The sequence below is a fragment of the Pseudophryne corroboree genome, chromosome 11 (assembly GCF_028390025.1).
Source record: "Pseudophryne corroboree isolate aPseCor3 chromosome 11, aPseCor3.hap2, whole genome shotgun sequence".
NCBI classification, from domain to species: Eukaryota; Metazoa; Chordata; class Amphibia; order Anura; family Myobatrachidae; genus Pseudophryne; species Pseudophryne corroboree.
Window position 1 is genome coordinate 1,721,561 of NC_086454.1, and position 257,123 is coordinate 1,978,683.

The 257,123-nt window shown below is 47.7% G+C and overlaps 1 protein-coding gene, 1 non-coding gene and 1 pseudogene across 2 annotated transcripts; 2 read left to right on the forward strand and 1 right to left on the reverse strand.

Annotated features, from left to right (window-relative positions):
* The first annotated feature begins 52,052 nt into the window (after positions 1-52,052).
* NAT10 (N-acetyltransferase 10) lies at positions 52,053-236,081 on the forward strand. Its single transcript, XM_063946085.1, has 19 exons — positions 52,053-52,134; positions 60,784-60,905; positions 65,270-65,361; positions 65,450-65,621; positions 99,809-99,931; positions 100,339-100,400; positions 105,666-105,780; positions 105,874-105,981; positions 179,485-179,618; positions 210,241-210,334; positions 220,422-220,520; positions 224,493-224,629; positions 224,986-225,110; positions 226,594-226,744; positions 228,456-228,552; positions 228,645-228,761; positions 228,840-228,941; positions 229,060-229,134; positions 235,914-236,081. The coding sequence occupies exons 2-19, from the start codon at positions 60,798-60,800 to the stop codon at positions 236,079-236,081; spliced, it is 2,079 nt and encodes a 692-aa protein (XP_063802155.1). The 5' UTR covers positions 52,053-52,134; positions 60,784-60,797.
* Positions 118,874-118,985, reverse strand: LOC134971081 (U5 spliceosomal RNA). Its single transcript, XR_010190225.1, has one exon. It is a non-coding gene; the product is annotated as a U5 spliceosomal RNA (small nuclear RNA).
* A 1,849-nt stretch (positions 236,082-237,930) lies between the features above and the next one.
* LOC134971089 (U5 spliceosomal RNA) lies at positions 237,931-238,052 on the forward strand (annotated as a pseudogene).
* The last annotated feature ends 19,071 nt before the right edge of the window (positions 238,053-257,123 follow it).

The window sequence follows — 257,123 nt, forward strand, 5'->3', positions numbered from 1 at the left end:
CCGTGCAGGGACGCCACTAGACCACCAGGGCAAGGGCACAGGTTGGATTTTAGGAATAATCTGTTTCTATACGGCCCGCAGTACCCGTGGTGAAGTCCAGCAAGGGGATCTGGCTCCGACCTGTAGCCCCTCCCCCAGGGCGCCATATACTGCTAATGTTCCCGCCCTGGAGCTGCATCTCTCCCTCACTCCCTGTCAGCATTTGGGCGCCATTACAAGAGCTGCGCTGATCCTGGGACTGCTGGGCTATGTCTCCTCTGTAAAGCCGCCTGCATCATCAGCGCTGTGCATTTACAGGACACATAAGTATTCTACATGTCTTTAGACAGTGTTAGTTAAGAACAAGTGCATAACTATAGTGATATTTAGTACAAGTACCCTGTGATAATCATCCATTCTTTACTGTGCATTGTTATATCTATATACCTAATTAGCTTTACTTGTGTAGTGCAGGTACTACAGTATTGCTAGTCCAGTGCAGTTTTATGGTTATTTGTGATAATTCTGCATTGTACATGTGACTGTGTGTGCCGATAGCTGCTGTGTGATTTCCATTCCGTGTATCTCGCATATACTGCTATCCCTATATTCTGTACCCTGAGGGGGCTCTGTGCGTCAGGGTTTTCATATAATATAGTGGTTATCACAGGATATACTACTTTGATATTTTCTCTGTGTATTACAGACACCATATACCTCTTCAATCCTCCGTGTGTGCTCTGCCTGTAGTCACACTATCCGGGGGGGATGTCAGCTCGTCAGGGTGAGGGTTCTGTGGCTGACCCTGCGTCCTGCAGCGTTCATGCCATGGATGTCTCTGAGGAAATTATTGCAGCTGAGGGTTCAGGTGCTGGGGCTTTGTACCCCTCAGTCAGTCTACTACAACGGGGGCAACTACTGACCCACCGTGGGCTACATTTTCTAATTTACGGACTACGCTAGTAACGAGACTTGTGCCCCTTATGGGACCTCCTGTGCCATTACAGCCACATATTGTCCCTGCAGTTATTCCGCCATGGGCAGATACTCTGTCCTCTCAGTTACAGCAATTAAATCAGTCTTTGGCCAAGCAGATTCCTAACCCTCGCCCACCTAAGACCAAGGGGTCATTTAAACGTGCCATTACTTCCTCCCAATCCACACATGTTACAGACACTTTTCTTTATCATCCACTAGGGGTCACTGGAGTACTCTTGGGGATATGGACGGGCTTCCGTAGGAACAGCACTGAATATTTAAATTTAGAACACTCCACCCCTCCATATCCCCGAGTACCTCTGTGTTTTTTCTGTGCTCGAAGTAGTAACAGCTATGTGACTCAGGTCACGATTACTTTTGAAGAATTTTATTTTTATTTGATATTTTTTCTATTTTACACATCCCTTTCCCCCTTCCAAAAGGCAGGGTCAGGGATAGTGCAGCTGCTGATAGCAGCAGGGGCGTGTCGGGCCTCTCTGAAAGAGCTCCCTCACAGCCACACACACTTCCTGCAGGCTGGCCGGCGCTTACTAAGAAGCCCCGTCGGAGCCTCTTCACAGATACCGACAAGCCAGTGGCAACTATTGCAGGTATGTGAGGGGGGTGAACGGGGCGATCAGCTTCCGCTGCCGTCCCGACGTGTGGGGAAGGCGCTGGTGTCTTTCGGCTGTCTGCCGCCCGCCGCAGTTGCTCCGGCCGCCGGGTAACATAGCACCCGCTGTCCTACACTGCTCCCGCGTCTCTGAAGTCGGGTCCGGCCGCCGCTTCTCCCGCTGCTCCGGCGCTTCTTACAGGGTACCCGTGTCTCTCAACGGGTCCGGCCGCCGCTTCTCCCGCACTTCCGGCCGCCGCTTGAACGCTGCTGCCCGTGTCTCATAGCGCTGACACGCGCTCCCAGGTCCCGGGGTGCCCGCTGCCCGCACTGCACATTATGGAGCAGATGCGAGGGGGGGGGGAAAGGACAGCAGCAACAGGCTGTGGATAGTATAGCACATATATAAATATATAATGATGTTTATACTGACAGGGAGGCTGTTTTATAATGATTACACAGGCTGTTAATAATATCAATATGAAACTGCACTGTGATTATATGGATAAGCATGGCAGCCATTTTAACCATGCTTCCCTTGTCTTCCTGTTGTGATTCCAGAACGTTCCTGTCCTACATCTCTACTCCACCGGAGGCGCAGGGGTGTTAGTGGGAATTTGGGATCACATTTCATAGTACTGGCCACGTGTACTGCACTTGGCCAGATATATATACAGAGACACCTTACTGCTATTTTACTGAGTCGTGCAAGTGTCTGTTTTTTGTGTATTGTATTGTCTGTCGCCAGAATGAGTAAGGCACCAGCAAAAACTAAAAAGCATAATTGCAAAGTCTGTAGCAGTGTGTTACCGGATGGATCTACCACGTACAGTATGTTTTGTGAATTCGGTTCAGAATACCATTTCTGCTCCAGTTTTACAACCAATGTCCTCACCGGACCCTCCGTGGGGTATGTTAGTAAATGTACTAGATAGGTTACAATCAGAATTGACCGCCGCTCGTCAGGAGCGGGAAACGGTAAGATCTGAGTCTAGGGTGAGACCGCCAGAACTACCGGAGGCGTCTCAGCCTTGCGTAAGGTCCAAATCCATTTTGGGTAAACGGGATAAATTTCATATGTCTTATGATTTTCCAGTTTCTGCTATGTTGCACTCTGACGATTCCATGCCAGACCTCACGGAACAAGATGAGGGTGAGGAGGGCGAAGTGGAGTCAGATGGCGAGGATTTTAACAGTTCCGGCATTGATGATCTCATCAGAGCGGTACGTCAGTCTCTGAAGTTTACTGAAACTTGAAGAGCCTCTCACAAATGATCAGGTCGTATTTACGAAACGACGAAAAACGCCAATAAGTTTTCCTGTGTCGGAATCTCTTAATCAGATGTTAGTAGAAACACGACAGAATCCAGATAAACGGTTTTCTATACCTCGCAGATTTAAGTCTAGTTATCCGTTTCCAGACTCGGTAACGTGTACATGGGAGAATCCACCAATAGTTGATTCTTCAGTGTCCAAGCTTACCAAGAAATTAACCATACCAGTGCCAGCAGCTACTACGCTTAAAGACCCTTCAGATCGCAAGATAGAAACTATGCTAAAATCCATGTATGTAGCAGCAGGTGTGATGCTGAGACCTGGATTGGTTGGCATTTGGGTCACTAAGGCGCTCATAATATGGCTTACAGAACTCAAATCTGCTTTACATGACGAAAATCTGATAATTCTTGTAAATCAAATGATTGAGGCGGTGGAGTATCTCTGTACAGCGTCTACTGACGTCTGTCAGCTCACTTCTCGTATTTCATCGTCGCTAGTTACGGCACGAAGAGCACTCTGGCTGCGTGCTTATCATGCGGAGGCAGAGGTCAAACGAGGTATAGAGGCGTTGCCTTACGATGGCAAGAAGTTGTTTGGTCCTGAATTGGACGCATGGATTGCTGAGGCTACGGGAGGTAAGTCTGTTTTCTTACCATTGCCTCCACCGGTATCAAGAAGAAGATACGCTGGACCTTCGTTTAAATCCTTTAGACCTCAGCCCTTTCGAGGACGTGGCAGAGGATCAGCCACGCCTGCTAGACGTGGTCGCGGACGTGGTTTTCAACAAACCAACACAACTCGCCAGGACGCTAAGGTTACCGACAAGCCAGTGGCATGACGGGCTACCAGCCCATCTCGGTTCTCCGATTGTGGGAGCACGCCTTCAGACGTTCCATTTGGCGTGGTTCCACACATCCGCGGATGGGTGGATCCGCAATTTAGTGTTAAAAGGTTACAAAATAGAGTTCGACTGTCTTCCGCCTCTGCGGTTTTTCAAGACAGGATTGCCTCTGTCGGACGACAAGAGGAGGGTTCTGCAAATTGCCATTCAGTCCCTACTGGATTCGGCAGTTTTGATTCCGGTCCCTGTACACCAACAGGGTCAGGGTTATTATTCAAGTCTTTTTGTGGTACCGAAGCCGGATGGCTCAGTCAGACCAATATTGAATTTAAAGGGTCTCAATCAGTACGTAACTTACTACAGATTCAAGATGGAGTCTCTGCGTTCGGTGATTGCGGGTTTAGAGCCAAAGGAATTTATGATTGCGCTAGACCTCAAGGATGCGTACTTACACATTCCAATTTGGCAGCCTCATCAGAAATTCTTACGGTTTGCAATACGCCAGAACCATTACCAGTTTCGGGCTCTACCGTTTGGCCTGTCATCAGCGCCTCGGGTATTCACCAAAGTGATGTCTGTCATGATAGCTCATCTCAGATCCCTGGGAGTGACAATAGTTCCATATTTAGACGATCTGCTCATCAAAGCTCCGTCTCAACAGATACTTTTCCAACATGCGCTGCTAACATACGAGGTACTGGTTCACCACGGTTGGATTGTCAACTTCAAAAAATCACATCTAATTCCGTCTCAACGCCTTCAGTTCCTAGGTATGATTCTCGATACGGTCAATCAAAGAATTTACCTACCACAGCAGAAAGTACAAATTCTACGCCATCTAGTACAATTAGTGCTCAAGCCACGCACAGTGTCGGTACACTTGTGCATTCGCCTCTTAGGCACAATGGTGGCAGCTTTCAAGGCGCTTCAGTTCGGAAGATTTCACTCTCGTCCATTTCAGCTGAATGTGCTCGCCCAGTGGTCGGGCTCGCATCTGCAGATTTACCACAGGGTGAGGTTGTCGCCAAGGGCAAGAGTATCTCTGCTCTGGTGGCTCAAGGAACACAATTTAACCGCAGGAAGACGGTTCGGAGGCTGGAATTGGATAATTCTAACTACGGACGCCAGTCTCAGAGGTTGGGGAGCGGTAATTCAAAATTGTCAGCTCCAGGATCTCTGGGCGGATCACGAAAAATTGCTGTCTATAAATGTCCTGGAACTCCGCGCAATTTACAATGCGCTACGACAAGCAGTGCACATGCTTCGCTCTCAGCCTGTCCAAGTGCAGTCAGACAATGCGACGGCGGTCGCATACATCAACAAACAAGGAGGAACGAGAAGCAATGCGGGAAGTAGCTCGAATCCTCAATTGGGCGGAATGCCACCAGGTGATATTGTCGGCCGTGTTCATTCCGGGAGTGGACAACTGGGAAGCGGATTATCTCAGTCGTCGGGATTTTCATCCAGGCGAATGGGCATTAAATCCAGAAGTGTTTCACATGTTGGTTCAGCGATGGGGTTATCCTCAGGTGGACCTGATGGCGTCTCGACACAATCACCAAACGTTCCAGTATGTGTCCAGAACAAGAGATCCAAAGGCAGTGGCGGTGGATGCTCTCACTGTCGCGTGGCCGTACAGTCTTGTGTATCTGTTTCCACCGTTTCCGTTGCTCCCTCTGGTGCTAAAACGGATCAAAAGAGAGTCGGTCACAGTCATACTAGTGGCGCCTCATTGGCCTCGGAGAGCTTGGTTCTCGGATCTCCGAGGACTACTCGCAGACGATCCTTGGCCGCTCCCACTGCGTCCAGACCTGTTACAACAGGGTCCGTTCCTTTACCCCGATTTAGCGCGGCTGCATTTGACGGGGTGGCTGTTGAGACCGCCCTCTTAAGAAGAGAGGGCATTCCAGATTCGGTTATACCAACCATGTTACGAGCTAGGAAGCTGGTTACGGCAGCTCATTATTACAGAATATGGCGTGCCTATATAGGTTGGTGTGAAGCTCGGAAGTTTCCGACATCCTCTTTCAAGTTATCCCGCCTTTTGTTATTTCTACAAACAGGGTTAGATGGAGGACTGCGTTTATCTACACTAAAGGTGCAGGTATCTGCTTTGTCAATTTACTTTCAAAGACGATTGGCTCTATTGCCGTCTATACGCACTTTTCTCCAAGGTGTCCTCAGAGTACAGCCTCCATTCATTCCACCTACAGTGCCATGGGACTTGAATCTGGTTTTAGAGTTCTTACAGTCTTCATATTTTGAACCCTTACAGCAAGTGGATATAAAGTTTCTCACTTGGAAAACAATTTTTCTTCTAGCCTTAGCTTCGGCAAGGCGTGTTTCGGATTTGGGTGCCTTGTCATGCAAGTCACCGTATTTGGTGTTTCATGATGACAGAGCGGAACTTCGGACGAATCCCGCTTTTTTACCAAAGGTAGTGTCATCTTTTCACATCAATCAACCAATAGTAGTTCCTGTGTTGACAGCACATTCTGGAACTCTGGATGTGGTACGCGCATTACGCGTTTATGTATCCCGAACGTCTTCAGTTCGTAAGACGGATACGTTGTTTGTTTTCTATGATGCGGCCAAGATGGGTTGGCCAGCGTCCAAACAAACCTTATCCAGATGGATAAAACTGACCATACGTCAGGCTTACCTTCATGCTAGGTTACAACCGCCTACGTCAGTAACCGCTCATTCCACACGTTCTGTGGGAACTTCATGGGCAGCTGGTCGGGGAGCTTCTACGACGCAGCTTTGCCGTGCGGCTACATGGTCTTCAGTGCACACGTTTGTGCGCTTTTACAAGTTTGATACGTTTGCGGCATCAGCATCTAGCTTTGGCCGCCTAGTGTTACAAGTGCCAAACAGCTCTCCCACCCACGGGGGAAGCTTTGGTACGTCCCAAGAGTACTCCAGTGACCCCTAGTGGATGATAAAGAAAATAGGATTTTGGTACTTACCAGGTAAATCCTTTTCTTTGAATCCATAGGGGGCACTGGACGCCCACCCAGAGCAGTTTTACCTAGTTGTGGTGAGTTCTGAGGATCTTATGGTAACACACTTTCACCGACTGGTTCAAATTACAAGTGCTGGTTAGGGTGTCAACTGTTTCGTTGTCAGTAACGTTATGTGTCAACTTCGTTATTGTCCGTTATGTTATATGTAATACTCCATTGTCAACCTCTCTATAGTTCCTGTTCGGCTCAGTAAAAAACACTGAGAGGTACTCGGGGATATGGAGGGGTGGAGTGTTCTAAATTTAAATATTCAGTGCTGTTCCTACGGAAGCCCGTCCATATCCCCAAGAGTACTCCAGTGCCCCCTATGGATTCAAACAAAAGGATTTACCTGGTAAGTACCAAAATCCTATTTTTCTGATGAAGATGGCGCATATACTGATCCCTCAGACACTGATGCAGATGCTTCTGATGGGGAATCCCTGACCCAAGTGGATGTTCCTGACCTCTTAGAGCAGAGGTTCTCAAACTCTGTCCTCGGGGGCCCACACGGTGCATGTTTTGCAGGTCTCCTCACAGAATCGCAAGTGAAATAATTAGCTCCACCTGTGGACCTTTTAAAATGTCAGTGAGTAATTAATACACCTGTGCACCTGCTGGGTTACCTGCAAAACATGCACTGTGTGGGCTCCCGAGGACCGAGTTTGAGAACCTCTGTCTTAGAGGCTGTAAGGCTGATTCTTCAATTTGATGAAGACGAAGAACCACCGGCTCCCTCTTAGAAACCAGATAAGTTCAAGCATCAGAAGATTACTAAGTTTTGCCACATTCTGACCATTTAGTTGACATACGTCAGGAATCCTGGGAGTATCCAGGAAAGTGATTCTCTGTATAAGAATATGCTAGCTCGTTATCTCCTCGCTGCAGAGTTAAGCAAAAATTGGGAACCGCCACCGCCGGTGGACTCACAAGTTGCAGGTCTGGTGGTGTCATCTCTGCCTGTCACTACCGTCACCTCTCTGAAGGAACCGACGGATAAGCGTGTCGAGGGTTGCCTGAAGTCCATTTACACTCTGGTTGGAGCTGTGCATAGGCCTACTATTGTGGCCTCTTGGGCTGCTAAAGCTATAGAGGCCTGGGTTCAGGAAGCTGAAGCGGAGCTACCGTCTAATTTTCCTGATAATGCAAAACAGTGTCTTTCATACATTGTTACAGCCTCTCATTATATTCAGTTCTTTAAAGGAAAGAAAGGGGAAGTGGGAAAGGAATGGTCTACTTCTGCACAAGTTTTATTTTTGTTTTTATCCCCAATTATTCATATTGTCATTAGAATAGAATCTAGAAAAAAGGGGGTGCTGCCTAAGACAATGGTACTGGAATACAAAAAAACAAAAGAACAAGATTGTCTTTTACATTGGCGCACTTGGAGAGAAGAAAAAAAGAATGTATTTTCAATATGATTATTTTAGTTTAAAACTTTTATTCATAGTTTTCCTAAAATATCCTGTCTTATGAAATATAAACGTGTATAAAGAATATAAATTAAAGTTAATTACAACATCATATAGGCTCACTGTATTCTTGTTCCATTATATTTGAATTGATAAATATTGTGACTATGTATATATTTGATAAGTCTAAACTCCACATTAAATTTTATTCAGGGGGGCAGTGGTTATCTATGTACTAAATTTGCTTGCACTGAAAACACACGCAAATCACTCTACAACTATAATATGAATAATTTATAGAGATAGATTTCATATTTGTATTTTCAATGCACATTGTGATATGTACACTAAAGAGGATGCTAAATATCAGTATCAATTTCAGAATTATTATATTATATTACACCCAATAAATTGGGTTCGTATTTCCTTGTTAGAAAAGAGAAACACCTCCACACACCAAGTCTATTATGCAAACTAATGGTATATCTAAAGTCTGCTGAAAAGGGTGTTTGAATTTTAAATATAGATTGTATACGAGTCTCTCTCACATGCACTCCGTGATACGATCTTACACCTTATCTAGTACACAGATTGATTCTAGTTACACCCACTGATAATGGTATACAGTACCCTAGTGAGTAGTACCTGATAATTCAGGTTATTACTTGTCACAATTACAAAAGGTCTGTACCGTGCTCCTACAAGTGGGTATTATTTTATAGATCTCTCCAAAAGGTTGCTGACAATGGGTTGGAGAAAACTCTTTAAAAAAAGATTCAGCATCACATCTAGTTGTATATGTCACGTATGTTTCCAAATATGTATTTATATCCCATCATTATCCCTCTGCGAGTTCTCAAAATGCAGGTTCTGGGTATATTGTGTGTTCTTTTCATTCAAGAATTTTAACAAATGTCCTATTATAATTCAAATGCACACACATATATATATATATATATATATATATATATATGTGTATTCAATGCGGGATTCATGCATTCATTGTAGAATTATAGAGACAATTGATAATAATGCTGGTCGTTGGGAACGGGAGCAACCCAGAGACCTTTATAGGTGTTTCTATATTGTCTTTCATTTGTATCTAGATAGCTCCCACAGAGACTTGAATTCTACAGTGGTTCTCAATACAGTGTAGATAGATTTTTGCAACAGTTACAAATTAGTTGTAAATAAAGATGTCCCCAGTATTCATGGGTTTTTGCAACAGTTGCAAGTTAGTTATGAAGTAAGGATAAAGATATCCCCTGCGCTCAATATAGTGCAGACAGGTTTTCATAACAATTATAAGTTAATTGTTAACAGAAATGTCCCGTGTTCCGTTTTTAACTGGACGCCCAGTACATATTTGTGAGGTTGCTGCTAATAAATCGTGACTAAAACGCACAAAAAACATGATAAATAATTCTGCACTGTTTGAGATTCAGGTTGTTATTCACCACAGAGAATTCATTGATAATCAGTCCTCTGTTGATGCAATGTGGCAGTATTCCGCATTCACTATGCAATATATCACAGTGTTAAACTGACAGTCTAAATCTGTAGTGCCTATATAGCAGGGCTGGCCAAACCGGTCCTCGAGATCTACCAACACTACACATTTTCCAGACCACCTAACTGGTGCACAGGTGTAGTCATTACTAATTAAGATGTGCTGCATTCATTCCAAACTGACAATTCTACAGATCTCCAGGAGGCCTGGAAAACAGGAACTGTTGGTAGATCTTGAGGACCGGTTTGGCCAGCCCTGCTATATAGTGTATCTAATTTCCCTCTCAGCTATTTAGCCACGGCCCCCCATTTTCTTTCATTATTAGTGAGTAATACTATTGCACATTGTCACATTTCTATAAACAGTGAGCCTGAGAAACGCCGACGTGCACGTTTCACGAACAGGCTAAAATAATCATATTGAAAACACATTCTTTTTTTCTTCTCTCCAAGGGGTAAATTTACTAAGATGGGAGTTCTATTTAAGATGGGATGTTGGCCATAGCAACTAATCAGCTTCTACTTCTCATTTATCTAGCACCTTCTAGAAGATAATACCTGGAATCTGATTGGTTGCTATGGGCAACATCCCATCTTAAATGGAACTCCCATTTTAGTAAATTTACCCCCAAGTGCGTCAATGTAAAAGACAATCTTTTTTTGTATCTCATTATATTCAAGAGGCGGCATCGGATGCAGGTATCCTAGCAGCCAAGGTGTCTACCACTTCTATTCTGGCTCGCCGGATCCTCTGGGTGCGGTCCTGGTCGGTAGATCTGGACTCAAAAAAGACCTTGGAGGTAATCCCTTTTCAGGGAAACATTCTTTTTGGGGAAGATCTCAACAAGATTGTCACTGATTTAGCGTCTGCTAAGACTACATGTCTGCCTAGTACTACTCCTTCAGCCCCGAAGGCTAAGAGTACTTCCTTTCGACCTCCAGGTTAAGCAAAGGGTCAGGCGTACCCGAAACAGGCTCGCACTTCCAAATCCACTAAGCCCAAACCTAAGCATGCCTAGGCTGCCCGTCAGCCTGCTGCCAAAACAGACAAGCCTGTTGCATGACGGGGCGGACCTCCCTCTGGGGGATCCCAGGGTGGTAGGCTGACTTCTACGGTTTGCTCAGGTATGGTTACAGACCACTTCGGATGCCTGGGTAAGGGAAGTCATCACGGAAGCCATCTCTTTAAAAAAAAAAACGTCCCCCTCGCCAGTTTTGCTCAACAAACATACCTTCGGGACGGTAAAAGCAAAAACTCTCCATCTGGTGGTACAATCCCTCCTGGATACGGGAGTGGTAGTGCCGGTGCCTCTGGCTCAGAGTGGCAGGGGGTACTATCCAATGATGTTCCATGTCCCAAAACCGAATGGATCTTCTCGGCCCATTCTCAACCTCAAGTCTCTGAACAAATTTGTGAAAGTTTCCAAATTCTGTATGGAAACTCTTCGCTCTATTTTTATGGCCCTGGAGCCCCTGGACTACATGGTATCCCTGGATATACAGGATACTTACCTGCATATACCTATTGCAGTATCGCATCAGCAATACCTGCGGTTTGCTATTGGCAACCTACATTTTCATTTCCAGGCCTTGCCTTTTTGGTCTGACCTCAGCTCCTCGAGTTTTCACCAAGGTCATGACGGCCCTTCTCCGCCGTTAGTGTATCAGGATCCTGCCTTATCTCGACGACTTGTTGATCCTGTCGAACTCCCCAGAGGTTCTCCTTCGTCACCTGGATCTGACGGTCCAATCGCTGCAAGCCCACGGGTGGCTCATCAACTTAAGAAGTCTTCCCTGATTCCTGCTCAGAGCATGGTGCACCTGGGAGCACTATTGGACACCCACAACCAGCAATTGTTTTTGTCTCCGGAGAAGGTCTTGAAGCTTCGGAACAAGATAAGATGCTTCTTCCCTCGCCCACGTGTGTCAATTCACTCGGCGATGCAAGTACTAGGCCTCATGGTGTCGGCTTTCAACATGGTGGAGTACACTCAATTTCATTCCCGACCTCTGCAGAAGTTAATTCTCTCCGAGTGGGACGGCCTGCCTCACTGGATCAGGTCTCACATGATATCCTTGACTTCGGAGGTCCGTCTGTCACTGACTTGGTGGCTGCAGGACCATCAACTGAGCGGGGGTCGTCCATTCTGGATCTCCAACTGGGTCCTTCTGACGAAGGATGCCAGTCTGTGGGGTTGGGGCGCGGTGTTGGAGCAACACTCTCTTCAGGATCGGTGGACCAGGGAGGAATCTCTCCTCCCGATAAACATTCTGGAATTGCGGGCAGTGTTCAATGCGTTGACACTAACCCTGCCTCTGGTACAGAACAGGCCTGTAAAGGTACAGTCAGACAATGTGCCACCACAGTGGCGTACATAAATCATCAAGGCGGCACCCGAAGCCGCAAAGCACTGATGGAAGTGTCAAAGATTCTGCGTTGGGCGGAACGCCATCTGCCAGCCATATCAGCAGTGTTCATTCTGGAGGTCCTAAACTGGATAGCGCACTTCCTCAGTCGTCAGGACGTACACGCCGGAGAGTGGAGCCTTCATCCTGAGGTCTTTCAACTCCTCATGGAACAGTGGGGGATGTAGACCTGATGGCGTCTCGATACAATCACAAGGTTCCGGTCTTCGGAGCAAGGACAAGGGATCCTCAAGCAGCATTCGTGGATGCACTGGCAATTCCATGGAAATTTTGGCTGCCGTACGTTTTGCCTCCGGTGTCACTTCTGCCCAGGGTGATAAGGAAGTTCAAGCAAGAAGGAGGAATACTACTTCTAACTGTTGTCGTCTCTCTTACCTGCTACTGCATTGGACTGGTTAACAAAACTGAGCGCCAGTGCCTGGAGGTGGGGATATAGAGGAGGCGATGCTATGCATCCTGGGAACAGTCAAAGCTTTTAGTTTGTTGGTGCCTCGGATCAAGATCCAACTCTACACCCCAATGTTATTCCCTGTGGAATCCAGTGTACCTCGCAGAAAGAGATTTAAGAAAGATAAGTTCTTACCATAAATCTCCCAGCTCATATTGTGCCACATTACGGTGCCCTCCAGTTCCTATTATACTCCTCTACAATGGATTGTCACCTTATTCAGGCTGGGCAACTGCTTTGAGCCATGTGCTTAGCATACTACAGTATGCAATAGCAGCCCCTGCACCTACTATAGCTACAGCTATGCCACCATCTATGCCCCAGTGTTCCTGTGTTCACCTGTGGAAGGTACCAGTCCTATTAGGAGAAAAGTGCTACATCAATAACATCTAACAGATACACCTTTGGGCCCATAGTCCTGGCACAGTATTTGTCCACCGAAAAATGACGTGAGGCAGGGATGCAATAATTTAACGAAAGTCCAACTGGCTAGATGAGACAGTGAACACATCAGCTGGAGTTTAGGGTGTGCCTGTCACAGCGGCTCCCCCTGGAGCTCTAGGTTTCGCACCGTCCTCTAGAATGAGGACACCCTTTTACCGTCACCCCTGGGGGACACCAGTGATTACCAGCTGTGGACTCTATAATGTTCCAGTGTCAGGAATACACCGCTTGGCGATATGAAGAATGTGCCCGGTTGGTGGTCTCAGATGACTCATAGTATCTATCTATCGAATACTATTTTTGATCTTCATGGATTCAGTTAAATCAGGTATGGTTCTCAAAGACTGGCATGTAGCAGAGGTAGTGCCGATATTCAAAAAGGGAAGCAAAGCTGAACCGGTTAATTATAGACCAGTTAGTCTTTCATCTATAATGGGGAAAGTATTGGAAGGTATTCTAAGAGATAGTATTCAGAAGTTCCTTGAAGCCAATAAGGTCATTAAAAGGAACCAACATGGATTTGTGAAGGACAGATCCTGTCAAACCAACTTACTTGGCTTTTATAAAACGGTAAGTGCGAACCTTGATCAGGGTAAGGAGGTGGGTGTATTTTTTTTAGACTTTGCCAAAGCTTTCGACACTTTACCACACATGCGACTTATCTATAAGCTACAAGAATCAGGGCTAGGGAGCACAATATGCACTTGGGTCAGTAATTGGTTAGATAATAGGGAGCAGCGCGTTGTGGTCAATGGATCATTTTCAAATTGAACTAAAGTGCTAAGTGGTGTGCCACAAGGGTCTGTACTTGGACCACTTTTGTTCAACATCTTCATTAACGACCTAACAGTAGGTCTAGAGAGCATGGTGTCAATTTTTGCTGATGATACCAAATTGTGTAAGGTTATAAATATGGAGGAGGATGCGGAGTCTCTTCAGAACGACTTAGTTAAACTAGAAGCATGGGCAGCAAAATGGAGAATGAGATTCAATACAGATAAGTGTAAGGTAATGCACTGTGGTAGCAAGACCACAAATAACACCTACATACCAAATGGAGTAATATTAGGGGATTCTATATTGGAAAAAGACTTAGGTGTTCACATAGATAACAAACTAAGCAGCAGTACCCAAAGTAGGATTGCAGCAAAAAAAGCTAATAAGATATTAGCATGCATAAAACGGGGAATTGATGCAAGGGACGAGAGTGTTATACTCCCATTATATAAATTACTAGTGAGGCCACATCTTGAATGCTGTGTGCAATTTTGGGCACCACACTACGAAAAGGATATCCTGGAGCTAGAAAAGGTTCAGGGGCGGGCAACCAAACTAATTAAGGGCATGGAGACGCTGAAATACGAGGAAAGGCTTGCAAGGCTAGGTATGTTTACGTTGGAAAAGATGACACTAAGAGGGGACATGATCAACATCTACAAATATATAAGGAGACAATACACAGAACTTGGGAGGGACCTGTTTTTAATAAGATCAGCACAGAGGACACATGGTCACTCGCTTAGGTTAGAGGAGAGGAGTTTCCGCACATTGAGGCGAAAAGGTTTTTTTTTCACAGTAAGGACAATACGTGTTTGGAATTCCCTGCCTGAGAGAGTTGTAATGGTGGACTCAGTTAACACCTTTAAGAATAGGTTAGAGAAATTCCTATTGGATAAAGATATTCGGGGATATGGTGCTAGACAAACATTATATTTAATATAACTAGTCCTAAAATAGAACTGCATAGGAGACCACAAACAGGTTGAACTCAATGGACAATTGTCTTTTTCAACCTTAGATACTATGTTACTATGTGAGGTAATGTCAGTCACAGTACCGGGGGCAATGAATGGAGGAACTGTGAGGTAAAGTCATTCACAGTACTGGGGACAATGGATGGAGGAACTGTGAGGTAACGTCAGTCACAGTACCGGGTACAATGGATGGAGGAACTGTGAGGTAAAGTCATTCACAGTACTGGGGACAATGGATGGAGGAACTGTGAGGTAACGTCAGTCACAGTACCGGTTACAATGGATGGAGGAACTGTGAGGTAAAGTCATTCACAGTACTGGGGACAATGGATGGAGGAACTGTGAGGTAACGTCAGTCACAGTACCGGTTACAATGGATGGAGGAACTGTGTGGTAAAGTCAGTCACAGTACCGGGTACAATGGATGGAGGAACTGTGAGGTAACGTCAGTCACAGTACCGGGGACAATGGATGGAGGAACTGTGAGGTAACGTCAGTCACAGTACCGGTTACAATGGATGGAGGAACTGTGTGGTAAAGTCAGTCACAGTACCGGGTACAATTGATGGAGGAACTGTGAGGTAAAGTCAGTCACAGTACCGGGGACAATGGATGGAGGAACTGTGAGATAACGTCAGTCACAGTACCGGGGACAATGGATGGAGGAACTGTGAGGTAACGTCAGTCACAGTACCGGGGACAATGGATGGAGGAACTGTGAGGTAACGTCAGTCACAGTACCGGGGACAATGGATGGAGGAACTGTGAGGTAAAGTCAGTAACAGTACCGGTTACAATGGATGGAGGAACTGTGTGGTAAAGTCAGTCACAGTACCGGGTACAATGGATGGAGGAACTGTGAGGTAAAGTCAGTCACAGTACCGGGGACAATGGATGGAGGAACTGTGAGATAACGTCAGTCACAGTACCGGGGACAATGGATGGAGGAACTGTGAGGTAACGTCAGTCACAGTACCGGGGACAATGGATGGAGGAACTGTGAGGTAACGTCAGTCACAGTACCGGGGACAATGGATGGAGGAACTGTGAGGTAACGTCAGTCACAGTACCGGTTACAATGGATGGAGGAACTGTGTGGTAAAGTCAGTCACAGTACCGGGTACAATGGATGGAGGAACTGTGAGGTAAAGTCAGTCACAGTACCGGGGACAATGGATGGAGGAACTGTGAGATAACGTCAGTCACAGTACCGGGGACAATGGATGGAGGAACTGTGAGGTAACGTCAGTCACAGTACCGGGGACAATGGATGGAGGAACTGTGAGGTAACGTCAGTCACAGTACCGGGGACAATGGATGGAGGAACTGTGAGATAACGTCAGTCACAGTACCGGGGAACATGGATGGAGGAACTGTGTGGTAAAGTCAGTCACAGTACCGGGTACAATGGATGGAGGAACTGTGAGGTAACGTCAGTCACAGTACCGGGGACAATGGATGGAGGAACTGTGAGGTAACGTCAGTCACAGTACCGGGGAACATGGATGGAGGAACTATGTGGTAACGTCAGTCACAGTACCGGGGACAATAGATGGAAGAACTGTGAGGTAAAGTCATTGACAGTACTGGGACAATGAATGGAGGAACTGTGAGGTAATGTCAGACACAGTACTGGGACAATGAATGGAGGAACTGTGAGGTAACGTCAGTCACAGTACCGGGGAACATGGATGGAGGAACTGTGAGGTAATGTCAGCCACAGTGCCAGGGGCAATGGATGGAGGAACTGTGTGGTAAAGTCAGTCACAGTACCGGGGGCAATGGATGGAAGAACTGTGTGGTAAAGTCAGTCACAGTACTGGGACCTTTAATGGAGGAACTGTGAGGTAACGTCAGTCACAGTACTGGGGACAATGGATGGAGGAACTGTGTGGTAACGTCAGTCACAGTACTGGGGACAATGGATGGAGGAACTGTGTGGTAACGTCAGTCACAGTACTGGGGACAATGGATGGAGGAACTGTGTGGTAAAGTCAGTCACAGTACCGGGTACAATGGATGGAAGAACTGTGTGGTAAAGTCAGTCACAGTACCGGGGACAATGGATGGAAGAACTGTGTGGTAAAGTCAGTCACAGTACCGGGGACAATGGATGGAAGAACTGTGTGGTAAAGTCAGTCACAGTACCGGGGAACATGGATGGAAGAACTGTGTGGTAACGTCAGTCACAGTACTGGGGACAATGGATGGAGGAACTGTGTGGTAAAGTCAGTCACAGTACCGGGTACAATGGATGGAAGAACTGTGTGGTAAAGTCAGTCACAGTACCGGGGACAATGGATGGAAGAACTGTGTGGTAACGTCAGTCACAGTACCGGGGACAATGGATGGAAGAACTGTGTGGTAAAGTCAGTCACAGTACCGGGGACAATGGATGGAGCAACTGTGTGGTAAAGTCAGTCACAGTACTGGGGGCAATGGATGGAGGAACTGTGTGGTAAAGTCAGTCACAGTACTTGGGACAATGGATGGAGGAACTGTGAGGTAAAGTCAGTCACAGTACCGGGGAACATGGATGGATGGAGGAACTGTGAGATAAAGTCAGTCACAGTACTGGGGGCAATGGATGGAGGAACTGTGTGGTAAAGTCAGTCACAGTACCGGGTACAATGGATGGAGGAACTGTGTGGTAAAGTCAGTCACAGTACTTGGGACAATGGATGGAGGAACTGTGAGGTAAAGTCAGTCACAGTACCGGGTACAATGGATGGAGGAACTGTGTGGTAAAGTCAGTCACAGTACCGGGGACAATGGATGGAGAACTGTGTGGTAAAGTCAGTCACAGTACTGGGATCATGAATGGAGGAACTGTGAGGTAAAGTCAGTCACAGTACCGGGTACAATGGATGGAGGAACTGTGTGGTAAAGTCAGTAACAGTACCGGGGAACATGGATGGATGGAGGAACTGTGAGATAAAGTCAGTCACAGTACTGGGGGCAATGGATGGAGGAACTGTGTGGTAAAGTCAGTCACAGTACCGGGTACAATGGATGGAGGAACTGTGTGGTAAAGTCAGTCACAGTACTTTGGACAATGGATGGAGGAACTGTGAGGTAAAGTCAGTAACAGTACCGGTTCCAATGGATGGAGGAATTGTGTGGTAAAGTCAGTCACAGTACCGGGTACAATGGATGGAGGAACTGTGTGGTAAAGTCAGTCACAGTACCGGGTACAATGGATGGAGTAACTGTGAGGTAAAGTCAGTCACAGTACCGGGGACAATGGATGGAGGAACTGTGAGGTAACGTCAGTCACAGTACCGGGTACAATGGATGGAGGAACTGTGAGGTAAAGTCAGTCACAGTACCGGGGGCAATGGATGGAGGAACTGTGAGGTAACGTCAGTCACAGTACCGGGGACAATGGATGGAGGAACTGTGAGGTAACGTCAGTCACAGTACCGGGGACAATGGATGGAGGAACTGTGAGATAACGTCAGTCACAGTACCGGGGAACATGGATGGAGGAACTGTGTGGTAAAGTCAGTCACAGTACCGGGTACAATGGATGGAGGAACTGTGAGGTAACGTCAGTCACAGTACCGGGGACAATGGATGGAGGAACTGTGAGGTAACGTCAGTCACAGTACCGGGGAACATGGATGGAGGAACTATGTGGTAACGTCAGTCACAGTACCGGGGACAATAGATGGAAGAACTGTGAGGTAAAGTCATTGACAGTACTGGGACAATGAATGGAGGAACTGTGAGGTAATGTCAGACACAGTACTGGGACAATGAATGGAGGAACTGTGAGGTAACGTCAGTCACAGTACCGGGGACAATAGATGGAAGAACTGTGAGGTAAAGTCAGTCACAGTACTGGGACAATGAATGGAGGAACTGTGAGGTAACGTCAGTCACAGTACCGGGGAACATGGATGGAGGAACTGTGAGGTAATGTCAGCCACAGTGCCAGGGGCAATGGATGGAGGAACTGTGTGGTAAAGTCAGTCACAGTACCGGGGGCAATGGATGGAAGAACTGTGTGGTAAAGTCAGTCACAGTACTGGGACAATGAATGGAGGAACTGTGAGGTAACGTCAGTCACAGTACTGGGGACAATGGATGGAGGAACTGTGTGGTAACGTCAGTCACAGTACTGGGGACAATGGATGGAGGAACTGTGTGGTAAAGTCAGTCACAGTACCGGGTACAATGGATGGAAGAACTGTGTGGTAAAGTCAGTCACAGTACCGGGGACAATGGATGGAAGAACTGTGTGGTAAAGTCAGTCACAGTACCGGGGAACATGGATGGAAGAACTGTGTGGTAACGTCAGTCACAGTACTGGGGACAATGGATGGAGGAACTGTGTGGTAAAGTCAGTCACAGTACCGGGTACAATGGATGGAAGAACTGTGTGGTAAAGTCAGTCACAGTACCGGGGACAATGGATGGAAGAACTGTGTGGTAAAGTCAGTCACAGTACCGGGGACAATGGATGGAGAAACTGTGTGGTAAAGTCAGTCACAGTACTGGGGGCAATGGATGGAGGAACTGTGTGGTAAAGTCAGTCACAGTACTTGGGACAATGGATGGAGGAACTGTGAGGTAAAGTCAGTCACAGTACCGGGGAACATGGATGGATGGAGGAACTGTGAGATAAAGTCAGTCACAGTACTGGGGGCAATGGATGGAGGAACTGTGTGGTAAAGTCAGTCACAGTACCGGGTACAATGGATGGAGCAACTGTGTGGTAAAGTCAGTCACAGTACTGGGACAATGAATGGAGGAACTGTGAGGTAAAGTCAGTCACAGTACTTGGGACAATGGATGGAGGAACTGTGTGGTAAAGTCAGTCACAGTACCGGGGAACATGGATGGATGGAGGAACTGTGAGATAAAGTCAGTCACAGTACTGGGACAATAAATGGAGGAACTGTGAGGTAAAGTCAGTCACAGTACTTGGGACAATGGATGGAGGAACTGTGTGGTAAAGTCAGTCACAGTACCGGGGAACATGGATGGATGGAGGAACTGTGAGATAAAGTCAGTCACAGTACTGGGACAATAAATGGAGGAACTGTGAGGTAAAGTCAGTCACAGTACTTGGGACAATGGATGGAGGAACTGTGTGGTAAAGTCAGTCACAGTACCGGGGAACATGGATGGATGGAGGAACTGTGAGATAAAGTCAGTCACAGTACTGGGATCATGAATGGAGGAACTGTGTGGTAAAGTCAGTCACAGTACCAGGGACAATGGATGGAGCAACTGTGTGGTAAAGCCAGTCACAGTACCGGGGGCAGTGGATGGAGGAACTGTGTGGTAAAGTCAGTCACAGTACCGGGGGCAGTGGATGGAGGAACTGTGTGGTAAAGTCAGTCACAGTACTGGGGGCAATGGATGGAGGAACTGTGAGGTAAAGTCAGTCACTGTACCGGGGGGCAATGGATGGAGGAACTGTGTGGTAACGTCAGTCACAGTACCGGGGGCAATGGATGGAGGAACTGTGTGGTAACGTCAGTCACAGTACCGGGGGCAATGGATGGAGGAACTGTGTGGTAACGTCAGTCACAGTACCGGGGACAATGGATGGAATAACTGTGTGGTAACCAGTGTTGCCAACCATGAAATGAAAAACAAGCAACTGATGACTAACTTTAGTTTTTAGTTTTTTCTAGTTAAAATTAGTGATGAGCGGGTTCGGTTTCTCGGAAACCGAACCCCCCCGAACTTCACGCTTTTTACACGGGTCCGAGGCAGACTCGGATCTTCCCGCCTTGCTCGGTTAACCCGACTGCGCCCGAACGTCATCATCCCGCTGTCGGATTCTCGCGAGGCTCGGATTCTATCGCGAGACTCGGATTCTATATAAGGAGCCGCGCGTCGCCGCCATTTTCACACGTGCATTGAGATTGATAGGGAGAGGACGTGGCTGGCATCCTCTCCGTTTAGAGTAGACTAGAGAGTAGTAGAGACACTTGATTTACTAATTTTGGGGAGCATATTAGGAGTACTACTTGCTGATAGTGTGACCAGTGACCACCAGTTTAATTAATCCGTTCTCTGCCTGAAAAAAAAACGATACACAGTGTGACACAGTCACATACCATATCTGTGCTCAGCCTCAGTGTGCTGCATCATCTATGTAATACTGTATATCTGACTGTGCTGAGTGCTCACTGCTCACACAGCTTAATTGTGGGGGAGACTGGGGAGCAGTTATAGCAGGAGTACATATTTTAACAGTGCACACTTTTGCTGCCAGAGTGCCACTGCCAGTGTGACTGACCAGTGACCACTGACCACCAGTATATTGTGATTGTCTGCCTGAAAAAGTTAAACACTCGTCGTGTGGTGTTTTTATTCTATAAACGCATTCTGCTGACAGTGTCCAGCAGGTCCGTCATTATATAATATATACCTGTCCGGCTGCAGTAGTGATATATATATATTTTTTATATCATTATCATCCAGTCTATATTAGCACTGCAGCAGACGCAGTACGGTAGTCCACGGCTGTAGCTACCTCTGTGTCGGCAGTCGCTCGTCCATCCATAATTGTATACCACCTACCCGTGGTGTTTTTTTTTTTCTATCTTCTTGATACTAGTAGCTTACTTTAGGAGTCTGCAGTGCTGAGCTGACAGTGTCCAGCAGGTCCGTCATTATATAATATATACCTGTCCGGCTGCAGTAGTGATATATATATATTTTTTATATCATTATCATCCAGTCTATATTAGCAGCAGACGCAGTACGGTAGTCCACGGCTGTAGCTACCTCTGCGTCGGCAGTCGCTCGTCCATCCATAATTGTATACCACCTACCCGTGGTGTTTTTTTTTTTTTCTATCTTCTTGATACTAGTAGCTTACTTTAGGAGTCTGCAGTGCTGAGCTGACCGTGTCCAGCAGGTCCGTCATTATATAATATATACCTGTCCGGCTGCAGTAGTGATATATATATATTTTTTATATCATTATCATCCAGTCTATATTAGCAGCAGACGCAGTACGGTAGTCCACGGCTGTAGCTACCTCTGTGTCGGCAGTCGCTCGTCCATCCATAAGTATACTAGTATCCATCCATCTCCATTGTTTACCTGAGGTGCCTTTTAGTTGTGCCTATTAAAATATGGAGAACAAAAATGTTGAGGTTCCAAAAATAGGGAAAGATCAAGATCGACTTCCACCTCGTGCTGAAGCTGCTGCCACTAGTCATGGCCGAGACGATGAAATGCCAGCAACGTCGTCTGCCAAGGCCGATGCCCAATGTCATAGTACAGAGCATGTAAAATCCAAAACACCAAATATCAGTAAAAAAAGGACTCAAAAATCTAAAATAAAATTGTCAGAGGAGAAGCGTAAATTTGCCAATATGCCACTTACCACACGGAGTGGCAAGGAACGGCTGAGGCCCTGGCCTATGTTCATGGCTAGTGGTTCAGCTTCACATGAGGATGGAAGCACTCAGCCTCTCGCTAGAAAAATGAAAAGACTCAAGCTGGCAAAAGCACAGCAAATAACTGTGCGTTCTTCGAAATCACAAATCCACAAGGAGAGTCCAATTGTGTCGTTTGCGATGCCTGACCTTCCCAACACTGGACGTGAAGAGCATGCGCCTTCCACCATTTGCACGCCCCCTGCAAGTGCTGGAAGGAGCACCCGCAGTCCAGTTCCTGATAGTCAGATTGAAGATGTCAGTGTTGAAGTACACCAGGATGAGGAGGATATGGGTGTTGCTGTCGCTGGGGAGGAAATTGACCAGGAGGATTCTGATGGTGAGGTGGTTTGTTTAAGTCAGGCACCCGGGGAGACACCTGTTGTCCGTGGGAGGAATAGGGCCATTGACATGCCTGGTGAAAATACCAAAAAAATCAGCTCTTCAGTGTGGAAGTATTTCAACAGAAATGCGGACAACATTTGTCAAGCCGTGTGTTGCCTTTGTCAAGCTGTAATAAGTAGGGGTAAGGACGTTAACCACCTCGGAACATCCTCCCTTATACGTCACCTGCAGCGCATTCATAATAAGTCAGTGACAAGTTCAAAAACTTTGGGCGACAGCGGAAGCAGTCCACTGACCAGTAAATCCCTTCCTCTTGTAACCAAGCTCACGCAAACCACCCCACCAACTCCCTCAGTGTCAATTTCCTCCTTCCCCAGGAATGCCAATAGTCCTGCAGGCCATGTCACTGGCAATTCTGACGAGTCCTCTCCTGCCTGGTATTCCTCCGATGCATCCTTGCGTGTAACGCCTACTGCTGCTGGCGCTGCTGTTGCTGCTGCTGGGAGTTGATGGTCATCCCAGAGGGGAAGTCGTACTCGTAAGACCACTTTTACTACTTTCACCAAGCAATTGACTGTCCAACAGTCCTTTGCGAGGAAGATGAAATATCACAGCAGTCATCCTGCTGCAAAGCGGATAACTGAGGCCTTGGCATCCTGGGCGGTGAGAAACGTGGTTCCGGTATCCATCATTACTGCAGAGCCAACTAGAGACTTGTTGGAGGTACTGTGTCCCCGGTACCAAATACCATCTAGGTTCCATTTCTCTAGGCAGGCGATACCGAAAATATACACAGACCTCAGAAAAAGACTCACCAGTGTCCTAAAAAATGCAGTTGTACCCAATGTCCACTTAACCACGGACATGTGGACAAGTGGAGCAGGGCAGGCTCAGGACTATATGACTGTGACAGCCCACTGGGTAGATGTATGGACTCCCGCCGCAAGAACAGCAGCGGCGGCACCAGTAGCAGCATCTCGCAAACGCCAACTCTTTCCTAGGCAGGCTACGCTTTGTATCACCGCTTTCCAGAATACGCACACAGCTAAAAACCTCTTACGGCAACTGAGGAAGATCATCGCAGAATGGCTTACCCCAATTGGACTCTCCTGTGGATTTGTGGCATCGGACAACGCCAGCAATATTGTGTGTGCATTAAATCTGGGCAAATTCCAGCACGTCCCATGTTTTGCACATACCTTGAATTTGGTGGTGCAGAATTATTTAAAAAACGAGAGGGGCGTGCAAGAGATGCTGTCGGTGGCCAGAAGAATTGCGGGACACTTTCGGCGTACAGGCACCACGTACAGAAGACTGGAGCACCACCAAAAACGCCTGAACCTGCCCTGCCATCATCTGAAGCAAGAAGTGGTAACGAGGTGGAATTCAACCCTCTATATGCTTCAGAGGTTGGAGGAGCAGCAAAAGGCCATTCAAGCCTATACAACTGAGCCACGATATAGGAGGTGGAATGCACCTGTCTCAAGCGCAGTGGAGAATGATTTCAACGTTGTGCAAGGTTCTGCAACCTTTTGAACTTGCCACACGTGAAGTCAGTTCAGACACTGCCAGCCTGAGTCAGGTCATTCCCCCATCAGGCTTTTGCAGAAGAAGCTGGAGACATTGAAGGAGGAGCTAACACAGAACGATTCCGCTAGGCATGTGGGACTTGTGGATGGAGCCCTTAATTCGCTTAACAAGGATTCACGGGTGGTCAATCTGTTGAAATCAGAGCACTACATTTTGGCCACCGTGCTCGATCCTAGATTTAAAACCTACCTTGGATCTCTCTTTCCGGCAGACACAAGTCTGCTGGGGTTCAAAGAACTGCTGGTGACAAAATTGTCAAGTCAAGCGGAACGCGACCTGTCAACATCTCCTCCTTCACATTCTCCCGCAACTGGGGGTGCGAGGAAAAGGCTCAGAATTCCGAGCCCACCCGCTGGCGGTGATGCAGGGCAGTCTGGAGCGACTGCTGATGCTGACATCTGGTCCGGACTGAAGGACCTGACAACGATTACGGACATGTCGTCTACTGTCACTGCATATGATTCTCTCCCCATTGAAAGAATGGTGGAGGATTATATGAGTGACCGCATCCAAGTAGGCACGTCAGACAGTCCGTACTTATACTGTCAGGAAAAAGAGGCAATTTGGAGGCCCTTGCACAAACTGGCTTTATTCTACCTAAGTTGCCCTCCCACAAGTGTGTACTCCGAAAGAGTGTTTAGTGCCGCCGTTCACCTTGTCAGCAATCGGTGTACGAGGTTACATCCAGAAAATGTGGAGAAGATGATGTTCATTAAAATGAATTATAATCAATTCCTCCGTGGAGACATTGACCAGCAGCAATTGCCTCCACAAAGTACACAGGGAGCTGAGATGGTGGATTCCAGTGGGGACGAATTGATAATCTGTGAGGAGGGGGATGTACACGGTGATATATCGGAGGATGATGATGAGGTGGACATCTTGCCTCTGTAGAGCCAGTTTGTGCAAGGAGAGATTGCTTCTTTTTTGGTGGGGGCCCAAACCAACCCGTCATATCAGTCACAGTCGTGTGGCAGACCCTGTCACTGAAATGATGGGTTGGTTAAAGTGTGCATGTCCTGTTTATACAACATAAGGGTGGGTGGGAGGGCCCAAGGACAATTCCATCTTGCACCTCTTTTTTCTTTCATTTTTCTTTGCGTCATGTGCTGATTGGGGAGGGTTTTTTTGGAAGGGCCATCCTGCGTGACACTGCAGTGCCACTCCTAGATGGGCCCGGTGTTTGTGTCGGCCACTAGGGTCGCTTATCTTACTCACACAGCTACCTCATTGCGCCTCTTTTTTTCTTTGCGTCATGTGCTGTTTGGGGAGTGTTTTTTGGAAGGGCCATCCTGTGTGACACTGCAGTGCCACTCCTAGATGGGCCAGGTGTTTGTGTCGGCCACTAGGGTCGCTTAGCTTACTCACACAGCTACCTCATTGCGCCTCTTTTTTTCTTTGCGTCATGTGCTGTTTGGGGAGTGTTTTTTGGAAGGGCCATCCTGCGTGACACTGCAGTGCCACTCCTAGATGGGCCAGGTGTTTGTGTCGGCCACTAGGGTCGCTTAGCTTAGTCATCCAGCGACCTCGGTGCAAATTTTAGGACTAAAAATAATATTGTGAGGTGTGAGGTATTCAGAATAGACTGAAAATGAGTGGAAATTATGGTTTTTGAGGTTAATAATAATATGGGATCAAAATGACCCCCAAATTCTATGATTTAAGCTGTTTTTTAGGGTTTTTTGAAAAAAACACCCGAATCCAAAACACACCCGAATCAGACAAAAAAAATTCGGTGAGGTTTTGCCAAAAAACGCGTTCGAACCCAAAACACGGCCGCGGAACCGAACCCAAAACCAAAACACAAAACCCGAAAAATTTCCGGTGCTCATCACTAGTTAAAATACATGTAATTATAAGTGCTATGTCTGGCTACTACTCAGTGTTATCTCAGCTGCTGCTGGATGGACTGAAGACAAGTTCTGGAACTTGAAGTCAGGTGGATAGCTTTCAGTTTCTTGACATTTTCCTTCAGGTATCTGGTTCTCCAGTCGGGATAATAATGATATCCCGGCGGACAGGATGCTGGCTGTCAAAGAGCGGAATCCCGGCAGCCAGAATATCGGCAGCGATGAGAGCGCAAAGAGTCCGCTTGCCGGCTCGGTGACTTGCTGCACTCACCACAGGTTTTATTCCCACTCTGTGGGTCTTGTGGACACCCACGAGTGGGAAAACCCGTGGCGAGTGCTGTCGGCATTCCCGTCTGTCAGGATTTCGCTTCAGAATCCTGAATGCCGGGATCCCGACAGCTGGGTTAACTACATCCCCTCCAGTCTGTGGTAGACATTATGGGCCTTATCCAGACCCTGACACAGACGGGCAAAAATAATCCCAAACAACCGATTTTCAGCCATCTGCGTATGCTATCGTGAGGTGCTCGCATCATAATTGACAGGCGACGGGTGTCCGGGGGCAGCGTTATGGCACTGGGGGGGAGTGTCATGGGAAATGAAGGCGTGTCATGGTCATTTTCGGGGCCGGCCAATGATGCCGCCTGCGTTTCATGCGATTGGAAACATGGTGGCGTTGCCCCTGCTTATGGGTCAACCTCTTTTTGAATTGCAGTCGCATCACGGGGCGGCACCACACATGCTGGCTAGCCTTGCCTTGTGTGATTTTGGTGGTTGCAAATTTTGCTAAAATAGCAAAGTCTGCAACCAACTCTGAATAATCTCCTTAGTTTGCAGAAGAGAACTTACTGTCATTTTTCCATTGTTTTAGAAAAATGCAGCCGTTTGACACAATATAAGACCCCAAATTAATTTATTCATCCACAGCTTCTCATCTGTGTCTTTGTGAGGATCTGTGTTGAATGAATGGATGAATGACTACTTCTGATGGTCGGTGCCTTAAAAAAGCCCCAAAACAAGCAGCAACAGAAATAACAAGCCCAAAAACAAGCCACCATCAAAAAAATAGGATTTTAATTACCTACCGGTAAATCCTTTTCTCGTAGTCCGTAGAGGATGCTTGGGTCCACATTAGTACCATGGGGTATAAACGGGTCCACTAGGAGCCACTGGCACTTTAAGAGTTTAATAGTGTGGGCTGCCTCCTCCCTCTATGCCCCTCCTACCAGACTCAGTCTAGAAACTGTGCTGGAGGAGACGGACATCTTCGAGAAAAGGACTATACACAGATAGTGGTGAGATTCACACCAGCTCACGCATACCGGGCAAACCAAGCTAACTAGCCTGAAAACTCAGCAACAACTGAATAACATTACCGAACCAAGTAATAATAAGAATTTACTCACCGGTAATTCTATTTCTCGTAGTCCGTAGTGGATGCTGGGACTCCGTAAGGACCATGGGGAATAGCGGCTCCGCAGGAGACTGGGCACAACTATAAAGAAAGCTTTAGGTCTAACTGGTGTGCACTGGCTCCTCCCACTATGACCCTCCTCCAGACCTCAGTTAGGATACTGTGCCCGGAAGAGCTGACACAATAAGGAAGGATTATGAATCCCGGGTAAGACTCATACCAGCCACACCAATCACACCGTATAACTCGTGATACAATACCCAGTTAACAGTATGACAACAACTGAGCCTCTCAACAGATGGCTCAACAATAACCCTTTAGTTAAACAATAACTATATACAAGTATTGCAGACAATCCGCCCTTGGGATGGGCGCCCAGCATCCACTACGGACTACGAGAAATAGAATTACCGGTGAGTAAATTCTTATTTTCTCTGACGTCCTAAGTGGATGCTGGGACTCCGTAAGGACCATGGGGATTATACCAAAGCTCCCAAACGGGCGGGAGAGTGCGGATGACTCTGCAGCACCGAATGGGCAAACTCTAGGTCCTCCTCAGCCAGGGTGTCAAACTTGTAGAATTTAGCAAATGTGTTTGACCCCGACCAAGTAGCTGCTCGGCAAAGTTGTAAAGCCGAGACCCCTCGGGCAGCCACCCAAGAAGAGCCCACCTTCCTTGTGGAATGGGCTTTCACTGATTTAGGATGCGGCAGTCCAGCCGCAGAATGTGCAAGCTGAATCGTACTACAGTTCCAGCGAGCAATAGTCTGCTTTGAAGCAGGTGCACCCAACTTGTTGGGCGCATACAGGATAAATAGCGAGTCAGTCTTTCTGACTCCAGCTGTCCTGGAAACATAGATTTTCAGGGCCCTGACTTCGTCCAACAACTTGGAAGCCTCCAAGTCTCTAGTAGCCGCAGGCACCACGATAGATTGGTTCAGATGAAAAGCTGATACCACCTTAGGGAGAAACTGGGGACGAGTCCTCAATTCTGCCCTATCCATATGGAAAATCAGATAAGGGCTTTTACATGACAAAGCCGCCAATTCTGATACACGCCTGGCCGAAGCCAAGGCCAACAACATGACCACTTTCCACGTGAGATATTTCAATTCCACGGTTTTTAGTGGCTCAAACCAATGTGACTTCAGGAAATCCAACACCACGTTGAGATCCCAAGGTGCCACTGGAGGCACAAAAGGGGGCTGAATATGCAGCACTCCCTTAACAAAAGTCTGAACTTCAGGTAGTGAAGCCAGTTCTCTCTGGAAGAAAATCGATAGAGCCGAAATCTGGACCTTAATGGAACCCAATTTTAGGCCCAATAGTCACCCCTGACTGTAGGAAGTGCAGAAAACGGCCCAGCTGAAATTCCTCCGTTGGGGCCTTCCTGGCCTCACACCACGCAACATATTTTCGCCAAATGCGGTGATAATGGTTTGCGGTAACTTCTTTCCTAGCTTTAATCAGCGTAGGAATGACTTCCTCCAGAATGCCCTTTTCCTTCAGGATCCGGTGTTCAACCGCCATGCCGTCAAACGCAGCCGTGGTAAGTCTTGGAACAGACAGGGCCCCTGCTGCAGCAGGTCCTGTCTGAGCGGCAGAGGCCATGGGTCCTCTGAGATCATTTCTTGAAGTTCCGGGTACCAAGCTCTTCTTGGCCAATCCGGAACAATGAGTATAGTTCTTACTCCTCTTCTCCTTATTATCCTCAGTACCTTTGGTATGAGAGGAAGAGGGAACACATAAACCGACCGGTACACCCACGGTGTCACTAGAGCGTCCACAGCTATCGCCTGAGGGTCTCTCGACCTGGCGCAATATCTTTCTAGCTTTTTGTTTAGGCGGGACGCCATCATGTCCACCCGTGGCTTTTCCCAACGGTTTACAATCAGTTGAAAGACTTCCGGATGAAGTCCCCACTCTCCCGGGTGGAGGTCGTGTCTGCTGAGGAAGTCTGTTTCCCAGTTGTCCACTCCCGGAATGAACACTGCTGACAGTGCTAACACGTGATTTTCCGCCCATCGGAGAATCCTTGTGGCTTCTGCCATCGCCGTCCTGCTTCTTGTGCCGCCCTGTCGGTTTACATGGGCGACTGCCGTGATGTTGTCTGACTGGATCAGTACCGGCTGGTTTTGAAGCAGAGGTTTTGCCTGACTTAGGGCATTGTAAATGGCCCTCAGTTCCAAAATATTTATGTGTAGGGAAGTCTCCTGACTTGACCATAGTCCTTGGAAGTTTCTTCCCTGTGTGACTGCCCCCCAGCCCCGAAGGCTGGCGTCCGTGGTCACCAGGATCCAGTCCTGTATGCCGAATCTGCGGCCCTCTTGAAGATGAGCACTTTGCAGCCACCACAGCAGAGACACCCTGGTCCTTGGAGACAGGGTTATCAGCCGATGCATCTGAAGATGCGATCCGGACCACTTGTCCAACAGGTCCCACTGAAAGGTTCTTGCATGGAACCTGCCGAATGGAATTGCTTCATAGGAAGCTACCATCTTTCCCAGGATCCGCGTGCAGTGATGCACCGACACCTGTTTTGGTTTTAGGAGGCCTCTGACTAGAGATGACAGCTCCTTGGCCTTCTCCTCCGGGAGAAACACTTTTTTCTGTTCTGTGTCCAGAACCATCCCCAGGAACAGTAGACGTGTCGTAGGGACAGCTGTGACTTTGGAATATTCAGAATCCAGCCGTGCTGTTGTAGCACCTCCCGAGATAGTGCTACCCTGACCAACAACTGCTCCCTGGACCTCGTCTTTATCAGGAGATCGTCCAAGTACGGGATAATTAAAACTCCCTTCTTTCAAAGGAGTATCATCATTTCGGCCATTACCTTGGTAAATACCCTCGGAGCCGTGGATAGACCAAACGGCAACGTCTGGAATTGGTAATGACAATCCTGTACCACAAATCTGACGTACTCCTGGTGAGGATGGTAAATGGGGACATGCAGGTAAGCATCCTTGATGTCCAGTGATACCATGTAATCCCCCTCGTCCAGGCTTGCAATAACCGCCCTGAGCGATTCCATCTTGAACTTGAATTTTTTTATATAAATGTTCAATGATTTTAAATTTAAAATGGGTCTCACCGAACCGTCCGGTTTCGGTACCACAAACATTGTGGAATAGTAACCCCGACCTTGTTGAAGTAGGGGCACTTTGACTATCACCTGCTGGGAATACAGCTTGTGAATTGTCTCTAACACTGCCTCCCTGCCTGAGGGAGTTGTTGGTAAGGCAGATTTGAGGAAACGGCGGGGGGGAGACGTCTCGAATTCCAGCTTGTACCCCTGAGATACTACTTGAAGGATCCAGGGATCCACCCGTGAGCGTGCCCACTGATTGCTGAAGTATTTGAGACGGGCACCCACCGTACCTGGCTCCGCCTGTGGAGCCCCAGCGTCATGCGGTGGACTTAGAGGAAGCGGGGGAGGACTTTTGCTCCTGGGAACTGGCTGTATGCTGCAGCTTTTTCCCTCTACCTCTGCCTCTGGGCAGAAAGGACGCGCCTTTAACCCGCTTGCCCTTATTTGGCCGAAAGGACTGTACCTGATAATACGGTGCTTTCTTTGGCTGTGAGGGAACATGGGGTGAAAATGTAGACTTCCCAGCTGTTGCTGTGGAAACGAGGTCCGAGAGATCATCCCCGAACAACTCCTCACCCTTATAAGCAAAACTTCCATGTGCCTTTTAGAATCTGCATCACCTGTCCACTGCCGAGTCCATAACCCTCTCCTGGCAGAAATGGACATTGCACTTATTTTAGATGCCAGCCGGCAAATATCCCTCTGTGCATCTCTCATGTATAAGACTGCGTCTTTAATATGCTCTACGGTTAGCAATATAGTGTCCCTGTCTAGGGTATCAATATTTTCCGACAGGGAATCTGACCACGCAGCTGCAGCACTGCACATCCATGCTGAAGCAATAGCTGGTCTCAGTATAATACCTGTGTGTGTATATACAGACTACAGGATAGCCTCCTGCTTTCTATCAGCAGGTTCCTTCAGGGCGGCCGTATCCGGAGACGGTAGTGCCACCTTCTTTGACAAGCGTGTGAGCGCTTTATCCACCCTAGAGGATGTTTCCCAACATGACCTATCCTCTGGCGGGAAAGGGTACGCCATTAGTAACCTCTTAGAAATTACCAGTTTCTTATCGGGGGAAGCCCACGCTTCTTCACACACTTCATTTAATTCCTCAGATGGAGGAAAAACTACTGGTAGTTTCTCTATCGTCCTAAGTGGATGCTGGGGTTCCTGAAAGGACCATGGGGAATAGCGGCTCCGCAGGAGACAGGGCACAAAAGTAAAGCTTTTACAGGTCAGGTGGTGTGTACTGGCTCCTCCCCCTATGACCCTCCTCCAGACTCCAGTTAGATTTTTGTGCCCGGCCGAGAAGGGTGCAATTCTAGGTGGCTCTCATAAAGAGCTGCTTAGAGAGTTTAGCTTAGGTTTTTTTATTTTACAGTGATTCCTGCTGGCAACAGGATCACTGCAACGAGGGACAGAGGGGAGAAGAAGTGAACTCACCTGCGTGCAGGATGGATTGGCTTCTTTGGCTACTGGACATTAGCTCCAGAGGGACGATCACAGGTACAGCCTGGATGGTCACCGGAGCCACGCCGCCGGCCCCCTCACAGATGCTGAAGCAAGAAGAGGTCCAGAATCGGCGGCTGAAGACTCCTGCAGTCTTCTTAAGGTAGCGCACAGCACTGCAGCTGTGCGCCATTTTCCTCTCAGCACACTTCACACGGCAGTCACTGAGGGTGCAGGGCGCTGGGGGGGGGGGCGCCCTGGGAGGCAAATGAAAACCTTTAAAAAGGCTAAAAATACCTCACATATAGCCCCAGAGGCTATATGGAGATATTTACCCCTGCCTAAATGTACTAAATAGCGGGAGACGAGCCCGCCGGAAAAGGGGCGGGGCCTATCTCCTCAGCACACGGCGCCATTTTCTGTCACAGCTCCGCTGGTCAGGAAGGCTCCCAGGTCTCTCCCCTGCACTGCACTACAGAAACAGGGTATAACAGAGAGGGGGGGCAAAATAAATGGCAATATATTAATATAAAAGCAGCTATAAGGGAGCACTTAATCATAAGGCTATCCCTGTCATATATAGCGCTTTTTGGTGTGTGCTGGCAGACTCTCCCTCTGTCTCCCCAAAGGGCTAGTGGGTCCTGTCTTCGTATAGAGCATTCCCTGTGTGTCTGCTGTGTGTCGGTACGTGTGTGTCGACATGTATGAGGACGTTATTGGTGTGGAGGCGGAGCAATTGCCAAATATGAGGATGTCACCTCCTAGGGGGTCGACACCAGAATGGATGCCTTTATTTGTGGAATTACGGGATAGCGTCAACTCGCTTAAGCAGTCGTTTGCCGACATGAGGCGGCCGGACACTCAATTAGTGTCTGTCCAGGCGCCTCAAACACCGTCAGGGGCTGTAAAACGTCCCTTGCCTCAGTCGGTCGACACAGACCCAGACACAGGCACTGATTCCGGTGGTGAAGGTGACGAATCAACCGTATTTTCCAGTAGGGCCACACGTTATATGATTTTGGCAATAAAGGAGATGTTACATTTAGCTGATACTACAGGTACCACTAAACAGGGTATTATGTGGGGTGTGAAAAAACTACCAGTAGTTTTTACCGAATCAGAAGAATTAAATGACGTGTGTGATGAAGCGTGGGGTGCCCCGATAAAAAACTGCTAATTTCAAAGAAGTTATTGGCTTTATACCCTTTCCCGCCAGAGGTTAGGGAGCGCTGGGAAACACCTCCTAGGGTGGACAAAGCGCTAACACGCTTATCAAAACAAGTGGCGTTACCCTCTCCTGAGACGGCCGCACTTAAAGATCCATCAGATAGGAGGATGGAAAATATCCAAAAAGGTATATACACACATGCAGGTGTTATACTACGACCAGCTATTGCGACTGCCTGGATGTGCAGTGCTGGGGTAGTTTGGTCAGAGTCCCTGATCGAAAATATTGATACCCTGGACAGGGACAATATTTTACTGTCGTTAGAACAAATAAAGGATGCATTTCTTTATATGCGTGATGCACAGAGAGATATCTGCACACTGGCATCACGGGTAAGTGCTATGTCCATTTCGGCCAGAAGAGCTTTATGGACACGACAGTGGACAGGCGATGCGTACAGGAGTTATTTGGGGTCGGTCTATCGGATTTGGTGGCCACGGCTACGGCCGGGAAATCCACCTTTCTACCTCAAGTCACTCCCCAACAGAAAAAGGCACCGACCTTTCAACCGCAGCCCTTTCGTTCCTTTAAAAATAAGAGAGCAAAGGGCTATTCATATCTGCCACGAGGCAGAGGACGAGGGAAGAGACAGCAACAGGCAGCTCCTTCCCAGGAACAGAAGCCCTCCCCGGCTTCTACAAAAGCCTCAGCATGACGCTGGGGCTTCGCAAGCGGACTCGGGGGCGGTAGGCGGTCGTCTCAAGAATTACAGCGCGCAGTGGGCTCACTCGCAGGTAAATCCCTGGATCCTGCAGATAATATCTCAGGGGTACAGGTTGAAATTAGAGACAGAGCCACCTCGCCGTTTCCTGAAGTCTGCTTTACCAACGTCCCCCTCAGAAAGGGAGACGGTTTTGGAAGCCATTCACAAGCTGTATTCTCAGCAGGTGATAGTCAAGGTACCTCTTCTACAACAAGGGAAGGGGTATTATTCCACTCTTTTTGTGGTACCGAAGCCGGATGGCTCGGTAAGGCCTATTCTAAATCTGAAGTCCTTGAACCTGTACATAAAGAAGTTCAAGTTCAAGATGGAGTCACTCAGAGCAGTGATAGCGAACCTGGAAGAAGGGGACTTTATGGTATCCTTGGACATCACGGATGCGTATCTCCACGTTCCAATTACCCCTCACACCAGGGGTACCTCAGGTTCGTTGTACAAAACTGTCACTATCAGTTTCAGACGCTGCCGTTTGGTTTGTCCACGGCACCTCGGGTCTTTACAAAGGTAATGGCCGAGATAATATTTCTTCTTCGAAGAAAAGGCGTATTAATTATCCCATACTTGGACGATCTCCTAATAAGGGCAAGGTCCAGAGAACAGCTAGAGATGGGTTTAGCACTATCTCAAGAGGTGCTAAAGCAGCACGGATGGATTCTGAATATTCCAAAATCCAAATTAATGCCGACAACTCGTCTGCTGTTCCTGGGGATGATTCTGGACATAGTTCAGAAAAAGGTTTTTCTTCCCGAAGAAAAAGCCAAGGAGTTATCTGACCTGGTCAGGAACCTCCTAAAACCAGGAAAGGTGTCTGTACATCAATGCACAAGAGTCCTGGGAAAAAATGGTAGCTTCTTACGAAGCAATCCCTTTCGGCAGATTCCATGCAAAGGGATCTGTTGGACAAATGGTCAGGGTCGCATCTTCAGATGCACCTGCGGATAACCCTGTCGCCGAGGACAAGGGTATCCCTTCTGTGGTGGTTGCAGGAGGCTCATCTATTGGAGGGCCGCAGATTCGGCATGCAGGATTGGATCCTGGTGACCACGGATGCCAGCCTGAGAGGCTGGGGAGCAGTCACACAGGGAAGAAATTTCCAGGGAGTGTGGTCGAGCCTGAAAAAGTCTCTTCACATAAGCATTCTGGAACTAAGAGCAATCTACAATGCTCTAAGCCAGGCGGAACCTCTGCTTCAAGGAAGACCGGTGTTGATCCAGTCGGACAACATCACGGCAGTCGCCCATGTAAACAGACAGGGCGGCACAAGAAGCAGGAGGGCAATGGCAGAAGCTGCCAGGATCCTTCGCTGGGCGGAGAATCACGTGATAGCACTGTCCGCAGTATTCATCCCGGGCGTGGACAACTGGGAAGCAGACTTCCTCAGCAGACACGACCTTCACCCGGGAGAGTGGGGACTTCATCCAGAAGTTTTCCACATGCTATTAAACCGTTGGGTAAAACCAATGGTGGACATGATGGCGTCTCGCCTCAACAAAACACTGGACAGGTATTGCGCCAGGTCAAGAGATCCGCAGGCAATAGCTGTGGACGCGCTGGTAACACCTTGGGTGTACCAGTCGGTATATGTGTTTCCTCCTCTGCCTCTCATACCAAAGGTATTGAGGACTATACGGCAAAGAGGAGTAAGACTAGTGGCTCCGGATTGGCCAAGAAGGACTTGGTACCCGGAACTTCAAGAGATGGTCACGGACGATCCGTGGCCTCTACTTCTGAGAAGGGACCTGCTTCAGCAGGGTCCTTGTCTTTTTCAAGACTTACCGCGGCTGCGTTTTGACGGCATGGCGTTTGAATGCCAGATCCTAAAAGGAAAAGGCATTCCAGAAGAAGTCATTCCTACCTTGATAAAGGCAAGGAAGGAAGTCACCGCGAAGCATTATCGCCGTATTTGGCGAAAATATGTTGCGTGGTGCGAGCAGCGGAGTGCTCCGATGGAGGAATTTCAACTGGGTCGTTTTCCTACATTTCCTGCAATCAGGATTGTCTATGGGTCTCAAATTGGGATCTATTAAGGTTCAAATTTCGGCCCTATCAATATTCTTCCAAAAAGAATTGGCCTCAGTCCCTGAGGTCCAGATTTTTATCAAAGGAGTACTGCATATACAGCCTCCTGTGGTGCCTAAGGTGGCACCGTGGGATCTAAATGTAGTTTTAGATTTCCTCAAATCCAATTGGTTTGAACCACTAAAGAATGTGGATTTGAAATATCTCACATGGAAAGTGACTATGTTACTGGCCCTGGCTTCGGCCGGGAGAGTATCTGAACTGGCGGCTTTGTTTTATAAAAGCCCTTATTTAATTTTCCATTCGACATAGGGCAGAGCTGCGGACGCGTCCGCATTTTCTCCCTAAGGTGGTATCAGCGTTTCACCTGAACCAGCCTATTGCAGTGCCTGCGGCTACAGACGACTTGAAGGACTCCAAGTTGTTGGACGTTGTCAGAGCCTTAAAAATATACATTTAAAGGACGGCTGGAGTCAGAAAATCTGACTCGCTGTTTATACTGTATGCACCCAACAAGTTGGGTGCACCTGCTTCTAAGCAGTCGATTGCTCGTTGGATTTGTAACAAAATTCAACTTGTACATTCTGTGGCAGGCCTGCCACAGCCTAAATCTGTTAAGGCCCATTCCGCAAGGAAGGTGGGCTCATCTTGGGCGGCTGCCCGAGGGGTCTCGGCATTACAACTCTGCCGAGCAGCTACGTGGTCAGGGGAGAACACGTTTGTAAATTTTTACAAATTTGATACCCTGGCAAAGGAGGACCTGGAGTTCTCTCATTCGGTGCTGCAGAGTCATCCGCACTCTCCCGCCCGTTTGGGAGCTTTGGTATAATCCCCATGGTCCTTTCAGGAACCCCAGCATCCACTTAGGACGATAGAGAAAATAAGAATTTACTTACCGATAATTCTATTTCTCGGAGTCCGTAGTGGATGCTGGGCGCCCATCCCAAGTGCGGATTATCTGCAATACTTGTACATAGTTATTGTTAACTAATTCGGGTTATTGTTTAGGAAGCCATCTTTCAGAGGCTCCTCTGTTATCATACTGTTAACTGGGTTTAGATCACAAGTTGTACGGTGTGATTGGTGTGGCTGGTATGAGTCTTACCCGGGATTCAAAATCCTCCCTTATTGTGTACGCTCGTCCGGGCACAGTACCTAACTGGAGTCTGGAGGAGGGTCATAGGGGGAGGAGCCAGTACACACCACCTGACCTGTAAAAGCTTTACTTTTGTGCCCTGTCTCCTGCGGAGCCGCTATTCCCCATGGTCCTTTCAGGAACCCCAGCATCCACTACGGATTCCGAGAAATAGAATTATCGGTAAGTAAATTCTTATTTTTTTCTCTCCAAACATAATACCCTTTTTTGTGGTACCTGGGGTAACATCAGAAATATGCAACACATTTTTCATTGCCTCAATCATATAACGTGTGGCCCTATTGGAAGTTACATTAGTCTCATCGTCGTCGACACTGGAGTCAGTATCCGTGTCGACATCTGTGTCTGCCATCTGAGGTAGCGGGCGTTTTAGAGCCCCTGATGGCTTTTGAGACGCCTGGGCAGGCACAGGCTGAGAAGCCGGCTGTCCCATATTTGGTATGTCGTCAAACCTTTTATGCAAGGAGTCGACACTGTCGCGTAATTCCTTCCACAGAACCATCCACTCAGGTGTCGACCCCGCAGGGGGTGACATCACATTTATCGGCATCTGCTCCGCCTCCACATAAGCCTCCTCATCAAACATGTCGACACAGCCGTACCAACACACCGCACACACACAGGGAATGCTCTGACAGAGGACAGGACCCCACAAAGCCCTTTGGGGGGACAGAGAGAGAGTATGCCAGCACACACCAGAGCGCTATAATAATACAGGAATTAACTGAATTATTTCCCCTTATAGCTGCTATATAAGTTATACTGCGCCTAAATTTAGTGCCCCCCCTCTCTTTTTTACCCTTTGTAGCTTGATACTGCAGGGGAGAGCCAGGGAGCGATCCTTCCAGCGGAGCTGTGAGGGAAAAATGGCGCCAGTGTGCTGAGGGAGTTAGCCCCGCCCCTTTTCCGGCGGACTTCTCCCGCTTTTTTCAGGAATTCTGGCAGGGGTAATTTATCACATATATAGCCTCTGGGACTATATATTGTGATGATTTGCCAGCCAAGGTGTTTATATTGCTGCTCAGGGCGCCCCCCCCCAGCGCCCTGCACCCATCAGTGACCGGAGTGTGAGGTGTGCATGAGGAGCAATGGCGCACAGCTGCAGTGCTGTGCGCTACCTTGTTGAAGACCGAAGTCTTCTGCCGCCGATTTTCAGGACCATCTTCATGCTTCTGGCTCTGTAAGGGGGACGGCGGCACGGCTCCGGGACCGAACGATCGAGGTCGGGTCCTGTGTTCGATCCCTCTGGAGCTAATGGTGTCCAGTAGCCTAAGAAGCCCAAACTATATCCAGTCAGGTAGGTTCGCTTCTTCTCCCCTTAGTCCCTCGCTGCAGTGAGTCTGTTGCCAGCAGATCTCACTGTAAAATAAACAACCTAAAATATACTTTCTTTCTAGGAGCTCAGGAGAGCCCCTAGTGTGCATCCAGCTCAGCCGGGCACAAGATTCTAACTGAGGTCTGGAGGAGGGTCATAGTGGGAGGAGCCAGTGCACACCAGTTAGACCTAAAGCTTTCTTTATAGTTGTGCCCAGTCTCCTGCGGAGCCGCTATTCCCCATGCTCCTTACGGAGTTCCCAGCATCCACTTAGGACGTCAGAGAAAACACAGTACTTAACAAAGAACAAGGCAGTACTGAACCAAGTAACCACTGCAAGATAACGAAGCACTGGGCGGACGACCAGCATCCTCTACGGACTACGAGAAAATAAGATTTTACTCACCGGTAAATCTATTTCTCGTAGTCCGTAGTGGATGCTGGGAACTCCGAAAGGACCATGGGGAATAGCGGCTCCGCAGGAGTCTGGGCACAACTAAAAGAAAGCTTTTAGACTACCTGGTGTGCACTGGCTCCTCCCACTATGACCCTCCTCCAAGCCTCAGTTAGGATACTGTGCCTGGAAGAGCTGACACAATAAGGAAGGATTTTGAATCCCGGGTAAGACTCATACCAGCCACACCAATCACACCGTATAACACGTGATACCATATCCAGTTAACAGTATGAAACATAACTGAGCCTCTCAACAGATGGCTCATAACAATAACCCGTTAGTGAACAATAACTATGGCCCTCATTCCGAGTTGATCGGTCGCAAGGCGAATTTAGCAGAGTTACACACGCTAAGCCGCCGCCTACTGGGAGTGAATCTTAGCTTCTTAAAATTGCGACCGATGTATTCGCAATATTGCGATTACTAACTACTTAGCAGTTTCAGAGTAGCTCCAGACTTACTCTGCCTGTGCGATCAGTTCAGTGCTTGTCGTTCCTGGTTGACGTCACAAACACACCCAGCGTTCGCCCAGGCACTCCCACCGTTTCTCCGGCCACTCCTGCGTTTTTTCCGGAAACGGTAGCGTTTTCAGCCACACGCCCCTGAAACGCCGTGTTTCCGCCCAGTAACACCCATTTCCTGTCAATCACATTACGATCGCCGGAGCGAAGAAAAAGCCGTGAGTAAAAATACTTTCTTCATAGTAAAGTTACTTGGCGCAGTCGCAGTGCGAACTTTGCGCATGCGTACTAAGCGGATTTTCACTGCGATGCGATGAAAAAGAACGAGCGAACAACTCGGAATGAGGGCCTATGTACAATTATTGCAGACAATCCGCACTTGGGACGGGCGCCCAGCATCCACTACGGACTACGAGAAATAGATTTACCGGTGAGTAAAATCTTATTTTCTCTAACGTCCTAGTGGATGCTGGGAACTCCGAAAGGACCATGGGGATTATACCAAAGCTCCCAAACGGGCGGGAGAGTGCGGATGACTCTGCAGCACCGAATGAGAGAACTCCAGGTCCTCCTCAGCCAGGGTATCAAATTTGTAGAATTTTGCAAACGTGTTTGCCCCTGACCAAGTAGCAGCTCGGCAAAGTTGTAAAGCCGAGACCCCTCGGGCAGCCGCCCAAGATGAGCCCACCTTCCTTGTAGAATGGGCTTTAACTGATTTAGGATGCGGCAGTCCAGCCGCAGAATGCGCCAGCTGAATTGTGCTACAAATCCAGCGAGCAATAGTCTGCTTAGAAGCAGGAGCACCCAGTTTGTTGGGTGCATACAGGATAAATAGCGAGTCAGTTTTCCTGACTCCAGCCGTCCTGGAAACATAAATTTTCAAGGCCCTGACTACGTCCAGCAACTTGGAATCCTCCAAGTCGCTAGTAGCCGCAGGCACTACAATAGGTTGGTTCAAGTGAAAAGCTGATACCACCTTAGGGAGAAACTGGGGACGAGTCCTCAATTCTGCCCTATCCATATGGAAAATCAGATAAGGGCTTTTAAATGACAAAGCCGTCAATTCTGATACACGCCTGGCCGAAGCCAAGGCCAATAACATGACCACTTTCCACGTGAGATATTTTAGATCCACGGTCTTTAGTGGCTCAAACCAATGTGATTTTAGGAAATTCAACACCACGTTGAGATCCCAGGGTGCCACTGGAGGCACAAAAGGGGGCTGAATATGCAGCACTCCTTTTACAAATGTCTGAACTTCAGGTAGTGAAGCTAGTTCTTTTTGGAAGAAAATCGACAGAGCCGATATCTGCACCTTAATGGAGCCTAATTTTAGGCCCATAGTCACTCCTGCCTGTAGGAAGTGCAGAAATCGACCCAGCTGAAATTCCCCTGTTGGGGCCTTATTGGCCTCACACCAAGCAACATATTTCCGCCATATGCGGTGATAATGCTTTACAGTTACATCTTTCCTGGCTTTAATCAGCGTAGGAATGACATCCTCCGGAATGCCCTTTTCCTTTAGGATCCGGTGTTCAACCGCCATGCCGTCAAACGCAGCCGCGGTAAGTCTTGGAACAGACAGGGCCCCTGCTGCAGCAGGTCCTGTCTGAGCGGCAGAGGCCATGGGTCCTCTGAGATCATCTCTTGAAGTTCCGGTAACCACGCTCTTCTGGGCCAATCCGGAACCACGAGTATTGTCCTTACTCCTCGTTTTCTTATTATTCTCAGTACCTTTGGTATGAGAGGCAGAGGAGGGAACACATAAACCGACTGGTACACCCACGGTGTCACTAGAGCGTCCACCGCTATCGCCTGAGGGTCCCTTGACCTGGCGCAATATCTCTCTAGTTTTTTGTTTAGGCGGGACGCCATCATGTCCACCTGTGGTTTTTCCCACTGGTTTACAATCATTTGAAAGACTTCTGGATGAAGTCCCCACTCTCCCGGGTGGAGGTCGTGCCTGCTGAGGAAGTCTGCTTCCCAGTTGTCCACTCCCGGAATGAACACTGCTGACAGGCTCTGTAAGGGGGACGGCGGCGCGGCTCCGGGACCGAACACCAAGGCCAGTTCCATGCGGTCGGTCCCTCTGGAGCTAATGGTGTCCAGTAGCCTAAGAAGCCCAAGCTAGCTGCAAGCAGGTAGGTTCGCTTCTTCTCCCCTTAGTCCCTCGTTGCAGTGAGCCTGTTGCCAGCAGGTCTCACTGTAAAATAAAAAACCTAAAATATACTTTCTTCTAAGAGCTCAGGAGAGCCCCTAGTGTGCATCCAGCTCGGCCGGGCACAAAAATCTAACTGAGGCTTGGAGGAGGGTCATAGTGGGAGGAGCCAGTGCACACCAAGTAGTCTAAAAGCTTTCTTTTAGTTGTGCCCAGACTCCTGCGGAGCCGCTATTCCCCATGGTCCTTTCGGAGTTCCCAGCATCCACTAGGACGTTAGAGAAAAGGATTTACCGGTAGGTAATTCAAATCCTATTTTCTCTCGCGTCCTAGAGGATGCTGGGGTCCACCTTAGTACCATGGGGATGTACCAAAGCTCCCAGATCGGGAGGGAGAGCGCGGACGCTCCTGCAGAACTGATTGACCAAATTTTAGGTCCTCAGCGGCCAAAGTATCGAACTTGTAGAACTTAGCAAACGTGTTCGACCCAGACCAAGTAGCCGATCGGCAAAGCAGTACGAGTAGAGTGGGCCTTAACAGATTTTGGACACCGCAATCCTGCCGTTGAATAGGCATGCTGGATAGTGAACCTGATCCAGCTGGAGATTGTCTGCTTAGAAGGAGGACACCAAATTTTCTTGGGATCATACAGGACAAACAGAGAGTCTGACTTTCTGTGACAAGCAGTACTCTTCACATAGATTTTCAGAGCCCCTACAACATCCAAGGACTTTGATGGAATTGAGGAGTCAGTAGCAACTGGCACCACAATAGGTTGATTGATATGAAAAGCCGACACAACCTTTGCAAAGAAGTGCTGACGTGGCGGGAGCTCAGCTCTATCTTCATGAAAGATCAAGTAGGGATTTTTACAAGACAAAGCCCCCAACTCTGACACACGTCTAGTAGAAGCTAAGGCCAACAAAGTGACTGCCTTCCACGTGAGAAACTTGACCTCAACCTCCTGTAGAGGCTCGGACCAATCAGATTGGAGGAACTGCAACACCACGTTAAGATCCCAGGGCGCCGTAGGCGGCACAAAGGGAGGCTGGATGTGCAGAACCCCTTTCAAGAAAGTCTGAACCTCAGGGAGGAAAGCCAGTTGTTTCTGAAAGAAAATGGATAAGGCTGAAATCTGGACCTTTACGGATCCCAACCTCAGGCCCATATCCACACCTGCTTGTAGGAAGAGGAGAAATCATCTCAGTTGAAACTCCACCATAGGAAACTTCTTGGATTCACACCAAGATACATATCGTTTCCAAATGCGATGGTAATGTTTAGACGTTACTCCTTTCCTAACCTGTATCAGGGTAGGAATAACCTTGTTCGGAATGCCCTTCCGAGCTAGTATCTGGCGTTCAACCTCCATGCCATCAAACATAGCCGTGGTAAGTCTTGATAGGCGAATGGCCCCTGTTGCAGCAGGTCCTCCCGAAGAGGGAGAGGCCTCGGGTCTTCCAGCAGTAGACCCAGAAGGTCTACGTACCAAGCCCTTCTTGGCCAATCCGGAGCTATGAGGATTGCCTGAACTCTTGTTCTCCTTCTCGTGTCTGCTGAGGAAGTCCGCTTCCCAGTTGTCCACTCCCGGAATGAAAATTGCTGACAGCGCCAATGCGTGCTTTTTTTGCCCAGAGGATGATTTTTGTTACCTCCGACATTGCAGCTCTGCTCTTCGTTCCGCCCTGTCGGTTTATGTAGGCCACCATCGTTACATTGTCCGACTGCACTTGAATGGCCCGATCTCGCAGAAGATGGGCCGCTTGGAAGTGACCGTTGTACACGGCTCTTAGCTCCAGAATGTTTATTGGAAGACTGGATACCAGACTTGACCACCTTCCTTGGAATGTTTCCCCTTGAGTGACTGTGCCCCATCCCCTGAGACTTGCATCCATGGTTAGAAGGATCCAGTCCTGAATCCCAAACCTGCGGCCCTCCAGAAGGTGAGGCATTTACAGCCACCAGAGGAGTGAAATCCTTGCTTTCGGCGACAGACATATCCTCTGGTGCATATGTAGATGAGAACCCGACCCCTTGTCTAGGAGGTCCAGTTTGAAGGCTCAAGCATGATATCTGCCGTACTGTAAAGCCTCATAGGAGGCAACCATCTTTACCAGAAGGCGAATGCCTGGGCAGGCTTCAAGACATCCCGGACCATCGATTGTATCACCAACGCTTTCTCTACCGGTAGAAACACCCTCTGCACTTCCGTGTCGAGGATCATCCCCAGGAAAGACAATCTCCTCGTCGGTTCCAAATGTGACTTTGGAAGGTTCAGGATCCAACCATGTTCCCTGAGCAGACGAGTTGTGAGAGCAATGGATTGCAACCACCTCTCCCTGGACGATGCCTTTATCAGCAGATCGTCCAGATATGGAATTATGTTCACTCCCTGTCTGCGGAGGAGAACCATCATCTCTGCCATCACCTTGGTGAACACCCTCGGTGCTGTGGAGAGCCCAAATGGCAGTGCCTGAAACTGATAGTGACTGTCTAACAGTGCAAATCTGAGATAAGCCTGATGCGGCGGCCAAATCGGGATGTGGCGGTACGCATCCTTGATATCCAGGGACACCAGAAACTCTCCCTCCTCCAGACCTGAGATCACCGCTCTCAGAGACTCCATGTTGAATTTGAACTCCCTCAAATAAGGGTTTATCAATTTCAAGTTCAAAACTGGTCTGACCGAACCATCCGGTTTTGGTACCACGAAAAGGTTTGAATAGTAACCCATATGTTGCATATGAGATGGAACTGGAACAATGACCTCTGACTTTTCCAAATTTTGGATGGCTTCCTGTAGGATAGCCCTGTCTGTCAGTAAAGCTGGCAAGCCTGATTTGAAGAATCGGTGAGGTGGGAGTTCTTGAAACTCCAGTCTGTACCCCTGGGACACAATATCCTGTACCCAGGGATCCAGGTTGGACGACACCCAGACATGGCTGAAACGTCTGAGTCTCGCACCCACCAATCCGTTCTCCAGGCTGTGCGGTCCACCGTCATGCTGAGGATTTTGAGGAACCAGAAGCAGGCTTCTGGTCCTGGGAGCCTGCAGGAGCAGGCTTCTTGGATTTTGCCCAACCACCTCTAAAGAAAGTGGTAGGAGGCTTGTGTCACTGACATGGGTTGGGGATGTTGTGAACTCGGGGGTTCTTCCAATGGTCAGGAAGAGGAACCACAGCTGGGTCGGAGCAGAGACGGTCGGATATAGGTTTTCCTCATACAAGACTCGGATAGTTAGGATTGGTGAAAAATGCTGAGGAACTTTATTATGGGAAGGGAGCAATACAGCGACACATGAAAGAAAGAGAACTTGTGGGCAATGTCAAAGGCTACTGGAGAACTTGTGAGCAATGTTTAAAGGCACTGATCGATGAAGAACTCGTGAGCGATGGTGAAAGACACTGAAGAATTTGTGAGCAATGTTTAAAGACACAGATGAATGAAGAACTTGTGAGCGATGATGGACACTGAAGAATTTGTGAGCGATGTTTTGAAGACACTGATGAATGAAGAACTTGTGAGCGATGGTGAAAGACACTGAAGAATTTTGTGTGCGATGTTTAAAGACACTGATGAATGAAGAACTTGTGAGCGATGGTGAATGACACTGAAGAGTTTGTGAGCGATGTTTAAAGACACTGATTAATGAAGAACTTGTGAGCGATGGTGAATGACACTGAAGAATTTGTGAGCGATGTTTAAAGACACTGATGAATGAAAAACTTGTGAGCGATGGTGAATGACACTAGAATTTGTGAGGGTTGTTTTAAGACACTGATGAATGAAGAACTTGTGAGCGATGGTGAATGACACTGATGAATGAAGAACTTGTGAGCGATGGTGAATGACACTGAAGAATTTGTGAGCGATGTTTAAAGACACTGATGAATGAAGAACTTGTGAGCGATGGTGAATGACACTGAACGCTGGAAACACTAGAGTTGGTTCAGCCCGCAGGCCATGCTGAATCCAGGGAGCGCTGGCAACTGCACTGCAGAGGAACACACAAGTTGTTCGGATCACTGGAGACTGTGCTGCAGGAAGGCACCCTGAATGCTAGAAGCACTGGAGTATATCTGCTGGGGAACACACTGCGTACGGGAGCTCTGGCATCCACTTCAGTAAAGAGACGATACTCAGGCGCTGAGGCTCTCCCGGCGTCTGGTTTTGAATCTCCCGCCCCTACTGGATTGGTGAAGCGGGTAGTGACGTCACCTGCACCCCGCCCACGTGACGCCGGCTGTCATGGCGGTGCCCACGCTCCGGGGAACCGCCGGGAGCCGCGCCAGCCAGACGCCGGGACCCGAGGACCGCCAAAGGTGGGAACCGCCAAACGGACCAGCACCCACGCAGGGGTAAGCGCGGCGGCCGCTGCCCCTGGCGTGTGACAGTACCCCCTCCTCCAGGAGTGGCCCCTGGACACTTCCCGGGCTTTGTTGGATGTCTGGAATGGAAGATCCGCACCAGTCGGGGAGCCGTAACTTCAGTAGCTTTGACCCAGCTCCTCTCCTCAGGGCCATAACCTTTCCATTCTACCAAGTACTGCAGATTCTTGTGAAGATAACGGGAGTCAAGAATAGCTTTGATTTCAAATTCCGTTCCAGCTTCAGTCTCTACAGAGGTTGGCCTAGGGGACTCTGAATGGAACCGATTTAAAATAAGGGGACGAAGGAGAGAAACATGGAAGGAATTTGGTACTCGAAAGTGGGAAGGCAAACCCAATTTGCAGACAACCGGGTTCAGAACTTGCAACACGGGGTAAGGGCCAATGAACCTCGGGGCAAACTTCATAGCGGGCACTCTTAAACGGAGATTGCGGGTAGAGAGCCATACTCTATCACCAACTTTGTATTGGGGAGCTGCCCGTCGCTTCCTATCCGCAAAGAATTTGTAGCGGCCGGAGATTTTCTTGAGGTTAACGTGAACCCTACTACAGATTTGGCTGAAGTGCCGAAGAGTAGAGGCTGCAGCAGGAACATCTTCCGTGGGACAGACGGGTAATTCTGGAACTTGAGGATGGAATCCATAGTTAATGAAGAATGGGGACTCACCAGTGGAAGAGTGGTACAAATGATTATGGGCAAACTCGGCCCAGGGCAACAGTTCCACCCAATCATCTTGCGAAGGAGAGATATAAACGCGGAGAAAAGTCTCTAAATCTTGATTGACGCGTTCAGTTTGCCCATTGGTCTGAGGATGGTAGGCAGATGAAAACTTAAGTTTTATTTGTAAGGCTGAACAGAGGGCCCTCCAGAATCTTGCAGTGAACTGCACCCCCTGATCAGAGACTATTTCCTGAGGTAACCCATGCAGGCGGAAGTGTTCACGGATAAATAATAAAGCCAATTTAGGAGCTGACGGTAACCCGGTCAAAGGAACAAAATGTGCCATTTTAGAAAAGCGGTCAATAATCACCCAGACGGTATTGTGACCCTTGGAGGGGGGCAATTCGGTGACAAAGTCCATAGAAATATGGGTCCAAGGCCTCTTAGGAATGGACAGTGGATGAAGCAACCCCGCAGGAGGCAGACGAAGAATTTTGTGCTGAGGACATGAGTTGACATAATCTTGTATGTCCTTCTTCATAGTGTCCCACCAGTATGACCTTCGTAGAAACTCCCACATTTTTGGAACTCCAGGATGACCGGAAAACTTGGAGGTATGAGCCCACTGCAGCAACTTCGGTCGAAATTTAGCTGGTACAGACATTCTCCCAGGAGGAGGACCCAAAGCGGTGGGAGCTGCCGAAATAGAAACTGGACTGAGAATCAAAGCCTTTCCAACGGAATTCTCCTCATCCGAAGCCGTTAAGGAACGAGATAGAGCATCAGCCTTAGTGTTAAAAGTCCCGGCCCGGTACTTAATGATGAACAAGAATCGAGTGAAGAAAACCGCCCATCTAGCTTGACGGGGATTCAAGCACTGGGCTGTCTTGAGATACAGCAAGTTCTTGTGATCGGTGTAAATCGTAATTAGGTGTTTAGCACCTTCCAATAGATATCTCCGTTCTTCCAGGGCAGATTTTATTGCCAAGAGTTCCTGGTCTCCGATGGTGTAGTTTCGTTCAGCAGGAGAGAACTTGCGAGAATGGAAACCACATGGATGTAACTTCCCGTCAGAGGAGTACTGTGAAAGCACGGCACCGATGCCTACTGAGGAAGCATCGACCTCCAAGGAGAATGGTTTTGAAAAATTCGGTTGCTGAAGTACCGGAGCGGACATAAAGGCTGCTTTCAACCGGGCGAACGCTGCTACAGCTTCAGAAGACCAGTGACTTGGGTCAGACCCCTTTTTGGTTAGGGCAGTAATTGGTGCCACAATGGTAGAGAATCCCTTTATGAATTTCCGGTAGTAATTCGCAAAACCCAGAAATCTTTGTACCGCTTTCAAGGAAAGAGGCTGAGTCCAGTCCCGAATAGCAGTAAGTTTTTCCGGATCCATGCGAAGCTCCGTACCTGAGATGACGTAACCAAGAAATGGAATTGAAGGGACCTCAAAGGTACATTTGGAGATCTTGCCGTAGAGATGATTCCTTCGTAGATGAAGAAGTACCTCCTTGACCTGTACTCTGTGCTCTGTGAGATTCTTAGAAAATATCAGAATGTCATCCAAGTATACCACTACACTCAGGTATAACATATCTCGGAAGATTTCATTCACAAATCCTTGGAAGACGGCAGGGGCATTGCTGAGGCCAAACGGCATTACGAGATATTCGTAATGCCCGTCCCTGGTATTGAAGGCCGTCTTCCATTTGTCCCCCTGTCGAATACGTATCAAATTATAGGCTCCCCTTAAGTCGAGCTTAGTGAAGACATGGGCTCCGCGAACCCTATCAAATAGCTCCGTGATGAGCGGCAAAGGATATTTGTTCTTAATGGTGATATCATTTAAGCCGCGGTAGTCAATACATGGTCTCAACCCTCCGTCCTTCTTCTTCACAAAAAAGAAGCCTGCTCCCGCCGGGGAGGTAGAGGGGCGAATGAATCCTTTCTGCAGATTAAACTTGATATAGTCCGACATGGCTTGGGTCTCGGGTAATGATAAGGGATAAGTGCGTCCCCGGGGTGGCATTTTCCCTGGGATGAGCTCAATGGGACAGTCCCAGGGTCTATGGGGTGGTAACTGATCGGCCGCCTGTTCCGAAAACACGTCTGTGAACTCCTGATAGGCTTCCGGAATGAGCTCTTCATCCGACTTGGAAGATACACGGAGCGGGTAGACAGGAGTGAGACAATTAGAATGACAAAATGAACTCCAGGATACTATTTGTGACGACTTCCAGTCGACGTGAGGGTTGTGTACTTTAAGCCAAGGAAGACCAATAACAAAATCGTGAGGCATCTCCCGAATCACTAGGAACTCCAGATGTTCTTGATGCAGAGCTCCAAGCTACAGCTTGATTGGCACTGTGCGACTTGAAATAAGACCATTAGAAATTTGGGTACCATTGATGGCAGTCAGCGTAATAGGTCGTTCGACGGATTGTAACTGTAAACCCAGTTTTTGGACGCAAGAAAGAGAAACAAAATTCCCGGCCGGAGAAAGGAACAAGTCGGAGCGGGGGAACCAGCCGGAGGAGGACGGACGTCACCACCTATAAGGTTTGTAGTATAGGGAGAGTCAGGCATTCGGGACTATCTATATGCGGACCTGCCTGTACGCCAAAAAAACGGAACCCCTGCAATTCTTAAACACCGTTTGGAGATCTCAGTCACTATACAAAAGGGCTGTAAACATCAGAATCTTTTGTTTTTAATTAACCCTTTTTCAATTTACAGGTATTGCACATTTTTTATACTGTTGTTTTAATAATATAGCCATTTAATTTATATGGCTATATTCATTTACACATAATCCAAGCGCTTTGTCATATCCACCTACTGAAGAATTTGTGAGCAATGTTTAAAGACACTGATGAATGAAGAACTTGTGAGCGATGATGAAGGACACTGAAGAATTTGTGAGCGATGTTTTGAAGACACTGATGAATGAAGAACTTGTGAGCGATGGTGAAAGACACTGAAGAATTTTGTGTGCGATGTTTAAAGACACTGATGAATGAAGAACTTGTGAGCGATGGTGAATGACACTGAGGAATTTGTGTGCGATGTTTAAAGACACTGATGAATGAAGAACTTGTGAGCGATGGTGAATGACACTGAAGAATTTGTGAACGATGTTTAAAGACACTGATGAATGAAGAATTTGTGAGCGATGGTGAATGACACTGAACGCTGGAAACACTAAAGTTGGTTCAGCCCGCAGGCCATGCTGAATCCAGGGAGCGCTGGCAACTGCACTGCAGAGGAACACACAAGTTGTTCGGATCACTGGAGACTGTGCTGCAGGAAGGCACCCTGAATGCTAGAAGCACTGGAGTATAGCTGCTGGGGAACACACTGCGTACGGGAGCTCTGGCATCCACTTCAGTAAAGAGACGATACTCAGGCGCCGAGGCTCTCCCGGCGTCTGGTTTTGAATCTCCCGCCCCTACTGGATTGGTGAAGCGGGTAGTGACGTCACCTGCTCCCCGCCCACTAGACGCCGGCTGTCATGGCGGCGCCCACGCTCCGGGGAACCGCCGGGAGCCGCGCCAGCCAGACGCCGGGACCCGAGGACCGCCGGAGGTGGGAACCGCCAAACGGACCAGCTGCCACGCAGGGGTAAGCGCGGCGGCCGCTGCCCCTGGCGTGTGACAGCTTGGACTTTTTCGTCTTAGCGGTCTGAAAGGACTGCGATGTCGAGGAAGAAAAGGGTTTCTTCATAGGAGGAGCAGCTGAGGCAAGAAAAGGTGACTTACCCGCGGTAGCTGTGGAAATCCACGCATCCAATGCTTCCCCAAATAGAGCCTGACCTGTGAAGGGTAGGTTCTCTACACTTCTCCTGGGGGGGTCATCTGTAATGCATGCTGACAGCAGCCCCCTGTGTTTATATTTTCAAGTGATATAGGGGAGAGGGGAAAGGAGAATGTGTGTGTTAAGTAAAGAGAGTGTGTGTGTGTGTGTGTGTGTGTGTGTGTGTGTGTGTGTGTGTGTGTGATTAAGTAAAGTGTGTGAGTGTTATTAAATAAAGAGAGCGTGTGTGATTAAGTGTGTGTTATTAAGTAAATGTGTGTATGTGTTATTAAGTAAAGAGTGTGTGTGTGTTTGTAATAGGTGAAAGGTGTGTGTGCATATAAAGTGAGAGATGTGAGCGCGTAATAAGTGAAAGAGGTATGTGTGTGCGTAATAAGTGAAAGAGGTATGTGTGTGCGTAATAAGTGAAAGAGGTGTGTGTGTGCGTATAAAGTGAAAGAGGTGTGTGTGTGCTATATATTTATTTACACATAGAGTTTCATTTCATTCCTGCCCCCACCTATTCATAGCTCCACACTTACATTGGAAACCCCCCTTCACAAATCCTACGTTTGCCCCTGACATGGCTATGTGAGAGAACATACACACCCCCCCCCCCCCCCCGCACACACACACAGGAAAATGTCAGACATAGTCTCGTCTCCCCCCCCCCCCCAAGTACCTTCAGAGAAACACAGAGCTTGGAGCCAGCCCACACATGGCGCTTAATTAGGCAGTTGTAAACAAAACACCTGGCGCTGACTGTGTACCCTTAATAGACTACACAGTAATTTACAGACCCCCCCCTTCTACAACCCCTGGTACCGCACAGGATAGCTGGAGTCGTGTGGAGTGACAGCACTCCAGTCAGCGTCTCTGTAGCTGTATCTGCAGGGAGAAAATGGCGCTGAACCCGCTGGGTCCACTCTGAGGAGAAGCTCCGCCCCTTGAGCATGGCGTGTCTTTCCGCACTTTCAATTCTTTATACTGGCCTGATGTGTGGCTGGCAGCGTTACTGGGGTCCCTGACAGCCGTGAGTGACCAGTGTAGGGTGCCTGCGCTGGCCCAGGGCGCCCCTCATAGCACCGCACTGTGTACCGCTGAGCTCTCCGGAGCACAGTTAGTACTGCGCTCCTACCCTGTTGCCGCCATTCACACCGGCTCCCCGCTTGTGGGGTTGCCAGTGACTCACTCGCCACCGGAATCTTCTGGCTCTGTTAGTGGGTGGCGGCATGCTGCTGGGGCGAGCAGTTCCCCTGTGGCGGAGAACGATCATCACCCTCTGGAGCTCAGTGTCCAGTCAGCGGAGACAGTGGCTCAGACCCCGCAGGCCGGACACTACTCCCCCCCTAAGTCCCACGAAGCAGGGAGGCTGTTGCCAGCAGTCTCCCTGTGCCTAAATTACTCTTAGAAAAAAAATAAAACTAGAAAAACTCCTATGGAGCTCTCCTAGCTGTGACCGGCTCCTCCGGGCACATTTTCTAAACTGAGTCTGGTAGGAGGAGCCAGCCCACATTGTTAAACTCTTAAAGTGTCAATTGCTCCTGGTGGACCTGTCTATACCCCATGGTACTAATCTGGACCCCAGCATCCTCTAGGACGTAAGAGAGAGAAAAAAAAAGACAACTTGAAAAATCTAAGGAGCCTGTGCCGCTTGTTATTGGCAGCTATGGTGGTGACGTCAGTATGGTGGTGACGTCAGTGACAGAGTAATTGCCCGGCCTGGGAATCTCTCTCTGTCACAGGTCACACGTGGGAGCCTCCCTGCAGGTGCTAGAGGAAAGGTACGAGGATGTCGGCCATTTTGCCGTAGACTGAGGGTAAGGCACACAGCATAGCGTCCTGTACTCGCGGCTCCGGGACTGCGGACAGCGTTATATCCGGGAGAGCTCGTGTCGGCTGCTTCCTGCGCACATGTGCGAGTCTCTGCTGCCTGACCCGGGGTATGTCCGCAGTAGGGTGTGCGGGTGACATGGGGTGTATGCGGGTGAGCCGGGGGTTATGTACTGGGGCTGTAGGGTGCGTGCGGGTGAGCGGGGGCATGTACAGGGGCTGTAGGGTGCGTGCGGGTGAGCCGGGTGCATGTACTGGGGCTGTAGGGTGCGTGCGGGTGAGCTGGGGCATGTACAGGGGCTGTAGGGTGCGTGCGGGTGACATGGGGTGTATGCGGGTGAGCGGGGGCATGTACAGGGGCTGTAGGGTGCGTGCGGGTGACATGGGGTGCGTGCGGGTGAGTCGGGGGCATGTACTGGGGCTGTAGGGTGCGTGCGGGTGAGCGGGGGCATGTACAGGGGCTGTAGGGTGCGTGCGGGTGAGCGGGGGCATGTACTGGGGCTGTAGGGTTCGTGCGGGTGAGCCGGGGGCATGTACTGGGGCTGTAGGGTTCGTGCGGGTGAGCCGGGGGCATGTACTGGGGCTGTAGGGTGCGTGCGGGTGAGCTGGGGGCGTGTACAGGGGCTGTATGGTGCGTGCGGGTGAGCTGGGGCATGTAGAGGGGCTGTAGGGTGCGTGCGGGTGAGCCGGGGGCATGTACTGGGGCTGTAGGGTGCGTGCGGGTGAGCGGGGGCATGTAGAGGGGCTGTATGGTGCGTGCGGGTGAGCTGGGGCATGTAGAGGGGCTGTAGGGTGCGTGCGGGTGAGCCGGGGGTTATGTACTGGGGCTGTAGGGTGCGTGCGGGTGAGCGGGGGCATGTACAGGGGCTGTAGGGTGCGTGCGGGTGAGCCGGGTGCATGTACTGGGGCTGTAGGGTGCGTGCGGGTGAGCTGGGGCATGTAGAGGGGCTGTAGGGTGCGTGCGGGTGAGCCGGGGGCGTGTACAGGGGCTGTAGGGTGCGTGCGGGTGAGCGGGGGCATGTACAGGGGCTGTAGGGTGCGTGCGGGTGACATGGGGTGTATGCGGGTGAGCGGGGGCATGTACAGGGGCTGTAGGGTGCGTGCGGGTGACATGGGGTGCGTGCGGGTGAGTCGGGGGCATGTACTGGGGCTGTAGGGTGCGTGCGGGTGAGCGGGGGCATGTACTGGGGCTGTAGGGTTCGTGCGGGTGAGCCGGGGGCATGTACTGGGGCTGTAGGGTGCGTGCGGGTGAGCTGGGGGCGTGTACAGGGGCTGTATGGTGCGTGCGGGTGAGCTGGGGCATGTAGAGGGGCTGTAGGGTGCGTGCGGGTGAGCCGGGGGCATGTACTGGGGCTGTAGGGTGCGTGCGGGTGAGCGGGGGCATGTACAGGGGCTGTAGGGTGCGTGCGGGTGACATGGGGTGTATGCGGGTGAGCGGGGGCATGTACAGGGGCTGTAGGGTGCGTGCGGGTGACATGGGGTGCGTGCGGGTGAGTCGGGGGCATGTACAGGGGCTGTAGGGTGCGTGCGGGTGAGCCGGGGGCATGTACTGGGGCTGTAGGGTGCGTGCGGGTGAGCTGGGGGCGTGTACAGGGGCTGTATGGTGCGTGCGGGTAAGCTGGGACATGTAGAGGGGCTGTAGGGTGCGTGCGGGTGAGCCGGGGGCATGTACTGGGGCTGTAGGGTGCGTGCGGGTGAGCCGGGGGCATGTACTGGGGCTGTAGGGTGCGTGCGGATGAGTCGGGGGCATGTACTGGGGCTGTAGGGTGCGTGCGGGTGAGTCGGGGGCGTGTACTGGGGCTGTAGGGTGCGTGCGGGTGAGCCGGGGGCATGTACTGGGGCTGTAGGGTGCGTGCGGGTGAGCCGGGGGCATGTACTGGGGCTGTAGGGTGCGTGCGGGTGAGCTGGGGGCATGTACTGGGGCTGTAGGGTGCGTGCGGGTGAGCTGGGGGCATGTACTGGGGCTGTAGGGTGCGTGCGGGTGAGCCGGGGGCATGTACTGGGGCTGTAGGGTGCGTGCGGGTGAGCCGGGGGCATGTACTGGGGCTGTAGGGTGCGTGCGGGTGAGCCGGGGGCATGTAGAGGGGCTGTAGGGTGCGTGCGGGTGAGCTGGGGGCTCCGCTGCGCTCGGCACAGGTTATCGTTCCCAATTGTAGTCCACGTGGATCGTATAGTATGAAAAAGTGAAAAAAAACTGTGAAAAACCCATGTTGACCTAGAGACCAGATACCTTTTAGAAGTGCAGATGTTGCCCATGGCAACCAATCAGATTCTACTTATTTTATCTAGTACCTTCTAGAACAGGGCTGGCCACACCAGTCCTCGAGATCTAGCAGCAGTTCATGTTTTCCACACCACCTGGCTGGTGCAAGATCTGCTGCATTCATTCCAGACTGACAATTTTACAGTTCTCCAGGAGGCCTGGAAAACATGAACTGTTGCTAGATCTTGGGGACCGGTTTGGCCAACCCTGTTCTAGAAGATAATAGCTAGAATGTGATTGGTTGCTATGGGCAACAACTCCACTTCTAAAATCCTGCACTTTAGTAAATATACCCCTTAGGGGGAGTATCAATTTTCATCGCGTCCGCAGCTCCTGTCTAAACTGACGGGAGCTATTTAATGGTTTGTGCCAATGGGCAGGAATACCGCAGGCGCCCATGTTTTTGAGGTGGTGAGATGAAATTGTCAGTCTGTGCCTTGTGGTACTGACCGGTAGCGTAGTCTGGGCTGCTTTATGCAGGTAAACCTGTTGTTTTTTGGCACAACACGTGTGATAAGTAATATGCGCCTCAGGCGGTCGCGCCCAATCAAAGCAACAATTGAATAGTTCCGTTGGGTACTAAAAGAAACCGTTACGTCTTGCACTTAATAAACCGCTGTGGTGTGTGCACGAGAAGTGAATGAAAGTATTGTGCTTTGGGTTTATGGGAATTATATGGGTGCAATTACTAAATAGCAGCGTGTGCCCGTAGCTCACTTCTATACTACATTTCTCTAACGTCCTAGTGGATGCTGGGAACTCCGTAAGGACCATGGGGAATAGCGGGCTCCGAAGGAGGCTGGGCACTCTAGAAAGTTCTTAGACTACCTGGTGTGCACTGGCTCCTCCCACTATGACCCTCCTCCAAGCCTCAGTTAGATTTCGTGCCCGGCCGAGGTTGGATGCACACTAGGGGCTCTCCTGAGCTCTTAGAAAGTTATAGTCTTAGAATTTTTTTTTTTCAGTGAGACCTGCTGGCAACAGGCTCACTGCAGCGAGGGACTAAGGGGAGAAGAAGCGAACTCGCCTGCTTGCAGCCGGATTGGGCTTCTTAGGCTACTGGACACCATTAGCTCCAGAGGGATCGACCGCAGGCCCAGCCTTGATGTTCGGTCCCGGAGCCGCGCCGCCGTCCCCCTTACAGAGCCAGAAGCAGGAAGATGGTCCGGAAAATCGGCGGCATGAAGACATCCTGTCTTCACCAAGGTAGCGCACAGCACTGCAGCTGTGCGCCATTGCTCCTCATACACACTTCACACTCCGGTCACTGAGGGTGCAGAGCGCTGGGGGGGGGCGCTCTGAGGCAGCAATAAAAACACCTTGGCTGGCTAAAATACCTCAATATATAGCCCCTGGGGCTATATATGAGGTAAATACCCCTGCCAGAATCCCAAAATAAGCGGGAGAATAGGCCGCGAAAAAGGGGCGGAGCCTATCTCCTCAGCACACTGGCGCCATTTTTCCCTCACAGCTCGGCTGGAAGGAAGCTCCCTGGCTCTTCCCTGCATTTCTACAATACAGTAAGAGGGAAAAAGAGAGGGGGGGCACTAAATTGGCACTGTATACAGTATAAGCAGCTATTAGGGACATAACTCAGTTAGTCCCTGTATATATATAGCGCTCTGGTGTGTGCTGGCATACTCTTACTCTGTCCCCCCAAAGGGCTTTTGTGGGTCCTGTCCTCTATTTGAGCATTCCCTGTGTGTGTGGAGTGTGTCGGTACGGCTGTGTCGACATGTTTGAGGAGGATAATGATGTGGAGGGGGAGCAGATGCCTTTAGCAGAGATGTCACCCCCTGCGGGGCAGACACCGGAGTGGATGGTATTATGGCAAGAAATGAGTGCACGTATAGACTCCTTACATAAAAAATTTGACGACATGCCGACTGTGGGACAGCCGAGTCTTCAGCTCGTGCCGGTCCAAGGGTCTCAAAAGTCATCAGGGGCTCTAAAACGCCCGTTATCTCAGGTGGCACAAGTAGATGTCGACACGGATACTGACGCCAGTGTCGACGACGATGAGTCAAATTTAATGCCCGTTAAGGCCATTCGCTGCATGATTGAGGCAATGAAAGAGGTGTTAAATATTTCTGATTTACATCCAGGTACCACAAAAAAGGGTATTATGTTTGGGGAGAAAAAACTACCTGTAGTTTTTCCCCCGTCAGATGAATTAAATGAAGTGTGTGAAGAAGCGTGGGCTTCCCCTGAAAAGAAATTGGTGATTCCTAAGAAATTACTAATGGCGTTCCCTTTCCCGCCAGAGGATAGGTTACGTTGGGAAACACCCCCGAGGGTGGATAAAGCGCTCACACGTTTGTCAAAAAAGGTGGCACTACCGTCCCAGGATACGGCCGCCCTTAAGGAACCTGCTGATAGAAGGCAGGAGGCGATCCTGAAGTCTGTATATACACACTCAGGCATTATACTCAGACCAGCAATTGCGTCAGCTTGGATGTGCAGTGCTGCCGCTGCATGGTCAGATAACCTGTCAGAAAATATTGACACACTAGACAGAGACACGATCCTGTTAACAATTGACCATATCAAAGACTCAGTCTTATACATGAGAGATGCACAGAGGGAAATCTGCCGGCTGGCATCTAAAGTAAGTGCACTATCTATCTCTGCTAGGAGATGCTTATGGACTCGCCAGTGGACTGGAGATGCAGATTCCAAAAGGCACATGGAAGTTTTGCCTTATAAAGGGGAGGAATTATTTGGGGATGGTCTCTCCGACCTAGTTTCCACAGCAACGTCTGGGAAGTCAGCATTTTTACCCCATGTCCCCTCACAGCCTAAGAAGGCGCCATTTTATCAGGTTCAGTCCTTTCGATCCCAGAAAAATAAGCGGGGAAAAGGAGGGTCTTTTCTGTCTAGAGGCAGAGGCAGGGGAAAAAGGCTGCAGCAAACAGCAGGTTCCCAGGAACAAAAGTCCTCCCCCGCTTCCTCTTCCAAGTCCGCCGCATGACGGTGGGGCTTCACAAGCGGAGCCAGGTACGGTGGGGGCCCGCCTCAGGAATTTCAGCGATCAGTGGGTTCGCTCACAGGTAGATCCCTGGATCCTTCAAATAGTATCTCAGGGATACAGGCTGGAATTCGAGGCGATTCCACCCCGCCGTTTCCTAAAATCCGCCTTGCCGATTGCTCCCTCAGACAGGGAGGCAGTGCTAGCGGCAATTCACAAGCTGTATTCCCAGCAGGTGATAATCAAGGTACCCCTACTTCAACAAGGCCGGGGTTACTATTCCACACTATTTGTGGTACCGAAACCGGACGGTTCGGTGAGACCCATTCTAAATTTGAAGTCCTTGAACACATACATAAAAAAATTCAAGTTCAAGATGGAATCGCTCAGGGCGGTTATTGCAAGCCTGGACGAGGGGGATTACATGGTATCCCTGGACATCAAGGATGCTTACCTGCATGTCCCCATTTACAATTCTCACCAGGAGTACCTCAGATTTGTGGTACAGGATTGCCATTACCAATTCCAGACGCTGCCGTTTGGACTCTCCACGGCACCGAGGGTATTTACCAAGGTTATGGCGGAAATGATGATACTCCTTCGAAAAAAGGGAGTTTTAATTATCCCATACTTGGACGATCTCCTAATAAAGGCACGATCCAAGGAACAGTTGTTAGTGGGAGTAGCACTATCTCAGGAAGTGCTGAGCCAGCACGGTTGGATTCTGAATATCCCAAAGTCACAGCTGGTCCCCACGACACGTCTAATGTTCCTGGGAATGATTCTGGACACGGCCCAGAAAAAAGTGTTTCTCCCGGAGGAGAAAGCCAGGGAGTTGTCTTCTCTAGTCAGAGACCTCCTAAAACCAAAACAGGTATCGGTGCATCACTGCACGCGGGTCCTGGGAAAGATGGTAGCTTCTTACGAAGCAATTCCATTCGGCAGGTTCCATGCCAGAATCTTTCAGTGGAACCTGTTGGACAAGTGGTCCGGATCGCATCTTCAGATGCATCGTTTAATAACCCTGTCTCCACGAACCAGGGTGTCTCTTCTGTGGTGGCTGAACAGTGCTCATCTTCTGGAGGGCCGCAGATTCGGCATACAGGACTGGGTCCTGGTGACCACGGATGCCAGCCTACGGGGCTGGGGGGCAGTCACAAAGGGAAGAAATTTCCAGGGACTATGGTCAAGTCAGGAGACTGCCCTTCACATAAATATTCTGGAACTAAGGGCCATTTACAATGCCCTAAGTCAAGCAAAATCCCTGCTTCTACACCAGCCGGTGCTGATCCAGTCAGACAACATCACGGCAGTCGCCCATGTGAATCGACAAGGCGGCACAAGAAGCAGGACAGCGATGGCAGAAGCCACAAAAATTCTCCGATGGGCGGAGAATCATGTACTAGCACTGTCAGCAGTGTTCATCCCGGGAGTGGACAACTGGGAAGCAGACTTTCTCAGCAGGCACGACCTCCACCCGGGAGAGTGGGGACTTCATCCAGAAGTCTTCAAAATGATTGTAAATCAATGGGGTCGTCCACAGGTGGACATGATGGCGTCCCGCATAAACAAAAAACTAGAGAAGTATTGCGCCAGGTCAAGAGACCCTCAGGCGATAGCGGTGGACGCCCTAGTGACACCGTGGGTGTACCGGTCAGTATATGTGTTCCCTCCTCTACCTCTCATACCAAAGGTACTGAGAATAATAAGAAAGCGAGGAGTAAACACAATTCTCGTGGTTCCGGATTGGCCAAGAAGAGCGTGGTACCCGGAACTTCAAGAGATGATCTCAGAGGACCCTTGGTCCCTGCCGCTCAGACAGGACCTGCTACAGCAGGGCCCCTGCCTGTTCCAAGACTTACCGCGGCTGCGTTTGACGGCATGGCGGTTGAACGCCGGATCCTGAAGGAAAAGGGCATTCCGGAGGAAGTCATTCCTACGCTTATTAAAGCCAGGAAAGATGTTACGGCAAAACATTATCACCGCATATGGCGGAAATATGTTGCATGGTGCGAGGCCAAAAAGGCCCCAACAGAGGAATTTCAACTGGGTCGATTTCTACATTTCCTGCAAGCAGGAGTGAATATGGGCCTAAAACTAGGCTCCATTAAAGTACAGATCTCGGCTCTGTCGATTTTCTTTCAAAAGGAACTAGCTTCAGTACCTGAAGTTCAGACATTTGTGAAAGGAGTGCTGCATATTCAGCCCCCATTTGTGCCTCCTGTGGCACCGTGGGATCTCAACGTGATGTTGAATTTCTTGAAATCACATTGGTTTGAGCCACTAAAAACCGTGGATCTGAAATATCTCACGTGGAAAGTGGTCATGTTATTGGCCTTGGCATCAGCCAGGCGAGTGTCAGAATTGGCGGCTTTATCATGTAAAAGCCCTTATCTGATTTTTCATATGGATAGGGCAGAATTGAGGACTCGTCCCCAGTTTCTCCCTAAGGTGGTGTCAGCGTTTCACCTGAACCAGCCTATTGTGGTGCCTGCGGCTACTAAGGATTTGGAGGACTCCAAGTTGCTAGACGTTGTCAGGGCCCTGCAAATATATGTTTCCAGGACGGCTGGAGTCAGAAAATCTGACTCGCTGTTTATCCTATATGCACCCAACAAGCTGGGTGCTCCTGCTTCTAAGCAGACTATTGCTCGTTGGATTTGTAGTACAATTCAGCTTGCACATACTGTGGCAGGCCTGCCACAGCCTAAATCTGTCAATGCCCATTCCACAAGGAAGGTGGGCTCATCTTGGGCGGCTGCCCGAGGGGTCTCGGCTTTACAACTTTGCCGAGCAGCTACTTGGTCAGGGGCAAACACGTTTGCAAAATTCTATAAATTTGATACCCTGGCTGAGGAGGACCTGGAGTTCTCTCATTCGGTGCTGCAGAGTCATCCGCACTCTCCCGCCCGTTTGGGAGCTTTGGTATAATCCCCATGGTCCTTACGGAGTTCCCAGCATCCACTAGGACGTTAGAGAAAATAAGAATTTACTCACCGGTAATTCTGTTTCTCGTAGTCCGTAGTGGATGCTGGGCGCCCATCCCAAGTGCGGTCTATCTGCAATACTTGTACATAGTTATTGTTAACTAAATCGGGTTATTGTTGAGCCGTCTGTTGAGAGGCTCTATCGTTTCATACTGTTAACTGGGTTTCATATCACGAGTTGTTCGGTGTGATTGGTGTGGCTGGTATGAGTCTTACCCGGGATTCAAAATCCTTCCTTATTGTGTACGCTCGTCCGGGCACAGTACCTAACTGAGGCTTGGAGGAGGGTCATAGTGGGAGGAGCCAGTGCACACCAGGTAGTCTAAGATCTTTCTAGAGTGCCCAGCCTCCTTCGGAGCCCGCTATTCCCCATGGTCCTTACGGAGTTCCCAGCATCCACTACGGACTACGAGAAACAGAATTACCGGTGAGTAAATTCTTATTTTCATTGCATCCTGTACAGTAAGGACTAAATCCTGCGCCAGTCTTATCGCCACCTGATATTTATTTTATCCTGATACAGAAACGCTGTCCTCCCCAGGTTCTGTGATCACAATGCAGCGGAAGAAGATTGATAACCGTATCCGGGTGCAGATTGAGAACGGAGTGGCCGAGAAATTCAGAAGTTTGTTTGTAATTGTGGGAGATCATGGAAAGGATCAGGTAAAGGAAGTCTGGAAGCGGTGACATCACTGATATAGGCCAGTATGGATGAGAATGCCGCCTGTTCATTATCAGGGCACCAGCCATACCAGCTGATGGTGACTAGGGCATGGAGCGGAGGCACGGTCTGTTCCCATAGGTAAAGGTGCCTGTCGATATTCTGTTAGCGCTGCGTTATCTGTCACCCACGACAGAAGTAAGCGTTAGCTGCTGGTTCGGGGCCTGTCTGTAACTGAATAGCTGTGGGCACTTTACCCGAGAGAACAGAGCGTGTGACTGACGCTGCCCCGGAGAGTTTAGGTGTGTGGTTTCCTGATCAGCAGAATGACCCGGCTTATGCACAATAAATGTCACTATTTTTCTATCATTGTAAATGTTGCTGTACCCTAGCCGTGTGAGCGCAGCGGCATTCATCTAGTGGTGAACACCGCATGTGGTGGCAGATTCTGTTTCAGTGGTGCCACCATAAATCACGGCCTTCCTAGTGATTGGAGGATGGTGCTCGGTTTCTGGACCTCTCCTGTGACGTCACAGATCTGCCTCTTGTGCAGGAGGACGCAACCATCAGCCGCACGTCTGTGTATAATCGGCCTTCTTACGAACACTAGTTGCGCAGATGGAGCTGAGACACCGGAGCCATTTTGGCAACGTACAGGGACGCAGTTACACGTGTAAACTAAAACCTCGCCCAGATAACGATAAGCCCTTATTTACAGATGTGCACCTAGCATGTATGCGCCATACGGCGTGAGACTGTTTCTTTACATTTTGCATCTTTTTCACACCGCAGATGCAGCAAATCGCCATTTAAAGTTTGAGGAATTAGTTTTAAACACATCCAAAGTCTCATGAAACAGAACAGAACTTGTTGTGGGAAAAGGCCGCTGCACCGCACCTCTCACACAGGTTCATACTGGCCGACGCACGCAGATGTACAAATGTCACAGTGCTTGTTGTGGGAAAAGGCCGCTGCACCGCACCTCTCACACAGGTTCATACTGGCCGACGCACGCAGATGTACAATGTCACAGTGCTTGTTGTGGGAAAAGGCCGCTGCACCGCACCTCTCACACAGGTTCATACTGGCCGACGCACGCAGATGTACAATGTCACAGTGCTTGTTGTGGGAAAAGGCCGCTGCACCGCACCTCTCACACAGGTTCATACTGGCCGACGCACGCAGATGTACAAATGTCAGTGCTTGTGGGAAAAGGCCGCTGCACCGCACCTCTCACACAGGTTCATACTGGCCGACGCACGCAGATGTACAAATGTCAGTGCTTGTTGTGGGAAAAGGCCGCTGCACCGCACCTCTCACACAGGTTCATACTAGCCGACGCACGCAGATGTACAAATGTCAGTGCTTGTGGGAAAAGGCCGCTGCACCGCACCTCTCACGCAGGTTCATACTGGCCGACGCACGCAGATGTACAAATGTCAGTGCTTGTGGGAAAAGGCCGCTGCACCGCACCTCTCACACAGGTTCATACTGGCCGACGCACGCAGATGTACAAATGTCAGTGCTTGTTGTGGGAAAAGGCCGCTGCACCGCACCTCTCTCACAGGTTCATACTGGCCGACGCACGCAGATGTACAAATGTCACAGTGCTTGTTGTGGGAAAAGGCCGCTGCACCGCACCTCTCACACAGGTTCATACTGGCCGACGCACGCAGATGTACAAATGTCACAGTGCTTGTTGTGGGAAAAGGCCGCTGCACCGCACCTCTCTCACAGGTTCATACTGGCCGACGCACGCAGATGTACAAATGTCAGTGCTTGTTGTGGGAAAAGGCCGCTGCACCGCACCTCTCACAGGTTCATACTGGCCGACGCACGCAGATGTACAAATGTCACAGTGCTTGTTGTGGGAAAAGGCCGCTGCACCGCACCTCTCACACAGGTTCATACTGGCCGACGCACGCAGATGTACAAATGTCACAGTGCTTGTTGTGGGAAAAGGCCGCTGCACCGCACCTCTCACACAGGTTCATACTGGCCGACGCACGCAGATGTACAAATGTCACAGTGCTTGTTGTGGGAAAAGGCCGCTGCACCGCACCTCTCACACCGGTTCATACTGGCCGACGCGCGCAGATGTACAAATGTCAGTGCTTGTTGTGGGAAAAGGCCGCTGCACCGCACCTCTCACACAGGTTCATACTGGCCGACGCGCGCAGATGTACAAATGTCAGTGCTTGTTGTGGGAAAAGGCCGCTGCACCGCACCTCTCACACAGGTTCATACTGGCCGACGCACGCAGATGTACAATGTCACAGTGCTTGTTGTGGGAAAAGGCCGCTGCACCGCACCTCTCACACAGGTTCATACTTGCCGACGCACGCAGATGTACAAATATCACAGTGCTTGTTGTGGGAAAAGGCCGCTGCACCGCACCTCTCACACAGGTTCATACTGGCCGACGCACGCAGATGTACAAATGTCAGTGCTTGTTGTGGGAAAAGGCCGCTGCACTGCACCTCTCACACAGGTTCATACTGGCCGACGCACGCAGATGTACAAATGTCAGTGCTTGTTGTGGGAAAAGGCCGCTGCACCGCACCTCTCACACAGGTTCATACTGGCCGACGCACGCAGATGTACAATGTCACAGTGCTTGTTGTGGGAAAAGGCCGCTGCACCGCACCTCTCTCACAGGTTCATACTGGCCGACGCACGCAGATGTACAAATGTCACAGTGCTTGTTGTGGGAAAAGGCCGCTGCACCGCACCTCTCACACCGGTTCATACTGGCCGACGCACGCAGATGTACAATGTCACAGTGCTTGTTGTGGGAAAAGGCCGCTGCACCGCACCTCTCTCACAGGTTCATACTGGCCGACGCACGCAGATGTACAAATGTCAGTGCTTGTTGTGGGAAAAGGCCGCTGCACCGCACCTCTCACACAGGTTCATACTGGCCGACGCACGCAGATGTACAAATGTCAGTGCTTGTTGTGGGAAAAGGCCGCTGCACCGCACCTCTCACACCGGTTCACACTGGCCGACGCACGCAGATGTACAATGTCACAGTGCTTGTTGTGGGAAAAGGCCGCTGCACCGCACCTCTCTCACAGGTTCATACTGGCCGACGCACGCAGATGTACAATGTCACAGTGCTTGTTGTGGGAAAAGGCCGCTGCACCGCACCTCTCACACAGGTTCATACTAGCCGACGCACGCAGATGTACAAATGTCAGTGCTTGTTGTGGGAAAAGGCCGCTGCACCGCACCTCTCACACAGGTTCATACTAGCCGACGCACGCAGATGTACAAATGTCACAGTGCTTGTTGTGGGAAAAGGCCGCTGCACCGCACCTCTCACACAGGTTCATACTAGCCGACGCACGCAGATGTACAAATGTCACAGTGCTTGTTGTGGGAAAAGGCCGCTGCACCGCACCTCTCACAGGTTCATACTGGCCGACGCACGCAGATGTACAATGTCACAGTGCTTGTTGTGGGAAAAGGCCGCTGCACCGCACCTCTCACACAGGTTCATACTGGCCGACGCACGCAGATGTACAAATGTTAGTGCTTATTGTGGGAAAAGGCCGCTGCACCGCACCTCTCACACAGGTTCATACTAGCCGACGCACGCAGATGTACAAATGTCAGTGCTTGTTGTGGGAAAAGGCCGCTGCACCGCACCTCTCACACAGGTTCATACTAGCCGACGCACGCAGATGTACAAATGTCACAGTGCTTGTTGTGGGAAAAGGCCGCTGCACCGCACCTCTCACAGGTTCATACTGGCCGACGCACGCAGATGTACAATGTCACAGTGCTTGTTGTGGGAAAAGGCCGCTGCACCGCACCTCTCACACAGGTTCATACTGGCCGACGCACGCAGATGTACAAATGTTAGTGCTTATTGTGGGAAAAGGCCGCTGCACCGCACCTCTCACACAGGTTCATACTAGCCGACGCACGCAGATGTACAAATGTCACAGTGCTTGTTGTGGGAAAAGGCCGCTGCACCGCACCTCTCACACAGGTTCATACTAGCCGACGCACGCAGATGTACAAATGTCACAGTGCTTGGTGTAATCTGGCACAATACTGTTGTCACACCCGGTTGCTCTTGTTTGTAAGATGCACATTTGAGGAAGAAAGACACTACGCGTGGCTCAGTCGCTGAGGAGGCTATTTGCAGAGACATGAGCACAGTGTAGAGGACACGTCTGTTTGATGCCACATATGGCGTATAGCCAAATCAGCGACAGCCTCTTTTCTGAGCAAAGTCCTAGTGTTCCAGCGGACACTAATGTATGAAGATGTGACTGATAATTACGTATTGCTCTTTTTCTCCCGGTTCTGTTCTATATATTAATATGTACGGTGCAATTTGTGCGGCTATTCACAGGTGGTCATTCTGCATCACATGCTCTCCAAAGCTGCCGTCCGAGCCCGGCCCTCGGTTCTTTGGTGTTATAAGAAGGAACTGGGCTTTAGTAGGTAAGTAGTGCTCTTTCCTGTAATAACCAGTCTGTGGCCACAACCACTGTGAGGAGCTGACGTCTGACCGCTGTTACTCGTGCTATAGCCACAGGAAGAAAAAAATGAGGAAACTGCAGAAAAGGATAAAGAGCGGCTCACTGAACATCAATGAGGACGACCCCTTCGAGCTTTTTATCGCAGCCACCAACATCCGTTATTGTTACTATAATGAGACTCATAAAATCCTGGGGAACACTTATGGCATGTGTGTATTACAGGTGAGTGTACCACCATCTTTCTTCATAACCGTGCTTAGCAAAGTGACCACTAGATGGCGCTGTTCCTGTGCCACTGTCATTTGGTATTTATTAAGCAATGCAAAGTAAGTGTTTAATAAATGCAGAAAACAGAGTTTGTGTAGAATATAAATAAGGGCAGTAGTAATTGCCAACACGCATTAATAGAACAGGAAAATCATGTCTAAGAATCATTCATTCTGGCAAATCATACTTAGCTATTTACAGTGCGGACGGATTTCATCATTTCATGACTATAACTGTGTATGTATAGAAATATATATATATAAAATGAGCTTTACAAAAGGTTAAATTGTCAAGAATAGATAAATAAAATAAATGTTGTAGTGGGAAAGAGGTCTGTGGACATTCTGTAGTAAAAGGGATATACGGCTGCTGGATTGTAACTTTACTGCCGTTCATCCTCTTCCTAGCAAAGCTCTGATCTGCCTACGTCTCAGTACAGTGGGTACTAACTGGGCATAGGTATATGGCAGCAGTTATCTGGGGGCAGATCTACTACTGGGTACCAGCCATTCAGCTTCTACCTGCCACGTTACAGGCTGTGTTTTAAAAATAAAGTTAAGAGCTGATTGGTTGTTACTTTATCTCTCTTCAAGGCTTGGTGCATTTGCCTCTTAGACCAGGCATGTCTAAACTGCAGCCCTCCAGCTGTTGTGAAACTACATATCCCAGCATGCCCTAACAGTTTTGCTGTCAGAGAATGCTAAAGCTGTGTCAGGGCATGCTGGGATGTGTAGTTTCTCAACAGCTGGAGGGCCGCAGTTTGGACATTCCTGCCTTAGACATTTAGAAACCAGCACCCAGGTTAATACAGCGTAGTTCTGTATATAACTTCAGGCGCGTGGGTCATTAGAGCTGTATTGTCCAGTAAACCTCTTTCTTTCTGCAGCGGAGTACACTGTATTCCACAGGAAATTACATCGGGTGTAGCGTTAGATCTTGATCCGAGTCGCCAACAGGCTAAAGCTTTGACTGTTCCCAGGATTCCTTGCACTGCCTCCTCTATAACCCTGCCTCCAGGCACTGGAGCCCCCCCTCCCCCTAGCGGCGCTGTATACTCCCGCACCCCGGTTGCCGGGTACTTACAGTGGAGGCGCTCCGGCTTCATCAGGCACACACCCGCCGCTGCTATCGGGATCACGTGTCCGCAAGTTCAGGGAGGAGGTAAGAGGGTCCCCCAGGCGGGACCCGCCGAAATCGCAATCCGTCGCGGTCTCTGGAGACGGACTGTACCGCTGGCGTGGACACTGTGGCCGTACAGGGACCCCACTAGACCACCAGGGCAAGGGACACCAGTCGGATTTACTAAAATCCGTTTCGTATAGTCCCCGCAGTACCCGGTGGTGAAGTCCAGCAGAGTGGATAAAGCTCTGACCTGTAGCCCCTCCCCCAGCCCCAGGCGCCGTTTACTGCAAATGTTCCCGCCCTGGAGCTCTCTCTCTCTCTCTCTCTCTCTCTCTCTCTCTCTCTCTCTCTCTCTCTCTCTCTCTCTCTCTCTCTGCGTTTGGGGGCCATTACAAGAGCTGCGCTGATCCTGGGACTGCTGGGCTAGGCCTCCTCTGTAAAGCCGCCTGCATCGTCAGCACTGTGTATTTGCAGGACACTTAAGTATTCTACATGTCATTTAGACAGCGTTAGTTAAGAACAAGTGCATTACTACAGGGATATTTAGTACAAGTACCCTGTGATATACATCCAGTGTTTACTGGGCATTGTTATACCTGTATACATAGTAGGGAGGCCAATCCCGGGGCATTTTTTCAATCCCGGGATTCGGGATTGAAAAATGCTCAATCCCGGGATTGCAGTAGGGAACAGTGTAGGGAGCAGGGAAAGTATATGTGGAGGGCAGCAAGGCAGGGTGGATGTAGGGAGCAAGGGAGGGTGGGTGTAGGGAGCATGTAAGGAACAGGAAGGGAGGGTGGGTGTAGGGAGCATGTAAGGAACAGGAAGGGAGGGTGGGAGTAGGGAGCAGCGGGAGAGTGGATATAGGGAGCAGCGGGAGAGTGGATGTAGGGAGCAGCGGGAGAGTTGGTGTAGGGAGCAGCGGGAGGGTGGGTGTAGCGAGCAGCGGGAGAGTGGGTGTAGCGAGCAGAGGGAGGGTGGGTGTAGCGAGCAGCGGGAGAGTGGGTGTAGGGAGCAGCGGGAGAGTGGGTGTAGGGAGCAGCGGGAGAGTGGGTGTAGGGAGCAGCAGGAGAGTGGGTGTAGGGAGCAACGGGAGAGTGGGTGTAGGGAGCAGCGGGAGGGTGGGTGTAGGGAGCAGCGGGAGGGTGGGTGTAGGGAGCAGCGGGAGGGTGGGTGTAGGGAGCAGCGGGAGGGTGGGTGTAGGGAGCAGCGGGAGGGTGGGTGTAGGGAGCAGCGGGAGGGTGGGTGTAGGGAGCAGCGGGAGAGTGGGTGTAGCGAGCAGCGGGAGAGTGGGTGTAGCGAGCAGAGGGAGGGTGGGTGTAGCGAGCTGCGGGAGTAGGGATTAGCGGGAGAGTGGGTGTAGCAAGCAGAGGGAGGATGAAAGGAGCAGAGAGTGTGGGTGTAGGTAGCGAAGATAAACACTTACGGGCGGGCCGCGGGCACCAGCCATGGACACACACACTGACCGCGCTGGCAGCATTTCAAACATAACGCTGGCCGCCAGCCAGTCAGAACTGGCAGTCCGGCAGCCAATCGGGGGCCGCTGCTGCTGCCGCTTCCCTGATTGGCTGCGGTCTGCCAGCTCTGATTGGCTGGCGGCCGGTGCTACGTTTGAAATGCCGCCAGCGCGGTAAGTACGTGTGTCCTTAGCTGATGTAACTCCCTCGCTGACAGCCGGGCAGCGCTGAGCTATAGTGCTCAGCGCTGTCCGGCAAAACTGCGCATGCGCACTCTAATCCCGTGAATCCCGGGATTGGAGGCTCCAATCCCGGGATTCAAATCCCAGCATTTTTGGGCCCAAATCCCGGGATCCCGCCGATCCCGGGATTGGCCTCCCTAATACATAGTATTATGTAGTATTACTAGTCCAGTGCAGTTTTATTGTCGTTTGTAATAATTTCTGCATTGTACATGTGACTGTGTGTACCAATAGCTGCTGTGTGGTTCCTATTCCGTGTATCTCACACATATTGCTATCCATATTTCTCCGGCTGGGTCCACAGGTTATCCACAGGATAACATTGGGATATGCCGGAGCAACAGCGGAAATGGCACCAAACGGTCACAAGCTTTCTGGCCTCCCAGGATGCATCGGGGCTCCTCCATATAATCCCGCCCACTGACTCAGTCAAATCAGTTTTTTTGTTTGGTGCCGTAGGAGCCGGACCATGGTCACAGGGCTTCTGTTAATAGCAGCCTGAAGCTTTTATTATTTTATTTTTATAGTCTTACTATGTGTTTGAGTGATCTTTCTTAACAGCGTCTTAAACACATGCTAGAAAGAGTCGCTCCAACAACTCTCCACCGGGTCGCAACAACGCTTACCTTCGCGGTACAGTGCTGTCTCGGCGGGCGTCTGTGTCGGATGATTCTAGCAGGTCCAGCAGACGTTACCAGGCTGTGGCCGGAGCATGGGGGGAAGGTAAGTCTATGGATTTCCTCTTACTAGGGGAATTCGGACACAGCCGCACTGTATTGGAGGAGACTACAAACAGTGGTTGATGCGCCGCCACTCTTAAGTGCAACAGCGCTATGCTTTAGGGATCATAGACGCCAGGACTGGGTTGAGGCCGCGATCCTTAGGGTTTATGTCAATGGGGGGAGTTAGACGCTCTCCTTGTCACCCCTCCCCCAAGTTCATGACCAGTTTCGGCGCGTCTCCCGTCCATGAACTAATGACCTCACTTCCGTCTCAGACGCTACCACGAGGGTACTCGGTCGCAGCTTAGATGCTGCGATGGTGCACACTAGACTTTCCACCTAGACCAGGTCGCAGACCGGAGCGTCTGCATACACTTATCGTTCACTGAGTGTCTGTGTCCGTTAATGAGCATCTGTGTCTCTCATCGGTTATCAGAGCGGCAGTGTACACTAGTAGCGTCTGAATCCACTCAGTGTCTTTCGAGCGTATTGATGGATATGGAAGTGTGGTGAGTCTCCCTGTATCCCACTCTACGGAGAAAGGGTTATACAGTACTAAAATTCTTTCTACATGTTAGTATGAATTGTTAATTTTGGTACATATTGCATATAAGGCCTGTACATTACTGTTGTTTTCTGCATGATATGTCTGAAAAACTGGTTAAAAACAGAAATACAATTGTTCCACTTACTTGTAAGTAATTATGATGGTTGATTGATTGTATTCTCATATGACAATGTCTAATATTTAATATGTGACTGACTGCTATTATGTGTGCTGACTTTTATATGTTGTCAGTTTTGTTCTGAACCTCAATTCAGGTGCACGGTTGTGGTCAGATTGATTTCACTTCTATATATCTCTATATATAGGTGATTTTCAGTCACAAATTGTGTAGTTGTAAAAACAGAATATTTACTATGTCTGTGAGCGGCAAAAGTGACGATGATAATGTATCAGGCACTCCTACATCCTTAACATGTTTGTCTTGTAAAACAGGGTTAATTGGAATAGCCCAGTTGGTCACTTATGAGGGGTTATGTGCAAACTGTTTTGCTTATCGGCAAAGTAAACAGCAGGATTTTGTTCAGCAAACAATAGAGCCACCATGGAGTATGTTCGCACAGACTTTGTCTTCGATAGCGGACACATTAACTCCGGCAGCTCCATTCCAGGGAATAGGTTACACTATTAACCCATACATGCAGCTCCCTCCTTATGGTTTGGTTCCAGTAGCTTCTACAAGTAACCAGGTTATTAACCAAGGTGCAGGTAAGACTAATATAGATACATCCATGTTGCAGACTACACAAGATGATACAACAGATGATGATACAGTATATTCAAATACTCCGTATGATGATCAGTCGCAGGGCTTCAGCTCAGAGGATGTAGCTGAACTTATTGATGCAATGAAGGCTATTCTCTCTTTGGAGGAATCAGCCAAAACAGTGTCAAAATTTAAAGCACCTGTGTTTAAACGAACAAAAACAGGACTGAATTCCAGGGTCAGAGGATCTGACAGAAATAATGGAAGAACCCTGGACTACGCCCAGTAAAAAATATAAGATTCTGAAAAAATGGGATTCTTCTTATACATTTCCAGCTGCGGATTGTTCAAAAAGAGAAGTTCCTCCTAAAGTAGATGCACATGTACTGCGACTTGTGCATAAATCTGCTTTGCCATTGTCTTCTACCTCACTAAATGATGTCACAGATAGAAGAGTAGATAGCTTCTTGAAAAATATTTTTTCTCTCTCGGGAGTGGTGGCAAGGCCTGCTATGGCTTCAGCCTGGATGGCAAGGGCAATGGTAGAATGGGTGGAGGAACTAGAGAATGGCCTCTCCCCTCCTAATAGGGAGCAGAAGTCTCATCTAGGCCATATAAGACAAGCTGCGCAATATTTGAAAGAAGCAGCAATTGATATGGGTACGATTGCTTCTAAAGCATCAGCCTTGACGGTAGCCGCTTGTAGGGCAGTTTGGCTACGCACTTGGAAAGCAGATGCAGAATCCAAGAAAGCTTTGTAAGTGTTGCCTTTCACTGGTAATATATTGTTTGGAAAACAATTGTCAGATATTCTAGAATCGGAAGCGGAATCCAAAAAGGTCAGATTTCCGGCTAGTTATAATCCTAAGACTAGGGGTTCAAAATTTCGGCCATTTCGATGGCAAGGCAAAGCAAAAGCGAAAGAGGAGCCTAAGCAACCCCAGTTCAATAGATCAGCCATGGGTAGGAAGCAATGGGCTAGTAGAAGGCCAGCTTCCAAGCCAGAACAGAAGCCATCAGTCTGAGGATACGGGCCTCCGCCTGGAGGATTCCAGGGTTGGGAACCGACTCCTTCAATTTGCACACATATGGCAGCAGTCGACGACAGATGCTTGGATGCAGAAGGTGGTCTCTCTCGGTTATGGTTTCCCTTTCAGGAGGCAGCCTCCTCAAAGGTTTTTTTGCACCAACCTGTCTCGTATAGAGTCGAAGGCCAACGCCCTGCAAGAAGCAGTTCAGAAATTGCTTCAGTCTGGTGTAATTATCCCAGTACCCCCATCGCAACGGGGACAGGGTTTTTACTCCAATCTATTTTTGATTCAGAAGCCAAATGAGTCATTCCGACCAATTCTCAATCTCATAATGTTAAACACATACATTTGGATTCCAAGGTTCCACATGGAGATGTTGCGCTCCATAGTTTTTGCTATGGAACCGGGAGATTACATGGTTTCTCTGGATATACAGGATGCTTACCTACATGTGCCCATAGCACGGTCTCATCAATGTTACCTCCGGTTTGCCATCCTCCAGCAACATTTTCAGTTCTAAAGCCCAGTACCCACTGGCCGATGCTGGAGAGATGTGTGCTGAGCGAACCGCTCAGCACACATCTCTCCTGCCGCTCAGCACAGCGCGATCTGTGCTGAGCGTGCGGGGGGAGACGGGGGGGGCGCTCATTTCACCAGCGGGTGAAGTGAGCGACCCGCTAGATTGGCCTGCATGCAGGCCAATCTAGCAGCAGCGATAGCGATGTGCGGGGCTGCGCATCGCTATCGCCGAGGGGGCTACACACTGAGCGATCATGCTGATATTCTAAGCAATCTAGTCAGATTGCTTAGAATATCGCTCCGTGAGTACCCCCCTTAAGCCTTGCCTTTCAGATTAGCAACAGCACCCAGGGTATTTACCAAAATTATGGTGGTTATGGCAGTTTATCTCCGCAAGCAGGAGATAAGAATATTTCCATACCTCGACGACCTTTTAATCCTAGCATATACGCAGGAATTACTTTTGAACCATCTTCAACAGACAGTAGTTTGTCTACAAACACACGGGTGGCTCATAAACTGTGAAAAGTTGTCTCTGAATTTGTCACAATAGATGGTTCATTTGGGGGCCATATTGGATTCAGGTCTACAGAGAATTTTCTTACCAGAGAAAAAGATATCCAAGGTGCAGGTCATGACTCAGGAGTCGTTGCACACTCAGACAATGTCAGTCCATGCAGCAATGCGACTGTTGGGTCTGATGGTGTCAACCTTCGACATGGTGGAATATGCGCAATTCCACTCCAGACCGTTGCAGCACCTTATTCTGAACAAATGGAACGGAAATCATCAGACAATAAAAAAACAGATGATAAAGTTTCCGGTAAACGTAAGAAGGTCTCAAGCTTGGTGGCTACAGAGGGACCATTTAAACAAGGGGAGACCCTTATGGATAAAAGAAGGGCAAGTCCTGACAACAGATGCCAGTCTTTAGGGCTGGGGAGCGGTACTCGGAAGCCTTTGGTTCCAGGGAAAATGGACCATAAGGGAAGTCGCCTGCCAATAAATCTGTTGGAAATAAGGGCCATATATATGGCTCTAGTTCAGGCAAAGGACAGTCTGCAAGGAAGACCAGTCCAGATCCGCTCAGACAATGCAACAGCGGTAGCGTACCTCAATCATCAAGGAGGAACTCACAGTAAAAGATTGATGGAGGAAGTGACTTGCATACTAAGGTGGGCAGAACTCCATCTCCCAGCATTGTCAGCAGTGTTTGTCCCAGGTGTACTGAACTGGGAAGCAGATTTTCTCAGTCGACACACCATTCAGGAAACCGAATGGGCACTACACCCAGAAGTGTTTCAGACTATAGTGAACAGATGGGGTCTGCCAGAGATGGATCTCATGGCGTCTCATCGGAACAACAAAGTTCCAATGTACGGATCAAGAACAAAGGATCCCGGAGCGGTCCTTGTAGACGCACTGTCAGTAAATTGGGAGTTTCATCTGTCATATCTGTTCCCTCCAATCTCCCTGTTACCCAGAGTAGTGAGGAAAATAAAGCAAGCAAAGGGAGCCATAATTCTAATAGCTCCAGCTTGGCCCAGAAGGCATTGGTACACAGATCTACTAAGGTTGTCCATGGAAGCACCAATACTGCTTCCTCAACGTCCAGATCTGCTAATGCAGGGTCCTTTTTATCACAGCCATCTGGATCGTCTGTCTTTGACGGCGTGGCTATTGAGACCTCTATCCTAGAAGCTAGAGGATTTTCAAAACAAGTAATTCAAACTATGCTTAGAGCAAGAAAGCCTTCTTCAGCTTGTATTTATCATCGAATATATATTCATTGGTGTAGTGAAAAAAGCTTGAATCCAAAATATTTTAAAGTATCCAGGATTTTGGATTTTCTTCAAGCAGGATTGGATAAGGGGTTAAAAGTAGCTTCCTTGAGAGTTCAAGTCTCAGGATTAACTGTATGGTTTCAGAGAAAGATTGCTGACTTACAGGATGTGCGTACTTTCTTTCAGGGAGTTGTACACATTCAACCTCCATTTGTTCCTCCTGCAGCTCCCTGGGATTTGAATCTGGTTCTTAAAATCCTTCAGGGACCTCCGTTTGAACCACTTGAGAGCAGATCTTAAATGGTTGACGGCTAAAGTGCTCTTTCTACTGGCAATGGCCTCAGCTAGAAGATTGTTGGATTTAGGAGCACTGTCGTGTAAGTCTCCTTTTCTAATATTTTTTCCAGATAACCAGATCTAGTTCTGAGAACTGCCTTATCTTCCGAAGGTGGTTTCAAAGTTTCACCTTAGCGAAGAGATTGTAGTCCCAGCTTTTCAGGTATTGGGACTTTCTGCGGGAGAAGCGTCGCTGGACGTGGTCCGGGCGTTAAGAATTTACATAGATCGTACTAGTGCCATCAGAAAGACAGATTCTCTCTTCATCCTCTACGGATTTCACAGAAGAGGATGGCCTGCTAATAAGCAGACGCTAGCAAGATGGCTCCGAATGGTAATTTCAGAAGCTTATTCTCGTGCTGATCTCCCTACTCCGGCTAATGTGTCTGCTCACTCTTCATGTAAGGTAGGTCCTTCATGGGCAGCACAACATGGTTCTTCAGCAGAACATATTTGTAAGGCAGCCACATGGTCTTCTATAAACACATTCATTAGACATTATTCCATGGATACTTTTGCCTCTCATGACGCTGAATTCGGGCAAAAGGTCCTCTTGGGTAATCGGGAGCGTCCCCACCACTAAAACTGGCTTTGGGAATCCCAATGTTATCCTGTGGATAACCTGTGGACCAAGCCGGAGAAATAGATGTTATGGTAAGAACTTACCATTGATAACGTAATTTCTCTGATGTCCTAATGGATGCTGGGAACTCCGTAAGGACCATGGGGAATAGACGGGCTCCGCAGGAGACTGGGCACTCTAAAAGAAAGATTAGGTACTATCTGGTGTGCACTGGCTCCTCCCTCTATGCCCCTCCTCCAGTTAGAATCTGTACCCGGCCAGAGCTGGGTGCTCCTAGTGGGCTCTCCTGAGCTTGCTAGAAAGAAAGTATTTGTTAGGTTTTTTATTTTCAGTGAGCTTCTGCTGGCAACAGACTCACTGCTACGTGGGACTGAGGGGAGAGAAGCAAACCTACCTGCTTGCAGCTAGCTTGTGCTTCTTAGGCTACTGGACACCATTAGCTCCAGAGGGTTCGAACACAGGGCCTGACCTCGATCGTCCGTTCCCGGAGCCGCGCCGCCGTCCCCCTTGCAGAGCCAGAAGACACAAGAACGATGAAATCAGCGGCAGAAGACTCCTGTCTTCATTAAGGTAGCGCACAGCACTGCAGCTGTGCGCCATTGCTCCCACAGCACACCACACACTCCGGTCACTAGGGTGCAGGGCGCTGGGGGGGGGGGGGGGGAGGGGGGGGCGCGCGCGCCCTGGGCTGCAATTATATTACCTTTTGGCAAAAATACACATAATACAGTCAGTTAACTGTATATGTGTAAAAAACCCCGCCATTAAGTTACAGAAAACGCGGGACAGAAGCCCGCCGCTGAGGGGGCGGGGCCTTCTTCCTCAGCACACCAGCGCCATTTTTTCTTCACAGCTCCGCTGGAAGCACGCTCCCCGGGCTCTCCCCTGCAGTATCCAGGTACAAGACTGGTTAAAAAGAGAGGGGGGGCACATAAATTTAGGCGCAATTCGATACAAACAAGCAGCTATTGGGAAAATCACTTATTAGCAGTGTAAAGCCCTGTGTTATATAGCGCTGTGGTGTGTGCTGGCATACTCTCTCTCTGTCTCCCCAAAGGACTTTGTGGGGTCCTGTCCTCAGTCTGAGCATTCCCTGTGTGTGTGCGGTGTGTCGGTACGGCTGTGTCGACATGTTTGATAAGGGTTACGTGGAGGCGGAGCAGGGGCAGATACATGTGGTGTCGCCCCCGACGGGGCCGACACCTGATTGGATGGATATGTGGAAGGTCTTAACAGACAGTGTCAACTCCTTACATAAAAGGTTCGATGACGCAGCAGCCTTGGGACAGCCGGGGTCTCAGTCCGCGCCTGCCCAGGCGACTCAGAAGCCTTCAGGGGCTCATAAACGCCCGGTAGCTCTGATGGTAGACACAGATGTCGACACGGAGTCTGACTCCAGTGTAGATGAGGATGAGACAAATGTACAGTCTACAAAAGCCATCCGATGCATGATTACTGCAATGAAAGATGTATTGCACATTTCTGATATTAACCTCGTTACCACCAAAAGGGGTATTATGTTTGGGGAGAAAAAGCAGCCAGTGACTTTTCCCCCATCTGATGAATTAAATGATTTGTGTGAAGAAGCGTGGTGTTCCCCTGATAAGAACCTAGTGATTTCTAAGAGGTTACTAATGGCGTACCCTTTCCCGCCAACGGATAGGTTACGTTGGGAAACATCCCCTAGGGTGGACAAGGCGCTAACACGCTTATCTAAAAGGGTGGCACTGCCGTCTCAGGATACGGCCGCCCCTTAAGGATCCTGCGGATAGAAAGCAGGAAGCTATCCTGAAGTCTGTGTATACACACTCTGGTACTATACTGAGACCTGCTATTGCTTCAGCCTGGATGTGTAGTGCTGCAGCAGCATGGACTGATACCCTGTCAGACAACATTGATTCCCTCGACAGGGATACTATTTTGCTAACCATACAACATATAAAAGACGTCGTCTTATATATGCGGGATGCACAGAGGGACATTTGCTTGCTGGCATCTAGAATTATTGCAATGTCCATTTCTGCCAGGAGAGTATTATGGACTCGGCAGTGGACAGGTGATGCTGATTCTAAAAAACACATGGAGGTTTTGCCTTCTAAGGGTGAGGAATTGTTTGGGGACGGTCTCTCGGACCTCGTATCCACAGCAACAGCTGGGAAGTCGACTTTTTTACCTCGGGTTCCCTCACAGCCTAAGAAAGCACCGTATTATCAAATGCAGTCCTTTCGGCCTCAGAAAGGCAAGCGGGTCAGAGGAGCATCCTTTCTGGCCAGAGGCAAGGGTAGAGGAAAGGAGCTGCACCAGGCAGCCAGTTCCCAGGAACAAAAATCCTCCCCTGCTTCCACTAAGTCCACCGCATGACGTTGGGGCTCCACAGGCGGAGCCAGGTGCGGTGGGGGCGCGTCTCCGAAACTTCAGCAACCAGTGGGTTCGCTCACAAGTGGATCTCTGGGCTGTACAAATTGTATCTCAGGGATACAAGCTGGAGTTCGAGGCGACTCCCCCTCGCCGTTACCTCAAATCAGCCTTGCCAGCTGCTCCCAGGGAAAGGGAGGTAGTACTGGCGGCAATTCACAAGCTGTACCTCCAGCAGGTGATAATCAAGGTCCCCCTCCTTCAACAGGGCAGGGGTTACTATTTCGGTGAGACCCATCCTGAATTTAAAATCCTTGAACACTTATATAAAGAAGTTCAAGTTCAAAATGGAATCGCTCAGGGCGGTTATTGCAAGCCTGGAAGAGGGGGATTTTATGGTGTCGCTGGACATCAAGGATGCTTACTTGCATGTCCCCATTTTCCCACCTCACCAGGAGTACCTCAGGTTTGTGGTACAGAACTGTCATTACCAATTCCAGACGTGGCCGTTTGGTCTCTCCACGGCTCCGAGAATATTTACCAAGGTAATGGCCGAAATGATGATACTCCTTCGAAGAAAGGGAGTTATAATTATCCCGTACTTGGACGATCTCCTCATAAAAGCGAGGTCCAAAGAGCAGTTGTTGGTCAGCGTAGCACTCTCTCAGGAAGTGTTGCAACAGCACGGCTGGATTCTGAATATCCCAAAGTCGCAGCTGATTCCTACGACTGCTTTTCCTGGGAATGATTCTGGACACAGAACAGAAGAAGGTGTTTCTCCCGGTGGAGAAGGCCCAGGAATTGTCATCTCTGGTCAGGGACCTCCTGAAACCAAAACAGGTGTCGGTGCATCACTGCACGCAAGTCCTGGGAGAGATGGTGGCTTCATACGAAGCAATTCCCTTCGGCAGGTTCCATGCAAGGATCTTTCAGTGGGATCTGTTGGACAAATGGTCCGGATCGCATCTTCAGATGCATCGGTTGATCACCCTGTCCCCAAGGGCCAGGGTGTCTCTGCTGTGGTGGCTGCAGAGTGCTCATCTTCTCGAGGGACGCAGGTTCCGCATACAGGACTGGGTCCTGGTGACCACGGATGCAAGCCTCCGAGGAGGGGGGGCAGTCACTCAGGGAAGAAACTTCCAAGGACAGTGGTCAAGTCTGGAGACTTCTCTACACATAAATATATTGGAACTAAGGGCCATCTACAACGCCCTGAGTCAAGCAGAGCCCCTGCTTCAAAACCAATCTGTACTGATTCAGTCAGACAACATCACGGCGGTCGCCCATGTAAACCGCCAGGGCGGCACAAGAAGCAGGATGGCAATGGCAGAAGCCACAAGGATTCTTCGATGGGCGGAGAATCACATGCTAGCACTGTCAGCAGTGTTCATTCCAGGGAGTGGACAACTGGGAAGCAGACTTCCTCAGCAGGCACGACCTCCACCCGGGAGAGTGGGGACTTCATCAAGAAGTCTTCACACAGATTGTAAATCGTTGGGAACTGCCACAGGTGGACATGATGGCGTCCCTCCTCAACAAAAAGCTAAAAAAATATTGCGCCAGGTCACGGGACCCTCAGGCGATAGCTGTGGACGCACTAGTGACACCGTGGGTGTACCAGTCGGTTTATGTGTTCCCTCCTCTTCCTCTCATACCCAAGGTACTGAGGATAGTAAGAAAGAGAGGAGTAAGAACTATACTCATCGTTCCGTATGGGCCAAGAAGAACTTGGTACCCAGAACTACAAGAAATGATCTCAGAGGACCCATGGCCTCTGCCTCTCAGACAGGACCTGTTACAGCAGGGGCCCTGTCTGTTCCAAGACTTACCGCAGCTGCGTTTGACGGCATGGCGGTTGAACGCCGGATCCTAACGGAAAAGGGCATTCCGGATGAAGTGATTCCTACGCTGATGATGCTTTGCTGTCACATCCTTCCTAGCTTTTATCACCGCATATGGCGGAAATATGTCGCTTGGTGTGAGGCCAGGAAGGCCCCAACAGAGGAATTCCAGCTGGGTCGATTTCTGCACTTCCTACAGTCAGGGGTGACTATGGGCCTAAAATTGGGGTCCATAAAGTTCCAGATTTCGGCCCTATCTATTTTCTTTCAAAAATAACTGGCTTCACTGCCTGAAGTTCAGACGTTTGTTAAGGGAGTGCTGCATATTCAGCCCCCTTTTGTGCCTCCAGTGGCACCTTGGGATCTTAACGTTGTGTTGGATTTCCTGAAATCACACTGGTTTGAGCCACTTAAGACCGTGGAGCTAAAGTATCTCACATGGAAGGTGGTCATGCTGTTGGCCTTAGCTTCAGCTAGGCGTGTGTCAGAATTGGCGGCTTTGTCATGTAAAAGCCCATATCTGATCTTTCATATGGACAGGGCAGAGTTGAGAACTCGTCCCCAATTTCTCCCTAAGGTGGTATCAGCGTTTCATTTGAACCAGCCTATTGTGGTGCCTGCGGCTACTCGGGACTTGGAGGACTCCAGGTTACTTGATGTAGTCAGGGCTTTGAAAATCTATGTAGCCAGGACGGCTGGAGTCAGGAAAACTGACTCGCTGTTTATCCTGCATGCACCCAACAAACTGGGTGCTCCGGCTTCAAAGCAAACTATTGCTCGCTGGATCTGTAACACGATTTAGCAAGCTCATTCTGCGGCAGGGTTACCGCATCCTAAATCAGTAAAAACCCATTCCACAAGGAAGGTGGGCTCTTCTTGGGCGGCTGCCCGAGGGGTCTCGGCTTTACAGCTTTGCCGAGCTGCTACTTGGTCGGGTTCAAACACATTTGCTAAGTTCTACAAGTTTGATACCCTGGCTGAGGAGGACCTTGTATTTGCTCATTCGGTGCTGCAGAGTCATCCGCACTCTCCCGCCCGTTTGGGAGCTTTGGTATAATCCCCATGGTCCTTACGGAGTTCCCAGCATCCACTAGGACGTCAGAGAAAATAAGAATTTACTCACCGGTAATTCTATTTCTCGTAGTCCGTAGTGGATGCTGGGCGCCCGTCCCAAGTGCGGACTCTCTGCAATACATGTATATAGTTATTGCTTCACTAAAGGGTTATTGTTATGAGCCATCTGTTACTGAGGCTCAGTTGTTGTTCATACTGTTAACTGGGTATAGTTATCACGAGTTGTACAGTGTGGCTGGTATGAGTCTTACCCTGGATTCCAAATCCTTTCCTTGTTGTGTCAGCTCTTCCGGGCACAGTTTCCTTAACTGAGGTCTGGAGGAGGGGCATAGAGGGAGGAGCCAGTGCACACCAGATGTAGTACCTAATCTTTTCTTTAGAGTGCCCAGTCTCCTGCGGAGCCCGTCTATTCCCCATGGTCCTTACGGAGTACCCAGCATCCACTACGGACTACGAGAAATAGAATTACCGGGGAGTAAATTCTTATTTTCTCCTATGTCCACAGGTATCCACAGGGGTCCCTCCCTGACGCACCTGATTTGAGGATCTTTACAATCACTAAACCTCTTCCCTCTTGTATGGAAGGGTGTGCATGTGTGTTCTTCTCGCCTGAATAGGTTTCTACCTGATGCTCCTGCCTAATCGCTGTGGAAATAACTGATTTGACTGAGTCAGTGGGCGGTATTATATGGAGTAGCCCCGATGCATCCTGGGAGGCCAGAAAGCTTGTGACTGTTTGGTGCCATTTCCGCTGTTGCTCCGGCATATCCCAATGTTATCCTGTGGACATAAGAGAAATTACGTTATCAATGGTAAATTCCTACCATGACGTCTGTATTCTGTACCCGGGGGGGGGGGGGGGGGGGGGCTTAAGTACGTCAGGGTTATATATATATATATACGTGAGGGTAATCCGCAGCACTCGGTAATAAATGCAAACGAGAGATGGCAGAATAACTGCAACGTTTCGATATTTATTATATCGTCTTCAGGCACAATAAATATCGAAACGTTGCAGTTATTCTGCCATCTCTCGTTTGCATTTATTACCGAGTGCTGCGGATTACCCTCACGCTTATATTGGATTTCGGCAAGAAATACCTAGCGCTGGCACCGGGACTGTTTTTCTGTTTACTTGGTGTGCTCTCCTTACATTGTGTTATATATATATATATATATATATATATATATATATATATATATATATATATATATATATATATATATATATATATATATATATATATATATATATATATAAATAAAATTAGGCAAATAAGCGTCACTCACCAGACTTCTCATAAATGGATGTCAATTTATGAGAAGTCTGGTGAGTGCCGCTTATTTGCCTACTATACAATAGCTCTACGGAGCTTAAGAAGGCACCACAGCAAGTATTGTACTATCCAGGAGGGAGTGCTGGACTATATATATATATATATATATATATATATATATATATATATATATATATATATATATATATATATATATATATATATATACGTAGAGACTGCGGCACTCAGTTTCAAATAGGGCTTTTTACTGAGGCATGTTAGGAAATTACAAGATGCCTAGACAAGGCCGACGTTTCGGTGCTGCAAGCACCGCTTTCAAGGCAGGCATGAAATACTGGGTGAGAATAGCTAACAAGACTGACAAACACAGATTTCTTACCTAAATGGGGAACAGCCATCGCGCCGCTGGAGAGCCGGGACCGGCATCCGCTTCCGCCCGCCGCAGCTGCGTATGCGTCACTTCCGGTGACGTCATTCGGCTTCCACTCACATTACCATGGCGACGCGTCCCGTAGTCACGGCAACGCATCTAAGTGCCTGGCCGCCTCTGTGGAGCCGCTGACTAATCTCCCCGGCCCTCCATGCAGCGCTCTGCCACAGAACACAAGGGAACAAGTCACAGAGTGTTAAAATGTACAGGTAAACAATAAGCTATAAGCATATGTATGCAAGAAAGCGTAGACTGTCACATTAATGTAACAGTCATGTGAGTGCTTGTACAAGAAATAGTATAAGTCACCTGTAATAAAGTAAACCATAAGAGATGAAGAAAGAAGAGAGAAGAAGACGAAAGGAAGGAAACACACTAAGTGGCCAGATTGATCTGGCACCATAGCACACAACTCATGCATGACACAGGTGGAGAAATGTCACTACTAAACCAAGTGTAGCAGTCCACTTGATCAGGGGACGAAATAGTATAAACTTCAACTTGCGTTGTGCGGGGTTAATGTCCTCCAAAGACGTTCCAGTTGAGGCGTTCATTCATTCCATAAGGGGATACCGTATTCAGGACGTGGATCCACCTACTTTCACATCTGAGTAGCTGGCCGTCACGATCACCCCCTCGTATTGAGGTGGGAATGTGGTCAATCAGAATATGTTTGAGCTGGGCCAATGAATGTCCCTCTGCAAGAAAGTGGCGAGCCACCGGTTGATCAGCCACCTTAGATTTAAGTGCCTTATTGATGGATGAACGATGTAAAGCCATACGTTCCCGGACGGTGCGAGTGGTCTTCCCCACATAATACATGTGACAGGGACAGATGATGATATACACCACGTGCGTGGATAAACAGGATAGTGTATGTTTGATCTTGAAACTCCGGTCCTTATGTGGGTGTTTAAAGGAATTGCCGGTGATCATGTGGGTGCAAGTGGTGCACCTAGGGCACTTGTAGCAACCTGCTGGTTTTGTCATAAAGTGAGGTTGCACTTGGGTTTGCTTGAAACCCGTGATGTCCGTATGGACCACCATATCTCTGATGTTTTTGCCCCTTGTGAAACATGGCATAGGACGTTTTTGTCTGAAGCATGTTGTTTCTTTATCCGTCGCTGCTATGGGCCACAAGGCCCGACTTGCTCTTTGGACGACTTGACTAGAGGTAGTAAAAGCCATTTTCCATGGAATCACTGCTTCATTGGTATGAACTTTGGGACGTAGCAGTTCGCTGCGACTCATAGCTAACACTTCGTCTTTTTGTTGCTTCAAAAGGTTCAAACTATAGCCTCTAGCTAAGAACCTGTCGAGTGTAGCATCGATACCTTTGGCAGCGGTAGCTGGATCGTCCGCAATTCTTGCAACCCTCATCATCTGGGACTTAGGCAAACCTCGTTTGAGGGGTTGATGTGACTTGATGCTAGCAGTAGGGTATTCCTGTCAGTTGGCTTGGAATATACCTCAGTGTGTAACTGGCCAGATTCAAGTGTTACCAGTACATCCAAGTAATGAATGGTAGAGCGGCTATGCTGGTGGGTGACCTTGATGGTAGAGTCACGGTGGTTGATGTCCTCAATCATCTGGCCCAGCAATTCCTCACTCCCTGTCCAAATGATGAACAGATCGTCGATTATAGCACATATAGGTCAAAATATGTCGCTTATATTCGTCTTTGTTGAAGAACATCTGAGATTCTTCTTGAAACATGAATATGTTTGCATAGCTGGGTGCCACGTGACTTCCCATTGCACAACCGGACAGTTGTCTATAGAAGCGTCCGTTGTAGATGAAGTAATTTCAGGTTAAGGTTAATTCCAACAGCTGCATAAACAAATCAATATCCAAGTCATCGATCTGTTGTGATTGATAAAATGACTTGGTTGCCGCAAGGCCCTGGATGTGTGGAATGGATGTATATAGGCTGTTAATGTCCAATGTACACAGTATGCTAGCATCAGGGATGTTACTAATTGCTGAAAGTTGTTGTAGAAAGTCGGTTGTATCCTTGATGAGAGTTGGTTGGCTGATGACATGAGGTTGTAGAATACAGTCTAAATACATGGAAATTGGATGGTACAGAGAATTGCGTGCCGAGATGATCGGACGGCCAGGTGGATGAGTTGGGTTCTTGTGGATTTTTGGAACGGTGTATAAAACAGGACTGGTTGGAAAGGGTTGTTGAAGAGCTTTGAGGAGTTTGGACTCCAAAATCCCCTGCTGATGTGCTGCCTTTAAGATGTCCTGTAGTTCCGTTTGGTACTGAATCGTAGGATCACCTGGCAATAATTGATAAACCTCCCCGTCGGCAAGTTGTCTGTCAATCTCAGGTATTGGGACTTTCTGCGGGAGAAGCGTCGCTGGACGTGGTCCGGGCGTTAAGAATTTACATAGATCGTACTAGTGCCATCAGAAAGACAGATTCTCTCTTCATCCTCTACGGATTTCACAGAAGAGGATGGCCTGCTAATAAGCAGACGCTGGCAAGATGGCTCCGAATGGTAATTTCAGAAGCTTATTCTCGTGCTGATCTCCCTACTCCGGCTAATGTGTCTGCTCACTCTTCATGTAAGGTAGGTCCTTCATGGGCAGCACAACATGGTGCTTCAGCAGAACATATTTGTAAGGCAGCCACATGGTCTTCTATAAACACATTCATTAGACATTATTCCGTGGATACTTTTGCCTCTCATGACGCTGAATTCGGGCGAAAGGTCCTCTTGGGTAATCAGGAGCGTCCCCACCACTAAAACTGGCTTTGGGAATCCCAATGTTATCCTGTGGACAACCTGTGGACCAAGCCGGAGAAATAGACGTTATGGTAAGAACTTACCATTGATAACGTAATTTCTCTGACGTCCTAGTGGATGCTGGGAACTCCGTAAGGACCATGGGGAATAGACGGGCTCCGCAGGAGACTGGGCACTCTAAAGAAAAGATTAGGTACTATCTGGTGTGCACTGGCTCCTCCCTCTATGCCCCTCCTCCAGACCTCAGTTAGAATCTGTGCCCGGCCAGAACTGGGTGCTCCTAGTGGGCTCTCCTGAGCTTGCTAGTAAAGAAAGTATTTGTTAGGTTTTTTATTTTCAGTGAGCTTCTGCTGGCAACAGACTCACTGCTACGTGGGACTGAGGGGAGAGAAGCAAACCTACCTGCGTGCAGCTAGCTTGTGCTTCTTAGGCTACTGGACACCATTAGCTCCAGAGGGTTCGAACACAGGGCCTGACCTCGATCGTCCGTTCCCGGAGCCGCGCCGCCGTCCCCCTCGCAGAGCCAGAAGAACAGAAGCTTGAAGACTACGAAATCGGCGGCTGAAGACTCCTGTCTTCATTAAGGTAGCGCACAGCACCGCAGCTGTGCGCCATTGCTCCCAGCACACTTACACACTCCGGTCACTGTAGGGTGCAGGGCGCTGGGGGGGGGGGGGGGCGCCCTGGGCTGCAATTGTGGTACCTTTTGGCATAAAAATACATATATACAGTCTGGCACTGTATATATGTTCAAACCCCCGCCATTTTTTTACACAGAAAGCGGGACAGAAGCCTTCTTCCTCAACACACCAGCGCCATTTTTTCTTCACAGCTCCGCTGGAAGCAGCTCCCCAGGCTCTCCCCTGCAGTATCCAGGTACAAGACGGGTTAAAAAGAGAGGGGGGGCGCACAAATTTAGGCGCAAATAAGACTTATAAAGCAGCTATTGGGTAAATCACTTATTGTCAGTGAAAATCCCTGTTATATAGCGCAGTGGTGTGTGCTGGCATACTCTCTCTCTGTCTCCCCAAAGGACTTTGTGGGGTCCTGTCCTCAGTCTGAGCATTCCCTGTGTGTGTGCGGTGTGTCGGTACGGCTGTGTCGACATGTTTGATGAGGAAGGTTACGTGGAGGCGGAGCAAGGGCAGATAAGTGTGGTGTCGCCCCCGTCGGGGCCGACACCTGATTGGATGGATATGTGGAAGGTCTTAAATGACAATGTAAACTCCTTACATAAAAGGTTTGATGACGCTGCAGCCTTGGGACAGCCGGGGTCTCAGTCCGCGCCTGCCCAGGCGACTCAGAAACCGTCAGGGGCTCATAAACGCCCTCTATCTCAGATGATTGACACAGATGTCGACACGGAGTCCGACTCCAGTGTCGACGATGATGAGGCACATTTACAGTCTAAAATGACCAAGGCCATCCGATGCATGATTACTGCAATGAAAGATGTATTGCACATTTCTGATATTAACCCGGTTACCACCAAAAGGGGTATTATGTTTGGGGAGAAAAAGCAGCCAGTGACTTTTCCCCCATCTGATGAATTAAATGAATTGTGTGAAGAAGCGTGGAGTTCCCCTGATAAGAAATTGGTGATTTCTAAGAGGTTACTGATGGCGTACCCTTTCCCGCCAACGGACAGGTTACGTTGGGAAACATCCCCTAGGGTGGACAAGGCGCTGACACGCTTATCTAAAAAGGTGGCCCTGCCGTCTCAGGATACGGCCGCCCTAAAGGAGCTGCGGATAGAAAGCAGGAAGCTATCCTGAAGTCTGTGTATACACACTCTGGTACTCTACTGAGACCTGCTATTGCTTCAGCCTGGATGTGTAGTGCTGTAGCAGCATGGACTGATACTCTGTCAGACAAAATTGATTCCCTCGACAGGGATACTGTTTTGCTAACCCTGGGCCATATCAAAGACGTCGTCTTATATATGCGAGATGCTCAGAGGGACATTTGCCTGCTGGGCTCTAGAATTAATGCAATGTCCATTTCTGCCAGGAGGGTCTTATGGACTCTGCAATGGACAGGAGATGCTGATTCTAAAAAACACATGGAGGTTTTGCCTTATAAGAGTGAGGAATTGTTTGGGGACGGTCTATCGGACCTCGTGTCCACAGCGACAGCTGGAAAGTCTACTTTCTTGCCTCAGGTTTCCTCACAGCCTAAGAAAGCACCGTATTATCAAATGCAGTCCTTTCGTTCCCAGAAAGGCAAGAGAGTCAGGGGCGCATCCTTTCTTGCCAGAGGCAGGGGTAGAGGTAAGAAGCTGCACCATGCAGCCAGTTCCCAGGAAAAAAAGTCCTCCCCTGCTTCCACTAAGTCCACCGCATGACGTTGGGGCTCCACAGGCGGAGCCAGGTGCGGTGGGGGCGCGTCTCCGAAACTTCAGCAGCCAGTGGGTTCGCTCACAGGTGGATCTCTGGGCTTTACAAATTGTATCTCAGGGATACAAGCTGGAATTCGAAGCGACTCCCCCCCGCCGTTACCTCAAATCAGCCTTGCCAGCTTCCCCCATGGAAAGGGAGGTAGTGCTGGCGGCAGTTCACAAGCTGTACCTCCAGCAAGTGATTGTCAGGGTCCCCCTCCTTCAACAGGGAAGGGGTTACTATTCCACAATGTTTGTGGTACCGAAACCGGACGGTTCGGTGAGACCCATTCTGAATTTAAAATCCTTGAACACTTATATAAAGAAATTCAAGTTCAAAATGGAATCGCTCAGAGCGGTTATTGCAAGCCTGGAAGAGGGGGATTTTATGGTGTCGCTGGACATCAAAGATGCTTACTTGCATGTCCCCATTTACCCACCTCACCAGGAGTACCTCAGGTTTGTGGTACAGGACTGTCATTTACCAATTCCAGACGTTGCCGTTTGGCCTGTCCACGGCACCGAGAATATTTACCAAGGTAATGGCCGAAATGATGATACTCCTTCGGCAGAAGGGAGTTATAATTATCCCGTACTTGGACGATCTCCTCATAAAGGCGAGGTCCAGGGAGCAGTTGTTGATCAGCGTAGCACTCTCTCAGGAAGTGTTGCAACAGCACGGCTGGATTCTGAATGTTCCAAAGTTGCAGCTGATTCCTATGACGTGTCTGCTTTTCCTGGGCATGATTCTGGACACAGAACAGAAGAAGGTGTTTCTCCCGGTGGAGATGGCCCAGGAATTAGCATCTCTGGTCAGGGACCTCCTGAAACCAAAACAGGTATCGGTGCATCACTGCACGCGAGTCCTGGGAAAGATGGTGGCTTCATACGAAGCCATTCCCTTCGGCAGGTTCCATGCAAGGATCTTTCAGTGGGATCTGTTGGACAAGTGGTCCGGATCGCATCTTCAGATGCATCGGCTGATCACCCTGTCCCCAAGGGCCAGGGTGTCTCTGCTGTGGTGGCTGCAGAGTACTCACCTTCTAGAGGGTCGCAGGTTCGGCATCCAGGACTGGGTTCTGGTGACCACGGACGCGAGCCTCCGAGGATGGGGAGCAGTCACACAGGGAAGAAACTTCCAAGGTCTGTGGTCAAGCCAGGAGGCTTGTCTACACATCAACATTCTTTAATTAAGGGCCATATACAACTGCCTTCGTCAGGCGCAGACCTTACTTCAAGGTCTACCGGTCCCGATTCAGTCAGATAACATCACAGCAGTGGCTCATGTAAACCGCCAAGGCGGCACAAGGAGCAGAGTGGCAATGGCAGAAGCCTCAAAGATTCTTCGATGGGCGGAGAGTCATGTAAGCGCTCTGACAGCAGTCTTCATTCCGGGAGTGGACAACTGGGAAGCAGACTTCCTCAGCAGACACGATCTGCATCCAGGAGAGTGGGAACTTCATCAGGAAGTCTTCGCAGTGGGGACTGCCTCAAATAGACATGATGGCTTCACGTCTCAACAAGAAACTTCCGAGATATTGCGCCAGGTCAAGGGACCCTCAGGCGGTTGCAGTGGACGCACTGGTGACACCGTGGGTGTTTCAGTCGGTCTATGTGTTCCCCCCTCTTCCTCTAATCTCAAAAATACTGAGAATCATAAGACGAAGAGGGGTTCAGGCAATTCTCATTGTTCCAGATTAGCCTCGAAGGGCCTGGTATCCGGATCTGCAGGAAATGCTCACAGAAGATCCGTGGCCTCTTCCTCTCAGGGAAGACCTGTTACAACAAGGGCCCTGTTTGTTCCAGGACTTACCGCAACTGCGTTTGACGGCATGGCGGTTGAACGCAGCATCCTAGCGGAAAAGGGCATTCCGGAGGAGGTCATTCCTACTCTGATAAAGGCTAGGAAGGAGGTGACATCGAAACATTATCACCGTATCTGGAGGAAGTATGTGTCTTGGTGTGAAGCAAAGACTGCTCCTCCGGAAGAATTCCATCTGGGCCGTTTTCTCCACTTCCTGCAAACTGGAGTGAATTTGGGCCTAAAGTTAGGCTCCATTAAGGTTCAGATTTCGGCCCTCTCCATTTTCTTTCAAAAGGAATTGGCTTCTGTTCCGGAAGTACAGACTTTCGTGAAGGGGGTGCTGCATATCCAGCCTCCTTTTGTGCCTCCGGTGGCACCATGGGACCTTAACGTGGTGTTACGGTTTCTTAAGTCTCACTGGTTTGAACCGCTTCAAACAGTTGAGTTGAAGTATCTGACTTGGAAAGTGGTCATGGTATTGGCCTTGGCTTCGGCGCGGCGAGTGTCGGAGTTGGCGGCTTTGTCTCACAAAAGCCCTTATCTGATTTTCCATGTGGATAGAGCTGAGTTGCGGATGCGTCCTCAATTTTTGCCTAAGGTGGTTTCTTATTTTCATATGAACCAACCTATTGTGGTGCCTGTGGCTACAAGGGACGTGGAGGATTCCGAGTCCCTGGATGTGGTCAGGGCATTGAAAATTTATGTGGCCAGAACGGCTCGGGTTAGGAAAACAGAGTCTCTGTTTATCCTGTATGCAGCCAACAAGGTTGGCGCTCCTGCGTCTAAGCAGACTATTGCTCGCTGGATCTGTAACACGATTCAGCAGGCTCATTCTACGGCTGGATTGCCGTTACCGAATTTGGTTAAGGCCCATTCCACTAGGAAGGTGGGCTCTTCTTGGGCGGCTGCCCGAGGTGTCTCGGCATTACAACTTTGCCGAGCAGCAACTTGGTCGGGTTCAAACACTTTTGCAAAATTCTACAAGTTTGATACCCTGGCTGATGAGGACCTAATGTTTGCTCATTCGGTGCTGCAGAGTCATCCGCACTCTCCCGCCCGTTTGGGAGCTTTGGTATAATCCCCATGGTCCTTACGGAGTCCCCAGCATCCTCTAGGACGTAAGAGAAAATAAGATTTTAAACCTACCGGTAAATCTTTTTCTCGTAGTCCGTAGAGGATGCTGGGCGCCCTTCCCAGTGCGGACAACATCCTGCAAGACTTGTATATAGTGGTTGCTTACATAAGGATTATATTTTTCAGTTGGATCAGTTTTGGACTGATGCTGGTTTTGCTTCATACTGTTGACTGGTTCGTATCTCCCATGTTTTACGGTGTGAATGGTATGAATCTTGCCCTTGGATTTACAAAATCCTTTCCTCTTACTGTCCGTCTCCTCTGGGCACAGTTTCTCTAACTGAGGTCTGGAGGAGGGGCATAGAGGGAGGAGCCAGTGCACACCCATACCTAAAGTTCTTTTTAGTGCCCATGTCTCCTGTGGAGCCCGTCTATTCCCCATGGTCCTTACGGAGTCCCCAGCATCCTCTACGGACTACGAGAAAAAGATTTACCGGTAGGTTTAAAATCTTATTTTTTCGGATAATGCCAGACAGTGTCTTTCATATGTTACCACAGACTCTCATTATATTTAGGAGGCGGCCTCTGATGCCGGTGTCCTGGCTGCCAAAGCGTCTACTACGACCATTCTGGCTCGCCGGATTCTGTGGTTTTGGTCCTGGTCTGTAGATCTGGACTCTAAAAAGACTTTGGTGGTTATCCCTTTTCAGGGACACATCCTGTTTGGGGAAGATCTGAACGAGATTGTTGCTGACTTACCGTCTGCTAAAACTGCCTTTCTGCCAAGTACTAATTATTCGGATCAGAAGGCTGAGTACCAACTTTCGTTCCTTTTTGAATTCCCAAGTTAAGCAAAGGGTCAGGCGTACCCGAAACAGGCTCGCACTTCCAAATCCACTAAACCCAAACCTAAACGTTCCTGGACTGCCCGTCAGCCTGCTTCCGAAACGGACAAGCCTGCTGCATGACAGGGCGGGCCTCCCTCTGGGGGATCCCAGGGTGGGAGGCCGACTTCTACGGTTTGCTCAGGTATGGTTACAGACCACTTCAGATTCCTGGTTAAGGGAAGTCGTCACTCACGGATACGGCATCTCTTCAAAGAAAGGTCCCCCTCGCCAGTTTTGCTCGACAAATATCTCTTTGGATCCGGTAAAAGCAAACACTCTCCATTTGGTGGTACAATCACTCCTGGCTACAGGAGTGGTAGTGTAGATGCCTCTGGCTCAGAGAGGCAGGGGGTACTATACAACGCTGTTCCTAGTTCCGAAAGCGAATGGTTCCTCCCAGCCCATTCTCAACCTCAAGTCTCTGAACAAGTTTGTGAAAGTTTCCAAGTTCCGTATGGAAACTCTTTGCTCTATTGTTCTGGCCTTGGAGCCCCTGGACTATATGGTATCCCTGGATATACAGGATACTTACCTGCATATACCTATTGCAGTGTCGCATCAGCAATACCTGCGGTTTGCTATAGCAACCTACATTATCAATTCCAGGCCTTGCCTTTTGGACTGACCATGGCTCCGCGAATCTTCACCAAGGTCATGGCGGTTATGACGGCTGTGCTCCCCCGTCAGGGTATCAGGATCCTGCCGTATCTGGACGACTTGTTGATCCTAGTGAACTTCCTAGAGGTTCTCCTCAGTCATCTAGAACTGACGGCCCAATTCCTGCAAGCCCACGGGTGTCTCATCAACTTCAAGAAATCCTACCTGGTCCCTGCTCAGAGCATGGTGCACCTGGGGGCACACACAGCCAACGGATGTTCTTGTCCCAAGAGAAGGTCCTGAAGCTTCAGGACAGGATAAGATGCCTCTTTTCTCGTCCGCGAGTGTCAGTACACTCGGCGATGCAGGTACTAGGCCTCATGGTGTCTGCTTTCGACATGGTAGAGTACGCTCAATTTCACTCTCGCCCCATGCAGAAGCTAATCCTTGCCAAGTGGGACGGCCTGCCTCACCGGATCAGGTCTCGCATGATTTCCTTGGCTCCGGAAGTTTGTCTGTCACTGAGCTGGTGACTACAGGACCAACAATTGATCAGGGGTCGTCCCTTCTGGATCTCCAACTGGGTCCTCCTAACGACGGATGCCAGTCTACGGGGTTGGGGTGTGGTGTTGGAGCAACACTCTCTTCAAGGTCGGTGGACCAGGGAGGAATCTCTCCTCCCGATAAATATTCTGGAATTTCGGGCAGTGTTCAGTGCTTTGAAACTAGCCCTGCCTCTGGTATAGAACAGGCCTGTTCAAGTACAGTCGGACAATGTCTGACATACATCATCAAGGCGGCACTCGAAGTCTCCATCTGCCAGCCATATCGGCAGTGTTCATTCCGGGAGTCCTCAACTGGGAAGTGGACTTCCTCCGTTGTCAGGACGTACACGCCGGAGAATGGAGCCTTCATCCAGAAGTATTTCAACTCCTAGTGGACAAATGGGGCCTACCAGATGTAGACCTGATGGCGTCTCGACACAATCACAAGGTTCCGGTCTTCGGAGCAAGGACAAGGGATCCTCAAGCAGCGTTCGTGGACGCCCTGGCAATTCCATGGAATTTTCGGCTGCTGTACTTATTCCCTCCGGTGTCACTCCTGCCCAGGGTAATAAGGAAGTTCAAGCAAGAAGGAGGAATCCTACTTCTGATCGCTCCAGCGTGGCCCAGACAGCATTGGTTCTCAGACCTACAGGGTCCTCTTCTACTTCCTCAATGCCCAGACCTCCTCATTGAGGGCCCCTGTCTACCAGGATTTGGCCCGACTGGCTTTAATGGCGTGGCTCTTGAAGCTTCAGTTCTGAGGGCCAAAGGTGGTTCTGAGGCGGTCATTCAAACGATGTTGAAAGCCCGTAAACCGGCTTTGGCTCGGATTTATTATAGGGTCTGGAATTCTTTCTTCACCTGGTGTGCGGCTAAGAGTTTTTGATGCATACAAGTTCAGTACTGTCATACTCCTGGTGTTTCTGCAACAAGGCCTGGACTCAGGCCTTCGTCTGGCCCTCCCTCAAGGTTCATGTTTCAGCCTTGTCGGTGTGGTTTCAGAGAAAAATTGTGACTCTGCCTGACGTTCATACCTTCACTCAGGGTGTTTTACGGATTCAACCTCCCTATGTTCCTCCTGTGGCTCCTTGGGATTTGCCTGTTGTTTTGGATGCCCTGCAAGAGTCTTCGTTTTTTGAACCTCTTGAGTCTGTGGACCTTAAATGGCTTATGCTTAAGGTTTTGTTTTTGCTGGCTATTGCCTCTGCCAGACTGGTTTCAGACCTGGGTGCCTTATCCTTTAGGTCTCCCTTTCTGATTTTTCAACGTGACCCAGTGGTTCTTAGAACACGCCCCTGGTTATCTACCTAAGGTGGTGTCATCTTTCCACCTTTAACCAAGAGATTGTGGTTCCGGCCTTTATCTCTCCTGATTTGTCCTCCAAAGAGCGGTCTTTGGATGTGGTACGGGCTCTCCATATCTATGTGAAGAGAACCGCCTCCCTTCGGAGATCTGATTCTCTCTTTGTCCTTTCTGTGTCATCCATCTGGGGGACGCTGCGCCGTTACTTGTGGGTTAGAGGTGTGAGGTAGTGGAGTTTGGCACAGAATCTATTAAAAGCTGCCTCCTCCCCCCTCTAACCCCTCCCATCTCCTTCCTGCTCAGCCATCACTCTGTTTTTATTTTGTGCCTGTGGAGTACAGACACAGTTTTTATTTCTCCTTAGATTTTTTTTTTTTTCTCTAAGCGTTTTTTTCTCAAGTGTACCTAGTCCTTGTTTACAGGTGACAGGTACTACTGGGGTGGGTTTAGCATCCCACTCTGAGCTACTGCTGGAAGAAAAAGGCCACCACACTTGGGTCACTGGGGCCTTTATCCAGAATAAGGTACAGGACAGCCACAATCTGTCACTGACAGTATTGGGCTGTCCCCTCTGTTAATTTCCTTCTTATTTTATTAACAGCTTCCGCCCTCCTGCCCCCCGCCCCACAGTGAGAGAGACTGATTTGGAGGGGACTAGCGGAGGGTCCGGGAGAGTATTTTACACTCCCTGGACCCAGTACAGAGCTACCGCGACAACCGCTGTGTGTAGCGGTGCGCGGGAGCCCGAACTTCCGGTCTCGGACTGGCCGCGGCTGTTACGTCAGCAGTGCAGGGACGGCTTCCCGCCTTGCTCTGCCGCGCGCGCACACTGTTCGGTAGCTTCCTCTGACTCCGGGGCGCCATCTTATCCGGCTGCAGACTGGGGGACGCTGTGCAAGCGCATACAAAACACTGGTTTCCAGAGACAGTTTTCTCTTAGTCACATCTAAACTGCAAGTATATGGTGGGCTAGCCCTAGTGGCAGACAGCAGTTCGTCTTCTTGGGGACACTAGAGATAACTGCTAGGTCACTTGTCTAGGGATTCATAGTACATGTTTACTGCATATATATATATATATATATATATATATATATATATATATATATATATATATATATATAATATATATAAGGCTACAAAGGGCAAGACGGCCTCAGTAGTTTATTTTTCCCGTTCACAGTGTGGCTCAAAACTGGCTAAGGGTAGTGCTGACGCGGGTACCCTCTGTACTTCGTGCTCTGGTGCATCAGTGGCGGATCAGCAGTGAAGTTCCACAGATCAGTCTATGCCCCCATGGGTCAAGAACATGGTGGATGCAATTTCAGATTTGCGTCAGTCTAGGTTGGAGGCAGAATATGCTCAGACTCAGGTGGAGCCTCTGTGGGCCCAAAATATGGGCAAGTGTCTTACTGATTTAACCCATTCTTTAAATAAGTTTGTTAATTCTGCCAGCAGTTCCGCTGCTACTAAACGACCGCAGCCGTTACCCGCTATAGCTTTTCCGGGAGAGGAGTCAGATGCTCTGACATCTCCATTGGAGGAAGGGGAGGTAGATCCTGAATGGGAAGAAGTTTCGACTTGGGAAGATGAGGAGCTTTCTACTAGTTCAGGTGTTAGATTACTAATAGAAGCCATTCATCAGACTCTAAATATTCAGGATGCAGCAGTAGCAGAGACTTCCTCTCCCTTCTTTAAACGACAGAAGAGACAGGTTATTGCCTTCCCTTCTTACTCTCACTTTGCGGATATCTTAAAAGAACCCTGGCTTAAACCGGATTCTCGTTTCCAGGCTCCTAAGAAATTAAAATTTCTATACCCTTTTACGGAGGAAGATACAACATTTTGGGAGACAGCCCCAAAGGTAGCTATTTCACATTTGGCAAAAGCTACGGTTATTCCTTCGGTACAGTCCGTGACATTAAAAGACCCTACCGATAGGAAAATAGAAGCATTACTAAAATCTATGTTTTCTTTATCAGGGGTCTCTCTCCGTCCAGATCTGGCGGGTGCCTGGGTCCTTAAGGCCGTGGATGAATGGCTAGCACAGGTCGTATCTGGAATGCAGTCGGACGATCCGTCGGAAGCCATTCAGTTAGCAGAACAGATTTCGGAGGCGCTTACTTATGTAGGTGAGGCCTTGTTAGATTCTGTTGCGCTACAGTCCCGGGTTTCTGCCTTGACAGTATCAGCAAGACGGTCTGTTTGGCTTAGGGTTTGGAATGCTGATTTGGACTCAAAGCAGACCTTGACGGCAGTTCCTTTTGAAGGGGAGTTTCTTTTTGGATCTGAGTTAAAGAAGATTATTTCGGATACTACTGGAGGAAAGAGCCCCTGTCTTCCATCTGCTCCTCACAAGGTTTCGGTCCTTTCGTACGCAGGGCAGAGGTAGTTTCCAGACCTTTCGTGCCTTCTCCAGATTTCCACGAAGAGGGGCATTCAGAGGTAGAGGATCTCAGGCTACTCGCAGACCGGCCAGTAAGCCTGCCGACAAGCCTGAGGCATGACGCTTCAGGTCTTCCGGAGGGATCGATGAAGGTCGGGGCTCGGTTACTTCAGTTCAGGGAAGTGTGGCTCCTGTCGAAACCGGATCGGTGGGTGATGGGGGTCATATCCAGAGGATATATGTTGGATCTCGAAGAGACAGCCCCATTCCGGGTATTCGTCACACCTCTCCCAGACGATCCCTCCAGACGTCAAGCTCTTCAGGCAACAGCAACCCTCTTACAAAATGGAGTAATCGTTCCGGTGCCCTCTCCTCAGAGGGGTCGGGGTTTTTACTCTGGTCTTTTTCTCGTGGACAAACCGGATGGTTCGTTCCGACCCATTCTGCCCTCAACCCGTATCTCTCAACCCAAAAATTCAAGATGGAATCCATTCGTTCAATTATCGCCACCATGAAGCCAGGGGAATATTTGTCTTCAATAGACATAAAAGACGCCTACTTACATGTCCCGATTTGGATAGGTCATCAGCCTCTTCTGAGATTTGCAGTCGGGCCATGGCATTTTCAATTTCAGGCTCTTCCCTTTGGTCTTTCTACGGCTCCTCGAGTTTTTACAAAGGTAATGGGTCATGTCGTCGCGGTTCTCCGTTGTCAACATCACTCCATACTTGGACGATCTGTTGGTCAAGGCCCCGTCAGCGCAAATTCTCACTCAGAACCTGCGTCTAACGACAGAAACTCTGCAGTCGTTCGGGTGGATAATCAACTTTCCAAAGTCGTCGTTACTTCCTTCCCAGAAAATGTTTTTTTCTGGGACTTTTATTCGATACCAACAGCCAGGTGTTTCTTCCTACGGACAAGATTCAGGATCTACAGGCCAGAATCCGGACCCTGTTACACTTACCGGTAGTGTCGGTCCTCAGATGCATGCAGGTGTTGGGCAAAATTGTGTCCTCCTTCGAGGCAGTTCCATACGCCAGATTTCATGCCCGACCTCTTCAGGCTCAGATTCTCGGCTGTTGGGCTCGGCCGGATCCACGTCTCGAATTGCAGTTGATCCGCTTGTCGGAAAGGACTCGTCAGTCGCTTCACTGGTGGCTTCAGAGTCACAATTTGAGAAAAGGAGCACCGTTCACGGTTTGGTCTTGGTTGATGATCACCACGGATGCAAGCCTCAGTGGTTGGGGAGCAGTGTTCCAGACTTATCACTTCCAGGGGCGCTGGATCAGTCAGGAGTCAAAATTACAGATCAACATTCTGGAATTGAGGGCAATCCGGTACGCACTCCTTCAGATTCAGACCATGGTACAGGGTCATCCGGTTCGTGTGCAGTCCGACAACGCCACGGCAGTGGCTTACATCAACAAACAAGGAGGAACTCGCAGCTGGTCCGCAATGAGAGGGGTCGCTCAGATTCTCACGTGGGCGGAACGTTGGGTTCCCGTAATATCCGCAATTCACATTCCAGGAGTCGAGAACTGGGAAGCGGATTTTTTGAGTCGTCACACGATCCATCCGGGAGAATGGGAACTTCACCAGGAAGTGTTTCTCTCTCTCTAGTGGACCGCTGGGGACTGCCAGACGTAGACCTAATGGCGTCTCGACTCAACAAGAAACTTCCTCACTACGGTTCGCGGACTCAGGATCCTCAAGCATTTCTAATAGATGCTCTAACAGCTCCATGGCAGTTTCAACTGGGGTACGTGTTTCCGCCAATTCCAATGCTTCCACGTCTACTTCAACGTATTCGGCGAGAAGGTCTCGCCATAATTCTGGTGGCTCCAGATTGGCCGCGCCGACAGTGGTACACTCTTCTGCGCAGCATGGTCGTCGGAGACCACTTTCGCCTTCCCCTACGTCCAGATCTTCTTCTTCAAGGATTTAAGTCGGCTGGCTTTGACGGCTTGGTTCTTGAATCCAAGATTTTAAAAGCAAAAGGTATTTCGCGTTCTGTTGTACAGACGATGATGCGGGCTAGGAAGCCGGTGACTTCCGGCATTTATCATAGGGTATGGCGTATTTACATTGCTTGGTGCGAAAAGCGGGGCTTGACTCCGCATTTGTTTAGACTTCCTCGCCTGCTCTCTTTCCTTCAGGAGGGTCTCGATAAGGGTCTGAGGCTTTCTTCACTGAAGGGTCAGGTTTCAGCTTTGTCGGTTCTTTTTCAAAAGAAACTAGTGATCGTTCCTGAGGTTCAAACATTTCTTCAGGGAGTACTTCGGATTCAACCACCTTTTGTTCCTCCATGGGATTTAAACTTGGTCCTTACGGCCCTTCAAAAATCTCCATTTGAGCCTTTGGAATCTGTGGAACTGCGTTATCTGACACACAAAGTTGTTTTTCTTTTGGCTATTGCTTCCGCTAGGCGAGTGTCTGAGTTGGCGGCTCTTTCTTGCAGACCACCCTTGTTAGTGTTTCATGAGAACCGGGTGGTTCTGCGGACTAAACCTTCTTTCCTGCCAAAGGTTATTTCGGCATTTCATTTAAATCAGGACATTGTTCTTCCAACTTTTACTCCGTCGTCTTCTCCGGGGGAGAATTCCCATTTGGCCCTCTTGGATGTTGTTCCGGCCTTACGTATTTATTTGTCTCGCACGGAGTCTTTCCGTCGTACGGATACCTTGTTGGTATTGATTGATGTTCCCAAACGAGGTTGGCCGGCCTCCAAGAACACTGTGGCCCGTTGGGTAACTTCGGCCATCAGACAGGCTTACGTGTCTTCAAATGTTTCGGTTCCTGACTCAATTAGGGCTCATTCGACTAGAGCAGTTGGAGCTTCTTGGGATGTTCGCGGTGGTGCATCTATTGAGCAACTGTGCAGGGCGGCGACCTGGTCGTCAGTTCATACTTTCACAAAGTTTTACCGTTTTCATACTTTTGGTTTGGAGACTGCCTCTGTTGGGCGTCGTATTTTACAGACGGCTATGCCGTCAACGTCTCCCTCCTCTCATTAGCTTGCTTTGGGAAATCCCACAAGTAACGGCGCAGCGTTCCCCAGATGGATGACAGAGAAATAGGGAGTTTTGTTTACTTACCGTAAAATCTTTCTCTGAGTCCATCTGGGGGACGTTGCGATCCCTCCCGTAGTTTTGTCTGGGTTATTTGGTTGTTTTTTTGGGTCTATCTCCTTTGGCTTGGCTAAACGTTAACCGAGTGATGGCTGAGCAGGAAGTAGATGGGAGGGGTTAGAGGGGGGAGGAGGCAGCTTTTAATAGATTCTGTGCCAAACTCCACTACCACACACCTCTAACCCACAAGTAATGGCGCAGCGTCCCCCAGATGGACTCCGAGAAAGAGATTTTACAGTAAGTAAACAAAAATCCCTATTTTTGGTTTTCATAAACGTGGCTGGCCTGCAAATAAGCAGACCTTGGCCAAATGGATTAGAATGGTGATTGCACATGCTTATGTACAGGCTGGGCTTCCAGTTCCTGCTACTATCAAGGCCCATTCTACTTGGTCTGTTAAACCTTCTTGGGTGGCCCGCCGTTGCGCGTCCCTAGGACAATGGTGCAAGGCAGCTACGTGATCCTCAGTGAACACGTTCATCAGGTTCTATGCCTTTGATACTTCCGCCTTCCAGGATGCTTCCTTTGGACGCCGAGTTCTTGTGCCCGCTACAGTGCGTCCCCTCCCATGAGGAACTTCTTTAGGACATCCCCGATGTTATTCCCTGTGGAATCACAGTGTACCCCTGCTGCTGAAAAGGAGATTTATGGTAAGAACTTACCTTTTGTTAAATCTTTCTGCGAGGTACACTGGATTCCACAGGGCGCCCACCCTGACGCACTTTGCTTCTTTGGGTTTGAATGGCATTAGCTGCTGACACTTCTCTTGTCGTGAGAATGTGGTTGTCTGTGGCTACTAACTGTTGTCGTCTCTCTTACCTGCTACTGCATTGGACTGGTTAACAAAACTGAGCTCCTGTGCACGGAGGCGGGGCTATAGAGGAGGCGGCGCTATGCATTCTGGGAACAGTCAAAGCTTTAGCCTGTCGGTGCCTCGGATCAAGATCCAACTCTATACTCCAATGTTATTTCCTGTGGAATCCAGTGTACCTCGCAGAAAGGGATTTAACAAAGGTAAGGTCTTACCATAAATCTCCTTTTTCCGCCAGGTAAGTGTCTACCGCATTAAATACACTGTTCTATGTACATGTGAGTAACATAAGATAATTGTTCTGTGCAGGGGTGATCTCTTTTTCTTAGTGTATCTCATTTTGCTCTTTGTTACCTGTGTCTGTTATTGGAGCACATGTTTCTTACTGTATATCCTTTGCTCCCTCTTCAGGATTTTGAGGCCCTGACGCCCAACTTGCTGGCCCGTACGGTGGAAACGGTGGAGGGTGGTGGTCTTGTCATTCTCCTCCTGCGCACAATGAGTTCACTCAAGCAGCTGTACACTATGACCATGGTATGGTGACCACACCAGGAGCGGTCTCTCTGCAGCACTACTCTGGTGCATGGGGAGGGTGCTTTGTATATTGACCTGCGGTTTGGGAGACATACCAGAGCCAGGGCCTGAATGCTATGGCGTGAGGTCTTTACTATATGCTGGTGCTCTGGTGAGCACTCCAATGCTGGGTACCATGGGTGGGGTGGTCGGTGGTTCCTACACCATAACAAATGTGGTGGGCCGATGACCACGGCATAAGAGAGGGTCAGGCAGTCATGGTCCATGTGATGCGTATAAGGAGCCTTCTTGGCTTTATGTTACTAGAATCCTTTCATCAGCAGCCGCCACATTGATGTCCAGATAAGTTGTTCCAGTGCGTCGTATTTCTTTCAGTCATCTGACTCCTACATGTCTCCTTTTCTCAGGACGTTCACTCCCGGTACAGAACGGAAGCGCATCAGGATGTGGTGGGGCGCTTTAACGAAAGGTGATTATTTGTCTTTATTCTGATTGGGCAAACTACTAAAACAGTGGTTCCCAACCTCTGTCCTTGAGGCATACTGACAGGCCAGGTTTTAATGGTAACCTTGCTTGAGCACAGGTGAATTAAGTAGTGTAGTACCTCAGTCAATTTGATTCAACCATAAGTGCTCAGCCATGTATAGCCTTAAAACCTGGACTGTTAGGGTGCCTTGTGGGCCAAAGTTGGGACCCACTGAGCTAAAACATGAAACACCCTGTGTGTGGCAGAGCGGGCGGGAATAGCACTTGGCTACTGTACGCCCAAAACAATGTAATGTAGGTGTACTGGCTGAGTGTTGTGTAGTCTTCTTCTGACGCGGCCTGACCCTATTCCTGGGTGGTCTTCGGTATGCCGGCGGTCGGGCTCCCGGCGCTCAGTATACCGGCGCCGGGAGCCCGACAGCCGGCATACCGACACTTATTTTCCCTCGTGGTCCACGACCCCCATAGAGGGAGAATAAAATAGTGTGGCGCGCGTAGCGAGCCCGCAAGGGGCTCATTTGCGCTCGCCACACTGTCGGTAAGCCGGCGGTCGGGCTCCCGGCGCCGGTATGCTGGTCGCCGGGAGCCCGACCGCCGGCCAGCCGTAGTGAACCCCTATTCCTGCCCCTTTCCCACTGCCGAACCTTATCCCTCATCCTAGTGTTTAACCCTCCCCTCCTGCAGCCTAACCCTGCCCCTTCCACCACTGCCAAACCTTATCCCTCACCCTAGTGTTCAACCCTCCCCTCCTGCAGCCTAGCCCTGCCCCCGCAGCCTAGCCCTGCCCCCACCCGACTGCCTAACCTTATACCTCGCCCTAGTGTCTAACCCTCCCCTCCTGCTGCCTAGTCCTGCCCCTTCCCCACTGCCGAACCTTATCCCTCACCCTAGTGTTTAACCCTCCTCTCCTGCAGCCTAACCCTGCCTCTTCCCCACTGCCGAACCTTATCCCTCACCCTAGTGTCTAACCCTCCCCTCCTGCAGCCTAACCCTACCCCTTCCCCACTGCCGAACCTTATCCCTCACCCTAGTGTCTAACCCTCCTCTCCTGCAGCCTAACCCTGCCCCTTCCCCCACTGCCAAACCTTATCCCTCACCCTAGTGTCTAACCCTCCCCTCCTGCAGCCTAACCCTGCCCCTTCCCCCACTGCCAAACCTTATCCCTCACCCTAGTGTCTAACCCTCCCCTCCTGCAGCCTAACCCTGCCCCTTCCCCCACTGCCAAACCTTATCCCTCGCCCTAGTGTCTAACCCTCCCCTCCTGGTGCCTAGCCCCACCCCTTCCCCATTGCCAAACCTTATCCCTCGCCCTAGTGTCTAACCCTTCCCTCCTGCAGTCTAGCCCTGCCCCCGCAGCCTAGCCCTGTCCCTACCCGACTGCCTAACCTTATCCCTCACCCTAGTGTCTAACCCTCCTCTCCTGCAGCCTAACCCTGCCCCTTCCCCACTGCCGAACCTTATCCCTCATCCTAGTGTTTAACCCTCCCCTCCTGCAGCCTAACCCTGCCCCTTCCCCCACTGCCAAACCTTATTCCTCGCCCTAGTGTTTAACCCTCCCCTCCTGCAGCCTAGTCCTGCCCCTTCCCCACTGCCGAACCTTATCCCTCACCCTAGTGTCTAACCCTCCTCTCCTGCAGCCTAACCCTGCCCCTTCCCCACTGCCGAACCTTATCCCTCGCCCTAGTGTCTAACCCTCCCCTCCTGCGGCCTAGCCCTGCCCCCGCAGCCTAGCCCTGCCCCCGCAGCCTAGCCCTGCCCCCGCAGCCTAGCCCTGCCCCCACCCGACTGCCTAACCTTATCCCTCGCCCTAGTGTCTAACCCTCCCCTCCTGCAGCCTATTCCTGCCCCTTCCCCACTGCGCCCTAGTGTCTAACCCTCACCTCCTGCAGCCTAGTCCTGCCCCTTCCCCACTTCCGAACCTTATCCCTCACCCTAGTGTCTAACCCTCCCCTCCTGCAGCCTAACCCTGCCCCTTCCCCCACTGCCAAACCTTATCCCTCGCCCTAGTGTCTAACCCTCCTCTCCTGCAGCCTAGCCCTGCCCCCTGCAGCCTAGCCCTGCCCCCTGCAGCCTAGCCCTGCCCCTACCCGACTGCCTAACCTTATCCCTCGCCCTAGTGTCTAACCCTCCCCTCCTGGTGCCTAGCCCCGGCCCTTCCTTCACTGCCAAACCTTATCCCTCGCCCTAGTGTCTAACCCTCCTCTCCTGCAGCCTAGCCCTGCCCCCGCAGCCTAGTCCTGCCCCTACCCGACTGCCTAACCTTATCCCTCGCCCTAGTGTCTAACCCTCCCCTCCTGCAGCCTAACCCTGCCCCTTCCACCACTGCCAAACCTTATCCCTCACCCTAGTGTTTAACCCTCCCCTCCTGCAGCCTAGCCCTGCCCCCGCAGCCTAGCCCTGCCCCCGCAGCCTAGCCCTGCCCCCGCAGCCTAGCCCTGTCCCCACCCGACTGCCTAACCTTATACCTCGCCCTAGTGTCTAACCCTCCCCTCCTGCTGCCTAGCCCCACCCCTTCCCCACTGCCGAACCTTATCCCTCACCCTAGTGTTTAACCCTCCTCTCCTGCAGCCTAACCCTGCCTCTTCCCCACTGCCGAACCTTATCCCTCACCCTAGTGTCTAACCCTCCCCTCCTGCAGCCTAACCCTACCCCTTCCTCACTGCCGAACCTTATCCCTCACCCTAGTGTCTAACCCTCCTCTCCTGCAGCCTAACCCTGCCCCTTCCCCCACTGCCAAACCTTATCCCTCACCCTAGTGTCTAACCCTCCCCTCCTGCAGCCTAACCCTGCCCCTTCCCCCACTGCCAAACCTTATCCCTCACCCTAGTGTCTAACCCTCCCCTCCTGCAGCCTAACCCTGCCCCTTCCCCCACTGCCAAACCTTATCCCTCGCCCTAGTGTCTAACCCTCCCCTCCTGGTGCCTAGCCCCACCCCTTCCCCATTGCCAAACCTTATCCCTCGCCCTAGTGTCTAACCCTTCCCTCCTGCAGTCTAGCCCTGCCCCCGCAGCCTAGCCCTGTCCCTACCCGACTGCCTAACCTTATCCCTCACCCTAGTGTCTAACCCTCCTCTCCTGCAGCCTAACCCTGCCCCTTCCCCACTGCCGAACCTTATCCCTCATCCTAGTGTTTAACCCTCCCCTCCTGCAGCCTAACCCTGCCCCTTCCCCCACTGCCAAACCTTATTCCTCGCCCTAGTGTTTAACCCTCCCCTCCTGCAGCCTAGTCCTGCCCCTTCCCCACTGCCGAACCTTATCCCTCACCCTAGTGTCTAACCTCCTCTCCTGCAGCCTAACCCTGCCCCTTCCCCACTGCCGAACCTTATCCCTCGCCCTAGTGTCTAACCCTCCCCTCCTGCGGCCTAGCCCTGCCCCCGCAGCCTAGCCCTGCCCCCGCAGCCTAGCCCTGCCCCCGCAGCCTAGCCCTGCCCCCACCCGACTGCCTAACCTTATCCCTCGCCCTAGTGTCTAACCCTCCCCTCCTGCAGCCTATTCCTGCCCCTTCCCCACTGCGCCCTAGTGTCTAACCCTCACCTCCTGCAGCCTAGTCCTGCCCCTTCCCCACTTCCGAACCTTATCCCTCACCCTAGTGTCTAACCCTCCCCTCCTGCAGCCTAACCCTGCCCCTTCCCCCACTGCCAAACCTTATCCCTCGCCCTAGTGTCTAACCCTCCTCTCCTGCAGCCTAGCCCTGCCCCCGCAGCCTAGTCCTGCCCCTACCCGACTGCCTAACCTTATCCCTCGCCCTAGTGTCTAACCCTCCCCTCCTGCAGCCTAGTCCGGCCCCTGGTGCCTAGCCCCGCCCCTTCCCCACTGCCGAACCTTATCCCTCACCCTAGTGTCTAACCCTCCGCTCCTGCAGCCTAGTCCTGCCCCTGGTGCCTAGCCCCGCCCCTTCCCCACTGCTGAACCTTATCCCTCACCCTAGTGTCTAACCCTCCCCTTCTGGTGCCTAGCCCTGTTCTCCTGCAACCTGACCTTAACTTGCCCTAGTGTCTAGCCCTCCCCCCTCCCTCCTGTGGGCTAACCCTATCCCTTCCCCTAGTGTCTATTGCTCTGGGGGTGGTTGTTAGATAGACAGTCAAAATGTCAACACACGTTTTCTAGAGTAATCCTCTCCCTAGTGCCTAACCCTAACCCTCCCCTCCTGCAAGCTAACCCTAGTGCCTAACCCTAACCACCCCCTCCTGCAAGCTAACCCTAGTGTCTAACCCTAACCACCCCCTCCTGCAAGCTAACCCTAGTGTCTAACCCTAACCACCCCCTCCTGCAAGCTAACCCTAGTGTCTAACCCTAACCACCCCCTCCTGCAAGCTAACCCTAGTGTATAACCCTAATCACCCCTCCTGCGGGCTAACCCTAGTGTCTAACCCTAATCACCCCCTCCTGCAAGCTAGCCCTAGTGTCTAACCCTAACCACCCCCTCCTGCAAGCTAACCCTAGTGTCTAACCCTAACCACCCCCTCCTGCAAGCTAACCCTAGTGTCTAACCCTAATCACCCCCTCCTGCGGGCTAACCCTAGTGTCTAACCCTAATCACCCCCTCCTGCAAGCTAACCCTAGTGTCTAACCCTAACCACCCCCTCCTGCAAGCTAACCCTAGTGTCTAACCCAAACCACCCCCTCCTGCAAGCTAACCCTAGTGTCTAACCCTAATCACCCCCTCCTGCAAGCTAACCCTAGTGTCTAACCCTAAACACCCCCTCCTGCGGGCTAACCCTAGTGTCTAACCCTAATCACCCCCTCCTGCTGGCTAACCCTAGTGTCTAACCCTAACCCTCCCCTCCTGCAAGCTAACCCTAGTGTCTAACCCTAATCACCCTTTCCTGCAAGCTAACCCTAGTGTCTAACCCTCCCCTCCTGCGGGCTAACTCTCCCCTTCTGCAGGCTAACCCTAGGGTCTAACCCTCCATCTCGCCTCCTGCAAGCTAACCCTAGTGTCTAACCCTAATCACCCCCTCCTGCAGGCTAACCCTAGGGTCTAACCCTCCCTCTCGCCTCCTGCGGGCTAACCCTCCCCTCCTGCAGGCTAACCCTCCCCCTAGTCCCTATTCACAATATCACCTCCCGCAGCCTAACCAATGATAACTGTGAGTGCATCACGTACTATCTGTGTATATATGGTGCTTACATAGGCCGCTGTGTAGTATAGCTGTAGTAATACACCTAGAGTTAAGGGCTGGCTGTTGCTACTGTACGATCTGTCCACCACATCACCGTCCATCATACGTGTCTTGTGACTTTCGCAGGTTCATTTTGTCCCTGTCCTCCTGTAAGAACTGCGTGGTGATAGATGACCAGCTGAATATACTGCCCGTCTGCAGCCACATTGCCAACATCACTCCCATTCCACCCAAGACGCAGGTATGTGCGCACCTCATTGGCTGCAGTCAGTTATGGGACACTCCTCCTCTGCTGGGGCACCCGGTATCTAACCCCCATGGTTCTCCTTTGCAGGAAACGACCCTCCCCCCTGACGAGCAGGAGTTGCAGGATGTGAAGCTGAGTCTGCAGGACACTCAGCCTGTGGGGGTTCTGGTGGAGAACTGCAAAACCTTGGACCAGGTAAATGTAACGGGTGACGGTCCTGACCAGCATGACTAGTGAATTATAATAATAATTTACTTATGTAGTGCCAGCATATTCTTCTTTCTCTTTACCATTGGACAGAAGCATTAATAAAACAAGACTTGGTAATAATTTATTTGTATAGCGCTATTGACTGAAGGCGCTGTACAGCTGGGTTCAGTATGTTATCCCTGACAGCGGCATCTCGCCATTTGCAATACCGGCAGCGAGTGCGGTGAGTCCCCTTGCGGGCTCGCTTTGCTCGCCACGCTTCGGGCCCAGTCCACGGGTTCTATTCGCCCTCGGATGGTGGCGTGGAGACACCACCCGAGTATTTTACCGGCTGTCGGGATTCCGGTATCAGGATCCTGAAAGCTGGGAAACCGACAGCCGGTATATTAACTGCATCCGTTACAGAGGTTATCAAAAACAATGCACATAATATAGAAGACGCAGATAATACAGCAATAGATGGGTCACACAGACAGAATGCACAATGCACATAATATAGAAGATATAAGTAATACAGCAATAGACGGGTCACACAGAACGTACGGTAAGCACAATGCACATAATATAGAAGATGTAAGTAATACAGCAATAGACGGGTCACACAGACAGAGCGCACAGTAAGCACAATGCACATAATATAGAAGATGTAAGTAATACAGCAATAGACAGGTCACACAGAACGCATAATGCACATAATATAGAAGATATAAGTAAAAGAGCAATAGACGGGTCACACAGACAGAACGCACAGTAAGCATAATGCACATAATATAGAAGATGTAAGTAATACAGCAATAGACGGGTCACACAGACAGAACGCACAGTAAGCACAATGCACATAATATAGAAGATGTAAGTAATACAGCAATAGACAGGTCACACAGAACGCACAGTAAGCACAATGCACATAATATAGAAGATGTAAGTAATACAGCAATAGACAGGTCACACAGAACGCACAGTAAGCACAATGCACATAATATAGAAGATGTAAGTAATACAGCAATAGACAGGTCACACAGAACGCACAGTAAGCACAATGCACATAATATAGAAGATGTAAGTAATACAGCAATAGACGGGTCACACAGACAGAACGCACAGTAAGCACAATGCACATAATATAGAAGATGTAAGTAATACAGCAATAGACAGGTCACACAGAACGCACAGTAAGCACAATGCACATAATATAGAAGATGTAAGTAATACAGCAATAGACAGGTCACACAGAACGCACAGTAAGCACAATGCACATAATATAGAAGATGTAAGTAATACAGCAATAGACGGGTCACACAGACAGAACGCACAGTAAGCACAATGCACATAATATAGAAGATGTAAGTAATACAGCAATAGACGGGTCACACAGAACGCACAGTAAGCACAATGCACATAATATAGAAGATGTAAGTAATACAGCAATAGACGGGTCACACAGAACGCACAGTAAGCACAATGCACATAATATAGAAGATGTAAGTAATACAGCAATAGACGGGTCACACAGAACGCACAGTAAGCACAATGCACATAATATAGAAGATGTAAGTAATACAGCAATAGACAGGTCACACAGACAGCGCACAGTAAGCACAATGCACATAATATAGAAGATGTAAGTAATACAGCAATAGACGGGTCACACAGACAGCGCACAGTAAGCACAATGCACATAATATAGAAGATGTAAGTAATACAGCAATAGACGGGTCACACAAACAGAGCGCACAGTAAGCACAATGCACATAATATAGAAGATGTAAGTAATACAGCAATAGACGGGTCACACAGACAGAGCGCACAGTAAGCACAATGCACATAATATAGAAGATGTAAGTAATACAGCAATAGACGGGTCACACAGACAGAGCGCACAGTAAGCACAATGCACATAATATAGAAGATGTAAGTAATACAGCAATAGACAGGTCACACAGACAGAGCGCACAGTAAGCACAATGCACATAATATAGAAGATGTAAGTAATACAGCAATAGACAGGTCACACAGAACGCACAGTAAGCACAATGCACATAATATAGAAGATGTAAGTAATACAGCAATAGACGGGTCACACAGACAGAACGCACAGTAAGCACAATGCACATAATATAGAAGATGTAAGTAATACAGCAATAGACGGGTCACACAGACAGCGCACAGTAAGCACAATGCACATAATATAGAAGATGTAAGTAATACAGCAATAGACGGGTCACACAAACAGAGCGCACAGTAAGCACAATGCACATAATATAGAAGATGTAAGGAATACAGCAATAGACAGGTCACACAGACAGAACGCACAGTAAGCACAATGCACATAATATAGAAGATGTAAGTAATACAGCAATAGACGGGTCACACAAACAGAGCGCACAGTAAGCACAATGCACATAATATAGAAGATGTAAGTAATACAGCAATAGACAGGTCACACAGACAGAACGCACAGTAAGCACAATGCACATAATATAGAAGATGTAAGTAATACAGCAATAGACGGGTCACACAGACAGAACGCACAGTAAGCACAATGCACATAATATAGAAGATGTAAGTAATACAGCAATAGACAGGTCACACAGACAGAACGCACAGTAAGCACAATGCACATAATATAGAAGATGTAAGTAATACAGCAATAGACGGGTCACACAGACAGAGCGCACAGTAAGCACAATGCACATAATATAGAAGATGTAAGTAATACAGCAATAGACAGGTCACACAGAACGCACAGTAAGCACAATGCACATAATATAGAAGATGTAAGTAATACAGCAATAGACAGGTCACACAGAACGCACAGTAAGCACAATGCACATAATATAGAAGATGTAAGTAATACAGCAATAGACAGGTCACACAGACAGCGCACAGTAAGCACAATGCACATAATATAGAAGATGTAAGTAATACAGCAATAGACAGGTCACACAGACAGAACGCACAATGCACATAATATAGAAGATGTAAGTAATACAGCAATAGACGGGTCACACAGAACGCACAGTAAGCACAATGCACATAATATAGAAGATGTAAGTAATACAGCAATAGACGGGTCACACAGACAGAACGCACAGTAAGCACAATGCACATAATATAGAAGATGTAAGTAATACAGCAATAGATGGGTCACACAGACAGAACGCACAGTAAGCACAATGCACATAATATAGAAGATGTAAGTAATACAGCAATAGACAGGTCACACAGAGCGCACAGTAAGCACAATGCACATAATATAGAAGATGTAAGTAATACAGCAATAGACTGGTCACACAGACAGAACGCACAGTAAGCACAATGCACATAATATAGAAGATGTAAGTAATACAGCAATAGATGGGTCACACAGACAGAACGCACAGTAAGCACAATGCACATAATATAGAAGATGTAAGTAATACAGCAATAGACGGGTCACACAGACAGAGCGCACAGTAAGCACAATGCACATAATATAGAAGATGTAAGTAATACAGCAATAGACAGGTCACACAGACAGAACGCACAGTAAGCACAACGCACATAATATAGAAGATGTAAGTAATACAGCAATAGACAGGTCACACAGACAGAACGCACAGTAAGCACAATGCACATAATATAGAAGATGTAAGTAATACAGCAATAGACGGGTCACACAGACAGAACGCACAGTAAGCACAATGCACATAATATAGAAGATGTAAGTAATACAGCAATAGACGGGTCACACAGACAGAACGCACAGTAAGCACAATGCACATAATATAGAAGATGTAAGTAATACAGCAATAGACAGGTCACACAGAACGCACAGTAAGCACAATGCACATAATATAGAAGATGTAAGTAATACAGCAATAGACAGGTCACACAGACAGAACGCACAGTAAGCACAATGCACATAATATAGAAGATGTAAGTAATACAGCAATAGACGGGTCACACAGACAGAACGCACAGTAAGCACAATGCACATAATATAGAAGATGTAAGTAATACAGCAATAGACAGGTCACACAGAACGCACAGTAAGCACAATGCACATAATATAGAAGATGTAAGTAATACAGCAATAGACAGGTCACACAGACAGAACGCACAGTAAGCACAATGCACATAATATAGAAGATGTAAGTAATACAGCAATAGACGGGTCACACAGACAGAACGCACAGTAAGCACAATGCACATAATATAGAAGATGTAAGTAATACAGCAATAGACGGGTCACACAGACAGAACGCACAGTAAGCACAATGCACATAATATAGAAGATGTAAGTAATACAGCAATAGACGGGTCACACAGACAGAACGCACAGTAAGCACAATGCACATAATATAGAAGATGTAAGTAATACAGCAATAGACGGGTCACACAGACAGAACGCACAGTAAGCACAATGCACATAATATAGAAGATGTAAGTAATACAGCAATAGACTGGTCACACAGACAACGCACAGTAAGCACAATGCACATAATATAGAAGATGTAAGTAATACAGCAATAGACGGGTCACACAGACAGAACGCACAGTAAGCACAATGCACATAATATAGAAGATGTAAGTAATACAGCAATAGACAGGTCACACAGAGCGCACAGTAAGCACAATGCACATAATATAGAAGATGTAAGTAATACAGCAATAGACTGGTCACACAGACAGAACGCACAGTAAGCACAATGCACATAATATAGAAGATGTAAGTAATACAGCAATAGATGGGTCACACAGACAGAACGCACAGTAAGCACAATGCACATAATATAGAAGATGTAAGTAATACAGCAATAGACGGGTCACACAGACAGAACGCACAGTAAGCACAATGCACATAATATAGAAGATGTAAGTAATACAGCAATAGACGGGTCACACAGACAGAACGCACAGTAAGCACAACGCACATAATATAGAAGATGTAAGTAATACAGCAATAGACAGGTCACACAGACAGAACGCACAGTAAGCACAATGCACATAATATAGAAGATGTAAGTAATACAGCAATAGACAGGTCACACAGAACGCACAGTAAGCACAATGCACATAATATAGAAGATGTAAGTAATACAGCAATAGACAGGTCACACAGACAGAACGCACAGTAAGCACAATGCACATAATATAGAAGATGTAAGTAATACAGCAATAGACGGGTCACACAGACAGAACGCACAGTAAGCACAATGCACATAATATAGAAGATGTAAGTAATACAGCAATAGACGGGTCACACAGACAGAACGCACAGTAAGCACAATGCACATAATATAGAAGATGTAAGTAATACAGCAATAGACGGGTCACACAGACAGAACGCACAGTAAGCACAATGCACATAATATAGAAGATGTAAGTAATACAGCAATAGACGGGTCACACAGACAGAACGCACAGTAAGCACAATGCACATAATATAGAAGATGTAAGTAATACAGCAATAGACTGGTCACACAGACAACGCACAGTAAGCACAATGCACATAATATAGAAGATGTAAGTAATACAGCAATAGACGGGTCACACAGACAGAACGCACAGTAAGCACAATGCACATAATATAGAAGATGTAAGTAATACAGCAATAGACGGGTCACACAGACAGAACGCACAGTAAGCACAATGCACATAATATAGAAGATGTAAGTAATACAGCAATAGACGGGTCACACAGACAGAACGCACAATGCACATAATATAGAAGATGTAAGGAATACAGCAATAGACAGGTCACACAGACAGAACGCACAGTAAGCACAACGCACATAATATAGAAGATGTAAGTAATACAGCAATAGACAGGTCACACAGACAGAACGCACAGTAAGCACAATGCACATAATATAGAAGATGTAAGTAATACAGCAATAGACGGGTCACACAGACAGAACGCACAGTAAGCACAATGCACATAATATAGAAGATGTAAGTAATACAGCAATAGACAGGTCACACAGACAGAACGCACAGTAAGCACAATGCACATAATATAGAAGATGTAAGTAATACAGCAATAGATGGGTCACACAGACAACGCACAGTAAGCACAACGCACATAATATAGAAGATGTAAGTAATACAGCAATAGACAGGTCACACAGACAACGCACAGTAAGCACAATGCACATAATATAGAAGATGTAAGTAATACAGCAATAGACGGGTCACACAGACAGAACGCACAATGCACATAATATAGAAGATGTAAGGAATACAGCAATAGACAGGTCACACAGACAACGCACAGTAAGCACAATGCACATAATATAGAAGATGTAAGTAATACAGCAATAGACAGGTCACACAGACAACGCACAGTAAGCACAACGCACATAATATAGAAGATGTAAGTAATACAGCAATAGACGGGTCACAGACAGAACGCACAGTAAGCACAATGCACATAATATAGAAGATGTAAGTAATACAGCAATAGACAGGTCACACAGACAACGCACAGTAAGCACAATGCACATAATATAGAAGATGTAAGTAATACAGCAATAGACAGGTCACACAGACAACGCACAGTAAGCACAACGCACATAATATAGAAGATGTAAGGAATACAGCAATAGACAGGTCACACAGACAACGCACAGTAAGCCCAATGCACATAATATAGAAGATGTAAGTAATACAGCAATAGACGGGTCACACAGAACGCACAGTAAGCACAATGCACATAATATAGAAGATGTAAGTAATACAGCAATAGACGGGTCACACAGACAGAACGCACAGTAAGCACAATGCACATAATATAGAAGATGTAAGTAATACAGCAATAGATGGGTCACACAGAGCGCACAGTAAGCACAATGCACATAATATAGAAGATGTAAGTAATACAGCAATAGACTGGTCACACAGACAGAACGCACAGTAAGCACAATGCACATAATATAGAAGATGTAAGTTATACAGCAATAGACTGGTCACACAGACAGAACGCACAGTAAGCACAATGCACATAATATAGAAGATGTAAGTAATACAGCAATAGATGGGTCACACAGACAGAACGCACAGTAAGCACAATGCACATAATATAGAAGATGTAAGTAATACAGCAATAGACGGGTCACACAGACAGAGCGCACAGTAAGCACAATGCACATAATATAGAAGATGTAAGTAATACAGCAATAGACTGGTCACACAGACAGAACGCACAGTAAGCACAATGCACATAATATAGAAGATGTAAGTAATACAGCAATAGACTGGTCACACAGACAGAACGCACAGTAAGCACAATGCACATAATATAGAAGATGTAAGTAATACAGCAATAGATGGGTCACACAGACAGAACGCACAGTAAGCACAATGCACATAATATAGAAGATGTAAGTAATACAGCAATAGACGGGTCACACAGACAGAGCGCACAGTAAGCACAATGCACATAATATAGAAGATGTAAGTAATACAGCAATAGACAGGTCACACAGACAGAACGCACAGTAAGCACAACGCACATAATATAGAAGATGTAAGTAATACAGCAATAGACGGGTCACACAGACCGAACGCACAGTAAGCACAATGCACATAATATAGAAGATGTAAGTAATACAGCAATAGACGGGTCACACAGACAGAACGCACAGTAAGCACAATGCACATAATATAGAAGATGTAAGTAATACAGCAATAGACGGGTCACACAGAACGCACAGTAAGCACAATGCACATAATATAGAAGATGTAAGTAATACAGCAATAGACAGGTCACACAGACAGAACGCACAGTAAGCACAATGCACATAATATAGAAGATGTAAGTAATACAGCAATAGATGGGTCACACAGACAGAACGCACAGTAAGCACAATGCACATAATATAGAAGATGTAAGTAATACAGCAATAGACGGGTCACACAGACAGAACGCACAGTAAGCACAATGCACATAATATAGAAGATGTAAGTAATACAGCAATAGACGGGTCACACAGACAGAACGCACAGTAAGCACAATGCACATAATATAGAAGATGTAAGTAATACAGCAATAGACGGGTCACACAGACAGAACGCACAGTAAGCACAATGCACATAATATAGAAGATGTAAGTAATACAGCAATAGACTGGTCACACAGACAGAACGCACAGTAAGCACAATGCACATAATATAGAAGATGTAAGTAATACAGCAATAGACGGGTCACACAGACAGAATGCACATAATATAGAAGATGTAAGGAATACAGCAATAGACAGGTCACACAGACAGAACGCACAGTAAGCACAACGCACATAATATAGAAGATGTAAGTAATACAGCAATAGACGGCACATAATATAGAAGATGTAAGTAATACAGCAATAGACGGGTCACACAGACAGAACGCACAGTAAGCACAATGCACATAATATAGAAGATGTAAGTAATACAGCAATAGACGGGTCACACAGACAGAACGCACAGTAAGCACAATGCACATAATATAGAAGATGTAAGTAATACAGCAATAGACTGGTCACACAGACAACGCACAGTAAGCACAATGCACATAATATAGAAGATGTAAGTAATACAGCAATAGACGGGTCACACAGACAGAACGCACAGTAAGCACAATGCACATAATATAGAAGATGTAAGTAATACAGCAATAGACGGGTCACACAGACAGAACGCACAGTAAGCACATAATATAGAAGATGTAAGTAATACAGCAATAGACAGGTCACACAGACAGAACGCACAGTAAGCACAATGCACATAATATAGAAGATGTAAGTAATACAGCAATAGACAGGTCACACAGACAACGCACAGTAAGCACAATGCACATAATATAGAAGATGTAAGTAATACAGCAATAGACAGGTCACACAGACAACGCACAGTAAGCACAATGCACATAATATAGAAGATGTAAGTAATACAGCAATAGACGGGTCACACAGACAGAACGCACAATGCACATAATATAGAAGATGTAAGGAATACAGCAATAGACAGGTCACACAGACAGAACGCACAGTAAGCACAACGCACATAATATAGAAGATGTAAGTAATAATAGGATTTTGGTACTTACCAGGTAAATCCTTTTCTTTGAATCCATAGGGGGCACTGGAGTACTCTTGGGATATGGACGGGCGTAGCCGAACAAAGGCACTGAATATTTAAATTTAGGACTCTCCCCCTCCTCCATATCCCCGAGTACCTCAGTGTACTCTCTCAGTGTTTTTTACTGAGCGAACAGGAACGATATAGAGGGGTTGACAATGGAGAATACCTATAACATAACGGACAACAACAATGTTGACCCATAACCTTACTGTCAACTAAACAGTTGACACCATAACCGATAGAACTTTATAATTTGAACCAATCGGTGAAAATGTGTTAACATAAGCTCCTCTGAGCTTAATATCAATCAAGTAAAACTTGTTACCCTAAGCTCCCTTGAGCTTAAAACAACCCAGGTAAAACTGCTCTGGGTGGGCGTCCAGTGCCCCCTATGGATTCAAAGAAAAGGATTTACCTGGTAAGTACCAAAATCCTATTTTCTTTATCATCCACTAGGGGTCACTGGAGTACTCTTGGGACGTACCAAAGCTTCCCTCGTGGGCGGGAGAGCTGTTTGATACTTGTAACAGTAGGCAGCCCAAAGCTAGATGCTGATGGCGCCACCATTCATAACGTGTAAACGTGCACAAACGTGGTGCACTAAAGGCTATGTAGCCGCGTCGTAGACGCTCCACGACCCGCTGGGTCTGACATTCCCACAGAACCTGTGGGATGAGCTATTACTGACGTAGGCGATTGTAACTTAGCCTTAAAGTAAGCCTGACTTGTAGTCATTATTATTATCCAACTGGATAATGTCTGCTGAGAAACTGGCTAACCCCAGTTGGCAGTATCATAGAGAACAAACAACGTATCCGTATCACGTACTGTAGACGTTCGGGACCTATATAAACGCGTAATGCGTGTACCACATTCAGAATTCTAGAATGTGGTGTCCACACAGGAACCACTATTGGTATATTGATGTGAAGGATACGAAAGCGGAATTCGTCCGAAACTCTGCTTTGTCATGAGAAAACTCAAATACGGTGGCTTGGAATACAAGGCACCCCAATTATGAAACCAAAACCCTTGCCGAAGCCAAGGCTAGAAGAAAAATGTTTTCCAAAGTGAGAAACTTAATTCCCATTTGTTGTAAGGGTTCAAAATATGAAAACTGTAAGACATCTGAACCCAACCTCAAGTCGTCTGGCGCTGTAGGTGGGATAAATAGAGTCTGAACTTTGATGACACCTTGTAGAAAGATGTGTACAGACGCAAATAGAGGCAAACGTCTTTGAAAATAAGTTTACCACACAGATACCTGCACTCTTAGTGCAGATCAACACAGTTTTCCATCCCACCCCGTTTAACAGAATACGGGTAACCTGAAGGATGATGTTGGAAACCTCCGAGGTTTACAAGCTATGTAAGCACACGAAATTTTGTAATAATGAGCTGCCTTAAGCGGCTTACTAACTTGTAACAGGGTTGGTATAACCGATACTGTAATGCTCTATTTCTTAAGAGGGTGGTCTGAACCCTCACCCCGTCAACCGCAGCTGCGGTACATAGGTAATAGGTACATAGGTAACTATGGGTAAAAGAACGTTCCCTGATGTAACAGGTTGGACGTATTATGAGCGGGCCAAGATCGTGTGCAAGTATTCCTTGGAAATTCGAGAAGCAAACTTCTCCGAAACCCATGAGATACCACCAGTATGACTGTGACGAACTGTTTTATGATCCGTTTTGGCAACGGAGAGAGCAGCGTGGCGGAGCCAGATACACGATGCTGAATGACCACATGAATGTGAGAGACTCCACCGCCACTGCCCTTGTGATCTGTTGTTTTGTACACATACTGAGCTTTTGTAATTGTGGCGAGATGCCATCATGTATACTTGAGGGTAACCCCCTTCTGTGGACTCACATATGAAACACCTCTGGATTTAATGTCCAGTTTTCAGGATCCAAATTCTGACGGTTGTGATCATCTGTCTAACAGATGTCCACTCACTGAATGATCTCTTGACATTTTCACATAATGGTGTTCTGAGCCATTGAGGATTTGAGTTACCTGCCGCATTGCCATGCGGATTCTTGGTTCTCCCTGGTTGTTGTGTATGCAACTGCCGTTGCCTTGTCTGACTGCCCCTGGTTAGACTGAAAACGAATCATGTATTGCATTGTAAAATGCACGGAGTTCTAGGACATTTATCGACAGCAATCTGTCGTGATCCGTTTTAGAACCTTTGTCGCTGATTTTAACTACAAATCCTGACCCTCTGCGACTCTCGTCTAGAGTATATGCACCCTTGTACCTCTGTGGGAAACGCGAGTGAAGGGTGGCGAACTAAATTGAACACACATCTTTATTCTTAATAGGTGAATACACCAATGTACCGCTAGTGTGCGTGTTTTGCACTAATTACTAGATGTACATTTGTTCTTGCTGGTGTAGTAGGTAAAATTATAATCTTACCTAGGAATTGACATCATTTAGTGTCGAACTTGATCTGCTACCGCAGTATACCTTAGTAGCACAAGTTAGAGGAACTTTGTTGAGACAAAATTCTTATGAGCAAATCATCTAAGATAGAGAAACTCTGTTGAGACAGAGTTTTTATGTGAGATGAGCTATCATCCCAACATCACTTTGGTAAATACCCGAGTCGATAAGCAACGGTAGACCTGAAATGGTTAATGGTTGTGGCGATTTGCAAACGCTAGAACCTGTGATGAACAAACCGGAATGGGTAAGTACGCATTGTGAAGATTAAATGCAATTATGCAATTTTGTGGCTCCAATAAGCAAATACTAACCGCAAAAATTCCATTTCCTAACTGTAGTAAGTGACTTGCTGATTGATATTGCGACGGAGCTGTTTGGTTTTGCTCAAACAGAGGGGAATAAGTAACTCTGACTCTGTTGGAGTACTACTGCCTGGTTTATAAACCAGCAAAGACTAAATGGCAACCTGCCAAACCGTTCGACAGAGGCAGTTTTGTCCTTTAAGCTGTAAATAGCTGAGACATTCATGAGTTGAAGTCATGAAACCTCGCAAATGTAACATGTAAAGACGCGCTTCCCCAATTGTAAAAGAGGTCATCAAACCACTGGCTTGCTGACTGTAACGTCCTGTCGTTACAAGGCGTGACTGTTTCTTATAAAGGGATAAAACGCCGTTACAAGTATACTGTATGCGGTAATGGCTGAATATCATAAAGGGATAAATATATCAAATTTAGGAGCAAACAAGCTCTGGCCTTGTCGCGCTTAACTAGCGACAATGAAAGTAACCGGCGTTAGCAGAAGCTTTACAGATATACTCTGCAGCTTCTTTTAACCGTGATCGTCATTGTTTCATACATAAATTCTAGTGACCCAAATGTATCCTGGGTTTTTATAATGTTTGACAGAAACGCATCTAGCAATGGCGGATCGCGTCCTTTTGGAAACGATTATGTATGGTTGTCAAAAACCCCGCACTATCTGAGTGCTGGACTAATGTACCCTTCTCACTCGTAGTTATCGGTGTGAGATTTGACATAGAATCGTGCATTAATATTATAAGACCAGTGAAATAAACACTCTGGTACCCAAAGGGAAATTGGCCCTTTGGAAAGACTGTCTTTTGTTAGAGCTGGCGGAGTCATTCCGAGACTCCGATGTTACCGCTCTTTTAATTTGAATTGCCAATGTTAACATAGGATTCTGTAAAATTAATTTTAGTCTGCACTAGAGCCTTACTCGCTATGGAGACAGACACCATAATATGCAACAGACAGACACTTGCACGACTTTGTGTCATATATATATATATATATATGTTATTGCTGAACAGCATATTCATATGAAACTCATGCTTGTTTCTCTCTACGGAAATCTTTAGTAAAAAAAAAACGAAAGATTTATTCGATATGAAGAGAAACCAAAGTATTCTTTATGTGAAAAGCAGTTCACATGGGCATATGAAACCCGAACCAAATTCCTACTAACTCCCCTGCGCCTCTGGTGGCTTAGAGATGTAGGGCAGGAATGTTCTAGAATTATGTAGAAATACAGATTACATGGCGGGCAGGGTTACATGGCTAACTTATGTGAAACCTGAACCAAAAAATTCCCACTAACACCCCTGCGCCTCCTTGTGGAGTAGAGGTGTATGGCCGGAATGTTCTGGAATTATAAGCTGGAAAAACAGCAATGATTAAAATGGCCCTAATGCCATGCTTTCACAGAAAATCACAGTACAGATTACCTGCTGCAGTGTTAATATAGGCTTAATAGCCTATTATACAGTTAATATAGGCTTAATAGCCTATTATACAGTGATAACACAGGTCTAGGTAAAATACCTGCATTTAGTTAGCCTTCCATTAATATGAACACTGCCTGCAGCCTTATATTGCCGCCTTAACAGAAAATACCAGGAAACATGGTTAAAAAATGCAATATGTTATGACATTGATAGCCTATTCCTTACTGTTTAAAAAGCTGACCAGCCTATTATTAACCCATGCAGCCTTGCTATATGGTGCTGCTGCTATGGGCATACTCCCCCTCACCCCCCCTGCAGCTGCGCTGCTTGTGAGGTAGTCTCTCCATGTTACCTGCAGCGGACGGGAGAGCAGGGGAGCGCTGTGTCTAGCGCTGGGGAGCCGTCCGGAAGAGCGGCCGGCGCCTTCATACATCATATCAGCGGCGTGCGGTGTTAGCGCAGGAAGAGCGGCCGGCGTCTGTGAGTGACGTGCGGCCGCTCTGTCTTAGAAAGCGGGTAGAGTGGCTGGCTCGGGCGGCGCCTGTGCCGGGTAATCAGCGCTGGGAGAGCGGCCGGCGTCTCTGAGTGACGTGCGGCCGCTCTGATCTCTAGCGTAGTTCAGCGGGGCATATCAATGGCGGCTTCAGCGGTGCAAACACCCACACAGCAGGGCGGCAGCGTGAGCTGACCGCCCTGACACCCCACCATACCTTGCCGCACTTACTGTAAGCTACGTCCTGTGACGGGCTTTCATCCTGGCTGTGACGGGGCTTTCTGTAAGCTCCGTCCAGTGTCAGACTCTGTGATTTTCATAGCGGCTGGGCATAGCGCGTATGAGCTCCCCCTGCTGTGCAGCCGGACGGTGCTCAGTATGAGCGCGAGGCATTAACCCCTACATAGCGGGGCGGCAGCCTGCGCTGACCGCCCCGTTTCCCCAGCCTACCTTTATGATCATGTCTGGCTGTGACGAGGCTTCTTCTGTGTAAGCTCCGTCCAGCTTCAGTGATGTGACTCATGGCTGTGACGGGGCTTCTTCTGTGTAAGCTCCGTTCAGCTCTGTAGTCCTGGCTGCGACGGGGCTTCTATGTGTAAGCTCCGTCCTCCAGTCAGCTTCCCAGTGATCTATGGCTGCGACGGGCTTCTTCTGTGCAAGCTCCGTCCAGCTCTCTAGTCCTGGCTGCTTGTAGGAGCAGTGGGCTGTCTGTGGCTGTGAGGGTGCTCTTTGTGAGGACCGACACGCCATGCTGTCTGTGGCTGTGAGGGTGCTCTTTGTGAGGACCGACACGCCATTCGCTGCCCGTGCAGCGGCACTATCCCGGACCCATGTTTTTCCAGAAACTGGGAAGGGATGTGCTAAGTGTAAAAATAAAAATTAAAAATAAAAATCCAAGTGTGGTTATACCACAAGCCGATGTTCGTGCTGTGAGCACCGAAAAAACACTGAGAGAGTACACTGAGGTACTCGGGGATATGGAGGAGGGGGAGAGTCCTAAATTTAAATATTCAGTGCCTTTGTTCGGCTACGCCCGTCCATATCCCAAGAGTACTCCAGTGACCCCTAGTGGATGATAAAGAAACAGCAATAGACAGGTCACACAGACAGAACGCACAGTAAGCACAATGCACATAATATAGAAGATGTAAGTAATACAGCAATAGACAGGTCACACAGACAGAACGCACAGTAAGCACAATGCACATAATATAGAAGATGTAAATAATACAGCAATAGACAGGTCACACAGACAACGCACAGTAAGCACAACGCACATAATATAGAAGATGTAAGTAATACAGCAGTAGATGGGTCACACAGACAACGCACAGTAAGCACAACGCACATAATATAGAAGATGTAAGTAATACAGCAATAGACAGGTCACACAGACAACGCACAGTAAGCACAACGCACATAATATAGAAGATGTAAGTAATACAGCAATAGACGGGTCACACAGACAGAACGCACAATGCACATAATATAGAAGATGTAAGTAATACAGCAATAGACAGGTCACACAGACAACGCACAGTAAGCACAACGCACATAATATAGAAGATGTAAGTAATACAGCAATAGACAGGTCACACAGAACGCACAGTAAGCACAATGCACATAATATAGAAGATGTAAGTAATACAGCAATAGACAGGTCACACAGACAGAACGCACAGTAAGCACAATGCACATAATATAGAAGATGTAAGTAATACAGCAATAGACAGGTCACACAGACAACGCACAGTAAGCACAATGCACATAATATAGAAGATGTAAGTAATACAGCAATAGACAGGTCACACAGACAACGCACAGTAAGCACAATGCACATAATATAGAAGATGTAAGTAATACAGCAATAGACGGGTCACACAGACAGAACGCACAATGCACATAATATAGAAGATGTAAGTAATACAGCAATAGACAGGTCACACAGACAACGCACAGTAAGCACAACGCACATAATATAGAAGATGTAAGTAATACAGCAATAGACAGGTCACACAGAACGCACAGTAAGCACAATGCACATAATATAGAAGATGTAAGTAATACAGCAATAGACAGGTCACACAGACAACGCACAGTAAGCACAATGCACATAATATAGAAGATGTAAATAATACAGCAATAGACAGGTCACACAGACAGAACGCACAGTAAGCACAATGCACATAATATAGAAGATGTAAGTAATACAGCAATAGACAGGTCACACAGACAACGCACAGTAAGCACAATGCACATAATATAGAAGATGTAAGTAATACAGCAATAGACAGGTCACACAGACAACGCACAGTAAGCACAATGCACATAATATAGAAGATGTAAGTAATACAGCAATAGACGGGTCACACAGACAGAACGCACAATGCACATAATATAGAAGATGTAAGGAATACAGCAATAGACAGGTCACACACAACGCACAGTAAGCACAACGCACATAATATAGAAGATGTAAGTAATACAGCAATAGACGGGTCACACAGACAGAACGCACAGTAAGCACAATGCACATAATATAGAAGATGTAAGTAATACAGCAATAGACAGGTCACACAGACAACGCACAGTAAGCACAACGCACATAATATAGAAGATGTAAGGAATACAGCAATAGACAGGTCACACAGGCAGAACGCACAGTAAGCACAATGCACATAATATAGAAGATGTAAGTAATACAGCAATAGACGGGTCACACAGACAGAACGCACAATGCACATAATATAGAAGATGTAAGGAATACAGCAATAGACAGGGCACACAGACAACGCACAGTAAGCACAACGCACATAATATAGAAGATGTAAGTAATACAGCAATAGATGGGTCACATAGACAGAACGCACAGTAAGCACAATGCACATAATATAGAAGATGTAAGTAATACAACAATAGACGGGTCACATAGACAGAACGCACAGTAAGCACAACGCACATAATATAGAAGATGTAAGTAATACAGCAATAGACGGGTCACACAGACAGAACGCACAGTAAGCACAATGCACATAATATAGAAGATGTAAGTAATACAGCAATAGACAGGTCACACAGAACGCACAGTAAGCACAATGCACATAATATAGAAGATGTAAGTAATACAGCAATAGACAGGTCACACAGATAGAACGCACAGTAAGCACAATGCACATAATATAGAAGATGTAAGTAATACAGCAATAGACAGGTCACACAGGCAGAACAGAAGCATTATTTCTCTTTCAGAATGCACATAATATAGAAGATGTAAGGAATACAGCAATAGACAGGTCACACAGACAGAACGCACAGTAAGCACAACGCACATAATATAGAAGATGTAAGTAATACAGCAATAGACGGCACATAATATAGAAGATGTAAGTAATACAGCAATAGACGGGTCACACAGACAGAACGCACAGTAAGCACAATGCACATAATATAGAAGATGTAAGTAATACAGCAATAGACGGGTCACACAGACAGAACGCACAGTAAGCACAATGCACATAATATAGAAGATGTAAGTAATACAGCAATAGACTGGTCACACAGACAACGCACAGTAAGCACAATGCACATAATATAGAAGATGTAAGTAATACAGCAATAGACGGGTCACACAGACAGAACGCACAGTAAGCACATAATATAGAAGATGTAAGTAATACAGCAATAGACAGGTCACACAGACAGAACGCACAGTAAGCACAATGCACATAATATAGAAGATGTAAGTAATACAGCAATAGACAGGTCACACAGACAACGCACAGTAAGCACAATGCACATAATATAGAAGATGTAAATAATACAGCAATAGACAGGTCACACAGACAGAACGCACAGTAAGCACAATGCACATAATATAGAAGATGTAAGTAATACAGCAATAGACAGGTCACACAGACAACGCACAGTAAGCACAACGCACATAATATAGAAGATGTAAGTAATACAGCAATAGATGGGTCACACAGACAACGCACAGTAAGCACAACGCACATAATATAGAAGATGTAAGTAATACAGCAATAGACAGGTCACACAGACAACGCACAGTAAGCACAACGCACATAATATAGAAGATGTAAGTAATACAGCAATAGACGGGTCACACAGACAGAACGCACAATGCACATAATATAGAAGATGTAAGTAATACAGCAATAGACAGGTCACACAGACAATGCACAGTAAGCACAACGCACATAATATAGAAGATGTAAGGAATACAGCAATAGACAGGTCACACAGAACGCACAGTAAGCACAATGCACATAATATAGAAGATGTAAGTAATACAGCAATAGACAGGTCACACAGACAGAACGCACAGTAAGCACAATGCACATAATATAGAAGATGTAAGTAATACAGCAATAGACAGGTCACACAGACAACGCACAGTAAGCACAATGCACATAATATAGAAGATGTAAGTAATACAGCAATAGACGGGTCACACAGACAGAACGCACAATGCACATAATATAGAAGATGTAAGGAATACAGCAATAGACAGGTCACACAGACAACGCACAGTAAGCACAATGCACATAATATAGAAGATGTAAGTAATACAGCAATAGACGGGTCACACAGACAGAGCGCACAGTAAGTACAATGCACATAATATAGAAGATGTAAGTAATACAGCAATAGACAGGTCACACAGACAGAACGCACAGTAAGCACAATGCACATAATATAGAAGATGTAAGGAATACAGCAATAGACAGGTCACACAGACAACGCACAGTAAGCACAATGCACATAATATAGAAGATGTAAGTAATACAGCAATAGACAGGTCACACAGACAGAACGCACAATGCACATAATATAGAAGATGTAAGGAATACAGCAATAGACAGGTCACACACAACGCACAGTAAGCACAATGCACATAATATAGAAGATGTAAGTAATACAGCAATAGACAGGTCACACAGACAGAACGCACAATGCACATAATATAGAAGATGTAAGTAATACAGCAATAGACAGGTCACATAGACAGAACGCACAGTAAGCACAACGCACATAATATAGAAGATGTAAGTAATACAGCAATAGACGGGTCACACAGACAGAACGCACAGTAAGCACAATGCACATAATATAGAAGATGTAAGTAATACAGCAATAGACAGGTCACACAGACAACGCACAGTAAGCACAATGCACATAATATAGAAGATGTAAGTAATACAGCAATAGACAGGTCACACAGACAACGCACAGTAAGCACAACGCACATAATATAGAAGATGTAAGGAATACAGCAATAGACAGGTCACACAGACAACGCACAGTAAGCACAATGCACATAATATAGAAGATGTAAGTAATACAGCAATAGACGGGTCACACAGAACGCACAGTAAGCACAATGCACATAATATAGAAGATGTAAGTAATACAGCAATAGACGGGTCACACAGACAGAACGCACAGTAAGCACAATGCACATAATATAGAAGATGTAAGTAATACAGCAATAGATGGGTCACACAGAGCGCACAGTAAGCACAATGCACATAATATAGAAGATGTAAGTAATACAGCAATAGACTGGTCACACAGACAGAACGCACAGTAAGCACAATGCACATAATATAGAAGATGTAAGTAATACAGCAATAGATGGGTCACACAGAGCGCACAGTAAGCACAATGCACATAATATAGAAGATGTAAGTAATACAGCAATAGACTGGTCACACAGACAGAACGCACAGTAAGCACAATGCACATAATATAGAAGATGTAAGTAATACAGCAATAGATGGGTCACACAGACAGAACGCACAGTAAGCACAATGCACATAATATAGAAGATGTAAGTAATACAGCAATAGACAGGTCACACAGAGCGCACAGTAAGCACAATGCACATAATATAGAAGATGTAAGTAATACAGCAATAGACTGGTCACACAGACAGAACGCACAGTAAGCACAATGCACATAATATAGAAGATGTAAGTAATACAGCAATAGATGGGTCACACAGACAGAACGCACAGTAAGCACAACGCACATAATATAGAAGATGTAAGTAATACAGCAATAGACGGGTCACACAGACCGAACGCACAGTAAGCACAATGCACATAATATAGAAGATGTAAGTAATACAGCAATAGACGGGTCACACAGACAGAACGCACAGTAAGCACAATGCACATAATATAGAAGATGTAAGTAATACAGCAATAGACGGGTCACACAGAACGCACAGTAAGCACAATGCACATAATATAGAAGATGTAAGTAATACAGCAATAGACAGGTCACACAGACAGAACGCACAGTAAGCACAATGCACATAATATAGAAGATGTAAGTAATACAGCAATAGACGGGTCACACAGACAGAACGCACAGTAAGCACAATGCACATAATATAGAAGATGTAAGTAATACAGCAATAGACGGGTCACACAGACAGAACGCACAGTAAGCACAATGCACATAATATAGAAGATGTAAGTAATACAGCAATAGACGGGTCACACAGACAGAACGCACAGTAAGCACAATGCACATAATATAGAAGATGTAAGTAATACAGCAATAGACAGGTCACACAGAACGCACAGTAAGCACAATGCACATAATATAGAAGATGTAAGTAATACAGCAATAGACAGGTCACACAGACAGAACGCACAGTAAGCACAATGCACATAATATAGAAGATGTAAGTAATACAGCAATAGACGGGTCACACAGACAGAACGCACAGTAAGCACAATGCACATAATATAGAAGATGTAAGTAATACAGCAATAGACGGGTCACACAGACAGAACGCACAGTAAGCACAATGCACATAATATAGAAGATGTAAGTAATACAGCAATAGACAGGTCACACAGAACGCACAGTAAGCACAATGCACATAATATAGAAGATGTAAGTAATACAGCAATAGACGGGTCACACAGACAGAACGCACAGTAAGCACAATGCACATAATATAGAAGATGTAAGTAATACAGCAATAGACGGGTCACACAGACAGAACGCACAGTAAGCACAATGCACATAATATAGAAGATGTAAGTAATACAGCAATAGACGGGTCACACAGACAGAACGCACAGTAAGCACAATGCACATAATATAGAAGATGTAAGTAATGCAGCAATAGACGGGTCACACAGACAGAACGCACAGTAAGCACAATGCACATAATATAGAAGATGTAAGTAATACAGCAATAGACGGGTCACACAGACAGAACGCACAGTAAGCACAATGCACATAATATAGAAGATGTAAGTAATACAGCAATAGACGGCACATAATATAGAAGATGTAAGTAATACAGCAATAGACGGGTCACACAGACAGAACGCACAGTAAGCACAATGCACATAATATAGAAGATGTAAGTAATACAGCAATAGACTGGTCACACAGACAGAACGCACAGTAAGCACAATGCACATAATATAGAAGATGTAAGTAATACAGCAATAGACGGGTCACACAGACAGAACGCACAGTAAGCACAATGCACATAATATAGAAGATGTAAGTAATACAGCAATAGACAGGTCACACAGAACGCACAGTAAGCACAATGCACATAATATAGAAGATGTAAGTAATACAGCAATAGACGGGTCACACAGACAACGCACAGTAAGCACAACGCACATAATATAGAAGATGTAAGTAATACAGCAATAGATGGGTCACACAGACAGAACGCACAGTAAGCACAATGCACATAATATAGAAGATGTAAGTAATACAGCAATAGACGGGTCACACAGACAGAACGCACAGTAAGCACAATGCACATAATATAGAAGATGTAAGTAATACAGCAATAGACTGGTCACACAGACAACGCACAGTAAGCACAATGCACATAATATAGAAGATGTAAGTAATACAGCAATAGACGGGTCACACAGACAGAATGCACATAATATAGAAGATGTAAGGAATACAGCAATAGACAGGTCACACAGACAGAACGCACAGTAAGCACAACGCACATAATATAGAAGATGTAAGTAATACAGCAATAGACGGCACATAATATAGAAGATGTAAGTAATACAGCAATAGACGGGTCACACAGACAGAACGCACAGTAAGCACAATGCACATAATATAGAAGATGTAAGTAATACAGCAATAGACGGGTCACACAGACAGAACGCACAGTAAGCACAATGCACATAATATAGAAGATGTAAGTAATACAGCAATAGACTGGTCACACAGACAACGCACAGTAAGCACAATGCACATAATATAGAAGATGTAAGTAATACAGCAATAGACGGGTCACACAGACAGAACGCACAGTAAGCACAATGCACATAATATAGAAGATGTAAGTAATACAGCAATAGACGGGTCACACAGACAGAACGCACAGTAAGCACATAATATAGAAGATGTAAGTAATACAGCAATAGACAGGTCACACAGACAGAACGCACAGTAAGCACAATGCACATAATATAGAAGATGTAAGTAATACAGCAATAGACAGGTCACACAGACAACGCACAGTAAGCACAATGCACATAATATAGAAGATGTAAGTAATACAGCAATAGACAGGTCACACAGACAACGCACAGTAAGCACAATGCACATAATATAGAAGATGTAAGTAATACAGCAATAGACGGGTCACACAGACAGAACGCACAATGCACATAATATAGAAGATGTAAGGAATACAGCAATAGACAGGTCACACAGACAGAACGCACAGTAAGCACAACGCACATAATATAGAAGATGTAAGTAATACAGCAATAGACAGGTCACACAGACAGAACGCACAGTAAGCACAATGCACATAATATAGAAGATGTAAGTAATACCGCAATAGACAGGTCACACAGACAGAACGCACAGTAAGCACAATGCACATAATATAGAAGATGTAAGTAATACAGCAATAGACAGGTCACACAGACAGAACGCACAGTAAGCACAATGCACATAATATAGAAGATGTAAGTAATACAGCAATAGACAGGTCACACAGACAACGCACAGTAAGCACAATGCACATAATATAGAAGATGTAAATAATACAGCAATAGACAGGTCACACAGACAGAACGCACAGTAAGCACAATGCACATAATATAGAAGATGTAAGTAATACAGCAATAGACAGGTCACACAGACAACGCACAGTAAGCACAACGCACATAATATAGAAGATGTAAGTAATACAGCAATAGATGGGTCACACAGACAACGCACAGTAAGCACAACGCACATAATATAGAAGATGTAAGTAATACAGCAATAGACAGGTCACACAGACAACGCACAGTAAGCACAACGCACATAATATAGAAGATGTAAGTAATACAGCAATAGACGGGTCACACAGACAGAACGCACAATGCACATAATATAGAAGATGTAAGTAATACAGCAATAGACAGGTCACACAGACAACGCACAGTAAGCACAACGCACATAATATAGAAGATGTAAGGAATACAGCAATAGACAGGTCACACAGAACGCACAGTAAGCACAATGCACATAATATAGAAGATGTAAGTAATACAGCAATAGACAGGTCACACAGACAGAACGCACAGTAAGCACAATGCACATAATATAGAAGATGTAAGTAATACAGCAATAGACAGGTCACACAGACAACGCACAGTAAGCACAATGCACATAATATAGAAGATGTAAGTAATACAGCAATAGACGGGTCACACAGACAGAACGCACAATGCACATAATATAGAAGATGTAAGGAATACAGCAATAGACAGGTCACACAGACAACGCACAGTAAGCACAATGCACATAATATAGAAGATGTAAGTAATACAGCAATAGACGGGTCACACAGACAGAGCGCACAGTAAGCACAATGCACATAATATAGAAGATGTAAGTAATACAGCAATAGACAGGTCACACAGACAGAACGCACAGTAAGCACAATGCACATAATATAGAAGATGTAAGGAATACAGCAATAGACAGGTCACACAGACAACGCACAGTAAGCACAATGCACATAATATAGAAGATGTAAGTAATACAGCAATAGACAGGTCACACAGACAACGCACAGTAAGCACAATGCACATAATATAGAAGATGTAAGTAATACAGCAATAGACGGGTCACACAGACAGAACGCACAATGCACATAAAATAGAAGATGTAAGGAATACAGCAATAGACAGGTCACACACAACGCACAGTAAGCACAACGCACATAATATAGAAGATGTAAGGAATACAGCAATAGACAGGTCACACAGACAACGCACAGTAAGCACAATGCACATAATATAGAAGATGTAAGTAATACAGCAATAGACGGGTCACACAGACAACGCACAGTAAGCACAATGCACATAATATAGAAGATGTAAGTAATACAGCAATAGACGGGTCACACAGACAGAACGCACAATGCACATAATATAGAAGATGTAAGGAATACAGCAATAGACAGGTCACACAGACAGAACGCACAGTAAGCACAATGCACATAATATAGAAGATGTAAGTAATACAGCAATAGACAGGTCACACAGACAACGCACAGTAAGCACAACGCACATAATATAGAAGATGTAAGGAATACAGCAATAGACAGGTCACACAGACAACGCACAGTAAGCACAATGCACATAATATAGAAGATGTAAGTAATACAGCAATAGACAGGTCACACAGACAACGCACAGTAAGCACAATGCACATAATATAGAAGATGTAAGTAATACAGCAATAGACAGGTCACACAGACAACGCACAGTAAGCACAACGCACATAATATAGAAGATGTAAGGAATACAGCAATAGACAGGTCACACAGACAACGCACAGTAAGCACAATGCACATAATATAGAAGATGTAAGTAATACAGCAATAGACAGGTCACACAGGCAGAACGCACAGTAAGCACAATGCACATAATATAGAAGATGTAAGTAATACAGCAATAGACGGGTCACACAGACAGAACGCACAATGCACATAATATAGAAGATGTAAGGAATACAGCAATAGACAGGTCACACAGACAACGCACAGTAAGCACAACGCACATAATATAGAAGATGTAAGTAATACAGCAATAGATGGGTCACACAGACAGAGCGCACAGTAAGCACAATGCACATAATATAGTAGATGTAAGTAATACAGCAATAGACAGGGCGCACAGTAAGCACAATGCACATAATATAGAAGATGTAAGTAATACAACAATAGACGGGTCACACAGACAGAACGCACAATGCACATAATATAGAAGATGTAAGTAATACAGCAATAGACAGGTCACATAGACAGAACGCACAGTAAGCACAACGCACATAATATAGAAGATGTAAGTAATACAGCAATAGACGGGTCACACAGACAGAACGCACAGTAAGCACAATGCACATAATATAGAAGATGTAAGTAATACAGCAATAGACAGGTCACACAGAACGCACAGTAAGCACAATGCACATAATATAGAAGATGTAAGTAATACAGCAATAGACAGGTCACACAGATAGAACGCACAGTAAGCACAATGCACATAATATAGAAGATGTAAGTAATACAGCAATAGACAGGTCACACAGATAGAACGCACAGTAAGCACAATGCACATAATATAGAAGATGTAAGTAATACAGCAATAGACAGGTCACACAGACAACGCACAGTAAGCACAATGCACATAATATAGAAGATGTAAGTAATACAGCAATAGACAGGTCACACAGGCAGAACGCACAGTAAGCACAATGCACATAATATAGAAGATGTAAGTAATACAGCAATAGACAGGTCACACAGAACGCACAGTAAGCACAATGCACATAATATAGAAGATGTAAGTAATACAGCAATAGACGGGTCACACAGGCAGAACGCACAGTAAGCACAATGCAGGGTTAGTGTAGGTATTTTGGGTAATAACGTCCATGGTTTGTGTATTCCACCCTCACAGGGTACCAGGTGTGGCAGCCATCTTGGGCGCTCTGCGTAGGATTACCCTGGGTGGAATAGTCTACCCCTAGAAGAGATGACACACAGTGGGGAGATTGGACCTGACCGTTTTGTTGGGACGCTGCTATGTATTTTTCATCCACCAGTGTACCAGCTGAGGCGGCCGTAGTGGGCGCACTACGAAGGTTACACTATAGGAGGTGAGCGATACAAGGGCCCAATACATATATAGGAAAAGTGACACAGATCCATGTGACGTACATCCTGCCCGCGGAGGGACCACCCGAGGTGCGCTGTGTGGGTTGCCGCTGGCAGGGTGTGCGATCAGTGGATGTACATATTACAGGAATAGCGCACAGTGGGTGGATGAATGCACATGGTCGGAACATATTTGCAGATAGCCAATGGAAGGGGGAAATTTGGGATAACATTATTTCTCTTTCATCCACTAGGGGACACTGGAGCATCTTTATACATTAGGGGTGTGAAGCTTGCAACCGGAGGTGTGGCACAATGTAAAATTAGCATTGTCTGCACCGCTGGCTCTTCCCCTTTCACATCCCTCCTCCCTCAGTTTGGAAAATTGTGCCAAGGAGGTACAAGCACAAGAAGGGAGCTCCTGCTCCTTGAAGATTTATTTCATTATTTATTTATTTATTTATTTATTTATTTATTTATTTATTTTTTCTCTTTTATACTGGCCCAATCCCTCCTAACTAAAGGGAGGGTGCAGGTTTTTACAGGAAAAGATGGTAAATGCCCGATCCCACCTAAATGAAAGGGGGTGCAGGCTTTACCAGACGAAAAGACTGCGTCCCCCTAATAAAAGGGGGACAAAGTTCAGTATTAAGAATAGGCTGCGTCAACTAAAGAAATGGGGGACAAAGCCAAAATGATTTGGAGAGACTTGCATCTTCTACAGGAGATTCTGTAATCGTGAGTACTGGGGACGTAAGGCATCAGAGCAGAGAATTGTTTAAACTAGATTCTTTCTTTTTTTTTTCTTTTTTTTTTCTTTCTCTCTTTCTTATTTAATGATTTTATTTTATTAAATTTCCTCCCCCTCTTAAGAAAAGGCTGTCCACAGCGGTCGGCGCGCGGGAGCAAGTGCGGCGCGGGACTATAAACTGCATGTATTCCCTGTGTGCAGGGAGAGACGGCAGAGCTTGCGCATTGCACAGCAGATCAAGTGGTGCACAGGCGCCGCTACGGGACCTTGTAAGCTGTCCCGGCGCGCGCCAGTCAGCGGCCGGCGGGAGGGGGAGAGGCATTCTCAACAGCGCCGCGCGGCTGAGGAGTTTCTCAGCAGCGTGCGGCGATATACATATATGTAATATTCTGACCTTTTCTCTGGAGGCCACTTTTCTTATGCAGCAAGCAAACGGTCACAAGGAGATGTGACCAGGAAATTTCAGTGGCGGCCATGTTTAATATTATTTAAGGCGCCAGTCTGAGGGAAGGGATGGGTCCTCCCCCTCTGTGCAGAACATAGGGGAAGGTCTTTTCTTACAGGACTGGCCCCCCTGCTGTTCTGACTTGGCATATAAATATATAATATAATTAGAAGAGATAATCGCTCCCTCTGCTGGTATAACATATATATATATATATATATATATATATATATATATATATATACACACACACACACAACGAGTTGGTGCGGCACTCCAATAAACCAGTCGTGAAACCTCCGTAAATATCAACGTTTCAATGCCGTTTATTAGATAGGCATTTTCATCAGGATACAAAGAAAACATGAAAACATCCTACCTTATATAGCAGATATCACCCTGTGAGGCGCGAACTGACGCAACGGGACTGCCCACCCGGCGGATGCGCCTGAAAGATGACGTAATGACGTCCTGTAAGAGGAAGCCAAGCGTCGTGTGAGAAACCGTCACCATGACAACAGATAATAACAAATTGCCAGAACACCAGGCGCAGGCGCAATGCGATTACTGACATACAAAACGATACAGATAGCTAAATAACAATGTATCAAAGAGTAGCATATTACAAAAAATAGATCAATGCCTAGATAATAACAGCAATGGACTCATGATCACACAGGCACTGAAATAGAATAGCCAAAGGTTAATATGACACAATATACAGAACAGTAAAGAAGAGATTTGCCACCAAAAATACAACATTAATTACTGCTGGCTAGTATGCCAATACCTGACTGTTCATTTAGACCCCCAGGGGCAAGTGTGCCCAGACGATAGATCCAACGTGCCTCGCACTGCAGAAGTTTGAGGCCACGATTGCCACCTCTCAGTGACGGAGGCACATGGTCGATCATCCTATATCTAAGGGTTGTTAAGTTATGCGCAGCTAATAAAAAATGTCTGGCCACTGGTAAGTCACTTTTACCAGTATTAATAGCTGATTTAATTGAAGACCTATGTGCGGCCATCCTTTCCTTAAAAGGGCGTTCAGTTTTACCGATATAGGAAAGGCCGCACGGGCAATAAACGGCATTGAAACGTTGATATTTACGGAGGTTTCACGACTGGTTTATTGGAGTGCCGCACCAACTCGTTGTGCATACATTTTCTTGTGAGGGCACCCAGTCCTATATTCGTCTTCAGTGGCTGTGCCGGACCCCCTTCTGTCGTGTGTGTGTGTGTGTGTATGTATGTATATGTGTGTGTGTATATATATATATATATATATATATATATATATATATATATATATATATATATATATAAAATAGGATTAGAGAGATTCATTATACCACTAGCTCCCTCTGCTGGTATACACTATCAATTGCCTTATGTGAGGATCTCCTGAAAAGTAATTATAATTTAGATTTTCAAGGGACTTCTTTTACAAAGATCCTGAGGAAAATACGAGGAAGCAAGCGGATACCAACTATACCACCGTAGCGGAGTTACAGTTGAGGTGTGAGGGTTGCAAGTCGACTGGTGAAAATTTTCTTTTTTACTTATAAATTTATTTGATCCTGCTCCTTTTATATATAGGGAAGGACAGGTAGTTCCAGCCGGAGCCCGATACCTTTGCTTCCGTCATCCCTCAGTCTTTCTCTTCCTAGTTTAAAGGGTGAAAGCACTGTGTGATACCCTGGTAGGGGGTTTAAACAACCAAGACTTCCAGGACCTGTTACGTTTTTACGACGTGTAACAAGAAGAGCACGCGGGTTGGCCGCTCCGTGGTGTGCGACTCCTGCTTAGCAAGGACGCTTCACCTGGGAACAGTGCTCTCAGGAGGTCATGGGAAGAAAACCTCGCAAATAGAATCTCCAGGGAGATGGTTAAATCACGCAAGCACAATCGTAATGGGCTGCGGGATTCTTTAAGATGATGGCGGAATTTCTCATCAAGTTAGCGCCGGCCGCACATACAAAAACAAATGTGCGCAAGGCAGTTAACAGACTTCTTCCTATTATACAGGAATTATTTGAGGACGAGGGTTTTCTTTTTGATACAGAGGAAGGTGAGTTAATGAAATCTAACCTAGACGCCGATTTTCCGAAAGAGAACACGGCAATCTCAGGTCTTGAGTCTTTAAATGAAGCGGTAAAGGAGATCCTAAACTTTAAGGTACAAGAGGTAAAGAAGCCACAAGAATTCGAATTGTTCGAATCCCAAAAGCCGCGTTCATCAGCGTTTCCCGTTCCTAAATCCCTCCAATCTCAAATGGAGGAGGCTTGGAAACGACCTGACAAACTCTTTCAATTTCCAAAAAGGGTTTCACGTAACTTATCCCCTACCTAGGGTGTAATGGATAAGTGGGAGAATCCTCCAGTAGTGGGGGCTTCCATAGGAAGGTTGTCAAGGAAGACATTCTTACCAATTCCTAATGTAACGACTTTAAAGGATGCTTCAGATCGTAAGTTTGATACAGCTTTAAAGTCGATTTTTATAACAGCAGGTGCAGCACAGAAATTTACGATCATCTGTGCTTGGGTCATCAAGCCAATGGGAGCATGGTCTGGACGTATTATACAGGCTACTGTAATTGTAGAATTAGAGAATCTGCTAATATGTGTCTGGCCTCAAAGGATATTAGCAGAATAGCATTGCACAACTCTGCATCGGCCATATTCAGCTAGACGGATTTTATGGCTCAGAGAATGGCAAGGAGACTCTGACACCAAGCAGACGGTAGAATCCATCCCCTTTGGGGGGGGGAGATGCTTTTTCGGTTCAGAGTTGGTCAAGTGGATTTCGCAGGCTATAACAGGGAAGTCCACCCTTCTTCCTACTCCTTATACGGAGCCGCTCCACAGATTAGGAGAGGTTATTCGGGACCAGCGCGTGATTCATTTAGATCAGTCCTTTCGAGCCCGATGAAGAGGTTTCGGTACACAAGTCCGTGGGGGCAGAGGTAGTGGCCGCTCACAGACAGCAAACAGAAAGCAGGATCAGCCTGCTGACACAACCGTGGCGTGACGGCCTCCCAGTTCACCTGGGGTCCCCATTGGGGAGCGCACGTCTGGAAGGTTTTCGGGACATCTGGCCCAAAACCTCATCAGAACTTTTGATAAATGACCTAATCTCCCTGGGGTACAGTGCCCTCAGAAGAAAAAATAAATAATAATAATTGCTTCGGTCAGTGGTCATTATTCCAGTTCCCACCTCTCAGAGGAACGGGTTTCTTTTCCAATCTGTGTGTCATGACAAACCCAGTTGGGACAGTCAGACCGATACTCAATTTAACAGTTTTAAACCAGTTTCTAAAGTCTATAAATTCCGGTTGGAATCAATGCTGTCCGTCATTGCAGACTTAGAACAAGGCGTATTCATGATATACATGGACATAATGCATATCTACATATCCCGATCTGAGCCCCTCATCAGGCTTGCTTAAGGTTCACAGGTAAAGGATCATTACCACTTCAGGGGCCTTGTCGTTCGGCTGATCATCGGCCCCACTAATCTTTACGATTATCATGTCGATCAGAGTTGCAGAATTGAGACTGTTGAGGGGCACTATTACACCTTATTTAGACGATTTACTAATCAGAACTGCCTCTCGGGAACAGTTGATCGAGGATGTAAAGACATCTCATCTATTTCTCATTTCACATTGGTGGATTGTGAATTTCCAGAAATCCAACCTCAGGTCAACTCAACGGATTCAATTCATTGGTCTCATTGTGGACCCGGTACAATTGAGAGTATTACTACAAGAGAATAAGGTCAAGGACCTACAGAGATAAGTGGCTCAGGTGCTGGAGGTCACAAACGATTTTCTCTACACCTCTGTGGGCACCTTCTTGGGATGATGGTGGCGTCTTTCGAAACTCTCTAGTAAGACAGACTTCATTCCCGCCCATTCCAGATGAACCTCAGTGATCAGGAAGCAGGGTCACACTGGTTTTTACATCGAAGTATTTCAACTTTCACCGCGCATACGACCCTCCTTAAAGTGGTAGTAGTTGCGCAGGAATCTCGCAACAGGCAAGATATTTGGCATTTGGGATTTGTCACACGCCAGGGACAGCGGCCGCCGCGCTTACCCCTGCGTGGCTGCTGGTCCGTTTGGCAGTCCTCGGGTCACGGCGTCTGGCTGGCGCGGTTCCACGGAGCGTGGGCGCCTCCATGACAGCCGGCGTCACGTGTGTGGGGAACAGGTGATGTCACAAACCCGCTTCACCAATCCAATAGAGGCGGGAGATTCAAAACCGGACGCCGGGCAGAGCCTCGGCGCTTGAGTATAGTCTCTTTTTTGAAGTGGATGCCAGAGCTCCCGTACGCAGTGTGTTCCCCAGCAGCTATACTCCAGTGCTTCTAGCATTCAGGGTGCCTTCCTGCAGCACAGTCTCCAGTGATCCGAACAACTAGTGTGTTCCTCTGCAGTGCAGTTGCCAGTGCTCCCTGGATTCAGCATGGCCTGCGAGCCGAACCAACTTTAGTGTTTCCAGCGTTCAGTGTCATTCACCATCGCTCACAAGTTCTTCATTCATCAGTGTCTTTAAACATCGCTCACAAATTCTTCAGTGTCATTCACCATCGCTCACAAGTTCTTCATTCATCAGTGTCTTTAAACATCGCTCACAAATTCTTCAGTGTCATTCACCATCGCTCACAAGTTCTTCATTCATCAGTGTCTTCAAAACATCGCTTACAAATTCTTCAGTGTCCTTCATCATCGCTCACAAGTTCTTCATTCATCAGTGTCTTTAAACATTGCTCACAAATTCTTCAGTGTCTTTCACCATCGCTCACGAGTTCTTCATTGATCAGTGCCTTTAAACATTGCTCACGAATTCTCCAGTAACTTTTTGACATTGCCCACAAGTTCTCTTTCTTTCATGTGTCGCTGTATTGCTCCCTTCCCATAATAAAGTTCCTCAGCATTTTTCACCAGTCCTAACTATCAGAGTCTTGTATGAGGAAAACCTATATCCGACCATCTCTGCTACGACCCAGCTGTGGTTCCTCTTCCCGACCATCGGAAGAACCCCCGAGTTCACAACATCCCCAACCCAGGTCAGTGACAGTATACTCAGGCCACATGGACCCGGGGGATCGGAACCCAGAGGCAAGCGCCATCCAAGACCTGGTTTCCCGAGTTCAAAGTCAGGAGACGGCACAAAGCCAAGTGATGCAGTATCTCCAGGAGTTATCTGGACGGCTGGATCAAATTCAGGCTTCTCTGGCTTCAGTAGTTCCGGCTCCAGCTCCAGTACCCGCTCCTGTGGTTGTCCCTAGTAATGTTCAATCCCTGTCTGGAACCAGGTCACGCCTTCAGCTTCCCACTCCTTTTCGCTATAATGGGAATCCAAAGAATTGCCGTGGTTTTCTCAACCAATGCGAGGTACATTTTGAACTTCTCTCACACAACTTCCCCACAGATCGGTCCAAGGTGGCGTACATTATTTCCTTGCTTGAAGGTTCAGCGTTGGATTGGGTGTCTCCGTTATGGGAGCGTTCTGACCCGTTGGTTTCCAGTTACACCAATTTCATCACGTCATTCCGTTGGATCTTCGATGAGCCCGGCAGAACGACCGCTGCTTCTTCGGATTTGCTCCAAGTCTGACAAGGCTCCCGTTCAGTGGGACAGTATGTCATTCATTTCCAAACCATAGCCTCGGAACTGCGCTGGAATAATGATGCTCTCCGGGCCGCTTTCTGGAATGGGCTCTCTGACCGTCTAAAGGACGAACTGATCACTAGGGACTTGCCAGATTCCTTAGAAGAGTTGATCTCACGCTGTGTAAAGGTGGATCTTCGTATGCAGGAACGAGGTGGTGAACGTAGTCGGACAGAACGATCTAGATTCCGGTCTCTCCCGACTAAGCAAACTATCACCCCACATCCAAAAACTGGGTTTACAGTTACAGTCCGTCGAACGACCTATTACGTTGACTGCTATCAATGGTACCCAAATTTCTAATGGTCTTATTTCAAGTCGCACAGTGCCAATCAAGCTGCAGGTTGGAGCTCTGCATCAAGAACATCTGGAGTTCCTAGTGATTCGGGAGATGCCTCACGATCTGGTTCTTGGTCTTCCTTGGCTTAAAGTACACAACCCTCACGTCGACTGGAAGTCGTCACAAAGAGTATCTTGGAGTTCATTCTGTCATTCTAATTGTCTCACTCCTGTCTACCCACTCCATGTATCTTCCAAATCAGATGAGGAGCTCATTCCGGAGGCCTATTGGGAGTTTGCAGACGAGTTTTCGGAACAGGCGGCCGATCAGTTACCACCCCATAGTTCCTGGGACTGTCCCATTGAGCTCATCCCAGGGAAGATGCCACCCCGGGGGCGCATTTATCCTTTGTCATTGCCCGAGACCCAAGCCATGTCGGACTATATCAAGTCTAATCTGCAGAAAGAATTCATTCGCCCCTCTACTTCCCCGGCGGGAGCATGCTTCTTTTTTGTGAAGAAGGACGGAGGGTTGAGACCATGCATGGACTACCGCGGCTTAAATGAGAAAACCATTAAGAACAAATATGCTTTGCCGCTCATCACTGAACTATTTGATCGGGTTCGCGGAGCCCATGTCTTCACGAAGCTCGACTTAAGGGGAGCTTATAATTTGATTCGTATTCGACAGGGGGGCGAATGGAAGACGGCCTTCAATACCAGGGACGGGCATTACGAATATCTGGTAATGCCGTTTTGGGCTCAGTAATGCCGCTGCCATCTTCCAAGGTTTTGTGAATCAAATCTTCCGAGATATGTTATACCTAAGTGTAGTGGTATACTTGGATGACATTCTGATATTTTCTAAGGATCTCACGGAGCATAGAATTCAGGTCAAGGAGGTACTACTTTGTCTACGAAGGAATCATCTCTACGGTAAGATCTCCAAATGTACCTTTGAGGTTCCTTCAATTCCATTTCTTGGTTACGTCATCTCAGGTACGGAGCTTCGCATGGATCCGGAAAAACTCACTGCTATTCGGGACTGGACTCAGCCTCTTTCTTTGAAAGCGGTACAAAGATTTCTGGGTTTTGCGAATTACTACCGGAAATTCATAAAGGGATTTTCTACCATTGTGGCACCTATTACTGCTCTAACCAAAAAGGGGTCTGACCCAAGTCACTGGTCTTCTGAAGCTGTAGAAGCGTTCGCCCGATTGATAGCAGCCTTTATGTCCGCTCCGGTACTCCAGCAACCAAATTTTTCAAAACCATTCTTCTTGGAGGTCGATGCTTCCTCGGTCGGCATCGGTGCCGTGCTTTCACAGTACTCCTCTAACGGGAAGTTACATCCATGTGGTTTCCATTCTTCTCTCCTGCTGAACGAAACTACACCATCGGAGACCAGGAACTCTTGGCAATAAAATCTGCCCTGGAAGAATGGAGATATCTATTGGAAGGTGCTAAACACCTAATTACGATTTATACCGATCACAAGAACTTGCTGTATCTCAAGACAGCCCAGTGCTTGAATCCCCGTCAAGCTAGATGAGCGCTCTTCACTCGATTCTCATTTGTCATTAAGTACCGGTCCGGGGCGCTTAACACTAAAGCTGATGCTTTATCTCGTTCTTTGACGGCTTCAGATGAGGAGAACTGCGTTGGTAAAGGCTTTGATTCTCAGTCCAGTTTCTATTTCGGCAGCTCCCACCGCTTTGGGTCCTCCTCCTGGGAGAATGTCTGTACTAGCTGAATTTCGACCGAAGTTGTTGCCGTGGGCTCATACCTCCAAGTTTTCCAGTCATCCTGGAGTTCAAAAAATGTGGGAGTTTCTACGCAGGTCATACTGGTGGGACACTATGAAGAAGTACATACAAGATTATGTCAACTCATGTCCTCAATGTGCTCAGCACAAAATTCTTCGTCTGCCTCCTGCGGGGTTGCTTCATCCACTGTCCATTCCTAAGAGGCCTTAGACCCACATCTCTATGGACTTTGTCACCGAACTGCCCCTCTCCAAGGGTCACAATACCGTGTGGGTGATTATTGAGCGCTTTTCTAAAATGGCACATTTTGTTCCTTTGACCGGGTTACCGTCCGCTCCCAGTTCAGGGGAAGGAAATTCTTCTTTAGATGGAAGCTCCCTCTACTGGTGAAGATTGGTACTTGATTTCTGCTGAAATGGATCTCCTGTACTTTCATTATTACAACTCGTATTTATATTTTCAAGGGATTTCTGTGATAAAGATCCTGAAGAAAATTAAAGGAAACAACGGACAACCCCAACATATCAGCTAAATTACAGTTGGGTGTGCAGTGGTTGCAATACGGCTGGTGTTTATATTTATGATTTATTTTTAATTTATTTTTAATTTATTTTTTAATATATTACAAAATAATCCAGCCAGGTGACTCCGAATTTACCTTTACTTCCGTCATCTATCACAGTCTTTTTCTCTACCTAGTTTAAAGGGTGAAAGCGCTGATTAGTAGTCTGGTACGGGGTTTATTCAGCATGTCTAAACCAGCAACCACGACCTATTATGTTTACACGAAGTGTAACAAGAAGAGCACGCGTGTTGGCATCTCCGGGGTGTGCGACTCCTGCTTAGACAAGGACGCCCCACCTGGGAGCAGTGCTCCGTCTAGGTCATGGGAAGAAAACTTTGCAGATAGTATCTCCAAGGAGATGGCAGAATCACGCAAGCAGCACTCGGAATGGGCTGCGGGATTCTCAAAGACGATGGAAGAATTTCTCATCAGGTTAACACCGCTCGCACAAACAAACGAATATGCACAAGGCGGTTAAAAGACCTCTTCCTATTGTACCAGAATCCGAGGAGGAGGAGGGCTTTATTACTGATACAGAAGAAATTGAGTTAATTGAATCTAACCTAGACGCCGATTCTCCGGAAGAGGACACGGCGATCTCAGGTCTTGATTCCTTAATTGACGCGGTCAGAGAGACCCTACATTTTAAAGGGAAGAAGTTAAGGAGCCAGAGAATTTCGAATTATTTGAATTTCAAGAAAAAACACAAAAAAAAAAACAACCCGTTCAGCAGTGTTTCCCATTCCTAAATCTCTCCAATCTCAGATGGAGGAGGCTTGGAAGCAATCTGATAAACTATTTCAATTTCCAAAGAGGTTTCAAGTAACTTACCCTTTACCTGAGGGTGTAATGGATAAGTGGGAGACTCCTCCAGTGGTGGATGCTTCCCTAGGAAGGTTGTCGAAGAAGACAATCTTACCGACCCTAATGTAACGACTTTAAAGGATGCTTCCGATCGTAAGGTTGACACAGCTTTAAAGTAAAATTTTGTAGCAGCAGGTGCAGCACAGAGACCTACGATCGTCTGTGCTTGGGTCATGGGAGCATGGTCTGGACGTATTGTACAGGCCATTGAGGAGGAAATTAACTTGGAATAAATCACAGAGATAGAGGCAACTGGCGGAACACATTCGTGAATCAGCTTCATACTTGTGTCAAGCCTCAAAGGATTTATGGCTTCCATCCCCTTTGGGGGTGAAATGCTTTTCGGTCCAGAGTTGGACAAGTGGATTTCACAAGCTAAGGGAAGTCAACCTTTCTACCTACTCCTTATACGAGAACCACTCCACAGGTTAGGAGAGGTTATTCGGGACTAGCGTTTAATTCATTTGGATCGCAGTCCTGCCGAGGCCAAGCACGTAAAGGCAGAGGTAGAGGCTGCTCACAGGCAACAACCAGAAAGCAGGATAAACCTGCTGACAAGACCGTGGCATGACGGCCTCCCAGCTCACCTGGGGTCCCCCTTGGTGGGCGCGCGTCTGGAAGGTTTTCGGGACATCTGGACCTAAACCTCACCAGAACTTTGGATAAACAACATAATCTCCCAAGGGTACAAAATGGATTTTCAACAGAGACCTCACAATCAGTTTTTTACAACTGGATTGCCTCGGTGCCCTCAGAAAGCAAAAGCACTACTGACAGCGATTCAAAAATTGCTACGGTCAGAGGTAATTATTCCAGTTCCCACCTCTCAAAGAGGAACTGGCTTCTATTCCAGTCTTTTTGTCGTGCCAAAGCCAGACGGGATGGTCAGACCGATAGTCAATTTAAAAGCTTTAAACCAGTTTCTAAGGGTCTACAAATTCAAGATGGAATCAATCTAGTTGGTCATTGCAGGTTTAGAACAAGGCGAGTTCATGGTATCCATGGACATAAAGGATGCATAAGTTTGCGCTGGTGACGGATCACTACCAATTCAGAGCCCTGCCATTCGATCTATCATTAGCCCCAAGAATCTTTACGAAGATAATGGCAATAATGGTTGTAGGATTGAGACTGTTGGGGTTACTTAGACGATCTACTGATCAAAGCCTCATCTCGGGAACAGCTGATAAAGGATGCTCAGACATCTCATCAATTTCTCATTCAACATGGGTGGACTGTGAACTTCCGCAAGTCCAACCTCATGCCAATTCAACGACTTCTGTTCCTGGGTCTAATTCTGGACATGGTACAATTGAGAGTATTCCTACCAGAGACCAAGATCCAGGACCTACACAAGGTTAGGCTCAGGTATTAAGGACACAGACGGTTTCTCTACACCTCTGTGTGCAACTTCTTGGAAAGATGGTGGCGTCGTTTGAAGCTCTCCAGTATGGCAGACTTCATTCCCGACCATTCCAGATGAACCTCATTGTTCAGGAAGCAGGTTCGCACTGGCTTCTATATCGAAGAATCCGACTTCCACCGCGCATATGAACCTCCTTAATTTGGTGGTTGTTGCACAGGAATCTCGCAGCAGGCAAGAGATTCGGCATTTGGGATTGGAGGATCCTAACAACGGATGCCAATCTCAGAGGCTGGGGTGCTGTCTTGGAGGAACATTCTCGAGCTGAGAGCGGTTTACAATGCGCTTCTCTTAGCCGAAGATCTAGTCATGGGTCAACACTTAAAGATATAGTCGGACAATGTCACAACGACGGCTTACATAAACCGTCAAGGAGGAACAAGGAGCAGGATGGCGTTAAAGGAAGCCACAAAGATCTGGTTGTAGGCAGAAAGGCGAAACATCATCCTCTCGGCAGTGTTCATTCCAGGTGTGGAGAACTGGCAAGCAGATTATCTCAGTCGCCAGGACATGCATCCGGGAGAGTGGTGCCTACATCCACGGATTTTCAACTTGGTGGTGAGGAGATGGGGTCTACCTCAAGTCGACCTAATGGCGTCTCGGCAAAACCATCAGCTGCCCAGATGGGTCCAGGACAAGAGATCCAGCAGCATCAGGAGGAGTGGACGCTTAGCACTTCCTTGGTGTTACAGGAGGATTTACATTTTCCCACCTTTCCCCCTCCTACCCAGGGTTCTGAAATGGTTGAAACAAGAGTGAGTGTGGGAGATTCTAATCGCACCTGATTGGCCCCACAGGAGTTGGTACTCAGACCTGCAAGGGTTACTAGCGGAAGATTCTTGGCAGTTACCTCAGAGAGAGGACCTGCTATCTCAGGGACCGTTCCAACACCCAGACCTGAACAGGCTGCGTTTAACGGCGTGGCTATTGAAACCCGGATCTTAAGGAACAGAGGGATACCAAAAACAGCCATTTCTACGATGATTGCTGCTAGGAAGCTGGTCACAGCCATGCACTACTACAGGATTTGGAAGAGGTACATGGACTGGTGTCAAGAACATGGTTGGAATTCGACGAACTTCCACTTATCCAGACTTCTACTCTTCCTTCAGGCAGGTTTAGCTGTAGGATTGAGGCTGGGCTCTCTGAAGGTTCAAATTTCGGCTCTCTCCATCCTCTTTCAACAGCGGTTAGCATCCTTGCCAGAGGTTCAAACCTTTTTACAGGGGGTTCTGAGAATACAACCCCCTTTTCGTTGTCCTACTGCACCATGGGACTTAAATTTGGTGTTGGTCTTTTTGAGATTACCAACTTTTGAGCCGTTACCAAGAACAGACCAGAAATATCTCTCATTAGAAGGTCACATTATTGCTTGCCTTGGCTTCGGACAGGCGGGTTTCTGAGTTGGGAGCTTTATCGTGTAAGAGTCCCTTTTTAATTTTTCATGAGGATAGGGCAGAACTCCGTACAAGAGCAGATTTCCTTCCTAAGGTTGTTTCGGGGTTTCATGTAAACCAACCAATTGTGGTCCCATCTTTCCAGGGTCTCGCAGATGGGGACGTGTCCTTGGATGTTGTCCGAGCTTTACGGGTATACGTACAAGTTACGTCGTTCTTCAGAAAGTCAGACCATTTGTTCTTTATGATGGGCCTAAGAAGGGTTGACCAGCATCTTTGTCTAGATGGATTAGACTAGCCATTCGGCAAGCTTATATTTCCTGTGGCAAACAGGTTCCGGTTCAGATGGGGGCTCATACCACTCGATCGGTGGGTGCCTCATGGGCGGCTGCCAGAGGTGCTTCCACTACTCAACTTGGCAGAGCGGCGACGTGGTCCTCAGCCCACACGTTCGCAAAATTTGACAAGTTTGATACCTTTGCGTCCGGAGACTCTAAGTTCGGACGTTTAGTTTTGCAGGCCACCGACAGCACTCCCTCCCTGAGGGATAACTTTGGGACGTCCCCTACTGTATAGGACTCCAGTGTCCCCTAGTGGATGAAAGAGAAAAGAGGATTTTGGTACTTACCGATAAATCCATTTCTCTGAATCCTCTAGGGGACACTGGACGCCTGCCTTGGTGCTGTCAACCTGCTGTGTTCAAAGTTCTTGTTCAAACAATTTGTACAAACAGCGTTAGTTTTTCGGTTAAGAGTTTCTTGGATGCTGTTTGATATGTTGTACGGTTCGGTTCCTCGCCAAGTGGTCTAGTATCATGTCCTATTCTCTCAGTCAAATTTTCCAAACTGAGGGAGGAGGGATGTGAAGGGGGAGGAGCCGGCTGTGCAGACAATGCTAATTTTAGATTGTGCCACACCTCCGGTTGCAAGCTTCACACCCCTACTGTATAGGACTCCAGTGTCCCCTAGAGGATTCAGAGAAATGGATTTATCGGTAAGTACCAAAATCCTCTTTTTAAAAAAAACAACTTAAAGTGATTACAGTCACATTGTGTAGTACACTGTGGAAGTGTTGATTATTTATCATGTTTAAGAGCGGCAAAGGTGAAGAAGATACACCAACACAGATGATTTGTGTGTAAATAGTTTTATCTTTCACCAGGGGTTCTTGAAGCTATGTTTGCACAGACTTTATCCAGTATCCAACTCCTGTACCGGGGATAGGTTATACAATTAACCCTTACATGCAGCTTCCCACTTGTGGTGTATCACTTCCAGCAGCAGCCTCTCAAAAGAAAAAGCTCAATTCATTCTACTTCGGCATACGAAGAGGAGGAGGAAGGTCTCAGCTCAGTGGATATAGCTGAGTTAATTAAAGCAATGAAAGCCATTCTATCTTTAGAGGATTCAGCAGAGCCTGTGTTAAAAACCAAGGCACCTGTGTTTAATAGTCCCAAAACAGTTAAGACTGAGTTTCCAGGGTCAGGTCAGCTGACGGAAATCATGGAAGAGGCTTGGGCTACGCCTAATAAGTTTAGAATTCCTAAGAAATGGAATTCCAATTATCCTCTTCCAGCTGGGGACTGTTTAAAAAGGGAGGTGGCTCCTAAAGTAGATACGCATGTAATTCGATTAGTGCGAAAATCTACATTACCTTTGCCTTCAACATCATTAAATGATGTCACGGATAGGAGAGTGGATGGTTTTCTAAAAAACATTTTTTTTTCCTGTCTGGGGCAGTCATAAGGCCAGCCATGGCTTCAGCTTGGATGGCAAAGGCAGTGGCTGCCTGGGCTGATGCATTGGAGGGAGATTTTTCAATAGCATCTAGAAAGCAAAAATCCCATATAGTACATATAAAACAGGCTGCAATGTTCTTGGAAGAAGCAGCATTGGATATGGGTACTATTGCCTCCAGGGCATCAGCTTCAACAATAGCTGCTCGCAGAGCAGTTTGGCTACGTATGTGGAAAGCTGATTCAGAATCTAAGAAGGTTTTGGAATCTCTGCCCTTTTCTGGAGATATTCTTTTTGGTAAAGAATTGACAGATATTTTGGAGTCAGAAGCAGACTTTAAGAAGGTCAAATTTCCTTCCACATACAGTTTCAAACCTAAAGTTCCGGCCTTTCGGTCTCAAGGAAAAGCTAAAGCCAAAAGTGATAGCAGGCAGTCCCAATACAACAAGTCTGGTAAGACTAAAAAGCATTGGGCTACCAGAGAGTCGGTTGGTAAAACCGATAATAAGCCATCAGCCTGATGGTGTGGGCCTCCACCTGGGGGATCCCAGGGTGGGGGGCGACTTCTTCAGTTTGCACAGATATGGCAGCAGTCTACCACAGATGCCTGGGTGCAGGAAACGCTATCTCTAGGTAATGCTTTTGCTTTCAGGAAGAACCCTCCTCTAAGGTTTTTTTTGTACCAGCCCGTCTCTGGTAGAGACTAAGTCCAGGGCTTTGCAAGAGGCAGTTCAGAAATTGCTTCAGTCAGGAGTAGTCATTCCAGTTCCTCCTGCACAACGAGGACAGGTTTTTTTTTACACCAACCTGTTTTTAGTTCAGAAGCCATGGGTCACTTCGGCCCATTCTCAATCTCAAACTGCTGAACAAATACATTTGGGTACCTCTGTTTCATATGGAGAATTTACGTTCCATCATTTTGGCCATGGAGCCAGGGGATTATATGGTATCCCTGGATATACAGGATGCTTACCTACATGTTCCTATAGCACTGTCCCATCAGTGCTATCTCAGTTTCGCTATCCTCCAACAGCATTTTCAGTTCCAGGCCCTACCTTTTGGGTTAGCCACAGCCCCCAGAGTATTTACCAAGATTATGGTGGTAATGCCATTTTATCTCCGCCAGCAGGGGATAAGAATATTTCCATACCTCGACAATCTTTTAATCCTGGCACAGACGCCGGAATTGCTCTTATGTCATCTGCAACAGACAATAACGTGCCTGCAGAACCACGGGTGGCTCATAAACTGGGCAAAATTGTCTCTGGTTTCGTCACAGCGGATGACTCACTTGGGGGCTGTACTGGATTCAAGTCTTCAGATAGTATTTTTACCTCTAAAACAAGATATCCAAGGTCCAGTCAAGGATTCAGGACTTGTTACACAGTTAAAAGGTATCCATTCACGCAGCAATGCGTGTGATGGATTTGATGGTGTCAACATTCAACATGGTGGAGTATGCACAATTCCACTCGTGGCCTCTGCAGCATCTGATTCTTGCCAAATGGAATGGGTTTCATCAGACGATAAAAACACAGACTATGGTTCTTATGATAGAAGTAAGAAGGTCATTAGCCTGGTGGCTACAGACATCCCATCTGGACAAGGGGAGACCCATGTGGGTATCAGATTGGGAAATTCTGACAACGGATGCCAGTCTCCAGGGCTGGGCAGCAGTGTCAGGAAGGTTGTGGTTCCAGGGGCAATGGACCAAGGAAGAAGGTTGCCTGCCAATAAATATATTGGAACTTTGGGCCATATACATGGCACTGATTCAGGCAAAGGACATTCTTTGCGGAAAACCGGTCCAGATCCGCTCGGACAATGCGACGGCAGTAGCGTACCTCAACCATCCGGGAGGAACTCGCAGCCGAAAAGCGATGAAGGAAGTAAGTCGCATACTAAAGTGGGCAGAACTTCATCTTCCAGCTTTGTCCGCAGTATTCGTTCAGAGATTCCTAAACTGGGAAGAGGACTTTCTCAGTCGACACGCCATTCGGGCAAGCGAATGGGCTCTACACCCAGAGTTCTTCCAGACTCTAGTAGACAAGTGAAGGTTGCCAGAGATAGATCTCATGGCACCCCGTCTGAACAACAAAGTACTCGCATATGGGTCAAGAACAAAGGATCCCAGAGCGATCTTTGTGGATGCCCTGTCGGTGAGATGGGACTTTCATCTGGCTTATGTGTTTCCTCCAATCACCCTATTACCAAGGGTGGTGAGAAAGATAAAGCAAGGGAAAGATGCCGTGATTCTAATAGCTCCAGCTTGGCCCAGAAGACATTGGTACACAGATCTGCAGAGAATGTCGATGGATGTTCCACTTCTGCTCCCTCACCGTCCAGATCTACTGATGCAGGGTTCTTGTTATCACAGACATCTGGATCGACTGTCTTTGACGGTGTGGCTCTTGAAACCTCTATCTTGAAGTCAAGAGGATTCTCACAACAGGTAATTCAAACTATGCTCAGAGCAAGGAAACCTTATCACCGAATATAGCAAACCTATATTCATTGGTGCAGTGAACAGAAAATGGACCCCAAGTCTTTCACAGTTTCCAGGGTCTTCGCATTCCTTCAGGCAGGAATGGATAAAGGTTTGAAGGTGGCTTCCTTGAGAGTGCAAGTGTCGGCATTGACTGTATGGTTCCAAAAGAAAATTGCCAATTTACAGGATGTACGTACTTTTTTCCAGGGAATGCTGTGCATTCAACCTCCTTATGTTCCTCCTATAATTCCTTGGGACTTGAGTCTAGTCCTGAAAGCCCTTCAAGTTGCTCCATTTGAACCACCTAATAAAGTGGATCTTAAATGGTTGACAGCTAACGTTCTCTTTCTACTGACTATGGCATCAGCTAGAAGAGTATCCGATTTAGGAGCGCTGTCATGTCATTCCCCATTTCTGTTTTTTTATCCAGATAAAGCAGTTCTCAGAACCAAATCTGGGTATCTTTCGAAGGTGGTGTCTAAATTCCACCTTAATGAAGAAATTGTAGTCCCGGCTTTCCAAGGACCGGACCTTTCTGCAGAAGATGCATCAATGGACGTGGTCCGTGCCTTAAGGATCTACGTGGCCCGTACCAGTGCCATCAGAAAGACAGATTCTCTCTTCGTTCTCTACGGATTTCACAAGAGAGGATGGCCTGCTGATAAGCAGACACTGGCGAGGTGGCTTCGGATGACTATTTCAGAAGCATATTCTCAAGCTGATCTCCCTGTTCTGGCTAATGTCTCTGCTCACTCTACACGTAAGGTAGGTCCTTCATGGGCAGCACAACATGGTGCTTCAGCAGAACAGATATGTAAGGCAGCCACATGGTCTTCCATTAACACTTTCATTAGACATTATACCTTGGATACTTTTGTCTCTCATGACGCTGAATTCGGGCAAAGGATTCTCCTGTCCAATCAGGAGCGTCCCCACCACTAAATTGCTTTGTGAAATCCCATTGTTAATCCTGCTGGAGAAATACGCGTTATGCTAAGAACTTGATAACAGTATTTCTCCTAAGTCTGCAGGGATCCCAGTCTGACGCACCTGATTTTAGGATCCTTTTACTCGCTAACCTGTTCCTTCTTGTACGGAAGGGTGTGCATGTGTGTTCTTATCGCCTGATTAGGGCTATCTATGATGCTCCTGCCCTGAGCTTTGGAATACAACTGAATTGTCTGAGCCAGTGGGCGGGGATATATGGACGGGCCCGTTGCATGCTGGGAGGACAGAAAGCTTTGATCGATTGGTGCCAGTCTGCTGACGCTCCATCATATCCCCGTTGTTATCCTGTGGACTTAGGAGAAATACCGTTAAAGGTCTTACCATAACGTATATATCCGACCTTTACCAGCCTCTGCTCATTACGGCTTATTTTGAATCTTCGCGTCTTGAACACTAGGTTGTGGCTGGGTCAGGGAAAAGCTCCTATCGATGATCCACAGCATGGAGACCAAAACATTTTTGGCTTCACTATCAAATCCAGGCCGTACCATTCGTTATAGCCACGGTTCTGCGCTGTTTCACCATGTGCAGAGGCCCAGACACTGTATGTCGCGGGATGCCCTCCTTTCGGAGCCCCTGCTTGTGGTGGGTGATAAATCCACCCTAGAGGATTGCATATTGCAATGTGATCCTAGGTGGTAAGATCCCGTCCAGATCCCATTCAATATGCGATCCTTGATAAATGCCCACTGTTTTATTTTATTTTTATTTATTGTATTTCTCCAGTAAGTTCTAATTACCGTTACTGTAGGGTTTCCTCTCAGTTCTGTATGAGACATTATACTCTAATTGACCAACTCTCTCGTAATCACCCAGATCCATCAGTAAACACAACCCCCCTCCCCCTCCTGTATGCTGGCTTAATAATTAAAAAGAAAATGTCACAAACATAAGAGAAAAGTATCTGAATCAGAACGTACTGAGGTGGATAAAGGGACAATGAAGACGTTCTGGATAATACACGAGTCAGTAACGTTGCGTTGGGCTAGTAGAGTGTTTGCTGCTTCGCTCACAGGTTCCCTAATAAACACGTTACGCGAGTTGTTTCTGAACCAAAATAATACCAATCAACAACAAATGCACAAAAAATTAAAACCAGAATAAAACCTAAAAGAATAAAAAATGTGATGTCGCTTAAGGGGAGATGTAACAGCCTGCGACTTGCAGACATCCCTGAGACACCAGCGACTCTGGCCAGCCTGCCTTTTCATTGTTTTACCTTTGTAAATGATTGTTACAGTGAAGCGTTGGGCAGACTCGCCGGAATCTCGCCCTCAGGCTGGTAAATGTAAATGGTTTCTCGGATCATCAGTCACTGAAGCCCAGCATAGCCGGGGAGGGGTAATGTAACGGTGACAATTAGCGGCTGGGGGTTGTTCTATAACGGTTCGTGTTGATTATGGAAGCAGTCCTTTCCATCAAGCCACGTGTAAATTGTTTGTGTAGATGTGGGTTCATTGACGCAATATATAATGATGCCTTATGCGCATGTTCAGAATGTTTATATTTATTAACATCTTTTTACTTAATTAGTTTAATAAAACACCTTATGACAGATGTATTAATATGGCGTTCAGGGCATTGACCCCCAGCAATTCCACTTTCTGTACAATGCTAGACAGTGGCTGTCAGGTGCGGATCACTGCGGCATGTGAGCCAGAATGCAGACTGCCGCAATAACCCGGCTATAATATCATTAAAAAAAAAAATATATATATATATATATATATATATATATATATAATTGGGCGCTGCGGAACCCTTGTGGTGCCATATAAATAAAGGATAATAATAGTCTGAGGGGTATAATCCTGATCAGCAGGCAGGGGGTCTTTATTTTTCTGATCAGCAGCGCAGGTTTTCCCGTGCACCTCCTCTGGGTCGCAGGGCGTAACTTGCAATGTAGATGAATGCGATTTTCCATTCGGGAACAGCATATCGCGTCCACCAACAATAATTTCTCCTTCATCCACTAGGGGCCACTGGAGTGCAGATACAGTAGGGGATATAGTAGGCAGTAACTGGGAGCTGACACTTAAAATTTATAACCATGTGACTAGCTCCTCCCCTACTATGTCCCCCCTCCAAGCCAGTCTTAGTTTAGTGCCCAAGGGAGCTGGTCACTTGGGTCTTCTCTGAAGATTTTTTATTTCTTTTTATTATTTTTTATTTTTCTTTTCTTACACACACAGACTGGCTGCTCTACCACTGCCAGTCTGCACCGCGGGAAGCTGCCGGCGGGGTCCCATCGCAGCTGCGTGCGGCTCGGGATGGGCCCCGGCTGAAGGAGACACTGAGCTCTCCGGAGACTGGCCAGACACCGCTGCATGCGGCGCGTGTCGGGCCGCTCCGTCAGCAGAAGATTACGGCAGCACGGCAGCGGTAAGTATCAGTGGCCGGACACCGCTGCGTGTCGGGGCCACTCCATCGGGACAGCGGTGAGTACAATCTCTCCCCCTCCACTGTTGTATAATTTAACATTGCTAAGCCATGTCTTTCCGTATGCCCACTGTTGGATTACTGTAAATCATTTACTTGTGCAGTGAGCTCTGAGTAATAGCAGGGCATATATGTGGTGGTTGGAGCTTCAGACGCTCACCCAGAGAGACCAGGGTTCGCATCCCTGTTCCCCTCTAATAAAACCCCCAGTCATACCCTGTCTGGAGCGTATAATGGTTAAACAGAGGCGCCTTTGCCAGTTTGAAATCGGCGCCATTGAGGGGGGGGGGGGGGGGCGGAGCTTCACCCCGGTCTGCCCAGCGCCCACTCTGTGCAGCGGGCTCAGCGCTCCCCGGCCGCGGCATACATTGCCGGCGGGGTATACAAGGCGCTCTCCGCTTCGTTTACACTGAAGTGGATTAGTTTGAATTTGGCGCCGAAGCGGGGGGCGGGGCTAACTCCCGCTCTGTACAGCTGGCTCAGCGTTTCCCGCTCCCCGGCCACTGCAGCATGCCAAGACGCTCACCGCTTCACAGTCCCCCGCTCTCCAGCCGCTGCAAGCTCCTTTCCCTAGACGGAGATCGCATCCTGCCTGGCTGTAAGGTGCATGATATTCTACATTTAAAAAGTTTGAGGATGGGGAGGAGCTTAATCTCGCTTTACTCAGCGGGCTCCCCGGCGGCGGCTCGCAGCACTCTCATTGTCGCTATGCCAAATACTCTGTCTCAGTGGGGGTTTTGCTTTCTGTGCATTGAGATGCTGAAATATTTGTTATGTCTCTTCTAGTGTAGCCCAGAGGTATCTCACTGTGGCAGCCATTCCTCCCTGCAGGGGAGTCCTCTCGGCATTTCATAGAGTCTATAGGTCAGGGAACCTGCTCTATAACAGGAGCTGTGGCTCAGCTCCTTAATGTTATAATCTAGTTTGCATAGACAGGGCTAATAGCATAGCATACTAAGCAGGGGAACCCAGGTTCACATCTCAAATATGTATTTATCTACCCTATTAGGTTCACTATATATATATATATATATATATATATATATATATATATATACACACACACATACACACACACACACACACACACACCCCCATATATAGTGGATAGAGCAAAACACTTCTGCCATGTTTTATAATAACAGACCTGGGTTCACATAGCTCTTGCCACATAACATTTTCCCCCAGCTTGTCGCAGGCTGGCCGCCATTTTGGGAAACCAGCGGAGCCTCCGAGAAACGTGTTGCCTTCCCTTTATTATTCCTTGGTTTCACTTGGTGCTAATGCTATTTGTAATTTGGGGGAATGAGTGTGGCATCAGACAAATAGCCTCAGTGGCTCAGTACGCTAGTAGCGGGGACATAAAAAAAAAAACCTTAAGGGGAGCTCTTATAGCCTAGTGGCCTCCTGTCCCGCAGCGCAGCGTTACCAGTTCAGGTCTCTGCTGCTCCAAAAAGTTTATTTGAAACGTGTCTGTCACTGCACGTTATAGTGCAGACATTACATAGGGCTACGCTTCTTTAACCCACCTTTTCTCTTTTCGTTTGTATCACCTGGGACAGTCGGAGAAATCCCTGTTAGGTGAGGATTGTGCGGTGGAGCCATCTGCTTAGCCCTCAACGCAGCTGCAGCACACTCCTGTTTGAACAGCTCAGCTTATGCAGGTAATGTCACTGTTAATCAGAGACCTTGTGCGTCATTTCTCCTCTCCTGGTTTCTAAAAGGAGCTTGCTAACCTCCATATTAAACGACTCTGCGGATGAGAGGCCTCTCTTTAAGGGGGCGAGAGATGTCCAGGATACTGACGATGTCTGTTTTCGGTGGAGTCTGAACCAGTATCTCAGGAGATCGAGGCGCATTGTACAGCAGTTCGTCTGGTGCTGCAACTAAAGGAGTTGGTACTAGACACTTCAGGTCCCTCGGGGTTCGACGCCAATGAAGAAATGACAGCGACTTGTCCAGTTTCGGATGAGTTGGGCATGCTCCGGTAGGCGGCCTGGAGACATCCGAATACACAATTTCAGGTATCAAACAATGTTTGTTCTCCTGTCCTTTCCCCGCAGACAGCAGGAAACTATATCAGACCTCTCCAAGGTACACCCCTCGATGTATCGCCGGTCCAACAAGCTGCCGTTTTCCTGGGGCAACCTTGCTGAGGGATCCACCTGAGAGACATATGCAGCAGCAGGGGTTCTACCTTGTCCGGAGCAGGTAGGTTGTGGAACAATTGTCCTCTAGGTTACAGGATGATTTGCATCAGGATCAACTGATTCTTTGGAACAGATCAGAGTCACGATTCTGCTTTATATTCTTTTGAGGTCTCCAAGGACGTCTGTATACTCGGAGCCTGCATTTCCGCTTGGGCTGTCTTAACCCGATGACCTTTGGGACTGCGACAGTGACAAGCGGATATGGAATCCTTATGGGCAGCTGAACCTTATGGGCAGAAGGAACTTCCTGCCTGATTTTCTCAGGCCATTGGGGGTAAGTTCACTTTTCTTTCCCCTACGACTGCCCCAGCTCCAATACGGATCTTTACCGGTCTTTCCTTTAGATCTTTCCGTGCCCTTTCCAGGTTTTGAGTCCATGACAGGGGCGGTATCTCCGTCACCAAGGGATCTCAAGGTAAAAGGCTGAAGCAGAGGTTCAGCATCCTCGGACCAGTCTGATTGTAGGTCCTCCAACACACAGACCTTCCTACCACCTGGGAGGTCCCAGGGTGGAAGCAGGTCTGTGATCTTTCTGGGAGGCCTGGGTATGCTTGAGCGGTTACAGACTCTATTTTGGAGTCCAACCGTCTCAGGGGTTCCTCACCATGGGTCGGCCGGTTTACGATGACAAGAAAGTCATACTGCAGTCGGCGCTCCAGATGCTTCTAACCGCAAGGGTGCTGATCCCTGTTTTCACACGCCATTTGAATCGGGGCATTTCTCAGGCCTTTGTTTTCTTTTCCCGTGCCGAAGCCAGTTGGCTCGGCCAGGCCTATTCTGGCCTTAGAATCCTTTCAGTCTGTGATTGCTAGTTTGAAGAAAAAAGGGGGTTTTACGTGTCCTTTGTCTTCAGGGATGCCTGTTTACTGATTTTCCTTTGGGTTTCCTCATTGGGCTTTTCTCCGATTCGTAGTACAGGATACTCATTTCCACTGTCAGTCCTTTCCATTCGGTCTCTCTTCCGCTCCCACCGTGTTCAGGAAGATCACAGGATGGCTCTTTTTCAAAGGCAGGGAGTGACGTTTGTTCCCTAATTGGACAATCTACTGCTGGAAACCCACTCTGCAGATTAGGTTGCTTCTGAATATCCGGAGGGTCCAGGATCTTCTGATTCGACACGGGTCCCATTTATGCTCCTTGTAGACGGTTCTCAACTCTGTCCGTCAGAGGATTTTTCCTTCCTTGGGACCAGTTCCTCTCTTTCTTCAGTCAGGTTGCGGCGCTGAGAGTGGTCGCCTACATTGTTCTCTGAGCGGAGGACAACAATCTTCTTTCCAGGTCAAGCCGCCAGGTCAGGCACCCGGGTGAGGGGACATTCCCCGGAGTTTTGTCAGCTGGTCCGCTGTTGGCGGAGATTTCGGATCGACCTCATGGCGTTCCGACTGACTCTTCAACCCTTTACTACTCTTGGACGTGAGCTCTGGCGGCAGTAGCCGAGGATGCTCTTGCGGCTCCTTGGAGTTTCTGGTTAGTCTATCTTTCCTCCTTTTCTATTTCTACCTCACTTTCTGCAACACATGAAGTGAGAATGTGCGCTAGTCCTCCCGGTGACTCCGGTTTGGCCGTGCATGACTTGAAGATCCACCCTGCACCTGTTGTCAGTAGAGGAGCCTTGGCTCCTACCTCTTCGGGACTGTCTACTTCAACAGGGTCCTTTTCTTTGTTCAGTCTTACACTGGTTTCATTTAACGACGTGACTGTTCACGAGACCTCAGAAGGGAGGAGTTCCCTGGTTCGGTTAGGCCTACTGGGCCCCGATTTCGGAAGTCGGTTACCTCTTCTCGCTTTTGCCACTTTTGGAAACTTTATGTGGCCTAGTGTGGATGACAAGGGTTTTCCCCTTTTTGGTTTTTCATTTAGCCGTCTTCTTTGGTTTCTCCGGGTGGTTTGCTCGGCTGCGCTTCGACTAGGTTGACCTGAATTTCAGGTCTCTGCTCTTTCGGTTTTCCTCTTAAGGAAATTAGCCTGGTGGCCGTAAGTTCGGGCTCTCTTTCAGGGAGTACTCTATTGGCAACCCCCCTTTCGAATAGGGTTACGGCTGAGCTTCATACTCACCTGGCGTTCCTTCTAGGGGTGATGTCCGCTTTTCATATAAACACTTGTGTTTTCGGCCCTCTTTGGATGTTGTCAGGGCTCGCCGACTCTCTCTACAGAGGTCTTCGGCTATTCGACAAATTGTTTTCTTCTTTGTTCTGTACTAAATGGCCGTGGTCCCAGCATAAGTTGGGCCGTTGGATACATCTGACCATCAGACAGTCTTATTTGGCGGTTGCTCAAGAGCCTCCGTTTTCCATTTCGTCGACTCCGCGCGTTCTGGGGGACCTTCGGGGGCGGCCGCCCACGGGGTTTCCATGAATGCTTTATGTTGCGATACCGCTTATTCGGGTCATCATACGTTGATCACGTTTTACGGACTTGACTTTTTTGCGGCCTCTGTGTCACAGGTTGGCCGAGCAGTTTTGCAGGACTCTCAGCGCTTTCCCTCCCGTCTTGGGAGCTCTGGGACGTCCCCATTGTATCTGCAATCCAGAGACCCCTAGTGGATGAAGGAGAAATCAGGATTTTGGTACTTACCGATAAATCCCTTTCTCCGATTCCACAGGGGACACTGGAAGCCCACCCAGCGCTGTTTCCTCCTTCTACACTTATCGGGTTGCATGTCACTGTGTGACTGCGCGTTTTGTTCCTATTACCCTCTCACTATATTTCCCGGTTTCCTGCGTGTTATCCTGTTTAGTTGGCTTAGCGAACCTTGTCTACTTTGACGTTGGTCTTTTCCAGCTCTCCTCGGGCACAGTTTTAACTAGACTGGCTTGGAGGGGGGACATAGTAGGGGAGGAGCTAGTCACATGGTTATAAATTTTAAGTGCCAGCTCCCAGTTACTGCCTACTATATCCCCTATTGTATCTGCACTCCAGTGGTTCCTGTGGAATCGGAGAAAGGGATTTATCGGTAAGTACCAAAATCCTGATTTCATTCACCCCTTAGAAAAGAGAGTAAATAAAAAGTTGCACCTACTGAAACAGACATGCAGAAAAGTCTGATCTTTATAAAGGTTTTGCCAACATGGTTGTCTCTGAGCCGGGGTTCAGCGATGACGCCGGGCAGCGTATCCCAATGTTGCGGCTGGATGATGTCATCATTGGGACATACGGGGACATTTGCATGTGGACCTTGAAAACGGGGCATGCTGAGCCCCGAAACGGTCACTTGCTGATATGCTGAACTAGCCACATGCAACTTCTGTGACTGTAGTATCTGGAATATGAATACACTTCTGCTGCGTGTCGCCTCTACTCACCGGCATTATCCACTGGGGAAGGCACTGCAACATGAGGAATTATTACATCTATTGGAGCGCTGCTCTCATAAGAGTGTGTATATATGTGCGTGCATATGTATGTGTGTGTGTATATGTGCGTGCATATGTATGTGTGTATATGTGCGTGCATATGTATGTGTGTGTGTATATATGTGCGTGCATATGTATGTGTGTATGTGCGTGCATATGTATGTGTGTGTGTATATATGTGCGTGTATATGTATGTGTGTGTGTGTATGTGTGTATATATATATATATATATATATATATATATTTATATTTATTTATTTATATATATTTATTTTTTTATTAGTGATGAGCGGGTTCGGTTCCTCGGAATCCGAACCCCCCCGAACTTCACCCATTTTACACGGGTCCAAGGCAGACTCGGATACTCCAGTATTGCTCGGTTAACCCGAGCGCGCCCGAACGTCATCATCCCGCTGTCAGATTCTCGTGAGATTCGGATTCTATATAAGGAGCCGCGCGTCGCCGCCATTTTTCACTCGTGCATTGGAAATGATAGTGAGAGGACGTGGCTGGCGTCCTCTCACTTTGTTTCAGAACTTTCAGGGGGCTGCAAATATCTTTATTCTGGGGACCAGCAGTATTATATAGGAGGAGTACAGTGCAGAGTTTTGCTGACCAGTGACCACCAGTATTATACGTTCTCTGCCTGAAAAACGCTCCATATCTGTGCTCAGTGTGCTGCATATATCTGTGCTCACACTGCTTTATTGTGGGGACTGGGGACCACCAGTATATTATATAGAAGGAGTACAGTGCAGAGTTTTGCTGACAGTGACCACCAGTATTATACATTGTCTGCCTGAAAAACGCTCCATATCTGTGCTCAGTGTGCTGCATATATCTGTGCTCACACTGCTTTATTGTGGGGACTGGGGACCAGCAGTATTATATAGGAGGAGTACAGTGCAGAGTTTTGCTGACAGTGACCACCAGTATTATACGTTCTCTGCCTGAAAAACGCTCCATATCTGTGCTCAGTGTGCTGCATATATCTGTGCTCACACTGCTTTATTGTGGGGACTGGGGACCAGCAGTATTATATAGGAGGAGTACAGTGCAGAGTTTTGCTGACCAGTGACCACCAGTATTATACGTTCTCTGCCTGAAAAATGCTCCATATCTGTGCTGCATTGTAGTGTATATAGTAGGAGTACAGTGCATAATTTTGCTGACCACCAGTATATAATATATAGCAGTACGGTACAGTAGGCCACTGCTCTACCTACCTCTGTGTCGTCAAGTATACTATCCATCCATACCTGTGGTGCATTTCAGTTGTGCGCAGTATATATAGTAGTAGGCCATTGCTATTGATACTGGCATATAATTCCACACATTAAAAAATGGAGAACAAAAATGTGGAGGGTAAAATAGGGAAAGTTCAAGATCCACTTCGTGCTGAAGCTGCTGCCACTAGTCATGGCCGAGACGATGAAATGCCATCAACGTCGTCTGCCAAGGCCGATGCCCAATGTCATAGTAGAGAGTATGTAAAATCCAAAACACAAAAGTTCAGTAAAATGACCCAAAAATCAAAATTAAAAGCGTCTGAGGAGAAGCGTAAACTTGCCAATATGCCATTTACGACACGGAGTGGCAAGGAACGGCTGAGGCCCTGGCCTATGTTCATGGCTAGTGGTTCAGCTTCACATGAGGATGGAAGCACTCATCCTCTCGCTAGAAAAATGAAATGACTTAAGCTGGCAAAAGCACAGCAAAGAACTGACAATGCTAAATTCCTTTGTCATATAAACAACCCTTATGAAGCTAAGAACACTGTACGCTGTTTACTTAAGAAATACCGTAATGATACGCTATTTGCGTAACGATCGCTCAGCCGTAGGCGAGACGCTCAAGCGTCACGTTCGCTCACGGCCCAGTGATCACAGGACACGTTATTGGTTATGTCTAGGGGAAAGATTCGCTGTAACGCAGCATACGCTAGAGACCACGAGGAGGTCACCAGCGGTGCAGACGCTCACAACACTATACCTTTATGTTAAACCTTATACCGATGAAATACACTGAATACCTTAATGTGAGTACAGGGTGTAAGTGCAACCTTGTGGAACCTGACTATCTACAAAGCTGCATGAGCGTCACCGACGCTCAAATGAACACTTATCACTATAGGAAATACACAGATACTGGTTTAGGTTTCCAAGGCCTATTAACTGTATTATGTCTAATATACTTGTAAAAGGGGATAACAGTACATATGATACACTACAATATAACAGAGACTTCCTAACCACAGAACTAAACAATAAATACAAAAAGACAATACTACACTGACCTAAATGCAATACGATACAATACTATAATACTATAAGGTATTTAAGAGAAAAAGAGGAGAGAGGGAGATAGAGAGAGAGAGAGAGAGAGAGAGAGAGATTGGCTCGCAGAAAGACAATGATTATGGAGAGAACTTACGCACAAAGGGTATGATCGCCAGCGCCTCGATATCCAGCTCCCGATTATCAGCAGATAACCGTTGATGAGAGAGTGAGAGCTGGATGTGGTCGGCCTGCCTATTTATGCTCCACACACAATGCAATCTCCTGGTCCTACAATCCCATTGTCCATTGGCCGAAGGAATTCGGCCCTGCATCATAACAAAAGGTCATAGGGTGATTCATACAGGTGGGCTGTGACGATTTCCAACAGCTCAGGTGGGTGGGAAACTGGGTTTCCCGCCGCATACCTGAGTATGTGCAAATCATAGAAATGGACATAAACTTCTTATGTCCATAACTATTCGCACGAGCGATTAATACGCTCCAAACCAACACCGGAATATTGCTAATTAAATACTCTTCCGATGGGTACCAAACACTGCTGTATGATTCCTGTTAAACCCTTCGTACGATGCAAAGAGGGATTCCTCAGCTCTGGGACATTATACTTTAACCAAACTTACAGAAACTATCAAAGGGATCATGATCTATAAACTACATTAATTGTGAACATTTGTAACTAATGAGTCGCACGCTACGATCACATAAACTCTACCGTAAATGCGCATACTGCGCGTGCGAGTGCACGCTATTGCGGGTATGCGCTTCCACGGGAGAGCGTACGCATGCGCAGCACGGACCAGTGTGCGGTGCAAATATGGCAACGTGCATTGAGACATTTTTCTGACTTTGACAGTCCACCCTTTGGCAGTCAATAATAACTGCCACAAAATATTTAAGGAGAAAAATGTAAGTCAGGGGTTAATTGATTTCCATGGTGGGGAAAGGAAGAAGAATGGAGTAGGTGTGAAGAGGGTATGACCTAGTGAGAAAGTAGAAGCATGTGTGTATGAGTCCATGTTTGGAGGGTCATGTATCATCGTGCCGTACGTGTGGTAAATCAAGCTTCGAGGTATTGCGAAGTATACATTTGAATTCCTTCTTATCCTGTGGTACAGGTCTGTGGATGGGCTGTCAAACTCTACCGAGCTCATTTCGGCTGTGGTTGTAACACAATGGGGATGCACATTTTAGTTGATGATACATGAATGGGGGAGGTATGTGGTTGCTGATATCTGTGCCTGTATTCCCTATCGTCTATGTGTGTTGTTACCTGAGGGTTGTAGAGATGAAGATAAAGAACACTTACGAAAAATGCAATAATATTCTATGTCAGGGAAATGTACATTCGTCGATTGAGGTCTTGATTGGTGTCAGTTGATTGGAGTCTTCTTCTTTGTGCTTTTGCTCATAAATCGTGAGTAAAGCATACAACGTCCATGGATTTACAAAAAATGTTGGGCTATCGTGATTTTAAGGTTCCTAGGGAAACTGGGGTACCCATGGCATTGTCCATCAAAATCTTGTTTATCAGGTCGTCTGCTCTTCTTCTTTCCATCTTTCCGTTGTCGGCCCCTTGGCTCATCAAATCCTTCGTCTACGTGGGTCTTTGTACCTCGGAGGAAAACATAGAAATGGGTGAAAGACGGACCGTATACTTATTACATCATTACGTCATGGTTTCTAGCATTGGGTCATAAATCAAATCCAGGTTAATTACAGTTTCCTCACTCCTCAAGCTCATCACTTTTGTACTTTGTTTGCACCTTATTAAAGCCTGCCCGCATCTAAATATCAATCCAAACGATATAACGACACCCAAAATACATAGGAGAAACTTTCCAACATCCATTATGACTCCTTGAGCCCAGTCTCCTAAACCGGAGAACCAATTTCGCGGGTTCAACCATGACACCCAACCAGTCAGCTCATTACCTACAGCAGCAAGGGTGAGATTGTGTTTTCGACGAAATTCCCACTTTAATTGCAGAATATCGTCCATCTTTTGGTCTATGACCTCTATCGGATCCTCGGTGCTATTTGTGATATACGTGCAACACTTTATGCCGTACTGTGTTGCCAATGTAACACAATATCCGCCTGTTACTGCTGTAAGATAATTAAGAACCATCCTATGCTGAACTAGTTCTGTTTTGTAAGCTTGAAGTTCTCTTCCAGTGTATCTAAACGTGTCATCATACATTTCAGTGATATTATCTAACAAATTGGCGAGTGCGGAAATGTATCTATAATTCATCACACCTCGAGCGGTGCGAGTGAAATCTAACGCTACCAGAACCTGAATCCCGGTGGATTCATGGATAAGATCAGAGGCCAGATGCTCTAACCTTTCTGACAGTTGTCTTTTAACAAGGTGCTCGTAGTGTGTGTGAGTATAAGGAGTTTGGGCACCACGGTGTATGTCCTTCATTTTGTCATGTGTAACAGTCATTACTTCAGGCAATACTTTTCCAATATAACACAATCCTTCAGAGTTTGGGGCAAGCCACTTGTACGCCTTTCTCCCACATATGAAATATGCATCATCGGGGAGAACATAGGGGACGGAGAAGGACATGACCATATTACAAACCTTCCAGGTGAAATCTCCTGACCCTAATTCTTCCATCTGCCTAATGCACGTATCGGTTTGTACGATATGTGCACAGTATCCTGGTGATACCTCTCCAACTTTAGTAATCCTATTTCCTAAGGTATATCGATACCGGAAAGATTTTCCTCTACTGGCTATGTGGCGTACGAGCTCTGTATCTGTAGGCATTCTATCTGCTCTGTGTGAAAAGGTCATGGTAAGGTTGCTCCATGACACTTCCCAATTTCCCGGTTTTCTAGGATTGGAGATGTTAAAGCATATGAGGGACCTATCCACATGGTATTGGTGGAGCTTCAAACTAGGAGGGCTGGAGATGTTAAACCTCCGGTCCACCGGTCTCCCACCACTTAGCTCAAGTACCTCCCCTAACGTTAAAGGAAATGGTACTAGCCCTGATTTACTGTGACCCTGAGGTACTTGAGAGCATACCCAACAATCTGTTTGGTTTAACACGTTACCCACTAAGGAGTGATAGTCACTCAATGGATGCCGGTCTATATGGATATTAAAACTAGATTGGCATTTCTTTATGCATCCATCTTCAACCAGATTATCACAGAGCCTACAGATACAATTTTCCTCAGCTAACAATCCATCACAATTTCTTCTATCGGATCGTTTTCTGATACTCGCCTTTGCTTGTTGGCTTGGTTGATCTTGGAAAACTACGCCTCCATCATCATAATCGGAACCCATTCCAGAACCTCTTTCGACCTCTATGGTACTCTCGCCGGAACAGACTGCTCTGGTCAACATCATGGTTAACATCAAAATCCGGATCACAGTCTCTTGGGGCAAGTCCATCTTTGAGGAGGAAATAGAGAAGAATGAGAAGGGGGAAAAAGAAATTTTAAAGGAGAGGGGATGGGAAGTGGAGAAAACAATAAAAGGGAGAGGGGAGTCGACAGCTGCTTTCGGTCTTCAAGGCTCAGGTGCCGCCTCAGTCCTCCTGGAACAGACACTCTAGTGATACAACCTCTACCGTCTGTTCCTTATCATGGGACTTCTCTGGATCAGCAACCTTCTTGCAGTGGGATGAATGGACCCAAGTCTCTCTCTCAGCAACCTTCAATGCTGTGGTGCTAGTCAATAAGACCTGGTATGGTCCTTCCCATCTATCAATAAGACAACCTGAGCGTAGAAAATTTCGTATCATTACATAATCCCCAGGTTCAATGTCATGACAATTACTATCTGGTAAATCAGGAATCACCAACTTCAGATTATCATTTTGATTCCTCAACTGCTTACTCATATTAATTAAGTACTTTACAGTTACTTCATTGTTACATTTCAAATCATCCTGAGGGTTAATTATGACATGCGGTTGTCGACCAAACAGAATTTCAAAAGGAGACAGATTAAGAGGGGACCTGGGAGTGGTTCTGATACTATACAAAACAATGGGTAAAGCTTCTGGCCACGTCAATCCTGTCTCTGCCATTACTTTACTCAATTTATTTTTAATAGTGCTGTTCACTCTTTCGACCTTCGCACTCGCCTGTGGACGGTACGGAGTGTGCAGCTTACTATCAATTCCCATCAACTTACACATTCCTTGAAAGACATCACCTGTAAAATGGGTACCCCTATCACTTTCAATGATTCTAGGGATACCATATCTACATACAAATTCCTGCACAATTTTCTTAGCTGTAAACATAGCGGTATTTGTAGCTGCTGGAAAAGCCTCGACCCAATTCGAGAAAACATCTATGCAAACAAGTACATATTTCAAATTTCTACATGGGGGTAATTGAATGAAGTCAATTTGTATTACTTGGAAAGGGCCGCCGGCAGGTGGGATATGGGAGGGTTCTGTAGGTATTGCCTTTCCAATATTCTTTCTCAGACAGGTAAGGCATGACATTGCTCTTTTACTAGCATGAGAGGAGAATCCTGGGGCGCACCAGTATGCTCTTACCAATTTGCACATCCCCTCCTTGCCTAGATGAGTCAGCCCGTGAGCTGCTTCAGCCAGACACGGAAGGTATGCCCTGGGGGCCACTGGTTTACCATGTCCATCCGTCCAGAGCCCTGAGGACTCCTGGCCATATCCCTTTGCCTTCCAGACTGCCTTCTCCTGAGTGGAACACAAATTCTGCATTTCACACAACTTTTGTGTGTTGATGGTATTAAATACCATCAGTTGTGTGGTGTCTGTCCGTATGGGGGTAGCAGCTGCAAGCTTTGCAGCTTCGTCTGCTCGGCTGTTACCAAGGGATACTGGGTCTTGACTATATGTATGTGCTTTACATTTGATAACAGCCACTCTGTCGGGTTCCTGTATCGCTGTTAGAAGCCTTTTTATGTGAGCTGCATGCGCTATCGGTGTACCAGCTGCCGTCATGAAATTTCTGAGACGCCATAGCGCTCCGAAATCGTGGACTACCCCGAACGCGTATCTAGAATCGGTGTAGATATTGGCAGACTTACCCTTAGCCAATTCACATGCTCTGGTTAGGGCGACCAGTTCAGCAACCTGGGCTGAGTGAGGTGGGCCTAGCGGTTCCGCTTCTATGGTGTCTTGGTCATCTACGACTGCGTATCCAGTACACAAGTCTCCCGAGTCTGACTGTCTGTGACAACTACCGTCCGTGTAGAACGTGAGTTCTGCATCTTCTAGTGGATTGTCACTGATGTCAGGCCTTGCGGAAAAATTTTGGGTCAAATATTCCATACAATCATGTGTATCTTCCTTTGCATTAAATCCTCCTTCCCCATCACTCTCACCTCCCACCCTTTGTGCCTGTCCAGGCACACCTGGGAGAAATGTTGCAGGGTTTAATGCGCTGCACCTCCTTATGGTGATGTTTACTGGGGCCATTAATGCCAATTCCCATCTCGTAAACCGCGCTGATGAGACGTGCCTGGTTTGGGCAGAATTTAGCAAGGCTGACACTGCATGTGGTGTATGAATTGTGAGGTTGTGACCTAGCACGACGTCTTCGCTTTTCGTTACTAGCAATGCTATCGCAGCAACGCTACGCAAGCATGTGGGGAGGGATCGCGCTACCGTGTCTAGCTGCGCGCTGTAGTATGCAATTGGCCTGCTGGCATCACCGTGTTTTTGTGTTAGTACCCCTGCTGCGCACCCAGCACTTTCTGTTCCGTATAGCTCAAAGGGTTTCCCATAGTCTGGCATACCTAATGCTGGTGCCTGCGTTAGGCACTGTTTGAGTCTCTCAAATGCTGTTTCGGATTCGTCTGTATGCGAAATCCGATCAGGTTTGTTTGAGGAGACCATTTCCTGCAAAGGTAGTGCTAATATGGAAAACCCTGGGATCCAATTACGGCAATACCCACACATTCCTAAAAACGTCCTGATCTGTTGCTGGGTTTGTGGCAGTGTCATGTCTCTAATGGCTTGGATTCTATCAGCGGTCAGGTGTCTCAGTCCTTGTGTTAGACAGTGTCCCAAGTATTTTACCTTAGCTTGGCATAATTGCAACTTGTCTTTGGAGACCTTGTGACCTGTGTCTGAAAGATGAAACAGGAGCTGTTTCGTATCCTTCAGGGATGCCTCCAATGAATCAGAACACAGCAGTAGATCATCCACGTACTGTATCAACACTGATCCACTTTCCGGTTGGAAAGACTGTAAACAATCATGCAAAGCCTGAGAAAATATACTTGGACTATCTATGAAACCTTGGGGTAACCGAGTCCACGTGTATTGGACTCCTCTGTATGTGAATGCAAACAAATATTGGCTGTCAGGGTGCAGAGGTACCGAAAAGAAAGCGGAGCAGAGGTCAATAACAGTGAAAAATTTGGCAGTGGGAGGAATTTGCATTAGGATGACAGCTGGATTAGGCACTACGGGGAACTGACTCTCAACTATTTTGTTAATCCCCCTTAGATCCTGCACTAGCCTGTAACCCCTCCCCCCACTCTTTTTAACAGGGAAGATGGGACTATTTGCTGTGCTGGACGTTCTTACTAGAATGCCCTGTTGTAGCAAGCGCTCTATTACCGGGAAAACTCCTAACTCCACCTCTGGCTTCAGAGAATACTGTGGGATTTTTGGAGCTATCCTACCATCTTTTACTTGTACTACTACTGGAGCTACGTTTGCCATTAATCCAGTGTCCTGTCCATCTTTTGTCCAAAGCGACTCTGGTATCTGAGATGTCATCTCTTCTACTTGGGATGGATTCCTATTTGTCATAATGGAATGTGACATTAATTTTGATGGGGAGTCTAACATGTCTCGTACTTCCTGAGCGTGATTCTCAGGGATGTCCAAGAATACACCTTCGGGAGTACAATAAATGACGCAACCCATTTTACATAGTCTCTTCCCAGGAGATTGGTCGGTGCCGATGCAGCCAGCAAAAAGGAATGCTTGGTATGCAAAGGCCCTATTGTAATCTCGGCTGGTTTGCTAACAGGGTAGTGCTGGACTACTCCTGTTACTCCTATGGCTGGAACTGTCCTACCAGTGGTTCTCATGCCCACTGTCGAATTGATCACTGACTTGGCCGCCCCTGTGTCTACAAGAAAGTTTAAAGTTTTACCGGCTACATTGATTGCAATCTCTGGTTCGCTTCCAAGACTGGCAATCAATTTAACTGGTTGCAGATTACAGGTATGGCCACACCCCTATTGGGTATGCTGACCTCCCTGAATCCCGCTGGCAGCAACTACTTGTGAGGGAGTTAGCTGGGAACTACCAGAGGCATGCCAATCTCTGTTTGGGGGATATCTTTTTGTTTCCCCTGTATGTGGCTCAAAACTCCGCCTCTGTGGACCCTGCTCCCAATGTCGTGTGTGGTGTTGTTGTCTAGGGGGTTGAAAAGATCTTTGTACATTTCTTACCCTACAGTCTCGTGCAAAATGTCCCGGTCTGTTACAAGAAAAACATGTTATTACACTTGCCTTACCCACAGGATTCGGTGGTACATACGCAGGCTGCCTTGTGGTCAGCGCCTGTATACTTACGGACATCAACTTATCACTTTGCGACTCCCTGTGCCTAGTGATATTTCTGTCGTGATCAATAGCAGCCTCTCTCAAGGTGGACACTGACAGACCTCGCCAACATGGCTGCGTGGTCTGTACCCTAGCTTTTAATGTTTCTTTCAAACCATCCATCAGTACAGATACTGCTACTTCTCGATGGTTTGGGTTGGTCTTAATGTCTTCTATACCAGTGTACTTTGCCATTTCTAATAGTGCCCGGTGAAAATATTCTATTGCCGTTTCGGACTCCTTTTGCTTAATGGAAAATATTTTATTCCATTTAACAACGGCTGGGAAATACTCTTTTAGCTGTAAATTTATCCTTTTTACATTATCCTTATTGTACACGTCTGTAAGCGGTACATCTTTATCCAATGCACAATCAGCTAAAAACTGAGTTGCATCAACATTGGAAGGTAAACAAGCTCTTAGCAGTATCTGCCAATCCTTGTTGTTGGGTTCTACCGTGTTACCTAAATCCCTGATGTATTTTTGGCTAGCAACTAAATCCTTCCTGGGGTCAGGAAATTCGGACACTATTGTTCTTAATTCCATTCTGGAAAATGGAGTGTACATGGCAATGTTCCTTATGGGAGTGGCTCCAGACACATCTGTTTTTCCATTGGGAACTGGTATTACCCTTACAGGAGCAATTCTAACAGCCTCTTCCTGTGTAGATTCTACAGCTTGTTGTGGTACAATTGTTTCAGTGTAGTGCATGGTGCCGTACTTACCCGTTGACACGACCTCACCTATCCCTCCGCTAGGGGCTTTCACTAATCTCGTGGGTGTCGCTGTGCCTACTGTGGTCTCTGCTATGGTGGCTGCAAGAGAGAGAGCTGAAATTGTTGCTGAATCGTCTTCTTGATCACACTCCTGAGGAAGGTTCAAAACAGGGTACATCTTGCACGGGTTAATACTTGCATGAGTTATTTGGTTAACATCATTAACATTTACAGTGTTACTAAGAGTTTGTGTTTTACAACCCAGTGCGTTTCTCTCCGCAATCAACTTCTCTCCTGCAATGTATGGTGGAGGAGGAGCTGTGGCAATCAACTTCCTGACTGCCCCAGATCCCGCCGCCAGAGCCAAACCTCTCTGTATCTCACCTTCCTGGTGCCATAACTGTAAATAATCATGATGCTGAATTCGTCTCTTTGCTGATTTTACGAGACATATCCTCCTCCTTAAATTTTGTAACACCTCTGGACTGAAGCTACCTATTCTTGGGAACTTGTCCCTGTCTTGTACAGTCATTCTCTCCCATTCATCACATAAAGATTCGGTGTGAATTCCATATTTTTCACACATTACATATCGTGCCGACCCAACTGGTCGGTTCACAGAATCAACCTGAACCAGGGTTGATCGCCCCCTACCTGAGCAACTGGCCCCCATAGTCTGTAGGTGTTGCTTAATCCTCCTTGGATTTTCTGTATCAAGGTTTTCAGCAAGCCTTTTCAGACAACCAAATTACTCCACAGTAGGCCGGCGGTGGCGGTTTACCGAGTACCCCACTCACTCGCCCACCTCGACCAATACGACCTGTAAACACCGTTATGATGCCAGCGTACTCGATACAGGGCCCCTATGGAACCTTCAGTTTACTGGAACATATGAGGGTTACCCGCAGGACACTTACTCTTTCCAGTAAAGTTGGGGTTGTTAGATAGTTCCTGAGTGACCAGCGAACTTCCCTTCCAAAAATAAAAAATTACACAAATCACGTCAGAATGTACAAATAGCGTTTGTGACCACTTTACTCTAATGGTATTTAGGTCAGATTACTAACTACTGCACACAATTACGTGTGGTCCAATCGTTCGGTACACGAGCACTACTTGTCATGTACTGAAAGATCAATGGAATCGATGTTTCCGGCCGCGATTCCTTCAGCAAGAGCTTATGGCCTATATGGGTTCTGCACCAACACCCCAGGCGTTGTGCCACTGGACTTTTATAGCGGACCTTTTACCTTACGACCTCCTGGTCTTGTTCCTTATGACCTCCTGGTCTTGTTACCTTATGGTCCGCTATACTCTAATGCTCAAATATTATTTAACCAGGGATGCCTCCCTGGCCACCGTATATGTCACTTACACGTATGTTCCTTGACGAGTACCCGACTTTCCTTTTGGTTCCACCTTAAAGTTATATAAACTTTTGTATACAAAACACACTCACTCAACACATGTACACTTTGTTTCTATATCTATTTCTGCGCAGAAATTGTCTTCAGGCCAAAAGTGTTACCAATTAGGAGCAGGATCTGTTAAACTAAATTTCAGATTTTCCAAAAAAAATAGATTTGCGTTATTTACCGCGTCGCGTTATCTACCGCTGTGCGTTACTTATCGCTTTTGCGCTAATTATCGCTTTGCGCTAATTCAACTTTTCGTGACTTGGGCTACGTGGGCGTAACCAGACGCTACGTTGCGTAGTGAACGCTGCGTGCGTCTGCCTTTTGGATTGCGTACGCTAGTCTTTGTTAGCGACACGTGTACGCAATGCAAAGGATCCACCGTAACACAATATATTTATTCATCAATGTAGGTGATCCCTGATCATCTACCGCAATCCACACTGCCTGCCTTGTATCTCAGACAAACCGTGTGTTTGTTCTATACTTTAACTATTACCTCTAAAATAACAGCAAATCTCTTTTTTTAGCACTTTCTATCAACTATAAAAAATTGGCAAACAGGAATAGTGATATACGAAAATGAAACAGAAATGCAGATAAATGTATGCGTACGCAAGACAAAAGAAAAATAAACAGTTTTAAAAGACACAAGCGTTTTGTTCTTACTTCCGGTTACCGGATTCCTTCAGCACTCTTTACCTAAGCGAAGCAGACGCTTATCCCGTCAGCAACTGCGAGATAACCTCCCACCCTTTTGCTGGGGGATAATGTCTGCTGATCTACCTAGTGCAGATGTGAAAAGGACCGGACGAGCCCGCAATTGACAATGCTAAATTCCTTTGTCATATAAACAACCCTTATGAAGCTAAGAACACTGTACGCTGTTTACTTAAGAAATACCGTAATGATACGCTATTTGCGTAACGATCGCTCAGCCGTAGGCGAGACGCTCAAGCGTCACGTTCGCTCACGGCCCAGTGATCACAGGACACGTTATTGGTTATGTCTAGGGGAAAGATTCGCTGTAACGCAGCATACGCTAGAGACCACGAGGAGGTCACCAGCGGTGCAGACGCTCACAACACTATACCTTTATGTTAAACCTTATACCGATGAAATACACTGAATACCTTAATGTGAGTACAGGGTGTAAGTGCAACCTTGTGGAACCTGACTATCTACAAAGCTGCATGAGCGTCACCGACGCTCAAATGAACACTTATCACTATAGGAAATACACAGATACTGGTTTAGGTTTCCAAGGCCTATTAACTGTATTATGTCTAATATACTTGTAAAAGGGGATAACAGTACATATGATACACTACAATATAACAGAGACTTCCTAACCACAGAACTAAACAATAAATACAAAAAGACAATACTACACTGACCTAAATGCAATACGATACAATACTATAATACTATAAGGTATTTAAGAGAAAAAGAGGAGAGAGGGAGATAGAGAGAGAGAGAGAGAGATTGGCTCGCAGAAAGACAATGATTATGGAGAGAACTTACGCACAAAGGGTATGATCGCCAGCGCCTCGATATCCAGCTCCCGATTATCAGCAGATAACCGTTGATGAGAGAGTGAGAGCTGGATGTGGTCGGCCTGCCTATTTATGCTCCACACACAATGCAATCTCCTGGTCCTACAATCCCATTGTCCATTGGCCGAAGGAATTCGGCCCTGCATCATAACAAAAGGTCATAGGGTGATTCATACAGGTGGGCTGTGACGATTTCCAACAGCTCAGGTGGGTGGGAAACTGGGTTTCCCGCCGCATACCTGAGTATGTGCAAATCATAGAAATGGACATAAACTTCTTATGTCCATAACTATTCGCACGAGCGATTAATACGCTCCAAACCAACACCGGAATATTGCTAATTAAATACTCTTCCGATGGGTACCAAACACTGCTGTATGATTCCTGTTAAACCCTTCGTACGATGCAAAGAGGGATTCCTCAGCTCTGGGACATTATACTTTAACCAAACTTACAGAAACTATCAAAGGGATCATGATCTATAAACTACATTAATTGTGAACATTTGTAACTAATGAGTCGCACGCTACGATCACATAAACTCTACCGTAAATGCGCATACTGCGCGTGCGAGTGCACGCTATTGCGGGTATGCGCTTCCACGGGAGAGCGTACGCATGCGCAGCACGGACCAGTGTGCGGTGCAAATATGGCAACGTGCATTGAGACATTTTTCTGACTTTGACAGAACTGTGCGTTCTTCTAAATCACAAATCCCCAAGGAGAGTCCAATTGTGTCGGCTGCGATGCCTGACCTTCCCAACACTGGACGGGAAGAGGTGGCGCCTTCCACCATTTGCACGCCCCCTGCAAGTGCTGGAAGGTGCACCCGCAGTCCAGTTCCTGATAGTCAAATTGAAGATGTTACTGTTGAAGTACACCAGGATGAGGATATGGGTGTTGCTGGCGCTGAGGAGGAAATTGACAAGGAGGATTCTGATGGTGAGGTGGTTTGTTTAAGTCAGGCACCCGGGGAGACACCTGTTGTCCGTGGGACGAATATGGCCATTGACATGCCTGGTCAAATTACAAAAAAAATCACCTCTTCGGTGTGGAATTATTTTAACACAAATTGGACAACAGGTGTCAAGCCGTGTGTTGCCTTTGTCAAGCTGTAATAAGTAGGGGTAAGGACGTTAACCACCTCGGAACATCCTCCCTTATACGTCAACTGCAGCGCATTCATCATAAGTCAGTGACAAGTTCAAAAACTTTGGATGACAGTGGAAGCAGTCCACTGACCAGTAAATCCCTTCCTCTTGTAACCAAGCTCCTGCAAACCACACCACCAACTCCCTCAGTGTCAATTTCCTCCTTACCCAGGAAAGCCAATAGTCCTGCAGGCAATGTCACTGGCAAGTCTGACGAGTCCTCTCCTGCCTGGGATTCCTCCGATGCATCCTTGAGTGTAACGCCTACTGCTGCTGGCGCTGCTGTTGTTGCTGCTGGGAGTCGATGGTCATCCCAGAGGGGAAGTCGGAAGACCACTTGTACTACTTCCAGTAAGCAATTGACTGTCCAACAGTCTTTTGCGAGGAAGATGAAATATCACAGCAGTCATCCTGCTGCAAAGCGGATAACTCAGTCCTTGGCAGCCTGGGCGGTGAGAAACGTGTTTTAGTTATCCACCGTTAATTCACAGGCAACTACAGACTTGAATGAGGTACTGTGTCCCCGGTACCAAATACCATCTAGGTTCCATTTCTCTAGGCAGGCGATACCGAAAATGTACACAGACCTCGGAAAAAGACTCACCAGTGTCCTAAAAAATGCAGTTGTACCCAATGTCCACTTAACCACGGACATGTGGACAAGTGGAGCAGGGCAGACTCAGGACTATATGACTGTGACAGTCCACTGGGTAGATGTATTGCCTCCCGCAGCAAGAACAGCAGCGGCGGCACCAGTAGCAGCATCTCGCAAACGCCAACTCGTTCCTAGGCAGGCTACGCTTTGTATCACCGCTTTCCAGAAGAGGCACACGGCTGACAACCTCTTACGGAAACTGAGGAACATCATCGTAGAATGGCTTACCCCAAATGGACTCTCCTGGGGATTTGTGACATCGGACAACGCCAGCAATATTGTGCGTGCATTACATCTGGGCAAATTTCAGCACGTCCCATGTTTTGCACATACATTGAATTTGGTGGTGCAGAATTATTTCAAAAACGACAGGGGCGTGCAAGAGATGCTGTCGGTGGCCCGAAGAATTGCGGGCCACTTTCGGCATTCAGCCACCGCGTGCCGAAGACTGGAGCACCAGCAAACAGTCCTGAACCTGCCCTGCCATCATCTGAAGCAAGAGGTGGTAACAAGGAATTCAACCCTCTATATGCTTCAGAGGATGGAGGAGCAGCAAAAGGCCATTCAAGCCTATACATCTGTAAGAAAAAAGGAAAAACACCCTAAGGTGATTTTCTCAAGGCGCTGAACTAGGGGAGGTTCAACACTGCAGCTAAAAGAAAGAGGTTGGTCAGACCTCGCAAACAACAATAACAATAGAATTTTAGCGCAAAAAGGTCATAGATGAGATGAGAAGATCAATAAGCAATCATTTAATACATATAAAATCTTAAAAACATCCATGGAATTACACAAAAAATAAAAATAAAATAAAGTAAACTAGGTAATAACTGTACACATGCAAATTGTGTGATGATGTTGTACCCTATAGAGGGTATATAGCACAACTCCCAGACACATTCAGCTGCAATTGTGGAAAGATAATAGGACCTGTTCCTATGTATATAGTCCCCTTCTGTATCCAATATTAGCAATAGGATAGTCCTTTGTTAGCAATAGTTACCACAGAAGATCAAGGATGTTTAAGCGGTACAGCACTCCGCAATATTGCAGTTCCTTGGTGCAGTGGAATAACTGTAAAGTTCCTCAATTGAGAAGGTTTACCTCCAGGCAAAGGTCCATAAGGTTCAGTGGGGGACTTGGTTCAGGTCCTCTATCTCCAGATTTTCATAGGTCCAGGGAGTATTGCAGGGGAGCAGCTCACACCAACGCGTTTCGTTGTGGTCACAACTTTTTCAAGGTTGAAAAAGTTGTGTGACCCCACTGAACCTTATGGACCTTTGCCTGGAGGTAAACCTTCTCAATTGAGGAACTTTACAGTTATTCCACTGCACCAAGGAACTGCAATATTGCGGAGTGCTGTACCGCTTAAACATCCTTGATCTTCTGTGGTAACTATTGCTAACAAAGGACTATCCTATTGTTAATATTGGATACAGAAGGGGACTATATACATAGGAACAGGTCCTATTATCTTTCCACAATTGCAGCTGAATGTGTCTGGGAGTTGTGCTATAAAGCCTATACATCTGCCTACGATATAGGCAAAGGAGGGGGAATGCACCTGACTCAAGCACAGTGGAGAATGATTTCAACGTTGTGCAAGGTTCTGCAACCCTTTGAATTTGCCACACGTGAAGTCAGTTCAGACACTGCCAGCCTGAGTCAGGTCATTCCCCTCATCAGGCTTTTGCAGAAGAAGCTGGAGACATTGAAGGAGGAGCTAAAACAGCGATTCCGCTAGGCATGTGGGACTTGTGGATGGAGCCCTTAATTAGCTTAACCAGGATTCACGGGTGGTCAATCTGTTGAAATCAGAGCACTACATTTTGGCCACCGTGCTCGATCCTAGATTTAAAACCTACGTTGGATCTCTTTCCGGCAGACACAAGTCTGCAGAGGTTTAAAGACCTGCTGGTGAGAAAATTGTCAAGTCAAGCGGAACGTGACCCGTCAACAGCTCCTCCTTCACATTCTCCCGCAACTGGGGGTGCGTGGAAAAGGCTAAGAATTCCGAGCCCACCCGCTGGCGGTGATGCAGGGCAGTCTGGAGCGAGTGCTGACATCTGGTCCGGACTGAAGGACCTGCCAACGATTACGGGCATGTCGTCTACTGTCACTGCATATGATTCTCTCACCATTGAAAGAATGGTGGAGGATTATATGAGTGACCGCATCCAAGTAGGCACGTCAGACAGTCCGTACGTATACTGGCAAGAAAAAGAGGCAATTTGGAGGCCCTTGCACAAACTGGCTTTATTCTACCTAAGTTGCCCTCCCACAAGTGTGTACTCCGAAAGAGTGTTTAGTGCAGCCGCTCACCTTGTCAGCAATCGGCGTACGAGGTTATATCCAGAAAATGTGGAGAAGATGATGTTCATCAAAATGAATTATAATCAATTCCTCCGTGGAGACATTCACCAGCAATTGCCTCCAGAAAGTACACAGGGACCTGAGATGGTGGATTCCAGTGGGGACGAATTAATAATCTGTGAGGAGGAGGATGTACACAGTGAAAGGGGTGAGGAATCGGACGATGAGGAGGAGGTGGACATCTTGCCTCTGTAGAGCCAGTTTGTGCAAGGAGAGATTGATTGCTTATTTTTTGGTGGGGGCCCAAACCAACCGGTCATTTCAGTCACAGTTGTGTGGCAGACCCTGTCGCTGAAATGATGGGTTTGTCAAAGTGTGCATGTCCTGTTTATACAACATAAGGGTGGGTGGGAGGGCCCAAGGGCAATTCCATCTTGCACCTCTTTTTTCTTTCATTGTTCTTTGCATCATGTGCTGTTCGGGGACTATTTTTTTTGAAGTGCCATCCTGCCTGACTTCAGTGCCACTCCTAGATGGGCCAGGTGTTTGTGTCGGCCACTTGTGTCGCTTAGCTTAGCCATCCAGCGACCTTGGTGCACCTCTTTTTTTCTTTGCATCATGTGCTGTTTGGGGACTATTTTTTTGAAGTACCATCCTGTCTGACACTGCAGTGCCACTCCTAGATGGGCCAGGTGTTTGTGTCAACCACTTGTGTCGCTTAGCTTAGCCATCCAGCGACCTTGGTGCACCTCTTTTTTTTCTTTGCATCATGTGCTGTTTGGGGACTATTTTTTTGAAGTACCATCCTGTCTGACACTGCAGTGCCACTCCTAGATGGGCCAGGTGTTTGTGTCGGCCACTTGGGTCGCTTAGCTTAGTCATCCAGCGACCTCGGTGCAAATGTTAGGACTAAAAATAATATTGTGAGTTGTTCAGAATAGACTGAAAATGAGTGGAAATTATGGTTATTGAGGTTAATAATACTATGGGATCAAAATGACCCCCAAATTCTATGATTTAAGCTGTTTTTGAAGGGTTTTTGTAAAAAAAACACCCGAATCCAGAACACACCCGAATCCGACAAAAAATTTTCAGGGTGGTTTTGCCAAAACGCGTCCGAATCCAAAACACGGCCGTGGAACTGAATCCAAAACACAAATATTCCAAAATACGGAATATTCCGAAATACGGACTTTTTTGAGTGAGAGTGAGATAGTGAAACCTTTGTTTTTTGATGGCTCAATGTACACAAACTTTGTTTAATACACAAAGTTATTAAAAATATTGGCTAAAATGACCTTCAGGCTGTGTGTATAAGGTGTATATGTAACATAAATGAATTGTGTGAATGTAGACACACTTTGTTTAATACACAAAGTTATAAAAAAATATTGGCTAAAATGACCGTCAGGCTGTGTGTATAAGGTGTATATGTAACATAAATGCATTCTGTGCTTAGACTTAGGTCCCATCACCATGATATCTCATTATGGTATGCAATTATTCCAAAATATATATATATATATATATATATATATATATATAATTACTCTTCTATATAGCTATCTAATGCAGTCAGAATGCCGGCTGTCCCAACAACCTTTAGAATCCTGTCACCGGAACTCGGCCAGGAGACTGACACCAGAATCCTGATCATAGGAATAGCCAGCGGCATAGGGTTAGGCTGCGGGAGGGGGGGGGGGGTTAGGCTGCAGGAGGGGAGGGTTAGTGTTAGGCTGCGGGAGGGTTAGTGTTAGGCTGCGGAAGGGTTAGGGTTAGGCTGCGGGAGGGTTAGGGTTAGGCTGCAGGAGGGGACGGTTAGTGTAAGGCTGCGGGAGGGTTAGGGTTAGGCTGCGGGAGGGTTAGTGTTAGGCGGCAGGAGGGGAGGGTTGGGCTGCGGGAGGGTTAGGCTGCGGGAGGGTTAGGTTTAGGCTGCGGGAGGGTTAGTGTTAGGATGCGGGAGGGTTAGTGTTAGGGTGAGGCTGTGGGAGGGTTAGGGTTAGGCTGCGGGAGGGTTAGGGTTAGGCTGCAGGAGGGTTAGGGTTAGGCTGCGGGAGGGTTAGTGTTAGGCTGCGGGAGGGTTAGTGTTAGGCTGCGGGAGGGTTAGTGTTAGGCTGCGGGAGGGTTAGTGTTAGGCTGCGGGAGGGGAGGGTTAGGCTGCGGGAGGGGAGGGTTAGGCTGTGTGTGGGGGCGGTAAGATTAGGGTTAGGCTGCGGGATGGGAGGGTTAGTGTTAGGCTGCGGGAGGGTTAGGGTTAGGCTGCGGGAGGGTTAGGTTTGGGCTGCGGGAGGGTTAGGTTTGGGCTGCGGGAGGGTTAGTGTTAGGCTGCGGGAGGGTTAGTGTTAGGCTGCGGGAGGGTTAGTGTTAGGCTGCGGGAGGGGAGGGTTAGGTTTAGGCTGCGGGAGGGTTAGTGTTAGGCTGTGGGAGGGTTAGTGTTAGGCTGCGGGAGGGGACGGGTAGGCTGTGGGAGGGTTATGTTTAGGATGCGGGAGGGGAGGGTTAGGGTTAGGCGGCAGGAGGGGAGGGTTAGGTTTAGGCTGCGGGAGGGGAGGGTTAGGTTTAGGCTGCGGGAGGGTTAGGTTTAGGCTGCGGGAGGGTTAGTGTTAGGCTGCGGGAGGGGAGGGTTAGTGTTAGGCTGTGGGAGGGTTAGTGTTAGGCTGCTGGAAGGGACGGGTAGGCTGTGGGAGGATTAGTGTTAGGCTGCGGGAGGGTTAGGTTTAGGCTGCGGGAGGGTTAGGTTTAGGCTGCGGGAGGGGAGGGTTTAGGCTGCGGGAGGGGAGGGTTAGGCTGTGTGTGGGGGAGGTAAGATTAGGGTTAGGATGTGGTGGGAGGGTTAGACTGTGTGTGGGGGAGGTAAGATTAGGATGTGGTGGTGGGAGGGTTAGACTGTGTGTGGGGGAGGTAAGATTAGGGTTAGGATGTGGTGGTGGGAGGGTTAGGCTGTGTGTGGGGGACGTAGGGTTAGGATGTGGTGGTGGGAGGGTTAGACTGTGTGTGGGGGAGGTAAGATTAGGGTTAGGATGTGGTGGTGGGAGGGTTAGACTGTGTGTGGGGGAGGTAAGATTAGGGTTAGGATGTGGTGGTGGGAGGGTTAGGTTTAGGCACCTCTGGGGGGTAGTTAGGGTTAGGCACTAAGGGGGGAGATTAGGTTTAGCCTGCAGGAACAGAGGGTTCCACTTACCCTTGTTGGTCTTTCCATCATTGGGATCCCGGCGTCTGTATTATGACAGCCGGGAACCTGTGCGGCAGCAATTTATACTGAACGGACACACACACACACACACACTACTGTGTATATGTATGGAAATGTATTATTAGGCGCATGCCATTGTGAATATGTAATGTGCTCTTTTTGCTTTGCATGTGTTATGTTAATGTTTTTGTGTCTCTCACTCCATAGGCGAAGGCCTTGCTAAAATTTATTGAATCTGTATCGGAGAAGACTCTTCGTAGTACTGTGACCCTGACGGCAGCTCGAGGTCGTGGGAAATCGGCCGCTCTGGGGCTGGCGATAGCTGGCGCTGTGGCGTTTGGGTACGATGTTTTCTATTTATAGTACAGAAGTCCTGTATTTGCGGTAAGCTGCCTTATGCTGATGAGAGAATCCATAGGGCCAGTGCGGAATCCCCAGCTGCACAGTGTATGCCGACTGCCACACATACATACCCACCACACTCCCATGGTGCTTCCACAAGGCTGGGCGCTTCCGTGCACTCGCATTGTTGACGCCCTGTTTTTACAGACTGACTCCAAATAGAGCGGACATACGATAAAGTGCGCATTTGTGTTTTCATCGCCTTTTTATAGTTCTTGTTACAAAATTAATCCAGCTCTGATTAATTTTGTAATTGGTTGATGTCGGTTATGGGGTTTATAATAAGATTGCGCCTTTTCGGAGGGGGTGTGGTATGCAACTTTTTGAAAGCAAAATTCTTTGCTAGAATTTTAAAGGATGGTTTCCCGGTTCACTTAAGTGTCCAAACATACATTTGTGGCAATACAAAGTGTTACCTGTGAGGTTTAGTGTGAAAGCTATAGCAATGGTCTGTTCAGTAATGGCTTCTCCAGGGATGTGCGGGGAGGTAAATGGCTGGGGAGGCACTGGCTAGTACCACAGCCAGATTTAAACACAATACATTAGCCTGAGGGTGCATGTGGGCAGTATACACAGGTGCAGCAGTATATACACATGGGCATTATACACAGGTGCAGCAGTATATACATGTGGGCATTATACACAGGTACAGCAGTATATACATGTGGGCATTATACACAGAAGCAGCAGTATATACATGTGGGTATTATACACAGGTGCAGCAGTATATACATGTGGGTATTATACACAGGTGCAGCAGTATATACATGTGGGCAGTATACACAGGTGCAGCAGTATATACACATGGGCATTATACACAGGTGCAGCAGTATATACACATGGGCATTATACACAGGTGTAGCGGTATATACATGTGGGCATTATATACAGGTGCAGCGGTATATACATGTGGGCATTATACACAGGTGCAGCAGTATATACACATGGGCATTATACACAGGTGCAGCGGTATATACATGTGGGCATTATACACAGGAGCAGCAGTATATACATGTGGGTATTATACACAGGTGCAGCAGTATATACATGTGGGCAGTATACACAGGTGCAGCAGTATATACACATGGGCATTATACACAGGTGCAGCAGTATATACACATGGGCATTATACACAGGTGTAGCGGTATATACATGTGGGCATTATACACAGGTGCAGCAGTATGTACATGTGGGCATTATACACAGGTGCAGCAGTATGTACATGTGGGCATTATACACAGGTGCAGCAGTATATACATGTGGGCATTATACACAGGTGCAGCAGCATATACATGTGGGCATTATACACAGGTGCAGCGGTATATACATGTGGGCATTATACACAGGTGCAGCAGCATATACATGTGGGCATTATACACCGGTGCAGCAGTATGTACATGTGGGCATTATACACAGGTGCAGCAGTATATACATGTGGGCATTATACACAGGTGCAGCAGCATATACATGTGGGCATTATACACAGGTGCAGCGGTATATACATGTGGGCATTATACACAGGTGCAGCAGCATATACATGTGGGCATTATACACAGGTGCAGCAGCATATACATGTGGGCATTATACACAGGTGCAGCAGTATGTACATGTGGGCATTATACACAGGTGCAGCGGTATATACATGTGGGCATTATACACAGGTGCAGCAGTATATACATGTGGGCATTATACACAAGTGCAGCAGCATATACATGTGGGCATTATACACAGGTGCAGCGGCATATACATGTGGGCATTCTACACAGGTGCAGCGGCATATACATGTGGGCATTATACACAGGTGCAGCAGTATATACATGTGGGCATTATACACAGGTGCAGCAGCATATACATGTGGGCATTATACACAGGTGCAGCAGCATATACATGTGGGTATTATACATAGGTGCAGCAGTATATACATGTTGGCATTATACACAGGTGCAGCAGTATATACATGTGGGCATTATACACAGGTGCAGCAGTATATACATGTGGGCATTATACACAGGTGCAGCAGCATATACATGTGGGCATTATACACAGGTGCAGCAGCATATACATGTGGGCATTATACACAGGTGCAGCAGTATAAACTCCTGGAAATTTGGTGAGTTTTGATCAGAGAGGTGCAGAAAAGACAGATAAGTGAGACACTGCCTCGCCTGCCATAGACTTTTCAGTTCCTGCAGCTCTAACAGTTTGGTGGACTTTCCCCCATGTACATGTTCCCTCCAATCTCACAATTCCAGGTTGAAGTTAGAGGGAATCCTAGTGGATTTATATTCGCTGTGACCGGCCTGGTACGTGGATCTTTTAGGTCTCTCCATCAATGATCTGTATCGTCTTCCTCTATGGCTTCTATCTCAGATCCAGTGCTTCCATCCGGATTTGGCCCATCTTGCTTTGACGGGGTGGCTCTTGAGACATCTGTCCTGAGAGCTAAAGGGTTCTCGCGGTCGGTCATTCGTACCATGGTCAATGCCCAGAAGCCATCTTCTGAGAGGGTTTATCACCAGATTTGAGGGACCTACTGTGACCGGACGGTTCCGTACGAAATCCCTTACCGCCTCGTGTCCCGCCCCAGTCACAGAATGGCGTTTAGGTCACACGGGACCTGGCCAATTAGGGGATTCCCGCTTACCATCAGTAACTGCCTGTTATTGACTCCACCCACTGCTGCAGTGGGCGGGTACTATGCTGCCACCACCAGACTCCTTGTTGCTGTTGCGTCTGGAACCACGGTTCTGCTCTGTATGCGTCGACACTGTCTTACCACACCTGTGTGGTGTTGACAAATCCCCACTGGTCGCTTGACCAAGCCTCTACAAGGTAGCTGCAGGAGGCGGAGATTGGAGACGCTGGGTGTTACCTAAGACATCCAGAAACGGAGCTATGTTTGGCGTAGCCCTTCGGGTCACAAGATGAAGCGGTCGTCTTGATGCAGAAGTTTTCTCTTACGTCCTAGAGGATGCTGGGGACTCCGTAAGGACCATGGGGATAGACGGGCTCCGCAGGAGACATGGGCACTTTAAGAAAGACTTTAGGTCTGGGTGTGCACTGGCTCCTCCCTCTATGCCCCTCCTCTAGACCTCAGTTGGATCCTGTGCCCAGAGGAGACTGGGTGCATTACAGGGAGCTCTCCTGAGTTTCCTGTCAGAAAGTATATTTGTTAGGTTTTTTATTTTCAGGGAGCCTGCTGGCAACAGACTCCCTGCATCGTGGGACTGAGGAGAGAGAAGCAGACCTACTTAAATACTAGGCTCTGCTTCTTAGGCTACTGGACACCATTAGCTCCAGAGGGAGTCAGAACACAGGTCTCACCCTGGAGTTTGTCCCGGAGCCGCGCCGCCGTCCTCCTCGCAGAGCCGGAAGATAGAAGCCAGGTGAGTATGAGAAGAAAAGAAGACTTCAGAGGCGGCAGAAGACTTCATGATCTTCACTGAGGTAACGCACAGCAGTAAAGCTGTGCGCCATTGCTCCCATACACCTCACACAAGGCGGTCACTGTAAGGGTGCAGGGCGCAGGGGGGGCGCCCTGGGTAGCATATGAACCTCTCTTTGGCAAAAATATATATATACAGCTGGGCACTGTATATATAAAGAGCCCCCACCAGTTTTTTAGTACATTTGAGCGGGACATAAACAGCGCTACTGGGTAAACCTATATTTATTGTGTTTTTTCCTGGGTCATATAGCGCTGAGGTGTGTGCTGGCATACTCTCTCTCTCTGTCTCTCCAAAGGGCCTTGTGGGGGAACGGTCTTCAGATAAGAGGATTCCCTGAGTGTGTGGTGTGTCGACATGTCTGAGGTAGAAGGCTTGCCTAGGGAGGAGGGGGAGAAAATGAATGTGGTGTCTCCGTCGACTACGCCGACACCTGACTGGATGGATATGTGGAATGTTTTAAGTGCCAATGTAAAGTTATTGCACAAAAGATTAGACAAAGCTGAAGCTAGGGAACAGCCAGGGAGTCAACCCATGTCTGTCCCTATGTCGCAGGGACCTTCGGGGTCTCAAAAGCGCCCACTAACCCAAATAGTAGACACAGATACCGACACGGATTCTGACTCCAGTGTCGACTACGATGATGCAAAGTTACAGCCAGAAGTGGCTAAATGTATTCGATATATGATTATTGCAATAAAAGATGTTTAGCATATCACAGAGGAACCCCCTGTCCCTGACACGAGGGTACACATGTATAAGGGAAAGAAACCTGAGGTAACTTTCCCCCCTCACATGAGTTGAACGAATTATGTGAAAAAGCTTGGGAATCTCCAGACAACAAACTGCAGATTCCCAAAAGGATTCTTATGGCGTATCCTTTCCCGCCAACGGACAGGATAAGGTGGGAATCCTCACCTAGGGTAGACAAAGCATTGACACGCTTATCCAAAAAGGTTGCGCTGCCATCCCAAGATACGGCTACCCTCAGGGATCCTGCTGACCGCAAGCAGGAGGTTACCTTGAAGTCCATTTACACACATTCTGGTACCTTACTCAGACCGGCAATTGCGTCGGCCTGGGTTTGTAGCGCTGTAGCAGCATGGACAGATACCTTATCAGCGGAAATTGAGACCCTAGATAAGGATACCATTTTATTGACCCTAGGGCATATAAAAGATGCTGTCTTATATATGAGAGATGCTCAAAGAGACATTAGTCTACTGGGTTCTAGAATCAACGCTATGTCGATTTCTGCTAGACGAGTCCCATGGACCCAGCAATGGACAGGTGATGCCGACTCAGAGGCATATGGAGGTTTTACTTTACAAGGGTCAGGAATTGTTTGGGGAAGGTCTCTCTGACCTGGTCTCCACAGCTACAGCTGGTAAATCAAATATTTTGCCTTATATTCCCTCACAGCCTAAGAAAGCGTCACATTATCAAATGCAGTCCTTTCGATCACAAAGAAACAAGAAAGTACGAGGCGCGTCCTTTCTTGCCAGAGGTAAGGGCAGAGGAAAAAAGCTGCACAACACAGCTAGTTCCCGGGAACAGATGTCCTCCCCGGCCTCTACAAAATCCACCGCATGACGCTGGGGCTCCGCTAAAGGAGTCCGCCCCAGTGGGGGCACGTCTTCGAGTTTTCAGCCACATCTGGGTTCACTCACAGGTGGATCCCTGGGCAATGGAAATTGTTTCTCAGGGTTACAAGCTGGAATTCGAAGAGGTGCCTCCTCGCCGGTTTTTCAAATCGGCCCTACCAGCTTCTCCCCCGGAAAGGGAGATAGTGTTAAATGCAATTCACAAATTGTATCTTCAACAGGTGGTGGTCAAGGTTCCCCTGCTTCAACAAGGGAAGGGATATTACTCAACCCTGTTTGTAGTCCCGAAACCGGACGGTTCGGTCAGACCCATTTTAAATTTAAAATCCCTGAACCTATACTTGAAAAGGTTCAAGATGGAATCGCTAAGAGCAGTCATCGCCAGCCTGGAAGGGGGGATTTTATGGTATCTCTGGACATAAAGGATGCATACCTTCATGTTCCCATTTATCCACCTGATAAAGCTAACTATTTATCTTATTACATTCACTATAAAATGGGTAAGAGACTCAGTACGCAATTGGCGTATGGGGTACCGTAAGGGTACGCACTTAGCGTTGCAGATGCTTAGCCGTGGTCGAGACGCACATGCGACATGCTCGCTCACAACTTAACGCGTGGTGTCGAGCACGCTATAGGCGGCCGACTACCGTAATGCTATGCTACTAGCGTAGCGTACGCTCGTGACCACGAGGAGAACACGAGCGGCGCGGACGCTCACGGGATGACACTCGGTAAACCTTGTATGCAACACAGTGAAAGATTGAGTTTGTACTGTAAACCTTGGTTTTGTAATGTGAGCACAATGCAATGCTAATTAACCTCTATTGTATGAAAGCCTCTTGAGCGATTGAGACACTCTGAATACTCTCAGCAATGTAATAAACACACAATACCTTGCTAAGGTTCCAACACCTTTACTAACAATATCTAGCTATGTAAAAGTTAAAGCAGTTAACAGTTCATACACTACAGGCTAACATCAATATCTAAGCAGGCTAACTACACATAAATATACAATATCGTCACAATCTTATACAATAACAGAGAGAGAGAATATGGCAAATACAAACAGAGATTTAGAATGGTTACAGAGAATAACTTACACACACTGGGGAATGATAGCTGCGCAGCTCTGGTACCAGCTCCGAGTTAGTCAAGATGAAAACCGTTTGTGGAGAGAAGAGACTGAGCTGGCCAGGCTGGCTGTCCTTATATACACTGCGTACAGTATACTACAAAGGGACCTACAATCTCATTGTTCATTGGACACAGGAATGTCTCCTCGCATCATAACAAAAGGTCATAGGTTAGTTTGAACAGGTGGGCTGTGACTATATCAAACTGCTCAGGTGGGAGGGAATCTCAGAATTCCCGCCGCATGGATAATGAACTGCAAATATAGTAAATGTCCAGAAACTACTAATAGACATAACTATACGCAGGAGCGATTAATCTTTACCTAACCAGCACCGGATTGTTTCTAATAAAATGTTCTTTAGTTAGGTACCAAACACCACTGCTCAAACCCTGTCTGACCCTTCGTATCATGCAAAGAGGAATTTCTCTGTCCAGCGACCAGTTACATTAAACAAACTTACAGTCATTATTAAGGGGAACATTATCTATAAAACATACTATTTGGTTTTATTATTTAACGTTTGAGTCGCCCGCTAGACGCACACAAACTCTACCGTAAATGCACATACCACGCGCTCGAGCGCATGGCCGAGGAGGCGCCATCACGCAGCTGCGAGTATCCGCACGCACGGGAGAGAATGTGCACGTGCAGCAGGCACGCGCATGAGGTGAATATATGGCAACGTGTAGCATGATATTTTTCCGACTTTGACAGTCCACCCTTTGGCAGTCATCAATAACTGCCACTTCCTAAAACAGTTCAAAAAGAAAAATATATGTCATAATGTAAATACAATTTTATGATTGGGTAAAGGGAGGAGAGGAGCAGGTGGGAAAAAGGTATGACCTAGTGAGATAGTAGAAGCATGTGTGTATGAATCCATGTTTGAGGGGTCATGTATCATCGTGCCGTACGTGTTTTAGATCAAGCTTCGAGGTATTGCGAAGTATACATTTGAATTCCTTCTTATCCCGTATTACGGGTCTGTGGATGGGCTGTCAAACTTTACCGAGCTCTTTTCGGCTTTTGGTTGCAACAAATGGGGGAGCACATTTAGTTGATGATACATGAATGGGGGGATATGTGAGTGCTGATATCTGTATCTATATTCCCTATCGACTATGTGTGTCATTACCTGAAGGTTGTAGAGGTGATGATAAGAAGCAATTATTATAAATGCAGTCGTAAACTATGTGAGTTTAATATGCATTCGCCGATTGAGGTCTTGTCTGATGTCTTGTCTTGATGTACATGTTGTCTGATGTCTCTCGGTGCTTTTGCTATAAATAACGAGCAAAAGTTGTTCCATTGTCCATAAAGTTACAGTCTCTAAAGTATTGGGCTATCGTAAAAGTTAAAGTCACTAGGGAAATTGGGGCTTGTAGCATAGTTCATCAATGGTCTGTATAATAGAGGTTGTCAAATTCTTCTTCCAAGTGGATGTCTTTGTACCTTGGAGGAAAACAAAGGAGAAACGGGTGAAAGAAACGGACCGTGGAATCACATTTTCATCACAACATTGTCTCTATCGTTGGGTCATAAATCAAATTAGTTGTTGTTAGTACAGTGTCCTCGCTCCTCAGACTCATCACCCTGGTATTACTTTTACGCTTCGCTAAAACCCGAACGCATCTAAATATCAGGCCAACCAATATGACGACTCCCAGCATACACAAAAGAAATTTCCCTACATCCATAATAATACCTTGGGCCCATTCTCCTAAGCCCGAGAACCAATTTCGTGGGTTCAACCATGACACCCAACTGGTCAGCTCATTACCCACAGCAGCGAGTGTGAGATTGTGTTTCCTTCGAAACTCCCACTTTAATTGTAAAATGTCATCCATCTTTTGGTCTATGACCTCGGCTGGGTCTTCCGTGCTGTTTGTAATGTACGTGCAGCACTTTACTCCATATTGAGTTGCTAGGGTAACACAATACCCGCCTGTCACTGCTGTGAGATAATTGAGAATCATTCTATGCTGAACCAGTTCTGTTTTGTAGGCTTGTAACTCTTTCCCAGTGTACCTGAATGTGTCGTCATACATTTCGGTGATATTGTCTAATAAATTAGCAAGCGCAGATATATATTTATAATTTATCACTCCTCTGGCGGTACGAGTGATATCTAACGCGAGTAGGAATTGAATCCCGGTGGATTCATGGATCAGATCAGAGGCTGAATGCTCTGTCCTCTCTATCAGGTGCCGTTTAACGACGTGCTCGTAATGAGTGTGAGTATAAGGAGCTTGGGCACTGCGGTGAATATCTTTCATTTTGTTATGGATTACAGTCATTACTTCAGGCAGTACTTTTCCAATATAGCACAATCCCTGAGTTTGGGGCAAGCCACTTATACGCCTTCCTCCCGCATATGAAATATGCATCATCGGGGAGAACATATGGGACGGAGTATGACATTATCATGTTACAAATTTTCCATGTGAAATCTCCTAACCCTAATTCTCCCATCTGTTTAGTACACGTATCAGGTTGTACGATATTTGCACAGTATCCTGGTGATACTTCTCCAACTCGCATGGTCCTACTTCCTAGAGTGTACCTATACCGGAAATATTTTCCATGGTCGGCTATCTGGCGTATAAGTTCTGTGTCTATGGGCATTCTGTCGGGTCTGTATGAAAAGGTCATGGTTTGATTACTTCATGACACTTCCCAATTTCCCGGCTTTCGGGGATTGGAAATGTTGCACACTAAGGACCTATCCACATGATATTGGTGGAGCTTCAAACTAGGAGGACTAGAGATATTAAACCTCTTGTCCACCGGCCTCCCACCACTTAGCTCAAGTACCTCTCCTACAGTTAAAGGGAATGGTACTAGTCCTGATTTGCTATGACCTTGAGGTACTTGAGCGCATACCCAACAGTCTGTCTGGTTTAACACTTTACCCACTAAGGAGTGATAGTCACTCAATGGATGCCGGTCCATGTGGACATTAAAACTGGACTGACATTTCTTGATGCACCCATCCTCAACTATATTGTCACAATGCCTACAGATGCAGTTCTCTTCAGCTAACAATCCTTCACAATTCCTTCTATTGTCAATGCTACCAGATCGTTTTCTGATACTCGCCTTTACTCGGAGATTACGTTGCTCTTGGAAATTTACGCCTGCATCCTGGTCATCAGAACCCATTCCCGATCCTTTCTCGACCTCCATGGTACTCTCACCGAAACAGACTGCTCTGGTCAACATCATGGTCAACAGGAAAATCCGGATCACAGTCTCTTGGGGCAAGTCCATCTTAGAGGAGTAAAAGGAGAAAAATAAGAAGGGGGAAAGGAAATAGGAGGGAGGTGGGAACTGGAGAAAATAACAAATGGGAAAAAGAAATCTGGCTCGACAAGCTTCCGGTCTTATTATTCTCAGTGCTCAGGTGTCGTCTCTATCCTCCCTGAACAGACACTCTAGTGATACAACCTCTACCGTCTGTTCTTTATCACGGGACCTCTCTGGGTCAGTGACCTTTTTACAATGAGACGAATGGACCCAAGTCTCTCTCTCGGCAACCTTCAATGCTGTTGTGCTGGTCAATAAGACTTGATATGGTCCTTCCCATCTGTCAATAAGGCAACCTGAGCGTAGAAAATTCCGTATCATTACATAATCCCCAGGTTCAATGTCATGACAATTACTGTCTGGCAGATCAGGAATTACCAACTTTAGATTATCATTCTGATTCCTCAATTGCTTACTCAACTTAACCAAGTATTTTACGGTTACTTCATTGTTACATTTCAAATCATCCTGGGGGTTAATCATAACATGGGGTTGTCGACCAAACAGAATTTCAAAAGGAGACAGATTAAGAGGGGACCTGGGAGTGGTTCTGATGCTGTATAATACAATTGGCAAAGCTTCGGGCCATAACAGTCCTGTTTCAGTCATTACCTTGCTCAATTTATTTTTAATAGTGCTGTTTACTCTTTCCACCTTCGCACTCGCCTGGGGGCGGTACGGAGTGTGCAGCTTTCTATTAATTCCCATCAACTTACACATTGTTTGAAAGACTTCACCTGTAAAATGGGTACCCCTATCACTTTCAATGATTCTAGGGATACCATACCTGCACACAAATTCCTGCACAATTTTTTTTGCAGTAAATACAGCGGTATTTGTGGCCGCGGGAAATGCTTCAACCCAATTTGAGAACACATCAATACAGACCAATACATATTTTAAATTACTACAAGGTGGCAATTGTATGAAATCAATTTGTATTACCTGGAAAGGACCATCTGTCGGAGGGATATGGGATGGCTCTGTCGGTATTGCCTTTCCGATATTCTTCCTCAAGCAGGTGAGACATGTCATCGCTCTTTTACCCGCATGGGAAGAAAATCCTGGGGCGCACCAATAAGCTCTTACCAACTTACACATTCCTTCTTTGCCTAGATGAGTCAGCCCATGTGCCGCTTCCGCTAGACTTGGAAGGTATGCTCTGGGTGCCACTGGCTTACCCTGTCCGTCTGTCCAGAGTCCTGAGGACTCCTGGCCATATCCTTTTGACCTCCAAACTGCCTTTTCTTGTGGTGAACACAAATTTTGCATTTCACACAATTTCTGTGTGTTTACAGTATTAAATACCATCAGTTGTGTACTGTCTGTTTGTATGGGGTTACTAGCTGCTGATTTAGCAGCTTCGTCTGCTCGGCTGTTACTAAGTGATACCGGGTCTTGGCTATATGCGTGAGCTTTACACTTGATAACAGCCACTCTGTCGGGTTCCTGTATCGCTGTTAGAAGTCTTTTGATGTGGGCTGCATGCGCTACGGGTGTGCCAGCTGCCGTCATGAAATTTCTGAGGCGCCATAGGGCCCCGAAATCTTGGACTACTCCGAAGGCGTACCTAGAATCTGTGTAAATATTGGCTGATTTGCCCTTAGCCAATTCACATGCTCTGGTTAGGGCAACCAGTTCAGCAACTTGTGCTGAGTGTGGTGGGCCTAGCGGTTCCGCTTCTATGGTACCTTGGTCATCTACGACTGCTTATCCAGTACACAAGTCTCCCGAGTCCGTCTGTCTGTGACAATTACCGTCAGTGTAGAAAGTAAAATCTACATCTTCCAGTGGGTTGTCACTGATGTCAGGCCTTGCCGTGAAATTTTGGGTCAAATATTCCATACAATCATGTGTGTCATCCCCTGTATTAAATCCTCCTTCACCATCACTCTCATCCTCCACCCTTTGTGCCTGTCCAGGCACACCTGGGAGATACGTTGCAGGATTTAATGCGCTGCATCTCCTTATGGTGATGTTTACGGGGGCCATCAATGCCAATTCCCATCTTGTAAACCGCGCTGATGAGACGTGTCTGGTTTGGGCCGAATTCAGTAAGGCTGACACTGCATGTGGTGTATGAATTGTGAGGTTGTGTCCTAGCACTACATCTTCGCTTTTTGTGACTAGCAATGCTATTGCTGCAACGCTTCGCAAGCATGTGGGGAGGGATCGTGCTACCGTGTCTAGCTGAGCGCTACCGGCCTGCTGGCATCACCATGCTTCTGGGTTAAGACACCTGCTGCGCACCCAGCACTCTGTTCCGTACAGCTCAAAGGGTTTCCCATAGTCTGGCATACCTAATGCTGGTGCCTGCGTTAGGCACCGTTTTAGTCTCTCAAATGCCATCTCAGACTCGTCTGTGTGCGAAATCCGATCAGGTTTGTTTGATGAGACCATCTCCTGCAAAGGTAGGGCTAGTATGGAAAAACCTGGGATCCAGTTACGGCAATACCCACACATTCCTAAAAATGTTCTTATCTGTTGCTGGGTTTGTGGCAGGGTCATGTCACGAATTGCTTGAATTCTATCAGCAGTAAGGTGTCTCAGTCCTTGTGTTAGACAGTGTCCCAAATACTTCACACGGGTCTGGCATAATTGTAACTTGTCCTTGGAAACCTTGTGTCCTGTGTCTGAAAGATGAAACAGGAGTTGTTTCGTATCTCTCAGGGAGGCTTCCAGTGAATCTGAACACAGCAGTAAATCATCCACATACTGTATCAATATTGATCCACTCTCTGGTTGGAAAGACTGTAAACAATCATGCAAGGCCTGTGAGAAAATACTTGGACTGTCAATGAAACCTTGTGGTAAACGAGTCCAGGTGTACTGTACTCCCCTGTATGTAAATGCGAATAAGTATTGACTGTCAGGGTGCAGAGGTACCTAGAAGAAGGCGGAGCAGAGGTCAATAACAGTGAAAAATTTGGCAGTGGGAGGGATTTGCATAAGGATGACAGCTGGATTTGGCACTACGGGGAATTGACTCTCAACTATTTTGTTGATCCCTCTTAGATCCTGCACTAATCTGTAACCCCTCCCCCCACTCTTTTTAACAGGGAAGATGGGACTATTGGCAGTGCTGGACGTTCTTACCAGAATGCCCTGTTGTAGCAAGCGCTCTATTACAGGGTAAACTCCTAACTCCACCTCTGGCTTCAGAGGGTATTGTGGGATTTTTGGAGCTATCCTATCATCTTTTACTTGCACAACTACTGGGGCTACGTTTGCCATTAATCCAGTGTCTTGTCCATCCTTGGTCCAAAGCGATTCCGGTATCTGGGAAATCATTTCCTCTACCTTGGACGGACACCTATTTACAACAGTGTGTGACATTAATCTTGTTGGGGAGTCTAGCATATCCTGCGCTTCCTGAGCGTGGTTTTCGGGTATGTCCAAGAACACACCATCAGGAGTACAGTATATGACGCATCCCATTTTGCACAGTAAATCTCTCCCTAGGAGATTAGTCGGAGCCGATGCAGCCAGCAGAAAAGAATGCTTGGTATGCAAAGGCCCTATCGTAATCTCTGCAGGTTTGCTTAAAGGGTAGTGCTGTACTACTCCTGTTACTCCCATAGCTGGAATTGTTTTACCAGTGGTTCTCATGCCCACGGTCGAATTTATCACTGACTTGGCCGCCCCCGTATCTACAAGGAAATTTAGAGATTTACCAGCTACATCAATTGTGACCTCGGGTTCACTTCCAAGGCTCGCAATTAATTTTACTGGGTGCAGATTACAGGTGTGGCCCCGCCCCTATGGTGCGTGGTGACCTCCCTGCATTGCGCTGGCAGCTATTACCTGTGAAGGGGGTAAATGGGAACTATCAGTGACTTGCCAGTCTCTTTTTTGGGGATACCTTTTTGTTTCCCCTGCGTGTGGCTCATAACTCTGTCTCTGCGGTCCTTGATCCCAATTTCGTGTGTCATGTCGTTGTCTAGGGGGTTGATATGATCTTTATGCTTTTTTCGATCTACAGTCTCGTGCAAATGTCCCTCTTTATGACAGTAATAACAAGTTACCACAGGGGTCGGAGATTTATACAGAGGTGGCCTTGTTGTCAGGGCCTGTATACTTACGGCCATTAACTTATCACTTTGTGACTCCCTGTGTCTGGTGATATTCCGATCATGATCAATAGCGGCCTCTCTCAAAGTAGCCACCGACAGACCTCGCCAACATGGTTGGGTGGTCTGTACCCTCGTCCTCAATGCTTCCTTTAAACCATCCATTAACGCAGATACTGCTACTTCTCTATGATTCACATTTGTCTTAATGTCTTCTATGCCTGTATACTTAGCCATATCCTGTAGTGCCCGATGAAAATAATCAGCAGCTGTTTCTCCCTCTTTTTGTTTGATGGAGAAAATTTTGTTCCATTTGACAACAGCAGGAAAATACTCTTAACTGTAAATTTATTCTCTTTATATTATCTTGGTTGTACACATCCGTAAGGGGTACCTCTTCATCTAATTTACAGTCAGCTATAAATCTCGCTGAGTCGACATTGGAGGGTAAACATGCCCTCAGCAGTATCTGCCAGTCTTTGTTATTGGGCTCCACAGTATTTCCTAGCTCTCTAATGTATTTCTGGCTTGCAACTAGATCTTTCCTAGGATCAGGGAATTCAGACACCATTGATCTTAATTCCATTCGTGAAAAGGGGCAGTGCATGGCGATGTGTCTGAGAGGAGTGACTCCTGAAGTGTCAGTTTTCCCATTTGGCACTGCAATTACCCTAACGGGATTAAGTTCAATAACATCATTCTGAGTAGATTCTACAACATGTGGTGAAATGGTTTCAGCATAGTGTATGGTGCCGTACTTACCAGTTGATACGACCTCACCTGTCCCTCCACTAGGGGCCTTTGATACTGCTCTTACTGGTTGGGACGTGCCCACTGTTGTTTCTGCTATGGTGGCTGCTAGAGAGAGTGCCGATATTGTTGTTGGCTCATCCTCTTGGTCACAATCCTGGGGAAAGTTTTTAAAACCGGGTACAGCTTGCACGGGTTAATATTAGCATCAACAATCTTGGTTACATTATTCTTAACATTTATACAGTTACTAAGTGCATGTTTATCATTCACCAGTGTGCCATTCTCTGTAACCTCCTTCTCTCCCGTTATGTATGGTGGTGGTGGCGCGGTGGCTATCCGTTTTCTGATAGGGTTAGATCCAGCCGCTTGAGCCAATCCTCTTTGTATTTCACCTTCCTGTTGCCATAACTGTAAATAATCATAATGTTTGATCCGTCTCTTTGCAGATTTAATGAGACATATCCTTCTCCTTAGATTTTGTAACACCTCGGGACTAAAACTGCCTACCCGTGGGAACTTTTCCCCATCATGCGCAGTCATTCTTTCCCATTCATCACACAAAACCTCTGTGTGTGAACCGGATTTCTCACACATGACATACCTTGCCGACCCGATTGGTCGGTTTACGAAGTCAACCCGAGCCGAGGTTGATCGCCCCCTACCTGAACAACTGGCCCCCATCTTTGCAGGTGTTGCTTTCACTACCTCTGACCTTCAAATCAGGGTCTTCAGCGAACCCTTACAAAAACCAAGATGTCCGGGGTAGGCCGGCGGCGGAAGTTTACCGAGTACCTCCACTCACTCGCCCACGTCGACCAATACGCCCACACACTGCCCTAGCGCTGGTGTACTCGACCTAGGGCCCCTGCGACCTGAACCTCTATTTACTGGAACATGTGGGTGTGATCCGAAGAGCACTTAACCCTTCCCAGTAACTATTGGTTGTTAGAGAATTCCCGAGTGACCAGCGAACCTCCCTTAAAATAAAAAAATTACACAAATCACGTTAGAATGTACAAATAGCGTTTATGACCCCTCTAGCGTACTCAAATGGTACTGGGTCAAGTTACTAACTAATGCACACAATTACGTGCGGTACAATCGTTCTGCACATAAGCAACTAATCTTATGTGCGGAGCTACCAGTGGAATCGAAAATTGTGGCTGCGAATTCCTTCAGCCAGAGCTTAATGGCCTATATGGGTACCGCACCAACCCTTCCTGGTGTTGTGCTTCTTTACTCTTTATCTATAGCGGACCTCCTAGTCTGCTGTACCTAGACCTCCTGGTCTGTCTGGACCTCCTGGTCTGTGCTACAGTAGACCTCCTGGTCTGCTATACTCTAATGCTCTTTTTTTAAATGCTTAACAAGGGATGCCTCCCAAGCCACCGTGCAGTCACTTACACGTATGTACCTCACGAGAACTCGATTTCCTGTGGTTCAACCCCAAAATTTTTAGAAACATATATATGTATACACACTCTTTCACCTCATATACTCTTTACTTTCGTTTCTGCGCAGAAATCCCTTTCATTCAGTATCGCAGGCTAATCCCGAGGAGTTGCAACTAGAGAAGGATCTATTAGCTTAAAATTTTGGACACTGAGATTGGTTTGCGCTATTATCGCGTTGCCTCCTTATCGTCTAACTAAAACAATACTATTGTGTTGTTTGTATTATGTGGGCGTACCCAGACGCTCCGTTGCGTAATATACGCTCCGTGCGTCGGCCCTTGCGTCGCGTACGCTAGTCCCGCCCTTTGTTAGAGACACATGTACGCAAGCCAGGTATATCCACAGAAATACAATTAACACGTTTATATCAATGTAGATGATCTTTAACTGTAATCATCTACTGAACACCACACCGAACTTCCTTGTATCTTAGGCAAGCCGTGCGCGTGTTTTACAAATTATTCCTTAACGTATTAATATTACTTTTAACTACCAATAGCAACAAATCTTTCTCAGCACGTTATCAATTGTGAAATGGCAAACAGGAAAGTGAGGTGTGAAAATACACAAATGAAAAGAAATACAGGTGCGTGCGTGCGTGCGTATGCAAAACAGAAATAAACAGTTTTAAAAGACAATAGCGTACTGTTCTTACCTTCCGGTTCCGGATTCCACCAGCACTCCTACAGCTTAGCGAAACAGACGCTTATCTAGCCAGCACTACTGTATCCCGATACGAAGGGATACTGCCTTCCCGCCCTTGCTGACAGATAAAGTCTGTGTTCGCTGGTGCGGATATGTGGAGGACGGACGAGCCGCCAATTGATAAAGCTAACTATTTATCTTATTACATTCACTATAAAATGGGTAAGAGACTCAGTACGCAATTGGCGTATGGGGTACCGTAAGGGTACGCACTTAGCGTTGCAGACGCTTAGCCGTGGTCGAGACGCACATGCGACACGCTCGCTCACAACTTAACGCGTGGTGTCGAGCACGCTATAGGCGGCCGACTACCGTAATGCTATGCTACTAGCGTAGCGTACGCTCGTGACCACGAGGAGAACACGAGCGGCGCAGACGCTCACGGGATGACACTCAGTAAACCTTGTATGCAACACAGTGAAAGATTGAGTTTGTACTGTAAACCTTGGTTTTGTAATGTGAGCACAATGCAATGCTAATTAACCTCTATTGTATGAAAGCCTCTTGAGCGATTGAGACACTCTGAATACTCTCAGCAATGTAATAAACACACAATACCTTGCTAAGGTTCCAACACCTTTACTAACAATATCTAGCTATGTAAAAGTTACAGCAGTTAACAGTTCATACACTACAGGCTAACATCAATATCTAAGCAGGCTAACTACACATAAATATACAATATCGTCACCATCTTATACAATAACAGAGAGAGAGAGAGAGAGAGAGAATATGGCAAATACAAACAGAGATTTAGAATGGGTACAGAGAATAACTTACACACACTGGGGAATGATCGCTGCGCAGCTCTGGTACCAGCTCCGAGTTAGTCAAGATGAAAACCGTTTGTGGAGAGAAGAGACTGAGCTGGCCAGGCTGGCTGTCCTTATATACACTGCGTACAGTATACTACAAAGGGACCTACAATCTCATTGTTCATTGGACACAGGAATGTCTCCTCGCATCATAACAAAAGGTCATAGGTTAGTTTGAACAGGTGGGCTGTGACTATATCAAACTGCTCAGGTGGGAGGGAATCTCAGAATTCCCGCCGCATCGATAATGAACCGCAAATATAGTAAATGTCCAGAAACTACTAATAGACATAACTATACGCAGGAGCGATTAATCTTTACCTAACCAGCACCGGATTGTTTCTAATAAAATGTTCTTTAGTTAGGTACCAAACACCACTGCTCAAACCCTGTCTGACCCTTCGTATCATGCAAAGAGGAATTTCTCTGTCCAGTGACCAGTTACATTAAACAAACTTACAGTCATTATTAAGGGGAACATTATCTATAAAACATACTATTTGGTTTTATTATTTAACGTTTGAGTCGCCCGCTAGACGCACACAAACTCTACCGTAAATGCACATACCACGCGCTCGAGCGCATGGCCGAGGAGGCGCCATCATGCAGCTGCGAGTATCCGCACGCACGGGAGAGAATGTGCACGTGCAGCAGGCACGCGCATAAGGTGAATATATGGCAACGTGTAGCATGATATTTTTCCGACTTTGACACACCTCATCAGGCGTACCTGAGATTTGCGGTACAGGATTGTCATTACCAATTTCAGACGTTGCCGTTTGGGCTTTCCACGGCCCCGAGGATTTTCACCAAGTTAATGGCGGAAATGATGGTGCTCCTGCGCAAGCAAGGTGTCACAATTATCCCGTACTTGGACGATCTCCTCATAAAAGCGAGATCAAGAGAGCAGTTGCTGAACAGCGTCTCACTTTCACTGAATGTGTTACAGCAACACGGCTGGATTCTCAATATCCCGAAGTCGCAGTTGGTTCCTACGACTCGTCTGACCTTCTTGGGCATGATTCTTGATACAGACCAGAAAAGGGTTTATCTTCTGATAGAAAAAGCTCAGGAACTCATGACTTTGGTCAGGAACCTATTGAAGCCAAAACAGGTGTCAGTGCATCACTGCACTCGATTCCTGGGAAAGATGGTGGCATCATATGAAGCCATTCCCTTCGGCAGGTTCCATGCGAGGACTTTCCAATGGGACCTACTGGTCAAGTGGTCCGGGTCACATCTACAAATTCATCAGTTGATCACCCTGTCCCCCAGAGCCAGGGTATCTCTCCTGTGGTGGCTGCAGAGTGCTCACCTTCTAGAAGGCCGCAGGTTCGGCATTCAGGACTGGATCCTGGTGACCACGGACGCGAGCCTCCGAGGGTGGGGAGCAGTCACATAGGGAAGAAACTTCCAAGGTCTTTGGTCAAGTCAAGAGACTTGTCTTCACATCAACATCCTGGAACTGGGGGCCATATACAACGCCCTACGTCAAGCGGAGACCTTACTTCGAGACCAACCAGTTCTGATCCAGTCAGACAACATCACCGCAGTGGCTCATGTAAACCGCCAAGGCGGCACAAGGAGCAGAGTGGCAATGGCGGAAGCCACCAGGATTCTTCGCTGGGCGGAAAATCATGTAAGCGCACTGTCAGCAGTGTTCATTCCGGGAGTGGACAACTGGGAAGCAGACTTCCTCAGCAGACACGACCTGCATCCAGGAGAGTGGGGACTTCATCAGGAAGTCTTCGCACAGATTGCAAGTCAGTGGGGACTGCCCCAGATAGACATGATGGTGTCCCGCCTCAACAAAAAGCTACAGAGGTATTGCGCCAGATCAAAATACCCTCAGGCGGTAGCTTTAGACGCCCTAGTGACACCGTGGGTGTTCCAGTCGGTCTATGTGTTTCCTCCTCTTCCTCTCATACCCAAGCTGTTTAGAATAATAAGAAAAAGAGGAGTGAGAACAATTCTGATTGTTCCAGATTGGCCACGAAGGACCTGGTATCCGGATCTGCTGGAAATGCTCACAGAAGATCCGTGGCCTCTTCCTCTACGACAGGACCTGTTGCAACAAGGGCCCTGTCTGTTCCAAGACTTACCGCGGCTGTGTTTGACGGCATGGCGGTTGAACGCAGGATCCTAGCGGAAAAAGGCATTCCGGATGAGGTCATTCCTACGCTGATAAAGGCTAGGAAGGACGTGGCAGCTAAACATTATCACCGTATGGCGAAAATGTTTCTTGGTGTGAGGCCAGGAATGCTCCTACGGAAGAATTCCATCTGGGCCGTTTCCTTCACTTCCTACAGACTGGAGTGAATTTGGGCCTAAAATTAGGCTCCATTAAGGTTCAGATTTCGACCTTATCCATTTTCTTTCAAAAAGAATTGGCTTCTCTCCCAGAACTACAGACTTTTGTGAAGGGAGTGCTGCATATTCAGCCTCCTTTTATACCTCCGGTGGCGCCTTGGGACCTTAACGTGGTGTTGAGTTTCCTTAAGTCGCACTGGTTTGAACCACTTCAAATGGTGGAGTTAAAATATCTCACTTGGAAGGTGGTCATGTTATTAGCCTTGGCTTCGGCTAGGCGAGTGTCGGAATTGGCGGCTTTGTCTCATAAAAGCCCCTATCTGGTTTTCCATATGGATAGAGCGGAATTGCGGACCCGTCCTCAATTCTTGCCTAAAGGTGGTGTCATCTTTTCATATGAACCAACCTATTGTGGTGCCTGTGGCTACGCGAGACTTGGAAGATTCCGAGTCCCTTGATGTAGTCAGGGCTTTAAAAATTTACGTGGCCAGAACGGCTAGAGTCAGAAAAACAGAAGCACTGTTTGTCCTATATGCAGCCAACAAGGTTGGCGCCCCTGCTTCAAAGCAGACTATTGCTCGCTGGATCTGTAACACGATTCAGCAGGTGCATTCTACGGCTGGATTGCCGTTACCAAAATCGGTCAAGGCCCATTCCACTAGGAAGGTGGGCTCGTCTTGGGCGGCTGCCCGAGGGGTCTCGGCACTACAACTATGCCGAGCTGCTACTTGGTCGGGTTCAAACACCTTTGCAAAGTTCTATAAGTTTGATACCCTGGCTGAGGAGGACCTCATGTTTGCTCAATCGGTGCTGCAGAGTCATCCGCACTCTCCTGCCCATTTGGGAGCTTTGGTATAATCCCCATGGTCCTTGCGGAGTCCACAGCATCCTCTAGGACGTAAGAGAAAATAAGATTTTAAACCTACCAGTAAATCTTTTTCTCGTAGTCCGTAGAGGATGCTGGGCGCCCGTCCCAAGTGCGGACTACTTCTGCAAGACTTGTATATAGTTTTGCTTACATAAGGGTTATTTCATAGTTTTCATCGGTTTTGGACTGATGCTACGTTGTTTTCATACTAGTCTCCAAACCTTCAAGCGTTCCCTGAAAACTCACCTCTTCAGGCAAGCATACCAAATTCCAGAACCGCCCACATAACTTTCATAAACCTTCCTATCAAATTGCATCCACTCTGTACAGTCCACACATATCCTCACATGTCTTCTCATTCTATGCAATAGATAGCACCTTTCCTTATGTACACATGCCTATTTCCCAATAGAGTGTAAGCTTGCGAGCAGGGCCTTCCTACCTCTATGACTGTTTGTTATCACCCATTTTGTTATTGTTATTTCAAATTGTAAAGCGCAACGGAATTTGCTGCGCTATATAAGAAACTGTTAACAGTATTTATTTATTTATTTATTTATTTATTAACTGGTTAGTATATACACAAGTTATACGGTGTGATTGGTGTGGCTGGTATGAATCTTGCCCTTGGATTAACAAAAATCCTTTCCTCGCATTGTCCGTCACCTCTGGGCACAGTTTCTCTAACTGAGGTCTGGAGGAGGGGCATAGAGGGAGGAGCCAGTGCACACCCATACCTAAAGTCTTTCTTAAAGTACCCATTTCTTCTGCGGAGCCCGTCTATCCCCATGGTTCTTACGGAGTCCCCAGCATCCTCTACAGACTACGAGAAAAAGATTTACCGGTAGGTTTAAAATCTTATTATTTATTTGCCCAAATAGTTCTAAACAGCAGATGTTTAGCCTCCCCTTTTTATCTTACTCCAATACACATACCACAGGGGGTAAGCCCATCCTGTTGTTCTCAAGCCATCAATGTCTACTCATGTGCCATGAGGCCACATGCACAGCTACCATTGTCCTCTATAGACCGTGGGGAGTGGTCACTCTCCTTTGTCCGTCCCATTCTGGAAGGATGGTACACTTCCTGGTGACGCTCAGTCTAATCTGGGGAGAAGTTTTCCTGTCTAAACTACTTCCAGGAATCTGCCTGGGGACCCAGTTCACCATCTGCAGCCTGAAATCGGGCTCTACAGATGGGCAGCCTAGATCCCTGGTCAGGGTTTCCTGCCCACTAAGGGTGATTCCTATTAAGCTCCAGAAAACCACTCAGCTTGTTGTGAAGCTGAGCTGCTCCTCTCCCATCTCATGCTACTTTCATGTGGGAGGCCAGAGGGTAAGGCATGCCGTTTTTGAGGCACAGGACTGGGGGAATTCAACAGCCTGCACAGTAATGGATTCCTCCCTCCTGGGACACAACCACAAAGTAAGTGCTTTTCACTTTAAAATCACATTTAAACACATTGTACATGTTTCTGTTTAAATAAACTCTGAGCCTGTGCCCTGCACTAGGCTCTGTCCATAGCATGCACTGCAGCTGGGGATCTGCTCTCTCCAGCTCAGTGTTATACATACACGGGCACCAGGCCTCACTTTCCCAGGCACTGCAGTGCACCAGGCCTCACTTTCCCAGGCACTGCAGTGCACCAGGCCTCACTTTCCCAGGCACTGCAGTGCACCAGGCCTCACTTTCCCAGGCACTGCAGTGCACCAGGCCTCACTTTCCCAGGCACTGCAGGGCACCAGGCCTCACTTTCCCAGGCACTGCAGTGCACCAGGCCTCACTTTCCCAGGCACTGCAGGGCACCAGGCTTCACTTTCCAAGGCACTGCAGTGCACCAGGCCTCACTTTCCCAGGCACTGCAGTGCACCAGGCTTCACTTTCCCAGGCACTGCAGTGCACCAGGCCTCACTTTCCCAGGCACTGCAGTGCACCAGGCCTCACTTTCCCAGGCACTGCAGTGCACCAGGCCTCACTTTCCCAGGCACTGCAGTGCACCAGGCCTCACTTTCCCAGGCACTGCAGGGCACCAGGCTTCACTTTCCCAGGCACTGCAGTGCACCAGGCCTCACTTTCCCAGGCACTACAGTGCATCGGGCCTCACTTTCCCAGGCACTGCAGTGCACCAGGCCTCACTTTCCCAGGCACTGCAGTGCACCGGGCCTCACTTTCCCAGGCACTGCAGTGCACCAGGCCTCACTTTCCCAGGCACTGCAGTGCACCAGGCCTCACTTTCCCAGGCACTACAGTGCACCAGGCCTCACTTTCCCAGGCACTGCAGTGCACCAGGCCTCACTTTCCCAGGCACTGCAGGGCACCAGGCCTCACTTTCCCAGGCACTACAGTGCACCAGGCCTCACTTTCCCAGGCACTGCAGTGCACCAGGCCTCACTTTCCCAGGCACTGCAGTGCACCAGGCCTCACTTTCCCAGGCACTGCAGTGCACCAGGCCTCACTTTCCCAGGCACTGCAGTGCACCAGGCCTCACTTTCCCAGGCACTGCAGTGCACCAGGCCTCACTTTCCCAGGCACTGCAGGGCACCAGGCCTCACTTTCCCAGGCACTACAGTGCACCAGGCCTCACTTTCCCAGGCACTGCAGTGCACCAGGCCTCACTTTCCCAGGCACTGCAGTGCACCAGGCCTCACTTTCCCAGGCACTGCAGTGCACCAGGCCTCACTTTCCCAGGCACTGCAGTGCACCAGGCCTCACTTTCCCAGGCACTGCAGTGCACCAGGCCTCACTTTCCCAGGCACTGCAGTGCACCAGGCCTCACTTTCCCAGGCACTGCAGTGTACCAGGCCTCACTTTCCCAGGCACTACAGTGCACCAGGCCTCACTTTCCCAGGCACTGCAGTGCACCAGGCCTCACTTTCCCAGGCACTACAGTGCACCAGGCCTCACTTTCCCAGGCACTGCAGTGCACCAGGCCTCACTTTCCACTACAGTGTACCAGGCCTCACTTTCCCAGGCACTGCAGTGCACCAGGCCTCACTTTCCACTACAGTGTACCAGGCCTCACTTTCCCAGGCACTACAGTGCACCAGGCCTCACTTTCCCAGGCACTGCAGTGCACCAGGCCTCACTTTCCACTACAGTGTACCAGGCCTCACTTTCCCAGGCACTACAGTGCACCAGGCCTCACTTTCCCAGGCACTGCAGTGCACCAGGCCTCACTTTCCCAGGCACTACAGTGCACCAGGCCTCACTTTCCCAGGCACTGCAGTGCCTCACAATACAATATACAGAACATTTATACCAATGTGCCCAGCGCTGGGTTTCTGTGCAGTCTGGAGGCCTGATGGTCTCTCCCCAGGGGCAGCAGGGCACACAGTGAGGGGGCTAGCAACGCTGCCGAGGGCTGGGGGAGCTGGCTGCAGCATGTGCTAACTTTTACAGCGCGCCATCAGTAAAAATACCCGGCGCCTAGCGCCCAATATATTTAGAGATGGCGCCTAGCACCACTGCATTTTAAATGTGGCGCCAAGTGCCCTTCGTGCTCGACATGTTGCTGGGCACTTAAGGGTTAACCCCTTAAGTGCCGCTGCCGCCATTAACCATGTGGCTGACGGGCTCTCCGGCCACACCTACTTTAGTTTGTGTTCAGCTCAAGGCTTCAGCCTCAAAGCGCTCTGGCTCTTGCTGGTCCTGTGTTTCTTGCAGGTGACTATCAGCCAAGCTTCTACGGTGCCCGAGCTTCCTGCCGTACTGACTGCTCATTCCACTCGCTCAGTGTGGCCGTCTCTGCGGAGCTGCTTTGTAAATGCCAATACATTCATCAGGTGCCACCCTAACACACCTGGATTGTGGGTGTTTCTCTTTCATCCACTAGGGGGCACTGGAGTTCCTTATACATTAGGGGTGTGAAGCTTGCAACCGGAGGTGTGGCACAATGTAAAATTAGTATTGTCTGCACAGCCGGCTCCTCCCCCTTCACATCCCTCCTCCCTCAGTTTTGAATATTGTGCTAGGAGGTAGCACATGGAGCTTTGAGCTCCTGACTAGAAAAATTATTATTATTTTTTTCTTTCTCTCTTGTTATGGGCTGCATCACCCTAATGAAAAGGGAGACAAAAGCCACGGATTTGTGAGAGACAAAGATCCCTCTTGAAGGGACCGGCATCTCCCGACAGCAGGGAGCAGTGCTCCGCAGAAAACTGTTAAATAATGGAAGCGGCTCCCTATGAAAAGGGAGACAAAGCCAGCGGTGTTTCAGGAGACAAAGATCCCTTTTGAAGGGACCTGCATCTCCCGACAGGAGATCCTCATCACGGAGTACAGTGAGTACTGGTGGTAATACATAGTAGCTGCTGCGTCCCCGTCCCCCCACCCGCTCTCCCCGCGACTTCTTATCTCAGCGATAGACGCTCCGTTGTGAGACCAGGTGAGGGGCCCCGTAGTGCGCGTGCCGGCGGGGAGACAGAGTGATGCGGCTGCACTGAGGAAGGGAGGCGCTGCTGAAGACTGGTAAGAGAGGTCCAGTAGCGCGCCCCGTCAGAGTTTAAATGCGGCCTGTATAGAGGGACACAGCGCTTCCTAGCCAGTATAACGCACCGCTAGGCGACCGGGTGAGAGCGGTCCCGCAGCGCGCGCGCTGAAGGTCAAATGGAGTTAGTATTCAGCGCGGCTGAGAAGCCCCAGCCGCGTGTACGGCTATAGAAGTTGCTTCAGTGGTACATCACTTTAATATAATAGAAGTGATGAAAAATGTTCAATGGCGGCCATCTTATTTTCCCCATATAGGCGCCAATCTGAGGGGCAGGGATTAGCCCTCCCCCTCTTATATGTTATTCTATGAGACATTGATATAGGATTAACTCCCTCTGCTGGTAAGAGGATTTATAGGAGGATCTCCTGAAGTATACTTATTTACTATTTATATTTTCTAAGGAATTCTATACAAAAGATCCTGAAGAAAATACTGGGAAGCACATGGACAACCTCACCATCGTAGCTGATTTACAGTTCGGGCTGTGAGGATTGCAAACCGGCTGGTGACATTTTTATTTAATATTTATTTATTTATATTTTAATTTTTGGGTGTCATTTTCCCCTTTTTCCATATGAAGGGATAAGTTTGTCCAGCCGGTTCCAATACCTTTGCTTCTGTCATCCCTCAGGCTTTCCCTTCCTAATTTAAGGAGTAAAAGCGCTGCGTAATACCCTAGTACGGGGTTTAATTAGCATGTCTAAAGCATCAACCAAGACTGCTAAGACCTGCTATGTTTGTACGAAATGTAACAAGAAGAGCAAAAGGGTTGGTAGCTCCGGAGTGTGTGACTCCTGCTTAGACAAGGACACTCCACCTGGGAGCAGTGCGCCGCCTAGGTCATGGAACAACCTGGCACATAGATCTCACAGGAGATGGCGGAATCCCGCAGACAGCAATCGGAATGGGCTGCGGGATTCACTAAGACGATGGAGGAATTTCTCATCAAGTTAACGCCGCGAGCACATGCAGAAACAAATGTGCGCAAGGCAGTTAAAAGACTTCTTCCTATCATAACGAAAAGCACACCGATTTTCCAGAAGTAGACACGGCAATCTCGGGTATTGAGTCTTTGATTGAGGCGGTAAAAGAGATCCTAGACTTCAAGGCGGAAGACGTCAAGGAACCAGAAGAATTAGATTTTTTCGAATCACAAAAGCCGCGTTCTTCGGTGTTTCCCATTCCTAAATCCCTCCAATCTCAGATGGAGGCTTGGAAACAGCCGGACAAACGCTTTCAATTTCCAAAGAAGTTTCAAGCGTCTTATCCCCTACACAAGGGTGTGATGGATAAGTGGGAGAATCCGCCTGTAGTAGATGCTTCCCTAGGGAGGTTATCGAAGAAGACAATATTGCCGATACCTAATGTGACGACTTTAAAGGATGGGTCAGATCGGAAAGTGGACACCACTTTGAAATCAATATTCATGGCAGCAGGTGCAGCACAGAGACCTGCGATCGTATGTGCTTGGGTCAACAAGGCCATGGGCGAGTGGTCTAGGCGTATTGTACAAGCTATTGAGGAGGAAAATAGCTTAGAAGAGATTACCCAACTGGCAGACCACATTCGAGAATCTGCTTCATACTTGTGTCAGGCCTCCCAAGTCTTAGCAAATTAGCTTCGCGCATCTCCACTTCGGCTATATCAGCTAGACGGATTTTATGGCTCAGAGAATGGCAAGGCGACTCTGACACCAAGAAGGCAGTGGAATCCATCCCCTTTGGGGGAGAGATGCTTTTTGGTGCTGAGTTGGATAAGTGGATTTCACAGAGGGAAATCTACCTTTCTGCCTACTCCATATACGAGAGCCGTTCCACAGGCTAGAAGAGGATATTCGGGACCGGCATTTAATTCATTTAGATCGCGGTCCTTTCGAAGCAGAGGACGAGGTTTTGATACACAAGTCCGTAGAAGCAGAGGTAGAGGCCGCGCACAGGCAGCAGCCACACAACGGGATAAAACTGTTGACAAAACCATGACATGACGGTCTTCCGGCCCACCTGGGATCTCCCTTGGTGGGCGCCCGTCTGGAAGGTTTTCGGGACATATGGACCATCACCTGTCCAGATCTTTGGATCAATGACATAATCTCCCAGGGGTACAGACTGGATTTCCGACAGAGACCTCACAGTCAGTTTTTTACAACGGGTCTGCCTCAATGCCCTCAAAAGGCAGAAGCACTACTGACGGCCATTCAAAAATGATTACGGTCAGGGGTCATTACTACAGTTCCCACCTCTCAGAGGGGAACGGGTTTTTATTCCAGTCTTTTTATCGTGCCAAAGCCAGACGGAACGGTCAGGCCGATACTCAATTTAAAAGGTTTTAAACCAGTTTCTAAAGATATGCAAATTCAAAATGGAATCAATCCAGTTAAAGGATGCATACCTGCATATTCCAATTTGGGCTCCCCACCAAGCTTGCCTAAGGTTTGCACTAGTGAGGGATCATTACCAATTCAGAGCTCTACAATTTGGCTTATCAGCCCCAAGGATCTTCACGAAGATAATGGCAATTATGGTTGCGGGGTTGAGAATGTTGGGAGTCACGATAATACCCTATCTAGATGATCTTCTGATCAAGGCCTCCTCTTAAGAGAAGCTGATCAAAGATGTTCAGGCGTCTCACCAATTTCTCATTCAACACGGATGGATTGTGACCTTCCAGAAATCCAACCTCACTCCGACTCAACTAATTAAATTCCTGGGTCTCATCTTGGACACGGTGCAGTTAAAGATTTTTCTGCCAGAATCCAAGATCAAGGATCTACAGAAGTTAGTAGATCAAGTACTAAGGCCACCGTCAGTGTCTCTGCGACTCTGTGTACAACTTCTCGGAAAAATGGTGGCGTCGTTCGAAGCTCTCCAGTACGGCAGACTTCATTCCCGACCGTTCCAGATGAACCTCCTGGCTCAGGGAGCTGGTTCACACTGGTTTCTTCAGCGACGGATCCAACTGCAATCACACGTAAGAGTCTCCTTGATTTGGTGATCGTTGCACAAGAATCTCGCAGCATGGAAGAGATTCGGGATACGGAATTGGAGGATCCTGACAACGGACGCCAGCCTCAGAGGTTGGGGGGCCGTCTTCGAGGACCTTCAGTTTCAGGGACGATGGACGTTACAGGAGAACAGATTACCCATCAACATTCTCGAACTAAGAGCAGTTTACATTGCCCTTCTCCTTGCCGAAGACGTAGTCATGAATCAGTACGTGAGGGTACAATCGGACAATGTCACAACGACGGCTTACATAAACCGTCAGGGAGGAACGACGAGCAGAATGGCGTTAAGGAAGCCACAAAGATATTGTTGTGGGCTGAAACGTCATCCTCTCGGCAGTTTTCATTCCAGGTGTGGAGAACTAGGAAACGGATTATCTCAGTCGACAGGACATGCACCCGGGAGAGTGGTGCCTGCATCTACGGATTTTCGACATGGTGGTGAGGAGATGGGGTCTTCCTCAAGTGGACCTAATGGCGTCTCGGCAGAACCACCAGCTGCCAAGATATGTGTCCAGGGCAAGGGATCCAGCGGCAGGAGGAGTGGACGCATTGACACTTCCTTGGGGTTACGAAAAGGTTTACATATTTCCACCATTCCCTCTCCTTCCCAGGGTTCTGAAGAGGTTGAAACGAGAGCGTGTGTGGGCGATTATAATCGCACCAGATTGGCCACGCAGGAGTTGGTACTCAGATCTACAAGGGTTGTTGGTGGACGAACCGTGGCGGTTACCTCAGAGAGTGGATCTGCTATCTCAAGGGCTGTTTCCTCACCCGGACCTGAACAGGCTGCGTTTAACGGCGTGGCTATTGAAATCAGGATCTTAAGAAACAGAGGGATACCTAGAACGGCTATTCCTACAATGATTGCGGCTCGAAAACCGGTCACGGCCATACATTACTACAGAATTTGGAAGAAATACATCGACTGGTGTCAGGAACGTGGATGGAATTCGACAACCTTCCACTTATCCAGACTTTTACTTTTCCTTCAGGCCGGCCTAGACTTAGGTCTTAACCTGGGATCTCTAAAGGTTCAAGTGTCGGCTCTTTCCATCCTTTTTCAACAGGGGTTTGCATCCTTACCGGAAGTTCAGACCTTTTTGCAGGGGGTTCTGAGAATACAGCCCCCGTTTCGTCCTCCCACTGCACCGTGGGATCTCAATTTGGTATTAGATTTTTTTAAATTGCCACTCTTTGAACTGTTACCTAGAACAGACCTGAAACATCTCTCTTGGAAGGTAACATTGTTGCTAGCCTTGGCATCGGCCAGGCGGTTTTCTGAGTTAGGAGCCTTATCGTGTAAGAGTCCTTTTTTTTTTTTTCTTTTTTTTTTCATGAGGATCGGGCGGAACTCCGTACAAGAGCGGATTTCCTTCCTAAAGTTGTTTCGGGGTTTCATGTAAACCAGTCGATTGTGGTCTCCTCTTCCAGTGTCTGGCAGATGGGGATGTATCCTTGGATTGCGTACATCCTTTAGGAAGTCGGACCATTTAATTGTCCTGTATGATGGGCCAAAGAAGTGTTGGCCGGCTTCTAAGCAGTCTCTGCCTAGATGGATCAGATTTGCCATTCGGCAAGCTTATGTTTCCTGTGGTAAACTCGTTCCGGTTCAGACGGGTGCTCATACTACCTGGTCGGTGGGTGCCTCTTGGGCGGCTGCCAGAGGTGTTTCCACGACTCAACTTTGCAGGGCGGCAACGTGGTCCTCGGCCCCCACGTTCGCGAAATTTGACAAGTTTGATACCTTTGCGTCCGAAGATTCAAAGTTCGGACGTTTGGTTTTACAGGCAACAGACAGCACTCCCTCCCTGGGGGATAACTTTGGGACGTCCCCTAATGTATAAGGAACTCCAGTGTCCCCTAGTGGATGAAAGAGTAAAGATGATTTTGGTACTTACCGATAAATCCATTTCTCTGAATCCTCTAGGGGACACTGGACGCCCACCTCGGTGCTGTCAGCCTGCTGTGTTTGGGTTATTGTTCAAGTTCGTTCAAACGGTGTTCGTTTCTGTTAAAGAAGTTCTTGGATACTGTTTGTTCTGTTGTACGGTTCGGTTCCTCGCCAGGTGCGGTAGTCTCATGTCCTATTCTCTCAGTCACATTTTCAAAACGGAGGGAGGAGGGATGTGAAGGGGGAGGAGCCGGCTGTGCAGACCATGCTAATTTTACATTGTGCCACACCTCCGGTTGCAAGCTTCACACCCCTAATGTATAAGGAACTCCAGTGTCCTCTAGAGGATTCAGAGAAATGGATTTATCGGTAAGTACCAAAATCCTCTCTTTGCCCTTCTCACATCTACTGTGTTCCGGTCTTCCTTCTCTTTCCTCTCACTCCTTGCCTTGGGCTTGCTATGGGGCATCCAGTCACAGGGTCAGAGGAAGCCTGGGCTGCTGGGAAAGAAGTGTGAGCAGTGTGGTGCCCAGTCTCCAGCTCGCCAGCCTATGTCCAGTGTTATCCCTGTGGATTAGAAGAAACCTAAATCTCCTCTTTCAGTCCTCCTATCCATTCTGCATGCACCTTATTCCCTACGCTTGTCCTGACTTTAGCACAGTGATGAGTACATTGAACACCGCTGACCATTTCTTCTTCTTCCAGGTACTCGAATATCTTTGTCACCTCTCCGAGCCCTGATAACCTGCACACCCTGTTTGAGTTCATCTTTAAAGGATTTGACGCACTGCAGTACCAGGTGAGATTCCTCCCCATTAAATGAGAAATTGACCTAACGAGGGACGATGAGAGGCAGCTTCTGTACATCACTGCAAGCTCTTCTCTATCATACTGCCAGAAAGTCCAGTGTACATGAGTAGAAACGTTCCATCTGCAGATGTGTCCTTATACACTGTGGCCTCAGCCGCGCCAGATAGCCCCTCTCTGCGCAGCACGCCCCGCGTGACTCTGCCGTGTTACGCATAATGTCTGTGTAAATAAAACTACTGGGAGCCGCAGAACTACGTTGTTAGATTGCACTGATCAAGTAGATGTGCAAGACTTGTACGTCTGTGTAAGAAGTGCTACTATGCAGCGGCCGCAGCGTTTTCTCTCACCAAGTTCCATTGTGCCTCATCTGCGACTGTGTACATGTCACAGCGCGGTCAGACTCTGGTCCCACTTACCGAGTCCAGCAGCGCTGGGCCCCGGTCGTGGAATCCCTGACGCCCACTGCTGGTGTCCCCTCCCAACGCACTCCTCCAGCTGCTAAAGCACACAGACTGCCGCGGCTACCATAGGTATGCATGTGCCGCTCCATGTGAAATGTAAAATGCCAGGAGCTTCAAAATGGGCGCCAAATTCAAGCTCCGCCTATGTAACGGAGTCCCTGGAAGTATTCCGACAATAGCACAAGGTCAGGAATGCTGGAGCAAAGTATACCTGTTCCTGACCTCGGATATTCCTTGTGACCCTTCGCCTGATCCTTCGGTTCTGCGTTAGTGAATCCTGATTCAACTTCTGCTTTCCTTGTGACCTGATTCTGCCTTCTCCTTGTGACCTGATTCTGCCTTCTCCTTGTGACCTGATTCTGCCTTCTCCTTGTGACCTGATTCTGCCTTCTCCTTGTGACCTGATTCTGCCTTCTCCTTGTGACCTGATTCTGCCTTCTCCTTGTGACCTGATTCTGCCTTCTCCTTGTGACCTGATTCTGCCTTCTCCTTGTGACCTGATTCTGCCTTCTCCTTGTGCCCTGATTCTGCCTTCTCCTTGTGACCTGATTCTGCCTTCTCCTTGTGACCTGATTCTGCCTTCTCCTTGTGACCTGATTCTGCCTTCTCCTTGTGACCTGATTCTGCCTTCTCCTTGTGACCTGATTCTGCCTTCTTCCTGGTACTTCGCTGTGTATTGGTTCTGATCCGGCATGCTGACTACGCCTTGTACGCCTGATTATGTATTTCCACCTACACTCCTGAGCTTGCCAGCACCTATACAGTGGAACCTAGACAAAGGGCTGCGACCTGCATGTCTGGCCCCCATACCTCATTGCAGGGTCTATGGTGAATACCACAGTCATGTTCGACTCCTTTGTTCTGGGTCTTTCTTATTCGAAATAACCAAGGTGGCTTATATAATTTCCCTGTTGTCCGGACAGGCCCCAGCCTAGATTTCCCTACTCTGGGACATTTGGGTAGACCTTTTCCACAGAGAGAATGTGGGAGCAATCCCAGTGCTAGTATAGTCTCCCTGCTAATGAGAGGGACAGTAGGTTCAAGATCAAGCTCTGCCTGTACTACGGCGAACCAGGTCCCCTCCTTGCCAGCTGCTAACATCCTGGGGAAAGGGAGGCCCCTCGGCTATCATGGGGTGGTCAGATTAGGTGTGTTTAATCACACCCTACAACAGGAGTGGGGAACGTGCGGCCCTCCAGCTGTTGTTGAACTACACATCCCAGCATGTCCTGCAACTGTTTTAACATGGCCAAGTGACAAAACTGTAGCAGGGCATGCTGGTGTGTGCAGTTCAACTACAGCTGGAGGGCCAAAGGTTCCCCACCCCTGGCCTACGGGGAAATCAGGATTTTGGTACTTACCGATAAATCCCTTTCTCCGATTCCACAGGGGACACTGGAGCGCAGTTACAATGGGGAAATAGTAGGCAGTAACTGGGAGCTGGCACTTTAAAACTCAAACACTCTGGCTAGCTCCTCCCCTACTATGTCCCCCCTCCAAGCCACTCTACGTAAAACTGTGCCCGAGGAGAGCTGGAATAAACTAACGTTAAAGTAGAGGAGGTTAACGCCGACATGTAAACCAGGATAACACGAAACCAACTTGGAACCTAACAAAAGGTTAACCTGAAACAAACAAACAGTCACATAGTGATCTGCGAACCGTTAAGCGAACAAGGAGGAGACAGCGCTGGGTGGGCGTCCAGTGTCCCCTGTGGAATCTGAGAAAGGGATTTATCGGTAAGTACCAAAATCCTGATTTCTCCTTCATCCACTAGGGGACACTGGAGCGCAGTTACAATGGGGACGTCCCAGAGCTCCCAAAACGGGCGGGAGAGCGCGGAGAGTCCTGTAAACCGCTCGGCCAAACTGTGACGCAGAGGCCGCAAAAGTGTCAAACCTGTAAAATTTGACAAACGTATGTCGGCCCGACCAAGTAGCCGCCCGACATAAAGTAGCCATGGAGACCCCACGGGCAGCCGCCCACGAAGGTCCCACAGAACGCGTAGAGTGCGCTGAAATTGAATCTGGAGGTTCCCGAGAAGCTGCCAAATAAGCTTGTCTGATGGTCAGTCGAATCCATCGAGACAAGGTCTGCTTAGAAGCCGGCCAACCACGGCGCGTAGCATCATATAAAACAAATAAGGAATCGGACTTCCGAATAGCCTTAGTCCTATCCACATAGATCTTGAGCGCTCTGACTACGTCCAATGATCTTGAATCCGGAGAGTCTACAGAGAGAGCCGGAACCACAAGTGGCTGATTGATGTGAAAATCGGACACCACCTTAGGTAGAAAAGACATGCGAGTACGGAGCTCGGCCCTATCAGCATGAAACACCAGGTAAGGAGGACGACAAGAAAGAGCCCCAAGTTCCGACACCCGTCTAGCCGAAGCGAGAGCCAGGAGAAGAACCACCTTCCAGGTGAGAGATTTCATCTCCACTGACTCCAGCGGCTCAAACAACGAGGATTGCAGAAAAGCGAGAACCAGAGTGAAGTCCCATGGTGCTGTTGGGGGGCGAAAGGGAGGCTGTATACGTAAAACCCCCTGAAAGAAAGTCTGAACTTCCGGCAGCAAGGCCAACTTTTTCTGGAAAAAAAACGAAAGAGCAGAGACCTGCACCTTTAGTGAACCCAGTCTTAAGCCTGCCGAAAAACCCGCCTGCAAAAAACTGAGAAGGCGGCCCAACCGAAAAACTGAAGGAGAAAATTGTCGACGTTCACACCAGGCTACATAAGCCTTCCAAATGCGGTAGTAGTGAGACGATGTGACTGACTTTCTAGCCCGAAGCATAGTAGGTATAACTGTACGAGGAATCCCCTTCCTTTTCAAGATGGCCTTTTCAACAGCCACGCCGTCAAACGTAGCCTGCGTAAGTCTGGATAAAGAAAAGGACCCTGTTGCAGAAGATCGTCCCGTAGTGGCAGGGGCCAAGGCTCGGCTACTGACAACAGGCGGAGGGTGGAGTACCAAGTCCTGCGCGGCCAATCTGGAGCCACCAGGAGGACCAGAGTGTTTTCTCTCTTGATGCGTTGCAGAACCCGAGGCAACAGCGGGAAGGGAGGAAAGAGATAAACGTACCGGAAATTCCAAGGAGCCGTGAGGGCATCCACGCCCGCCGCTGCCGGGTCTCTCGTTCGAGCGTAATAAAGAGGCAGCTGATGGTTCAGGCGGGACGCCATGAGGTCGATCTGTGGTTTTCCCCACCGGCGGACAAGTTGACAAAACACCTGGGGATGGAGTGACCACTCTCCCGGGTGCATGTCCTGTCGGCTGAGGTAATCGGCTTCCCAATTTTCCACTCCTGGAATGAATATCGCCGAGAAGGACAGCGCATACTCCTCCGCCCAGAGAAGTATGTTGGTGACCTCCCTCATCGCCGCACGGCTGCGAATGCCGCCCTGACGGTTGATGTACGCTACCGTTGTGGCATTGTCGGATTGAACCCTGACCGCTCGACCGCGCAGCAGATGATGTGCCTGAAGTAGGGCGTTGTATACCGCCCGTAGTTCGAGAATGTTTATCAGGAGAGCGGATTCGTGAATCGACCAGCATCCCTGGAACCGATGTTCGAGGGTCACTGCCCCCCAGCCTCGCAGACTTGCGTCCGTGGTGAAAAGAGTCCAATCCCACACTCCAAACCTCCTTCCTTCCAACAGATGTGCCGACTGGAGCCACCAGAGAAGCGACGACCGTGCCCTTGAAGATAGCGTCACCCGCTGATGAAGGAACAGATGAGATCCTGACCACTGATGTAGAAGACACAGCTGAAACGGTCGAGAGTGAAAGCGACCATATGGAAGAGCTTCGAACGCCGCTACCATCTTTCCCAGAAGGCAAATGCACAGATACACAGACACCCGACGGTGCCGAAGGACCAACCTTACTAGCGTCTGTAAAGACAGGATCTTGTCCTGAGGAAGGAAAACCTTCTGACGGACCGTGTCGAGAATCATTCCCAAAAACAGCAACCGTTGTGAAGGGCATAAGTGAGACTTCTGGAAGTTCAGGATCCACCCGTGCCGAATCAGAAGGTCCTGCGGTATCCGGATATTCAGAAGTAAAAGCTCCGCCGAGCGCGCCTTTATGAGCAGATCGCCCAGATAGGGAACAATCGTCACACCCTGCTCCCGAAGTAGGGCCATCATGACCGCCATGACTTTTGTGAACACTCTGGGAGCAGAAGAGAGACCGAACGGAAGGGCCTGGAACTAGAAATGAGCCTCCTGTATCGCGAACCGGAGAAAAGCCTGATGAGGAGGCCAGATGGGAACATGTAAGTATGCATCCTTGATGTCTAAGGACGCCAGAAACTCGTTTTGCTCCAAACCCGCAATAACCGACTGGAGGGACTCCATCTTGAACTTGAATACCCTCAAATACTGATTGAGATCCTACAAGTTCAGTATTGGCCTGACCGAGCCGTCCGGCTTCAGTACGAGAAACAGGCTTGAATAATATCCCTGTTTCCGATGCTGAGAGGGAACAGGGATCAGTACCCTTGCGGCTAGAAGCTTCTGGACCGCTGCCTGCAAGGCAACTCCTTTGTCGGAAACTGGTAAACCCGTGGTGAAAAACCGCCGGGGCGGAAGGGCATCTGGGCAGAACTGTATCCAGACTTCCTTGAAGTCCCACAGACGAGCTCCCACCCTGTGGTCCCCCAGGTGGGAGGGAAGCTTGTCATGCGGTGGTAGTGGCGGCGGATTTAACCTCTGACTGGGTTGAGGCTGTGGAACCTCTGCCTCTACCCCTATGGCCACGGGAGGCGGAAGCTCCCCCCCTGGCCTGGCCTCGAAACCTGGAAGGAGCCCGAAAGGATCGAAAGGAGGTACCCCTATAGGGCCTGCGATAGGCTGGAGCAGCAGAAGGAAGATAAGTTGACTTACCTCCGGTGGCCTGAAAAATCCAGGCATCCAGACCCTTACCGAACAGGACCTCTCCCGTAAAGGGCAACGCTTCTGCTGCCCGCTTGGACTCCGTATCCGCTTGCCACTGCCGCAGCCAGAGAGCTCTGCGAGCCGAAATTGCTAAAGCGGAAATCCTAGCACCGATGATGCAGATGTCCTTGGAAGCCTCGCAAAAATAGAGGGCTGACTCACGGATGTGTTCCGCCAACTGTATCAGTTGATCCGCGGGCAAATCGTCCCGAATTCCAGAGGACAATTGCTCTGCCCAAGCCTCCATCGCCTTGTTGACCCAACAACCTACCTGCGCTAGGCGATGTAATACCCCCGCCGCCGAGTAAATAGTCTTCAAGGTGGATTCCAATTTCCTATCTGACGCCTTTTTAAGCGAAGTTGCTCCAGGAACCGGCAGAACCGTCTTCTTGGACAGATGAGACACCGAAGGATCCACAATCGGAGAGGTCTCATAACACGTCCTGCTATCTGTGGGAAAAGGATAGGAAGACAAAATTTTTCTTGATACCTGAAACTTCGCGTCTGGATGTTTCCAGGCTGCTGTGATGAGCGCATCTAGCTCCTCGGAAACTGGAAAAGTCACCGGCAAGCATTGGTTGGTGCCAAACCTTGAAGGGTGTAAGGCGTCCTGCTCCGTCTCCTCCACCTGTAATACTGAGCGAATAGCAGTAATAAGAGCCTCAATACCCTGAGCTACTGGTTCAGAGTCCTCGTACACCTGATCGTCATCCGTATCCTGTACATCTACCACCACCTCATCTAATTGAGGCATATCAGCGTCAGAATCCTGCAACACAGAGGCTAGCAATCTCTTCTTAGAAGCCTGTGGGGGAGGACTAAAGGACGGGGCTCGGGAAGGGATTACCGCCCTAGAGAGCCCTTCAACTGATTTTGCAAGGGAAATAGCCCATGCTGGTTCTGGCTCCGGCACCGGGACCGGCTGTTGGACCCGGGCCGCCTCTCTGTCTACTCTAGGGGCCTTCAGTTCCCTAGTCAGCAGGAACATAACCTCTGTGAGCTGTGATGTCCATGCAGGGGTGCTCTGGGGTTCTGATGAGGACTGGGTAGATTCTGCCCCCCCCCTCACATAAATGAAGACTCTGCTTCTGAGTTGCCTTGGAGCCTTTGCCTGCCATGGCAGCACCAAGCTATCACCCTCCCCCACACATACACACAGCAATAGGCAGAAGGGGAGGGAGGGGGGAGAGCAGGGAGCAGTGCAGCCACAGCAGCCCTAAGTATCCTGTACTGTACTGTACTGTACTGTGTAAGCAGCCCTAAACAAAAAAAGTACAGGTACCCCCAATGCCCCCTCTTTGTCCCCACTGTAACCAGCTCACTGCGTGTCCCGTTGCTTCCCGCGCTGCAGCCCCTCCGCAAAGGCGCCAAATTTAAACTTGCTTCGCGCCTCCAGCGCGATCCCCGTGCCGGCTCTGTGAGCCACGCTTAGCGGGGATCCGGCTGAAGGAGCGGGGGGAGCGAGCCGGGACCCACGTACAGCAGGGAGAGTGAGCCGCGGCCGGGATCAGCCCTAAGAGTGGCGGCGGGTGGGGGGGGGGATCGGCGTGTGTGTGCGGGTAGGAGCTGCGGCGCCGGGACCAGCCCTAAGGTGCGGGAGAAGACCGGAGCAGTAAAATAAATCACAGTACATTACACAGTATAAATAAAAGTGTGCATCCAACCACAACACTGCTTTTACTCACCCCTTGGTGAAGCAGCCCCGACACGCGCTGCACGCAGCGGTGTCTGGCCGCACATACTTACCGCTGTCCGCTGCCGGAATCTTCTGCCGACGGAGCTGCCCCGACACGCGCTGCACGCAGCGGTGTCCGGCTGGCTCCAGAGAGCTCAGTGTCTCCTTCAGCCGGGGCCCATCCCGAGCCGCACGCAGCTGCGATGGGACCCCGCCGGCAGCTCCCGCGGTGCAGACTGGCAGTGGCAAAGCTGCCAGTCTGTGAGTGCAAGAAAGAAAATAAAATAAAAAAATAAAATAAAAATTCTTCAGAGAAACCCAAAGAGTGAGCAGCTCCCTCTGGGCACAAAATAAAGACCGGCTTGGAGGGGGGGGACATAGTAGGGGAGGAGCTAGCCACAGTGTTTGAGTTTTAAAGTGCCAGCTCCCAGTTACTGCCTACTATTTCCCCATTGTAACTGCGCTCCAGTGTCCCCTAGTGGATGAAGGAGAAACATTCCTACCCAGTTCACTATTGATGTGACTCTACTATTAGAAAATGTTCCGGCAACTCTCAAGGCCTTTCTGGATTCTGGTGCCGATAGCAACTTCATCACAGCAAAGCAGGTCCTGGACTTAGGAGTTCCTATTGTGCCGCTGCATCATCAGAGTAGACAGGAATAAACTCCCTACGGCTACCATCCACTCCCGGACAATATAAGTCTTCATGCGAGTTGGTGCTCTCCACTGGGAGTCTGTATCTTTCTACATACTCCCATCGGCCAGGAGTCTTGTTATCCTGGGTCTCCCATGGCTACGCAAGCACGCTCCGACATTAGATTGAAGTGAACTCCAAATTGTTGGGATCTCTGTGCTATCAGTCTTGCTTGCCAACTATAAGACCACCTCATGTCATTCAGAGTTCAACCATCTCTCCAGATGACCCTCTTTCAATCCCGCAATTCAGCCGAGTCACCTCCAGCTCATCAGGAGTGGAACTGTCCTATAGATTTGTTACCAGGGAAACTGCCTCCTCGTGGAAGATTGTTTCCTCTCTCACTGCCTGAGACCAAAGTGGTGTCTGATTACATCAAGGAGACACTTGAGCGCAGATTCATTAGGGAATCTAAATCACTCCGACCTCCGTCTTTCTTCTTAACAAAGAATAGACCTGCTACAAGACCATGTATTGATTACCTGGGTCTGAATGCCATCACCATCAAGGACCGGTATCCACTTCCCCTAATTTCAGAACTTTTCGACCACATTAAAAAGGGGCAAAAATTTTCTCCAAATTAGATCTTTGTGGGGCCTACAACTTAATCAGGATCCGAGGAGGGGCTGCTGGAGGCAGCCTTCAACACATGGGATGGGCATTATGAATACATGGTCATGCCTTTTGGGTTTAGTAATGCACCAGCTGTCTTCCAAAAATACATGAATTATGTTTTCTGAGACCTGTTATACAAATACGTGGTGGTGCACTTAAACAACATTTTGATCTTCTCAGAGGACCTAGAGAACCATCGCCAGCTAGTATGTGAAGTACTGTAACAGCTTCGGGCTACCCAGCTCTTCTGCAAGCTTGAGAAGTGGTGCTAGAAGCAGATGGAGCTGGCGTGTCTGAGTGATGTTATTTTGGGCTGTAGTCTCCAAATGGTCCCTGAAAAGCTGTCCTCTGTTGTCAGCTGGCCTCATCCAGTGGGGGTTAAAAGTAATACAACGTCTCCTGGGCTTCTGTAACTTCTACCAGCAGTTCATCAGGAACTTTTCATTTGTTGTAGCCCCTATCACCACTCTTACTAAGAAGGGTCAAGACACCCTGTGTGGCCTCCCGAGGCAGAGAAAGCATTCAGCTGCTTAAAACTCTGCTTCACCTCCGCTCCCATCCTGGGATGACCCAACTGCGAACAGCCCTTCTTCCTGGAGGTGGACGCCTCTATGGCCGGAGTTGGGGCAGTACTTTCACAGAAGGATGAGGTGGGGAAGTGGTATTCCTGTGGGTTCTTTTCCCTTAAGTTCTCGGGCCCCAGATAAAAACTAGTCCTTCAGCGGTAAAGAATTGTTGCCCATCGAGCTGGCCCTGTAGGATCGGTGATACCTGTTGGAGGGAGTAAAATTCCCTGTGACCGTTTACACCGACCACAAAAACCACAAGACCGCTCACTGTCGTCTGCTGTGAGTGAACGTCCAGGTGGTCGTTGTTCTTTGATCGTTTCAATCTGGCAATCATGAAAGCTGACGCCTTGTCTCGTGCATTCAGCTCCGCTAAGGAGGACGAAGTTCGAGAGGATGAGCCCGTTCGAACCTCGTTTGCTTTGTAGCAATCACCACCAAGGTCAAGATCCCTCCTGGAAAGACATTTGTTGCACCTGAACTCTGGGCAAAACTGCTACAATGGGCACATGCTTTGCGCTTCACGGGCCATGTGGGTCTTAAAAGAACATTGGAGCTAGTCCTTAGAAATTATTGGTGGACAACGGTCCGGCAAGATGTCAAGAACTTTGTGGTAGCCTGTCCTGCTTGTGCCAACTCCAGTCTGTATCCCTTCCAGTAGTCTGTGATACAAGTGAGGGGAACACGGAAAGTTGTGTATACATAAACAAAAATGTTTCCTATGAATAAGTGTTCATTCCGTGGGAGCAGCCACTGGCGGGGGACGCATCACGCCTCATATTCTGGTGTACTCCCCCACAGCAGAAGTTCATAAGGCCTTCGTCATAAGTGTCCTGGTATTTGAAAGTTATTCCTTCCTTCTGTTTCATTTTTTAAACAAATTTGTATTTATAACCTGTGTGTAATTAAGTGTGAAATATATTCGGATAACTTAAGGACTCAATGTTAATCCTTCATGGTGGCAGAGAAATTGTGTATCTATCGGTAAATGAATGTTCCCGGGTAACGACCAGCTGGATTTGAGTGTTTCTCTGGGGAATGCTTATTGCTGGTGTCACCCATGGTTCCACCCTACAGCTTCATACATGACCTGTAAATATGTCACCATCTGCCATCATTGTTGCAGGAGCACCTGGACTACGAGATTATCCAGTCCCTGAACCCCGAGTTTGAGAAAGCGGTTGTCCGAGTGAATGTGTTCAAGGAGCACAGACAAACCATCCAGGTGAGGATCCTTTCTGTGGGACACTGCGCACTGGTTTACACGCGGGAGGCAGACAGTTTGCCGGCTGTCAGGATCCCGGACGGTCAGAATAGAGATGCCGGAATACTGACACCCGGTGACATGCCAGCGGTTGTTGCTGCACACCACACCCGAGGGGGGATAGTGTAGGCTCGAAGCGTGGCGAGCGCAGCTGCACAGAGACATGCTGCACTCGCCGCCGGTATTCCGACTGTCGGCGGTCTCCTTGGCACATATATTGACTACACAAAACCAGTAGTTTCCTGCATGATGTGTATTCCAGGCTGCGCCGCAGAGTCAGCTTAAACTTTTATCATTATGAACTTTTATACAGATCTATTGGGATGTAGTTGAGATCCCGGCGCTCGGGATCACGACCATAAGAATGGCGACGCCTGAATTTCCGACACCCGTTAGTATGTTGGTATCCTGACAGCCGGGATCCTGAATATTAGTATGCCAGGGGGAGAAGAGGGAGGGTTGGCTGGAGGGTTAGGGTGAGGTTGCGGGAGGGGTGGTTAGGGTGAGGCTGCGGGAAGGGGAGGGTTAGGGTGAGGCTGCGGGGAGGGTTAGGGTGAGGCTGCGGGGAGGGTTAGGGTGAGGCTGCGGGAAGGGGAGGGTTAGGGTGAGGCTGCGGGGAGGGGAGGGTTAGGGTGAGGCTGCGGGGAGGGGAGGGTTAGGGTGAGGCTGCGGGGAGGGTTAGGGTGAGGCTGCGGGGAGGGTTAGGGTGAGGCTGCGGGGAGGGTTAGGGTGAGGCTGCGGGAAACGGGAGAGTTAGGGTGAGGCTGCGGGGAGGGGAGGGTTAGGTTGAGGCTGCGGGGAGGGTTAGGTTGAGGCTGCGGGGAGGGTTAGGGTGAGGCTGCGGGGAGGGTTAGGGTGAGGCTGCGGGGAGGGTTAGGGTGAGGCTGCGGGGAGGGTTAGGGGGAGGCTGCGGGGAGGGTTAGGGTGAGGCTGCGGGCAGGAGGAGGGTTGGGGGCAGGGGGGAGGGTTGGAGTCAGGCTGTGGGGGAGGGTTAGGGTGAGGCTGCGGGCAGGTTAGGGTCAGGCTGTGGGGAGGGTTAGGGTGAGGCTGCGGGGAGGGTTAGGGTGAGGCTGCTGGGAGGGTTAGGGTGAGGCTGCGGGCAGGGGTGAGGGTTTGGAGTCAGTCTGTGGGGAGGTTAGGGTCAGGCTGTGGGGAGGGTTAGGGTGAGGCTGCGGGCAGGGGGGAGGGTTGGAGTCAGGCTGTGGGCAGGGGAGGGTCAGGGTTAGGCTGCGGGAGGGGGGGGGTTAGTACTAGGGTTAGCTGCCACTTGTGCCTCTGTCAGCATTTAAAACAGTCGGAATGCCGGTGTCAGTATTCTGACTGCCAGTATCATGTACCCAACCCAATCTATCCATTCCAAGAGGTCAGTTTATGCAAGGCCCTTCTTGGGGGATGTGGTGGCTAGTTCTGCTTTCCAGAAGTCTACAATGAGAATGGCGATGGTGTGAGGTAAGCACGGGCTGCCTTACACCTTCCAACATGATGTATTCGCGTCATTAAGAGCTAGCAACACAAATGAGTTGACCTTTGACAAGCCTGCCTGCTTCTATATATAACCAAGCAGGAGCGGCCGCTCAGTGGAAAAGCTTGCAGTAGTGTGGCTGTGACCACAAGTGTCGATCCAGTCTGTACAGGAAGTGCATGTGCGTATGAGGGCAGCATTGCAGGTGTCGCTCCGGGCTGTCCCAGAAGTGCATGTGTGGATGAGAGCAGCATTGCAGGTGTCGCTCCAGGCTGTCCCAGAAGTGCGTGTATGGATGAGAGCAGCATTGCAGGTGTCGCTCCAGGCTGTCCCGGAAGTGCATGTGTGGATGAGGGCAGCATTGCAGGTGTCGCACCTGGCTGTCCCAGAAGTGCGTATATGGATGAGGGCAGCATTGCAGGTGTCGCTCCAGGCTGTCTCGGAAGTGTGTGTATGGATGAGGGCAGCATTGCAGGTGTCGTACCTGGCTGTCCCAGAAGTGCGTGTATGGATGAGGGCTGTCCCGGAAGTGCATGAGAGATTTTTTTACCCAGCAAAACCTTTGCAGCAAGGCGTCTGTCAGACATGGACGTACATCTGCTGTATGCCGTGAGATGAGAAGTACATCTGCTGTGCCGTGAGATGAGAAGTACATCTGCTGTGTGCCGTGAGATGAGAAGTACATCTGCTGTGTGCCGTGAGATGAGAAGTACATCTGCTGTGTGCCGTGAGGTGAGAAGTACCTCTGCTGTGTGCAGTGAGGTGAGAAGTACCTCTGCTGTGTGCCGTGAGGTGAGAAGTACCTCTGCTGTGTGCCGTGAGGTGAGAAGTACCTCTGCTGTGTGCCGTGAGGTGAGAAGTACATCTGCTGTGTGCCGTGGGGTGAGAAGTACATCTGCTGTGTGCCGTGAGGTGAGAAGTACATCTGCTGTGTGCCGTGAGGTGAGAAGTACATGTGCTGTGTGCCGTGAGGTGAGAAGTACATGTGCTGTGTGCCGTGAGGTGAGAAGTACCTCTGCTGTGTGCCGTGAGATGAGAAGTACATCTGCTGTGTGCCGTGAGATGAGAACTACCTCTGCTGTGTGCCGTGAGATGAGAACTACCTCTGCTGTGTGCCGTGAGATGAGAACTATCTCTGCTGTGTGCCGTGAGATGAGAACTACCTCTGCTGTGTGCCGTGAGATGAGAAGTACCTCTGCTGTGTGCCGTGAGATGAGAAGTACCTCTGCTGTGTGCCGTGAGATGAGAAGTACCTCTGCTGTGTGCCGTGAGATGAGAAGTACCTCTGCTGTGTGCCGTGAGATGAGAAGTACCTCTGCTGTGTGCCGTGAGATGAGAACTACCTCTGCTGTGTGCCGTGAGATGAGAACTACCTCTGCTGTGTGCCGTGAGATGAGAACTACCTCTGCTGTGTGCCGTGAGATGAGAACTATCTCTGCTGTGTGCCGTGAGATGAGAACTACCTCTGCTGTGTGCCGTGAGATGAGAAGTACCTCTGCTGTGTGCCGTGAGATGAGAAGTACCTCTGCTGTGTGCCGTGAGATGAGAAGTACCTCTGCTGTGTGCCGTGAGATGAGAAGTACCTCTGCTGTGTGCCGTGAGATGAGAAGTACCTCTGCTGTGTGCCGTGAGATGAGAAGTACCTCTGCTGTGTGCCGTGAGATGAGAAGTACCTCTGCTGTGTGCCGTGAGATGAGAAGTACCTCTGCTGTGTGCCGTGAGATGAGAAGTACCTCTGCTGTGTGCCGTGAGGTGAGAAGTACCTCTGCTGTGTGCCGTGAGGTGAGAAGTACCTCTGCTGTGTGCCGTGAGGTGAAAAGTACCTCTGCTGTGTTCCGTGAGGTGAAAAGTACATCTGCTGTGTTCCGTGAGGTGAAAAGTACATCTGCTGTGTTCCGTGAGGTGAGGAGTACATGTGCTGTGTGCCGTGAGGTGAGGAGTACATGTGCTGTGTGCCGTGTTGTGAGAAGTACATCTGCTGTGTGCCGTGAGGTGAGAAGTACATGTGCTGTGTGCCGTGAGGTGAGGAGTACATGTGCTGTGTGCCGTGAGGTGAGGAGTACATGTGCTGTGTGCCGTGAGGTGAGGAGTACATGTGCTGTGTGCCGTGAGGTGAGGAGTACATGTGCTGTGTGCCGTGAGGTGAGGAGTACATGTGCTGTGTGCCGTGTTGTGAGAAGTACATCTGCTGTGTGCCGTGAGATGAGAAGTACATCTGCTGTGTGCCGTGAGGTGAGAAGTACATCTGCTGTGTGCCGTGAGGTGAGAAGTACATGTGCTGTGTGCCGTGAGGTGAGGAGTACATGTGCTGTGTGCCGTGAGGTGAGGAGTACATGTGCTGTGTGCCGTGTTGTGAGAAGTACATCTGCTGTGTGCCGTGAGATGAGAAGTACATCTGCTGTGTGCCGTGAGATGAGAAGTACATCTGCTGTATGCTGTGATTCCTCTGATCGCGGTTTCTTCCTGTACAGTATATCCATCCGGGGGATGCAGTGAAGTTGGGACAGGCGGAACTGGTGGTGATTGATGAAGCTGCAGCGATTCCCCTGCCTCTCGTGAAGAGTCTCATGGGCCCATACCTGGTTTTTATGGCATCTACCATCAATGGGTGAGTTGTGCAAGGGCCACTTACCATGGGGAGGTTTAGGTTGGACTGTCCATGAGGGGTGGGGGTTAATTGGGACATACCATGGGAGGGTAGTGTTACACCGTTGGTGAGTTTGGGGGTGGTTATTTGGTATATACCACGAGTGGGTGGGGGGTTAGCTGGGACATAACATGGGAGGGGGGTGGTTATTTGGTATATACCATGAGGGGGAGGGGGTAGCTGGGACATACCATGGGAGGGGTTGGTGATTTGGTATATACCATGAGGGGGAGGGGTTTAGTTGGGACATACCATGGAGGCGGTGGGGGGTGGGGTTGACTGAAGCAGCTGTGTCTGAAACATTGCGTATGTGCTAGGTACGAGGGAACCGGACGCTCTCTGTCTCTGAAACTCATCCAGCAGCTCCGGCAGCAGAGTGCGGACAGTCAGATATCCATAACGGCTGAGAACAAGTCCACCAGCACCCAGCGGCTGGCGTCAGGTGTGTATTACCATAACGAGTGGACAGGGCAGCGGTAAACATACTGGAGAATTCACTCTGATCATTATCTTCAGTAACTCTTTATGCAGAGCTTACACAAGACCCCAGAAAATAGCATTGCATCACTTCTAATCTATCCAAAATGGCCAAAAACATGGCCGTCTTTTCAAGTTAAAATTACAAAGTGAAATAAAATCGGGTGGGTGTATTTTTTGTCCTAAACACTTATTGCTGCAGCAGTAATCCACTTTTCCGGAACTGCAAAAAGCCCTCGGACGTCCCTCATTCTAATGTGGTTGCCACCAAGTATGTAGATGGCGTGATGGGCACCTGAGGATCGTTCCTTCTGATGGCTGTATTAGTATGCCATTGCCGGGTGATCACAAGACCCCTTAGTGCCCTTTTTCCCAAACTTAGGTCCCACAACAGACCCTTTTGGGTGCCGTGGGTGGGCCGGTTCCAAATGAAAAGTTTTGGGCTAGCGTTTTTGGCTGGGCAGATGCATGTGATGTCCTGCCCCTCCATCCTCATCATCCTCCTTCCCCTCCCATGTGTGCTGTTGATTTTCTGCTAGTACATACTCTGTAAAGGGACCTACTAGATTATCTGTCCAATGTCGGAATGAAAATCTGCTGATGTCTGGGAGAAAATGACAATCTACCATTTATCCCAAACACTAGACCAGGCATTCCCAACCACGGTCCTCAAGGCACACCAACAGTGCAGGTTTTAGTGATATCCAGGCTTGAACACAGGTGACTTAATTAGTACCTTAGTTATTTTGATTTAACCATCTGTGCTGAAGCCTGGATATCACTAAAACCTGTGCTGTTGGTGTGCCTTGAGGACCGTGGTTGGGAATGCCTGGTCTAGGCAATGGACAATGTGTCGTTCAGACAAATTGATGAAATCAGTCCATGACCACTGCTGTCTGTCTATTCTATTGTCTGGCGTTTGTCATTTGCTCTCGCACATTATCAGATTTTGGTTCTACGTATGCAGGGTGTGTATTTATCTCTGCTGACATCCAAGTGGAATCTACCGAGAGGGAACCAACAACGTTCCTGCAAGAATTCTGGGTTCCTGGCACAATGTAATCTTAGTCCGATCTCCTCCCTCCCATGTCACTCACATGCCCTGTGTTCCTGAGTCTGTGGGTGCCAGGGTAGGAGATGGGTAAATTGTAATGTCCTGCCTATAATGGTGGAGGGGTTTTCAGGTAAGTTCTTGCTGCCACGTATCCGCACTGCAGTACTTAGCGCTGTCCGTGTTACACAAGTAGATGCAGCCGTTTTGGGGATGAACCCATATACAGTCACTGGGGGGATTGGTTCAGCCGTTTAGCTGGGAGTTGGCATTGCTGGGGTCGCGTTCAGACCTGCGTGTGGATGAAGTTGGGGTCTTAAGGCATCATCCTCTGCTTATTGTCCGCTCCTCCTGGTATGTTCCCATTGGCCCCTTACTGTGCTTTATACGTTTTCAGCCCGGACCCTACATGAAGTCTCCCTGCAGGAGTCTATACGTTACGCTCCCGGGGACCCTGTGGAGAAATGGCTGAATGACCTGCTGTGTTTAGATTGTCTGAACATCAGCAGAATGATTTACGGCTGTCCCATCCCCCAGACGTGCGACCTGTATCCTCCTCCTGCTGTGACATGAGCCAGGACTCTGCTATTTGTGTGCTTGCTTTATTTGCTGGTGGAGATGGCTCCAGCGACTCTGCTGCGTTCTGGCGGCCTGTTCATGTTGTGCGTTGGCTACTGCAGATCCTGTACTGTTGGTCAGCCTGTGGTATAGATTTACAGGTGCGTCCGCATACATATATGCTGCAGTCACGCCAAACCGCCCTTATCTGCAAGCCAGGTCACATGAGAATCTTCTAGCAGTGGGCTTCTTAGTCCCAACGCAATGCGATTAAGACACACGAGGGGACTGTGCTGATTAATGTGATATGACTTTTGTATATCTGTGAGTCACTGAATCTGTACATGAAGTGCTACAATGTAGCAGCCGCAGCTTTTTTCCAATACGAGCTCAGTTCTGCTCTGTATACAGCCTCAGTCACACACAGTATACAGGTGTCATATATCACATTACTCAGCGCAGTCTTCTGGTGCGTCCTAGTCACATTGTGCTCCGTATACAGCCTCAGTCACACACAGTATACAGGTGTCATATATGACATTACTCAGCGCAGTCTCCTGGTGCATCCTAGTCACATTGTGCTCCGTATACAGCCTCAGTCACACACAGTATACAGGTGTCGCACATCACATTACTCAGCGCAGTCTCCTGGTGCGTCCTAGTCACATTGTGCTCCGTATACAGCCTCAGTCACACACAGTATACAGGTGTCATATATGACATTACTCAGCGCAGTCTCCTGGTGCGTCCTAGTCACATTGTGCTCCGTATACAGCCTCAGTCACACACAGTATACAGGTGTCATATATGACATTACTCAGCGCAGTCTCCTGGTGCGTCCTATCTCATTGCGTTGTGAATAAGATGCATTTTCGATATAAAAGACGCCCAACGTTACAAGAGCTGCACAGGATCTGGTGACTTGCTCGTGCTGCATGGTGGTTTGAGGCAGGATGTATGAGGCTCGTGCTGCATGGAGGTTTGAGGCAGGACGTATGAGGCTCGTGCTGCATGGTGGTTTGAGGCAGGATGTATGAGGCTCGTGCTGCATGGAGGTTTGAGGCAGGATGTATGAGGCTCGTGCTGCATGGTGGTTTGAGGCAGGATGTATGAGGCTCGTGCTGCATGGAGGTTTGAGGCAGGATGTATGAGGCTCGTGCTGCATGGAGGTTTGAGGCAGGATGTATGAGGCTCGTGCTGCATGGAGGTTTGAGGCAGGATGTATGAGGATACCTCTGTACGCAGTGTTATCTGACCACAGACTGGCAATCTGTGTCTTTCTATGGGGTCTATGTACTAAGCCTTGGAGATAAAGTAGCAGCCAATCCGCTCTTGCCATGTTACAGGCTGTGTTTGAAAAATGACAGTTGATACTTTATCTCTCTAAGGCTTAGTACATAGACCCCTGTGTGCTGTACGCTGGGAATTGTAGTACATTAACAGCTGCCGTCTTGTCTGAAGACCATAGCATTACAGATGTATCCACATACACCTATCCTAAAAGTAGCCCCGTTTGGCGCACCACGATCATTGTGACTTAGCCATACCATGAAATTATTTGTATTCTTGAGGATACCCTGAAAACACGCCCTGTTGGGGTTCTGTGCGGAACATTTCCTCAGTGAATTTACTATAACAAGATTGAGTGTGTTTAGGATTTGGTAGATTGTTCCCCGAGATCTCCTTAACCATCAGCACCAGATACTATGTGAACCGCGACACCCTGTTCTGCTACCACAAGGCCTCCGAGTCTTTCCTGCAGAGATTGATGGCGCTCTACGTTGCCTCGCACTACAAGGTATGACCCCACGGACAGAAATTTATGGAGGCGAGATCTTATCTCACTGTGGGACTAGAACTCCATTCAATGCTTTTATATTGTCCCTACAGAATTCTCCAAATGATCTGCAGCTGCTGTCTGATGCCCCCGCCCATCACATTTTCTGCCTCATCCCCCCCGTTCCTCCCACCCAGAATTCCCTGCCTGAAGTCCTGGCGGTTATCCAGGTAGGTGCAGTATACATACACCGTGATCGCGTGTCCATTCTATGCTCTGACGCTTCTATGGCTTCATGTTCATTGCAGGTCTGTCTGGAGGGAGAGATTTCCCGTCAGTCCATCATGAGCAGCCTGTCACGTGGGAAGAAAGCTTCCGGGGATCTCATTCCCTGGACGGTTTCTGAACAGGTATGTACAACACCCGACCTCTCTCCTGGGGTGTGGGGGGAGGTTTGAAGCTCAGATTGAGAGTCTGGGGATAAAACTTTGGCCGCATTAGGTAACAAACTTCTTTCCTGTTTTCCAGTTTCAAGATCCGGATTTTGGCAGTCTGTCTGGAGGAAGAGTTGTGAGAATTGCTGTCCATCCGGACTACCAAGGGGTAATTGTGATCTGTTACAGCAATAATTGCAGCATCTAGCTTTACTTCCTAGCTCACTGCATTGTGGGATACAGCAGTATGTTGCGTAGGCACTAGGAGCATAGGGGCTGATTCAGTTGTTTTGGGCGTCTAAAAATCCTGTCTGTTTAAACGGCCAAACAGTTGTCACTAGTCAATTGTACTTTAGGTGCACATCCATATTGCGTATATGTCGTGCCCAAAAAGAGCTGGTTCAGCCATCTAAACTCATGCTTTCAGCGTCCAAACTCCCGAGTTTGCACAATTTTTTTCTTTTTCATCCACTAGGGGTCACTGGAGTACTCTTGGGAAATGGACGGGGCGTTAGCAGGGATAGGCACATTTAAATATTTAAATTAGTAACCCTCCACCCCTTCCATACTCCTAAAGTTACCTCTGTGTTTTTTGTGCCTCTCTGGGATAGCACACGTGGAGAGTTCTCCACAATTCTATTTTAACAAAGATTTTTATTTTTACACTCAATCCCTTCCCAGCTTATTAAGAAGCTTGGGTCCGGGATTGTGGGGGTTGCTGTGGGCAACAATTGGCTTGTCGGCGCTCAGGAGAGGAGCACCACCATAGACCAGTATGGGATGGTGTAAATGGTTAGCATTACTGCTTCACAGCACTGAGGTCATGGGTTCGATTCCCACCATGGCCCTAACTGTGTGGAGTTTGTATATTCTCCCCGTACTTGCGTGGGTTTCCTCCGGGTGCTCCGGTTTCCTCCCACAATCCAAAATATACTGGTAGGTTAATTGGATCCCAACAAAATTTACCCTAGTGTGATTGTCTGTGTGTACATGTGGTAGGGAATATAGAGTGTACGCTCCACTGGGGCAGGGACTGATGTGAATGGCCAAATATTCTCTGTAAAGCGCTGCAGAATATGTGTGCGCTATATAAATAAAGGGTAATAAATAATAATATTCGCAGTAGCTGATGTCAGCCTGAGGCTGCACAAGGGAGCTGGACATTGCTTAGGAGAGAAGCCCCGTCATAGTCTCCTGTTGACACGAGGTAATGAGCGGGCTGGCAGCTCACACTGCCGCCGCTCTGTTTTATAGATATACTGGAGGAGTGGGCGGCCAGCTCATGCTGCCACCCTGCCATGTGGGGACCTCATGTTTTCTAATGTAAGCTCACCTGGTACTCACTGGCCGCCCCAGCCCAGCCGCGGTCAGCCACGCTGCCGCTGCTCCCCTGCTACCTCCCGCTAGCCGCCGTCACTCCTCACAACTGCCGCGGACACTCCACGGGTGCCGCGGCTTGTCTCTCCCTGCATTCGGCCGCGGACAGCGTCCATGCTGTCGCGGCTCGGTCCTCACTGCCATCTCAGCGGCTGTGGACGGCTCTCAGCCAGGTCCCTGCACGGGGCGTACAACAGCAGCACCGTGGCTCATGGGAGGAAGGCAATGGGAGAGCTGACAGACGGGTGAGGGCTAATACATATTGTGCAGTCTGTAGGCTATTGAGACTGACAAAAGGAAATGGCGCTCCCTTTCCAGCATTGATTAGAAGGGAACGGAAACACGCTGTTCAGTGTCTACGGTGCCCTGGGTTTCTTTTTTACTCAGCAACCTATTAAGCCTCTCCTTTGATCTGTGTATATATATAGTACACACAGTTCAATGTGGTTATAAGAAACTTAGACATATATTTCACTCAGCGATGGTTCTACTATTAAGCTATGCTGTGAGTTATGTTTCTCTGTTACATTACAGGCTATTGAGCCTATAATGTAAGATGTGTTTCTGTGTTACATAGTGTAAAATATATATGTTACAAAACACAGCGCATGGTGGACGCCATTTTATACTAACTTCCTGTTTCTCCTACAACTCACAGCCACTGGAGGGGGCAGGGGTGTCAGTGGGTCTCTCTTCAGTAAATCACATACTTCATAGCTATTGTTTACTGAGTGGAGCAGATGTTTGTTTCACTGTCTTACTGTGTGTGTTACTGTCTGTCGGTGTGCAGGATAACTAACTATATAGGGCAGCGGAATTGTCCGCGGCACAGACTGCCTGTGAGTCAGAAAGATCTGATCCGCGTTCAATGCCGTCTGAGCAGCCTCTGGGCTCAGGAACCTGGCAGGCCTTCCAAGGTCTATGTATAGTTATGATTCTAACAGTGATCATCATTTGTTCCATAATACAGTCAGATGATTTAATACAAAACCTGGTGTCTCAATAACAGTCAATTAATGAGGTTAATGATGCCTCATCCGGCCGGTACGCCGAGTGCTAGGTTTCTGTCAGAATATCAACATGCTGTGGCTCAGCAGACTTATGCTGGGGGCCAGTGAACACAGAGTCCCTGGGTTTGAGCCCAGCTCTGGGCAGTCATTTTAAAGTGTTTAATTTGCTAACATTCTAGTTCCTGCTGCAACCACCTGAGCGTACGCTAGAGTCCGTGCTAAAGACCATTTATACAGCAGTAGGGGTGTTGCTTATCCCTGTTTTAGTGGGATTTTGGGTAACAAGGCTGTAGAAGCCTGGGCTAGACAGCTCAAATTAGGCCTCAAACAAGGATACTTTTTTCAGACTAGATTATACTTCTTACCGATCACATTTGTGAATCTGCTGAGTGTTTGACTACGGCACAGGTTCTCAAACTCGGTCCACAGGACCCTACACGGTCCATGTTTTGCAGGTCACCTGTAGATTTTTAAAATGTGACAGTTGGTGATAGAGTGCAGCTGCTGGGTGACATGGAAAATGTGAACCGTGTGGGGTCCTGAGGACCGAGTTTGAGAACCACTGGACTACGGCATCTAGGGATGTTGAGCAAGTCAGTTATCGGATTTCAGAATCCATCAGTGCGCCTGTAGGACGTTTGGTTCACTAGTTTGGCTAGTAGAGGCTCAGTCAAAATCAGGAAGAGACGTTGCCTTGTACTGACTACATGTTATTTAGTCCTATATTGCACAAGTAGTTTCTCAGGCTACTGGAGGCAATCTGTTTCCTACAAGTGTCCACACCAGTACCTCAACGGTAGTACGCTGGACCACCATTCAGATCTTTTAGACCTCAGTTCTTTTGTGACTGTGCATGAGGAATAACCGTATACAATACAAGTGGTAGAGGATGTGATTTTCAAAAACCACTAACCAGCTTACACACACACAAAAAAAAAACCTCCCAAAAAAACCAACCAACTGACACCCAGTTGGCATAACGGGCCTCCAGCCCATCTCACCTTTTCAAGTGGTGGGTGGGAGCACGCTTTCACACTTGGTGTGGTCTCACACTTCCACAGATGGGTGGTTCAGCAAGTTTATGGACAAGGTTATAAAATTGGGGTCGATTGTTTACCAACAATGTGTTTTTTCAAGACAGGCCTGCCTGGGTCAGCAGACAAAAAGGCGCCTCTGTACTCCGCAATTCAGTTTCTCCTAGATTCAACAAATTTGATTCAACTTCACTAACAAGGTTATTATTCCAATCTTTTTGTAAGACCAAAGCCGGACGGCTCAGTTAGACCGACATTGAACCTCAAAGTGCTCAGTCAGTACGTCACTTACTATGGATCCGAGATGGAATCCCTGCGGTCAGTGATTGCAGGTTTACAACCACGGGAATTCATGATTTTGTTTGATCTCAAGGATGCACACATTGCAATATGGCCACCGCGTCAGGCGTACTTAAGAGTTGCAGGACAACAAAACCATTCTCAATTTCAGACACTACCGTTTGGCCTCTCATCAGCACCTCTGGTATTCACAAGGGTGATGTCTGTGATGATAGTTCATCTCAGATCCCTGGGAGTGATAATGGTTCCGTACTTAGACAACCTTCTCATCAAGGCTCCGTCTCCACAAATGCTCCTTCAACATACCTTACGTACGATGTACTAGTTCAGCATGGATTGTCAACTTAAAAAGAATCGAGCCTTGTCCCGTGTCAAAGAATTTAATTCCTAGGAATGATTCTGGATACGGTAGATCAACGAATTTACCTGCCAGACCAGAAAACACAATTCGTCATCTGGTACAGTTAGTACCCAAACCACGGGACCTTCTCGGTGCATTTGTGTATTCCAGTTAGGAAGATTTCACTCCCGTCCTTTTCAACTGGATGTTCTCGCACAGTGGTCAGGCTCGCATCTACAAATTCATCAGATGGTGCGGTTGTCTCCACGGGCCAGAGTATCACTACTCTGGTGGCTCCAGGTACACAATCTCACCGCAGGAAAAAGGTTCGGTGTCTGGAATTGGATAATTCTGACGACAGACGCGAGTCTCAAAGGTTGGAGGAGCAGTGATCCAAAATTGTCAGCTTCAGGGTCTCTGGTCAGACTGAGAAAGATTACTGTCAATAAATGTCCAGGAACTCAGGGCAACTTACTACGTGCTGTGACAAGCAGTGCACATGCGCCGGTCTCAGACTGTCCAGGTGCAGTCAGACAACGTGATGGCAGTCGCATACATCAACAAACAAGGAGGGACTCGAAGTCGCATGGCCTTGCGACTGGTTGCTCGAATCCTGAATTGGGCCGAGCATCACCAGGTGATATTGTCGGCGGTCTTTATTCCAAGAGTGGACAACTGGGAAGCAGATTACCTCAGTCGTCAGGATTTTCATCCAGGAGAATGGGCATTAAATCCAGAGGTGTTCCAGATGTTGGTCCAGCGGTGGTGTTACCCACAGGTGGATCTAATGTCATCTCTCCAAAATCATTACACACCCCAGTATGTGTCCAGAACAAGAGATCCAAAGGCACTGGCAGTGGAAGCTCTCACAATTGCGTGGCCATACAGCCTCGTGTATCTATTTCCACCGTTTCCGCTGTTTCCTTGGTTGCTAAAGCGGATCAAAAGAGAATCCATGACCATCATACTAGAGGTACCTCATTGGCCTCGGAGAGTGTGGTTCTTGGTACTCCGTGGTCTACTCGCAGATTATCCGTGGCCGCATCCGCTACGTGCTGACCTGCTGCAACAGGGTCCGTTTCTTTACCCCGATTTAGCGCGGCTGCATTTGACGGGGTGGCTGTTGAAACCGCTCTCTTAAGATGAGCGGGCATTCCAGAGTCTGTTATACCAACCATGTTACGTGCTAGGAAGCCAGTTACAGCAGCTCGTTATCACAGGATTTGACTTGCTTATATAGCTTGGTGTGAAGCTCGGAATTTTCCGACATCTTCTTTCAACTTATCCCGTCTTTTGCTATTTTTACAGACTGGGTTAGATGAAGGACTACGTTTATCTACACTAAAGGTGCAGGTCTCTTCCTTGTCAGTTTACTTTCAAGGCGTTTGGCTCTTTTGCCAACTGTACACCTTCCTGCAAGGTGTCCTCAGAGTACAACCTCTATTTCTCTTTCATCCATCTGGGGGACGCTGCGCCATTACTTGTGGGGTTAGAGGTGTGTGGTTGTGGAGTTTGGCACAGAACTATTAAAACCTGACTCCTCCCCCCTCTAACCCCTCCCATCTCCTTCCTGCCCAGCCAGCCCCTCAGTTTTAGTTTTGTGCCTGTGGAGGACAGACACAGATATTTTTCACTGAAGATTTTTAGTTAGGTATTTTGTTATTTTATTTTGTTATTTGATTGCTTATAGTGCCTAGTCCCTGTATACAGGTGACAGGTACTGCTAGAGTGGGGTTAGCAAGGATTTTCCCACTCTATTCTGCCACTGGAGGCCACCACACTTCGGTCACTGGGGCTTGATTCCTGTTCCTGAGAAGTCGGCAGTGAGGAGGTACAGGATAGACACAATCTGTCTCTGACAGTATTGGTCTATCCTTCATATATATATATATATATATATATATATATATTTCTGTATTTTTTATTGCAAACTCTCCTCCTCTTCCCCCCCCCCCCCACCCCCCATTTATTCCTCCCCTCTCTCCCGGACCTCCGGCGGTGAGCAGTGGCGCGGGCTTTACTTAACCCTGCTACTGTTTTGCTGATCAGTACGGGAAGTGGTGAGTCACTCCCCGGGGGGGCCGCTAGACGCTACCCGAACAGAGCCGCTGTGTGTAGCGGCGCGCGGGAGCCGCATTCCGACTGCACTACTGAACTAACAGGACGAATTCCCGCCCTGCACTGCCCCACGCGCACTCCCTCCCAGCGTCTACAAGGGCTCCGGCCGCCATCTTCTCCAGAGGCAGTACGGGGGACGCTGTGCAGCACATGCACACTTGTTCCTAACAGCAAGTATATTTTGAGCATAGTGTCATTCTATACTTTTGGGGGAGTTTGCAGATGTAAATTTTGAACTGGCAGAGTGTAATTCACAGTATATTTACAATATACATTGCACAGTATAATTCACAGTATATTTACAATATACATTGCACAGTATAATTACCATATACATTGCACAGTATAATTCACAGTATAATTACCATATACATTGCACAGTATAATTCACAGTATAATTACCATATACATTGCACAGTATAATTCACAGTATAATTACCATATACATTGCACAGTATAATTCACAGTACTGTTCACTACTCTACTGAGTTTATTGTTCGTTTGTAGTACATCAGATCTACAAAAGGGAAAGACCACCTCGGTGGTTTATTTTTCCTGCTCACAATGTGGGTCGAAGCTAGCTAAGGGTAGCGCGGACGCAGGTGCCCTCTGTGGTTCCTGCTCGGGTGCATCTGTGGCGGACCAACAGGGAGGTTCCGCAGATCAGTCTATTCCTCCATACGGTGAAACCTCTGTGGACTCAAAGTATGGGCAGGTGTCTTGCTGATTTAACTCGGTCTCTAGACAAATTTGTGAACTCTGCCGGCAGTTCTTCTGCTACAAAACGGCCACAGCCGTTGCCGCTATAACTTTTCCAGAGGAGGAGTTGGAGACATCCCCATTGGAGAAGGGGGAAGTAGACCCAGAGTGGGGCGAGTTTTCGGCCTGGGAATATGAGGAGTTTTCTACTAGCTCAGGTGTTAGATTGCTGATATAAGCCATTCATCAGACTCTTAATATTTAGGATACGGAGGTGGCGGAGTCTTCCTCTGCCTTTTTCTTTATCATCCACTAGGGGTCACTGGAGTACTCTTGGGATATGGACGGGCGTAGCCGAACAAAGGCACTGAATATTCAAATTTAGGACTCTCCCCCCCCTCCATATCCCCGAGTACCTCAGTGTACTCTCTGTGTTTTTTCGGTGCTCACAGCACGAACATCGGCTTGTGGGAAGAGCCCACATTTGAGATTTTATTTTTCTTTTTACTTTTTATTTTACACTTCCCTTCCCCAGTTCTTGAAAAACATGGGTCCGGGATGGTGCCGCTGCAAGGCAGCGTATGGCGTGTCGGTCCTCACAAAGAGCACCCTCACAGCCACAGGCGCTACAAGGCAGCGCATGGCGTGTCGGTCCTCACAAAGAGCACCCTCACAGCCACAGGCGCTACAAGGCAGCGCATGGCGTGTCGGTCCTCACAAAGAGCACCCTCACAGCCACAGGCAGACACTGTCTCATACTGCAACTGGACGGAGCTTACAGAAAGAAGCCCCGTCACAGCCAGGAGGAGATCTGAAAACTGGAGCTGGACGGAGCTTACAGAAAGAAGCCCCGTCACAGCCAGGATGAAAGCCCCGTCACAATCTGGACGGAGCTTACAGGAGTGCGACACTACAAGGTATGGTGGGGTCAGGGCGGTCAGCTCACGCTGCCGCCCTGCTGTGTGGGGAAAGCCTTTATTGTTTACCGCCGCTTTGCCCGCCGCTTACAGCGCGCTCATTAGCAGGATACCCCGCTGAACGAAGAGAGCGGCCGCACGTCACTCACAGACGCCGGCCGCTCTCCCAGCCACTGTACGAGAACTCTGCCACTGTAGAACGTATCCGAGCGGCCGCACGTCACTCACAGACGCCGGCCGCTCTCCCAGCCACTGTACGAGAAGCGCCGCCCAAGCAGCCACTCTGCGTACCCGTGTCTAAAGCTCCGAGCGGCCGTACGTCACTAAAGACGCCGGCCGCTCTTCCAGCGCTGCACCCGGCCACTGCTGTATGAGGCGCCGCCCGTTCTTCCGGAGGGCTCCCCGGCGCAATATAGCAGCGCTCCCCGGGTTTCCCTAGGCTCCCTGCACTCGCTTCCGCTGCACAGGGGGGAGAAGCTAAAAGCTACATCACAAGCAGCGCGGCTGCAGGGGGGTGACGGTGAGTAAAGCCCATAGCAGCAGCAAAGGCTGCATGGGTTAAGAGACTGCTCAGTTTTAAATAAGAGACTGCTCAGTTTTAAACAAGTTATTGGAAATAATACAATTCACTGCAGGCACAATTCACTGCAGGCAGTGTTGAGTAAAGTCCATAGCAGCAGAAGGCTGCATGGGTTAAGAGTTTTTAAACAGTTAATGGAAATTTTAACTGGAAGGCTAACTAAAGCATAAGGCTGCAAGATAATGTATTGTAAACTGCATGGATTTTACTGTATAATAGACCTGTAACTGTAGAATAGGCTATTAAGCCTATATTTAATGTATAATAGGCTATTAAGCCTATATTAACACTGCAGCAGGTAACCTGTCCTGTGATTTTCAGTGGAAGCATGGCATGACGGTCATTTTAATCATTGCTGTTCTTCCAGTTTATAATTCCAGAACATTCCGCCCATACACCTATACTCCACAAGGAGGCGCAGGGGTGTTAGTGGGAATTTTTTGGTTCAGTTTTCACACATGTAATCTGTATTTCTACTTAATTCTAGAACATTCCTGCCCTACATCTCTAAGCCACCAGAGGCGCAGGGAAGTTAGTAGGAATTTGGTTCGGGTTTCATATGCCCATGTGAACTGCTTTTCACATAAAGAATACTTTGGTTTCTCTTCATATCGAATAAATCTTTCGTTTTTTGCTAAAGATTTTCATAGAGAGAAACAAGCTTGAGTTTCATATGAATATGCGGTTCAGCAATAACATATATATATATGAGACACATAATAACTTCATTAAGTCGTGCAAGTGTCTGTCTATTGTCTATTATGGTGTCTGTCTACATAGCGAGTAAGGCTATAGTGCAGACTAAAAATAATTTTAACAAATCCTATGTTAACATTGGCAATTCGGAGTCTCGGAATGACTCCGCCAGCTCTAACAAAAGACAGTCTTTCCAAAGGGTCAATTTCCCTTTGGGTACCAGAGTGTTTATTTCACTGGTCTTATAATTTAATGCACGATTCTATGTCAAATTTCACACCGATAACTACGAGTGAGAAGGGTACATTAGTCCAGCACTCAGATAGTGCGGGGGGTTTTTAACAACCATACATAATCGTTTCCAAAAGGACGCGATCCGCCATTGGTAGATGATTTTCTGTCAAACATTATAAAAACCCAGGATACATTTGGGTCACTAGAAATGACGATCACTGTTAAAAGAAGCTGCAGAGTATATCTGTAAAGCTTCTGCTAACGCCGGTTACTTTCATTGTCGCTAGTTCAGCGCGACAAGGCCAGAGCTTGTTTGCTCCTAAATTTGATATACTTGTAACGGCGTTTTATCCCTTTATGCTATTCAGCCATTACCGCATACAGTATACTTGTAACGGCGTTTTATCCCTCTATAAGAAACAGTCACGCCTTGTAACGACAGGACGTTACAGTCAGCAAGCCAGTGGTTTGATGACCTCTTTTACAATTGTGGAAGCGCGTCTTTACATGTTACATTTGCGAGGTTTCATGACTTCAACTCATGCATGTCTCAGCTATTTACAGCTTAAAGGACAAGACTGCCTCTGTCGAACGGTTTGGCAGGTTGCCATTTAGTCTTTGCTGGTTTATAAACCAGGCAGTAGTACTCCAACAGAGTCAGAGTTACTTATTCCCCTCTGTTTGAGCAAAACCAAACAGCTCCGTTGCAATATCAATCAGCAAGTCACTTACTACAGTTGGAAAATGGATTTTCTGCGGTTAGTATTTGCTTATTGGAGCCACAAAATTGCATAATTGCATTTAATCTTCACAATGCGTATTTACCCATTCCGGTTTGTGCATCACAGGTTCTAGCGTTTGAAATCGCCACAACCATTAACCATTTCAGGTCTACCGTTTCTTATCGCCTCGGTTATTTACCAAGGTGATGTTGGTGATGATAGCTCATCTCACATAAGAACTCTGTCTCAACAGAGTTTCTCTATCTTAGATGATCTACTCATAAGAACTCTGTCTCAACAAAGTTCCTCTAACTTGCATTACTAAGTATACGGCGGTAGCAGATCAAGTTCAAAAATAATCGCATCTAATTCCGTCTAAACGATGTCAATTCCTAGGTAAGATTATATATACGGTAAATCAAAGACTTTTACCTACTACACCAGCAAGAACAAATGTACAGCTAGTAATTAGTGCAAAACACGCACACTAGCGGTACATTGGTGTATTCAACTATTAAAAATAATGATGTGTTTCCAAGCGATTTAGTCGCCGCCCTTCACTCGCGTGTCCCACAGAGGGGCGAGGGGGTATATACTCTGGACTACAGTCGCAGAGGTTCAGGAGTTGTAGTTAAATAAGTTCAGCGACAAAGGTTCTAAAATCACGACAGATTGCTGTCAATAAATGTCCTGGAACTACGTGCATTTTACAATGCAATACATGCTTCGCTTTCAGTCTAACCAGGGACAGTCAGACAAGGCAACGGCAGTTGCATACACAACAACCAAGGAGAACCAAGAAGCCGCATGGCAAGGCGGCAGGTAACTCAAATCCTCAAATGACTCAGAACACCATTATGTGAAAATGTCAAGAGATCATTCCATAAGTGGACATCTCTTAGACAGATGATCTCACCCGTCAGGATTTGGATCCTGAAAACTGGACATTAAATCCAGAAGTGTTCATATGTGAGTCCACAGAAGGGGGTTACCCTCAGGTATACATGATGGCATCTCGCCACAATTACAAAAGCTCAGTATGTGTACAAAACAACAGATCACAAGGGCAGTGGCGATGGAGTCTCTCACATTCAGGTGGTCATTCAGCATCGTGTGTCTGGCTCCACTATTTTCCGCTAATTTCTCCGTTGCCAAAACGGATCATAAGACAGTTCGTCACAGTCATACTGGTGGTATCTCAGGGGTTTCGGAGAAGTTTGCTTCTCGAATTTCCAAGGAATACTTGCACACGATCTTGGCCCGCTCATAATACGTTCAACCTGTTATATCAGGGAACGTTCTTTTACCCATGGTTACCTATGTACCTATTATCTATGTACCGCAGCTGCGGTTGACGGCCGCCCTCTTAAGAAATAGAGCATTACAGTATCGGTTATACCAACCATGTTAACTAGTAAGCCGCTTAAGGCAGCTCATTATTACAAAATTTCGTGTGCTTACATAGGTTGTAAACCTCGGAAGTTTCCAACATCATCCTTCAAGTTACCTGTATTCTGTTAAACGGGGTGGGATGGAAAACTGCGTTAATCTGCACTAAGAGTGCAGGTATCTGTGTGGTAAACTTATTTTCAAAGATGTTTGCCTCTATTTGCGTCTGTACACATCTTTCTACAAGGTGTCATCAAAGTTCAGACTCTATTTATCCCACCTACAGCGCCAGGCAACTTGAGGTTGGGTTCAGATTTTTACAGTTTTCATATTTTGGACCCTTTCAACAAATGGGAATTAAGTTTCTCACTTTGGAAAACATTTTTCTTCTAGCCTTGGCTTCGGCAAGGGTTTGTTTCATATTTGGGTGCCTTGTATTCCAAGACACCGTATTTGAGTTTTCTCATGACAAAGCAGATCTTCGGACGAATTCCGCTTTCGTATTCTTCACATCAATAATAGTGGTTTCTGTGTGGACAGCACATTCTAGAATTCTGAATGTGGTACACGCATTACGCGTTTATATAGGTCCCGAACGTCTACAGTAGGTGATATGAATACGTTGTTTGTTCTCTATGATACTGCCAACTGGGGTTAGCCAGTTTCTCAGCAGACATTATCCAGTTGGGTAATAATAATGACTACAAGTCAGGCTTACTTTAAGGCTAAGTTACAATCGCCTACGTCAGTAATAGCTCATCCCACAGGTTCTGTGGGAATGTCAGACCCAGCGGGTCGTGGAGCGTCTACGACGCGGCTACATAGCCTTTAGTGCACCACGTTTGTGCACGTTTACACGTTATGAATGGTGGCGCCATCAGCATCTGGCTTTGGGCTGCCTACTGTTACAAGTATCAAACAGCTCTCCCGCCCACGAGGGAAGCTTTGGTACGTCCCAAGAGTACTCCAGTGACCCCTAGTGGATGATAAAGAAAATAGGATTTTGGTACTTACCAGGTAAATCCTTTTCTTTGAATCCATAGGGGGCACTGGACGCCCACCCAGAGCAGTTTTACCTGGGTTGTTTTAAGCTCAAGGGAGCTTAGTGAACACGTTTTACTTGATTGTTATTAAGCTCAGAGGAGCTTATGGTAACACATTTTCACCGATTGGTTCAAATTATAAAGTTCTATCGGTTATGGTGTCAACTGTTTAGTTGACAGTAAGGTTATGGGTCAACATTGTTGTTGTCCGTTATGTTATAGGTATTCTCCATTGTCAACCTCTCTATATAGTTCCTGTTCGCTCAGTAAAAAACACTGAGAGAGTACACTGAGGTACTCGGGGATATGGAGGGGGGGGAGAGTCCTAAATTTGAATATTCAGTGCCTTTGTTCGGCTACGCCCGTCCATATCCCAAGAGTACTCCAGTGCCCCCTATGGATTCAAAGAAAAGGATTTACCTGGTAAGTACCAAAATCCTATTTTCAAAAGACAAAAAAAAAAGACAGGTTACTGTCTTTCCTTCTCATTCACACTTTGCGGATATTTTAAAAGATCCTTGGCTTAAGCCGGATTCTCGTTTTCAAGCCCTAAGAAATTGAAATTTCTATATCCTTTTACAGAGGAGGATACAAGATTTTGGAAAAAACTATGGTTATTCCTTCTGTACAGTCTGTGACGTTGAAAGATCCTACAGATAGGAGAATTGAAGCAATACTTATATCTATGTTTTCTTTATCAGTTGTTTCTCTACGCCCAATTCTATCTGGCACTTGGGTCCTCAAGGCCGCGGATGACTGGCTAGCACATGTCGTATCTGGAATGCAGTTGGACCATCCATCGGAAACGATTCAATTAGCAGAACAGATTTCGGAGGCTCTTACTTATGTGGGTGAGACCTTGTTGGATTCTGCTGCGCTACAATCCCGTATTTCTGCCTTGACCTTGACAGCAAGACGGTCTTTTTGGCTTCGGGTTTGGAATGCCGATTCTGTCTCAACGCAGACCCTGACGGCGGTACCCTTTGAAGGTGAGTTTCTCTTTGGGTCAAACTTAACGAAGATTATTCGGATACTACAGGGGACAGGAGCCCTATTCTTCCAGTTGCGCCTCAGAAACCAAAGACCACAAGGTTTCGGTCCTTTCGTAAACAGGGCAGAGGTGGTTTCCATTCCTTTCGTGCTTTCTCCAGTTACCCACGAAGTGGGGCATTCAGAGGTAGAGGAACACAGGTGACTCGTAGACCAGCCAGTAAACCTGCCGACAAACCTACGGCATGATGGTTCACGATCTCCGGAAGGATATATGTTAGATCTCGAGGAACCAGTCACCATACCGGGTGTTCGTCATTCCTCTTCCAAACGATCCCTCTGGAGGTCGAGCTCTTTTTCATGCAACAGCCACTCTTTTACAAAAGTTCAAAATGGAATCCATCCGCTTGATTATCGCCGCCATGGAACCAAGGAAATATTGGGCTTCGTTAGACATAAGACGCCTATCTGCTTGTTCCTATTTGGACGGGTCATCAATCTCTTCTGAGATTAGCAGTTGGCCTGGACATTTTCAGTTTCCGGCTCTTCCCTTTGGTCTATCCACGGCTCCTCGGGTATTCACAAAGATCATGGGCCATGTGGTGGCAGTTTTGCAGTGTCAGGGAGTCAACATTACTCTGTATTTGGATGATCTGTTGATCAAGGCCCCGTCAGAGTTTATTCTTCACCAGAACTTGCGTCTCACAATAGAGACTCTACAGTCATTCGAATGAATAATACATTGTCCAAAGTCGTCTTTGCTTCCTTCCCAGAAAAGGATGTTTCTGGGACTCTTATTAGACACCAACAACCAGAAAGTATTTCTTCCTCAGGACAAGATTCAGGACATACAGTCTAGAATTCGAACACTGCTGCATTTACCGGTGGTTTCGGTTCTCTGATGCATGCAGGTGTTAGGCAAGATGGTGGCAACCTTCGCTGCAGTTCCGTATGCCAAGTTTCATGCTCGGCCCCTTCAGGCTCAAATTCTCAACTTAAAAAACACTAGTGATGTCTGGCGCTATTGTGTATATATATATATATATATATATATATATATATATATAAATAAGTGTAATTGCGAGTGGGTGCCTATATACACAGTCAAACCCACTCCGCACAGGTATCAGGGAATTGATCCAATACTCTCATACCTCACAAGATCTATCCAGCAGCAACAAAGGTGAAATGGCCTGTGGATATGGCCAACACAATCCACCCGATTTTTAAAAAACCGGGTGTGAACTAAAACAAACAAAAAACCCCCCTTGCGCTATTCAGACTCAATTAGAGGCAACAAGGCTTGAATAATCTCAAATAAGATTATAATTACAAGATGATTTTATTATCTATAAAATTGATCAAATATGAACATATATAATTCATTAATAACTGTAATATGCGCATATACATAAAAATAAGACTAAAACATTAATAATAATACAACTACTAATGAGCATAAGAGGTGCTCATTAGTAGTTGTATTATTATTAATGTTTTAGTCTTATTTTTATGTATATGCGCATATTACAGTTATTAATGAATTATATATGTTCATATTTGATCAATTTTATAGATAATAAAATCATCTTGTAATTATAATCTTATTTGAGATTATTCAAGCCTTGTTGCCTCTAATTGAGTCTGAATAGCGCAAGGGGGGTTTTTTGTTTGTTCAAATTCTCAACTGTTGGACTCGGACAGGGCCTCATCTCAAGTTACAGCTGGTCCGATTGTCTGTACAGACTCGTTAGTCGCGTCGCTGGTGGCTTTACAGCTCCAATTTGACCAAAGTAGTTCCGTTCACAATTTGGTCTTGGGTGATGGTCGCCACAGACGTCAGCCTCAGGGGTTGGGGGGTGGTGTTTCAGACTCATCACTTTCAGGGACTCTGGACCAGTCAAGAGTCAAAGTTGCAGATCAACATCTTGGAGTTGAGGACAATCCGGTATGCACTACTTCGGATTCAAACCAGGGTACAGAATCATCCAGTGCGGATTCACTCCGACACCGCCACGGCGGTTGCTTACATTAACAAGCAGAGAGGCACTCAAAGCTGACCCGCCATGACAGAAGTCACTCAGATTCTCACATGGGCGGAACATTGGGTTCCGGCCAGATCCACGATTCACATTCCAGGAATCGAGAACTGGGAAGCGGATTTCTTAAGCCGTCACACGGTGCATCCGGGAGAGTGGGAGCTTCACCAGGAGGTGTTTCTGATTCTAGTAGCCGGTGGGGGATGCCCGATGTAGATCGGATGGCGTCTCGTCTCAACAATAAACTTCCTCTCTACGGGTCGCGTACTCAGGACCCTCAAGTAATTCTAATCGATGCACTGACGGCGTCATGGCACTTTCAACTGGGATATGTGTTTCCACCATTTCCACTTATTCCACGGTTGCTTCAACGCGTTCAGAGAGAAGGTCTGCCAATCATTCTGATGGCCCCAGATTGGCCACGCTGACAATAGTACACTCTTCTGCGCAATAAGGTCGTCGAGGAACCATTACGACTCCCTCTGCGTCCAGATCTTATGATTCAAGGACCATGTCACCACACAGGTTGGGTCGGCTGGCTTTGACGGCTTAGTTCTTGAATCCAACATTTTAAGGGGAAAAAGGTTTTTCTCGTCCTAGTGTGTAAACGATGATTCAGGGTAGAAAGCCGGTGGCTTCTGGATTTTACCACAGAGTGTGGCGTATTTACATTGCTTGGTGTGAAAAGCGTGGTTTAACACCGGATTTGTTTAGAGTTCCTCGTCTGTTATTCTTCCTTCAGGAGGGTCTCAATAAGGGTCTGAAACTTTCTTCACTAAAGGGGTCAAGTTTCTGCCTTGTCTGTTCTTTTTCAAAGGAGACTGGCTATCATTCCAGAAGTTCAGACGTTCCTTCAGGGAGTTCTTCGGATTCAGCCACCTTTTGTTCCTCCGGTTCATCCCTGGGACTTTCACTTAGTCCTTACGGCTCTTCAAAAATCTCCATTTGAACCTTTGGAATCTGTAGAATTGCGGTATCTACCGTTCAAAAGTTGTCTTTCTATTGACAATTGCCTCCGCAAGACGAGTATCTAAATTGGCAGCTCTTTCTTGCAGACCACCCTTGTTGGTGTTTCAGGATGATCGGGTGGTTCGGCAACCAAGCCCTTCTTTCCTTCCGAAGGTTGTGTCAGCGTTTCATCTAAATCAGGACATTGTCCTTCCAGAGTTTACTCCTTCTCCTTTCAGGGAGGATTCTCAGCTGATTTTTAGATGTGCTTAGGGCCTTACGGATTTCTTTATCTCGTGCGGATTCTATCCGTCGTACGGATGCTTTGTTGGTTTTAAATTGATGCGTCCAAACGAGATTGGCCGGCTTCCAAGTACACAGTGGCTCGTTGGGTAACTTCGGCCAGTAAACAGTCTTCTGATGTTTCAGTTCCTGAATCAATCCGAACTCTTTCGCCTCAAGCTGTTGGAGTTTCTTGGGCTGTTTGCGGGGGTACATCTGTTGAGCAGCTGTGTCGGGCGGCGACCTGGTCGTCTGTGCATACGTTTAAAAAGTTTTACCGGTTTCATGCTTTCGGTTTGTAGACTGCCTTTATCGGGCGTCACATTTTGCGGACGGCTATGCCGTCTCCGTCTCCCTCCTCTTATTAGCTTGTTTGGGAAATCCCACAAGTAATGGCGCAGCGTCCCCCAGATGGATGAAAGAGAAATAGGGATTTTTGTTTACTTACCGTAAAATCTCTTTCTCTAATTCCATCTGGGGGATGCTGCGATCCCTCCCATATGTTTGTCTGGTTTAACCAGTTAATTTTTTATTTAATTTTTTTTTCTGGTCTATCTCCTTTGGCTTGGCTAAACGTTAACTGAGGTACTGGCTAGGCAGGAAGGAGATGGGAGGGGTTAGAGGGGGGAGGAGTCAGGTTTTAATAGTTCTGTGCCAAACTCCACAAACACACACCTCTAACCCCACAAGTAATGGTGCAGCGTCCCCCAGATGGATGAAAGAGAAAGAGATTTTACGGTAAGTAAACAAAAATCCCTATTTATACCACCTACAGCGCCATGGGACTTGAATCTGGTTTTACATTTTTTACAGTCTTCAATTTTTGAACACTCACAACAAGTGGATGTTAAGTTTCTCACTTGGAAAACAGTTTTTCTGCAAGCCTTAGCTTCAGCAAGGCGTGTTTCAGATTTGTGTGCCTTGTCATGCAACCCACCGTATCTGGTGTTTCATGATGACAGAGCGGAACTTCGGACGAATCCCGCTTTCCTACCAAAGGTTGTGTCATCTTTTCACATCAATCAACCGATCGTAGTTACGGTATTATCAGAAGGTGCGGGAACTCCAGCTACTTTGGATGTGGTACGCGCACTACACGTTTGTGACCCGAACATCTACAGTACGTAAAACGGATACATTGTTTGTTCTGTATGATGCAGTCAAGATGGGTGGCCAGCTTCCAAGCAGACCTTGTCCAGATGGATTAAGCTGACCATACGTCAGGCTTACCTTCATGCTAGTCTACAACCGCCTGCATCCGTTTCAGCTCAGTCCACACGTTCTGTGGGAACTTCATGGGCAGCAGGTCGTGGAGCTTCTACGACGCAGCTTTGCCGTGCGGCTACATGGTCATCAGTGTACACGTTTGTGCGCTTTTACAAGTTTGATACGTTTGCGGCATCAGCATCTAGCTTTGGCCGTCTACTGTTACAGGTGCCAATCAGCTCTCCCGCCCACGGGGGAAACCTTGGTACATCCCAAGAGTACTCCAGTGACCCCTAGTGGATGAAAAAGAACACAGGATTTTGGTACTTACCAGGTAAATCCTTCTCTTTGATTCCACAGGGGGCACTGGACGCCCACCCAGAGCAGTTTTACCTGTCTTGTGGCAAGTTCAGTGGATCTTATGGTAACACATTCTCACCGACTTGTTCAGGTGATTATCTATTGTCGTGTCAGCTTTCTAGTTGTCCATTATGTTATAATGTTATATGTAATTCTCTATTGTTTATCCTCTCTATCGCTCCTGTTCGGCTCAGTAAAAACACTGCGGTACCTTGGGAGTATGGAGGAGGGTTACTAATTTAAATATTTAAATGTGCCTGTCCCTGCTAACACCCCGTCCATATTCCAAGAATACTCCAGTGCCCCCTGTGGATTCAAAGAAAAGGATTTATCTGGTAAGTACCAAAATCCTATTTTCTGGCACCTCAGGAGTCAGTTCCATGGCTGCTGGCCGGCCAGACGGCAGAACAATCGGATTGCTGCTGCCAGCCGCCATCTAGTGACTGCGGCGAAAAAAACAATTGACTCTGGCCCATAGAGTCCAGGGAAGCCGTGTCGTCCTGCCGCATGCTATATCTCTTGGCATAAGAGCAACATTTACCGTTCTCTTTCCTTAATCTGGGGGACACTACCGTGGAGGATTGAGGAGCCGGCACTTGCCGGGATGATTTTTTAGGGTATATAATCTTCTCACCTCCAGCCCCTTCCTCTGTTTCCATTAAGTGCTGAGAGGAGTAGGTCAGCGCTACTTACACTAACGTGCAAAAGTCTTTGGCCAAGTAAAATAATTATTAACAGAGAGAGTGTAGTGAGATAATGAAAATATGTAATCACAATAATGTTTCACCAAACATTATCAAAATTTATTCAAATTATATAGTACAACATAAATGTCACATGGAGTTTGGCTTTCATCGATGTCTCCTCCTCTGACGCATTTCACTGCTTCACATAATGGGGGCAGTCGAGACACCAACTTTTCCAAAGTTTCATAACTTATGTCTTTCCAGGCCTCATTCAGACATCACTATCATGTATTAGTATTTGTTGGAGCTTTATACAAACTTTTCTGTCCAATTCATCCCGCGTTTCTCAATGGGACTAAGATCAGGTGACTGAGGCGCCAAAATGTGTAGAACTTTCTGCTTTTCCTTTCTTTTCAATAACTGATACACAGGTTAGATGTGTTCTTAGGGTTGTTAACTTGTTACATGATTAACTCCTTTCCAATTTCTCGAGTTCCACTTGGTACAGCGAGATGTACTAACATACTGTGGTATTGATTCATAGTTGGTTGTTCAAACTAAATCTCCAACCTGGATGCTGGTCGTCCTAATGTATGGCCACCATTAGTGGCATCTTGTTCTACAACTGGTATACAATATTTCTTTTTCATCCACTAGGGGTCACTGGAGTACTCTTGGGATATGGACGGCTTAGCAGAAACAAAGGCACTGAATATTTAAATTTAGAACTCTCCACCCCTCCATATCCCCGAGTACCTCAGTGTAGTATCTCAGTGTTTTTTTCTGTGCTCACAGCACTAACAAGGCTTGTGTGGAGTTCCCACACTTGGTGGAAGATTTTATTAATTTTTCATTTTTACTTTTACTTTTTACTTTTTTCACTTAGCACATCCCTTCCCAGTTTCTGGAAAAACATGGGTCCGGGATAGTGCCGCTGCACGGACAGCGCATGGCGTGTCGGTCCTCACAAAGAGCACCCTCACAGCCACAGGCAGCCCACTGTCTCCTGCAACAACTGGACGGGGCTTACAGATAGAAGCCCCGTCGCAGCCATGACCGGAAGAGGAGCTTAGAAGCCCGTCGCAGGCCTCCCTACAAGGTATGCTGGGGACACGGGGCGGTCAGCGCAGACTGCCGCCCCGCTGTGTGGGGTCACTGTTGTAATGCCGCCGCCGCTCATACAGCCGCCCGCCCCAGCCGCTCCGCTCCGTCTGGCCGCCCCAGCACCGTCCGCCCGCCCAGACGCTCCGTCATGGTGCCAGCGCTGAGAGGGGGAGAACCGCCGCAGCTCGGCTAGCGACGCCGGAAGCCGCTACGCGCCGCTCCGGCCAGCCGACCTCCGCTGCTCGGCAAGAAGTGTCCCTCGCCTCCCTGCAACTTCCCGGCGCTCCCCGCTGAGACACAGCGCTACAGGGAGTACAGGGGGAAGGGGGGGGGGGGGAATCTGGCTGATTACAGCGGCAAGGGAATGTAAAGGGCTGCCATACATATATAAACAGCAGGCAGAGTTAATGTATGATAGGCTAGTGAGCCTATATTAATACTGGATCCATGTATTGTGGTCTGCCTGTGATTATCACTGTATAATAGGCTATTGAGCCTATATTAACACTACAGCATGTATTGTAACCTGCCTGTCATTAGCACTGTATAATAGGCTATTCAGCCTATATTAACACTGTAGCAATTGTAACTGTGATTATCAGTGTAAGCATGGCATGGGGGCCATTTTAACTATGCTTCCTGTTTCTTCCAGTTTGTAATTCCAGAACATTCCTGCCCTACATCACTACTCCACCGGAGGCGCAGGGGTGTTAGTGGGAAGTTTGGTTCAGGTTTCACATAGGCTGGCCATGTGAACTGCATTTCGGCCATAAATAGATATATATTACACACCTTAAGTAATAATTTTACTGAGTCGTGCAAGTGTCTGTCCTTTGGCTATTGTGTTGTCTGTCGGCATAAGGAGTAAGGCTCCAGCACAGACTAAAAATACTTTTAAACAAAAGTCTGGACATAAATCTACCACATGTTCAGTATGTTTTGTAGGTTTCCACTCCGGAAGCCGGTTCATTCCCAGATCCTATGTTAAGCATTGGCAATTCAAATTGACTCCGCTCGACAGGAGCGGTAAGATCGGAGTCTCGGAAGTTACTCCGCCAGCTTGAACGGAGGAGTCTCAGTCCAATTTCACTTTGGATACCAGGGTGTTAATTTAACTGGTCTTATAATTTAAACATTTCTTCTATGTTGCAGTCCTGACAATTCTATGTCAAACCTCACAGCGCTAAATACGAGTGAGGAGGGCACATTAGACAGTCAGATAGTGCGGGTTTTTACAACCATACATTGCTAATGGCCAGTGAGTCAGTCTCTGAAATTTACAGAGAATAAGGAGGCTCTAACATCTCAATTTACAGAGAATAAGGAGCCTCTAACATGTAATCCGTTGTATTTACTAAACGACAGATCTTCAATGGTTTTCTTATTTAGGATATCTTACTAAGATTTAAGGCTATTTACCCGTTTCCACACAGTGACATCTAAATTGGAGAATTCGCCATTGGTGAATTCGTCTGTGTCAAACCTTATAAAGACCCAAGATACATTTGGGTCACTAGGGCGCTCTGTGTATGGAAACAATGACGATCACGTTATACTTATCGTTAATGAGAAGCTGCTGAGTATCTCTGTACAGCGTCTGCTGCCTCCTGTTACCTTGCTTCTCGTTTTTCATCGTCGCTAGTTTCAGCACTACAAGGCCAGAAGTTGTTTGGTCCTAAATTTGACAAAATGGCCTCCTCCGGTATCAAGCCAGAAATACTCTGGTCCGGCGTTTAAAGCCTTTAGACTTCAGTCTTTTCAAGGCTGTGGTACAAAAACAGTCACGCCTTGTAACGCCAGGGCGCTAAAGTCACAACAAGCCAGTGGCTTGACGGGCTCTCAGCCCATCTCGAATTTCCAATTGTGGGAGTGCGCCTTTACACGTTACATTTGCCGGGTTTCCAGCCATCCACTCATGGATGTATCCGCTATTTAGGATTAAAAGACAGGACTGCCTCTGTCGGACGAAATAAGGCGTTTTGGCAGGTTGCCATTCAGTCTCTGCTGGTTTCAGCAGTTTTTATTTCCAGGCCTGGTACACCAACAAAGTCAGGGTTATTATTCCCGTCTATTTGTGGTACCGAAGCCGGAGGGCTCCATCGCAGTCTCAGTCAGCAAGTCACTTACTACAGATTGAAGATGGATTTTCTGCGGTTAGTATTTGCATATTTGGAGCCACAAGATTGCATGATTGTGCTTGATCTCCAGGATGCGTACTTACACATTCCGGTTTGGTCACCTCATCACAGGTTCTTGCGTTTTGCAATACGCCACAACCATTAACCGTTTCAGGTTCTACCGTTTGGCCTCTTCTCAGCGCCTCGGGTATTCACCAAAGTGATGTTGGTGATGATAGCTCATCTCAGATCCCTGGCAGTGACAATCGTTCCATACTTAGACGATCTGCTCATAAGAGCTCCGTCTCAACAGATGCTCCTCCGACTTGCGCTGCTAACGTACACCACGGTTGCAGTGTCAAGTTCAAAAACAATCGCATCTAATTCCGTCTCAACGACTTCAATTCCTAGGTATGATTCCAGATACGGTAAATCAAAGAATTTACCTACTACACCAGAAAGAACAGATTATACGCCATCTGGTACAATTAGTGCTCAATCCACGCACACTATCGGTACATTGGTGTATTCGCCTATTAGGAACAATGATGGGCTTTCGAAGCGCTTCAGTTCGGAGGTTTTCACTCGCGTATCCCACAGGGGGGCGAGGGTGTCTCTACTCTGGGCGAGAGTCTCAGAGGTTGGGGAGTTGTAGTTAAAATGGTCAGCGACAGGGTTTCTAAACGGATCACGACAGATTGCTGTCTATAAAGGTCCTGGAACTCCGTGCAAGTTACTATGCACTACATGCTTCGCTCTCAGACTGTCCAAGGCCAGTCACACAACGCGACGGCAGTCGCATACACAACAACCAGGGAGGAACGAGAAGCCGCATGGCAATGCGGGAAGTAGCTCGAATCCTCAATTGCCCAGAATACCACAAGGTGATATTGTAGACTGGGTTCATTCCGGGAGTGGACATCTGTTAGACAGATGATCTCAGCCGTCGGGATTTTCATCCAGGAGACTGGGCATTAAATCCAGAGGTGTTTCACAGGTTGGTCCACAGGTGGGGTTACCCTCAGGTGGACATGATGGGATCTCGCCACAATTACAAACGCCCAGTATGTGTCCAGAACGACAGTTCCCAAGGGCAGTGGCGGTGGATGCTCTCACAATCGCGTGGCCGTACAACCTCGTGTATCTGTTTCCACCGTTTTCCGCTGTTTTCTCCGTTGCTAAAACGGATCATAAGAGAGTCCGTCACAGTCATACTAGTGATATCTCATGGGTCTCGGAGAGTTTGGTTCTCGAATCTCCGAGGACTACTCGCAGACGATCCTTGGCCGCTCATACTACGTCCAACCCGTTACAACAGGGGTTGTTCTTTTACCCCTTTTTAGCGCGGCTGCGGTTGACGAGGTGGTTGTTGAGACCGCCCTCTTCAGAAGAAAGAGAGGGCATTACAGTATCGGTTATACCAACCATGTTACGAGCTAGGAAGCGGTTACGGCAGCTCATTATTACAGAATTTGGCGTGCCTATATAGGTTGGTGTGAAGCTCGGAAGTTTCCGACATCATTTTTCAAGTACCCGTATTCTGTTATTTTTACAGACGGGGTTGGATGGAGGACTGCGTTTATCTACACTGAAGGTGCAGGTATCTGTGTTGTCAATTTATTTTCAAAGACGATTGGCTCCATTGCCGTCGGTACACATTTTTCTGCAGGGTGTCCTCAGAGTACAGCCTCCATTTATCCCACCTACAGCGCCATGGGACTTGAATTTGGGTTCAGATTTCTTACAGTCTTCATATTTTGAACCCTTACAGCAAGTGGATATTAAGTTTCTGACTTGGAAAACGTTTTTTCTTCTAGCCTTAGCTTCGGCAAGGCGTTTTTCAAATTTGGGTGCCTTGTCTTGCAAGCCACCGTATTTGGTGTTTCCTGATGACAGAGCGTAACTTCGGACGATTTCCGATTTCTTACCAAAGCTAGTGTCATCTTTTCACATCAATAAACCAATAGTGGTTCCTGTGTTGACAGTACATTCTAGAATTCTGAATGTGGTACGCGCATTACGCGTTTATATGTCCCGAACGTCTACAGTTCGTAATACGGATACGTTGTTTGTTCTCTATGATGTTGCCAAGTGGGGTTGGCCAGCTTCTCAGCAGACCTTATCCAGATGGATAGAACTGACTATACGTCAGGCTTACCTTAAGGCTAAGTTACAGTCGTCTACATCAGTAATAGCTCATCCCACAGGTTCTGTGGGAACGTCATGGCCAGCTGGTCGTGGAGCTTCTACGACACAGCTTGACCGTGCGGCTAAATGGTCTTCAGTGCACACATTTGTGCGCTTTTACAAGTTTGATACGTTTGCGGCATCAGCATCTAGCTTTGGCCGCCTAGTGTTACAGGTGTCAAACAGCTCTCCCGCCCACGGGGGAAGCTTTGGTATGTCCCAAGAGTACTCCAGTGACCCCTAGTGGATGAAAAAGAAAATAGGATTTTGGTACTTACCAGGTAAATCCTTTTCTTTGAATCCATAGGGGGCACTGGACGCCCACCCAGAGCAGTTTTACCTGGGTTGTATTAAGCTCAGGGGATCTTATGGTAACACATTTTCACCGACTGGTTCAATTATAAGGTTCTATCGGTTATGGTGTCAACTGTTTCGTTGTCCGTAACGTTATGTGTCAACTTTGTTGTTGTCCATTATGTTATAGGAATTCTCCATTGTCAACCTCTCTATAGTTCCTGTTTGGCTCAGTAAAAAACACTGAGATACTACACTGAGGTACTCTGGGATATGGAGGGGTGGAGAGTTATAAATTTAAATATTCAGTGCCTTTGTTTCTGCTAAGCCGTCCATATCCCAAGAGTACTCCAGTGCCCCCTATGGATTCAAAGAAAAGGATTTACCTGGTAAGTACCAAAATCCTATTTTCAGTTGGTTTCCATGTTTCCTCCTTCTAAGGAGATATAAGGGACGGTAGCCCAGTCATTTTGGTGCCACCAGATTGTCCAGGGGGAGTTTGGAGGTCAGGGGTACCAACCATGGCAGTTGGTCCATTAAGTGGACTTCCATTTCAGCGGGATTTTTCATGAGCCAATTGTTGTCGAGTCATGTTTGTGTTTCATTTATGTTGCGGTTCTTGAAGCTAGGATCCTAGAGGAATTGGAGGTTTCCAGGTACTGTAGCTCAGACTAGGAGAAAACCAGAAATGTAATCATAGAAGCATTATACTGCATGATGTAATGAGAGAGGGGTTGTTTCATACTGCTCCCTCTCTACACTGCTCATAGTCCCCTTATAGCATGGGTCTGCAAACTCGGTCCTCGTTACCTCATTTTGCAGGTCTCCTCACAGAATCACAAGTGAAATAATTAACTCCAACTGCGGACCTTTTACAATGTGTCAGTGAGTAATTAATACACCTGTGCACCTGCTGGGTCACTTGCAAAACATGAACTGTGGGGTAATGAGGACCGAGTTTGCAGACCTATGCTATAAGGGGACTATGAGCAGCGTAGAGAGGGAGCAGTATGGAATAATCCCTTTCTCATTACATCATGCAGTATAATGCTTCTATGATTACATTTCTGGTTTTCCCCTAGTCTGAGCTACAGTACCTGGAAACCTCCAATTCCTCTAGGATCCCATCTTCAAGAACCGCACCATAAATGAAACACAAACATGACTCGACAACATATATACACACACACATGTGTGTGTGTGTGTATATATATATATATATATATATATATATATATACACTCTCTATCTATCTATCTATATATATATATATATATATATATATATATATATATATATATATTCTATATGACATAGTGGATATAAGCGCCCAAGAGTGTAGGTATACAGATGAATATACACAGGAATATGATAATGGTATAGACCCAATACACCTATCTGGTTAATGGAACTTCAGTCAGGTGACCGTCAAATGGAACATAAAGTATGCAAAAGAAAAAAGCAGCAGACATAGTGTGTACCATTTACAAATATTGTATAAATGTCACTGCGAATTAGGGAACAAGCTATTCACAAAAAACACTTAGCAGCCTCAATATTGAAAAGTAAAAACACAGTTTAATAAAAGCAATGACATACAATGGCTGAAAAACACACGTACAGGATTAAAAAAGAAAGCTTATCTGTCTATTAATGGAGGTATCAGTAGGCAGTCCAACGCGTTTCATCCGTCAGTGTCTGGACTTCATCAAGGGGATATATATAATTATACACAACAGAATAGTAAGAAGCATCCCCCAAGTGAAGCAAAGATACAGCAAGATTTTTTTGGTATTTACCGTGCCGTCTTTGCAAGAAAGTGCAATGGAATATGCTAGCGCTACATAAACGTTAATAAATAAATGAATATATACTGTGGATATTACAGCTAAGAATTCTACAACCTCACGTTGTCACTGCGCCTTTCACACAGCAGTGGAGATCTGAAACAAATTGTAATACCAGAAGCTATCTTATACATTTAATTTGTTTTTTCCTGTGGGGGCCAATGTGTTTTTATTCTTTTTCTTGTGCAATGTTTTTTATATGCGCTTGCGTCTGAGTTGCCCCGCGCACGCCTCTGAAACACTGGGAATAACTTGTGACGTGTGTTCTGCTCTGCGCTGGCTGAAACGCTGGGGATAACGTGGGGTGTGTTCTGCTCTGCGCTGGCTGAAACACTGGAAATAACGTGTTGCGTGTGTTCTGCTCTGCGCTGGCTGAAACACTGGGAATAACTTGTGGCGTGTGTTCTGCTCTGCGCTGGCTGAAACACTGGGAATAACTTGTGGCGTGTGTTCTGCTCTGCGCTGGCTGAAACACTGGGAATAACTTGTGGCGTGTGTTCTGCTCTGCGCTGGCTGAAACACTGGGAATAACTTGTGGCGTATGTTCTGCTCTGCGCTGGCTGAAACACTGGGAATAACTTGTGGCGTGTGTTCTGCTCTGCTCTGGCTGAAACACTGGGAATTACTTGTGGCGTGTTTTCTGCTCTGCGCTGGCTGAAACACTGGGAATAACTTGTGGCATGTTTTCTGCTCTGCGCTGGCTGAAACACTGGGAATAACTTGTGGCGTGTTTTCTGCTCTGCGCTGGCTGAAACACTGGGAATAATTTGTGGCGTGTGTTCTGCTCTGCGCTGGCTGAAACACTGTGAATAACTGGTGGGCTGTTCTGCTCTGCGCTGGCTGAAACACTTGGAATAACTTGTGGGGTGTGTTCTGCGCTGGCTGAAACACTGGGAATAACTGGTGGGCTGTTCTGCTCTGCGCTGGCTGAAACACTTGGAATAACTTGTGGGGTGTGTTCTGCGCTGGCTGAAACACTAGGAATAACTGGTGGGCTGTTCTGCTCTGCGCTGGCTGAAACACTTGGAATAACTTGTGGGGTGTGTTCTGCGCTGGCTGAAACACTGGGAATAACTGGTGGGCTGTTCTGCTCTGCGCTGGCTGAAACACTAGGAATAACATGTGGTGTGTGTTCTGCTCTGCGCTGGCTGAAACACTGGGAATAACTGGTGGGCTGTTCTGCTCTGCTCTGGCTGAAACACTGGGAATAACTTGTGGCGTGTTTTCTGCTCTGCGCTGGCTGAAACACTGGGAATAACTTGTGGCGTGTTTTCTGCTCTGCGCTGGCTGAAACACTGGGAATAACTTGTGGCGTGTGTTCTGCTCTGCGCTGGCTGAAACACTGTGAATAACTGGTGGGCTGTTCTGCTCTGCGCTGGCTGAAACACTTGGAATAACTTGTGGGGTGTGTTCTGCGCTGGCTGAAACACTGGGAATAACTGGTGGGCTGTTCTGCTCTGCGCTGGCTGAAACACTTGGAATAACTTGTGGGGTGTGTTCTGCGCTGGCTGAAACACTGGGAATAACTGGTGGGCTGTTCTGCTCTGCGCTGGCTGAAACACTTGGAATAACTTGTGGGGTGTGTTCTGCGCTGGCTGAAACACTTTGAATAACTGGTGGGCTGTTCTGCTCTGCGCTG

Bases quoted from the DNA above. Each gene is read 5' to 3' on its own strand.
- NAT10 (XM_063946085.1), top strand. From the start codon at position 60,798: ATGCAGCGGAAGAAGATTGATAACCGTATCCGGGTGCAGATTGAGAAC. The intron at 65,362-65,449 runs GTAAGTAGTGCT...CTCGTGCTATAG, and splicing joins AAGGAACTGGGCTTTAGTAG to CCACAGGAAGAAAAAAATGA. The intron at 228,762-228,839 runs GTAGGTGCAGTA...TGTTCATTGCAG, and splicing joins AAGTCCTGGCGGTTATCCAG to GTCTGTCTGGAGGGAGAGAT.